The sequence below is a fragment of the Diceros bicornis genome, chromosome 11 (genome assembly GCF_020826845.1).
Source record: "Diceros bicornis minor isolate mBicDic1 chromosome 11, mDicBic1.mat.cur, whole genome shotgun sequence".
Lineage (NCBI taxonomy): Eukaryota > Metazoa > Chordata > Mammalia > Perissodactyla > Rhinocerotidae > Diceros > Diceros bicornis.
Window position 1 is genome coordinate 52,178,925 of NC_080750.1, and position 232,981 is coordinate 52,411,905.

At 38.8% G+C, this 232,981-nt stretch overlaps 2 protein-coding genes across 4 annotated transcripts; both read left to right on the forward strand.

Annotated features, from left to right (window-relative positions):
- The first annotated feature begins 81,848 nt into the window (after window positions 1-81,848).
- On the forward strand, window positions 81,849-182,910 carry KLHL2 (kelch like family member 2). Of its 3 annotated transcripts, XM_058550312.1 has the most exons (15): window positions 81,849-82,123; window positions 94,524-94,649; window positions 105,124-105,230; window positions 114,008-114,129; window positions 134,679-134,841; window positions 157,962-158,071; window positions 162,251-162,367; window positions 163,865-164,014; window positions 169,088-169,205; window positions 173,748-173,945; window positions 174,364-174,465; window positions 175,789-175,917; window positions 176,606-176,746; window positions 180,477-180,620; window positions 181,793-182,910. In XM_058550312.1, exons 1-15 carry the CDS (start codon window positions 82,098-82,100, stop codon window positions 181,819-181,821), a joined length of 1,782 nt encoding a protein of 593 aa, XP_058406295.1. In that variant the 5' UTR covers window positions 81,849-82,097; the 3' UTR covers window positions 181,822-182,910. The 3 variants fall into 3 exon arrangements, with proteins under 3 accessions (XP_058406295.1, XP_058406297.1, XP_058406296.1); XM_058550313.1 differs by lacking the exons at window positions 81,849-82,123; window positions 94,524-94,649 and adding an exon at window positions 112,727-112,891 and having other exon boundaries at window positions 105,146-105,230; XM_058550314.1 differs by lacking the exons at window positions 81,849-82,123; window positions 94,524-94,649; window positions 114,008-114,129 and having other exon boundaries at window positions 105,141-105,230.
- Window positions 182,911-186,959: 4,049 nt separating this feature from the next.
- Window positions 186,960-209,036, forward strand: MSMO1 (methylsterol monooxygenase 1). Its single transcript, XM_058550315.1, has 6 exons — window positions 186,960-186,977; window positions 191,935-192,220; window positions 196,558-196,706; window positions 197,893-198,019; window positions 199,305-199,459; window positions 208,021-209,036. Exons 2-6 carry the CDS (start codon window positions 191,966-191,968, stop codon window positions 208,214-208,216), a joined length of 882 nt encoding a protein of 293 aa, XP_058406298.1. The 5' UTR covers window positions 186,960-186,977; window positions 191,935-191,965; the 3' UTR covers window positions 208,217-209,036.
- The last annotated feature ends 23,945 nt before the right edge of the window (window positions 209,037-232,981 follow it).

The window sequence follows — 232,981 nt, forward strand, 5'->3', positions numbered from 1 at the left end:
CTCGAGTTGGGTGGTCACAGGATGAGTGCAACAATCAAATCCTAGCCTAGGGAGAAATGCTTATCCTTAAGGAAATGTCAATGTGGGGGAAGTAGCATCCATATCTTAAGGGCATTTGTTCATGTTAATTGCTTAAAGCAGATATGCAATGAACAAACAGAGGCTACAGGCCCTTTTAGGAATAAACAAGTTCAGGCTGAATTAGTTTTACACCAAATGGCTTCCTCATTTATTTATCAGTATAATAAACATCCATTTACTCCTCACTTTGATTCATCAGTTGATAATATTATGCTGCAGTTGCTGTGTGTGTGTGTGTGTGTGTGTGTGTGTGTGTGTGTGTGTGTGTGTTCACATGGATTTTTTAATCGAACCATTTGAAAACAAGTTGAGGATATTATGAAACTTCATTGCTGGATACTTTATTGCCTAGAAATAAGGACATTTTTCTACTTAACTATAATATCATTATCACACCTAAGAAAACTAACAGTAATTCCATATTTGTTAATAACCAATCCATGGTAAAAAATTTTCCAAATTGTCTTCCAAAATGTCTTTTTTATTTGCCTTTTTTTCACCATCCAGAATCTAATCAAGTTTCACACGTTGCTTTTAGTCATTTTGTCAAGACATGTACTTTAACTGGTACAGTATACTGCTTAAGACCAGGGCTCTGGAATTAGTCATGGAGGTTTGAATTCTGCATCTTAGTAAAGGTGTGGTCTTGGGCACTTTATTCTCCAGGGCTCAGTTTCTTCATCTGTGAAAATAGAACTGTTACTAGTTCCAATTTCAGAGAGATTTTTGATTAAATGAAATAATACAAGTAATGCTCTTGGTCCAGTGTTTTCTCTACTTAAACACTCAGCAAATGATAGTCACTTTTTTGTCTAAGTTAGGTTTATTGAAGCATTATCAGCGTACATAGTCACTGTTTTAATAATACATTAAAATACTACCTTATTCAAATAGTTCAGCAAGTCTTTTCTCCTGAAGTTGAAATTTTCCAAAATAACAAAAGTTTAGGGGTAGAAAAGATGATGGTGTACTTGGTTGGTTAAAGGGCTTGCTTACACTTTAGAGTAGGAATAATCTGTAATTACCCGGTATAAAGCAGAAGGGAGCAAGGGTGTTAGGAAATAGAATTGTGAACTTTACAAGGTTTTATAAGAGGGGGTTAGTGGGAAAGTGAGGTTGTCAGGCTAGGAGGTGTGCTTCAGTAGGAGCCCTTGACCTCCAGGAATTAGAATGAGTGGGAGAAAAGGATGCTCAATGGAAAGGTAAGGGTGAATATTTAGAAGGAAGAAGAAGATCTATCCTTGCATCACCATTTTGTTTAGGCCTAGCCATGCAAGAATAAGTGCTATGTCATGTTTATCATGTCCAGGTCAAAAGTTAAAAATAAGGTGAAATATACAATTGACACTGAATGTCATCGATATTCATACTCAGGGACTATAAGCAGAAACAATGGGTTAGGTGCAGGAATACAGTTCTGTGGAACTCTGTCCAAAATGTACCCTCCACAAGGAATTTTTATAGAACTCAGGCACAGATGGTATGTATGGGGAATTAAGACTCAGTCATTATCAGGAAAGATGATTAAAATCTTATATTCATATAGTGTTCTAGTGATAGTAAAAACAATTTAAATAAGCAAAGCCCTGTAAAGAAATTGTATTTATAAAAGTGTCTGACACTTCATTTTTGCATAATTGAAGTATTTTTAGTGAAAATTCTTGCATTTGTTTACCTATGAGGAGTAAGAGGAGACGTAGAGAACCTGTTTTTCTGCCAAACAGTTCACCTTTAGAAGATCTGGGTCTGAAGCTCCAAGTCTCCTGTAAGTGTTGTCACCATCAACATTATTCCAAAGACAGTGCTTAGCCCAATCACAGATATCAAAGTGTTAATAATATCTCATTTTTATTCCAACTTAAAACTAATATGTGTCTTTAATTCACTTTGCAGTGTTACTAATGTAACTTCCATTTTTCAGCCTACCATACCTAGTATCATGTATCATGCAACCAACAGGTGCTTAATTATTATTATTATTTTTTGTGTGTGTGTGAGGAAGATCAGCCCTGAGCTAACATCCATGCTAATCCTCCTCTTTTTTTGCTGAGGAAGACCGGCTCTGGGCTAACATCTACTGCCAATCCTCCTCCTTTTTTTTTCCCCCAAAGCGCCAGTAGATAGTTGTATGTCATGGTTGCACATCCTTCTAGTTGCTATATGTGGGACACGGCCTCAGCATGGCTGGAGAAGCGGTGCGTCGGTGCGTGCCCAGGATCCGAACCCGGGCCGCCAGCAACAGAGTGCGCGCACTTAACCACTAAGCCACGGGGCCGGCCAACAGGTGCTTAATTAACATTTATTATTGATTTTAAAGTAGGATCTCTCTAGCTACTGATACTGATTTTAACTTGCCTTTTTAATCAATTTTAGATTGAATTGATCCTAGCTAGACTTTTCCACAATTCTCTTATGATTCCCTGTACCTCTGTCAGGAATGCACATTTCCCAGTCTCTGGCTTTGGATAATGCTTTGTAGCTAAGTCTCTCGTAGATACCCAGAGAGATGCCGCTGAAAAATTGCCTGTCAATGAAGAGACAGAAAAAGTAAGTCAACAGTTATTTTAGTGTATCTAATTATTTTGTTTATATAATTTTTCTAGAAATAATTTTAAAGGTACTATGAGCAATTGAAAATATTATACAGTTTCCATTTATTTATTCCATACATGTTTGTGTCTTTCAGAACACCATGTACCACAAATAGAATCCAATTGTAGCCAAACACTTCAAATTTGGGTGAAAAGAATCTATTAGAGGTCCTCAGAACATATGAAATTTCACACTTGTTGTATAGCAGCTCTTCCCACATATTGGTTTGTATTCTCCTAACGTTCTTGCGCCTGACATTTAAAAACACACTTGTTTTTGAAGGCAGAACAATTTTATTTTGGTTTCACTGACTAATTCGGGAGTGGGAGAACAAATTTGCTAAAACTTCCAAAAACATAATTTATCTTTGGATAAGATACCAAATATGTGAAGTTTCAAATCAAAACCAAAATTTCTCTGAAAGTTTTAGAAAAACATTTACAGAAACTCAGGATGAAAATAAATTTTGTACCTTCATGAAAATCAAGGCTACTACTTAGTAATTCTAGAGCTGAACTCATCTGATTCTACTCCTGAGTCTACTCTATGCTAAATACCAGGCTCTACAATCCAGCCCGTTAGTTTTCAGCATTTTCATGGGAGGAGTTCCTTATTTCAGAGATAATCAGAAGATGGGGCTTCAATCTTTTTGCTGTGACATCTCATTTAAGTTCTAGACATTTAAGGAGTAAAATTTTTCTTTTAAAATACAATTCATAATTCTGTGTGCTGAGATTTAAAACACATTCAAAAGTGTCCCCCAATAACTTATAAAATAATTATCTTGATTTTCCAATATTTAGAAAAGTTTGTAACTCCAGAGTCTCTTCTGAAGTTGTTTGGACAAAGATGAAATAAACTACGACATGCGACGATTTGTTGTTTACAACACCTTTGTTAATGTAAGCTAGAGGTGGATTTATGCTTTAAAATAAGTGAAAATTAAGTTACTTAAAGTGTTAAAAAAGAGTAAAAAAAAAATAATTTGTAAATTTGTATGTGGGTGAGTGTATACCCTGCCTCTCTCTAAGAAGGATCCTAGGTAAGGTGTTTGTGTGGTCATGACAATTTACAAACCGCTTACACATTTTAAAACAACAATTCCATTTTGGTCCTTATGGCGATTCTCAGAGGTAGAGTTGTGCAGTATTATTACTTGCATTTTACAGTTGAGAAAATTGGTAAGAGAATTTAAATGATTTGCCCAAGATCACCTACTAATAATAGGGAAAACTGGAGTTTGACTTCATGTTCAGGACCCACTCATTCATTTAGTAATCCATTAATAAATATTTACTAAAGTCCTCCAATATGGAACACTGGTAGGCACTGTGGGAGACTAAAAAATCTATAAGACAACTCCTATGTTTCCTTGTTTGTATTCCTGGCCTCTTGCCCAGTCCTTGTAAATACTGATCTCAGATTTGCCCTTAAGACTCGTCTTTAGGCTTGACCTCTACATAGACTGAGTAAATTATACTCACGAATTCCCATCAGATCTCAACTTTCTCCTAGTTAGGCTCTAATACCATGTTCTGGTCTCTAGCATCAGCCCAGTTCTCCAGTATCACCTGTCAACTCTTTCCCATTTCCAGCTCTCTATTCTCAGAGCTGACTGTTGTTGAAATGAATTCCTGGATGTTTTGATGTGTGTTTGAAGTAGAGCAGGAGAAAAAACAGAAACTTTTGGAGGACAAGGAAATACTTCATTGTGGATGAGGTGGCAACTGAGTTGGATTTCAAAGAGAAAAGTAGAAAGGAAGGGATATTTGGATTGAAGAGCATGAGTAAAGACCTCAAATTAGAAGCCATAGTCTTGCACACGGAGCTAAGCAGTAGCTCCCTTATCTGGCTCTGATTCAGCTCTAAATTATAAGCAGTCTTCACCTTCTTTCTGGAGACTCATTCTCCTGAGTCTGAGTCTTTGTCTGTATAACACTTCTAGGAGTAAAAAGGTCCTAGTCCTTTTTCAACTTGAACTTATTTTTTTTTTAAAGTACTTCCCAGTTGATGGATTATTTAGTGAATGATCTTGGGAAAACCAGGTGGCCATTTAGAAGAAAATGAAATTGGCTCACTCTCACATTCCTTGAGCCAAAATAAATTCCTAAAGGTTTAAATATTTAAACATAAAAAAATAAACGAAAGTTCTAGAAAAAAAGAACATTTTTAACATAGTCCTACAGTAAAGAAAGACTTTCCATGCATGACCCCAAACTCAGAGGCACTAAAGAAAAAAATATAATAAATCTGACTACATAAAAAGTTTGAAACTTCTGCATGGGGGAAAAAAAGACAATATAAAGTTAAAATATAAATGCTAAATGCCAAATAACTGGAAACAACCTAAACATTCATTATTTGTGGAATGGTTAAATAAACTATGGTATCTATAATTAGAATACTATTCAACAGTTTAAAAAATGAGGTAGATCTATATATGTTGGCCAAAAAAGTAGCTCTATAAATATAGTGTGGCATAAAAGCAAGTTGCAAAATAACAGTCATGCTATAATTTTATTCATGAAAAAAGAATACACACATAATGCAAAAAAACAAATATTTTTATATGCAGGTATTCACTATGAAAGTATACAGAGCTAGAGAAATTAGGATAAAAAGTATACAGAGCTAGAAGGCATTCAAATTGGAAAGAAAGAAGTAAAACTATCTCTTTTCACAGAAGACAAGATATTATATCTAGAAAAGCTTAAAGAATCCACAAAAACGTCATTAAGGCTAATAAACAAATTCAGCAAAGTTTCAGGTTACAAAATTGACTCACAAAAATGAGTTGCATTTCCATACACTAGCAATGAACACTCCAACATAAAAGAAATTAAGAAAATAATTTCATTTGCACTAGCATCAAAAAGAATAAAATACTTAGGGATAAATTTAACCAAGGAGGTGCAAGACTTGTACACTGAAAACTAAAAAACATTGCAGGAAAAATATTAAAGAAGACTTATATAAATAGAAAGACATCCCATGGTCATGGATTTCCATATTTAATATTGTTAATATGACAATACTATCCAAAGTGATAAACAGATTCGATGCAATCACTGTGTAAATCTTAACAGTATTTTTTTCAGAAATGGAAAAACCCATCCTAAAAATCATGGAATTTTAAGGGACCCAGAATAGCCCAAATAATCTTGCAAAAGAAGAACAAATTTAGAAGACTCATCCTTCCTGCTTTCAAAACTGGCTACAAAGCTATGGTAATCAAAACATTGTGATACTAGCATAATGTTAGACATACGGATCAGTGGAATAGAACTGATCCTAGAAATAAACCCATACATCTATGTCAATTGATTTTCAACAAGGGTGCTAAGATCGTTCAATGGGGGAAACAATGATCTCAACACATTGTGCTGAGAAAATTGAATATCCACACGGTATACAAAAATTACTCAAAATGGATTCAAGATCTAAATTTAAGAGGTAAAACTATAAAACTACTAGAAGAAAGTATAAAGTCAAATCTGCATGACCTTGGATTTGACAGTGGTTTTTTAAATATGACTCCAAAAGCACAGGCAACAAAAGAAAAAATAGATTAATTGGACTTCAGTAAAATGAAAAACTTTGGTGCATCATAAGATGCTATCAAGAAAGTGAAAAGATAATCCATGGAATGAGAAAATATTTGTAAATCATACATCTGATAAGAATTTAATATCCAGAACATATAAAGAACTCCTACAACTCAACAACAACAAAAAAAATCCCAAACAACCCAATTAGAAAATGGGCAAAGGACTTGAACAGACATTTCTCCAAAGAAGATATACAAATGGACAATAAGCACATGAAAAGATGCTCAACATCATTAATCATAAGGGAAATGCAGATCAAAACTACAGAGAGATCTCACCTTAACACCTACTAGGATGGTTATACTCAGAAAATGGAAAATAAATGTTGGTGACAATGTGGGAAAATTGGAACCCTCACACATTGCTGGTAGGAATGTGAAATGATGCAGCCAAAAACAGTTTGGCAGTTCCTAAAAAAGCTAAACATAGAATTACCATAAGACCCAGCAATTCCACTCCTTGATATATGCTCAAAGCAGGCACTCAGACAGGTACTTGTACTATAACGTCCATTGCAGCATTGTTCACAATAGCCAATTCACAATAGCCAAAAGGGGAACTTTCTTTTTTTTTTTTTTTTTTGCCATTCTCCATGTTTATTTTGGAATTACAGACAGGAAATATAAACATAATTACATAGGGTGTGTAGAAATAATAGCATTCTGGTTAAAGGCAAATAATGGTTATATGTGCTTATATATATATTTATACTGTATATGTACACATAGGATAGACATTATGTATGAAGGGAGTCAGGAAACTTTAATCTTCTGTAATTTTTCAGCTGGAGTTATGATTTCTTGCCACTGAAATTAGGAAGGCTGACAGATGAGGCTCTGAAAACACCACAATTTTTTTTTATTTTTTTGCTGAGAAGATTCACCCTGAGCTAACATCTGTTGCCAATCTTCCTCTTTTTGCTGAGGGAGATTCACCCCGAGCTAACGTCTGTTGTCAATCTTCCTCTTTTTGTATGTGAGCTGCTGCCAGCATGGCCACTGACAGACAAGTGGCATATGTCCACGTCTGGGAACTGAACCCGGGCCGCCGAAGTGGAATGCAGCAAACTTAACCAGGGCTGGCCCGTCACCACAAATTAAATGGATGGAACCAAGAGCTGTAGTGCTGAGTTGTTCCTCGGTGCATAGCAAGATACATGGGGCAGTCACAACGTGCACATAATTATCTGTGACGTCTCCTATTTACAACTCTATTTTTAGCAATTCCTGTGCCAGTCCAGCCCCTGGCACCTGGCCTGAACTCCTTGGGTATCTCAGGGGCACTAGCCTATCTTGCAGGGGTGCAGGGTGTGAGGGCCAGGCCTCTCCCTTCCAGCCCCTCCCCTCACTCACAACCCAAGTGTCCATCAACAGATGGCTAGATAAACAAAGTGTAGTATACACATACAATGGAATATCGTCTAGCCACAAAAAGGAATGAAGTTCTGATACGTGGTGCAACATGGATGAACCTTGAAAATATTATGCTAAGTGAAATGAGCCAGATACAAAAGAACAGATATTGCATGATTCCACTTACATGAAATATCTAGAATAGGCAAGTTCATAGAGACACAAAGTAGATTAGAGGTTACCATGGGCTGGGAAAAGGAGAAAGTGAGGAATTATTGTGCAATGGGTAAACAGAAAGACTTCTGTTTGGGGTGATGAAAATTTTGGGAAATAAATAGTGGTGATGATTGTATAATATTGTAAATGTAATTAATACCACTGAATTGTAAACTTAAAAATGGGTAACATGGCAAATATGTTATAAATATTTGACCACAATAAAAACATAGTTAAAAAAAGTCTGAATACACACAAAACTGCTTACCAGGTAGTTATGAATCATTGCGTGATCCTAACTCTACCTCACATGCTAAAGAGCTAATTTCTTTATTATACAAAGTGTGCCTCAATTCGATGTTAAATAAAAAAAGTAAAAGAGGGGCAATGAGAAGAACAAGTAGTTCACAGAAATAGAAACATAAATAGCATAGGAAAAGTAGGTTTAACTTCACTCATAGTGTTAGAAATGCAAATTAAAACAACAAAAGATGCCATTTTACTTATCAGATTGACAAAGATGAAAAATATTGATGAGAGCATGAGAAACATTCACACACTGTTAGAAATAGTGTAAATTATTGCAACATTTTGAGAACAGTTTGGTCAAATCTGTCAAATCAACATTTACCCAAGTTTTAAATATTTATCCTTCTGACTCTAGGAATTTTTCCTGCAGTTGTACTAGAAAAAGTGAGAAAGATATTTGTTTATGGACATTTATTGCAACATTGTTTCTAAAATCTCCTCTTTATTAAAAACAGTAACAATCTAAATATCCATCAATAGGGGACTAGTTAAATAAAATATTGTACCAATGAAACTAGCCATTAAAAATATAGGGGTAGATCTATATGCACTGATCTATATGTGATGCACAATGATGTAGCTAAGTAAAAAATTCCAATTTGCAGTTATATATATGTTTCCATCTGTGAGAAAATAGCTACTTGTGTATTTGCTTTTGAATACTTATGAAAATTTTCTGCAAGAATACAGAAGAATCATTCATGGTTACCTCTACTGAGTAGGACTGAGGATGTAGAAGAATGTGTTCTTTCCAGTTTAAATTTTTCTGCACTCTGAAATTTTTACTATTTATGACTTTTTAAACTTAATTTATAAATTTTTAATTAAACAGGTTATTCATGATAACACAGTGAACAGTTTGGTGTGTGTATTCCTCCAGATATTTTTCTGTACACTTTTATAGCATATATTTGCATATTAAAATAGTTGGTTTTCTATTACACATGCATTTTTGTCATGGAGAAAATTATATAATAACTATTTTTTTCTACATTGTACAGCTGGGTATTTTTTGCTGACATAGATCCATTTCATTTTTTTAAATTTCTATATGTATAGTATTCTAATTATGAATACCATAGTTTATTTAACCAGTCCTCAGATAATGAATATTTAGCTTGCTTTTGGTTATTTGATATTTCAAACAATGCTATAAATGAACATTCTTCTACTTCCTTTTTAATGTACACCTGTCCCTCTTTGTGCATATGTGAAAGTATTTTTCTAGAACACTTATGTTATTTTTACAATAAAAAATAATTTGGAAAAGAATCATGCTTTGGAAAGTTAGTTGAAAATTTTCTTTTAGACATAAATATCCAACAATCTAAATAGAACATATTTTAAAGATGAAGTTATCTCTCTGTCATTAGAAAGTAGCCAAGAGAAATAAAATGTGGGGAAAATGACTTAAAAACCCACCTCAGGAGGAGTGACAACAGCATCATGGTGGAGTGAGTCGTTCCCTTTGTCTCTTGCCTCTAAGTTACAACCAGTCAGACATCCAGTGACAAAGAAAGGACTCCCTGCACAGCACACCAGAACGTCTGAATGATCCATGCATCTATACATCTGAAGGTGAGTGGACTGGACCTCCAGAAGGCAGTGGAACTAGGGGAGCAACCCCTTTCTTCCCTGGTGGTGGCAATCTAAAACTTGGATCCTCACACCAGTGTGCACACCAGTGACCACAGGCTGCAAGGGCAAACAGAGCACTCATGGCTTGGACCATCCCCCCCAGTGGTGGTGGGTAGCACACGTGTCCTGAGGCTCCAGGACACAGAGCAGAGGAGGCAACCTGGCCCCCTCCCCCTCCCCAGGCAATGGCACCAGTGTTTCCAGCAGTGGGGACTACATCCAAGGTGTGAATTTCCCTGGCAGGGGCAGAGTGCCCTGATATGATGTATTAGAGCAGATCACCAGCACGCACCAGTGCCAGCTACCAGAGGCTACGGCCCTTGGTCCTGCTCAGCGGTGGCGGTTGGCACACATGTCCTGAGGCTTCAGGACACAGAGCTGTGCTGGTGACCCAGCCCCCTCCTCATCTCCTGGCAGTGGTGCTGGTCTCTCCAGCAGTAGGTCAGCAACTAAAATGTGGATTTCACCAGCAGGAACAGGGTGCCCTGACCCAAGATTTCAAAAAGCACGCTGGCAGGTGCCAGTGACCAGAGATGGCAGGGCCAGCAACAACACTTGCAGCTTGGCCCCTACTCCTCCCCCAGCAGTGGCAGGTGGCACCTATGACCTGAGCTTCAGGAACCACAGCAGAACCTGAGATCCAGCCCCCAGTGGCAGCACCCCCAACACTGGCTCTACCAGCAGGGAGGGCTGCATACAAGGACCTGGGCCCCTGACAGCAACAGCAACACCCGTGAGCCCAGTGCCCTGGCAGCAGTAGCGCCAGCACCCCCAGATAACCCAGGAGCAGCAGCACAGGTGGTGCACTGGTCAGCAGCACCCGAGCCCGTGGAAAGCCAGTGGGGGAACATGAGACCCAGGCAACCTCAGAAGCAGTAAAAGTGCTCATAGCCTGGTGACCTTGGTGGCAACACGTGAGACTGCAATGAAATCAAAAGCAGCAAGGCACCAGCAATCTCAGAGGCACAAGTGGCACAAGGAGGGCACTGACGACACCTCTAGCAGAGGCAGTGGAGGGGGGAAAGTGCAGGATCTCAAATACAACCAGAAGCAGCTCAGAACCAAAGTAAGAAAAGCCATACCCAAATAAGAAAGGTGGTTACTACCACAAATGCACCAACAGAGGATCAATTCATCAAACACCATGAAGAACTACAGTAACACGGCAGAACAGAAAGAGAATGGCAACTCTCCAGAAACCAAACCGGAAGTCACAGAAGATTATAATCTGACTGACAGAAAATTCAAAATAGCTGTCATGAAGAAATTCAACAACCTACAAGAAAACTCAGAAAGATAATTCAATGAGCTTAGGAATAAACTTAAGGAACAGATTGAAGCTCTATAAAAACCAAACAGAAATTCTGGATATGAAGAACATAATTAATGAGATAAAAAATAATCTGGAATCCATAAAAAATAGAGTAGACTTTATGGAGGAAAGAATCAATGAGCTCAAAGATAGAAACCTAGAAATGATTCAGGTGGAGAAGGAGAGAGAACAAAAGTTTTTAAAAAATGGAGAAATTTGGGGAAATATCTGACCCAATTAGGAAAAGTGTCATAAGGATTATAGATATCCCAGGGAGAGAAGAGAGGGAGAAAGGAGAAGAGAGCTTATTCAAAGAAATAATAGCTGAGAACTTCCCAAACCTCTGGAAGGAACTGGACATACAAGTACATGAAGCTAATATAACTCCTAATTATATCAATGTAAAAAGACCTTTGAGGCATATAATACTAAAATTGTCAAAAGTCAATGACAGAGTATTAAGGACAGCAAGGGGGAAGAAAATAACCTACAAAGGAACTCCCATCAGGCTTTCAGCAGATTTCTCAGCAGGAACCTTACAGGCTAGGAGAAAGTGGAAAAATATGTTCAAAGTACTGAAAAACAAAAATTATCAGCCAAGAATACTCTATCTGGTGAAATCATCCTGGAGAAATAAAAGCATTCCCAGAGAAACAAAAGTTGAGGGAGTTTATCACCACTAGACCTGCCTTAGAAGAAATGGTGAAGGGAGCCCTCCCACGTGAAACAAAAAGGCAAAGGTTTACAAAGCTTTGAGCAAAGAGATAAATAGATGGACAAAATCAGAAAATTTCAGCTCTATATCAGAATAGGTTAGCAAACACTATATTATAAAATAAAGGATAAAGAGAAAGAAAGCATCAAAAATGATTATAAACACTTCAATTTCACAACACAAATTCATAACACACATACAAAAAAATTGTGACAACAAAAACATAGAAGGAGAAGAGGAAAGGGATAGAACCTGCATAGGCTAATGGAGATAAGAGGCTATCAGAAAATGGACTACCTCGTCTTTCAGATCCTTTATACAAGCCTGATGGTAACCACAAAACAAAAAACCTGAGCAGAGTCACAAATCATAAAGAGAAAACCATCACAGAAAAACAACAAACTGAAATGGCAGACAGAAATACAAGTGAAAAGAAATAATGGAAATATAGAACAACCGGAAAACAAAAGATAAAATGGCAGTATTAAGCCATCATCTATCAATAATCACTCTAAATGTAAATGGATTGAATTCTCCAATCAAAAGACACAGAGTGCCTGGGTAGATTAAAAAACAAGATACAACAATATGCTGCCTCCAGGAAATACATCTCAGCTCTAAAGACAAACACAGGCTGAGAGTGAAAGGATGAAAGATGATATGCCAAGCAAATGGCAAGCACAAGAAAGTGGGTGTAGCTATACTTATATCAGACAAAGCACACTTCAAGATAAAAAAGACAATGAGAGACAAAAGTGGGCATTATATAATGATAAAAGGGACATTCCACCAAGAAGACATAACACTTATTAATATATATGTACCTAACACAGGAGCACCAAAGTATATAAAGCAACTATTAACAGACCTAAAGGGTGAGACTAACAGCAATACAATAGTAATAGGGGACTTTAACAACCCAATGATGCTAATGGATAGATCACCCAGACAGAAAGTCAACAAGGAAACAGTAGCCTTAAGTGAAACACTAGACCCAATGGACTTCATAGATATATAGAGAACATTCCAACCAAAACCAGCAGAATACACATTCTTCTCAAGTGCACATGGAACATTCTCAAAGATAGACCATAGGTTGGGAAACAAGGTAGCCCTCAATAAATTTAAGAAGATTGAAATCACATCAAACATCTTTTCTGATCACAATGGTATGAAGCTACAAATCAACTACAAGAAAAAAGCTGAGAAAGTCACAAATATGTGGAGACTAAACAACTTACTACTGAACAACCATTCGATGAATGAAGAAATCAACAGAGAAATCAAAAAATACCTGGAGACAAATGAAAATGAAAACACAACATGCCAACTCAAGCAATGCAGCAAAAGCAGTACTAAGAGGGAAATTTTCATCAATACAGGCTACCTCAACAAACAAGAAAAATCTCAAATAAACAAGCTTACCCTATACTTAAAAGAACTAGAAAAAGAACAAATAATGCCCAAAGTCATTAGAAGGAAGAAATAAAAATCAGAGCAGAAATAAACAAAATAGAGACTAAAAAAACAATAGAAAGGATCAATGAATATAAGAGCTGGTTCTTTGAGAAAATAAACAAAATTGACAAATCCTTAGCCAGACTCACTAAGAAAAAAAGAGAGAAGACTCAAATAAAGTCAGAAATGAAAGAGGAGAAATTGTAACAGATACCACAGAAATACAAAGGATTATAAGAAAGTACTATGAAAAGCTATGGGCCAGCAAAATGTATAACCTAGAAGAAATGGATAAATTCTTAGAATCATACAATCTCCCAAAACTGAATCAAGAAGAAATAGAGCATCTGAATAGACCAATCACAACAAAAGAGATTGAGACAGAAATCAAAAACCTCCCAAAAAACAGAAGTCCATGACCAGATAACTCCTCTGGTGAATTCTACCAAACATTCAAAGAAGATTTAATTCCTATACTTTTCAAATTATTCCAAAAAATTTAAGAGGACAGGACACCTCCTAACTCATTTTACTGGGCCAACATTACCCTAATACCAAAACTAGATAAAGACAACACAAAAAAAGGAAAATTACAGGCCAATATCACTGATGAACATAGATGCAAAAATCCTCAACAAATGTTAGCAAATCAAATACAACAATACATTAAAAGCATCATGCACCACGATCAAGTGGGATTTATTCCAGGGATGCAGGGATGGTTCAACATCTGCAAATCAATCAATGTGATACATCACATTAACAAAATGAAGAATAAAAATCACATGATCATCTCAATAGATGTAGAGAAAGCATTTGACAAGATCCACATATATTTTTGATAAAAACTCTCAACAAAATGGGCATAGAAGGAAAGTACTTCAACATAATAAAGGTCATATATGACAAACCCAAAGCCAACATCACACTCAATGGAGAAAAGCTGAAAGCTATTCCTGTGAGAACAGGAACAAGATAAGGATGCCCACTCTTGCCACTTTTATTCAACATAGTACTGGAAGTTTTAGCCAGAGCAGTTAGGCAAGAAAAAGAAATAAAAAGGATAAAAGGATAAAAACTGGAAAGCAAGAAGTGAAACTCTCACTATTTGTTGATTCTATATACAGAAATTGATTCTATGATTCTGTATATAGAAAACTCTAAAGAATCCACCAAGAAAACTATTAGAAATAATCAAGAAGTACAATAAACTTGCAAGATACAAAACCAACATACAAAAATCAGTTGAATTTCTACGCACTAATAGTGAACTAGCAGAAAGAGAAGTCAAGAATACTATCCCATTTAGAATTGCAACAAAAAGAATGAAATACCTAGGAATAAATTTAACCAAGGAGGTGAAAGACCTATACAGTGAAAGCTTTAAGACATTATTGAAAGAAATTGAAGATGACATAAAGAAATGGAAAGATATGCCATGCTCATGGATTGGAAGAATAAACATAGTTAAAATGCCCATATGACCTAAAGCAATCTACAGATTCAATGCAATTCCAGTCAGAATCCCAATAACATTCTTCACAGAAATAGAACAAAGAATCCCCAAATTTATATGAAACAACAAAAGACCCCAAATAGCCAAAACAATCCTGAGAAAAAAGAACAAAGCTGGAGGTATCACACACTCCCTGAATTCAAATTATATTACAAAGCTATACTAATCAAAACAGCAAAGTACTGGCAGAAAAACTGACACAGAGATCAACAGAACAGAATTGAAAGCCTGAAAATAAAACTGCACAGCTATGGACAGCTAATCTTTGACAAAGGAGCCAAGAACATATAATGGAGAAAGGAAAGTCTCTTCAATAAATGGTGTTGAGAAAACTGGACAGCCACAAGCAAAAGAATGAAAATAGACCATTATCTTATACCATATGCAAAAATTAACTCAAAATGGATTAAAGACTTGAATGTTAGACCTAAAAATGTAAAACTCTTAGAAGAAAATATAGGCAGTACACTCTTTGACATGGTCTTAGCAGTATATTTTCAAATACCATGTCTACTCAGGCAAGGGAAACAAAAGAAAAAAGTGAATGAATGGGACTACATCAGATTAAAAAGCTTCTGCACAGCAAGGGAAACCATGAACAAAACAAAAAGACAACCCACCAACAGGGAGAAAATATTTGCAAGTCATACATCTGACAAGGGGTTAATTTCCAAAACAGATAAAGAACACATACAACTCAACGACACAAAAACAAACAACCCGATCAAAAAATGGGCAGACTATATTAACAGACATTTTTACAAAGCAGACATACAGATAGCCAACAGGCACATGAAAAGATGTTCAATATCACTAATTATTAGGGAAATGCAAATCAAAACTACAATGAGATATCACCTCACACCCGTCAGAATGGCTATAATTAACAAGACAAGAAATGACAAGTGTTGGAGACGATGTAGAGAAAAGGGAACCCTCATACATTGCCAGTAGGAATGCAAACTGGTACAGCTACTATGGAAAATAATATGGAAATTTCCCAAAAAACTAAAAATAGAAATATCACATGATCTAGCTATTCCACTATTGGATATTTATCCAAAGAACACAAAATCAACAATTCAAAAGATTTATGCATCCTTATGTTCACTGCAGCATTATTCACAATAGCCAAGACATGGAAGTAACCCATGTGCCCAACAACAGATAAATGGATAAAGAAGATGTGGTAAATATATATAACGGAATACTACTCAGCCATAAAAAAAAGAGAAAATCATGCCATTTGTGGCAACATAGATGAACCTTGAGGGTATTATGCTAAGGAAAATAAGTCAGACAGAGAAAGACAAATACCATACGATTTTACTCCTATGTGGAAGATAAACACATAGATAAGGAGAACAGATTAGTAGTTACCAGAGGAAAGGAGCATGTGGGGAGGTTGAAAAGGGTAAAGGGGCACATGTGTATGGTGATGGATAAAAAGTAGACTGTTGTATAGACAATGCAGTCTATACAGAAACTGAAATATAATCATGTACACCTGAAATTTACACAATGTTAAAAGCCAATATGACCTCTATAAAATGAAACAAAATAAAAAGAGAGAAAAAAGACGTTATGAAAAAGAACAGATGATTTTAAAGAAGAAGCAATAGAAACACAAAAAATGATTCAAAACTCAATATCAAAATGTATCAGAAACTCAGTAGATGGGTTAAACAGTTGATTTGAAAAAACCAAAGAGTGAATTAAAGAAAGTAGACTTGAGATTGTTCTCAGGGGTAGCACAGTGACAAAGAGATGGAAAATATGAGAAAAGGTCAAGAGTTGGGAAGAAATCATGATAATGTCCTATGTAGATCTAATAAAAGTTCTAGAAAGGAGGAAATAAAAAGAATGGAAGAAACGAAATATTTGAAGAGATATAAGCTGACTTTTCCAAAATTAATGAACAAGACATTTTCCAAATACAGGAAGCACAAGTTAGAGAAGGATAAATAAGAATCAAAGTCCACACTAGTCACATTCTGGTGAGACCATGGAACACCAAAGATAAAGTACTTTAAAGTCAACTAAAGAAAAAAAGACAGGCTATCTGAAAATAATGACAGTTGTAACGACAGCAAACTTCTCAACAACAAAACGAACACAGAGGGCAGAAGAAAATCTCCAGCGAGCTGGGAGAAACTGACAAAACTCTAGCTATCTTCTGGGCTCTTAATATTTTTTTTTCTGCCACCAACCCATTTAGTAGCTTGGTGAAGCCAACAGATCGTTTAGAATAATGTCTTTAAATGAATACAATAAACTTCAGAGGACTACAAAGGAAACTAATTAGGTTAGTACCTTCTAATCTATTATGTAAATTGAGGGTGAAATAAACATACTTTCAAAAAAAAAAAACCCACCTCAGAATCTATATGCCTGAAAGATAGTTGGTTTTTGAATTCTATATATTTAAATCAAAGTTGGTGAATTGTAACTGAAGAAAGCAAGATAAATAAACAAATAAGGGGAAAAAAAACAAACAGAAATGTGGGGAGGAGTTCTTCGGGACTGCAGAGGAGGGGAAGTCAGAGAGTAAAAGTTTCCTCAGCCCTGAGCAGACTGTGACTCAACAAGAAAGACTGAACTTGTTCATCAGAAATAATGCCTGTCCACTCCATAACACGCTCACAAGGGCGGCAACACGCCAGCTCCCTCTTCTTTCCCTAATAGCAGCCTTTCTCTAGCCAATTCAAAGTAACAAACCTGAATCAAAAAAAACCGGTATCTTTTTCTCATACTTCACATTTTTAATTGACCATTACCCTTAGTGAGTGTGAAATTAGCAAAGTTTAAGCCAAGGATTCAGAGTTTAGATGGTCAAAAAGAAGATAGCCTTTCTCATCTCTTAGATCCTAGTTCACACTATTTTTCTGTCTGACTCCCAATAATAATTATTTTCTGTCATCACTAAAGAGTTTCACGGTTATATCTTATCCCCCCAACTAAACTTCAGATGATCTAAGGTGTGATCCATCACAGAGAGCCCAGAACTGACCACGCAACACAGGGTGGTTGAACGGAACTCAGTCAAAGAGAAATGAGGGGGAAAGGGATAAAAATAAGTTACTAATGGAAGGTGGGGATAAATAGAGCCAGAAGGATAGGTTACAGGGAGAGGTATGGGGAGGGGGAGGAGAGATGAGCGAAATAGTGGAAGAGAAAAGAGCACTTGTAAAAGTGGAGAAGAGGTATGGAAAAGCAGTGAGGAGAGGTCTAAGGGGCACTGAACTGGGGAGTCACCCATCCTCTTTACTAATTAGATCAAGATATGGGTAAGAAGATCCATGTGAAACGCCCGAAGGGCTGGTACCGGGCACAAGGAAATAAACAGTGTATGGAGACGGAGGCAGGGAAGGGGAGGCACCAAACACACACTCAAACATTACAAGCTGACAGTGAGAGGCAGACTGATGCCAGGCGGTGAGCGAATGGCTACATGGGTGACAGTGACCTCAGCTGGGCATCTTGGCGCATTGCTGGGCCAACAGAAGTGGATTTCTCCTTCGAGTAGGTTTGCTGTGGCTCCTGCCGTAGGCTTGCAGCTTTACTCCCAGAATCCCCCTGGGTCTGTGGCACATTCACTGTCCAGAGTATAAGCATTAAACCCCAAAGGCCATCTCAGAATCTCTTAAATAGCCTGGAGGGGTGGCAGAGAAAGGGGCAGCTACTTCTTAGGCCACTGCTTTATGGTGCCCCTCAAACCTGAGATAATAAACAAAGTGTTTTCATCTCAAACTTGAGGGTCTGAAAAAATGTCTACAGGACATACTTTTTTTGATCCCAAGTCATATATGACATATATATCTCTGCCTTCCATCCCTAAATGCTTAGAAGTCATCTTATCATTTTAAGGAGTCCTTTTATTTTGAGCACACTTTCCCATGTCGGCTGTCCTCCTCCCAGAGGCAATGTGGTGTAGACAAAAGAGCCTTGGAGTCAGAAAACTCAGCTTGAATTCCAGCTCTACAACTTACGCCTCTGAGCCTCACTTTCCTTATCTATAAAATGGACAAAATGATACTTATCGCATAAGGTGACAGTAAGGATTAAATCACCTGTCGAATCCCTACATGGGACTTGGGCCATCTGAGGAACTCACGAAATGTCAGCTTCCTTCCTGCCTCTGCCTCCACCCCTCCACTTCTCTATATTGTCAACAGCTAGAGAGGAGGGGCCCGGTGCACAGAGTTCTCCGTGGGCCTCCAGCACAGCACTGCGTGTGATTAAGTACTTAATAAATGCTTTTTGATTAAGTTCAGCATCATTATAGCAGGCGAAAAGCACTTTGCTCAATCACCCTGATTAGATGTTTTTTGTTGGCAGAAGTTCAGATGGCACCAGCGCTGAATTCAGAGTGTTGTTTTGGCAAATCACATAATGATACTTCAATTCATTTCTCCCCAAGATGGGATGATAATTCTCACACCTGTCTCACAACTTTGCCTCTATGCCATTGGACAGTCAGATATCTAGAATCTGAGGGCCTGCCTTTTGGTCATTAACATAGCTATCTAACATAGAGGCCAAGAGGGTAAGCCGAGGGGCTAATCAGAGCCACTAGTGGAGTGGTTTGTCATTCGTTAGCATCACCCACTCCTTCAAAGCTCAGGAAAAGAGGGTCAGCTAGGGCGATGACGCTTTCAGAAGGAACCCAGACGTTAGCCAGGGTCTCCTTGCCCTTCGTCTTTCGCTAATTACAAAAAACTATTTACACCAGGTGTTGGTGGATTCTGTAGGTTTTCTGAAGATTCAGGGAAGCGTAGGGCTTTCTGCCATCCTACTGGCTCAGCCCTTTTCCTCTCCTCTGCTTTTGCCTCCTTCTTCTCAGGAGCAAACTAATTGTTTCTCCTTGCTTCATGCATATCAATTTAGCTTACATCTTTTGTTGCCTGAGCAGGGCTCTGACCCTACTGTCCTCCCTGAGAAGTAGCTTCTCAAAGTATTTCTTGCAAACTCAGAGCTCTCCCTAGGAGAAATTTTGTGGTATGAAACCTTCTCCACCTCATCGCCCCTTCCTCCTCCTCTTCTACTCCACACCACATCCCCTACACTGCTTTGGCAGCTGCTCCCTAGAAGCAAGCAAGAGGTTTGGGCAGGATGAAATGCCCATCCCAATGCTTTTGGGATTGAAAGCTTTCTAGAAGCTTTCAGGAACTGACTTGCTTCATAATAGCTAAAAATTTCATTTTTCAGTTCCCCTAAACCACTCTTGCATGTAGAGGTGCAGTTCTCATCCAGCCCACTGAGCAGTGCTGTTCCTTTATAAGTGAGATGGAGACAGTGGACTCTTAGAAGGGTAATCTTTCTCATCATTGGGGCAAATATTTAGTGTTTCTGGCTAAGCTCTTGAAGACAGATATTTGTTCCCTTTTACTGACATGTATGAAGAGGCTCTTTAGCGGATATTAAACAAGTAAAATGAGCATGTTATTTTATTTGAATAGCATTTAGTGTGGGTCACGCCTTGTGTTAGGAGATTGACATACCTAAATATCTAAAGATAGAATTTTAAAATGTGAGATCCTAACTAATGTGCCTCAACTATGATTACCATCACCATCATAAGCATCACCATCACTAAGGCCAGATTCTTAAGTACTACATGAAGCTGTTGCTATGTGCCTGGATACTCTCTTCTTTGCGCAGGTGGCAGGAGGATGAAGCTAGATAACATAATTGCAATTCTTTAACTGTGAGTTTGAAAAGGGACACTCTGGGTGCCTTTATTTTCCCTTTCTCAAGGAGGAGAGCAGGGAAAGAAGACTGATATTTATTAAATGCCCACCATACATTAGGTATTAGGTTGCTGTTTTATAAATGTTGTCTCATTAAACCTCATAACCTTATGAGGTAAGTGATATTATGCTCATTTTACAGAAAAGGAAACCAAGGCTCAGATAAGATAATGACTTGACCAATGTCACACAGCTACATCAAGGTGTAAATTGAAGTATATGTGACACCAAAGTCGTGGTTTTTCACCATACACCATACACACACCATACACACAACAACAACGACGACAAACAGAAGGCAAATGTTTCTGATGGGAGAGAATGTTTTCAGTTTTCTGAAATTATTTTAAAATTGCAAGATTAAGAAACTTGAATAAGGTTGCTGTGTTGTCTAGAAATCAATGTTGCACATTCATTCTGTTTTTTTAACCAATTTCTTCGATATTGCCTTTATAGGAATCTTAGATAATTGAGGATTTTAAATTGTGTGAAGCAATACAAAACAATTTCATTGCCGATTTTAAGTTCTAGTTCATTCTTCTGATTTTTCAGCAGACATTATATTCAAATGGACTCCATAAATTTTAAGGAGCTTCATTTTTTTGCTCTAGAGAGAGGTTAAATGACGTTTACGTACTGACACAGCAGCATAATAAAGATAGAGGAATTGTTTCGTTTGGTTCTCTGCTTCAGGTTGTCCTCAGCCTATCAAGACAAAGTCAAGGAGAGAATGAAAGTTGTTTCCTAGCAAGAGAATCTGACTGATTATTAGAATATTCTCCCCCCACTGTTTTCATGCTATCTGGGTGCCCGAAGGACTTGAGGGTATCTGATGCTTGTTGCAGACATTCTTCGCAATTTTGGCGACTTTTGCAAGTACACATCCTCATTAACTAAACAACAGAGATGAAATCAATCAAAAACAAAGTTGATTGGGGCCGGCCCGGTGGCGCACGCGGTTAAGTGAGCGCGCTCCGCTGCGGCGGCCCGGGGTTCGGGCACGCACCGACGCACTGCTTGGTAAGCCATGCTGTGGCGGCGTCCCATATAAAGTGGAGGAAGATGGGCACAGATGTTAGCCCAGGGCCGTCTTCCTCAGCAAAAAAAGAGGAGGATTGGCGGATGTTAGCTCAGGGCTGATCTCCTCACACACACACAAAAAAAAACAAAGTTGATTGGAACATAGGTATTGCAAATGTTTTCTTTTGCTTCAGCTGTTTATAAACAACTTGTAAGATTTCCTGCCTTCTGTTTCTGAAAGGGGAAGGAAAGGGAAATGATTTGCAAGTATTTGAAACATGGTGTTTGGATTTTGGTTTGATCTCACATTCCTGTGGTATCTTCAGTCTGGGAAAGAAGGCTTAGCTACTTGCTGTTGCTTAAATTCATTGGGGCATTTTCTAATAGGATTGGAGGAACATGGGATGATTTGGTTTCATAAAACAAATATTTTTGAGCTCCTTTTGTTTGCAAGGCATGTTGCTAGATGCTACATGAGGAAGTGTATCAGCTTGCTAGGGCTGCCATAACAAAGTACCACAGACTGGATGGCTTCAACAATAGAAATTTATTTTCTCACAGTTCTGGAGGTTAGAAATCTGAGATCAAGGTGTTGGCAGGGTTGACTCCTTCTGAAGCTTTTCTCCTTAGTTTGGAAGACATAGACGGCCATCTTCTCCTCCTGTCCTTACACAGCCTTTCCTCTGTGTGCATACAAGTCTGTGTCCAAATTTCCTCTTCTTATAAGGACACCAGTCATATTGGATTAGGGCCCACTTTAATGACCTCATTTTAACTTAATTACCTTTTTAAGACATTATCTTCAAATACAACTACATTCTGAGATATTGAGGGTTAGGACTTCAACATATGAATTTTGAGGGGACATAATTCAGTCCACAATAGAAAGAGAATAAATGAGCAAGAAAGCTATCACCCTGATACTTACAGAATTTCCAATCTAGTGGAGATGCAAAGAAATAGATGGGAGGGCTGGCCCAGTGGCTTAGCGGTTAAGTACGCACGCTCTGCTACTGGCAGCCCGGGTTGGGATCCCTGGTGCGCACCGACGCACCGCTTCTCCGGCGATGCTGAGGCCGCGTCCCACACACAGCAACTAGAAGGATGTGCAACTATGACATACAACTGTCTAGTGAGGCTTTGGGGAAGGGAAAAAAAGGAGGAGGATTGGCAATAGATGTTAGCTCAGAGCTGGTCTTCCTCAGCAAAAAGAGGAGGATTAGCACGGATGTTAGCTCAGGGCTGATCTCTCTCACAAAAAAAAAAAAAGTGTTAAAATAAAAAAAAAGAAATAGATAGGAGATGATGATTCAGTGTGATAAATACCATAACAGAAAGAAATACAGAAGTATGAAAGGGAGTCTTCTAGTTGGAAGTGATATCTAAACTAAGACCTGAAGTATGAGTAGGAGCTGCCCTGGCAAATGGTAGAGGTTGGTGGGGTAAAGGTTGGAGGGAATGTTGGGGGGAAGGAGAATGTTCTAGGCTAAAGGAACATCCTACAAAAGTCTCAGAAGGAAGGGAAAGGAGAGGCTGTTAGAACTAAAAGTAGCAGTGTGACTGGAGAATAATAATAAAAGGTATACTGTTAATTGAGTGTTTATCACATACTGGAAACTATGCTAAGGAGTTTGCATATATTATCTCAGTTTATTCTCACAATTTGTGAGAACTTATTTGTGAAGTAGATACTATTACTATTCTGATATTACAGATGAGAAACTGAAGCACAGGGCCGGCCCCGTGGCTTAGCGGTTAAGTGCGCGTGCTCCGCTACTGGCGGCCCGGGTTCGGATCCCAGGCGTGCACTGACGCACTGCTTCTGGGGCTGTGCTGAGGCGGCGTCCCACATACAGCAACTAGAAGGATGTGCATCTATGACATACAACTATCTACTGGGGCTCTGGGGGAAAATAATAAATAAATAAAATTAAAAAAAAAAAAAAAAACAGAAACCTGAAGCACAGAGAGGTTATGTAAATTGCTCAAGGTCACACATCTAAGTGAGTGGCAGACCAGCCAATTAGTCTGACTTCAGAGGTAACATATTGAATTTCCATGCCAGGGTGAATGAGATTGTGTGTAACTGGGGAAGCAGCAGAGGGAGAAAGGGTGAAGGGGGAAGACTTGAGAGGAGGTCAAAGAGAGGCAAGAAAGGAGTTTTGAGATGTAGGTGCCAGGTGGTGAGAACCTTGTCACCCAAATTAAGAGCTGGGATTTTATTTTACAGGTGATGGGTGCTCACTGAAGGATTTAAAACAGGTAAATAAATTTCACATAGAAAGATCACTCTGGATTTACCGTGATAAATAGATTTTGTTTGTGTGGGGGGGGGGGGGAGTGGGATGTGGATGGAGTGTGGCAGGAAACTTGACATTGTATTCAGGGAAATCAAACAGAAGTCTGGCAGAAATCCAAATGAGAGATGATAGTGGCTGATCTACTTGGGATGGAGCACCATTGGTTGGATGGGGGTGAGAGTGGGTAAAAAAGAGGTAAAGTGATACTCAAGTATCTGAGTGGGGCCATTGATGGTGTCAGTCATGAAGAAAGAGATCATGAAAAGAGAAATAGTTTTGGGAGAGTGGAAATGACTTCAGTTTGGGTTACCTGTGGGATAATCAAGCAAAGATGTTGAGTAGGCAGTTGGAGGTACACTTCTGGAGCTAATGGAGAGAGTTCTGGGCCAGAGATTTAGGTTCAGGAGGTATCAACATAGAGATGATAACTAAAGTCATTGGAAAGGGTGAGATGACAAGAGAGAATCTTTACAGTAAAAAAAAAAAGAGGGCTCAAGATAAAACCTTAGGAATGACAACACTTTAAAAATGGTCATGGAATAAATGGAGCAGCAAGGAACTGTGCTGTCAAGGAAATCAAGATAAAGTAAGGTGAGTCCAAGTAAGACAGTATTTCAAGGAGGGATTGGTCTACATTGTTCAATGCTGCTGAAATTTTATGAAAAGAACCAAGCCACATCTGTTCTATTTAACAATAAGAAGTTGTGAGTGACCTTGACAAGAGCAATCCTGTTTGTTGTGTGAGTGAAAGCTACATCACTGATGGAGTAAAATAGTCACAAGATGGAAAACTGGAGACAGTTGAGTGGGACAACTAGTTTAATTTTGGTTGTGAGAGATGATAGAGATAGGGTACTAGGTTGAAGTCAAGTTGTTGTTATTTTAAGAAAGAAGATATGGAGATCACCTACATGCTGATGAAAAGAAGCAATGGGGGGAGAAAGGTTAAGGATATAGGAAATGGAGGAATAACGGATAGAGAAAGATCCTTGAGATAAAAAGAGGGAGAAGTGGCAACCTATAACTCAAATGTGGGAGAGGTGCTGAGAGATTATGGTAGACTATTACATTGGTGGCCCCAATGAGCCACGTCATTCTTATGTGGTCCCTTCCCGTATTAACTCTTAGCTTAGATATGTGATTTGTTTTGGCCAATGGTACATTAGCAAGTGGGATACAAGCAGAGGCTTTATAAGTATTTGTACATTGGGACTTGTGCTCTTGGAACACTTCCTTTCGAAGCATCAAGCCACTACATAAAGAGGTCCAGCTATCCTGCTGGAAAGACAACATAAAAAGAAAGCCATCTGATCAGGCCCCAAGCTGTTCTAGCCATTCCATCTGAGGTGTCAGGCACATGAGTGAAGCTATTTTGGACTTTCGGCCCCATTCAAGCCTCCAGATGGCTGCATCCAACACCATGTGGAGAAGAACCACCCAGTTAAGTCCAGCCCAAATTGCAGAATTGTGAGCAAATAAATGTTGTTATTTTAAGCCACCAAGTTTTGAGTGGTTCATTACAATAGCAACAGATAACTGAAATGGGGAGTTATGCTTCTTGTATGACAGAGTAAGCTAACAGATCAAACTTCCTGCAGATAACAATTATAGACTCTGGAAAAAATGTAAAAAACAACTACTTGAGGGCTATGAAGAGTGGACAAAAGTAATAAGTATTTGTAGAAGAGTTGAAACTTGGAGGAAGGGACTATGACAGAGTGAGTTCCCTGGTTCCTTGCAGCTTTTCCCTGAGTATAGGACACAGCCACAGCAAGGTACAGAGCAGCTAAAACTCCAATAGAAAACTAGCCATAATTCTGGTCTGAATAATAAGCGTGGAACAAATAGGGAGCAGCCAGAGCATGAGAGGGGAATCCCAGAAAGGAAAAAGCCAGAGAAGGGAGCCAAAAATTTTGTGTATAAACTTTGTCCAAGACTGGCTGACTCTTGAACTATCCATGATGCCAGAATGAAAGCAGTGAAGCTAAAGATAAAAGAACAGAACTGATATTTGAGCTGCGACTCACCACAGATGAGACAAAGTTTGCACTGAGTCCAAAGAATTGTCTGCTAAAACAAAACAGTCAACAATCTTCAGAGAAATATAATAGAATCCAGAGTCTCTACAACATAACATCCACAATATCCAGGGTACAACCCAAAATTACTTGACATACAAAGAACTAGAAAAATTTGAGCTATTCTCAAGGGAAAGATAACCAAGAGAGGTCAACTGTGAGATGACCCAGATGTTGGAATTAAAAGGACTTTAAAACTTCTATTTTAACTATGTTCAATGAGATAAATGAAAATATGCCCAAAACAGAGATCTGGATAGGATTTGTAGGCAGAAGAGGAAATATGGAAGAAATAGGGGCAAATGACATACACAAACGAGTTCTTCCCTTTCCTCTGTCAGGCTCACAGAAAGCATTTGATTGACCTTTCACCCTTGGCAAGAGTAAGTATCGTGGCAAGGGCAATGTGTATTTTCTTTAAAAAGCCTCTATCAATAGAAAAGTTACTATTTCAAGGTAGAGAAAAATGAGTCAAATTTGAATGGGGATTGTGGGCTGGGAGGAGTAAAAATGCAAAGAAGCACCATGATATGGAATCTGAAGAACTAGACTATAGCCTCGTTTACAACCATGAACTGATTATATTATCTTAGGCATACCATTTAACTTTTCTGAGCCAAAAATTTTCTCACTTGCAAAATGGTGATATTAATAACACTCGCTTCAAAAGGTTGTTGTGGAGATCAACTAGATAAATATAATGTATGCGTAAGTGTATTTTGTAAAGTATTATGCCTTAGACATGTTAAACACAACACTCCAAATTTAGTGCAAGATATAATAAGATAAGGGTTTTTATTTTGAAGAATATTTGGGAATAACAAACAACATAAAAATAAAATGAGTGGTTTCAGCAATGTTTTCTGTTGGGCCATTTTGGAGCAAGTTCCTTTTTTTTCCTGGTATAAATCCAATTAAAGAAATTTAATTTAGCTATTGAGAAATACAGTTAACTTTAAGTGCACTTTACAAAGAAAATTTGTGGCTTTTTTGCATGTAAAAGAGTCTGACTTTAAAACATTTTTTATATGCTGTGCTTTTCTCACACATTCTAATACCTTGCTACAATTTTTGTGTCTTTATGTATTTCCTGGTAAGCGTTAGCCTGTAAAAATATTAGCTGCCTCTCTCTTCATCCATATTAAAAAGCTACCATCATTCATTGAGCAAAAGGAAGTGAGTTTATTTTAAGTACAATTTTACCAACTATCTGTTTAACCTAAGAACATATTTAATCCAAGAAATTTCTTTTGCAAAGTGGTAAAATGTCAAGATACTCATTGACATTTCTGTAATAATGTCTGCTTCTTGAACATTGAAATTATCATGAAGACTGGCTATAAAGTTCTATAAATACCTACTTATGTCTTATGGCCCAAGAAGCTCTTAGATGCCATTTTTATTCAGCCTATTTCTAAGGGGGGAATGTAGAAAATTTCCATCAGAATTTGTAGCTTGATATGAGTTAAATCTTTGCCTGAGAACATGGTGGGAGGAGGAAGAACAAAAATGAAGATACCTCTCCTCTAAATTACAGACTTAATATAAATGCCTACTTCATATTGCCACTTAAACATCTAAAGGCCATCTCAAACTTAAAATATCCAAAAAAAGAACTTTTGATTTTCCGCCTTTCTCTTCCATGGACTTCTTCATATTATTGAATGGAAAAGCTACCTTTCAATCAGTTTCTAAGGCCAAGAAACTTGGAGATAGCCCAAATCAAGCCATCATCGAATCCTGTTGGCTCTAAATGTAAAATATACTTAAAAATCTATTTCCCACTACCTTCTCTACCACCTCCCTAATCTAAACCATTATTACTTCTCACCTGGACTATTTCAATGGCTTTGTAATTAGTTTCTCTGTTTCAATCCTTACCCTCATTACAATCTATTTTCTACACATCAGCCACAGTGATCTGTGAAAAGCAAAAATAAAATCATGACACTCTATGCTCAAAATGCTCAAATGGCTGGCCATCTCATTCTGAATAAAGTCAGAAGTCCTTACCATGGCTTTCAGGTAAGGAGAGCAAAGCATCAGAGCTCACTTGAGTCTGAGAGATTCTAGATCTCTACCCACAGAATTCATACGGAATCATGATGGTCCTAGAGGATTTAAACAAGGCATTCAAGGTAACATACCTTAGAATTGACACAATGAGACCAGACTCAAAACCTCCAAATTTTAACATTGGAAGCAGAATTTCTAGAGAGAGGGGAGTAACTAGCCAAATCCACTTGCTGTCTTGAATTTTACTTTAAATGTGGGATCTCCCTGCAATTTGTTTTACTGCTGCCACCACCAGGCTGGTACCTTCTTTTCCTTATTTTGTAAATGGAGGTACTAATAGTACCTATCTCATAGGGTTGTGGTAAAACTTAAATGAGTTAGTATGTGTGAAATGCTGAAAACAAATCCTGGTACATAGTAAGTCCTCAGTAAATTTTAGCTGTTATTATCAGAACAATTCTGTCTTAGTACCTAACCATAATCACTGCATTCATGTAACATAATTGGTCTTCTCTTAAGCAGTAGCTAATTCCATTTACTTATCATGGCCCATAGGCAGCTATTTACATGGGCAAAGATAAAGTCTAGGACAAATTTATCCCTAAACATTTTGATGAGAAAGGAGCATTATCTAAACTCACTATGTATGTACTGAATTACAAAGTCATTACTTAATTCTCTACCTGTAGGTTCACTTTAATTTTGGATGGGAACTTTGATACTATTTTAATTATTTTTCAAAGATTAGTAAGTACTCTTTTTAAAGAATTCATTTTCATTGTGTTTTCTTAAAAGAATCTTTGTTTGGAATAGGGTCTGACTCAGTGAAAACTTGAGTGCTTGGCTGCCTGTGTAACTAAGACTTACCCATCACACTTTATTTAGGAAACCCCATCCTGTCATTCTGTAATATGGCAAGAATTCAAAAAGTTCATGTACCACTTGGAGAACAAAGAGAAATATAAGCTGTGTGATCAGAAGTTAACAAGCAAAGGAGAACAAGTATGTTGTCAGGGGGATAAAATTCTGTTTTAGGGACCATGAATAATTCAGTTTTGTTCTGAGATTTGTCTTTATCATCAATTTCCATGGAAAGCACAGGATTCTAGGAAGGAGGAGGACAGGCTGGATCAACTCTGGGGCAGTTATAAGGGAGGTCACGTGTGGCTTAATTACTTTCCTACTTCCCTGAGGACTTCTGTCCTTTTTGACATTCCTCTTTCCTCTTCTTTCTTCTCCCTGCCCCACAATCTGACCCCTACTAAGCTATCATAGACCCCCAACACTAATGCTACCTTCTAGTTATTCAGCACCTAGCAGGACAGAGTCCATTCTTTGCCATTGCCCACCTTCTCACCACTATGCCTCCCTCCATAACTATCCACATTGAAAAGAACTTACGCTTTCTATCATATTTTTTTCCTCAAGGTCCTGATAAGTGACTGCTGCTCACGGGATAAATTAACTAAATGAGTGAACAGCCAATATTGGGTTTTTATACAATCTTGCTAAATGTATTCGCTTATTAATAGAGGTTTCCAGAAGTGGCAATGCCTTAACTAAAGGACCAGTTTCTCCAGTAACAGAATTAGAGACATTTTGGTATGGCAATTGGTGAGAGATTTCTTTTTTCTGTATTGTATCATCAACAAATTTAATTTTATTACATCATGTTCAATTTAAACACGTATTACTCACTGTGGCCAGGGTTTTGTTGTTTTCTTTTATTAATTTTTATTGAGATTTAATTTACATGCCATAAAATTCATCATTTAAAGTGTACAGTTCAGTGGTTTTAAAAAATACGTTTAGGGGCTGGCCCGGTGGCGCAAGTGGTTAAGTGCGCGCGCTTTGCTTTGGCGGCCCAGGGTTTGCGGGTTCAGATCCTGGGCACACACCCGAAGCACCACTTGTCAAGCTATGCTGTGCCAGCGTCCCATATAAAGTAGAGGATGATGGGCACAGATGTTCGCTCAGGGCCAATTTTCCTTGGCAAAAAAGAGGAAGATCAACATCGGATGTTAGCTCAGGGCTGATCTCCCTCACACACACACACATAAAATACATTTACAAGGTTGTGCAACCATCACCACTTTCTAATTCCAGAATGTCTCTATCACCCCAAATGGGGAAATATTTTTGAATAGGAAAATCTTTCAAGAAAGTATGTTTCAAAACGTGCCTACTTTAGGGCCGGCCCCGTGGCTTAGTAGTTAAGTGTGCATGCTCTGCTGCTGGCGGCCTGGGTTCGGATCCCGGGCACGCACCGACGCACTGCTTCTCCAGCCATGCTGAGGCCGCGTCCCACATACAGCAACTAGAAGGATGTGCCGCTATGACAGACAACTATCTACTGCGGCTTTAGGGGGAGAAAATAAATAAATAAAATCTTAAAAAAAAAAAATGCCTACTTTACTTTATAAGACTGTTCCTAGAAAAATAATTAATTGGAATGCCCTTTACAAGATTTAAAATTCTTTTGAGTAAGAGGAATATCCAAGGTAATCCTACAATAACATCTTCCTACAATTAAATTGATTACATTTACTAATTGAATTGGTCACATTTACAATTAAATTGATTACATTTCCAAGAACACTGTGATAATAAATAGTTTGCAAGTATTTTACTCTGCTAAAGAAAAGAGAGCAGATGAGATAAGGGCAGTAGGGGATAAAATAGATCCATTCCTCATCAGTTTAAAACAATTAACATCTTGTTTATTTTCAGGTAAAGTGGTAGGAAAAAGGATGTGGTGGTTGTATTATTTAGAATTCTCTTGTCTGCAAGCAGTAGAAACCAACACCAGCCAGCACTAAGAAGAGAGATGGAGAGAGAGAGAGAAAGAATAAGAATTTGTGAGAATTTATTATAAAGATCTAGGCAGGGACATATGCCAGTGGACTGGAACTATAGCCTGCAGCATCCTAATGAACCAAGAAAATATTTTGCACCATTTCTCATCTGCTACCTTCTCTCTACTTGGTGACCAACTTTCTCTGTTTTCCAAGCCACATGGCAGAAAACCGGGCTTCCAAACTTCCCAAATTTTTGTTAGCCTACAGGTCCAGCCACCTGGTGAGAGAATTTTCCAGTTCCCAAGGATTGGGATTGGTCCAGTTTTGGACAGTTGTCCACAGCAGAACCAATCTGCTGGTAATAATTTAGACAGACTTCAGGGATAAGAAGAGCAGGAAAGAGTTCCCAGAAGAGGGCCGGCCCTGTGGCTTAGTGGTTAAGTGCGCACTCCGCTACTGGCAGCCCAGGTTCGGATCCCAGGTGCGCACTGACGCACCGCTTCTCCGGCCATGCTGAGGCCGCGTCCCACATACAACAACTAGAAGGATGTGCAACTATGACACACAACTATCTACTGGGGCTTTGGGGGAAAAAAAGGAGGAGGATTGGCAATAGATGTTAGCTCAGAGCAGGTCTTCCTCAGCAAAAAAAGAAGGATTAGCACGGATGGTAGCTCAGGACTGATCTTCCTCACAAAAAAAAAAAAAAAAGAGTTCCCATAACAAGAGAAATTTGGGCAATCAAATAGGTTTTCACTATAGTGATGTCTGTGGTCTCATCCCTCTAAATAAGATTGCTTCTGTTTGAAATTCCTATGGTTCCCTACCCTTACCATCACTAGCTATGAGAAAAGAAATATACCCACTGCCATGTTTGAAAATTGATTCCAGTCAACACATTCATTGTCCAATGTCTTATTTCCAATTTGAAGAGAGTGGTGGAGCTTAATCAGACATGGTAGAAAAATATACAATATATAGTCTATTCAATCTAGCCTTTCAATGAACTGCAGTGAAGACTGAATAGGAAATAGCACTCAGGAGAAGATAACAAAGGCTCTGTTACTGACATAGTCTCGGATACCCAGTAGAGTTTTCCATCCTATCGTTTAAATAATGAAGAGCTATTGGGAGTCGAAGCCAAATGCTTCTGTTACTCAGCTATAAGCTTGAAAGGAAGCAGAACAAAGCCCCCTTAAGATTTTGCAGAAAGCATTATTTTGGGGGTTCTAGTAATGGTACTTAAAAATAGACTTCTGTGATTGTCATATTTTGTCATTAAAAAGGTTTTACAAAGTACTCTATGAAAAGTACATGGCCAATAAAAAATTTATGTGTGCAATATCGTTAATAATAAAATAAATAAAAAATAAAGCAAAAACCATTGGTTTGGGCAGCAATGTGGCAATAAATTTAAGAAATTGATCATTGTTCATTATTGATGTGAATGTGTTGAAATAGGCACTGTCAGGCTCTGCTGATTGGGTAAAAATTGGCACAAACTTTCTAGAGGTAAGTTTGGCTATCTGTATCAAGTGTTTTGTTTTTCTTTAAGTTTTTTAAAAAAGGAATTTATCCCTGAAGCACACAAATACGTACAAGTATGTTTGTTATAACATTATTTCAATAACAAAGATCAAAGTGAAAGAAAAAAAATTAAAATATCGAGTATGAAAGGATTAAATAGCTAAGTAAGTTAAGGTTTAGCAACACAATAGAATACTATGCAACTGTTTTAAATGATGAAAAGATGTTAATATCAACCCAGTACTCATATTAGAGAAAATTGAAAATACTCAAATGTTTAATAGTAAGCTATTTGGGGGCTGGCCCCGTGGCTTAGTGGTTAAGTGCACGCACTCTGCTACTGGTGGCCTGGGTTCTGATCCCGGGTGCGAACCGAAGCACCGCTTGTCTGGCCATGCTGAGGCGGCATCCTACATACAGTAACCAGAAGGATGTGCAACTATGACATACAACTATCTATTTGGGGCTTTGGGGAAAAAAAGGAGGAGGATTGGCAATAGAAGTTAGCTCAGAGCTGGTCTTCCTCAGCAAAAAGAGGAGGATTGACATGAATGTTAGCTCAGGACTGATCTTCCTCACAAAAAAAAAAAAAATAGTAAGCTATTTGATACATAAAGTATAGTATGTCTATAAGATGGAGTATGGAGAAAAGCTATGATATAACGTTAAGTGAAAATGTAGGATTCAGTTTGTTACCCCCATAAGCACATACCTATAGATAACAAAACTAAGGAATTACCCCCCTATTTTAATAGTAATTGTCTCCCGCATATGGAATTACATAACTTTTTAAGTTCATTTTTTATGTTCTCTGGATTTTCTAATTTTTTATATAGATCACATTTATTAGCTTTATAATAAATATGTTAAAATTGAAATGCTATTCAACTGCTCTCAGAGGGTCTTGTTTGATAGCACTATTGACAGTATCTTCTAGAAAGTATTGAAAGCTATCTCTCTAGCTCTCTTCTGCCTGAATGTTGAGTTCTGAGTTTTCTTCATTCCTCCTTTCCTTACCTCATTCCCTCAGAACTATGGTGCCTTAGTGCCCGGATGCAATCCAGTTCTGTACCCCCACACCCTTGTTTCTCTCCTTATGCACTTCCTGTTAATAATATTGGCTATCTATTAAACACTTAATGAATGTCAGGCACTTGCTTTTACAGGCATTATATCATATAATTCTTACATTAACACTATGAGATAGCTATTTATAGAGAGAGGGGAAAACTAGAGCTTCAAAAAGTTAAGTAACTTCCCTAAGGTCACACAGCTAGAGGGTAACAGGACCAGATTTCCTATCCAGATCTGTTTTGACTTCAAAGGCAATGTGCCATTGTAAATCATCTGGTCTGCCCTACACATCGGACCCCTTCTTGCATACCCCTCATAAGATCACTTCCTCCTCACTTCCCTGCCCCCCGCTCCAGCCTTACATTTACCTACACTTTGACTGGAGTTGCCCATCTTGTACTAGATTAGTAATTACCAAATCCCCTTTTAAGGCCACTTCTACCCTGAGTTTCTCTCTGCTCGTGCTGCTCACTTACCCCAGCTTGCCCTGCACGCTGCCTCCATGATACCTGAGCACCTCGCTGACAGATTATTATTCCTTCTGGGTTCTTTCTGGCAGCCTTTCGGGGACCACGTTGCTACCTTTTCTTACTTTCCTTTAACTGTTTCATGTGAAACACTTTTTTTTTCCCACCTGACATGATGTTATGCATATAATAAATGTTCCTTAAATGTTTCTTCAGCCAGCCCTGGTGGTCTAGTGGTTAAGATTCGGCTTTCCCGTGGTCAAGGAACCATGCCACACACCTATCAGTTGTCATACTGTGGCGGCTGCGTGTTGCTGTGATGCTAAAAGCTATGCCACTGGTATTTCAAATACCAGCAGGGTGACCCACAGTAGACAGTTTTCAGCGGAGCTTCCAGACTAGGCAGACTGGAAAGAAGGACCTGGCCACTCACTTCCAAAAAAACTGTCCATGAAAAGCCTATGAGTTGGTGGGGCCGGCCCCGTGGTTTGGCCGTTAAGTGCGTGCGCTCTGCTGCTGGGGACCCGGGTTCGGGTCCCGGGTGCGCACCGACACACCGCTTCTCCGGCCATGCTGGGGCCGCGTCCCACATACAGCAACTAGAAGGATGTGCACCTATGACACACAACTATCTACTGGAGCTTTGGAGGAAAAAACTAAATAAATAAATAAAATTATAAAAAAAAAAAAAAGCCTATGAGTTGGGCCGGTGCCATGGCTTAGCGGTTAAGTGCACGCACTCTGCTGCTGGCGGCCCGGGTTCGGATCCTGGGCGCGCACCGACCCACCGCTTCTCTGGCCATGCTGAGGCCACGTCCCACGTACAGCAACTAGAAGGATGTGCATCTATGACATATAACTATCTACTGGGGCTTTGGGGGAAATAAATAAATAAAATTATAAAAAAAAAAAACCTATGAGTAGCAGCAGAGCATGGTCTGATATAGTGCCGGAAGGTGAGAGGATGGCACAAAAAGAGAGGCCGGGTTCCACTCTGCTGTACACTGAGTTGCTAGGAGATGAAATCAACTCGAGGGCACTAACAACAAAAATGTTTCTTCAATCAAATTCAACATTCCTTCCCTAACAATTGTGATTCCATTATTTTACTGTCTTCCAGGGTTACTCTTTCCCTATGGCCTTACTAACCACCTTTTCTTCCCAGCAATTTACCATCCATCGTTACGTCGTCACTATAATTATCCTGTCTCATCACCAATGATTTTCTGATTATCATATCATTGAAATCTTTTTTTTGGCATGTTCTCATCCTTTTTGATCTTTTAGCTATGTTTAACAGCACTTCTGTCTTTTTGCTTTACCTTAGCCTGAGATCTGGCATGCCTTTATTTTTTCCTTTCCCTCTCTTATTCTCTTCCTCTGTCTTTCTCCTTCACTAACATTTCTCCTGTTCTTTAATTGTGGGCTATCTCTGAAACTTGGTCTTTGACTTTGGCTTTTCTCTCTTTTATGATCACCTTTAGAATGAAGTAATTCCAACACCTGCCTTTCTCCAATAACCTCTTCATAGCCACAATGAGTGCTTTTAAGCCTAGGATTGCTTCCATTCAATAAAAAGTCAGCAAAAGCAAGGAGGGTGTCTGCTGTGAAACCAGAGTTTACTGGGCATGTTCCATGAGGCTGTATTTGTAGCTCTTGTTGGGTAGATTAATGATTCCTAGTTCTCCTTCCTACTTTGGCTGATGCTCTGCTTGCTGAAACCTTCACTATCTTCTCGATCCCTCCTGCCTGGCTAGAGTTCCCTTTCTGGCTACTGCTGGGTGGCCCTCTCCAGTGCTTCATATGCATGGGCAACTCTACTCTCCAGATTGTCATGATCACCAAGCTAAATAAATGGCTTCCAGATATAAAAGTCTAGCACTCATTTCTCAGTTTTCTCCAGATTTAGACCACCATCTCCTTATAAAGAGTTTCCCTTGATTATTGACACTTGAAGCTTTACATATCAGCATGCAATTGGCTGGGTCATCTTTATCCATCCTCTCAACATTTCCGCTAGTTACTAGCATCACCATTAGTCTGGTACACTTGATATAAAATCTTGGCATATATCTTTTGACTCACTCTTCATTCTTCATTCACAGTCCAAATGGTTCTTCTTTCCAGAGTCTTGAGAATCTTCCTGTGCTTGATATTTCTGATTCTCATAATCAGATGAGATGCTGTACAGCCCCAGTCTCTCTGTTTCTAATATATCATTTTTTTCTGTTTCCTCTTATGCTGAATTCTTCAAATAATTTTCCTTAAACACAGTTTTCATCATGGTGTTTCCCTTTTCAAAGTTCTACAGTAGCATTTGGTTTGCCTAATCAAAACAGATAAAAAACCCTCCAGCTAAATCAAGACTGCTCATTCACGTCCTCCTTTATATGCTTCCCCAAGTTTATTTTGTATTATTTCCTATGCCAGTTCTTCTGTTCCATCTAAAACTATCTGCTTTCCTTCTCTTGTACTAATACACAAATATTGTTCAAGGAAAGATCGAATACATTATCTCTGCCTGAGCAATCACTGTGGAGAACACTGGAGCAATCAGTCATAGATTTGCACCCCAGCTGTCTGTTCACTGATGTGACCTTATTAAAGCTACTCCTTTGAGCTGTTTCCCCACCTATAACATAAGATCAATAGTACCAGCCCTAGACTTGTTGTGAGAACCCCCTGAAATACAGTCTGGGGAAGTGTTTTATAAACTGCTAGGCAATGTGCAAGAATAAGAGGCTCAGTCACATGCACAGCTAAATATCCAGAAGGCTGCTGCAGTCTCCCCTTTGATGTCATCTGATTTTGACTGGAGAAGCATATATCAAATAATTTTTTCATTTAAAATTTTTAAAAATTAAAAAAAAAAAAACACTTGAATAAATACATCTGACTTCCAGATGTCACTCTGCTTGGTCCCTGCCTTTTACTCGAGAATCTGTTCTCTGCTCAGCATCTTGGTTCATCATGACAAGTAAATCTTGGCTCCTTAAAAGTTGGCAAGCAAAACTCTTGTCTCTGAGGATATTTAAATCTTTCTTGGCTCATGAGGGTTTCCTCTTGGGTGTCGAAGTGAAATGATGCTTTCCAGTCTTTCCGAAATAGAGCTGCAAGCAAGACTTGTGAGGTTTGCATTTTGACCAAATGATCTTCAGAAATCACGGATGTAATCGGCTGTGGTCATAGTTAACAGCTCTTCAAGATCTCGCAGATCTTCTACTTTAGTTTTAGATTCTAATTATTCAGATTGTTTTTCTACCTTTCCCTTCCTTTTCTTTCTTGGTGTTAATTAACTGAGGATATTTCCCTGATATTTTTTTCTCTGTTATTTTCCCAATGCTTGCATTTTTTTTCATGGTAGTTCTGACAGACCATCTGTCAAAATTTTGCTGGTTTCACAGCAGTTTCATGGTGGGTTTTTGTCTCTGCCTCTTTTTAAAATTGTACAAATAATACACAAATTCTCATTTCAAATGGTACAAACAATACAGAATTCTATAGAGTAACATATTGGTGTTCCTTTTTACCCCACTCCCATTCCTAATTCCCTCCCAGAGGTAACTGCCACTGTTACAGTTTGAAGGGTATCTGTATTAGTCAGGGTTCTCCAGAGAAACAGAACCAATCGTATATATACAGATATAGATATAGATATAGATATAGATATAGATATAGATATAGATATAGATATAAGAGATTTATTATAGGAATTGGCTTACATGGTTATGGAGGCCAAGATGTGCCAAAATCTGCCATCTGCAAGCTGGAGAAGCAGGAAAGCTGGTGTTATAATTCAGTCCAAGTCTGAAGGCCTGAGAATGGGGGGTCGGGAGGTCTTGGCGTAAGCCCAGTCTGAGTCCAAAAGCCCAAGAACCAGGAGCACCAATGTCTGAGGGCAGGAGAAAATGGATGTCTCAGCTCAAGCAGAGAGACTGAATGTACTCTTCCTCTACCTTTTTGTTCTATTCAGATCCTCAATGGATTGGATGATGCCCACCTGCATTGGTGAGGGTGACCTGTTTTACACAGTCTACTGATTCAAATGCTAATCTCTTCCAGAGACATCCTCACAGACACATCTAGAAATAATTGTAGCAGTTATCTGGGCACGCCTTAGCCCAGACAAGTTGACACACAAAGTTAACCATCACAGTATCCTTCACTTCTCTTTCTATACATGTATATCATGGACATATCTGTCTTTTACACAACGGATCTATGATGCACTTTTTTAAAAAATTAATAATCTTAACAAACTTTTCATGTTAGTACATATGTGTCTACCTCATTCTTCTAATAGTTGCACAGTGTTCTATATATAAATATGCCATCATTCCTTTATCATCATCTATAGTTGAATCTTCAACATAGAAAACTGTTCCGGTAAATATTCTTGAACCTACATACATTTAAGCATATATCGGAGGAATAAATCCCTAGAAGCAGGAGTGCTAAGTTAGGTGGATCCATTAGAACGTAAACTTGGGGTCCGGCTGGGTGGCGTAGTGGTTAAGTGCGAGCTCCGCTTCAGCAGCCCTGGGTTCTCAGGTTCTGATCTCAGGCGTGGACCTACTCACAGCTTGACAAGCCATGTTGTGGCGGCGTCCCATATAAAGGAGAGGAAGATGGGCACGGATGTTAGCCCAGGGCCAATCTTCCTCAGCAAAAGAGGGGGATTGGCAACAGATGTTAGCTCAGGGCTAATCTTCCTCACACACACAAAAAAAGAACGTAAACTTGATGACAGGAAGGATTTTAAAAAATATATATATATTTTACTTGCCACTGAATACCCGTGTGTAAATTAGGGTGTGGCATATAGTAAGCACTCAAAAAATATTTATTGAATTGGATAGAAATAATGTCTGCATTTTTAATATAATGAGACCCATTATATTAAGAGATTAACAGAGAAAAACATTTACTTTCATAAATGATGAAAAAGCATAAAAAGATAAAATGTAAGACATATTTCTGGTTTTGAAGCAAGAAGTAAAACAAAAACCTTAATACACTAGGAATAAAAGAAAACTTCTTAGTTTGATAAAGAAAATATATTGGAAAGCCATAGCCAACACTACATTTAATGATGAAATAGTAGAAGTATTCTTGTTAAGGTCAAGAACCAAAGAGGACCCCGGTAATCACTAGTACTATTCAACATTTTACTGGATATTCTAGCCAACTCACTGAGACAAGAAGAATAAGTTAGGTAAAATTATTAGAAAGGAAGAGACGAACCTGTCGTTATTTGCCAGTAATATGATTATCTCCCTAGACAATCCAAGAGAAATCAGCTTTAAAATAATTAGAACCAATTAGATTGTTTAGTAAGGTCATCAGATACAAGATACAAATACAAAACAAACATTGTTCTATATACCATTAAAAAAAATTGAAAATGTAAGGCTGAAAAGGCTCCAAGACATCTCTAATGACTTTTTCCTCTACTTGTTCCCTGGCAACCACTTCCCATGGTCGCAACCAAGATATCAACCTAAAAAAAATCTCCATTTCTGAAATTTTCAAATACTCATTTCTCCAACTACCACCTCCTATTCTTTTAGCTCAGTTGCTCAAGTAACCACCACTCTTCAAGCTCATGGAGGCATCCAGTCCCTTGACCATACCACAGTCTCAAGTCCCTCTCATCTTACTTCCATCCTTGCTGGTCTAGATTCTGTGGTCTAGAATTTTAATAGCTCCCTTGAAGATAATCTCACCTCCCTTTCCCCCTCCCCATCCTTTGTATTCATCTGGGGTTGGGGGAAGTGTCAGGGAATTATTCTGGTTGAAAGTTTTCTTTTGCCACCTGCCCAGTTGAACATTTTTGGACCACACAACCCAGGTAAACACTTTCACTTTAAATTCAAAGTCACAGACCTCATACAGACATTTGGTTCTGCCTTCAATCCCATCATGTTCCCTATTGGTCAATTTTCCCACTCCTTGAGATGATTATTTTATACCTCCTACTCTTTCCTCAAACTTCCTGCACCCCCTCCTGCATACTCATTCTCAAGGTGATGCTGTCACCTCATACTTCTTTGTGAAAATAAATTCATTGAGAAAATAGAAACCATCAGACCTCAACTTCTTTATCCTCCTGACACCAAAACTACAAACCTGCATATTTGGACTCCCATTTTTTCTTTTTTCCATCTGGTTACAATGGAGTAAACCTCCCTCCTCCTAGCATCAAAAAAATGATTGACATGTATGGTACAATAAAATTGAAGAAGTTAATATTTCTTAGTTGTGAGATTTCTCTGTATATGTTTCTAATTGAATGAAAACCATGTTTTTCCTCTTTTCTTTCTTTAAAAAGTTTTTTAGCGTAATTGGATTATTTATCTCTGTGGCGACTGGGCAATTATCATACACAGCAGTATTGGGGTATAGGCATGGAATGTTTCAATCCATCAAGAATCTGGATATGTTGCGCTAAAACTTTCTATAGATAATTTTCTGAGTTAAAAAATTCTTGGACTACAAGTTTCTGTAGATGGGTCAAGGCATCTGGGAATTGCATGTAATTTTATTAGGGAAATATCTAAAAGTTATTTGAATATGGAAACACGATATAATTCAACTGAATTTTTGTCTTTTATAAAATGGTTCTTGTGGAGTACAGCATAGTCAACAATAAATAAAACCTAAGTTGTTCAAAATAAACTTTCTAAGAGAATCCTCTATCACATTTAATATGGTTTTCCAATGATTCTAGCTATAATTTAGTTTTATTTTCAGATTATTTTTTGCCTGGCGTGGATCATTGGGGTTGTGCAACACTGAGATAACGTTCATGTATTCAAGGGCTTCTGAAATTAGAATTCAGCCCTAAGACAGCCTTAAAAATAAATGAATATGTAAAGAAATAAACAATGGCACAAGCATAAGGAAAAAAGCATAAAGGAAAAATCAGCTTAAAAGGAGAAAGTTGGAGAAGCATCGTTAAAACAAACAAACTTGGAGAACCAATTGGTCCCTCGGATATTATTTTCTTCAATTAAGTGTGTATTTATTCTATTTATCAGGCTGGGTCAGATTTGTGGTTCTGTTCCTGAGGGAGGATGGGGGTTTCTTTACGTTTTTAAGATAGTTGGAGTTTCTGGTGATACCGATAAGAGAACAGAGAGAGCTCTCTGGACTTGCATACATTGGAGGCAATTCCAGTATTCCGGGGCTAAGGATCAAAAAAAACAGAAGAATTTGAAATGCTAGGGGATAACACAATAATTAAGACACATGGTTAGGTGTGACAGTCTATAAGATGGCATGTTAAAGTTAGTGTAAAATAGAAGAACTCCATTAACTAAAGTGGAAGAATAAGCTCTCTTAACAGAACAAGACAAAAGGGACTTAAGCAGAGATAAAATGAAAATATTGACATGAATTCATTGTTTGTTCTTTTTAGGAAATTATTGCTGTAACCACAGTCATTTGAGGAGTGTCTTCTCTGATGTCATCCTGCCTCCCTCCAGCAGTCATGTAGAAAATCTAACGTACATTCCAGCGCCCAATTTTGTTTTTTCTTTTTTCTCCAATATTGTTCTCAGTCAAAAAAGAACCAGAATTTTTCAAAATATTTGATCCTATGTCTTGTGGCAGGAAAAATCAAGATGAGCCTGGAACCTTTTTTTCCAGAAAGCAAAGATACTCTCAGAGGCACCTGGGTATTAACTAGGTAAAGAGGCCAGCCAAAAAACAGAGATCTTAGTGACACTTGAGGATCAGGAAGCGAAGCAACAATTAACATCAGTTACCATGTGTCTTAATTATTGCGTTCTTCCCTAAGATTTTGAATTCTTGCAATTATTTTATTTTATTTTATTTTTGATCTTCAGCCCAGGCATTCCGGAACTGCCTCCAAGATATGCAGGTCAAGACGAGCCTCGATCAGGAACAAAACCACAAATCCAACACGGGCAGTCAGTATGATAAGTGGAATCAACAGAAACTTAATTAAAGATAATAATATCAGATAAGCAAATTATTGGTTTCCAAAGTTTTTTTTTAAACAATGCTTCTCTAGCCTTCTCCTTTTGAACCGATTTTTCCTTACACATTTATACATTACTTTTATGCCACTGTTTGCCTATTCGTTTATTTCAAGGCAGTTTTAAGGCTAAATTCCAATTCCATGAGCCAAGTTTGGTAGAAAAACCTTGACTCTCTGTTGATATTTAAAAAGATCAAGGTAACACAAAGCATGCTAAAAGGTCATTGTAATGCAGTCATCGTTCCAATCTTGTCTACAAAAAATGCTGAGGACTGAGCATTCAAATTATGTGAGATTTTTTAACTTCCAGGTTAAAACTACAAATGTGAACTTCTTTCCTTAAAGGGATAAAAAAATGTATGAACATACACGTAAAAAGAGAGAATATACTATAGAAAGAGAGACAATACTAAATGGATGGAACTGAACAGAAAACTTGCTAAGACACTTTTTTTGTAGTTAAAATTATATTTATTGATAAGCCAAAGATTAACTCTGACCCTAGTAACACCAAATTCAAAGTAGCTCTTGGTCAGAAAACTAAGATACTATTAAACTAAGAAAAATGTATTGGAGAATGGGAAAGTAAGTCTAAAATAAATATAAGGAGAAAAAAAGTTAAACATAATGTAAATCCAAAATAGATCCTTTTTTACAAAGAGATTAAATTTAACAATTACATCAAACAACTAAATTTAGGAATTGGTAATAGAAGAGGAATTAAATGATAGGGCTAAAACTGACAGTAAAATGTATAAGAAATATTTTAGAAATAAATATACCTAACTACTGAGGAAAAACAGTGAGAAAATAAAAATAAAACCAGCATTACTGCAGAGTAGACACTCTGACCCATTAGAAGTTCTGTGCATTTTCTAAGCCCACCTAGAACCACTTTCCAAGCCCCTTGTGAGCTGAACTGAGCAGCCTATTGGGCGAACCACAGCGGGGACCCGGTGTGGAAAGGCAGAAGGAAAGCCAGCGTTACTTTATAACTATCAACATTAAAAACTGAAGAAAGAGAGGAGAATATCTAGTCTTGACAAGGACGTGGGGAAGTGATCTACATTCTAGTTTTCCCCACCAAAGCTGCTGCTGTGTAAACATGATAAAATCGCAAACACAAAAATGTTTCTTTTGTAAGTCTGGCTGCAGTATATTGACATCTCCATCTATTGAGCAATCACATGAAGATAGTCGTCCTGCTGCTCAGATACCGTGACAATGATTCTCTAAATATTAAGACTCAGTTCAATTTGATTCAGTCTTTTCCACGTAGTTCTAACCATTGTTTTCATTTTTATAACTAGTATCACATACGTATCATCACATGAATATTAACTACCTAAGAGAGGAGCTGAGCAATTGTTTATAAACAATTGATGAATAAAATGCATATCTAAAACCAATCAGTGTAAATTAGTAGCCATAATGTATTTTAGAAAATACATTTTTTCCTCCAAATTATTTTTGGGTGGCTGGTTTACCTGAACAATGTCCCAAGCCCTCTATTCTGCCTGCAAATATGGTCTGAGGCAGATTATTGAAGGCGCAGGTGAAGGGTGAACTTCATTGCAATTAGTAGGCTCTGTTCTCATTTGAAGGAATGCAAGCCAAACATAATTGCTCCAATTCACTTGTCTCTGGCTAGATTTCTTGCATAACAAATAATAACAGAAGGCAATTAAACACATGAACAGACTCAGTAAAATTATAGTGTATTAACCCTGAAAGAGAACACACCTAAATGCCGTTACCGCGATGGGGCTATTTCATAACATGTCTGCTCTCAAAAGTTGTTGCAGATGTGCGTCTTGCAGAAAAAGCGCTTTAATTTCATAAACATACGTAAGTCATCTACTTACATATAAATTCCAATGATACACTCATGAAATTCAAGCATTTTTTCATTCCATCCCCTAATTAGGATATTTTTCCTTTTGTATTATTCTTGGTTATTGTTCACCAAGTAAACTCAACAGAGATGTTGCTGTTTTTAATTATTACATAAGCAATTCATCTGGCTTTAAAAGCCAGGAAAATAAGGGTTGTAGATCAGAGTCACAGGTTTACGTATATTTTAACAACAAAGTACCTGAACTATAGTTTGTTGTATGAAAGTTAAGAGGCCCAGGACCTTGAAGGCTCGGAGGCCCCAAAGTCCAAGTATGGCTGGAAAACTGGGCAGAGGCCACAGAGAACTATGCCTTTGTCGGGGGAAGAGGGAGAATCTCCCTCTGCCCTTTCCCTTAAGGTTCTTATGGCTGGCCAAATAATTAACAAGACAGGTTAGCAGGAGAAAATAATACCAAGTTTAATAACATGTATACATGGGAGAAAGCAGGGACACTGCGTTTCTCAACACAATAGCAGAAATTCTCGTCTTAAATACCATGTTCAACCAAAGACAAGGAGGATGTTGGGGTTGGGGGGAGTCAGTTACAGGAGATTACCACTAAAGCACAGTAAACAAGAGTAAGGTTATTATGCAGATTTAAGGCCTCACCTTCCACATTGATAAGCCTCTAGAAATGAGGCCATCTCCCCCTCTTCCCAAAACAGAGAGGGAGATACCTTTACAAATGGAGATTTCCCTTATAAATGTAAATGATTGTCTGGCAACTCCTCACAGGGCCATCCAGAGAATGTGGCCAGAGAGACAGAACATCCGATAAGATGGGCTTGTTGGTGCCTTTCCTATTGTAACATTTATCCTACATTATCTTTACAGCCATCATGATAGATCTGTTCCAGGAAGGAGCCACCATGTCAAATTCTTTAGGCAGTTAGTGTGGGAGGTCAAATGTCCCTCAGAGAAAACAATCAAGGTAAAGAGATATATTTTAGGATGGCCAAATCTTGATCTCCCACACCTTCCAATGTATCCACAAACCCTACTTCTGTGTACCCTAGCCTAGTTGGCTCTGCACATTCATATCTAGATCCACCTAGACTCTCTTTAAACTTGTTTCTCTTAAGATCTAAGCTTGGTGACTAAATTTCTTACTTGTCCTGTACTTCTCTAAAATGGGACTAAAGGCAAATGGAATGAAAAGAACATACTTCCAATCTTCGGACTCTTATGGAGAAGACTGGCAAATAATTATGTGGTAGACACTTCAATTTTATATGTTGTAAGCAGTCAAGTCTATCATTTTAGTTTTTCATCAAAACTAAAATACACTTACATTTGTCCCATACTGGTCTACTTCATATGGCTTTCCTTTTATAAAACTGTTTTATTGAACTGGTATATATTGTCGACACACCAGTAAAGATCTTAAAATACATATTTTACTTGGATCGTTTGTAGAGTAACCACGTGCTTCAATGTGACTGTCAAGATTGAAATAAATCTAACCTCAAAAAAAAGAGAAGATTCTTTATATGTTATGATATTTCTCTTTCCAGACAACATATGGAGAAATTAAGAGGTAAAGATAGTAAGGGAGTAATGAGATATTCTACATTTGGTAACATGATTTTTTCCTTTTAAAGTAGAGTTTTGTAAGTGTGTATTGTTTCAGAGAGGAACTAAGATCACCTGGAATTTGAAGAGCTGCTATGAATAGATTATCCAGAGCTACTTCATTTGCCAGGTTGATCTGATTTGTCTTATTCCCCTGTGCTAGTTTCATCCCAATTGTTTACTTTTCCTTTTTGGTAAAAGTAGATTTTCTGCTTCAGGCACTAAAACAGTTCATTACTTTGAATTCTCAGAGACTTGGTTTACAGGGGTAATAATTCAAAAGTTTTTATTAAAATTTTTTGGGGGGAGGGGCCGGCCCCCTGGCGTAGTGGTTAAGTGTGTGCACTCCGCTGCAGCGGCCTGGGGTTCAGGTCCCAAGCGCTCACCAATGCACCGCTTGTCAGGCCATGCTCTGGCAGCGTCCCACATAAAGTGGAGGAAGATGGGCATGGATGTTAGCCCAGGGCCAGTCTTCTTCAGCAAAAAGAGGAGGATTGGTGACAGATGTTAGCTCAGGGCTGATCTTTCTCACACACGAAGAAAGAAAATTTTTATGGGGAATGTTGCCTAAATATATGTTAAGGACACAGATATTTTCAATGAGAAAATCAGATTTTTTTATGATGTAAACACTTGACATTTCTACTCTCCAGATTCTGAGCAAGTAAAAGCATATTGAGAATGCCTAAATTTAAGCATTTATAGTTATTGATAATTAGCATATTTATGGTAACCATCACTTCATTTACAAAGACCTAGGTTTCACCATCCATTTGCATCACCATGCAAACCCATTAGCAAGGCAGACAGAACCAATGGAAAATTGAATTTGGCTATCCTAAGATTCCTAAAAAGTAGTAGATTCTGTATTTCTAAAAAAATCTAAACTATATGTTTTGGTTTTCTTAATGACCTTACGATCACTAAATCCACATCTTTTTACTACAATTCATATAGAGGTGTTTGTTAGAGGTGGTTATAGTTTCTCTGAGGATTTAAAATGAAATTAAACACCTCTGACTCCTTTTAACATCGCTGCTTCCTCTTTTTTCTCCCCGAGATCACCACCATACCCAATTTCATATTTGCTTAACATTTACGATATGCCAAGAACTATATAAAAGACAAAATTTCTGCCCTTAAGACAGCAACTTAAAGTATCACCTCGCTTTAAGTGATATCACTTACTTCAAGTAAGTGTTTGGGGAGCATTTTTCTCTGTTGAGTGTAAATGTACTAGCAGGAAACATGGGAGCTGGTGTCCACCTGAGCATGGAAAATTTTATGTGTATATTAGACAAGCTGATTGTGAAATGAACAGTGAGCGAGGACTATTCCTCCCAGTGTCTGAACTTGAATCTGGTAAGACATTGGCAAAAAGGAGACAAGGGAGAGTGACAGGACCATGGAAGAAGGAGGGAACGGGACAAACAACCAGTGTCCAAGAAGATAAAAAGCAAAAACCAACCCTTAACAGCTGGGACCTGGCCTGGTACTACCAACGGGGCCTTACGGTTGATGTCTCTCACAGCCAGGCCAAGATGCTCACCTGTTGAGTATAAACAAGCTCTTAGAGCACCAGTATTAGATGAGGTCATCCAGTGTCAGTGATGAAGAGAAACAAAAGCAAGATCACTCTGTAATTGTGTCTGAGCTCAACAAAAAACAAGGTCGTTGTGAAACCGTAAAAATGATCAAATGCCCTCTTTCCTAGCAGAGTAACTCCTGGTTCTCGACAAATTGCAGATTTAGCCCCTCATTTCTCCTGCCTTCTGGATTAAAAAAGACTAAGATACCCAGTCACAGAATTGTTCTTACTTCCCAACAGCACCTGATACCGAACCAAGTGGGCTTGCCTCCTGGTGAGTTAAATAAGACTCTACACCAGCGGAAGTTGTCTCACAAAGTAAAGTGTATTTGCAGCAAATAGAGGACCATGAAGAATCATTTCCAAAGTCATGGCGTCCGGGAACAAAGGAAAGCAGGAACTTTTATTTGGTAGGGGAATGAATATTCAAAAGGGAGAGGTGGGTATTCGCTTGCACAGGCTCAGTTGGAGAACATGCTTCCACTTAATGAGGCCTAAGCTCCTCCTGGAGAGATCTTTGCATTAAAAATAAGGCAAAGGTCAGGGGCATAGCTCTTGTGGTGAGGCTTGGTCGGTTTCAGGATGGCTGGTGGTTACAGCTCCTTAACACACAAAAGGAAAAAAACAACTTGGAAAAACAGTTAATTGCTTCCAAACCCACCTTTGAGTATCTTGAGGCACCTAGTCTGTGACACACCCAATCCACAGCAAATGCCTAGTTTTTTGAATCCTCCCTCAAAACGTTTAACACAAGCCAAATTCCCATAGAAAGTTCCTTCTCTTTCATAATGAGATAGACTTATAGTTCTCTCACGGTGTGTGGTCTCCGTGGTGGCAACGAGCCTAGCCAATAAACCCAAATTTGTTTGACTACAGATGTGTTACTGCTGGCCTTAGGCTTCACTGCATCTACAATAGGCGGGGCTAGATTTAGAATTTCTGTATATTTTCTTTTCAAAATGTGTCAGAATCACCTGTGCCTGCTTTTAGAAATGAAGATTCCTGGGCTCAATCTTAGATCACCTGAACCTCTGCTGAGGCCCAAGATCTGCATTTTAACAAGATCCCCAGGTGATTCTTACGAGTGCATAAAAGAGCGTAAATACCAGTTGGATGTTTTTCTCATGGCTGAAGAAGTGTCCATCCAAGTAAAGCCAGGACGAGATTCTGCACCTTACCCAAATCTGTACCCATCTGTTGGAAATCACTTTCAAAACCTGCCAAGTTTAAAAACACTGTTTAGTAAATGGTGTCGACCCTCATTATTCACAGATTCCGTATTTGCGAATCGGCCTACTTGCTAAAATGTGTTTTTAAGCCCCAAATCAACACTCATGGCACTTCCGTGGTCATTCGTGAACATGTGCAGAGCCTTGAAAATTTGAGTTGCCTGATGCGCATGTTCTCAGCTGAGGTGGCAGAGGCGCCTCTCTGCGCTGTTTCAGCTCCCATGCTGAGACGACCAGAGGATGGAGGCTGTAGGGCGCAGTGGAGTGCAGGAAGCTCCTGCTCTGGGGCCAGTTGGAGGGGGTTTGAATCTCAACTCTGACAGCTGTGAGTGAGGCAGCCTCAGGCAAGTCAGTTAACTCTTCTGAACCTCATTCGCACTCTTTCTTGAATTTTTTTTATTGTGATAAAATAGATATAACATAAAATTTACCATTTTAAGTGGTATTAAGTACATTCACAGTGTTCTGCAATCATGACCACTATCCATTTCAAAAACTTTTTCATCATCCCAAACAGAAGCACCATCTCCATTAAACAATAATACCCCATCCCTGTCCTCAGCCCCTGATAACCTCTATTCTACTTTCGGTCTCTATGAATTTGCCTCTTCTAGGAACCTTCTAGGAACCAAATATAAAATGTAATAAAATATTAATTACAAGCAATGTTGTAATTAATAGTTGTCTCTCTGTGTCTGGTTTATTTCACTTAGCATATTTTCAACTTGCATCCAGGTTGTAGCATGTATCAGAATTTCATTCCTTGTTACAGAGGAATATTTTGTTTATCCATTCACGTGAACATTTGGGTTGTTTTCACTTTTGCCTGTTGTGAGTAACACTACTGTGAACATTTGTATACAAGTATCTGTCTGAGTCCTTGTTTTCAATTCCTTTGGATATATACCTAGGAGTGGAATTGCTGGGTCATATGGTATTTCTATGTTGAACTTTTTGAGGAACTGCCAACCTGTTTTTCACAGCAGCTGCAGTGTTTTACATTCCCACCAGCAATGCACAAGAGTTCCAATTTCTCCACATCCTTGCCAACACGTGTTATTTTCCTTTTTTTTTAAAAAAAAAATAGCCATCCTAATGGGTGCAAAATGGTCATTTTCTCTTCTGTCAAATAAAGAAAATAGAATCTATCAGGATGAGTTGTTTTCAGATTTGAAGATTGTAATTGATGAGAGATATATATATGTATATATGATTTGCTTCCATGCCCTCCCAGGGTACGTCACCCTCCTACCACTTTGATGTGTCTATTCACCAACCCAGAAGCTCTCTGAATTTCCTTGTTCAAGAATTTTTATAGAGCTCAATCTCCTGTACCTCTTCCCTCCCCCGAGGTCGGTGGGTGGGGCTGAAAGCTCCAACTCTCTAATCACTGGTCTTTCTGGTGACCAGCCCCATCTGGAGGCTATTTAGGGGCCCTATCCTAAGTCACTGCATTAGCATGAACTCAGGTGCGCTCAAAAGGGGCTCCTTATGAGTTCCAAAAGACACTTCTATCGCTCAGGAAATTCCAAAGGTTTTAGGAGCTCTGTGCCTGGAACAAGGGACAAAGGATTAAATGTTTCTTATACCACAATCTCAAAACTTATCTATTTACGTGCTAATGAACATTTGGGATATTTCCAGTTTTTCATCATTGCAAGCAATATTGTAATTAATATCCTTGAACACGTCTGACACACATGTGTAAGAATTTCTTTAGGATATTCTATCTAGAGGTGAAACGGAAGGGTTATAGAGTATGCCCATTTTCAACTTTACTAAGAATTGGCAAATTATTCTCCAATGTGGTGGTTGTATTTATTTGCACCCCTATCACATGTTTGGGTTTTTCAATTTTCTCCCATCCCTAATTACTACTTTTGTGCCTCAGTACGCACAAACGAATGTAGGAAAGGAGGAAAACTAACATTTATTGAGCTGCCTACTCTGCGCCAAGTAAGTATTGATGGGGTTCAGGACACGTTACCCCATAATATGGCACCTTGGCATATTAAATATCTTAAGCTCAAGGAGTTTGAGAAAACAGCAGAAGCAGGAAGGTCCTTCTGACACCACCCCTGCTTTGCCCTTCTCCCCTGAAAGCAGAAGATAAATCTCCCATGTGAAAGATACTCTCCCTGTACCAGGAGGCTAGAAGGCACCCTTATCATCAGAGACAGGGAACAGGGCCAAGACTACGTAAACAAACCTTGTTACTTCTTCAGCATTTTACTACTCCTAACCTAAACCCCTTTGTCTTGTCAATTCTTTACAAATTTATTCTTTCTTTGTCTAAAAGGTATTGTTGATGCAAAATAACCAATAACCGTTCTATAGATAAGAGAAATAAGGTGAGTTTACTCTAGCCAGAGTGAGGATTATAACCCGGGAAGTCCTTAGACACCGTTCCGGAGAAGCATGGTTTACAGTCCAGTCTTACATCATTTTAGAACAAAGAATATACATTAAACACACCCAGGATACATTTTCATCAAAGTTTCAAAGAGGTATTCAATTGCAAATTAACAGGTCAATGTGACCGTGATGTCAGGAAATGGACTAATCCAGGGGTTACCAACAGAGCGCTAACAATAGGGTGTAGGAGGGGAAGTATGCATTCTTGTCTTAAGAGAGTGTACTCTTTACTTTAATGGTTAAGCAGATGTACAATGTATGTTTGATAGGCCATAAGTCAGGCTTTTTAGTTCAGGCCAAATCAGTTTTGAACCTGAATAGTTACTCCTTATACTTCAATATGTGAAAATCTCTTGTCACTATAAAAGTTTCCTGCTTTGGTGACGTCTTTGAGGCTCATTCCTTTGTGGGGCTCCATATGAAATTAAATTTGTTTTTCTCCTGTTAATCTGTCTTTTTATTATAGGGGATCTCAGCCAAGAACCTAGAAGGAGAGAGTGAAAATTATTTTTCCTCCTCTATTCACAATCTGCTTTCATATACACTGTTTCATTTCATTCTACCCCTCTTTGTTTTATTTATTTCCTGTTAAAAAACAAAATTCAACTGAGTAAATTTGAAGATCTGATTGGCTTTATTAGGTGATTCATGAATAAGGCAGCACCCCATCTGGTAACTAGAACGGCACTCGGAGGGGTTGTACAAAGTGGAAGTTTTTATGGGAAGAAGGGTGGGGCAAGTGAGCTATTAGCGAAAGAAAAGAAAGAGTTACTTTGTGTCAGGATATCTTCTTTTTGGGGGGAAGGGAACTGGCACAGGTTTTATTATACAGATTACCTCTGCGTCCTCTGGGGGGAGGGAGAGGGCCCACCTCACAGATTACTTGACTGGTCCTCGACCAGAAAATTCCAGACTGGTCGATTAAGATTACATTTCTGGGAGAGTTTGAAACTGCAATGAGATCAGGCATTAAATCTAGGTTTGGTACCAGGGGCGTTAGCATGAGTGATGCCACTTTGGGTCTGTGGTTTTCTTTTTAACACCCCTTTATGCTGATTTTCCACACCTATTCCCTGCCTCCATTCCTGCAGACTTTCTAATATGTTTAAGGGATGTCCTTTCATTTGTATGAGATCACGTGTTTTGCATGCATGTATTTTTGATTTACGTAGTGGTATGTATAATATATCTCATTCTGTTTCTTGCTCTTTTCAGTCAGCACTAGTTGTTGGGACAATCCATATTGTTATGTGTTATCTGGTCCTTTACTTCTAACTGGGATACTTCAAGTTATGCATCCACCTCAGTTTGCTAATCCCCACCCCCATACTCAGGTGGCTTCCAACCACCTCTGCCACCATCAGTACTGCAATGAAAGTAGTTATACGTGCCCCTTCACGGGCCTGTGAGAATGTCTTTAGGGTAGATACTGTCGGGGGAAGAGGGAGAATCTCCCTCTGCCCTTTCCCTTAACGTTCTTATGGCTGGCCAAATAATTAACTAGACAGGTTAGCAGGAGAAAATAATACCAAGTTTAATAACATGTATACATGGGAGAAAGCAGGGACACTGCGTTTCTCAACACAATAGCAGAAATTCTCATCTTAAATACCATGTTCAGCCTGACAGAGGAGGATGTTGGGGTTGGGGGGAGTCAGTTACAGGAGATTACCACTAAAGCACAGTAAACAAGAGTAAGGTTATTATGCAGATTTAAGGCCTCACCTTCCACATTGATAAGTCTCTAGAAATGAGGCCATCCCCCCTTTTCCCAATACAGAGAGGGAGATACCTTCACAAATGGAGATTTCCCTTATAAATGTAAATGATTGTCTGGCAACTCCTTGCAGGGCCATCCAGAGAATGTGGCCAGAGAGACAGAACTTCCGATAACATGGGCTTGTTGGTGCCTTTCCTATTGTAACATTTATCCTACATTATCTTTCCAGCCATCATGATAGAAGATCTGTTCCAGGAAGGAGCCACCATGTCAAATTCTTTAGGCAGTTAGTGGGGGAGGTCAACTGTCCCTCAGAGAAAACAATCAAGGTAAAGAGATATATTTTAGGATGGCCAAATCTTGATCTCCCACAATACCTAGGAGGCAGATTGCTGGGTCACAGGTTACACATGTACTTAATTTGACCAAGTACTGCCAGATTGCTCTTCAGAATGTGCACGAATCTACCTCCCATCCATAGTGCATGAGTGCTTCCTTAGTCCTACAATCTCTTCAAATCATAGCCTCCAGGGCACCTGCAAGAAATGAAACTCAGAATTTCTCTGTCTTGCCTTTTTATTTTCTTAACTGTGTCTTTTAAAGATCAAAAGTTTTTAATTATGATGAAGTTCAATTTATCAATTTTTTTCTTTTATGGTTTGTACTGTGACCTGCCTAATGCAAGATCACAGAGATTTTCTCTTGTTTTTTCCAGAAGTTTTAGCTTTTTTTTTTTAAAAGATTTATTTATTTATTTTCCCCTCAAAGCCCCAGTAGATAGTTGTATGTCATAGCTGCACATCCTTCTAGTTGCTGTATGTGGGACGCGGCCTCAGCATGGCTGGAGAAGCGGTGCATCAGTGCGCGCCCGGGATCCGAACCCGGGCCGCCAGCAGCCGAGCGTGCGCACCCAACCGCTAAGCCACGGGGCCGGCCCGAGAAGTTTTAGCTTTTACATTAATTCAAGTTAATGTTTGTTTATAGCGTATATAGTTCCTTTTTTTCCCACATGGAGGTCCAATTGTTCCAGTACTGTTTGTTGAAAAGACCATTCTTTCTTGATTAATCAGCCTTGACATCTTTGTTGATCATCACTTACCCATATATATGTGGATCTATTTCGAGACTTTCTATTCTGTTCCATTAATCTATATCCATATGTTTCTCCTTATTTCAATACCATACTCTCTTGATTACTGTAGCATTATAGAAAGTCTTGAAATCAGGTAGTATAAATCCTTAACTTCATTCTTCAAACCATAACCATGGGCCCTCTAGGACCAGTTCAATTGACTCCATCTTATCAATAGAATAATTAAGAGTGTTTTTTCAGGAACTGAGACCCCTTGTCCAGTTCAGGCCAGTTGCGACCACTAACCCATCAACTGGGGCTGCACAAATGCTCGAAAAGTGACCTCTTTGATGTCAAGAAGTTAAAAACTTCACCCTCAGGTCATGGTAACGCTGCCATTTTGTGAACATGTGTCCTACGAAGAGCCATGAAGCTTGACTACGCTTGTGCAGATCATCTGTTACCTCACTTCTCCTGATCTCCAATCACCTATCTCCACACTTCAGACTGCCCTGCCCTTCATCCCATTAATTTTGCCACAAGCCCTGGATTGAGGAGACAGATCAGAGGGCATATGTCCCCTGTCTTCTTGCAGATAGATCTAGCAATAAAGCTGTTTTCTTTTCCCAAAAGCTGATGCCGTAATAATTGGCCCTAGGCTAGCCTTCGGAAAGAGAAAAAAAGGAGTAAGTAATTGCTTCCCATCTGTGGTTTCAATACTTTTCCCTCATATAATTCTTTTTTAATTTCTCCTGGTTTAGCTTCTTTATTTTTTTAATGCACTAACATTGGTTTATAACATTGTATAAATTTCAGGTGTACATCATTATACTTCTGTTTCTGCATAGATTACATCATGTTCACCACCCAAAGACTAATTACAATCCATCACCACACACATGTCCTAATCATCCCTGTCGCCCTCCTGCTCCCTTCCCCTGCCCTCTTCCCCTCTGGTGGTAATCCAATCTCTGTCTCTATGTGTTTGTTTGTTGTTGTTTTCATCTTCTACTTATAATTGAGATCACACAGTATTCGACTTTCTCCCTCTGACTTATTTTGCCTAGCATAATACCCTCAATGTCCATCCGTGTTGTCAAAAATGGCCAGATTTCATTGTAATAATTGGCTTTTTCGTGTGTGTGTGTGTGTGTGTATGTGAAGAAGACCAGCTCTGAGCTAACATCTGATGCCAATCCTCCTCTTTTTGCTGAGGAAGATTGGCCCTGAGCTAACATTTGTGCCCATCTTCCTCCACTTTATATGGGACACTGACACAGCATGGCTTGACAAGTGGTGCATTGGTGTGCGCCAGGGATCCGAACCTGCGAACCCCAGGCCGCTGCAGCAGAGCACATGCACTTAACTGTTATGCCACTGGGCGGGCCCAATAATTGGCTTTTTTTTTTTTTTTTTTTGGTGAGGAAGATCAGCCCTGAGCTAACATCCATGCTTATCCTCCTCTTTTTGCTGAGGAAGACCGGCTCTGAGCTAACATCTATTGCCAATCCTCCTCCTTTTTTTTTTTTTCCCCAAAGCCCCAATAGAGAGTTGTATGTCATAGTTGCACATCCTTCTAGTTGCTATATGTGTGATGCGGCCTCAGCATGGCTGGAGAAGTGGTGCGTCTGTGCGCACCCAGGATCCGAACCCCGGGCCGCCAGTAGTGGAGCACCCACACTTAACCACTAAGCCAGGGGTCCCACCCCATAATTGGCTTTTTTTATGTGCATTGGGTAGGGGAACTCCACTTTTGTGCAGTAACAAAACCATTAAGCTTTTATAAGTAAAAATTGATTATTAGGTAATTTGTGAAATAGGTACTCTTCCTTTTATTTTTAATTTATTTTTTTGTGTGTGTGAGGAAGATTGGCCTTGAGCTAACATCTGCCAATCCTCTTCTTTTTGCTGAGGAAGACTGGCCCTGGGCTAACATCCATGCCCATCTTCCTCCACTTTATATGGGACGCCGCCACAGCATGGCTTGACAAGCAGCGCGCCGGTGCGTACCCGGGATCCAAACTGGCGAACCCCAGGCCACCACAGCGGAGCTTGCACCACCGAGCTGGCCCTGGTACTCTTCCTTTTATGTGAGCCTCCAACTATCTCTGTGCTTTTCCCTATCATTGAGCTTCACTGAGTTCAGCGAGGTTTGGAAAGTGTGAGGAAGGGATGGTGGAGCCAACATTGTTGGTTGGCTGACCCAACCCCAACCACAGCTGTGATCTTCCCAGCCAATCTCCTCCATGTAGGGGCGTCCGTGTGACCCACTTCTGGCTAATGAGGTATGATGTTTCAGCTGTCACATAGTCACACAATTATTTCCCTTATGAGAGAATCTTGGCAAGAAAGTAGTAACAGGTCAGTACGAATTCATCATCACTACAGGAGAAATCTTAAAATTTTTGCCCACTAATTGAATAAATAGTGACATCTTCATCCTTGAAGGCATATTTTGATAACATTTTCCCCCTCTGGGATACTTGTCATCATAATAAATGCTCCAGCTATCCTTTATTAGATTGATTACCAGGAATCCTATCCCTCTTTATTATTTAAATAATAGATTCCAAATATATTGGACAAGGACATGTCTAGCCCTACATAATTATTATTCTACTGCTACTAGTAGGAGTAGTGGAAGTGTTAGTAGTGTAGTACTGTACTGTTTATAAACAACACACATTTTCCAAGTGTCGTTTCCCAAAGCATGCCTGTAACACAGATACCCAGCCTTAACAGCTATTCGATAATAAAAGCCTTTAAAATGGTATTTCAAAAATTAAATCCAAGTTTCTCAATGACATCTGGCTGCATCTACAGTGATTGCAGGTGAAGGCAAACATAGAGGTAGCATTTTTCCTGTGTGAGAATTGAAATCAGTGCTACTGCACCCTCTAGTATTATAATTTCCAAGTTAGTCAGTGTTCATTAACACACCCTACTGAATTGGGAATTAAGTATTAAACACAGAGTTGATTACATTTTCCTAAAAGATCACTAGACCAGACTCTGACTGATTGTGTGAAGCGACATGACCCTTTAGGAAACAACAACAACAAAACGATGCCTTGGGTCTTGACTGATGACTTGCATGAGTTGATGTGAGCTTTTAGGATTGCAGTGAGGTCCAGGTGCCTCAGGATGGTTCTGGGGTCTGACAGCAGGGACTGTAGCCTTTCCAAGAAGGAATAATGCCTGGAGAAAATGTTTATGGATTAGAGCACTCTTCTCTAACACACACACCATGGTTCTCCTACACTCCCCCCTCCTTTTTACTCTTTGTAGATCCTTCCTACCTACCTTCCACAGCCAACCCTCTCCCAACAGATTTATCATTACCTTTGTAATAAGAGCAGAAACATACAGAAAATCATCTGGATTTGTGCAAATGTGTTTTAAATTTGTAGCTTCTAAAATGTACAGCCCTTTGTTAGCAAAATTTTATAGACCAGAAAAATTAAACTATCCTTGGTGGTTGGGAATCTTATAAATTTCCCGGTCTGCATTAGTCAAGAGATTTAGAGCATTCTTTGTTTCTCTTGCAGCAAAGCTTCAGTTTTCAACAGGAGTTTTCAAAATTCCTAGGCTAGCCTTCGGAAAGAGAAAAAAAAAAAGGAGTAAATAATTGCTTCCCATCTGTGGCTTCAATACTTTTCCTCCATATAATTCTTTTTTGTTTTCCCCTGGTTTAGCTTCTTTATTTATTTTTTTAATGCATTAACATTGGTTTATAACATTTTATAAATTTCAGGTATACATTGTTATACTTCTGTTTCTGCATAGATTACATCATGTTCACCACCCAAAGACTAATTACTATCCATCACCACACACATGTCCTAATCATCCCTGTTGCCCTCCTCCCTGCCCCCTTCCCCTCTGGTGGTAATCCAATCTCTGTCTCTATGTGTTTGTTGTTGTTTTTATCTTCTGCTTGTAAGTGAGATCATACAGTATTTGACCTTCTCCCTCTGACCTATTTTGCTTAGCATAATACCCTCAATGTCCATCTGTGTTGTCAAAAATGGCTGGATTTCATCGTTTCTTATGGCTTATTCTTTCTTATATATATAAAAATTTTGTTAAGATACAATTCACATATAAGGAAATTCAGCCTTTTAAAGTGTACAGTTCAGAGATATTTAGTGTATTCACAGAGTTGTGAAACTGTCTCCACTATCTAATTTCAGAACATTTTCATCACCCTAAAAAGAAACCTTGTACCATTAGTAGTCACTCCCCATTCCCCACTCCCCACAGTCCTTGGCAACCACTAATCTACTTTCTGTCTGTATGGATTTGCCTATTCTGGACATTTCATACAAATGGAATTATGCAATATATGGCCTTTTGCGACTGGCTTCTTTCATTTAACATGTTTTCAAGATTTTCGTCTATGTTGCAGCATGTATCAATACTTCATTTCTTTTTATTGCTGAATAATATTCCATTGTATGGATATATCACATTTTGTTTATCCAATTGGTGGACATTTGGATTGTTTCCAGTTTTTGATATTATGAATAATACTATGGACATTTGTGTACACATTTTGTGTGGCCATTTGTCTCAATTCTCTTGGGATTATACCTGTGACTTCAAAGTTTTAATTTAATTAAACTATTGTTTAAGCAAATTCACATAGACTATTTCACTCATAGATGTGAATTTACACGTGAGAGTAGTTCCATTTTATAACACATATAATATGTTAAATTGATTGACTTCAAAGTTACTACTTGAGGCAGGACCAAAAAAAATGGTGGGACTGTAAAAATACATTGTTTACAATCAAATTATAAACACAGGGGCTGGCCTGGTGGTCTAGTGGTTAAGTTCGCATGCTCCGCTTCGGCTGCCCAGGGTTCGCAGGTTTGGATCCTGGGCACGGACATATGCACCACTTTCCAAGCCATGCTGTGGCAGGCGTCCTACATATAAAGTAGAGGAAGATGGGCACAGATGTTAGCCCAGGGTCAATCTTCCTCGGCAAAAAGAGAAGGATTGGCAACTGATGTTAGCTCAGGGCTAATCTTCCTCACAAAAAAAATTAAAAAATAAACACAAAAATAATCTTGCATATCTTGAACAGAATCCAAAAGTACATTAAAAGACTGATACACCATGGCCAGGTGGGATTTATTCCAGAAATGCAAATGTAGCTTATAGCTTTAAAAACTATTAATATTGTTCACCATATTAATAAGTCAAAGGAGAGAAACTGTATGATCATCTTGATTGATGCCAAAAATGCATTTAAAAAAATATAACATCCATTTTTTAATGAATACACTTAGTAAAGTAAAATTAGATGAATATTTCCTTAACTCATTACAGTCTGAAGTAAAATAGAAGTGCCACTAATAAATTAAGCCAAAGAGTCAAATAAGAGCTGGAAAGAAAGCAGCAAAATTATCATTTTTGCAGGTGATTTTAAACTATATATACAAAATTAATAGTTGGCTTACATACGAAAAATACCTAGTTATAAAATATATTGACAGATAACACGTCAATTTCAATAGCAATCAAAATGTAAATTACATAAGAAAACCTTAACAAGAAGCGCTATATGAAGAAAATATTCCAACTTTATTGAGATCTGTCTAACTCCAAATACAATGCTTTAATCACTATGCTGAATACATTCATAAATATTAATTTATATGATAAAGGTAGCATTCCAAATAAATGGTTAAAAAAAGATTATTCAGTAAGAGTTTGGGACAATAAGTCAGTCATTTGGAAAAAACAAAACAGATCAAAATTTCATCTCCTTACACATAAATACCTTTTAGATGGATCTAGATGTAAGTGAGGCAGATGAAATGTGAGAAGTACTAGAAGAAAAAAATGGATAAATATTTTTCCCTTTGGGATATGGCAGGTCTTTTTAAATTATGTCCCAAAAACTCAGAAACCAAAAAGGATAAGATTGGTAACTCTGACTTTTTAAACTTTTGTGTTGCAAACAACCAAACAAAAAACAAACTCACAACTCACACTATAAAGAACGGAAGAAGACAGATGATAAATTGGGAAAATGTTTTGCAACACAATGCATAACAAAGGGCTAAAAATAAAAAAAATCATATGTAGGGAGAAAAAAACAAAAGAAAGATAAAAGAATATACACAGAAAATTTACAAAAAGAAGAATTTCAAATGACCAATAAGCATAGGATATGTTTAACCTTGTTAGGAATCAAAGACTAGCCAAATAAAATATCAATGAAATATCATTTTTTGGTCCAATTGACGAATATTAAAAAGGTTAATAACATTTAGAGTTGGAGATGGTTTCAGGAAATGATACAGTACTTTCACGCCTATTGGTGGTAATATAAATTGGTACAATATTTCTAGAGGATACTTTGGCAACATGCATAAAAATGACCAAAAACCACACATATAGGAATTTATCCAAAAGAACTAAATGAATAAGTGAAAACAGAGGTAACCAAAGGATACTCATTGTTCTTTGTTTATAATAGTAGAAATTTAGAAACAGCCTAGATAATTAAATAAACTATGGTACATGGGTTCAGTGGCCTATACTGCAGCCCATAAAACTAAAAAATAGCTCTGTATTGATGGGCATGGAAAAATGTCTGGGACAAATGACTGACTGAAAAGAAGCATGTTTCAGAATCGCATATACAGTGTGATTTCATTTATGTAAAATTGCATTTGTCTACAAATGTGTAGATATGCATAGAGAAATGTCTGGAGGATGTCCACCACACTGTCAGACTTTTCCTCTGGTGATGAGATCTAGGTATATTGTTACTTTCTTCTTTGTACTTTTCTGTCATGTTAGAATTTTATTTATAATGATCATACATTATATTTTTAAAACAGTAAGGTAGTTTTAACACAATGCCCTAAATGCAGCTCCTTTCAGCATGGCAATGCATGTGTTAGCAGTCCGGCATAGAAATGGGAGTAGCAATCACGTTAAGGATACTCCTCCACTAAAACACCCTCAGTCCTAAAGAAAAACATAAAAAAGCTCAGTGGCTAGAGGAGTTATTGGGAGGTATTTAGTACACTAGAAACAGGGTGGTTCATATAGAATCAGATAACTCCATACCAAACAATGTGGCCTCAGAGAGTTCCCCATAGTGTCCATGTATCCCTTTAAACATTCTACCACCAAAAATATTACACTTATACTCAAAAGTGACATTCATTGTTCAGAAACTTAAATCCCTTGAATTTGCACATGTTCCTGTGGTAAAATATATAAAAATGATATCTCACAAGGCCAGGAAAAGCATCACTGTAAAGCATCATTGACTGCCATGAAGGAAACCTACATTTACAGGCAGAAGATAGTATTAGGGCAAGGCCAAGTACATCGCACACCATTGCCAGAAACACACTTCTGGCAAAGAAACAAGGATTGGTAATTGAAATATCAAATATATTTCAAGATGGTATTATGTTCCAGAAGGAATGGAACAAATTTAGAAATAGATTTAGTCTTCCCTTCCCTGACCTGAAGCATTTCTGAACACTAGAACTATTAGGCAAGATCTCCATGATATTGGAGGCAACAAACGTACGCTTTATATTTCTTATAAATTTTCACATATACTTACTTAGAAGTTATTTTTTTCATATCATGATGCCAACAGGCATTCTCTAAAGAAAATTTTGTCTTAAATAAGCTTCCTTGACACTATATACATATTGAGTTAAATTTTATATTCTACTATAAGTTGATTGAGAAATTTTAGACTCTGCTGTCTTGACTTCTATTTCCAGTTGCAACATTGTTACACTGCTTAGTTTAGACAAACCTTTTGATTTCTAGAAGATTTGATGAGCTCAATTTTAAAAAGAGAGAGAGAACATTGCCTTACTCCACATGGGGGCAGTAAGGGTTAATGAGATAATATTGATAAACCATTTTTAGGAAAAAGGAAAGAAATGCTATGGATATGCTTATTGCATATTGATAACTAAAAGGAAAAATATAGTCCCACAAATGAAACGCATGTGTAAACTTGAATATTTTCGATGTTTCATATTCATAGACAAATTCTACCTCAATGTCTTGCCAAGGAGGGTAAAAAAAACACCTCAGTTTTGGAAACACCAAAGTTCCCAAGGTCAGAGAAACGCTGACAGAAGGTAAGCTTACGACATTGTTCCGATGTTGTTCGGCCTTATCAGTTAATCACTAACTTCTGGATCTCATTTTTTCAAGAATGTGCATAAGTCAATTTAGTATAAAACTGAAATGCAGAACCATGTATTTTGGAAAAAGGATTGAAAACTTGTTCAGACTAGGCAAACAGCTCTTTAAGTTCCCTTTAGCACGATTGGAAACACAAGGATTATTGCGGGCTGCTAGTTTTTATTAGCTGCAAAATCTAAAGTCATTATTGCAAGGTTTAGCACCCACTGTAGAACCTCATAGAAGCCTGAACATATTCCCCAGGGACCAATTAATTCACTATTTATAGCCCTAACTCTTAGTTTAATGCAATTTGGAATATGTACAACAATAATGACTTACTCTCCGGAATTTCTTTTTCAATTTTGGCAGATTTACTAACCAAGCTTTAAGCAGCAGTACTGTTGGATCAGTGATTCTCAAAGAGGGCCATGTGGGAGGGTACAGAGACAAACCCCAGCCCCTCCACTCCTCAGTCAGGGATGGATGAGAATCTCTAGGTGGGTGTAAGTGGAAAAGAATTCAATACTATAATTTTATATGTTGAGGGAAACACTCTGATTTTTATAATAAAACTACAAAAGGTAGGGCCGGCCCCGTGGCTTAGCGGTTAAGTGTGTGCACTCCGCTGCTGGCGGCCCAGGGTTCGGATCCCGGGCGCGCACCGACACACCGCTTCTCCAGCCATGCTGAGGCCGCATCCCACATACAGCAACTAGAAGGATGTGCAACTAGGACATACAGCTATGTACTGGGGTTTTGGGGGAAAAATAAAAATAAATAAAATTATAAAAAAAAAAACAACTACAAAAGGTACAACTCTGGAAAAAACTGCTATAGGTTAAAAAAGTTTGAAATGCTCTAATATTGTAGATTATTGTAAAGGAGGGAGAGTTAAAAAGAGTTGGTCATTTAGCGAGGAGCTTAAGAAAATTTTCTTGGTAGAAGAGGTGACAGAGGGACGGGGAGGATTATGCAGTACCCAGAGTGTTCCAGTTTCCTCCCCCTCCCATACTTGTCTAGTTCATGAGCAAGCTGTGAATTTGGAAAGCTTAATCTGTGACTTGATTAGCTTGATTAAAGGCTGAGTTCAGTTGAAACCTTTGGCACTGCATTTCAGAACTGAAACAGATAAAACATAACCTTTGCCAAGCGGCAATTCTAAAAGGTTAAAGTTTTTGATTGGGCCTAGAGGTGATTGGAAAAGTAAAGTGAGAAAGATTTGGTAATAAGAAACAAACAAGGGGCTGGCCCTGTGGCTTAGCGGTTAAGTGCGCGCGCTCTGCTGCTGGCGGCCCCGGGTTCGGATCCCGGGCACGCACCAAAGCACCGTTTCTCCAGCCATGCTGAGGCAGCGTCCCACATACAGCAACTAGAAGGATGTGCAACGATGACATACAACTATCTACTGGGGCTTTGGGGAAAAAAAGGAGGAGGATTGGCAATAGATGTTAGCTCAGAGCCGGTCTTCGTCAGCAAAAAGAGGAGGATTGGCATGGATGTTAGCTCAGGGCTGATCTTCCTCAAAAAAAAAAAAAAAAGAAAGAAAGACAAGAAAAATGAAAATAAAAGAGAGAGAGAGTGAATGAGCTCAGGAAGAAAGGGAAAGAGAGAAAATTAAGAACAATTTACTTGATTTTTAAGTTTATAAAGAAACACAGGATCATTAACAATAAATCATCATAAAATTGAATGTATAGTAATAAATTTAAAATGCTGTTCACTCTAACGCACAGGGATTTAACATTGTAAGGTAACAAATCTATTGCTGCCAGAAACTGGAATTACAAAGAGTAATCAAAAGCATATGTTATTTGGAGGCAAATAGCATAGCTGCACGATAGTATACACTGACATGTTAGAGAAATATGTTCCCAGGAGAACAAACAGGGACATTCCACCTCTAGCCAATGGAGGAAGATTTAAGATATAAGCAGAGTCACTTCTGGAATGATAATGCTAGTACCTTTTTGTGTTTCTCATGACCTTTCTTTTCAGGCAGTGTGGTACAGCTGGGTCCCAGTGTGGCATAGAGTGGTATAGTTAGATCACTATGCAATGAAGTTTGTCCAGACTGACTTATCTGGGTTAAAAATATCCAAAGCAATTCTCCATTTGCTATCCCTCCCAAAATGCTTTGTTGCAAGTCATCAGTAGGTGGGTAAAATTGCTTAACACAGTGAAAACTCTAATTCAGCATAATTATCTGGAAGAGTCAAGTGAATTAAAGTCTGATTTACAAAGTTCTTTTTGAGATCTACAAGTTTGTATTTTAAAGCTCTCCTGGAATATGGGCTAATTCCCACAAAATTTCCAAGGAGAGCTTCTTTTGAACCTGTTCTAACAAACAGATAAAAATCATTTTTAATTTGTTCATCTTTCGCATGCAAATAGAAGCCGCCATAGAATTTCAAGAGTGCTCAAGAGGACTTCCTGAGGAAGGCTGATAGTTCCCTCTGGATTTTCTTTTCCATTAGTAATTTACTTAGTAAACACTTTCTTCAGAAAAAGTACAAAGGTCGTGATCTTGCCACACTAGAATTATCCCATCTTCTTAAATACTAGGTTTATTTAATGAGATATTACTGGAACCCTCATAATTACTTTTATCACACAAGAATGGTAATCATGTCATGTGTATAAACCTTGTGGAAAACAGTCCAGACGGCAGTTCCTTATGGTTTGATTTTAGCTATTTCTAGAACTTTCATTTCAACATTAAACAAGATTCTGGAAAATTTTGTGTTTTTTGTGTTGATTTAGCTAATGAATATTTATCTGTATCTTTTCCCACATAAGCAATGTGTTGGAAGATGGTGTAGACAAAGGTAAGGATCCAAAACCTTCTTTGAAAGTGATAATGAGAACAAAGTAGAACCTACTAAGGTTGGAGGATGAAGCAGAACCGCCCAGCAAAGTTCAGGCTGGAGCAGGTACCCCGGAAACCTGTGAGCCTGAGAATTAATGTCAAAGCCGCTAAACTGTGGGGCGGTTTATACACAGCATAACCATGGCAATGGCTAACAAATACACTTATATAAACTGTGATCTTTTCATTATTATTATTTTTTTAATTTTATTTATTTATTTTTCCCCCCAAAGCCCCAGCAGATAGTTGTAGGTCATAGCTGCACATCCTTCTAGTTGCTGTATGTGGGACGCGGCCTCAGCATGGCTGGAGAAGCGGTGCGTCGGTGGGCGCCCGGGATCGAACCCGGGCCACCAGCAGCGGAACGCGCGCACTTAACCACTAAGCCACGGGGCCGGGCCCTATGATCTTTTCATTATTAACTTAAAGAGGATAAACAGGAGGAAATGGAGAAAGACAAAAAGTAGAGTAAAAGAGAAGGTGAGTGGGAAAGATCTCCAGGCAAATATTAGCCAAAGTTCAATTGGAATCTGAATTGCATGCCAGAACAAGATATGAATTGGGAGGAAACCTTCCAGATCCTCAAATCTTCATTTTAGAAAGGAAGATATTGGATCCCAGGGACATGGAGTTACAAGCTCGCACCATGGCAGAGAAGCTCGTTATCTTTCCCCATCCACCATCTCTGCCATGGAAATCTTAGTCATCTTTCAAGGCTCAACTCAAAGCCACCCTCTCTGTTACTCCATCCTTGTTTTTCCTTACTGAAAGTGGTCTCTTTCACCTCTGAATTTCCACAGATTTCTGAACTCTGTCTGAATTTAACAGAACAACAGTTTTGTGTTGTTTTGTTTGTTTGTTTGTCCTGGCTTACTATCCTGTCCTGGGCTGCTTCTCAGCAAAGGCCTCCTTGAGCTTGAAGAGAGGGAGGCTCACCCTGAAGGGCACCACTGACATACATGCAGGCTGGGAAGGGTGTTCTACATAGAGTGTTCTCTTGCTGGAGGGAAAAGAGCAGATAAAAAATGAAATGGGCCGTTGTCTCATCCCTTCTTCCTTCTTTGCAATAAATGACCTTCATAAATTCTACTTGTTTTCTTTCTCTCTGTTCCTATGAATCCAGGCACTAGATTATTTAAGGTTTCCCCTCAGAGCATTCTATTAGCTCCCTGCTATGATTCAAAAAGATAAAAAAAAAAAAAAAAAAAAAAAAAGAAGAAGAAAAGAAAAGAAATTCTAGGGACCTGTGGTAGACCAGAAACCAGACGACTTCAGCTTTTCTGTTTCCCAGTTAGCCAGATAGTAAGAGATGCAACTGAAACCTTTCATGTGAGGTTGCTAGGTGTCACAGAGCCAAAGTAGTCAGAGGTAGAGTAACTAGCTGACAATTTAAAAGTAAGAAAGAATGGCTTTATAACTTCTGCTATTATTATTATGGTAAGGGAAAACTCACTATGAACTTACATTAAAAGGGAAAAGACGGTTCATACCTAAAGGAGGAATTAACAGCTCTGAGAAAGATGTTTTCTGCTGTCAGTGGGCTTTTGCGGATTTAGAAACCTTGAGGAGTGAGTCACTGAAAACATCCCAACAGATAACATATTGTTAATCTGTCTTTTCTTCTCCCAGAAAATCAAATGTGAGAGACTTGAAGTAAAAAATAAAGTCCACCACCCATCAAATATCTGGAGAAACTAGTGGTAGAAACAGAGATAGACCAAAATAAAATAAAACCAATAAGCGAATCCAATTCCAAGAAATAGCGAAGTGCGTTTTAGTTGCTGCAAAGTCCTGGAAAACAAAGGCGATGGATGGTCAAGTTATCAACTCCTTGAGGGCAGAAGCTGGGTTTTATTTACCCGTGACTTCCCTGTAGTGCTCAGCGACACAGAGTAGGTGCTCAGCAAATGTTTGCTGCATTAAAAACTTGGAGGCATCCTTCGTATAGAAAAGGCAGGCATGTGCCTATGTTCTCTCTCATATTTAGCATTTCTGAGTCTCTGCCAATCTCTTCTGTTCTTTGCACTTCACTAAATTGGTGACAGGAAAGCAGATGCCCTCAGTCTTTTGTACTATCTGTTCTAAGCCTGGGTCTCAGTAATTTCTTTCCCTTTTTTTTCTGGTGAGTGAAGAAGTGAGGACTTTTCTGGTAAATGATGTATGTCTCCATTGCCTCTAAAGATGACAAATCAAAAGGCCACTGGGCCCCTATTTTTCATGCCTAGAGACTATTATCGGTCGGAATTTGGTCCTAGAGTTTAACAATTTCATTTGTAAATCTTTGGGGCATGGGGCATTGGGAGAGTGCCCCTCTGACCGAAGTGCCTGTCCTTCCTGTTCACCCTTTAGTCCTCTTTGTGTCACACTGACAGAGCCAGACAATTCTGTCTAGAGAGACTAGTATACTAGTATTCTTTTAAAAAATTAAGTTTTCATGATCATAAAAGCAATATATTTTATTGTTAAAAGTGATGGTAGAGAACTGTAGGGAGTAAAAAGGAAGAGCTCCAAACTTTCGCCTTCCTATTCTCAATCCATTCACTTGAGGTCACAACTAAAATGTCTTTTTTTTTTTTTTCCGAGGAAGATCAGCCCTGAGCTAACATCCATGCCAATCCTCCTCTTTTTGCTGAGGAAGACCAGCTCTGAGCTAACATCTATTGCCAGTCTTCCTCCTTTTTCTCCCCAAAGCCCCAGTAGATAGTTGCATGTCATAGTTGCACATCCTTCTAGTTGCTGTATGTGGTAGGCGGCCTCAGCATGGCCGGAGTAGCAGTGCGTCGGTGCGTGATCGGGATCCGAACCCCGGCCGCCAGTAGCGGAGTGCGCGCACTTAACCGCTAAGCCACGGGACCGGCCCCCACAACTAAAATGTCTTGACCTTGAGAGATTCAGACAGATGATGTTAGTGCCAATGTTTGAAAAAAGAAAAATCTTACATTTGAAACAATTCTGTCTACGAGCCTTCCAATCATTCATTTTACAGCTTTGATAAAACACTGGTCAGCTACTATAAAGGATTTTTAAGTTATTATGCCTAGCATGCCTCGTGTGTGGTACAGACTGCCAAATGTACACCTTGTACTATTCTTCATACATCCTGGATTCCTGGGGAGAGGGTGTATGATGTGGGCGTGTTTCGTGTGCTTGATGTCTATAAATACACTCAGAGGCTGCTCAAAGCTGCTCACTGTTATTTCAGCACATCCACTATTCCTGGTTTTTACATTACACCCGCACCCTCACAAAAAAGGAGTAAGACTGAATTTTATTTCTGCTATGATGACCATGATTCCAGACAAATTCTTACAAAAGTAGATATCATTTCCTAGGTGTACCTCACCCCCAAAGATGCAAAATTAACTTGTAGTTTGTCCACGCAATGTGCAGAACACATTGTTCTCACTCCATTCTCTCGACCTTCTTCAGGGTTGATTTCCAGATGCTGACATCTCTTTATGCCTCCTCACGCTTTCTGTAGTTTGGTTCAGGGTTTGTTTTCTCCCAGCCTATGACTGTGACTCCGTTTCTTGGTTAAAGCCTCTCTCTCTTCTTTTTCCAGGAATCCTAACGCACAAGTTCTCCACCCACTGCCATCGCAGTCTGCACTGACCTGGAGGATGGGGTCTTGACGGTGTTGAAGGCCCATCATGATCTGCGCCTACTCAGCCCTCTGGTCTCACTCCCATGGCTTTTCCTCATGAAGAGCTTAGTGGTTAAGAGCGCAGTCTCTGGAGCCAGATTTGGTTTAAATCTTGGCCTTGCCTCATACTAGGTATGGGTTACTTAACACCTTGTTGGGCCTCAGTTTCCTTCTCTAAAAAAATGGGGACATTAACAGTACCAACCTCATAGGGTTTTTATAAAGACTGTGGTGGATTGTTGAAGTAATGGCAAACCCAGTAAATCATGCCTCCCTGAAACCACGCCCTCGTGAAGTCGCTCCCACACTGATTTTGGGATTGGCCGTGTGATCTGCTTTGGCCAATGGCAGAAGCTGCGGCTTGACAAGTGCTTGCACATTGAGTTTTTGCATTGTCTTACTTGCTGCTTTTTTGAATCCAGTCACCATCCGAAGAAGCCTGGGTTGGTGGGCTGGTGATGAGAAGACCCCACCCCCTCAGTTGACTGCTAAACATGTGAATGAGGTCATTCAGGACTAAGAAGCCTGGCTAACTTGCCAAGTGACGGCAAACATATGAGTGATTCCAGCTGACACTACATGGAGCAAAGATGAACTTTCCCAGCTAAACCCAAATTGCCAACGCATAGAATCTTTAGCAAATAAATTGTGATTGAGTCATTAAATTTGGGGGTGGTTTGTTACTTATCAATAGTTAACTGATACAAAAACAAATGAGTTTTTATATGGTACATGGAAAGTATTTAGAAAAGTGTCTGGCACTGCAATATATATATTGCAAGGAACTGGCTTATGCAGCTGTGGGAGCTAGCTAGGCATATCCAAAATCCACAGGGCAGGCTGTCAGGAAGGGCAGGCTAGAACTTGCCTGCATGAGCTAAAGTTGCAGTACACAGGCAGAATTTCTTGTTCTTTAGAGAAACTTCAGTTCTACTCTTAAGGTCTTTCAACTGACTGAATCAGGCCCACCCAGATTATCTAGGGTAACCTTCACAGCAACACCTAGATCAGTGTTTGATTGACTAACTAAGGGCTACAGCCTAGCCAACTGGCACATAAGATTGACTATCACACCTTCTAACATACTATGTAATTTTCTAATTTATTATGTCCATTGTCTGTCACCCCCACTAAAATATAAGTTCCACGAGAGTTGGAGGTCTTTGTTTTTGTTTGCTGATATATTCCATAGTAAACACTCAATAGGTATTTGTTGAACTAAATCACTTGTTGAGTTAAATAACATCACATCCTCAGGAAGTCTTCTCTGACTACCCACTGTCCCTACAACACCCCCATCTCCTAAGTTAGATGGTGCTCTTCTTCTCACCTATCTTTTCAGTTAGCTAAATCCACCCACTTGGATCAGACCCATCTAACCTCCTTAAGGAGATTAAGTAGAGCACCAGGAATAACTAAACATCATATGATTTTATTTATTTAACTTATCTCTTTGCTCACATTAGTCTCTTATTTCGTGACTATTCTTTTAAGCTTTCTTCTCCTTTTTCCCCCTACTCTACTTTGATTGGTCGGGAAAAATAAAAGGAAGGATTGTTACAATTAAACTATGTATAAAAAGAACCTTTACACAAAGGAAGTGTTGAGTTGTTTGATGTCTTCACCAGCAGAAATAGTCTTTCAATTTAGCATCATGCTTCCATCATTTTACCAGCATTTATTAAGCACCAAATACGTCAGACGTTGTGTAAGATACTGAGACCACAGAGATACAAGTCAAGGTTTCTGCCTTCAAGTTGTTTATAGTCTAGTGCAGAATTATGAAATGATATCCTGGGGACTGATTCTAGCCTTTATTCATTATTAGTTCAACTCGTACATTGTTAGTCTATGTGGTGGTTGATATTTAAATCAGTTTCAACATTGGAAAATTAGATTTCACATAAAAATCAGAATTTCTAGCTTCCCTTGAAATATCAGAGGATCTAGCAACATGGCCTATATTTCTACATATTTCGGATTTGAGGAGCAGCTGCTGCCTGTCACTGGGCACGAGCTCTCCATCTCTAGTCGCCATCTTCCCTACCACTATGTATTGCTTCCCCAACATTAAGGTCAGATGCCAGTTGCTATTTATCATCTTACACCTGGCCTGATTTAGTCATTTAGGTTACCTTCCTGACCCCCTGTAGGCATTTGGTTTTGGATCTCTAGTCTAGTGGGTTGTATTTGATAATACACTGCTAAAGCACTTTTTAACTCTGCAAAATAATTCTGCTTCCATGGTACAATTTGATGTTGATGTTCATAATAAATCTAAGATGTAGGTAGGCAAAGTATTATTAGTTCCATTCTTCATAGGAGGTAATGAAAAATTGGAGTGGTTAATGTACCAGTTTGAGGTGCAGAGGTTGTTCTAGAATTCAAATGTCCTGTATAGCCATCCTAAGTCTAAAGAATATTGCAGAGGGATCTCACCCCCTCTCCAACTTTCCCCCCACAAGATTTTAGACTGAAGTAGTCAAAGATTGGCGAGGGAAGAAAAATTAACACAAAGTTACGTTTGGAATTTTGACTATTACTTGAGACTGAGTTGGGGCTTTTCAGGACTATAATTGGCTGAAGGACTTTTTGTTATCTGAGAGTGATGGGCCTGTTCCTCACTTCATCTTAAGGCAGGAACACCAACGAATACAAGTTTAAAAGGACAATGGAAGACAAAAATTCCATTTTCTACACAATCAAAATATGTCATATTTGCTCAAATTACCAATTACACACAGAGATGTACACACACACACACCCCTTTTTTTTTCCCTTTTACATACATAGGATCATGATATACGAAGTATTTTGTAACTTCTTTTTCCTTTTAACATTATATCATCTTTTTATGACAGCAAGTAGTCTTATATCCTATCAGTTTTAATGGTCCCATAATAGTCCAGTATATGGTGGTATTATAATAATTTTTGACCAGTCATCTATTGGTCAATTTAAGTTTCCAATTTATTGTTATATAAATATATTGCATTAAATATTCTGGTAGCTGACTCATTATATGCATCTATAATTACATCTTTAGGATAAATTCCTAGAAGTGGAATCGCTGTGTCACAGGACACATCTATTTTTTAAAAGTTTTGATGCATGTGTAAGGTCTCCTTAATCAATGTTCTTCCTTCTAAAATCTTCCAACTCCCAACTCAGTCTGTCCACTTCAGCCAGATAAATCTCAATGAAGTACTGCTTGCATATTTTACTCCTTTGTTAAAAAGCTTCAGTCTTCCAGCTTATTAGATCAATTTCAAACCACCTCTCAACCAGGCTTTGGGGGTCCCCTGGGAAAACACCTTGTCTTACCTGTCCAATCTTACTTACTACTTTGAATTTCAGTTAGGGCAGACTTATAATTTCTGCCAGGTCCACTATTTGTTCTTTTCCTTCCCTATATGAGGAACTGCTCCATTTTCTTCTCTACTGATCTAAATCCCATATGTTCCCCAAAGCCCAGATAAAATTATACCTTTTCCAGATAGTGTTTCTGGGATAATCCCACCTCCAAATTATCTTTTCACTCATGAATCATATTCCCCTATAATTTTCAGTATGTGTATCTCATTTTATCATGGTGGGCGAGCTATTACCAGGCAGGTTATTTTTTGAATGTCTCCCCAAGGTAAACACAGAGCTAGGTACTAAATCTTGAAAAGGACTGTAAAAGTGTGGAATGAGTTACTGCAGAAAGGTCTGAAATATTCCCTGAATGCCTTTAGAATTGGTCATACTCCCATATGAAATCAGGTGAAAGGAATGGAAAAGTTTCCAAAGCGGCTTCAGCTATACTTTCCAATAACATGACTATAATTAGTTATTGATGAAATACAATTTTCAGCAGATCCTTTGAAAGACACCTCCACTTAATTATGAAAATTATTTTGTATGGAATTCAGTATAAGGGAAAAAGCTTTCAAAGATAATTTGATCACCACAATTACAGAAGTACTTAGTGTGGCCACATGACATGGATTTTGAAAACCACGTTAGTGAGATTCCACTGTCTAAAGATATTTTTATTTATAGCTTATGATATAAAATAGAACCAATGAATTTAAAAATTACCCTAGACACTGAACATTAACAAAAAACTTTAGTTCATTTAAAAATACATAAATTATTTTCATTCCACCCCCCCAAAGTATGGTACTTCACTGTTCCAAAAATACTACACATGCAAATAAACTGTGATTATGAACTTATATAGCTTCCCACAGTTAGAACTTTAAAAATGGATTGTGCTAAATAAATGCACGTTGCTGCAATATTTAAACATGCTTTAAAGTAAATCATTATAAGTAGGCATGTAATTACTATGGTTTTAGGAAGGTTTAACCAGGAACTGAAACAGAAAAGAATAAAATTTCAGTAGCTTTTGACCAACATACAGTGAACAGATATCCACCATAACTCAGCTTTTCACGATCTTCCTCATACCCTGAGTTTTGAAGAGAAAGCCTTTGTTTTAGGCAAGGTAATTGGAAGGAAAAATTATGGAGATAAAAAATACAGATTGGAACAAAAGATATGAAAAAACAGAAAAACAGAATTTAGAAATACTAAGGATTTCTGGTGATGTAAATCCAATTTAAAAAATGAATTTTTCCTGGAGAAGTAGTGACTTTGAATCTTGCTCCCTAAGGATTAGAGGAAAAATAAGATTTCCAAAAGAGAGTGTGTGTTTTGGTGAGAGGGGAGGGAAAAATTGTCTGTGGTACTAGGATGCAATGGAGTAATTGTCTGGCAGGGTACTATTTAATCTAATGCATCAGCCAAACTTCTGACGTTCAAAATCTTCCCTGGAATTAGTATCGGTTAAAATCCTGCATGTACTGGCAACTGGCAGCTGCGTTCTCCCTGCCTAGGTTTCCCATGGCTACAGCAAATTGGCAGTAAGGCTTCCTTAGCAGATGCTAATGGGCTGATGGTACCATACAGCATGATTCCACTTATGTAAAACAAACAAATACGAACCCATGTATTTCTATATGAACCACATATGTGTGTAATTGCATAGAAAAATGTTTGGAAGAACAGATATGAAACCACTAAAATGTGTTATCTTTGGAGAGGGGACTAGGGGAGAGGTCAGCGGGTACTTTCACTTTATGGTGTGATTTTTCACTCTAAGAACGTAATCATGTATTATTTGCCCAATATTAAAACTTAAAATTAAGAAAGCAACACTGGGATGTCCACCTATGCAGAGAGAAATGTGGAGAACATGCAGGAGAGTTTGCATCTTGTAACAAAGTAACTCGCCACAGAAAGTTGCATGATCAGTTTCTTCAAGGGCAAAGAACTTTACCAGTGATTCTATCTTGTACCAAGCGTCCTCATCCTGGCGTCTCTACAACTTCCTGCTGGACACTTCACTTCGATATCTTGCCATTATTGCAAACTCTGCAGGCCTAAAACCAGACACAGCATCATCCACCCCATGTGACTTTCTTCTTTTTAGCAATTCTATCACCCTATTCTCAGGTTCAAAATGTTGGGATATTTGACACCTCATCTTCCTTGCTCCCACAGCAAATTAGTCATCAAATCACGCTTATTCCATCCTTGCCATTTGGCTTTTCCTTTTCATTGATAGCACACTACACGACTTCAAGTTTATCATCTCACACATAACTCTTGTAATGGTTTCCCAACTAATCTTCCTGCTTTCAGTCTCTCTTACCTGTCTTTAATTTTGCACACCAATGCCAGATCAAAAGACTTACAGTAGAGTTTATTTATTCTACTGCTTGGCCAAACACACACACACAGACAGACAGACACAATCCTCCAGTACTTGTCTACTTACTTCACAGAAAGCCTAAAATCCATTCAAGGATCCCTAGAATCTGACCTTTTTTTTTTTTTTTTTGTGAGGAAGATCACCCCTGAGCTAACATCCACTGCCAATCCTCCTCCTCCCCCCCCCCCCCAAGCCCCAGTAAATAGTTGTATGTCATAGTTGAACATCCTTCTAGTTGCTGTATGTGGGACGCGGCCTCAGCATGGCCAGAGAAGTGGTGTGACTGTGTGCACCTGGGACCCGAACCCGGGCCGCCAGTAGTGGAGCACGCGCACATAAACGCTAAGCCACGGGGCCGGCCCTAGAATCTGACCTTAACATTAACATCTTGGCTTTATTCCTTTTCTTTTCTTTCTTTCTTTTTTTTTTTTTTTGTGAGGAAGATCAGCCCTGAGCTAATATCCATGCTAATCCTCCTCTTTTTGCTGAGGAAGACCAGCTCTGAGCTAACATCTATTGCCAATCCTCCTCCTTTTTTTGTTTGCCCCCAAAGCCCCAGTGGATAGTTGTATGTCATAGTTGCACATCCTTCTAGTTGCTGTATGTGGGACGCAGCCTCAGCATGGCCGGAGAAGCGGTTTGATGGTGCGCACCTGGAATCCGAACCCCGGGCCGCCAGTAGTGGAGCGCACGCACTTAACCGCTAAGCCACAGGGCCGGCCCTCAGCTTTATTCCTTATTACCCCAATCTTGGAATCATTTTTCTAAAATTCCCCTTTGCTGTCCACTGAACACAATCTCTTTTCCCACTATGTGCTTTTCTCTTTCTTTAGTGCTGGAGTCAGTATTCATCTTATTTGCGAAGACCTTGTTGTCTGGTATTTTTGTTTAATTAATTTGGTTTAGTACATTGGATTTATTTCTTACATCTGAAGTTAAATTATAGGTTTTTCCTCTCTCTCTCTTTTTTTTTTGTGAGGAAGATCAGCCCTGAGCTAACATCCGTGCTAATCCTCCTCTTTTTGCTGAGGAAGAAGGGCTCTGAGCTAACATCTATTGCCAATCCTCTTCCTTTTCTCCCCCAAAGCCCCAGTAGATAGTTGTATGTCATAGTTGCACGTCTTTCTAGTTGCTGTATGTGGGACGCGGCCTCAGCATGGCCGGAGAAGCGGTGCCTCGGTGCGTGCCTGGGATCCGAACCCCAGCCGCCAGTAGCGGAGCGCACGCACTTAACTGCTAAGCCACCGGGCCGGCCTAGGTTTTTCTCTTCTTTTTTTTTTGGTGAGGAAGATTGGCCCTGAGCTAACATCTGTTGCTATTCTTCCCCTTTTTGCTTGAGGAAGGTTATCCCTGAGCTAACATCTGTGCCAGTCTTCCGCTATTTTGTACGTGGGATGTCGCCACAGCATAGCTTGATGAGCGGTGTGTAGGTCTGAGCCTGGGATCTGAGCCCACAAACCCCAGGCTGCCGAAGCAGAGTGTGCAAACTTAACCACTATGCCACCGGGCTGGCCCCAATTATAGGTTTCTTAAAGGCAGAATTTTTGCCTTAAGCTCTTTATTATTTCTACCCTCACACTCCCCACCTATCACTGCATATTCACCAAAGACGGCATTCAATAAATGTTGGCTGATTGACTGAAATCAAAGAAAGTTTCTCTGTGCCTTTTTTATTTCTGGGGAGCATTGATTTTATGCTTCCAAGAGTAAAAAAGAATAAAAATTAATATATAGCTGTTAAAATGCACATTGCATGCAAGTTAGAACGTATGTTCCTGGAGGTAAACGTTTTGGCTAGTGTATACAATGAATCAAGCCAGTGTGTTCATTCAACAGTATTTATTGTGTACATACTATATGCCAGAACTTTTCCAAGCCCTGGGGATACGGCAGTGACCAAACAGACTAAAATCCATGCCTTCCTGGAGGTTACATTCCAAGGGAGAAGAGAGACAATAAATGAAATAAATAAGTAAAGCACATAGTTTGTCAAATTGTGGTAAGTGCTTTGGGGAAAAATAAATCAGAAAAGGAGTTTAGGGAGTTTCGTGGGTGCAGGGGGTAGCTGCAACTTAAAATAGGGTGATCAGTATTTTCCCTATATGGCATAGAAAAAAGCTGATATAATACAATTAAGATTGGCTTGAATCAGTTTGCCTCAGAAAATATGACTAGGAATATTTTTCTTCTGATTTAATTTTAGTTGGCTTTTAACAAAGACTTCAAAATGGCAGCTTAGGTTAATTTTTAGTTCAGTGAAGAATAGTTCTCATACATATGCAGCCTGCATTCAATTCTATTTCTTGGGTTGGATTATTACCAAGATCTTAACAAGGAAAATGAAGAAATATGGATGCCTCAGGAATTGACTAACCACTTATATCCTGCATTAAACATGCTTCCCTGCATCCAGAAGCTGACTAGTACCAGATTAAGAACTAGAAAGGATTTCTTGGCAAAGGATCCTTACTTACAAAAATAATTCCAAGACTTGGGCTGAGCTCAAATTTTAGGATTTATGTGGAGATTCAAGACATCTTTTCACATTACCATGTGAATAACTTGAACAAGTAATACAAACTCCCAGAGGTTTGGTCTCAAAAGGTCTAGAGTTTAAGAAGAATATTTTTCATCTCCTCGCTCAGCATTGTCCTTTATTCAAGCATTTCTTTCCCAGTATTATACAGTAATACCTCTATTAATGAAAAAGACACACTTCAATGTCACACTTTGTCGTCAAAAATGTGGTGATTAAAATAATACAGAAGGCACTGGAATGCATTCTAGGAGGAAGGAGACTAGAGGATAGAGCATGAATTTATTATTTGGCTAAAATAGTACTAATATGAAGTTACTCTACTCTATTAAAGCCATTATATTGAAATGTAATCTACTAATCATTCTGTTAACTGATAACAGACAATTTCTAAGTTGGATTAGGGATGGAGAGGACACCAGATACGTGCAGGGGGTTAGGGTCAGAGGTAGTAGATGTATTGATGCCAAAAGGAAAAAAGGGAACAGAATGAGGAAAATGAGAATGCCAAAACCAAACTTATTTCACAATTTCACCTAGGGTCCGTGCTATTAACAGTTAGCTGTGATGGACCATCAGGAGCTGTGGATAGGAGTTTGTGTGTGCATGTGTATAACTTGAGATGAATGACAACAAGCTAGTAATGCTTTGCATAATTTATCAAGAATTTTTAATTCCTTTTTCCTCTCCCCAGCATTGCTGACTCTGTAGAAAGATGTTTAGTCCTAGATAATTCTACAATGAGGTATTACATCACCAGACTACATAAATAGATACCATATAACTATATGCAAGTAAAAATAAATTTCCTTTTCTTAAAAAAGCACAGAGAAACTGCTTACCTGATATACATTAGCGTGAAGCCTATTTTTGGATACTTCCTGTACCTATTGCAACAGATTTCCAATTAGACTTTGCAGCAAACAATTTGCTTTAATTTCTCCAGGAACCTCCAATACAGGATAACGGGCAGGTGTGCTGTGTTGGAAGTAAGGTTGGTACCTTAAAGACTATGAAAACAAGGAAGCAAGCATTTGTAGAGTAAACTGGACTCAGAAATGAAAGACTCCTTCAATTAAAGATTTTCTGTTGGTCTCGAGCAGAAGGCTCACATCACCCCATTTAACACCACAAAGCCTGTAATAAATACCTTCATGTATTGACAAATCCATTTGCTAAACAGCAAAGTCTCACAAGAATACTTTGAAATGTTTCATAATATATTACATACCCTAAGCTGCTTCCAAATCAAAAGAATAAAAGCAAAAACTCTAATTTAAAATTAGAAAAACAAGTCAAGTAATGTATTTTAGACTAACTCTTTGAGACAGAAAATAAGACTTTTTAGAAGTTCATCTTCTTTAGCATCCTATTTTTGAATGAGGGACACTTTTTACACTTGTTCTCTTTACACTGGAAGGAATTACAAAAACAGGATCTTATAGTTTTATACTCTTTGGTGAAATTAAGTCTTTTCTTTACAAGAGCAATTCTCAGTTCCCAGATTCTCGCCATGTGATGTGTTTGTGCCTGCCATGTCATGTCATTAGTTCTACTGCAACATCTGATTTCAACTCAATCGAAGTAATTTTTGCCACCAGTGACTGTCGTGGACTTATTCCTCTGCACGTTTCCATCTTCATTACAATTGATGTATTCTGATCACTTACATTAGCTTTAGGTTATGGTTACTAATACAGTTAAGGAATTGTTCTATTTCAACAGTGTAACAAATGCATGGACTTTTGTAAGATCTCACCTCTCTGTGGGGAGTGAAGAATTCATCCACAGAATAATCAATAGATGGGTGGAGCTAGTAACCTAAGCAAGGAGAGGTCAAACACCTCTGCATACCCGGTCAGTTCTTATGCCAAGGGAAATGGAAACGAGAAGTCCTTGGTGATCTTGGGTAGGTACTCCTAATCCTTTGTGAACTTTACTTAAGAAAATGGTGAAACTGGCAAACAAAGGAAGACATATTAAAAGTTTTTTCCCCATAGTAGTGATGGATTTGTGTCCATCAAACATTTTTGTTTACTTTTCTTGTGAATAGTGAGACAGAGTTAAGCGTTGAGACTGCATCTGGCCGAGGACCAGTTCTGTGAGGTTCCTTGGCCCACACAAAGATGAAAATGGAAACTTTGGCCTCTTAAATTGCTACCGATCTTAGGCAGGTCCGCTAATGTCTGAAAGCCAAGGGTCCCATCATTGTCTCTTTAGAAAACAACAAAGGTTCAGTGCTGATTAACTAATATTTTCAAATTGCTTCAAGATTCTTAGATGAGATGCTTGATTAAATCTGAGCCTAATCGAAATTCCAGGGTCTGAGTCGTGGGTTCAGCTCTTCCTCTTCTCTGCAGGGAATGGGGTCCAAGACAGAGACTTGGATTAGGAACATAGACTGTCTTCAAATCTACCTGGTGGCCACCACACTAGGATACTAGAGCTGTGGGCTGACACTGAATTCTTAGCAAGCTGTGGGTAAAAAAATACTCTTTTTTTTTCTACGGCCTCTTTTCTACAGTCCACTTGTAAAGCCTACAAATTTAGGGATGGGTGTGGAAAAGAAAAGGTTTGGTTAGACATTTAGCATGCTAGATAACCAGGATCCCTTAAGAAGCAGAGAACTGTAACAGATAAAACGAATCTAGAGGAAGATGTGAAACGGGCTATGGTTTGGAGTTGTGTGTCCATTTGTCAGATTGATACATCCTCACATTTTAGTATTTACTTGTATAGATAACACTATTTTACTTTCTGTACTTGTACATGTAACACTAAGTTACAAAAGCAATAGAAGGGTTTTTTGCTTTTTTCCAAAAGAACTCCTAAAATGGCTAATCAAACAGCCCTGCTCACTCAACTTGCATGCAGAAGAAGGAAGTCAGGCCAAAGGTTTGGTCAAACCTAAGTTAGCGTGTATCTCTTGGGTCCAGCACTTAACCTCAACTCCTAGCTGAGTTAGGTATAACTGATGGTCATGGAAATGTGTAGAAATAATAATAGCAATTAACATTTATTCAGTGCTTCCATTATACACTTACTGCTATTTGCTTCATATAGATTATTTCATCTAGGTCTTATAACAACTTCATATAAAGTAGGAAGTTTTATTATGGATCTGAACTAATCCAACAATAACACTAGAGAAATAACTCATCATATATGCCCTACTCATGGTGGATCAATAACGCCATGAGGTTACAGAGAGGATAGCTCGTGCTAAGGCATACTAAGTTATTGCCTTTTCCCGGAACATTTCACTAGGCTACCAAGACACTTCTCCTGCTCCTTCTGTCTCCTTTGCTGAATCCTCTTCATCTTACCGGCTTAATGTTGGAGTGCCCCAGGGCTCACTTCTTGGTCCTCCTCTTTTCTCTAGCTACATTATCTAGTTGATCTCAACCAGTCCCATGATTTTAAATACCATGTATATGCTCACAACCTCCACACTATGTTCACCCCAGATACATATATCTAGTTGTCTACACCTATTTTCACGTGGATATTTAACAGACGCCTCAATCTTACCACGTCTAAATCAGAGACTACAAATACTCCCCTCTCCCCGCCAGATCTGTTTCTTTTCTATCCCCTCAATTTCAGTAAATGGCAATTCCACTCTCCCAAGAGCCTAGACCAAAACACTTGGGGTCATCTTTGACTCGGCTCTTTCTCTTATACTCACATCTAATCTATCAGCAATTCCTGCGTGCTTTATCTTCTAAATAGAATCAGAATCTGACCACTTCTCTCCATCACTCTGACTTTAGTCCAGGCCATCCTTATTTTTCATCCCAGCTAGGCTAATCTCCTTGCTGGCTCTCCTGCTTCCCTTCATATATTGTTCCTATAGCAACCAGTCATCTTTTTTAAAAAAAATTTTTTTAACCTTTTAAAACTTACACATAAATACACATAAATGATGACCACCTTCATGTACCCATCACTCAGCATCAAAAACTAACATTTTGCCCATCTTCTTCCTTCTATTCCCCATCCTCTCTTTTTTGGTGGAGTATTCTTTTTTTCTTTTTGAGGAAGACTGGCCCTGAGCTAACATCTGTTGCCAATCTTCCCCTTTTTCTTATTTCTCCCCAAAGCCCCAGTACATAGTTGTATATCCTAGTTATAGGTCCTTTTAGTTCTTCTATGTGGGACACCACCTCAGCACGGCTTCATGAGTGGTGAGTAGGTCCGCGCCCAGGAACCAAACCGCGAACGCCCAACCAAAGCTGACAGCGAGAACTTATCGGCTGTGCCACTGGGCTGGAGCCTGGTGGAGTATTTTAAAACAAATCCCAGCCAAGTCCTCCTTTTAATTATCTGATTAAGCTGCTCATGACTTTCTAGTTGCTTATCTTCTCAGCAAAAGCCAAATCCCTTATGATGACCTACAAGGCCTATGTGATGTCACTACTCCCCCCCATCTCAGCTCACTATATCCTCTCCTCACTCTGCTTCAGCTACACCAGAGGTTCTCAACCTTAGCATCATCTGGAGGGCTTGTCACAGCAACACTGCTGGGCCCCACCCTCAGAGTTTCTGATTCATTAGATTTGAAGCAGGCCTGGAGAATCTGCATTTCTAACAAAGTCCCAGATGCTACTGCTGTCCAGTGGGCATACTTGGAGAACCACCAGCTACACTGTTCTCCTTCCTGTTCCTCAACAAGCCAGGCAAGATTTTGCATAAGCGTCCCTGCACTACTCTTCCCTTGCCCTGAGAACTCTCTGCTTTACTCAAGATTCATTTTATGCCATCTCTGTGTAAATGACTTCATTTGAGAGGCCTTCCCTGACCATTCCTAAAATAGCAGCCCATCTCCTCACCCTGATTTTCCTCATTGCAGGCATCGTTCGTTTATAGTTTCTTAGCCCGTCTAGATCGACAGCTGCACAAGTAGAGACCTGGTTTTGCTCTCTATCCTCCACCCAGTACCAAAACCTTGCCTACTAGGTGCTCACTTCACTTGTCCAACAAACGGATCACATACTGAGGAGGGAGGCCCAGGTTCTTGCTTGGGACACGGGCCAGGCAAATTCATTTCTTCTTGCCTCAGTTTCACCATTTGTAGAGGAAGTGGTTGGTTCTGCCTACCCTTCCCATCTCCCTGGGCACAGGCTCAAATCTAAGAGAATAATGTGAACACGCTTGTGAAGCAGAGCAATAAGTCAACGCGAGCGCGACTGCTGTGCTTTCGGGCGCCCTCTTCCCGCACAGACAGCACCCCTTCCCATTTTCTAGCTCCCCCGCCCGGGTGACCCACAGTCCCCGCCGCGGGCGGCCGTCGCCCCCGTCCCGCCGCGCCGCCCGCGTCTGGACGCGCCCGCCCGCCTCCAGCAGCAACAGCAGCCTGAGCCTGAGCCTGAGCGGCGGCAGCAGAGAAAGAGGGAGGCGCCGAGGGAGGGGTCCCGGGCCGCCGCGGGAGGCCGCAGCGCCGTCCGGTCACGGCGTCGGCGCCGGCCGGGGCCGAACCCGGAAGTGGCTGAGCCGGCGCGCCCGTCCGTCCCGCCGCCGCTGCTGCCGCCGCCGCCGCCGCCCCGCACTCGGGCGAGCGCGGGAGCCGCGCAGGCACACGGAGCGCGCCCGGCCGAGCGGGCCATGGCCGCGGGGGCCGCCGCCGCGGCTGGTGGCGCGCGGTGAGGCGAGCGCGGCGCCCCCCCCGGGGCGGATGGAACGCGGCTCGGCGGGCGGGCAGTGCCGGCGTCCGCGGCTGGAATGGTGCTGGCGGCGGCGGTCGGTGCCTGCGTTCTGAAGCCCGAGAGGAGCCACAATGGAGACGCCGCCGCTGCCTCCCGCGTGAGTGAGCGGCCGGGCGGGCTGTGCCGCTGCGGCGCTTGTCGCCGGCCGTGGGCGCTGCTCGGGGACGGCCGCCCGGTGCCCGCCGGCGGAGGACGCCCGGAGCCACCGGGGGCGGCGGGAGGTGGGAGCTGCGGGGCGTGACGAGGCGCGGTTCCCGCAGTCCTGAGGCGGACGCGGACGGAAACTCAGCCTGGCCAGGCAGCGACTTAAAACGCTGCCCATGATTTCCAGGAAGGGTCTGCCCCATCCCAGGCGAATAGAAGCTTCGGGATGGGCTGTGCTTGGGCACTCTGTCCTGTGTGTACCCCTCTGAAATGCATGGGCTGCTGGTGCCCAGCTTGTCCACCCCTTTCTAAGGGATGGAGATATGGTGCACGGGAGTCTGTTGGAAAAAAAAAGCAGCTGGAAAGTACTAGACGCCCGGTGTCTATATGAATTGATTTTACGTTGCTTGCTTCTCCGAATTTCTAGCAAAATTAATATCCGAAGCTTTTACATCACTCTAAATGAGCCGCGGCTGTTCAGGGCATGTGACCTCTTTTACCTGGCACTGCAGAAAATTGTGTCCAGAAATCAGAGCATCTTATGTTTCCTTGGTACCCTGGGCACATTAGGAGTATAGCGACTTGCCAGGCACAGGTGGCTTTTCCTTGGTACCCACATACCTTCAAGATCACCTGCAACAAAATTACCCTCCAGAAATAATAACAGCTGAATTTTGTGGGAGATATTGAAAATTTACATTATTCAGTGCAATATATTTTTTTTTAGTATTTGGTAAAAGTGGGCTATAAATCCCCAGGAGTTTTGACAATTTCAATTTTGATTGGCTTTTCTTAGTTTAACCTTTATGAAGGAACGAGAGCCCTTTGCATCTGACTTTTCAGACCGTGAACAAACCTCATTCTGAAGAGTGGTGTACCTTTTCGCGAGAGCTTATTCATGGAGCTTTATCCTTTTTCACTTGGATTTGGCCAGCTTCAGTCCATGGCAGTTGTACTGCACCAGCCTCTTGTGGTTGTTTGGCGGGATTCCAGCCAAAATATGGATATTTGGCTTGGGTGGAATAATTTTTTGATGTTGGGTCCTTTTAGGAGAGCTAATAGGATCCTGGGAACTACATTTTCCAAAAGTGCCTTACAGAATTTTTAGCTTGAGTGGAACAGGTCATGGGGCTCTAAGGAGTAGATGATAAGACTCTTGAATTGATCGTCCTGGGCTGGTAGAAGCAAGGGGCTCAGTTGCTTTGTGATTGCTGTGGCCTTGAGGGCTTTGTGATCTGGTCTGGTTCTTCAGCAGGTTCGGGAAGGCTCCTGAACCCCTAGGAAACGTGATGGTGGATTGTTAGCATCAGCAGCCTGAGCACAGCACAGCACAGGAGTTCAGTCCAGGCTCAGAGGCACTGAAGACAGGAAATGCTACCTGTATATAGACAGCACATAGTGTATAGAATATACCAGGTAGGCATGTTATCTATGGTAAACCTGCCCCCTTGTTATCAGTTCTCTGCAGTCTCTTTTTACTTTGGGAGCAGAGGGAACTAAAGCAAAGAACAAGGGGATCTTAGAATGCAGGTGAAAAAAAGGTGTGGGAAAGCAGGCTCTGGAGGGAGGGCGTAGAGACATAGAAAATGATTTAAATGGAAATAATTAAAAGTGAAATAGATGTGTGCATGCAAATATTGATAAACTGAATCTTGGACAGATCAACTAATCATGATTTTGGCGTCTAGCACAATTCTTTGGTATTGATACTCCATCAATAATGCTGAAACAATGACAGGCTGAGATGTACTGGAAAGCGTGGAATGCCAGCAGGCAGAAAAGAATTGTTAAAACTTCTTTTAATTGTGGGTGGCTAAAGATGGTGAGACTTTTTATTGTTTCTGTTCATTTAATAATAAATACAAATAAGTTTTATTTTCCTTTGGTCTGTCTAGGATTAACTCTTATTCCAGAGCTCTTTGGAGCGTCACTTACCTTTCTGTAGATCAGAAATAGTTTTCCCTGCCACCCCTCGGCCTGTTTGCCTCCACTCCCATGAACTTGTGTTTTCCTTCCACCTGAATCATGGGGGCCGGATTTGAGAAATGCAGGCAGTGTCTTTGGGAAGCAACATCATTGGACCTCACTGGGCTAGAGCTGGGCGAGGACAGAGGCCAGTGGAAGTTATTGGGAGGGCTCAGCTTTTCATAAGGTTAGATTTTTAGCCTGAGCTTTAAGGCAAAGAAAAATGTTTGATGTGGCCTTAAAGTGCCTTGGATGATGTGATTGGAAGCAGGGACTCAGATCCTCTTTGTGCGAGTGTCTGTTTATTAATTCATTAATTCTGCAAATATTTGAATGCCTGTCTGTGCCTGGCGCTGTGTGTGGTGCTCTTGGCGTATGCTTCTTTTTTAACAGCCCGTTTTACTTTGTTTTCAAGTCTCACTTTGCTCCCCTTCAGCCTATTAGCTTATTGTCTTGGAGGGATAGAGGCGACTGTGCCCCCGCTCCCTAGTTCCTTCAGGATGGGCTCGTTGAAATTAGGTTTTGATCTCTTGTGCTCTTTCCACTCCTTGCCTCCAAGTTCTCCTCATCCTTTTTAATTCTCATATTGATTGTCATTGGGCATCATAGCTCTGCTTATTGTTTTTTTTGCATCTTATATGTGGCATTTAGATTCTGTTGCATTTTAGGGTCTGGGTAACAAATGTCGTGGGACGTTTGCCTCCGATCCAACCTAAAAGGTGTACAACTAAGAATTAGATGTCGAGTAGTAAAGGAATTTCAGGCAGTAAACTGAGATATGCAAAAGGAAATGTAAATTGATCAGCCCTGACCTCAGAAATGTTTTACACATTCTAGCTTTTATAGTTATTTATGTAAAGGATTTTCATCATGATTAAGTTGAGGGAAGCCTATGAGGTATAGGATGAAGTTCATCCCTTTCACCACCCCTCACTCAACAGTTCTCTTGGCCCTTGTTTTCTTACTGGCTTCTCTTTCATGAGTTGGCTTTCTCGCTACAGGCCTTAATTTTTTGCTTTTCCTTCACAAAACTAAGTAAACATGCCTCAGAAACAACCATATCTTTTTTCAGTTGATGATTCCGCATCACTGGAGACTCTTGTCATCGGAGTTGTTCAGGCATCAGCAGACAAACATCGTGTGGACCGTGTTCTAAGGGATTCAGGTGGCACAAGATTGGTTGTATTAGAGCAGAGGTTCTCAGATTTTTGGATTTCAAGAACCTGTAAAATTAAAAAAAAATTAAAGTCCAACATAGAATTGCTAAGTTTTTTGTTTTGCCAAGTAAAAAAAAAAAATTGATAACGTAATAATTATCAAAGATGTTACCATATTTTTGTAAAAGAAAGCCCATTTTAATATCCCTCCCCAAATACAAAGGACATACTCTCAGACTAAAGGCTAATCCTTAAATTCAAGTAATTTAGTTATATGAAAACTTACTACATTGTCCTCGTTTTGTCACAGACCAGTAAAAAGTTTAATGAGGCCTGACATTTGCAATCCACTGGACCAGATAACCTTTAGTGTTCTAAGTCTAAGATTCAATTACTATGAATTTGGAACTTTTCCGTGGGTTACCCCAATATTCATTTGTTTGTCTTTTCTAGCCCATTAGAACGTATTCTTGTTTTTGTGTAACTAGTCATAAATGTAAATTGGGCATCTCTCAGCTCATAGGTGAATCTCCTCAGTGATAGACAAAGATGTTTAAAATATTTAGGAGCAGTAATGGCCCACAAGGTAATGTTGAAAGAAAACGTATGAATCAATGTGCATTGAAAGAAATGTCATATATAAGGAAAATTTTGAGGTGCATTTGGGAACTTGTAAAGTGCCTGATTTCCTGATCTGGAAATAGGATTCCAAGATTCTGGAAACAGGTAGCATTTGTGAAATAGTGTTACAGTTTTCTGATGCTGGGAAATCACTCCTCGCCTTCCCACCAAATAGCCCCAAACCTCTTGTTTCTAATTTACATTTTCTAATGCACACAGTAGGCATTCAATAAATATTAATAAATGTGCTTTTGTGGCACATTTTACTTTTACTCATCTGTGGCTCTTATGGAACTGCACCAGGAATGTTTATGAAAACAACTGAACTTTTTTCTTAAAATCAGGCGGAAGGTGTTTTCATGGTGACACAGAGAATGAAATTGCCTTTCGGATGCTCTTCTATAGAATTCTACCAAATTCCAAATGTATTTACTGTTTATAATAAGGGAGTTCAGGATTTTTTATTCGTATTTACTGGGTGCCTACTATGATCAGGCTTTGGGGATATCTCAGAAAACAAAACAAAGTCCTCTTCCTCATGGTCGAAACTGATAGTAAACAAATAGATAATACAATTACTGGAGTGGGTGGGTCAATATGTGTGTGATGCACTTTTCTTTCTTATGTTTCAGACTATTGGCATTTGCTGAAGTATTTTTGGGCCAGTTCTTTTCACTGATCCTTCCTTGAGAAACAATCTTGCTTTCCATGACACTACTTTTTCTTGGTTTCCTCCTCTAGTTTTTAGGTTGTTAAATGTGATTTACTTTATCTTGTTTAATCTTGTCAACAACCTACCTTATAGTGTAGGTCTGTTATTATTATCTTTTTTCAGAGGTTAAATTATTTTCCCAAGCTTATCAAGTAGAGGAGAAACTGGGACTCGAACCTCTCTCTGCTGATCACTTTTTTGTCTTACATGGCTTTTCTTCTATTACTGTTCTTTGACAGTAGCTGTTCCTCCCAGATACAGGCCTTGGCCAATTCTTCTTTTCAGTCAGCTATTAATCACTAAGTTGTGGCTCCATCTGTGTCTTAAGCCTGAGCTCTAGATCTCTGCTTCAGTCTTGAATTTTGAGCTTCGTACAGAACATCTACTCCTAGCTCAGACCTCAGATTCAACATGTCTAAAACTGAGTTCATAATCTTTGTTCTTGAATGGATTTCCCTTTATAACATCTCCACTTATTCAATGGAGTAATCATTCTTCTGGTCTCGGATACCCCAAGTCTTGGAATGGCCTTTGATTTCTTTCTCTTTAATCATCTTCCACATCTTATCAGCTCCCAGAAACTGTAGAGTCTTGGTTTCAAGTGTCCATTCTGACTGCTACTATTCTGATCAACAAAGTTCATCACTCGATACCTGAATTTTTTCTCTTGTTGAACTCTATGTATTCTCTCCTCACCTTTCAGTCCACCTACTGTTTTGACCCCCCAGCATCTTAGAGTCGGGTCAAAGGACTTAGCAAAACCAGATATCTCAGCCAGGTAGTCACAGCCCTCTAGCATTTTGGCCTTATCTTAATGTTCAAAATCATTATGTGCTTTAACCTCCTAGGGTAAACTGCCTTATCATAAGCCAGGAGTCTCCAGCCTTTCCTTATCCTGCCCCCACTTAAAACAACTTGGAATTCCTCCAAGGCCCAGTTGGAGCCCCATCTCCTTCACAGTCTTCCCTGTTTACTCCAACTCATTCCAGCTCCTCTTTGCATTCCTGTAGTATTTGTAATTGGTCACTCGGAATCTTGCACCTGTGTATTGACTTGTGCCGTTCCCCGGTGGTTTCAGATGTGCCTCCCCAGTTAGATAGTAACTGGAGAAGGCTCCTGTGTTCAGCCTGCTTTATATCCCTCACCCCGCTTAGTATAGGGCATGCAGCAGGCATCTAGTCAGTGCTTACCTGCTTGATTTATTAACAGCGATGGTGTCTGGAGTATCGCTAATAACTTTTAATTGAATGTTCCAAATAAAAATGAGGAAGGCCAATAAAATGTATAAAAATATATCTCCATATTCAGTTTAGCTCCTAACCTCAACATTTTTCTTCTTAACTCTGTGTTTACATTTATATAGTATTTACTGCTTGTACAGCTCCCTGAGGCAAGAAGGTGAAGTGTTATTATTGTCTTGGACTTTCATATTACATTCCATATTACACATATTTGTGGAATAACAAAAACTTATTTTGTAAGTAAACAGTGTGAAGCCCAGAGAGGCCAAGTGACCGATCCAAGGTCGCTTGGTTAGTATTTCGCATAGCCGGGACTACAGTTCAGGTCTTCCACCTGATTCTGGCCCTTTTCACTCAAGTGTTAGAAAATGTAGCCCAGTCAACTGAATTGCCAAGTCATATTGCTGCGCTCTCTCACCAGCTAGGAAAAGTGGCAAAAGAAAGTTTAGAAATATGAATGATAAAAGACATGGAAATGTTTGAAATGGATCATCAACCTCCTTCACCCTATTTTAACACTTCACAAATATCTCACTCTGGCAGTGCTTTGTTAATTGTTTATAGCATATTCTTTAAAATAAGATTGATCTTGTGTTAAGACAGGCTTTTACCCTGGTCCCTTTCCTGGTAATAGTCGCTGTCAGGGACAGAAAGTGCTTGATTGTGCTGTTTGTCATGTAGGTGGGAGGGAACGAGGGAGTGCGAGCTCAGTTGAACTGAAGCAGAGCTTTTTACAGCTCTATTGTTCTACTATCAGAGAGCAGTTATACTCCAACTTCCATCAACCTCTCCACCTCAGACATGCCAACCACCTCCTCCTGCCAGTGCTTCCCCACACACTTAACATAAAGCCACACAACCAAGGCCTAGGGGAGAAAAGGGGTGGTATGTGGTACCTCCATCTGTCCTCCAATAGGTTCAGTGCTCTGCTTTTTCACTGCTAATCCATTTTGGTAAAATTGGGCATTCCAGCTTTTCTAGACATTTCCTTTCCAGCTCTGGGAAGTTGGAAACATAACTTTTAGCAATATATATACTATACTAATGTATTTATGGCATTATTATGATGTTGTCTGTAAAGTGTTCTGTAACTGGATAGGAGATAGTTTATCTCACAAGATGCTTCATATTCAGTTCTAAAGGTCCACATACTGAAGGTATAATACAAGTTCTTACATATTTATAGGGCACACGTTAACATTTTTTTAAAACTATATTTATTTGGTAATATGACCATATGTTCATAGATTACAGTTAGTCTGCTGGCTCTGTACCTAATAAGAGTTTCAATTCCAAACACTTGAAGAAAATTTGCAGAGCATGCCTCTTTGCCTTTAGCTACTTGCAAAAACCGAAACCACAGCTTTACCACAAACCAAAACATGTTTTCGATGGAGCAAGTCCTCTACTTTGACAACCTGTAAGTAATATGGTGGTTATTTGGGTGAGTTGAAGGTTGTGAGAGCATTTTGTTGGGAAACTGTAGAGTGATATAACAAATATTAGTTAAAATATTAGTTATGGTTGAGTCTCTACTTCTGATATCCTGGGCTCGTGTATGGGAGCAATGTTGGTGCGATAACTAGCTTCTGAATGCAAGTTTAGCTAGGAAGACAGCAGAGAAAATAGAAGAGACATTATAAAGTAATAGAGAAACTTCAGAGCAGGATGGCATGGATGGTGACTTTGAAAACAACAGCTGCTGACGTGAACTTGGCAGAAATTTCTGAGTAGTGGTGGGTGACTCATCGCAAGCAGGGGAGTCTTGCAGCTTTTGAGGTGTACAGGCAGAGGGGAGAGCAGAGATGGTGGCCACCCAGGGGCTAAGTATTTGTGTCCTGAATGTGAAAATGTCTGGTCCCCTGTTAAATTTTGCAGCTGCATCATTTACATGGATTATAGCATTGTTTCTACCAGAAAACCCTAAAAACATAAACAACCCATATTTTCTAAAGTGTTTGTTCTCAATTTGAGATGATTGCCCTGGGGTGGGAGGTAAGTGGGTGGTGGGGCATGTTAGATCCTCCTTTTTTTTTTTTAATTATAAATAGCTGCTTTTCACCCCTCCTGCTGGAGATGATGTCATTCTGATATACCTAGTCCTATATAAAGGGCTTGCCTGAATTCTCACGTGAAGAGGGATGGTTCTATGTAGTTTGAAAAAATTACTTGGGTCATTTTGATCCTTCTGTCCCCTCTATTGGAAATCACTGTCCAAAGCAAATAATATACATCTAAAGAAATTGAACCTCATTTCTAAGATGTCCTCAAAATTTTTGCAGTAGGTTTAAACCTTTGCCTGGTTATGGAATCGCAACTGTTTGAGGGAGACAGCCCTCGTTAGACTTTTTATTTGCTTCCTCCACTGAGAATTCAGGTATTGTCAGTAGTATGTTCTTAGGCAGAGTTAGAAAGTTACCTGGTCTGAGAAGCCAACCTTGCCCACAGCTGGAAATTTGCAGAAGAGTCAGTCATTGAAGGAAGGCTTTAGGATTATCTATTATAAAGCATAGTCATGTGATGGGATCCAAACCCTTGGAAACCTCAACTGTTCTAGAGTATGTTTTGTGACAATAGGCTATTGGATAATTTTAAGACTGGTTATGGAGTGTAGAGTTGGGGAAAGACTTAAAAGTGAAAGAAACTTGAGAAAGTATCTCCTCCAGATATTTTAAAGAAGAGAGTTCTCAGAATGAGGAGCTTTTCTGGAAAAGACTAGCTCTTTGCTTCAGAAGGGAAGCAGGGAGAAGGTGTAACTCTGCACTTAACTGGTGTAACTTAAAGGGTAAACCTTTCTCTCCCATTTAGCTGCTTCCATGTTCATTTTCCACACCTTGTGTCATTTTCTGTTACTCAGTTCTACTTCTGAATGAAAGACCATCTAATGCAAAACCACATAGGAAATGGAAAATTATGGAAAGGACTTCACTGTTGAAAATGTAGACCTGTGTGGCAGGGTGCTGTATTTCTAAGTGGCTCTCAGTAAGAGAACACTTTAAAAAAATCCAGTGTTATTTCTTACTTATTCCTTTAAGCCTTTGAATAAAGTCTTCTCTTTGCAGAGTTTCAAGAGTACATCAGAAAAAGCAAAAGCTGAAAATAGCTCTCAGAAAACACCAATATAGACATTGATTGTTGTATAACTGTCTTAAAGTTAATTCTCTAGTGCAGAAAGTTTTAATTCCTAATTTCTTAAGCAAATATAAATACCCCAGACTCTTAATGATACTCATTGTATGGCATAGTTGCTTTTGCTTCCATTCTGAGCATTGGAAAGCCTTCTATGATAGTTCTGCCAATCCTCAATATTATGTTTTCCCTCTGTTGTAAACTCTTAAGTTATTAAACCAGAAGCAGATATAAACATTATTAACTTGCTATATGTGTGGACATTCAGTGTTACATGGTGAGAAAGTTTGCATATATCTACCTAATTTCCCCCTTTTCCTACTGTTTTCTTTATGAAAGGATGGTGGGAAATGGCATTATGAGAATATGTCTTATACTATAAATTGTTTCCCGAGTCTCCTTCACCAGATCTGGTTGTTCTTTCATCTTTTGGCCCCTAGACTTACTAGCTTTTATTCTTAGGCCAGGTGTAACTCATCCCTCTAAATACGCGCACGCACACACGTACACACACACACACACACACACACACACACACACATACACACATACACAGAAGAGGCCACAGGGAATAGAGTGCGGCATCCCATTCTCCTACTCCAGCTGTGGACTCACCCACTGGAGGCAGTGTCTTGCACTAATTCATTTGTCGGTCTCTTTAAAAACTCAAGTGGTGGGAAAGTGGGACTGATGTCCACTTCTAGTAGGCAAGCCCTTGAAGAATCCGGTGCCTCAACTAGTGTTGATTCTGGGGGTGGGGGAGCGAGCAAGGATAACTTCTATGCTTAATGTTGGAGGTTACCTTAATGTTCAAGTGTCTGAATTTCACGTACTATCTGTGTAATCAGTGATTCCCACATTTCTATCTCCAGCTAGATTTTTCTTTCCAACTCTAGACTCCAATATTCATCTGCTGATTTGACATCTTCACTTGGATGTCTAATATCTTAAAACCAACGTGTATAAAAACAGAGCTCTTGATCTTTCTACCTCCAAACCAGTTCCACTTGCAGCCTTCCCATCTCAAGGAACAGAGACTCAATCCTTCCAGTTGCTTAGGCCAAAAAACTTGGAGTCATTCTGACTTTCTTTGGTATGCCACATGCATTCTGTCAACAAATCTTGTTGGCATTACCTTTAAAAAATATCCAGAACCCAGTCACTTCTCATCACTGCTCCTACCTCCACTGCTACTACCCTGCTCTGGCCACTGTCATCTCCTCCTGCATTACTCCCCTAAATTGTTTCCCCCCTTGCGTCTTTGACCCGCATAGACTCTTCTCAACCAGCAGCCAAAAGGGATCCTTTGAAAATCTAAGTTGGATTGTGTACTCTTCTGCAGTGCCTCCCCATTTCACTCAGGGTAAAAGCCAAAGGCCCTATGTGATTGGCACTCCCCCCTGCCCCGCCCCAGCCCTGGTCTCACAATTCACACCAGGCACATACTGGCCTTTGCTCTGGCTGTTTCTTCCGTCTGGACCTTCTGTCACCTCCTAGTCCTGGTTCAAATCTTGATCCTCAATTCAGCCTGCCTCAATCACCTTGTTTAATAGTGCAAATTACATCACTCCATACTCCTGACTCCCTTTACCTTGCCCTTTTTCTTTTTTCCACAGGTCTTAAATGCGCCGCCTACTTTACTGATTTGTGTGTATTGTCTCCTCTCCCTCCCTCCCCACTGGACTCCAAGCTCTGTGACAACAGGGATCTTTGTTTTGTTCATTGATGTATCCCAAGTGCCTAGAATAGTGCTTGGTACGTAGTTGGCACTCAAAAAATATTCGCTGAATGAATTAATGAAGTATAACATTTTAAAAATGAATCATCCTTTGAGAAGTGGGTCAGGAAAGGAAGAGATGTGGCAAAGAGTGCAGCAGTAGCTAATGATGTTTGCCTGTTGTTCTTTGTGAGATGTATTATATACATGTATGATTTTTCTAGGCTTCATTTGGTATCCCGATTTTTTTATTTAATAGCTTTATTGAGATATAATTTACATGCCATAAAATTCACCCATTATAATTGTACAATTTAGTGATTTTTAGTAAATTTCTAGTTGTGCAGCCATCTCCTTAAAAAGTTCTCTTGTGGGGTTGGCCCCATGGCCCAGTGGTTAAGTTCAGCACAGTCCACTTTGGCGGCCCAGGGTTCGCAGGTTTGGATCTCGGGTGCAGACCTATACCACTCATCAAGCCATGCTGTGGTGGCGACCCACATAGAGAATAGAGGAAGATGGGCAGAGATGTTAGCTCAGGGCCACTCTTCCTCAAGCAAAAAGAGGAAGGTTGGCAACAAGTGTTAGCTCAGGGCCAGTCTTCCTCACCAAAAACAAAAACAAAAACAAAAACAAAAACAAACGGGGCCGGCCCGGTGGCTTGGCGGTTAAGTGAGCACGCTCTGCTTCGGCGGCCCAGGGTTTGCAGGTTCGGATCCTGGGCTGCGTACCAACACACCGCTTGTCAAGCCATGCTGTGGCGGCGTCCCATATAAAGTAGAGGTAGATGGGCACAGATGTTAGCCCAGGGCCAGTCTGCCTGAGCAAAAAGAGGAGGATTGTCAACGGATGTTAGCTCAGGGCTAATCTTCCTCACAAAAAAACCAAACCAAAACAAAACAAAATAAAAAGCAAAAAGTTTCCTTCTGTCCATTAGCAGTTAATCGCCCCCCCCACATGGTACCCTGATTTTCTTAATTTTTTGGCCCCCAAGCCTGAAAAGACTAATTCATGCAGGAATATATATAATATAGCCTTGTACTCTTAAAAATTATAAATTTAAGTATGAAATTAAATATCTATTGCTTAATGTAGGAAATAGTGTTGAGCATTAGTGAAAAGAATGAGCTCAAGAATCAGAGTGGCTTCACTTTTACCAAGCTCTACCATTTATGAAGTTACCCAATTGTTTTTTTGCCTTAATCTCTTCATCTGTTAAATGGGGATAATAATAATTAATTAGCTCACAGAATTGTTGAGAAGATTAAGCAAATAATGAAAGTAAACCCCTTAGCACAGTGGCTGCTATATAGTAAATACTTGGTAAAGATTAGCTAACGTGATTAATCTCTTGGTTAGAGTCGGTCCAGAATACATAGGTAGAGAGCAAAATTCAAATCAGATTCTAAGTTTCTGAAGGTTGTGTAAAATATGATCCTGTTCCTGTCTTGGTTTGTAAATAATGTATGACTACAGCAGATTGTAAAAGCAGTTTAATTTCTAACAGAGAAGATCATTTCTCAGCATTTTTATTTGGAGGTATCTGCTGAACCACTCTTAGTGAGTTTTCTCTGCTTATTTTTGACAGAACTTGGACACCAGGGAGTAGTTCCTCACTTTTTTGTTAAAATCCTAGTGACCATCAGAAAGTGTTCTAAATTGTGTCTTAATCTTACATTGGGATATACTGTGAGACTTCCTTTAAATGAGTGGGTGGGCGGCATTCATTGTATCTCTTGTCACGTGATAAGCCTGAACTGAATTATCTTTAATAAGATCTTTTTCTCTTTTTTGTTTTTTTCTTTTATGTACAGATGCACAAAGCAGAGTCATCAGAAGTCTCTCGATTCAAAAGATGATAATACCGAAAAACACTGCCCTGTGACAGTGAATCCTTGGCATATGAAGAAAGCTTTTAAAGTCATGAACGAATTAAGAAGGTATCATTACATTAATATACACGTAACCATGGGTCGCTTCCCTTTGTTTTTCAGTTGTTTATAGTGAATCTACTCTCCACCCATCATTGTTGCTTCGTGTGATTCAGAGAACATTAAAACCTTTTCCTGCAAGTTTTGTAGAGGAGGAAGAGAGCAAATAATTTGGCAGAAGTGCGAGTGGTATAAGGCTGCTCTCTTCAGTATGGTAGCCACTAGCCACATATGGCTGGTCTGAATTGAGATATTCTGTAAGTAGAAAATACATAATGGATTTCCAAGACAGTACTAAAAAAGAATGTAAAATATTTTATTGTTTTAAAAATATTGATTACATTTTGAGATGATAATATAGTGGCTATTTTGGGTTAAATAGAATATATTATTGAAAGTAATTTCACTAGTTTTTATTTTTTTACTGCGATTAATAGAATATTGTGACTTGCATTATATTTTTATTGAACAGTGCTTGTCTAGGGTTTCTAACTTATCATTGCAAAGAATATAGAAAGAACACTTTTAGAGAAAAATCTAACTCTTTTTGGTGGTGGTGGTGGTAGTGGTAGTAGTTTTGAGGAGTAGTAATCTGCCCATTGTGAGGTAATTCTCAAGTATGTTAAGAGTCGCTGCAATGAAAAGAGTGACTTTAAAACTTGATTGAAGAATGAGTAGCTTTTTTTTTTAAAAATGAAAAGACTAATGTAGGGGCTGGCCTGGTGGCGTGGTAGTTGAGTTCATGCACTCTGCTTTGGTGGCCCGGGGTTTGCAGGTTTGGATCTCGGGTGTGGACCTACACACTGCTCGTTGAGCCATGCTGTGGCAGTGTCCCACATGTAAAATGGAGGAAAATTGGCACAGATATTAGCTCAGGGCAAATCTTCCTCAAGCAAAACAAAAAATAAAACCAGACTAATGTATGTATTAACAGTATTGGTTTTATTTTCTTAGCATTTTGTGAAAGACATGTATTTTTTTTCCCATTGTTGGATTTGTGAAGGTCTTTTCATATATATAAAAGCTTGGGCTAAGAAGGAGGAAGAGATTTAAACTTTCCCTTAACCTCTCTGTGCTATGTCTTCCTAAAAGCCCACCCTTCAGGTCCATCATTTGCTTGGTTCTTCTTTACTTAAATTAAAGATTCAATAAATGTTTATCTGCTGGATCCTGGAGATACAGTGATGAGCAAAAATAGACATGGGCTTATGGTTGACTGCAGTAAGCAGGCATTAATCAAAGAATCACACATATAATTCACTGTAAATTTTCATGGCAGTAAGTGCTCCAAAGGGGGGCTGCTTGGTGCTATGAAGGTGGATGACAGTGGTCAGGGAAGGCTTCCTTGAGAAGACAGGAGTAGTAGTGCTGAGATCTGAAAGCAAAATAGAGGTAAGGAAATGAAGTCAGGGTGGGGGTGGGAGAGATTAGAGAACAGCGTTGCAGGCACAGGGAATGGCAGTTCCCAAGCATGTGGTGGAGAGTGCTGGCTTCATTGGAGGAACTGAGGGGTGGCTGGAATGAAGATGGCCAGGGGGTCACGGCAATAGAGGAGGCTGAGTGGGCAGGTAGGGGCCAGTTTACTTTGGGCCTTATGTATTTTGGTCTTTAGCAGGAGTTGTCATGGGAGGAAGCCACTGGAGAGTTTTAAGCAGGGTTGTGACATGATCAGATTTTCATTTTGAAAAGAACGCACTGGATTCTGGATGGAGAGTGAATTGGAGAGGGACGAGAGAAACTTAAACTGAATATTGGAGGTCTGATTTGCTTCCTAGTCCTGCTCTGACAACTTTTTCAATAAGTGGGTTTTCATTTAGTCTTTGAGAGACTGTATAGCTGGGATAATCCAGCAGGTCTGGCTGTGTTGTTTCAGTTGATTTAATCCTATTGCAACAGTAGTTATTAGAATGTAAAGTGCAGTGAGTACTAAGTGGAACTGAAAGAAAAGTAAGAAAAACAATCTGGTTATTTTAAAACTGAGATCTTTAATGACTTTTCTTTTTCTTGGAAAAGTCTGGAAAGACTTGGTTTTTTTTTTCCTGTGAGATCTCTCTTTTGCCGAGGAAGATTGGCTCTGAGCTAACATCTGTGCCCATCTTCCTCTATTTTGTACGTGAGACGCTGCCACAGCATGGCTTGATGAGCAGTGTGTTGGTCTGCACCTGGGATTCAAACCTGCGAACCTTGGTGCGCCGAAGCGGAGAGTGCAAACTTGACCATTATGCCACTGGGCCGGTCCCTAGAAAGACTTACTTTTAATAGGCCTGTTCACATTTCCTTTCCCCTCCACTCCTGTGGGTTTCAGTAGCAGTGGCCTTCCACTGGGGGTGTGTGAGTGGATCTCTGTGGATCCAGCCGTGACTCCCTGAACTGCAGGGAAGGTAACATGTAGGGCTCCTTCCCCTGAGGTAAATGACCTGAGTTTTGGGACAGACTCTTTGGCCTTGGGCCAATTGTTTTACATCTTTGAGCCTTCACTGTAAAATGTGAGGAGTGTCTCAGGTTCGTTGCTGCTTTGACATTCTCTGAGCCTGTGAGACTTTTTCCTGTTTACCTGCTGCATGTCCTGTGGTGTCCTTGTGCTAGGGTTATTTAGCTCCGGCCTTCATTCACCTGTTTGGCTTATTTTGGGTGTGAGCTGTACGGCTGTGAAATAGTACCTTCTTGTTCTTTGCGTTGCACCATTTCAAGAGCTTGTGTGTCACCAGGCTGGTAGTTGATGCTGACTTTGAGAACAGAGAATGGCCTTTGAATAGCAAGAGAGTGTTGGCTGCCAGGTCTACAACCAGGATGTTTTAATGAAGTCACTAATCAATAGTGTTTTAAGAAATGAACTGTCTTTGGGCTTCATCAGAACCTTTTTTTGTTTGTTTTTAATGTCATTCCTTTCTCTTTTACCCCTTAGAGCCAATTTGAGTAATTCTTTAAAAAAAAAAAAAAAAATCTCTGAAGCGACCTCCTCCTTGTACAGCTGAAAATCATTTATTGTTTCCTGTCCTTGTATCAACTTCCTGCTGCCAGGAAAAGGTAGCTGAGAGTGGTTTCATGACTTCTCTGTTCAAGAACTTCCTTGTTCTCACCACTCTGCTCTCGGGCTGTCACCTCTAATTGGTACATTAACAGCTGTACATTAGAGAGTGTTTTTATGAACCTTTGGCTGATGGAAGTGAAATTTTAGGAATAAAAGTCACTTTTTTTCCAGTTATAGTTGGTGTAAGGTGTGGTGGGAGTGGGAGGACAGGAGTTTTGTAAGGTTTAAGTTATAGAATTAATATGGTTTTCAGAAAACGAGTGTGAAATTTTCTTTAAACTAGTTTTTTGATGTTTTTTAAACAGAAGACCAAGCTATAGCTCTATGTCCCAGCCCAGTATCAGTTTGAATAACTTAAATTATTTGGTTTAAAACCCTGTGGTCACTTCTAGGCAGTGTATTCAGCAAGTGTTTGTAAGCACCTGGTTCTCCTTTGAAATCAGCTAGCATGCCCAAAAGGCTGTGTGGGAGCCAAAAATAGTATCAGACTTGGCCCATGCCCTTTGAGTGTCTCTCGATTGCTGCAGGAGATGTACAGAGAAGAGGATGAGGTGGAGGAAGATTGTGTGCAAAATGTGGGTGCTGAAGAGGATTGTCACAGGAGAAATCCACCACGGTCCACGGAGGTGGTTTCAGCTGGGCCTGACGGGGGTGCAGTAGGATTCATACAAGGGATGGGAGAGGAAAGGCAGTTCCTGGTCTGGATAATTGCACGAGCTAGGGAGGGGATAAACGTAACCTATTGGATAAAGTGAATCAAGAGTTCATGGGGAGAAGGGAAAAGGGGCACATGTGTACCGTGACAGATGGCAACTAGACTTTTGGCGGTGAACACGGTGCAGTCTATACAGAAGTCGAAATATGATGTACACCTGAAATTTATATAATGTTATAAACCACTGTTACCTCAGAAAAAAAGAGTTCATTCTGGCTAGTCTGTGTAGAAAGGTTAGGAAGTGAGAGGACAGAATTGTGGCACGTTTAAATAGCGCGATGAATTTGGACTTAATCGTGTGGGCAGTGGGAGTCAGTGAAGACTTTTGAGAAACAGAGTGGCATTGTAAGATTAATGATGATGGAGGAACAACCTGGCAGTGTAGTAAAAGGACAGGTCTAGACAGCAACGCATCTTTGTTTAGATTTCCCAAACCTGGGCTGGAGAGGGGAGGATTTTTTCAAAACACTAACATATTCAAAATCAAACCAGTAGATCTTTACAGAGTGCTTGTTATGTGCAACACACCGTATTGGGTTTATGGAAGAGACAAAGAAGCAGACTAAATCCCAGACACAAGTTTTATTGAGAACATTAGACTGTGAGCTTTTTGAAATACCAAAACAGGAACTGTCAAAAGGTAGCATTTTGCCTTTAAAATAAATTAAGAAAAACCCCCAAAACTTCTATTTTCTAGAATATGGGTTAAGACTGTACTTGAGCTTTAAAAATTTCAGTGAGTATTAGTGGGGGCTAACCTCTTATTTGTTTAGAAGGAAGATCATTTTGATCCTTAAGTTATATTTAGGAGTTGAAAGTTTTCAGTAGGGATAAATCATATGAAGCAATTCAAATGTTCACCTATATATTGTACAAAAGTCATAAATATTTTGTCATTCAGTTGTAAGAGCAGTTCTTACATTCCAGAAGATAATTTAAACCAAGGAGCCTGCAGCTCTCTCTCAAAGGAGTGCTTATTGTATTTTTCCCCCAGGACTTTTAGACTTGGTGGACCCAGATCACCACTAGGATTAGATTATCTGCTGTGCATCTGTGAAACGTTTGAGTTGTGGCTCTTCTTTGGTTATTTGTACTTTGTTGTTTAGATGGCAAGTGAATTAAACAACACGCTGAAGTGAATCTGCCTTTCTCTTCATAGCTTTATATCACTGCTTTCAAAGAGATTTTTAGGAAATTAGATAGGATGTGAATTTTCTTATCACTAGTTTATACAGTACATATATTTTTCTATGATAAAACATCATCAGGTTCTTTTGTTTTCATGTTGCACTAGAGTAGAATATAAACCATTTCTTGAAGGACAGAGCAGTTTGGAAGAGCCCCCAAATCAAGCCAACTTTTTTGTTGAGAAAATTTAAGAGAGATTTTGAAGCTTACAGTCTCAATTTAACTGGTAGTCTTCTACAGTGTTCCTTAAGCATTTGTGATGGATCTCTTTTTAAGTGGTGTTTATTGAGCGTGGATAGAATCATTAAACTTTTAAAAGGTGATGAATGGATGGTAGTAAATGAATTTACTAACCCAACTTTGGTTTTTTCTTTTTCCACGTTGCTGAATACTTAGCCCGTGTGAGACACCGCGCTGCTTCAGCGTTTGCCTTCAGTAGCCCCTCTTAAATCAGATCTGACTTGGGCTTATTTCTTTTACGTTATTATAGCTGAGAGTATCTACCTTGTGATTTATTTTACCAGGTTTTTTCCAAAAAAACTTTTAATGAGGAAGTTTGCTTTGTACCTGTTTTACATTTTTTACCATGTCGTCAAGCTTTTCACCCACACATTCCAAAACTCACCTCTGCATTACTGTTTCCCCTCTGAAATCCTTTAACTTCCTCACCTCTCTACCCTTGCCGCTCCCTACCGCCCTTTCTCTTTCCCTCATATCTTCTTTCACTTTATTTCTAATTGTTCTTTTCATCTTCTCCTCTCAACTGTGACCAAGTGTTCTTGCAAGTCCTCAAATCTAGAGACATTCCCTTCGCTTCCCTACAGATAAGCATTAGTAACATGCCTTCCCGCATGTCTTCTTGTGGCTCTGTTTTGTCATTTTTACCTGTCATTCTTCTATCTCAATTCTATCTGGAAAGAATGATAGATTCTCTTTCGAGGACCCTTTACTAGTTTAAAGCAGTTTCTAAATCACTGACTGTAGTAGGTTTTTTTCTGACTTTCTAAGTTGTCTTCACTACTTCCTGCTTCCTGTGTAAAAATCTCAGTGAGTGCAGATCTGTTGAGGAGACTGTGCTGTTCTTCAGGACTCTTATTGTGGTGGTGAGTCTTATTAAACCCAACATCTAGGATTTCCCTGTCCTTAACTCCCACAGAAATTCAAGTTCAAGCCATCTTGGTTTAAGAAGAAAAAGAAGGAAGACAATGGTGATACTTGTGGAGTTCTGTTGTTCTTTAAGATTATTGACATTTTAGCCAAGTTGCATCTGCTTTGTCTGTTAAATGACATTGTCAATTATATTAGGTTTAGTTAAATATGACTAATTTAGGTCAGCAGTCAGGAAGCCTTTCACCTTTAAAACAGCTTGTCTTCCTACCCCACCTCCCTACGTGCCAAGTAGCCCATACTCAGTGAATAGCAGCACCATGTCTGGCTTACCTTCTGCTTCCCGTCCAGTTTTTAATTTCCTCGGCTTCTGACCTCTTGCCTTGTTGTTTTTATGTCTTGCTCTTGTTTCTTTGTCCTAAAACCTGATGCTTTTCCAGAGATGGCTTTGGGCGTGTTCCTAGGCCGTGGTTTGTGTTTGCCCCATGAACTCTGGCTAACAGCTCATCTCACCATCCTGGCACCTTGGCTGTTTTTCCAAATCCACTCCATGTGGCAGGAAGTGCCTCCACATTTTCCCTGGCACCTGAGGATTAGAGGTGGACAGATGCCGTGTCCTCTCCCCACCACCCCCACTTACAGTAGAAAGTAAATTCGTGTTTCATGTGACTACTAATTATTTTTGATATCTTAGAGCCTCATGGCACATTTTACTTCAAGAAGATGTATACCCAGCAGTGATTGGTTTTTCTAGTCTTAGGAATTCATTCATTTTGTCTCAGAATACCAAAGGATATCTTGGTGTGTTCAGGCATGTTTCGTTAATTTTCAAAGCAGATTTTTTTCCTGAGAAGGACCAATTTTTATGATGTTTCTTTTAGGAGATGGAGTGCCTTTCATTTTTCTGTGCCACTGAGTTTTGCATAAGGCCTGTGTAACTCCTGTTCTTTTCCAGATTTGAGTTGGAAGCGACTTCTTTTCCAAAGCTTCCGTAAGGTTGGGCCTGGCCTCTCTTGTGTCTTGTTCTCAAACACCCCACACCTGCCCCATCATAATAGTCATAAGTTCATTTTGTAATTACCTGTTAGCTTGTCTGTTTCTGCTGCTCAACTGTAAACCCCTTGCTATCAAAGACATGATCTTGTTTATTGTGGTAAATGACGTAGTGCTTGGCACACAGTAGCTGCTCTGGATATGTGATGAATGAATGAATGAGTAAATGCAAATTTTGCTAAGTAGCAACTCATTCTGAAAGCCCTTTCCTTCTACAGACCATTCCCTCATTAGATTTCAAATAATAGGAACATAAACTTAGAAACTCACCATGTAGACTCTGGGTATGAGCTGCTACAACAAGTTTCTCTTATTTTTATTGCCAGACTTTTCATTTATAACTCTCTTGTCCTCACCCACAAGTCATCCAGCCTTTTATGAGCATGCACGTTTGGAAAGAGGTAAGGGCCAGACTCAGTAGACACACACTGGCTGAAAGATAAGAAGGCTAGTCAGCTCCCTCTCGTCTTTGAGTGCTGTTTTAAAATATGTTCTTACTGGAGACAAAAAGATAATAAATTGAACACTAAAACTAAATATGTCCTTGATTTGTAACGTGGCCCTGAGACTCCATGTGACTCAGCCCAAGGTGTGGCTGTATACTAGTTTGGCAGTGTTTTTACCTTATTAGTTAACTAATCAACTAATAAGCCAGTAAGGCCGAGCTAATTATGTAAGTGACAACCAGCAGGTGTTGTGCGAGAAGGCGTGGATCGATTAATAATTGTAATTGAAGCTGAATGTAATTAATTACGTGATTTTGAGGTATTCAAGTGTAATTCCATTTAAGTTCCATCTTGAAACTAGAGCACTAAGAAGGATTACTGACAAAAGAAAAATAGGCATAAAGATGCACTTGACTCATGTTTGATTGTGTCCAGATCCTCTGGTCGTGGTGAGAAAACCCAGATGGCCCTATTTTGGAGACACGATGAGCAGCTCTGCTGACCCCTGTCCCACCCGCTCTCCTCTCCTTCGCTTACGCCCTTCTCTCTCTCCCCGCTCTTCTTGTTCCACAGCTCCTCATTGTGCTTTGCTCCAGGCCTCCCTGCAACAGCACATACTGTTCTCTGTGTGGAGTTCTCTTGCTCCGTCTCCATCCAGCTAAGCTTACTTGTTTTTAGAACTCAGCTTCAGGTCGGTAGCTGCAGGAAGCCTGTTCTGACCCCCAGTCTGCTTTGGATTCTCCCCTATTCCCATAGCATCTTTCCACTTTATCCTGTAATTTTTACATTGTTAGTCCTTTCTGCTAGTCTCCTTAAGGGCAGAGATGATCTGAGAGAGCTTTGTTGAATTTGATTTTTCTAAATATCCTTGTAGAGCTAGTGCTAAAAATTTTAGCCCACTAAATTGGGCCTTTTGTAAACTATATGTAGAACTTTAGAAAATAGTTTCTGGTATATAGTACGTCAAATAATAAACTGGTGTTATTTATAATTTATATTTTCTATTCCTTGTTTTATTCAAGTGTTAACAAGTCTTAAAACCACACAGCTTAGGTCGTTTTGTGCAGTAGTGAAGAGGCTCTGGAGCTGGACTCTGTGGGTTGGAATCTTGGCATTGCCACTCGTGGGGACTTTGGGCTGGTTATTCATCTTCAACCTTGGCTTCCCCAGCTATACATTTTGGGAGTAAAGATCATAATAACACTTCATAAGATTATGGTGGGGTCTAAATGAGATAATGCATGCAGGTAAAGCTCTTGCATAGTCCCCTCCTGAAAACACCACTGACTTTTCCCGCCCTGGTGATTTGTGAACCCACGGAATTCATGGAATTGCAGAATGGTTTTATAGTGTCAGAGCAGGCAGTGGACTTGGTCAGTTTTCTTTCCACACTGATCTGGAGGAATCATAAGTTAGTGACATGGAGTCACCTTTTATGCCTCTACTGTGAGACCTGCCTGATGTCGCAGACAGCATCGTGAGCCGTTAAATCGGCACTACCCATGAGCTGTGCTTCAGTCTAAAGGGTGTGGCAGGCTCACCCCAGTGAGGCCCTGGAATGCAGCACCATGCTTTGTGCTGTGGTACTCCTTTTCCTTACAGTTTCTCCTAGACTGGAGGGAAAATAGATGCCAATAGAGTCTCTAAAAGTTTTGGTGTGAACTCCACAGAAACAAATTTGTAAGCAGTGTAGAAAAGTAGAAAACTTCAAGGACTTGGTTAATCTCCTGAGAAAATGTTGCTTGTAAGCTACTAGAAAATTACAGAAGCAGACAGACCACTCTTGTAGGAAATAGGCAGACTAATGGAGGAGGTGCCAAGTGTGGCCTGTGTACACTATGCACATAAAGTAAGTGGCTCGGGTATTTGAGGTGCGGAAGGGACTTGGTTTCACCACACCTGTTTCAATCATTAATGATATGACTACCAGTAAGCTCAGTTTTAGGGTTGGAGCCTTCTTGCTTGTTCCGGAATAAGCGTCAGCAACGTTTTTTGCCAAAAAGATATTCTGTGACATTTTTATTTAGTTGGAGAGTCTCATTTAGCAGCTTATATAGCATATAAAAAGTGTTCACTACATGTTTTGGAATGAATTAAAATGAATATTTTAGAATTAAAGGTATAATTATGTTTGCTGAATAATGGTTTGTTTTAAGGTAACAAAATGCTTTTTAATTTTGTATGTGGTAATATTTTCTGGACTTGAGGAATGAGATATTTTGCCTTGGTAAAACGATCTAAGTTAAGCTTCAAATACCCAAATGCCTTTTAAGCAGCAGGGGGACTTGAATATAATTTTACCTTTGCTTGATGACCCAGGGTCATTTTAAATGTCTTTTTTTTTGGATACTTTGACCCAATTTAGTTTTCTACATATGTTTTATTTTGTCTTCATCTCAATGTCAGACTGCCGTCTGCCACTCCTGCTGATGCTGTTCTTCATTCAAACATCTTTCTCTTATACAGCCCGTTGATGGTTTGCTTCCAGTAATTTCCTATAGGTTGAAAAATCAGTAATCAAGGTTGGAAATATTTCTCTGTTAGACAAAGGCAAGAATCTGAGTGAGGTCCCAAGGCATGTTGGGCCTTTGTCATGACTATTTTCTTTTTTTTTTTGTCTTATAATTTTTTTTTTGTTGTTGAAATGACATCAGTTTATAACGTTATGTAAATTTCAAGTATACATCATTATATTTTGACTTCTGAGTAGACCGCGTTGTGTTCACCACCAAAAGTCTAGTTGCCATCCGTCACCGTACACGTGTGCCCATGACTGTTTTCAATGTACTTCATGTTTAGGAATCCTGTTTTAAAGGATAGCAGTTTCTAGTTAGTCTCAACTTAAGAAAAGTGACCTTTTACTGTGGTATTTTTGCATAGGATGCTCAGTACATTTATCATTAGTATCATTAAAATTTTTTCCTCTCTCTGCTTTGTAAACAGTCAAAATTTGCTGTGCGATGTCACAATTGTGGCTGAAGACATGGAAATCTCTGCTCATAGAGTGGTGCTGGCCGCCTGTAGTCCTTATTTTCACGCCATGTTTACAGGTATGAAATATTTTAGTTGTATTTTTTAAATGTATACGGATCTGGGCTTTTCTGTCCATATTAACATTCTACTTTTATGAAATTAAGCATTGTGATGGAAGCAAGTGCTCTTGCTCTGTTCTAAATTCCTCCTCATCTTTGGTTTTCATTATTGTAATCATGTTGTGTGTATGTGTGCATCACATACACATACAATTTTATGCTCAGTTTTCCCCCTTTACGTTTATATTTACATATACTGGCTCAGTTTACTTTCTTGGCATTTATAATAGCTTTTGGCACTTTATTATTTTGGCAAAAGAAAAGTGCTTTCACTATATTTTACATTTTTTCAAATGATTTTCACATTTGCTTCATCCAGTGTTTACAGTGAACAAAAAGATGTTTAATGTCCTTTGATTCAGAAATATAAGAAAATAGGGTGGATACTTAGGCAACTGTAAAAATGTATAGAATGATTTGAGTACTTCTGGAAAAAAAGTAATTTGTGCTTGCTACATTTGAAGTCTTCAACCTCATTCTTTAAAAAAACTTTTTAAATATATAATCCTATACAAAGAAATGAAGTTATTCTCTTTTCCAACAATGAGCTTATAATCTTAGAGTACTGGTAAGACAAACAAAATATTTATAAATACAAAGAGTTCTACAACAAAACACAAATACAAAGCCTTTCATACTTTAAAAACTATTAAGTATTTTGCCAGATACTTTATGGAATACAAAACACTGTAAGTGTGCTTCCCACCCAGTAGTTTATTCAGTCACTGGGGAGGTGAGATGTGCACACTTGAAATAGAGAATAGTGTTTGGAAGATCTGTGTGCCCAGGGCAGACACACAGATGGTGAGGACTGTGATGGGCAGCATTGAGAGAAGCCGAGCTGACATTTCCTGAGACCTAATGGCTGTGAAGGGCTTACACAGATGAAGATGAGTGCAGAAGGCCGTGTGGAGAGAATGGGCGTGTGTTTTTGGGAGTAGAGAGGAGTCTGGAGGCTGCTTCACTTTTCAGCCTATTGCAGTCTTTCTGTTCCTGAACTCAGTTAAATAATCAAGAATGTAGGAAGGATAGCAGAGGGGCTGTGAGCCAAGTTGGAGAAGTGATTTTGGAGGGTGCCTTTAGCTGAAGGCGATTTGAAAAGTCAATACTAATGAAGTGGGACTAGTCAAATTCTTATATCCTGAGGTTCACATTAGTCTCTTGGTATATATTTTATTTATTATTCCTGGACACTTTTCTAAACAGAATCTCTAGGCTTGTAAGAGGACGGTTCAGTCCAGAATGTGTTGGCCTAATTTAGAAATTCACTAGTAAAGTGCTGTCTCCTGTAAGTGGCCTTCCTTCAGATGACACTGCTAGTGCCACTTCCTGGTTGGAATTCCTTGGACTTTTGGGATCACTGATAACTTCATCAGTCTGTGCTTCAGTTTCCCCATCTGGAAGAGGGGGATGATGATATTACTCACTTCCTAGGATTTTTTTAAAGATTAAATGAGATCATATATGTGAATTTGTTAGCACTTTACTTGGCGCATATAAAATGCTCCATTAATGTTGGCACTAATTATCACAGTCGTCATCATTTTTCACTCTCAATTCCTAAATGTCTTACTTTATATACTGTCAGAATAAAAGATTGAGAAAGTCTTAGACTTTTAAAAAAATTTTTTATTTATTTTTATTTTTTTTATTTTCCACAGTTACAAAAATATAGTGATTAACTTAAAACTATAGGATCAAGGTCGGTTTCCTTTCCCCTCAAAAGGCAATACGTAGAATCTCCAAACTCCCTGAGCCTTAGACATTCAGAGACGTGGATGCTAGAGATGGGAGATCTTATTATATCTTTATCTTTCTTCTCTGTTTACTTTATAATCTAAACTATGTTTCAGTTTCCCTCTTTTTTTTTTTTTTTTTTTGTCTAATGGTTCTCAACTCTTCATGTTTTAGCTGATGTGCAATCTATGAATATGTGAGCTTTGCCTAATGATCGGAATGAGGCCCTGAAGACATTTTGATTGTATAAGTATTCCTAGTGTATCTCAGTTAACTGGTAGGTGGATACCTCTTGCAGTTCAGCCTGTTTCTGCCTGAGAATACTTGGTCAAATTTTAGGTTGTTATGTGCTAATATAGATGCAAAGTAGGGATACTATGTTAATTTCTGGCACATATAAAATGTGCATTGAGTACCTCAATTGTGTTTTTTTTAACAACTTGACTGATGCATATTTTACATGAAACTTACTCATTTCAAGTGTAGAGTTCAATGATTTTCAGTAAATTTACTGAGTGGTACTGCCATCACCATAAATCAATTTTAGAACATTTTTATTCCCACATAGTGTTTTTGAGGCTCATCCATGTCATAGTATATATCATCGGTTTGTTCCTTTTTATTGCTAAATAGATTCCATTGTATGAATGTGCCACATTTTGACTATCCATTCACTAGTTGATGGACATCTGGGTTTTTTCCAGTTTTGGACTATTACGAATGCTACTGCTATGAACATTCATGCGCAATTCTTTGTGCAGACAAATATTTTTATATCTCATGGGGGTAGATACCTAGGAGTGGAATTGCTGGGTCATATGGTAAATTTGTAATTTACCTTATAAAAAGCTGCTATGCTGTTTTCCAAAGTGGCTGCATCATTTTTCATTCTAGTCAGCAATGTATGAAGGTTCCCACTTCTCCACATCTTGTCAACACTTGTTGCTCTCTGTCTTTTTTTTCAATTGTAATCATTCTATTAGGTGTGAAATGGCATCTCTTGTAGTTTTAATTTGCACTTCCCTAATGATTAATGATGTTGAGCATCTTTTTATGCTAATAAGTCTAAACTTTTATGGTTCTTCAGCAATAGGTGCTATTTACCTTTCTTGCAATCTTTGTATGTTTTCTTTTTTTGAGTCCACTGAATAGTCAACAGTTTGGCAGAGATTTGGTAAAGAAGATACGGAAATTTGGTCTAGGTGGTTTAGTGTGCATACATTCATTTAAGATTTTCTAGAATATGAGTCCAGTGTTTCTTTATCTATTTTCTTGGTCTGAAGCTCTGTTAAACTCTATTATAGAAAATATAGTGAGGCCAAGTAGAACTTTGCCTGCTTCCATCCCCTCCTACACCCTGTCTGTTTATCTTCTTGTGCTCAGTGGATGATCAGACTTGTTTGTGGTGGGCGGGCCCCGTGGCTTAGCGGTTGGGTGCGTGCGCTCTGCTGCTGGCGGCCTGGGTTCGAATTCCGGGCGTGCACTGACGCACCGCTTCTCCGGCCATGCTGGGGCCGTGTCCCACATGCAGCAGATGGAAGGATGTGCAACTATGACATGCAACTATCTACTGGGGCTTGTGGGGGGGGGGATGTTTGTGGTGTCACAGGGCGTTACCCCCGACTCTTCTTTTGTTTTCTGTGACTCACCTCTTAGGAAATGGGGAATATACAGATGTGCTTTCTTGGCCCTTGTTTTTAATCTACCATAAACGGCAGGTGAATTTTTCATTCAAATTATATCACCTAAAAAAGAATTATTGCTCATCGTAGTTCCAAGTATTAGGGTAGAGTAGAAAGGTAAAAAGCAATTCTGTGATACAGTCACAAATTTATACTTTGCGAAGTGTGGGCCTATATAGAGCGAGACCAGGTTGTTTAACTGTCACTTAGGAAAGAATATATCAAATTGGGTTCTTGTGTTTCTAAATTACTTGTTTGTTACAAATGTGGCATTTAAAAGGCTGTTTCTCTTACAAAGACATTTGAGGCTTATTTGATGCCACAGGCTAAAATATCTGAAATCTAGTAGGAAATATTGAATTTTTATTTTTACCCCTTTTTTGTACTTTTTGATGATTTCTTTTGTCATATTGAATTTGATTCAGTAAAGTAAATTAGGAAAAGATCGATTATCATTTGAATGATTAAGAAGTGATATTTTTTTAAAAATTGAACGGTTATATTTGTCTAAGAGTCATGCTTTCATTCATCAAGGAATGTTTATTGAGCATCTTCTGTGTACTAGGTATTATCCTAGGCTTTGGGGACCATAGAGATGAACAAGACAGGCAAATCTCTGTTCTCATGATTCTCGGGGAGAGGAGGAAAGATCAGACAGAGTGAACATAAAGAAAAGATAATTTCTGATATCACTGACTGCTGTGAAGAAAATTAAATAGGATGTTGTATATAATGAGCCTAAGTTAGAATGCTTTAGTCTTCACAGAACAGGGAGCTCTACTTAAACTGGTTTAAATAGTAAGGAAATGTATTGTCTCATAACTGGAAAGTAGGCTGGGCATCATCATGATTGGATCTGCAGCTTGAGAATTTCATCAGGAATCCACTTCGTTCTGTCTCTCCACCCTGCTGTCCTCAATAAAAATTTTATCCTAAGGTTCCTTCCCTTCCTGAATACAAGATGTCCACCAGAGTGGACCCAACATATAGAGGAAGGAGGAGGATTCTCTTTTTTTCTTTCTTTTTAGGAGCTAGGAGACGTTTTCCAGAAGTTACTCAAACTAGACCAAAACTGGCAGGGGAACGCAGTTACTGTGTTTCCCTTAAATTAGTTGTAGAATTGGGTAGTTATGTATCATGACCACCGTAGAGAGTGGCTGGCAGGGACATCTGGGTCAGCTGGCTGGAATGAAAATCAGTGGGTGTCAGTAGCTTCTTTGTAACCCAAGACTAATAACAAACAAAAGGGCAATAATGATTCGAGTAGATGACAAGTGAAACTTGTCATGTGGAATCATGTCAAGTGGAGTAATGGAATAAAATTTGTTTATTAAATGAGGCTGTAAACTTGTCATTTGCTTCTTAGGATTTCAGCATAGTAAAAGCTTCTGTATTATACTTGTATGTTTTTTTCCCACATATTTTTATATGCTAAACAGTAACTGAAATTAGAGTCATAAGATTTTTTAATTGAAATGGATCTTAGGGTTTGCCCTCTTAAACCAGTTCACTTTTTAGAACCTCATAATGGATAAATAAAAATTACCAGTTTGTGCTGGGTCCTGATTAAAGGTCCTTGAGGTGGAAATGTTTGTATCCATATGTATGTCTGTAAGCATTTACAATTTGGAACACTTCATTTCTTTTCTCAAAAAAAAGTAGAAATGGTGCACTGTTCACTACTGAAAGTGCTTAGCTCGGCCTGGAATGTGTAGTGAATGTTCAATAAATGTTTGTTGACCGAAATCCTTCATAGGTAGAATACCCATGTTCAAAACTAATTTAAGTGTTATTAATTATGTTAAGTAAAGATGCTAGATTTTGAATTGGCACCTGTTTTACTTTTCATTCTTCTAGTCATTCATTCATCCAACAAATATTTATTGGGTATCTACCATATGTCAGGCATTGTGGGCTACAGAAATAGGAAAGACGTCATCCCTGTTCTCAGGGAGCTCAAGAGTCCAGGTGGGGAGAAGTAGGTATTATTATGAGAGTGGATTTGCAGGAGGTGCCCAAGTGTCCCCAGGATGAGAGCCTAACCCAGCCTTGGGTCACCACCAGGTAAGGCTGCCTGGAGAGGTTCCAGCTGAATCTTGACGTATGTGCGGGGATTAGCCTGGGGAACGAGGGCATGGGGAGACAAAGAGGACAAAGCCCAACAGAGGCATCAAGGTAGAACATTGCTCGATGTGTGTGGAAAACTGTGAAAAGTTCTTTCTTGATATATTTTAAGACTAGAAGTGGAGGAGAGAGAGGAGATTGGATAGCGAGGCAGGGGTGGGCATGTGGAAGGGGCTTGCATGCTTGAACTGGGAGCAGCTGAAGGCTTTTGAGTGCCATGGTCAGATCTGTGGAGTCCATCCTGGAGGTAGGGAAAGCATTAGGAGATTACTGCGGTGCTGTTAGCAAGAGGTGATGGGAGCCCCAGTGGCACAGTGGCAGAAGGGATGGAGAGGAGTGAGGGGGTTGGTTGGAGATCTGTTCAAGGTTAATTCTGCAGGTTTTAGTGAATGATGGAATGGGTGGGTAAGGAAGAGGGGAGAGTCAAAGATGACTCTCAGGTTTTTAGTGATGATGTCTGTGTGGCTATCCTAATATAGCTTCAGAGTTCTACGTGATCAAAACACAGAGACAAAATACTGGCATCCAAAGAGACTATGGGAAGTTAAAAATGATACAAGATAAACTCTGTACAGTATCATTGGATATTTTTTTAAAATGTATTATCAAAAATCTCACAAAACCACTGTTTAAAGATTTCCTCTATAAACACAGCAAAGGGCAGTAGCTAAGGTAATACAAAACAACTAGAATTAGATCTAAATAGCTTTTACAGGTCTCTGTAGTATGTGTTTTGATTATTAGTAGTTACTGGAATTTGTAAGCTATTAAATGCAATCTGTGGCAAGTGATTTGTTACTGTTTTTGTAAATTAATATGAAAAATAAAGATTAAAACGTTTCTAAAGCAGTATATGATGGAGATTGAATTTGTTGAAAGTAGATTGATACAATTTTCTGGGGAGAGAAACAATTAATATTAAAAATGACACATAAGGGGCTGGCTCGGTGGTGTAGTGGTTAAGTTGGTGCGCTCCGCTTCGGCAGCCGAGGGTTTACCAGTTCTGATCCTGGGCTCGGACCTACACACCGCTCATCAAGCTGTGCTGAGGCAGCGTCCCACATAGAACAACTGGAAGGATGTACACCTATGACATACAACTATCCACTGGGGCTTTGGGGAGAAAAAGGAAGAAAGGAGGAAGATTGGCAACAGATGTTAGCTCAGGGCCAATCTTCCTCAAAAAAAACTGACACATAAGGAATATATGAATTAGCAAAGTGCATCTTATAGCAATACCTTAAAAACTATAATATTAAAAACCGCTTGGCAGAGGATTAATTATTTTCAGTCGTATACGTAAATTAAAGTCGGACTGGTTTTTGTCTAAGCTGAGTCGTGCCTGAGTCTTGAAGGGTGAGTTCACTCCTTGAGAGCTAAGTCCATGGCTTTATGGTTGTGTGGCCCCGGACCCTGCAGGGCTTCTCACATCGCAGGGGCCCTGTGGATGAATTAGATGTGACCTTTGTCTAAAGTCCAAGTCCAAGTGCTTCACTTTGGGCACAAAAGAGTTCCAGATGATACAAATCCCATCTATCTACAAGATCCAGAAAGAGAGTAGGATAGAGGAAGGTGCCTTATATACAGATGGAGAATTATATTTCCATGTTCCTCAACCTTCCTTTTTTCCCCCCTTTTCTTTGAGGGGAGGAAAAAAACGTGCTGAGGCAGCAGACACGTAACTCAGTCCACTGTCTTCCTGCTATATAGGCGTATGAACCTCTTTCTCATTAACTATCTGCCTTCCCTTATAATACCGATGATTGTTTTTCCCCCTGGGAAGTAGCAGGGTAGTTTTTGAGATATTTCAGCTCTTAGGAGAACAGCTTCTTTCTGAGATCTTGTCAGAGATAATCTCCAGGGAAGCATGCAGTTAAATGTACATCACTATTATTATTTCTCTCCTCCCAGGGTTTGTGTTTGCAAAGGATATTGTGTAATTATGGATTCCCATAGGCTTTTCTGATCGTTTACAATTGCTGACAGCTCACTGTATCTGAAAAAGAAATGAATTTTCAAGAAATCTTGAGGCCATTGTGTTGTTTTTCTAACAGGAGAAGCTGGATGAAGGTGAAGGTGAGGGATGGCGGCATTTTTTTCTCATGCTTCTTTTATCTCTAACACCTAATGAACTCTAGAATGAAACGTTTTTGCTAAGGTCTCCCATAGTGCTCAACATTATTTTTAGACTTTCTTCATTTTTTATTGAAGTTTTCTTTCCCTACCATTCCATTGCTAATGTCTCCCTATTTCTTGCGTCATTTTCTGTTGTCCACGCATGAGGGCTCAAACCTGCTTCTTGCTCTCCCCAAGTCCCCTTGGTTTAGGGGACATCGCTTCTCTTTTCTGCTTCCATGTTTCTTTCTACAAGAGAGGATATCATTTGTGATCCCTGAATGCTTCGTTAGTTCAGTGGGTATTAAGAGGGAGGTCTTGTACCACTTTTTAGCAGGCAGTGACGTGGAAGAGTTACCTGGTTTAGTAATAAGTGCTGGTATGGAAATGACTTCAGGATGAAGTCCCCTTCCCACATATGACAAAGAGGAGCGGAACTGGGCTAGAAGATCTCTGTTCAAGCCTTTGCCTTTGCCTAACCCTTTTATGATCCCTCTTTTGTCTTGCATTTCCTCAGCATCTTATGTAGTTTGTGTTCTAATTGTCGCCTGCTGGAGGGTTGTGTCCTCCTCCTGAGGGCAGAGCCTCTGTGTCCAGCGTGGGCCACGCCTGTCCATGGCAGGCGCTGGTGTGCTTGTTGAATGAATGCTGCTGACCAAGTGGGTCCTTTGCGTTAAGTGCTGCTTGCTATTAGCCAGAGGGGTTAATGTTGTGGCTCTTCTAGTCAGGAGTAGCAATCCACAAAGAAGGCAAACTGCTCAAAAGCATGGACCAAAAAAAAGCGTGGACAGCATTGGACATTGAATGCCACAGGTATTGTAGTTCATGCAGTTGGACACATGGCGCATCTCTTGTGATGTGATTGTCAGGTACATGGAGTAACAAAAGTACATGTTATGATTTGCTCAGGTAAGCCTTTAGTGGAGGTAGGGGAATGTTTTAGACCTGCAAAAAGTGGCTGATCATTTGCCTACTGAATACAGTGAGTGGCAAAAAAAATGGATCGGTCTGTCTTGGCGTTGGTATTTCCGCAGCAGTGTCTTGCTGTAGCGTCACTCTTACTCCTTTGTGTTTTAGGTGAGATGAGTGAGAGCCGAGCAAAGAGAGTTCGAATAAAAGAGGTAGACGGCTGGACCCTGAGAATGCTAATTGATTATGTTTACACTGCAGAAATTCAGGTTACAGAAGAAAACGTACAGGTAAGAGTAAACAGTTACCTCATACCATTTAGCTCTTTATACATGCCAGTTTTTTAAATCAAAAGAGCGTACCCACACAGTATACATTTTGTACCAAAGTAATAGAATTCCTTGTTAAAACTGCATTTCCAAGAGACGTTTGGAATGATTATATCTTTTTAATAATGTTTCTGATTTCAGGATCTTTTATATTCTTAAAGTTCTAAGATACAAATCCTTTAGTTCTCTGAATGTTGCTTGTTCTTTTATGAAAACACTGTCGTATTCATTTATAACTACTGATTGATGCTGCCCACATTTTTCTTTATTCTCTTGAAGGTTGAAGTCTACAAAGGATGTTTTTGACTGCCAAGAGCCTTTACTTCTTTTACTATTTCAGCATCCTCTCTAAGTGATTCTGAAGTTTAGCTAAAATTTGACATTGCGTCTTTTTTACTTTCTGTAAAGAACAAAAGTTTTATATATATGACATAAATGTTTAAATAGTATAGATGGACAATATATGGAATAGAAAGGGAAAGTCCCTCTTTAAAACTGCCCTTCCCTTCATGCCTACCCCAACCCACATACATTTGATCCACTCTCCTTCCCCAGAGGGTTAGCCTCTGTTTTCTGTTTGTTGTGAATCCTTTCAGACCATCTTCTATGCAGTTAGACACACACGCACACAGTTTTCATGACATAAGTGTATTTTTACTATACCTGTTCTGCAACTTGCTTTTCTCACTGAACACAGTGTCTTGGAGTTCTTTATCTGTCAGAGCATATGGGCCTAGCTCATTCTTTTGTGTGGTATCCTGTATGTTAATCAGCATATATGATTTTTCACCTTTACAAAAGTGCTGCAGCAAATGAACATTTTTATATTTGCATCCAAAAGTTTGATGGGATACATTCCTCAAAATGTAATTGATGGATCAAAGGATACATGCATGGTTTAATTTTTGGTAGATATGCCAAATGGCCATCTGAAAGTTTTTGTTTATTTATACTCCTTCCAACAGGTAAACTGTTTTGAGGACAACAAAAAGAATTAGGACTAACTTCTTAAGAAATAATCTCTAAATTCTGCTTGCACAAATAGGAAATTAGGGGTTCAATCTCTTGTCCCTTGTAATTGGTTGAAATATGCTATAAAACATTTGAATTTAGAGACTGAAATCTTTGCACTTTAAGACATACTATTATTAAATCTGAAATATTGGCAGTAGTAAGGCCTCCTTGTGATCTTTCTCGGATGGCCTCATGAGCCTTTGCTTGGAAGTCCCGTTTATGAGGTAAGGCATTAGAAAAATCCTAGTTGATATTGAAATTGTGTATAAAGGTATGAATCAGATGCTAGGTGAACGTTTTTTTACCATGGAGCACGGTGTTTAGTATGTGTCATAAGATAACAGAACCTACATGTCATCTCATTCTGGTCTTCTTTGTATAGTGGGGCTGTTTGCTGGATTCTGGGGCATTGTTCTCAACAAGACCTTATCTTGGTTTCTTTTTGCTTCTTCGTTTTATTCATTTGAGTGCGTGGGCCTTATTGTGCCCTATCTCTGACCTTCAACAAGTGAATTACTGATTGGTTTCTTTGATTCACACACTGTGTCACATGGTGGAAAGTTGCAAAAGATGATTTAGGCCTAAGAGACTAGACTGTGTGAATTCAGCCCTGAATGCTCTTTGTAGTAGTTCTTGTGGTGGAGACATTGGCCTATGAGGAACTAAGAGAATGCCTCTTATGTTTCTTTTAATAACTATTGTGTTCCAGTCCTGAAATATTAGTCATTACAGCCTTTCAGAAAACCTCTTGCCATGCTAATTTGCCTTTTGTGTATATTGCTCAGCTCTTACAGGAATACATTCAAAGAGCTGTGTTTGGCAGACTTATTAAATGCTCAACGTTTGTATAGTTTTTTTTTTGGAAGAGGGATGTCTCTTCAACGTAGGAATATTTTGGTATATAAAGCCTTATTTTATATTCCATTGAAAAATACTTGTTTTGGAAAAGGCAGTTTGGAAATAAAATTGATTAAAATAAGCTACCTTTTCCATAGCAAGTATTTTTCAATGAAATACAAAATAAAGGTTTACCTTTCAAGATACACCAAACTGCCCTTTCCTCTGTTTTGTGTATTTTTGTCTGTCTATACTTTGTTAAATCTTTCTTGTAAGTGCTGTTCACCTTAAGGAAAGAAGCAGTATGGTAGAGGTATCTGGTCGTCTTCTTAATGTTAAGCTGAAGTTTTAAATGGCCCTAACTGGAAGCCCTGCTCTGAGTCTGTCTGCCTTGAGAGTGCTGACCCTGGGGACAGAACTTTCTGTCATTCAAAGGTTTATTGTTGTAGGTATATTTTCTTATTAGACCTAGAATCAAATCAAATCAAATCTCTTGTCAGGTGACCCCCCCTTTTGCAAGTTTCTGTTTTAGTAATAAAGTACAATTTTATGACAGCAGGTATCTTAGTCTTTTCTTTGGGATTGCGTGTTTTTGTGTAGAAGCAGTGCCATAGAATGCTGAGGTCCAGCTGTCTTAAGAGTCAGTTGGTGATAGAAGAGGACCATAATCCCAGTTTCCTTGATTCATAATTTAGGGTCCCTTCTGTGATACCACACAGTCTCATTATTACATAAATTTAAAAAATATGTAGTAGCTTAATTGAAGTGAAGGTTGTTCACTTTGAGTCAGAATGAAGGAATGAAGTAATTTGAAAAATTAACTCCCAAGGAGGAACAATTGCTACTGTATTATACAAGTAATAGGGCTTTAATTCTTGGCTGTTTAAGGTTTCTCTGATTTTTCTTTTGTGTGTGTGTGTATGTTACTGTTGTTTTTTTTGTTTAAGTTTTTAAACTTTGGTTTAGAGTTTGGGTATTTGCTTTTATTTATGGCAAGGTTGGAGAATAATTTGAGCCAAATAAATTTATATTTGTTTATTGTTTTTAAAGAGAAATAAAAGGAGAATACATGTCCTATCATGACCATGCTTTTAATTGAACTTTTTTGTTGTTGCTGTTGAGTAATTTAAATTTGACTTGTGTCCAGAGTTTCCAATCAAATTTTATAAACCATATAAATCTGGAAACAGAGAAAAGAAAGCCAAAAGCTACCATAAAGTAGATTTTTAAACTTTTGGGGGTCCTGGACTCCTTTTGAGAATCTGATGAAAAACTGTGGACCCTTTCCCAAGTAAAGTACATGTAAGCATATATGCACCAAGTTTTGCATACACTTTCAGAGAATTCATGTACTTAATCTCTCCCTCACAATTAAGAATACTTTGCTTTATATATATGTAGGGTTTTCACATGGGTTTATTTTCAGCTATGTGCTGGGCATTTTGCATATTTCTTATATGATATTCACCACCATATTAGATAGGTGTTACTCCATTTTGCAAATGAGGAAGCTCAGGAAGGTTAAGTAATCAGTTTAACATCACACAGCAACTATTAAGTTATCATTAACTAGTGTTGCTTAAAAAGAGTTTATAAATTTGAAAATAAAAATATCTTTATAACCAAAAAATATTTTTTTCATTATCCAAAAATTATTGAAGGTTTACTCTTCTTTGATGTGTTGATTAACATCTTTGGAGAATCTTAGGGATTTTGAATATTTGAGAACATTTACTTCTTTGCTAAATTTGTAGTTGTTACATACATTTTGACTTCTCAGCTTTTGGGTATTTGTTTTGGCTTGCTAAAAGTAAATAAGAGTTTTTCGTTTGATCTAAGTGTGAAAAACAAAGGTAAGGATGTTAATAGTCAGTGCTAATGTAAGTAAATGCTCTTATTCCAAAATTAATATTATGAGTGTTCTTTCACAGATTCTGTCTCCATTAGAACTTTTATTATCTCAGAAGAATTTAAGAAGCATCTGATAATTTTGAATGGATGAGTTTTAAACAGTTCATGAAACTTCTATGTTGCATAAATTGATATTATTTAAGATAGAAAATCTCATCCTTTTAGAAAAGGAACTGAATTTAAATAAGAGTTTTTCAAGAGACATTTAAAAGTAATTATTGGTAATAAACACACTGGAGTGTTTGTTTAATACGGTCTCAGTACTGTAGAAAATTCAATATAGTGTGTCCATTTTATTGGTGGTATAGGGCAGGTTGTTTTTGTTTGTTTTAAACCAGAAGGGCTGGCAGTATGCTGTTGTATCCTTTACCCATAAAGTGTTCCTAAAAGGAGGGCATTAAAGGGAGGGGCTTCCACAGTGAGAGGCCTATTTGATATGGTTGACCACTTAATCCAAAAAAGGCTGTTAAAGTGGAGAAACCATTAAAAAAGAATACATATATACCCTAAATATTTTATTTTAACCTAAAACATGTAACTGTGCAATTGTACGCCCATCTTTTGTTGTAAAAATAAGTATGGTCAGCTGCCTGGAGAGCCACATGCTCGTTCTTGCACATACCATGCCCTAAGGATGCATCAATTCTAATTTTCCAGTTTTATTTTTTAAGTGCAGCAAGAACTGAGGCACTTGAAAAGAAATTTCAATGCAAGTCATCTTTGAGTTATACAATTTCTCTTTCATTCTTCCCACGTCATATTTGATAAAAAAATTTCTTTTTGCAGTAACACATTGATCAAGTTATTCTAAAGCAATCAAGTTAGTTTTCGTAGAGACAGCTCTCTTTTTACACTCACGTTTCATTGGATTACATATATTTATTTAAATTATGTAATTTCACTAACATCTGTCATAAACAAATTTGGGAGCAAATCCAACATGTATGAGTTGATAAAATTTAGCTCAGCTGGAGGGGCAGAAGTGTGCAAGGATTTTAGCGAGTCCACTTTACAGAGGTTGAGCATGGGGAGAGTTGGTTAATCAGGTGAGTAGGTAAGCAGAGGTTGGTAAAGAGAGCTTTTACTGCGTGTATTTCTGCATTGGGTAGATAAACATTGAAATAAGATTCCCATTAGGTGGATGTTTATTTTAAAAATGGATATTGAAGATAATCTGTCAGTTCAACAGACATTGATGGAGGATCTGCTGAGTTCTTGGTCCCGTGCTAGGTCTGATGCTACAAAAAGGGAACAAGGAACAAAGCATAATGGAGTATAGACTTAGACTGGATTTGAAACTTGGCTTTGCTATTTAAATACCATGTGACCTTGTCCAAATTCCTTAACTTCTCTGAGTTACATTTTCTTGTCTATAAAAGGGGGATAGTTCTGCTTATAAAAGAGCTGGTGGAACATCAGTCATGTGGAAGTGCGACATGCTGGGACCTCACTGAAAGCCGGCTTGGAGTTGAGGCTTGAGCCAGAAATGAATGGGGCCAGGGATACTGATATGGGAGAGCAAGCACTCAGTAAATATTTTTTAAACTGAGGGTAGCTTGTAGTCCAACTGTAAATGTTCAAGGATGAGTGACAAATTCAGGCCTGAATGAGGTGCTGCAGAGGGTATGGCAGCAGGAGTCTCATGGTGGTGGTGGTGGTGCCTGCTCTTGGGCTTATGACAGTGTCTTTGATCCATGAAGAGCTTCCCTGAGTGAACAGTGATTCAGGTCTACAGCTCCTATGTTTTAGCTTGTCTAGAAAGACACTTGGTAAGGGCTAAGTGATTGCAATGCACACAGCCAAGTAAGTTTGGGATCGTGGAGAGTCTATATTCCCATTAGGGACTGGACAGCAAACCCAGGATCTGGGGCCATGCCCAGTCCTGTGGGGCTTTAGGGCTCACCTTGTGGGTTGGTAATCATGAGGGTGCTTCGAGGAGCACACCACATTAGGGCAGCAAGATTAATGACAGACTATAAATGCTGGTTAGCTCCTAATGAACTTTGCAGTCTTGATCAGGATTAGTTTAGGACTGAACTGGACTGAACTTGAAGATCTAAGCCTTTCAAGATCTGCAGCTAGACCAGGCCAGATCAGGTAAGGATTAATAACCATCTTACTGCTTTTTATACATGGCTTGCTCTTTCCCTTTGCTACTTCTGAGCTGTTGAGCTTTCTCATTTTTCCACTGCTGGTATTGCTTCTGATGAATTCCAGTTTTCAGTAATAGTTCATTAAAAATTTATGGAGCATCTATTATATACCAGGCGATGTTAGAGCCAGTGGTGATGCAGTATCAAGCAAGACAGGCAACCCTTTCCTGAGAGCTTTCACAGCCTATTACCTTTACAGGGTAATAAGTGTTTCTAGTGACTATTTATTTGTATACATTATCCAGTGTGCATCATTCCCAGGATCTAGGTACCTAAGTGATAGAATTAGTAATCAGAGGATCATTTGGTGAGCATAGAATCACAGAGAAGGGGAGTTTACTTCAACTGGATAAGGAAGGGCCTAATGAACTATCATCCTACTACAAAACATACATTTCTAGTGACCAGAATATTGATTGAGTGCCATCAAATCCAATGTGTCCACCCCGCGTGGTACCCAGGAAAGCTCTGACAAATAATTTCTCTTCAGATAACCCATTTCTGAACATTTTATAATTTGGTAGTTGTCTTTTTCTGCCTTCAAGCAGTTGAGGATGTGAAAAACTCTACCAGCCACAGTGGCTCGTTGAGGCCAGGATTCTCAAGCAGAGGGCAGGGCGCCCGAGTATTTTGAATTCTTAGCCAACTCCATATGGAAATTGAATTAATATAGGACCATTTCGTACCTTGTATTAAAAATAATTTCTCTGACAGACTATAACTATACACTTGATTATGTTTTAAGCTTAGTTACAGTCATGTTCTAGATCTACCTTTTAGTTGTCTTGATTGAATGACCATTTTCCATTCTCAACCACACATTTAGAAGTTGCCTGAGTACCAAAGGAGTTCAGTAGAAGGCTCATTTTCAAGGTGAACAAAAATATCTACTGAGCGGTTTTGTAAATGTTTTTAGTGGCATCTTAGGATAAAATTATTTGAGTATAATGCTGCATATTTAAATTACTGTTAACTCAGAAAGTAATGAGGAGCCCTGAGATTGGCTGTCTGCTAGAAAACCTCATGGTCCCGTGGACTCTGGCTAGTTACCATATTAGAATTCAGAGCTCAAATCTTGAATTTACCATTGACTTCAAGAATGGCCTTGAGAAGACATTAACCTTGCTGTCTATTTTGCAGCTATTATCTGAGGCTAGTAATGCTTTGATACCTCATAGAAATGCTGTGAAATATACCAGTTAAAGCTTGTAAAAATATTAAAGTGCCCTTATGAGTATTAGGCAGGAATAGGAAGTGGGGCAGTGTAAAAAGACTTGAGGGCATGAGGAAGAAAAGACCTCCTGGAGATTGTTTGGGATCCCTAGGTAAAAAGTGGTTCATGTAACCTTTCCCTCACTCTTCATATTCTGAATCAGGATATATATTTGTGACCAAAAAAAAACAGAAAAGATTCTTAGTTTGCTATAGATTTCTTTCCACCCAGCAACCAACAAGTCTTGTGTATTTGGGTCAGTGTGGAGACAGTGCTCTGGGGTGATTACTGTACCATTTTATATCTTTGATTTATAATCATCCTTTTCCATTGGTTTGACACGTGATGGCTGGAGGAAAAGTGATATTTCTCCCAGCAGAGTCTATGGAAGGCTTATCGTTTTTCCATTCGTGTTCTGTTTGTTTTATGAGACAGAGAGTAAGTCCTTTGTAACTAAAAGGGTTTGGCAGATGATGTGCTTGGAAAGTAGGTAAAAACTTAAAAAAAACACATTAAAATGCCTTGACTCAAACCTTTAGGATTAGTGGTGTTTATGGCATAGCAATGGGAAATCCTATCATTGGAGTGAATTTATCTGACATTCTAATACCTAGAAATCTGTTAACCCTAGTATTTTATCACTTTACCAGAATAGTGATAATTTTAGTTTATCATTATTATCCAGAGGCACAAAATGATGAATTTCTTTTACATTAATAATTACTGTAAAATTTTAAATTATTTGCAATTGAGTTTTGATGTTAATTGTATTTTATTATATTTTTAAGTCTGAACTTGGTAATCCTCATAATTTTAATCAAAATATTTGACCGAATAGAACATCCGTTTTCCACTCATGCCTTACTTATGTTTTACTCTATATAAGTTAAAAGTACAAAACAGATGAAAAGCTTATTTAAAGTTTAGTATGGAAGAAGCCATTGAAGTTAGCTAGTTTAAGAAAATCTAGAAGCTTTATTATAAGAACATCTAATAAAACTGGATGAATATCACACTTGAAGTGGTTTTTTAAATTCTTGTTTGGAGAAAAGCTAGGTACTCCAGAAGCATTGGTAATTATGTTACTTGTTGTGGCTTTATATTATTAAAATATAAAATCTTTGAAGATGTCCACATGGTTGAGTCCTTTTGCAATTCATGTTTTAAGTAGCTTCATGTGGTACATAAAAGGCATTTATCTCGATGAACAAAAAATGACTCTTTCCTGATTATGACTTAGCATCTTAAAAGCAACTTTGTAGTAATTTGGGCAGGGATGAGAAAAGTTAGAAATAAATCAAAGTCCTTATTAGGTGGATTTATTTTCTTCATCTTAGGTCTTTGCCTCCTGTTGTTGAGGTCTGGAGCCTGTGTAGGGGGTAGCACGTTTGCATCAGGCTTGTTGCCAGTGTTGAGGGTCTGTCTCTCCACACCAGTTTAGGTGATGAGAGCCTAGAGTTGTTAAATTATCTGTGGTTCTGGCATATTTGGTTTGACATAAGCCAAAGGTTTTATAAACCCTAACGTTATCCACATACAATTTAAAAATATTATTACATTTTGGACCTTGATGTTTTAATCCCATTTTCAGGTTAGTGAAATTTATGTGCTTCTGATCATCTGGTTTAAGTGTACTTGTGCCTTTCCACAGGATATATAATTTATGAAAACTCTATTTCTTGTGGAAATAGAGTATAGCTATATCATTGACATATATTCACAAGCTGCTATTTTAAATTAACTTTATGCATACTACTGTAGAAATTTGGCCGTGTAAATACCTTTGATTTTTTTTGATTTGCTTTCTTATTTTGGATTCTATCAGATAGAATTATTTTCCATTAAAAAAATTTGTTTGCTAATTTATAAATGCCTTCCTCTGACCTCTGGTTAATCTCTCTCTCTCTCTCTCTCTTTTTTTTTTTTTTTGTGAGGAAGATCAGCCCTGAGCTAACATTCATGCCAATCCTCCTCTTTTTTTGCTGAGGAAGACCGGCCCTGAGCTAACATCTGTTGCGAATCCTCCTCCTCTTTTTTTTTTCCCTTTTTCTCCCCAAAGCCGCAGTAGATAGTTGTATGTCATAGTTGCACTTCCTTCTAGTTGCTCTATGTGGGATGCCGCCTCAGCATGGCCGGACAAGCGGTGCATCCGTGCGTGCCCGGATCCGAACCCGGGCTGCCAGTAGTGGAACGCATGCACCTAACCACTAAGCCACGGGGCCAGCCCCTGGTTAATCTCTTAGTGTAGGCTTAAAGCACTCATTTTTCTTTTTTCCTGGTAGAGTATAATTTACATACCAGAGATCTTAGCTGTTTTGTTTGCTAAGTTTTAACAAGGGATACACGCGTTGACCCACACCCAAATCAAGAAACAGCGTTTATAACTTCAAGCCTCTTCCCAATAAATCGCTCATGCCTTACTCCATGCAACCACTGATATGATTTCTATTAAATAGATGAGTTTTGCCTGTTGTTGAGATTCATATAAATAGAATCATGCAGAATGTATTCTTTTGAGGCTGACTTCTTTGGCACAACATAATGTTTTTGAGATTCATCTGTGTTGTAGCATGTTTCAGTAGTTCGTTCCTCTTTATTGCTGAGTATTCCATTGTGTGGATTTAGCCTGTTGATGGACATGTGTTTAAAGTTTTTGGCTGTTATGAATAAGACTTAAAGCACTTTGATAAGGATCATTGAGAACAAGACATATTTTATAATTAAGCTCTAGTTGGGGTCAGGGAGAGGCTTGATAGATGAGAAGTAAGATGGATGAAGTTATTTAATTGTTTTTTAAATATGATTTTATTTTACTGTTATTTTGCTTAAGCTGTGCTTTCTTATCATGTATTTTCTCACTTTTTATTCTCCAGCAATAATTTGATCTTATCTTCTAATTGCTTTTTTTTTTTCATGTCAAACCTAGGCTTTGAGAAACAAAGTTAGGAGATAGTGTATGAATATTGATTACAGACAGAGTTGGATGGAGAGAATATAAAATAATTTCTGGTGAAAAATAACATGCAACTGAAAAAGAGCTATTTGTCCAAGACATAAGAATGTGTTAACTGTGTGAGAGTGTGTGTGTGCGTGCATGCCTGTCTGTGTGTTTTGATTTGGCATTATATTTAAGAGAACAAAAAAAACCTTTAAAAATTATTTGCAACCTGCTCAGCCTTGAAAAAACTCCATTGAAATAAACTTGGTAATCTGTGGGGGCCTCTGCACAATATAAATCAATTTAGAAAGAAGATGAAAAAGGAGGAGGCATAGAAAGAAAGGCAAGAGGTAGGGAGAGAGAAGAGAGGAAAGCACGAGGGGAGGAGAGGAAGAGGAGGGAGTTGTATGGGATAAAGGGATGCAGTGCCCCGGGGAGCTGTTTGCATGACTTCCCCTAGTCTAGGGACTGACTGCCACACAAAGGAGACAATGATAAATTATTTTGACAATTATATTTGTCAGTTGATTTGGTGATTATCATCCACAGTTGTAAATATATCCACACAGTACCTTTGCAAAGCCAGAGCTGTCGTTAGTCCCTTGTGTGAAGAGACTTACATCTTACCTCTGTTCTTTAAGTTCACTGATAATCTTGGCCCATTAAACTTGCTTGCTTATATTTTAATTTTTTAAAAAATATTTTTGAAGCCTACGAAGGTACTTGTTGGTCCCAGTTTTCTTCTTTAGACAGTGGGTTGATGACTTGGTCTCACCACCCTGATCTAACCAGTTTAAGTTCTGTTTTTGGAAGGTGGGTGTTGGGTCAGTGATAGTGTGTTAGTCAGTTCTTTATTCATGAAAATCTGAGGTTGTGGAAAGGAAAAATCCTGGAGGATCCAGTGGAGATGCTGAAGGAAATTTTGATCTATAGGCGTAAAGGGCATGTTCAGTTAGTCTAGAGACTAGCAGTCATGTTTTTGATTTGTGGTGATTTTCAAGAGGAGGTACTAAAGGGGAAGAGATTAGGGTGGATTAATTCTGATAAATGATAGTAGAAATAGAATAAAGTATTCATTTGGGAAGAAAGGCCTGCCTGCCTTCCGTGTTTCAGTCACTTTGCTAAGTACTGACCTCATTTAGTTTTCACAACATCCTGGACAGAGGGTTGTTTTTTTACAAATTAGAGAATTGCAGCTCAGAGGGGCTAAGTGATTTTCTAGGGTCACACAGCTAGCATGGAGCATATCCAGGATTCAAGGCCAGAATTTTCTGACTCTAGAGCTTGTGGTATGGTTTCCATTCTCCAGTTTTTTCATACTAACTCTATTCTGTCTCAGAGGTTTTATAGGAACTTGGTGACAGATCGGGGATTAATATCTACAGCTCCTGAGTCCTTCAGTGCCTGTGGACTTTAGACTTAGAGATCCCAAGACCACTTTGAAAGGCAGGAGTGCTGGCATGATGGGAACCGCACATGGCCCTCCTAAATAGAAGTGCCACCTCTTAGAATCTAGGCTATAGGATGGCTGGTATATTTGTCCATTTTGTTCATGGCCATATCCCTAGAACCTAGACTGGTGATTGGTAGTCGTTAGACACTCAATAAATATTTGTTAAGTAAATAATAGAGGAACACTCATAGGATAGGCAGGCCCTGTTTGATGAAGCTGAGCCGGGTAGGAGTTCCTGGCAGGAATGGGACAGAAGGAGAGGAGCCTGGGAACAAGCACCCTACATCTTCTGGGCAGGGACCAGGGGCAGGATTTCAGCCTCTGGGAAAACTGGTCAGGGCACAGCAAAGTAGGGCCAGGTTACTGATGCCCACTAGGAGAAGGGCCCTAGTTAGTGGCAGCAAGGGGCAAGTGGGCTGGAATTTTGGTCTGGGGAACAGAGGATCGCAGTGCCCGAGGTCGCATCAGCATTGGCATGAAGTCAGCTGGGTTGAGCTGCTTAGTTAAGGCTCTGACATTCTCTCTGATTAAAGACAGGATTAGATCCAGACCCAGTGCTACCAGCTAGGAAACTGATGGATGCAAGGGCAGGGAGCCAAGCTGTCATTAAGACCAGTGGACTACTTTCTTTATTTGCGTCCACTATGTGTTAGAAAAAATAAATCGTATGGAAACATTTAGTTGTTTCTGTCTCTGTCAATATTGCCTTACTCTGAGTTTTTTGAGATGTCTCATGTCTATTAAGTTTTTCTAATATGATTATAGATTATAGCTGTGTGTCTAATTTTATAATATTGTATGTTATTGCAAATATTTTAGAAATACTGGGTTTTTTAAACCATTATTAGTCTTCCTTGTCATTGGTTATAATTTTTCATCATGTGGGCTTAACATAATTTACTTAATTGTTGCCATATTGTTCACTCTTTAGTTGTTTCTGTTTTTTCCTTATCTTATAAATAATACTAAAGTAAAATTCACGTGGCCTATTCGATTTTTTACACTATTTTCTTGGGGTAGATTCCGAGAAACATACTTCCAGAATCAAAGGCTTTAAAATTTATATTTTTGGTAGCTCTTGATGAATGTTGCCTATCTGCTTTCTGAGAGAGTTGACTAGTATACAGTGACAGCAGAAAATATGTTAGGGGTCAAGGCTTACTATACCTTGACCCAAATCTTTGTTGTTAAAAAAAAAATTGTATCAGTAGTCATAAAATGTGCTCTCTCATTAATTTATATTTGATAACTAGTGAAGTATCAAATATATTTCGCATTTTTGTATGCGGTGTTTGTTCTTTTCCAAATTGTCCCTGATTATGTCTTTTACTTTTGGAATATTTGATCAAAGAAGAAAGCAACCTCAGGCTTATTGTGAATGATCCAGTGTAGAACGTCATCTTGTGAGGGAGAGAGGAAATCCTGGCATTCTGTTGTAATGGGGTTGAATGTTCAGCCTTGAATTAGAGCTAATGTGCTACTCTAGTCATGTGCCAGGCACTGTGTTGATTGGTTGACCAACTTACTTCATTTTTTCAACAATTCTACAAGGTAGATGCTGCTTCATTATACATTTGAGCCACTGTTGAATAAGTTGCAAATTTTAGAGAAACCTTGGGTTAAAAATAATGGAAGAAGAGGCTGTAAAAAGGATAGTATAGGAGAGGTGGCTTTCAGCCTGCCTCAAACAGTCACATTGGCCCCAGATGTCTTCTTCCGTACTACCTTTGCTTTGCACTCCGTTTATTATACCATTGGAAATGATGTTAATTACAGATGTATTCTGCTTAAGAGTCAGCCTCTCTTAAAACTTTAAATACTTCTGGAAGGATTTGTCCTGGAAAGTCTTGTGTTATTAACCATTAATGTGAGTTAATAAAAAGATGGCTTTCCTTTTGACCCTGCTGGCAGTAGCTATCCTGAGGGATGGAGCTTGAGTTAGGGGTGTGTTGGGAGGAGGGAGGTGACATAGGTGTATTTAGAGGATGAAACACTTAGCAATCAAGAAAGGCAGATCTGGATGGAGAATCATAGCCGGGTGCACAGAGCAGAAGGCTGACTCCCCGTCGCCAAGGCCTAGGGCTTTGAGGTAGAAGTTCGAATGAGGTGGCAGGATGCCAAGGACAGACATTTCCTGTTTCAAAACTCTGTACCGGGCCAGGCCTACATCCCAGAAAGAGGAAGGAAGCCTTCTTCCTCCTTCTTTCCTGCACCCAATACCCCCTGAGTTCACAGCAGTCAAGTAGTAATATTATGTATAATAATTTAGTAATATAATTTATTACTATTTCTATGCATAAAGTGCAATGAGTATCAAGCAGCCAATTGAATAAAATAAACTTGTAGAACGTGACTTATTTATAAATTGGGGACTAAATGCAGATTTTAGAAGATGTATGTTAATGAAAGTTATAGGTTATATTTCATAATGAGACTTTTTTAGTCCAACAGCATACAGCTTCTTTAAGTTTGGGAATAATTTCTTCCATCTGCCCATGCCCTTTGAACAGCTGTTTCTTTGTTTTCATGTCATTCCTGGCGCACAAGCCTCTTGCACTTTAATAAACAGGTGTTTCTGCCGTGAATGTAAAATGTCTGGGAAGTTAATAAAAATCTGCTTTTTAGCAGTACACTTACTGTAAAGTTAACAGTGACTGAGGTGTGAATTTCATGTTTGCATGTTTTCGCAGACATCTGGAAATGTTGAGTATGGAGCAGTCAGACCCCTTGGTAGTCTCTTCTAACAAACACACTGCTAGTGGCTTGGTATTTAAAAGGCTTACTACATAAATTATTTCCTCTTATGGAGTAAATGCCCAAACTGAAAATAAACTACAGATCCTAATAGCCAAGCAGAAGGAGTGTACTTGTCTAAGCGAAACATCTTACATGTAATTTGGCTTGTCAAACAACGTGAAGTGGGATGAAAGCATCTTACTTTAAAATGTGCAGCTGGTGTAAGAGTGTCATATGGATGCTAATTGTTTGGTTTGGGTGTCTTCCATGTCTAGTGTTCTACTTGTCTTTGCTCATCAGTGGTAGCTTCCCCCCACTTGTTTGTTTATTGCAGAAAACATCACAGTATGGTGAGGCTTTTATGTGTTTCCATATGTTGGAAACCAAGATATCTAGATGTAGGTATTTTGTTTCTACTTAACAAAATGATAGCATTTGAAGTTAAGTTTATTTAATCAGCTGGCCATGTTCTTTTACTTCATGTTTCTCCAGACATTTAAAGATATTGCTATTCACATGAACAAGAAGAGTAACGTGTAGAGTCTTAAGTTCTACAGAACACTAGCTTGATGATCAAAGGCCTTTCAGACTCGTGGTACTCAGAGGACAGGCCCAACTGAGGGGGTCTCTGGTGAGTGGTGGGCGATAGTCACTAAATAAATAGCCTCCCCTTACCCATTGCTATCTTGGCTAGAATTCTAAAGATCCACAAAGGCATTCCTTTACTTGCTTCTCCCTGACTTTCTTTTAAATAATATGTGACCATTTAAATGGTGCATATTCATTATTGAAAATTTAGAAAATACAAATAAAAAGCCTCCGTAGTACCACTAACCAGAGATAATCTCTATTAACAATTGTGGTATACTTCTCTAGTACTGTCTCTGTTTATGTGTATGTGTATTTACAAAAAAGGAGATCGTACTGTATATTCTGTTTAGAAATTACCTTTTTATACTAAGTGTATTAGGAATACTTTTCTAAGTCATTAAATATTTATCTACTATATCTCTTTTAATACTTATACAAAGCATTTAATTTTATTGATAATATAAAATTTACTTCATCTATCTCTTGTTATTGGACATTTAAATTCTTTTCCATTTTTATTATAAGCAGCACTATAATTAATTTTCTTATAACTAACTATATTCACATTCACAGTTTGTTCCATGTGTAATATAGTAGCCTGGGGTTCTCCTGAAAGCAAGGCTTTCATGCAGTTACTTTATTTGGAAAGTGCTCCCTTTAAGGGAGCAACAATGAGTGAATGGGGAATTGAACTGGAAAGGAGGGAAAACCCATTCAAAATGTGGTATAGATCTGGCCACAGCTAAATGTGACATGTTAATTCTCACAAGGACCTTTTGAGGAGACTTATGAAATGTGTCTTCGAGCTGTCTGCTTGGGGAACAAAAGTGGGAAACATTTATCCATCATCTTCCTTTGGACCATTCTCCATTGGGCAAGGTGTCCCCACAGGTGTTGTTCCCCCTGTGCTTGCAGATTGTGCAGGTGTGAGTGCATTCCCGGCATAGGAAGCCAGAGAGAGATTATGGTAGGGGTTGGGGTGAGGTGCTGTTAAATTACATCTTCACAAGGTGACCAAAGCCTGCTGGGATCTAGTCGCTGCAGTGGCAGGTTTGAGCAAGAGGTGAGGCTGAGAGGATTTGCAGTAGGACACGAGTGTCCCGTGCAGACACATTCTAGAAATAGAGTTTGTATTTCTGGGTCAAAGGACATCCAAAATTGTATCTTGTTTAAAATATATATAGTCGCGAGAGTAACAAATCAATTTACATTCAGGTTGATTCATTTATTGGGTACCTACATAGTCTTCTAGTACTTGAGGATTCAACAGGGGGTAAAACAGATGTGATCCTACTGTTATAGAGCAAATATTCTTTAGCAGGGAGAGAGACAGTAAATATGGGGGCAGATACATAAGATCGATTCTGATGGTGGTGAGTGTTATGAACAAATGAAATGGAGCGATGCTGTTAGTAGTGACCTGAAAGGGACCGAGACCATGGTGAGAACACTCGGGTCTGAGTGGAGAAGCTCGGGGTTGATGGAATAGAACTAGAGGAGAAACATGTAGGGAGGAGGCTGCAGAAAGGAGAGGTGAGGCCCCCAGACAAATTGCCTGCTTTATGTATTTTTTAGGGCTCAAAATGCCCAAGAGAGATGTTTTAGCTTTTGGAATGTGGCCCTCCCTCAGTATATACACTATGTAGGAATTGATCACTTTTAGATTCTTAGAATATATCATTAACATTCAGAATATATAGCAGATATAATTGCTTTTTCTTTGATGTTTTGGAATACACTTCAGGATCTTAGAGTGCCTTAGGGTTATTTTCATCAATCTCAGGGTTAATACTGGTGAAGCATATGGAAAATGAAGCAAATGGAAATGTGGCTGGGGGGTTATTGTATCAATAGAATTGCTCTTCATACAAGAAACAGCACCATTCAACTGCTCGTTTGCTCTAGAGAGCACAGAAAAATTAGTTTTAAAGACACAAATTTATTCTTCAGACCTCTTAATTACAATGCCCAAGATATTTTAGTGACCTAAATAACAAATTAAGAAACTACCTCTTTACATTTCTAGGTGTTTCCCACATTTGTTACTAGTAGTTCAGTTTATCCACCTTGTAGAAAATAAGCCGTGGGATTGTGATAGCCCCAGATGAAAGCACATTCTTTCTTTTCAGTGATATATATAAAAACCACAGGAATCAGAATGATATCAAATATTGAAAGATTAGAATAATAAATCTGATCTCCCAAATCGGGGTTTTCTCAAGTTTAGTAATTTGTGTGGCACCTGTATGATTTTGCTGTATTCTGTACCGCTGATACTGTGGAATATTGAATGTTTTTCTCTACATTGACTCAATTTTTTCTTAAATAAATTTACTTAAGAAAGAATTTATATTATTGAAATAAATAGAAGGTAACTTAAAAACATATTGCTAACTATTAACGTGAGAATGTTTGTGTGCCATCTAAAAGCGTTATACCCACTTTGGTTAATTCTGTGCTCATAGCAGACTCGACTTATCCCATACCAGGTGTGTAATCTTGGGCAAGTTACTCATCTTCTCTAGCCTCTGTATTCACTTGTGTATGATGAAGATAATGAGATATTATTGCCTGCCAAGTGCTTAGCACAGTGCCTCATGTGGTAATTACTCAGTAAATGGAAGCAACTACAAGAATGCGCTGTTGAAGTGATTATTGTCTTTATTACTCTTGCTGAAAAGAACAGTATTGGAGATTTAGAAATCAGACGGACACCTCGTTCTGCACCTAGAGATGGGGCTCAAGGTAGTGGAAAGAACAATAGACCAGAGTTGGCGAATTTGATTATATCCCTAGCTCTCCACTGACCAGCTATAGGACTTGGTCAAGTCTTTTCGCCTCTCTAGGATTTGGTTTCTTCATCAGACAAATTAGGAAGTTTGATTTGATTAGATCCCAAGGCATCTAGCTCATAGGCTTCCAGCTGTTTAGTGGTTCTGATTGTGGGATACGGTTCATCTGAAATTTGAGCAGTTTTTATTTCGCTTTGTTTTAGCTGGCTATCTAACTAATACACAAAGTAATCTAGACAGGTGTGGCCCCAGCTGCTTTTCTGTTTTCACCATGAGTGACTGATGGTCACCAGGGGTCATGTTAGTAAGCCTGGGCCAATTATTAATTGTTTTTGAAGCTGTATGTAGTCAATTACATAATTATGAGCTATTGAAGTTTAGTCCTAGTAAAGTTACATCATAAAACCAAGGCATTTTTGAAGGATTTGCTGACAAAAGGAAAATATGAATAAATTCGTTTTATACATTTGACTAATATCTAAGGTATATTTAATATATGTTTGCCAAGCATGGAACCACTTGACTCATCATTACATCATTAAAAAATTATATGTGAATTTCTAGCCACATGGCCTACAATTGAAGTAACTTTTATATCCCTGGCCTACATGACTTGTTATATTCGTTCCAAGTCTGAGAGTCTACATTTTTATGAGTTTCAGTCTCCTGACAAGGTAGATCTGGACTTGGTAGTGATGAAGTTGAAATCAATGAAGCAAAATAAAATTTTAAAGTCTGCTGTCGCTGCTTTTTTAGATGGATGTGTACACAAGTGTGTATGTTAGCATAGTATGACCCAGTCACTGATTTTTTTCACTTAAGAATATATCTTAGAAATTGTTGCATTCATATAGTTCCCTCATTCTTTTGAATGACACAGAGTATTCCATTGAATGAATGCTTATAAATATTTAACCAGTCTCATGATGGACATTGAGGCTTTTTTCTAACTTCTGCTATTATCCACAATAATGCTCTAATGAATGTCTTGTACGTGTGAGATTTTGTGCATATGTTAGTGTATCTATAGGTTAAATTTCTGGGTCAGAGGATATGTGCATTTATAATTTTGATTGAAGTCGACAGATTGCTCTGCATGGAGGTTGAACCAGTATCCACTCCCACCAGCAATGCATGAGTGAGGCTGTTTCTGCTCAGCCATTTTTTTCCCCCAAGGATCCCTATCTTTCTGTTTTACTGATTTGAATACTACTATCCTACACTATGTTGTCTCTGGGAAAATGCTGATTAGGTGGATGATCGTTACTATTTGTGCACAATTTCCCAGAGATTGAGTCTTACACTGAAGACCACTTTTCTAACTATATATATTTGCTGAATTAAATGGCTGCACTGTTAAGCATCTTGGAATGTACTTTACATTACTTTAGAGCACAATTATAGCAGTGTAGAGAAACCTCCAATTTGCAAATTATCAACAACTAAAGCCTTCCATGGAGATTCATTCTCATAACATAATGAAACACGCTATCCATATTAAACAAAAGGTTTGGCTATAAACAGCATTATTTGCACTTTATTTTTCTTGAATTCAGAAGGAAAACGCCTTATCTCTAGATACCGTTTCCATGTTTTCAGTGAAAACTAATATTAATTGGTGGAGTTGGACTAAAACCCCAAAAGTTATCCTCTTAGTCCTTAATTCATGACCATTTGATTGTGTACATGTGGGCGCATATGCACACAGCTTTAGATCTGAGAGTTACAGCTTCTGTGGTTCCTCTAAGAAAATAGAGTAGTTTGTGTTACAGAAAGACATGAATGCTCCTTCTCTTCTGCATTTAGGACTTATATAGAGATTTAGAAAAATTGTAAAAGAGACTTAAAACTACTATTTCTTGTCTCTTTTCTCTGGGCTACAGCGTGGCGTATGTGAAAGTCAATTCCTGAAGGAAATTAGGCTTTATTTATTTTTTTATGCTGATGTAATCTTTTCTAAAATTGACCATAGTTCTAATAGTTGAGGTTTTTTTTTTTTTCTTTTAGCTTGTATAAAAGAACAGCAGATGTTTGAGAACTTCTTTTTTATCAAGTTTTCCTCCTTAATTTGACTTTCAAATATGGTCCTTAACATAGCATCGTACTAATGCACTCACAAGCAAAAATGTTTCCATTATTTACCAATTTGAAAAGCAGTTGTAGTGTTGGACGTGGTATTTATAGTGAAGATACTGGTTAAATTCCAGAGAATAACCCATAATTAATACAAAATTTCTTGGAGTTATTCTAATAAAAATATAACTTAAAAAGTTATTTAAAATTATTATTAGGCAGGTACCTTTTGCTTTTCTTTTTAGCACATATATTGTATTTTAGAGAAACTATCTACGTATAGCTACAGACTATTGAATTTGAAATTGTTCTACCTCCTGAGGAAAGCAGTTTGTTGTGTTATTGAGACAGTGGAAGAACAAAATGAGCCTTTGTTGTGGTACATATTACTCTGGGCTCACCCTTCCCCCACAAATCATCGAAGCTTACGACTCCTTTAACTAAAGGAACAAAATCATTTTCACTGAACCATAGCACCTATAGAATAATTCATGTTCTTAAAATTCAAAGGAACATTTTGTTTATGCTTGTAGAAGAACCATTAATCTGATATGATCTGATAACTATTACATTCTTGTGATCAAGGAGAGACCTTTGCAAGATTCCACAGAGATTATGGGGAATGGGAGAAGGCATTACTCTTTTCTTGAATAATTGTCATATTACTTTTCTATGGAATGTTTGGGTCTGGATGCAGATCTTAAGCTATGGCTGGACCTCTTGTGCCCTATGTAGACCAGTCAGTAGTGACAGTGTTTTTCCAACCAGTTGCCTCACCCTGCCTACTGATATGTTGCAGGTACTTCTCCCAGCGGCTGGTCTGTTACAGTTACAGGATGTGAAGAAGACTTGCTGTGAATTTTTGGAATCTCAGCTTCACCCTGTCAACTGCTTAGGAATCCGTGCTTTCGCTGATATGCACGCATGCACAGACCTCCTGAACAAGGCCAACACCTATGCAGGCAAGTGGAATTGACCTCGGCCGAGTTTGAGACAGGGAGGAATCTGGAACTCTTGAGTTCTGGTATGATTCTATAGTGATTTCTGGAAGTCATGTCATGTTTCTGGATCTGGACTTTATAAAGATACATTTACAGTCTTACAGTGGTAACACTGCATAGTTAAAGCATGCTTATAAAGTTCTAAACTTAAAAAAACAACTATAAATGGGTATTAGGCCAATAGGTAGTTTTATGCAAGTATTGGATTCCTATGTATTTTTCTTTCAAATTGCCAAATTAATAGGCATATGAGAAAGTGTTTGCATATGAAATTGTCATTTTATCTTTGTGGCTTTTTATACCCTTTTCTTGCATCCATGAAAACGATCTTGTGGCTTAAAAATCTTCAAAGCAATGAAATCTAGATGCCTTTGGGTGGAGTAGAAAAGTAGATCCCAAATATAGGCAGCCCTTTCCTTAGACACTGGGTTCTGGCACCTCCTGCTGGCATCCTCTCCCTGTGGAAGAGGGAGGGCCTGCTGCTGTTGCTAAGGAAGCCATCACTTTGGTTGCTCCTTAGGACCCTCAGATCCCCCATCTCTCCAGTTGGGGAGGAGAGATTCTTGTTATAACTTTGGATGTAGCTAAAGTACACAAAAGTAACCTATAATTTATTTTGCTCTGAGTTTATGAACATTTAAAAAATACAGATTAAAAGTGATTATTAGGACGTTTATAGTTTTTAATACTATCTTTCTGGAAGATAAACCTGGTGGAAGTTATAATCCACTGTCTCTGTCCTGTATTTGTGAGACCCAATAGGAACAGTTACTATAGAACTTTCCATGACCACTGCCCCTTAAAAAGCTCTGGAATCCCATCTTCCTCCAGCCTTCAAATGCGAGAGTCCTTCGTCTAAACTCTGCTGCATTGGCACATGGACCTGGGTAAGCGAGGTGTGTGTGCGCGTCTGTGTGCACATGCACACACACACAGAGCGTTAAAGAGGAGAAGCATTCCTAGAATCCCTATTGCATTTATCAAAGAAATAATGGTACAAGATGGCTAGTTGGAAAAAAAAAAAAACCCACAGTGTTGCAGTAAAATGTAATAGGTCCAGTAAATTTGAGCTTCATAGATTTCTCTGGGGCCACCTGATTGGCCTAACTACCCTTTATGAAATTGTTTCAGTGGGAAAATGTGATCTGAGTTCCCAAAAGCTAATTTACGGATGAACTTTTAGAACACAACCTTTCTGTAAGTTGGGAATGCCTATAATGTGTAATGATATTCAGGTAATCCTTTTGAGGGGGATGAAGTATTTTAGGAAAAACCAAAGAGAAATTTGGATCCAGTGCAACTAATTCTGTTCTTCAGCTAAATAGAAAATATTCCTTCTAAATCCATAAGATCGTTAACTGCTAGACATAATGTGCCTGTTATAAGTGATTTATATTAGGAAAACCAAGGAGGCTTGTATATTTTTTGATAGTTTTTTTCTGCATGAAGCAATCACTATTTAACAGATTTTTCTTGGGCTGCTACTTGTCTCCATAGTACTTGATAAATGTTACTGACTCTTAAGAGAGAGGGGCTAGGGAGAGAATGAATAAAGCAAGATTAGTGCAAAAGTTGTTCATGCATAGTTCACATGAGGTACTAGAACTCTTAGTTTTACTCATATCAGAACTAGCTCATTTACTGTGTTTTTAGGAGATAATCAGATTTTTTCTTTCTCTTAAAATCTTAAATTTATTGTAGTATACTACAAAATATGAAGAATTTTCCACCGGAATTAAAACACCTCTATATCTTAGTTTGTAGAGTCTGTTTTCATAATTACGCCAAGAATTTTTCATGGAAAAATTATTGTCACTTTCAGCAAAATTATAAAGAAAAATTGGTTTTCATTTTTAATGCACTGTATTTTAAATCAAAGTCTGGTTTTAAAGGATGCACTGCTTTTATACTATGCTTCTAAATCTTTTATTTGCTTGAGTTTTTTAAGTTTTTAAGTAACATTTTACATCTTTTATTATGGAAAATTGAACACACAGAATAATACTAATCATCCAACTTTAAGAATTGTCAACTCATGGATAATCTAGTTTCAATTAGACCCTCTTTACTTCCCCCTCCTCTGTTATTATTTTTTGTATGTAAACTTTTTAATGAAGTCTAATTTACATATAGTGCACAAATCATAAGTCTGCAGCTTAATGAAGTTTTGTATCCGCTTGTAATATTTTGAAGCAACTCTGTCGTAATATTTTATCTGTATATTTCATCCTTATAATTTTAAATAAATAAAATTATGGTGACCAACCCTCATGTAATGAAGGTATTTCCATATCTTTGTTGCATTGATAACTAGTTCCAACAAACTTTCTAAAATAAATAACCTAGTATAATACTAAAAAAAAATTGTTCTTCATAGTGAAAATATCTGATTGTTGTTTTTTTTTAATTTTTTTTTTTTTAAATTTTTCCCCCAAAGCCCCAGTAGATAGTTGTATGTCATAGCTGGACATCCTTCTAGCTGCTGTATGTGGGACGCGGCCTCAACATGGCCAGAGAAGCAGTGTGTCGGTGCGCGCCCGGGATCCGAACCCGGGCCGCCAGCAGCGGAGCGCCCGCACTTAACCGCTAAGCCACGGGACCGGCCCTGATTGTTGTTTTTATCTTAAGCAAATAACAGGTGGAGAGGTGAGGAGTCCATGCAAGAAGATGTCTATAGCTCTGTTTTTCTGCTGTAAACAAATAATTTTATTTTTGTCTCCTCACCCTTTTTTCTCTGTGTTTTTACAATTCAAGCACTTTATGTTTCCAGAAAAATCTACCCAAACTCCTAAATTACTTTCAAGTTTAAATCATATAGCATGTGAAAAGATCTGGGAAAGTGAGGGGGGACAGTGGCGATAGAGAAAGTTAATATTTTACTTTTTCTTTTCGCTGTCATAGGCAATGGGCTGAGTAGGACCTGTGACAGGCCTATTTAGGCAAGGAAGAAGGAAAGGAAGAAATAAATAGTAATAGAAGAGTTAGTACACACACGCACGTACATACATACATGGGAAGAAGGGAGGGAGAAAGAGGGGCTGAGGGAGAGAAAGCATGGGAAAGGGAAGAAGGCTTGCATAACCTCAGGCTACTTCCTGATCCAAGGTATGGCTGTGCTTAAGAGACTAGAGCACTCCTTATCCTTTGAAAACTCACCCGAGATTCTGGACATGAGATCTGCTTCATTCCTTTCTCTTGCAGATTGGAAATGAGCTCTCTAGTATTCATTACAAGTAAATTAAATTGTACAGGTGCAGTCAGAGAATTAAGGTATTCCATGGGAATTTCTTTTGTGAACTCGTCCTTATTTTTCATAATATCAGCATCTTTAGAGAATGTAAAATTGTGAGAAACCAAGTGGGGAGGGTAGAGAGTCTGAGCAGGGAGCACATGGAATCCATGCTGCTCATCCGGGAGTGTTTTCGTGGCTTCAGCAGCGTGGTGCTGGCAGTCACAGCCTGTACACCGGCCCACACTGCTTCTCCAGGGCCTGTAGTGAACAGCTTCAAATCAGTGACAACTGAGGGCGACCAGACCAACCAGGTTAAATGACTTGCGTGTTGAGGCATGGTGTTCTGGACTGTAGTCAGTCTTTATTATGCTCTTGAATGATTATTTTCGTAGCTAAAAAGTTGTATGAAAGTATTTTTTGCCTCATACCTAAAGGTAAAATTTTTCACACTTGACTCCAAGTGGATGGCTTGTTTGGAGAATGCTGGTTTGTGGACTCTCTCCCTTCTCATGTTTTGAGTAGTGTCCATATTTTAACCATTTCCCAAATCATTAAGACCTCTGTTTTTAGCATTTTCACCAGGCTAAAAATATAGAGGAGATAAAAACTAAACTTATCAGTTTAGATGCATTTTAATAGTCCCAGCAAAAGACTCTTTTGGAAGTTAGATTTTAATTATAACTTGAAATATAAATTTTATTTATCCTTCCTTATAGATAACCAAGAGTTGTCAGTGGTTGAAGTGCAAGAATTTCAAACAAATTAAAGGAGACAGTGGTGTCAGATTCTTAGTCATTCCTACATCTCACCACTCCCCACACTAAAAATTTAAGAAGCTTCTTTTTTTTTTTTTTTTATGAGGAAGGTCAGCCCTGAGCTAACATCCATGCCAATCCTCCTGTTTTTGCTGAGGAAGACCGGCTCTGAGCTAACATCTATTGCCAGTCCTCCCCCTGTTTTTCCCCAAAGCCCCAGTAGACAGTTGTAGTCATAGTTGCACATCCTTCTAGTTGCTGTATGTGGGACGCCACCTCAGCATGGCCGGAGAAGCGGTGCGTCGGTGCGCGCCCGTGATCCGAACCTGGGCCGCCAGTAGCGGAGTGCACGCACTTAACTGCTAAGCCACAGGGCCGGCCCCTAAGAAGCTTGTTAATATCAGTTCTAACTGACCTTTGGGGAAATTTGCAGTGTCATTTGAAGCCCGTGCTTACTGAAATTGTGGGACTGGTAAACACTCAGCATTCTTAGTAACAGGACTGCCTGTGAAGAAGTCCTCCTCTCCAGCCACTGATGTGCTTTCAGTTTATTTCTCATTCTCTTCTTGCTCTTAACTGTTATCTGTCAATGCATCCTAGGCCTATCCAGGCCCCTGACACTGCCCTACTTTTAGCCTTTCCTCTATGCTTGTACAATGGTCAAACTTTTTTATATGCCCAGCTGTTTTCATGTGTGTCCCATCTCCCTTTGTCTTACTTTGCTTTTCCCCCAAACCTGCATGTTGGGGGCAAACTTCTTTTTAAGGGGCCACTCCCCCTGACTCACTGGAAAGGTGGATGGAAAGGTACGACTTCCAGATTATTGTTCAGTCACAGTCACCGTGCTTGATTCTGCATTGGCTGGCTGTCAGTCTGTAGCGTTCTCTCTGCAGCCCATTTTCTCTCTAGGCCTCCAGGCATACTTCTGTCTTGAACACCTAGATTGTCTTTTCCCTCTATACTTTGTTTCTTCTGCCATCAGCGATTTCAAAATCTGTAACTGTTGGCTCCTTTGAGACTCTGTTCATAGTTCCTTGTGACCACCATCTTTCTTCCATAAACCTACTTGCCACCTTAGAACACAATTCTAGGGCATGTTGGACCTTGTTGGTATTTGAAACTCCAAGGTCTCAACCTTGGTGCTGACCATATTCCTGCCTTCTCATGCTCTTGTATTTCCTCATAAGTCTGTGCTCTCTGGTCTTGGTTCTCCCAGCCATCTGTTGGCTGTTCACCTTAGAGTCAGTGGTCAGTCATTTTAAAGCTACCGTCTTTATCTGCCTGGCATTCCCCAAACTGCTTGGGTGACAACAGGCTCAATACAACTTAACCCCTGCTTACAAGGAGTTTATAGGCAGTAATAATTAACTCACATCCAAATTTCGCGTATCCAGATTATGGCTTATTCTCTGTAAAAGCAGTTCCCATAACATTTTCTTCTGCAATCAATTTACTTCAATCATTTGCTCACCCTTCTATAATTTAGGCTAGGAATCACTGCTTGGGGTAAACATCTGTCAAAATAAGCCCATGATTTTGAAAGCTGCCCTCTTGAAAGAAACTTATGTTGAGAGGGTGGTTTTAATAATGGTATTACTGGCCTTGACTATGTGATATGCATACTAAAGAATAGATGCTGATTATTCAAGGGTCTATTGCAATGTTAATTTACTGATACAAAAGATTCTTCCTTTGGAGCACTGTGAAAGCATTTATGTATAGCGCTTCCTGATTGAATTCATGTCGCCTTAAATGACACTTGTTAAAAGAATTAATCATTTTTATGTTCTTGCACTCATTATGGTCCTCATTTATGACCTAGTAAACTACATGTAATCTCTGCTCTGCGTTTTTGATGGTTTTTGTAGCTGACATGAGTTAGATGTTTTCTGGTTTCACCAAAACTGTCTGTGTTAATGGAACTGCTGGAGATATATGTGTGAAGTTATTTTTTCCTGGAGACTAATAGTATTCAAAATCAAAGAATCACAGTGTTAGTACTTGTAGGGAACCTTACCAGTTATCTCATCTAACTCTTTCATTTTATTAATTAGGGAAATGAAGACTAGAGATATTTTTATTTTCCCAAAAATACTTTGTTTCTCATAGATGAGCTGTTTGTGGGTCTAAAATACTGTTGTTATTCATGCACTCACCGTCACTCTCAGACGGGATTCTGCACTAGATAGAGGAGTTACAGGAACCCCTCTGGCATTCAGGTTTGATCAAAAAGGTGCTTAGTGTTTAGAAATCAAATGTAAAGGGTACTTTGTACCTTATCACAGGGCTCAAAACAAAACAAGTGAAACTTTGGACTTCTCTTGTTGATTTCATTGGACTTAAGTTGGGATGAGGACCTGAGCTGATGAACTCTGTCGACCTGGCGTTACAAATTCTAGGGATTGTTTTTCATTTCTTGATAAGGTCATTTTATTTGCAGAAGAGAAGCAAACAGGAAAGTTCAGCTGCTCTAGAGAGTGAAGAGAATCCTTATATACAAGGAAGAATGCATCTGTATAGTATATATGTAAAATATATGTGTTTAATGTGTATTGCATATTCATGGCATAGTCTCTACTACTGGGAATTATGCCCTATTGCACTTATGGGATTTATTCAGAGAGAAGGAACTGATTATTGAATGCCAGTATAACCAGGTTGGCTTTACTCAGTGGCAGTGGTAAACTAGTAAAGGCAAATTACTGGTGTCACAATGAAAGCTCTGTGCTATAAACAGAATAATCTGTCAACATGTGATGGAAGGATTGGAAACAATAGTTGAGGTTGGTAACAGAATGAGGACTAGGGAAATGAAGATAGAGAGGGAGTGACTGAAGCAAGATTGTGGATATGGGAACTGACCCTGGATGTGAGTAGAGGAAACACACTCTGAGATGATCTGCCCTTTAGCATTACATTTTAGGTAAATGCTTAGTAGGTACATTTTAGTGTGTGCATATTTATTGCCAGTGTGCAGTAGCTGCTAATTTTTACGGTACCTTAGTGAGGTACAGTAAGCTGAATAAGCATTTAGTGAAAAGGAAGAATTTTTCATCTTGGCTTTGTGACAAATATTAGGCTTCTCTTGGCCAAACCAATCCAAAGATGTTAGTGTTTTAGTTGATAGTATATTTAATAGCAATCAATAATATAATTGTGTCTAGAAAGATGTAAGGTGATTATCTCATTCTTTTCTGCCCTGGTTAGACCGTATCTATGAATTTGAGTTCATTTTCGGGTTACAGGTTTTGAGAGAGACTGATGAACTGAAGCCATGAATTCAGAGCCATGATAATGATGAAAACCTCAAAGCAAGTTGTACAAGGAGTGGTTGAAAGACTTAGTTTATAGACCACAGAAGGAAAATTCGGGAGAATATAATCGCTCTCTGTAAAAGTTTGAAGGAATTTCATGAGAGAGAGAGATTAATCTTGTTCTGTGGTGGACAGAAGTAGCATCAATGCTACAAAATAAGAGGAAGAAAGATTTTAGTGCAACATAAGGAGGAACTTACAGTGAGTGTTCAAGAATGATGTGACTGCCTTGCTATCTGTTGATGTGTGCAAACTGCAGCCAGATATCTACTGGATATGAAAATTTTAGAGGTTGCTCTTATATATGATAAAAGTTGTGTTAGATGACCTTTTAGATCCCTTACATCACTAAATCTTATGATTTCCTATGGCATTACTGAGAACGAATCAACAGGATTTGTGAAACAGTTTATTTTAGGAAGTTATTAGAAAGGAAGGGATGGAGGGAGTTTAAAAAGGCAGTTGTTTAATGGGTCTAAAATTTCAGATTTGCAAGATGAAAAAGTTCTGGAGATCTGTTTCTCAACAGTGAATTATTCTTAATGCTACTAAACTGTATACTTAAAAATAGTTAAGGTGGTAAATTTTATGTTGTATGTTTTTACCACAGTAACAAAAAAGAGGGAAGGAGTAAAGAATCAGCTGTGGCTAAGACTTCATTTAGCCTTGAAATCAGCGTGGATAGTAGAACCATTAAGACAAAAAAGGAACACAGGAGGTCAAGCAGTTGTCTGGAGGAAGGCACTGACGCTATTTGGGTTGTGGGTGAGTCTTAGTCTTGATTGCTCAAGGGAGAACCAGCAGTGAAGTGCAGTATCAATTTAGGGATTCTCAGGCTGGACAAGATGATGAGCAATAGCCAAAGATAGCTTGGCCAGAGGAAGAACTTGATTCATTTTAAGGAGATAATCAGCAGACACATCCAGAGAATCTTTGTCAAGTATCGAGCCAAGGAGTGAAGCAAGCCATCTTTGAAAAAATGCACAATGATGAAAAAAAAATCAGACCATAGAGCTCAAAACAGGCCACGGTAAGTGGCCTAAGACCGTGAACAATGTGAGGGTTCTAGAGGACTGCTTGTATGTGTTACTGGTGCATGGTGTGGGGGTAGATCTGTCTGTTCAAGAAATCCATGATGGTTAGATCATAGGGAGACTAACAGATAGCTGGAAATCCAAGTATTGGGGTTTGGGAGAGAGGTTGGGTCTAGGAGCAACCACACTGGGGTGATAGTTGAAGATAACTGGGGACACATGAATGTGAATGAGATAGTTAAGGATGAACAAGCAGAAAATAAAAAGGAGGCTCAGGGCAGGCAGGACCATAGGAAATACACAGTTTTAGGGAGCTGAAGGAGGCAGGCTGAGTGGTTAGAAAGGTAGAAAAAAGTATTATAGAATCCAAACTAGGAGAGGGTGTCATCAGAGTTAAACACTGCACAGGGATTGAGAAGTACTAATCCTAAGAAAAGGACTTCCAAAGAACAATTTCAGGGGATAGGTAGGCCAGAGGCTATGTTATGACAGATAAAGATGTGGGTGTGCATCAAAATGCAGAAGCTTCAGTATTAAGATCTACCCTAAAGAAGTTTGGTGTGAAGACCAGCAAGTTAGATCAGTGGCCCAAGATGGGGAGGGTAAACCATTGGTCTTTTCTTTTCTAGCGTAGCAGATATTTGTCCACTGAAATCAAGACAATAAAATGCATTGACTTTCTATAGCAACATTTTTCTTTCTTATTGCGAAGGAAACTAGTTGGCCCAGTTTTGTTATTTTTTCTTTGCTTTTAAAATTTTAATTGCTGTTTTCATATGGTTAAAAACATTGTTTTGATCATGGCGGCATAAGATGTCCCTCGTTTTTGTCCCCTCCTGCCATCAACAAATACTTTGCATCCATCTGTGAACAAAGTGCCTTTGTGGGAGCTGTGAGATCCAGCACCATGTGCCAAGAGACTTGGAAGGAGCTTTGCCCACCCATGCATTGGATAAAGGGAGACAGACCTCAGTCCCAGCTGAGGACCCTGAAGTGACCCATGAACCAGTTCCAGCTCCTCTTGACTGCAGTCTAGGAGCCCCTGGAGAGCACTGACCTAGACAATCACCCATGGACTAGAGAGCCTTTGTAGGAGTCTAGGTTTCTAGAGGATAAGATCCAGTACTTCATTTAAGCAAAAAAAATATATATATATACACACACACACACACACACACACACATATGTATATATGAGTTGGGACACATTGAAGTGGGTAAGAGGAACACTTTGACTTGACCTGCACTGCCCCTCCCCCAAGGCGGCATAGCATGGGACCAAGAGAGATCTTTCTCAGCCTGTGATTCCTCTTATGGGGGAAAGAGAGAGTATATGAGTGATCAACCAGTTTCCCCAGGTGTGTGGATGCTGCCAAAGAGGCTCAGTTCTCTCTGGCCCCATCCAAAGTACTAAATCGAGAGCTCCATGACTGGGGAACAGGAATAGTCTGGAAAAGCGGCACATAGGACTTTCAGAGAGCATTAAGGGGACACAGATCCTACTAACTGCATGATGGATTCTGTCAAGAAGCCTGCCCATGAGCTGGGGGAAAGCTCCACCTATGGATCCCCTCAGCTGGCCCATGGGCACTCCCAGTCCTCACGTGCCTACCCTACTCCAACTGTGCAGCTAGCTCTGTGTGTGTGCTTCCAAAGGTGGTAGTGAGAGCAAGCTTTGGAAGGTGGCAAACGAGCATGTGCAAAAAGCAGGCCTGAGTCTGTGGGCCAGGTAGAGACCACAAGCTTCAGCTGTAGCACCACCTTTGAGAAAACAAAAGAGAGGCTGTCAGCACTCTGCTTGGTGCATTGCAGAATTGAGAGAAGGCATACAAGCTTAAGAATTCTGCCACAAAAGGGAACAAAACACATGGAGGAGGTGTATCCATAGAAGGATACACCTTTTTTTTTATTTTATTTTTTTTCCCCAAAGCCCCAGTAGATAGTTGCATGTCATAGCTGCACGTCCTTCTAGTTGCTGTATGTGGGACGTGGCCTCAGCATGGCCGCACAAGCGGTGCGTCGGTGCGCGCCTGGGATCCGAACCCTGGCCGCCAGCAGCGGAGTGTGCGCACTTAACCACTAAGCCACGGGGCCGGCCCAGATACACCTTTTTTGAGATAACCTCAAAGGGCGGTAAAAACTGGAGGAGATGACTGCTACTTCAGATGTGAAGACAGCAACACACAACTCCAAGAAACATGAAAAATCAAGGTAACATGATACCACCAAGAGGTCACAATAATCTTCCAGTAACTGAACCCAAAGACATAGAGATGTATGATAAAGAATTCAAGGGGAGCAAAAAAAGGAGCCACTAGGGCCAGAGGCAGGACAAGAGATGGAATCCTAGGGGGCCAGGGGCAATGGGGGGATCCAGGGCCTAAAGGTGCTTCCTGGGGTGGGGAGAATGCAGCTGCAGTGTCTCCCCTTCCCTCTTCCACCCCAGCTCCAGCCCTGGCCTTTTCTTTTCATCCTTCTGCCCCATGACAGAAGCTCTGGCCCTGGCGATGTCATCATGTTCTTGTGTCCCCTGCATGTTCCCCACCTTTCACCCCCTCCTTTTGTGCAGACCCAATTACAATAAATTTTAAATAAAAACCTGAAAAAAAAAAAAAAAGAATTCAAGGGGCTAGCGTGGTGGCGTAGTGGGTAAGTTCATGCGCTCCACTTTGGCAGTGTGAAGTTCGCAGGCTTTGATCCTGGGTGCAGACCTGCATACCGCTTATCAAGCCATGCTATGGTGACGTCCCCCATATAAAGTAGAGGAAGAAGGACACAGATGTTAGCCCAGGGCCAATCTTCCTCAGCAAAAAGAGGAGGATTGGCAACAGGTGTTAGCTCAGGGCTAATCTTCCTCACCAAAAAAAAAGAATTCAAAATAGCTGTTTTAAGGAAACTCAGTGAACTACAAGAAAACACAGAAAGATAATTCAGTGAAGTCAGGAAAACAATACATGAATAAATGAGAAGTTTAATGAAGAGATAGAAATCATAAAAAAGAACCAAACAGAAATTCTGGAGCTAAAGAATTCAATGAAGAAAATGAAAAATGCAATAGAGAGCATCAATAGCAGACTTAATAAAGCAGAAGAAAGAATCAGTGAGATTGAAGACAGGAACTTTGAAACTATCCAGTCAGAGGAAAACAAGGAAAAAAGAATGAAAAAGAGTGAAGAAAGACTATGTGCTCTATGGGATACCATCAAAAGGACCAATTTGCAAATCATTGGAGTTCCAGAAGAGAGGAGAGGGAGAAGGGGGCAGAAAGCTTATTTAAAGAAATAATGGCTGAGAACTACCCAAGTCTGGGGAAAGATTTGGATATTCAAGTTCATGAAGCTTATAGGTCACCAAACAAAATCAACTTAAAGAAATCCTCTCCAAGACGCATTGTAATAAACAGTCAATAATCAAAGACAAAGAGATAATCTTAAAAGCAGCAAGAGGAAAAAAGCTTGTAACTTACAAGGGAACTCCTATAAAGTTATCAGCAGATTTCTTAGCAGAAACCTTCGAGGCCAGGAGAGAGTGGGATGATATGCTCAAAGTGCTGAAAGAAAAATAGTGCCAACCAAGAATGCTTTACCTGGCAAAGCTGTCCTTCAGAAATGAAGGAGAGAGAAAGACTTTCCCAGACAAACAGAAGCTGAGGGAATCATCACCACTAGACCTGCCTTACAAGAAATGGTGAAAGAAATTCTCTAAGTTGAAATGAAAGGATGCTAATTAGTAACATGAAAACATATGAAAATATACAACACACTGGTAAAGGTAAGTATATAGTCAAATTAAGAATAATACTGTTATATGGTGATGTTAATAACTCTAGTATAAGGTTAAAGGACAAGAGTATTAAAAATAACTATAGCTACAATAATTTGTTAATGAATACACAATATAAAACGAGGTAAATTGTGACATCAAAAACTATCAAACGTGGGGAGAGTTAAAGGGTGAAGTTTTTGCATGCAGTTGAAGTTATGTTGTTATTAGCACAAAATAGATTGTTATATCTATTAAGACGTTTTATGTAAGCTTCACGGTAACCACAAAGCAAAAACCTACAGTAGATTCACAAAAGAAAATAGAGAAGGGAATCAAAGTATACCACTATGGAAAATCAGAAATTTATAAAGGAAGGCAGCAAGAGAGGAAGAAAGGAACAAGGGAACTACAAAATAGCCAGAAAACAATTAATAAGACAGCATTAGTAAGTTCTTACCTATCCATAATACTCTAAATGTAAATGGATTGAATTCTCCAATAAAAAGGCATAGAATGGCTGGATGGATTAAAGAAACAAGACCCAATATATGGACAAGAGACTCACTTCAGCTTTAAGGGCACACAAAGCCTCAAAGTGAAGGGATAGAAAAAAATTCCATGCAACTGGAAATCAAAAGAGAACAGGGGTAGCTATGCTGATATCAGACAAAAGAAACATTAGCCAAAAATGGTAACTAAGGATAAAGTAGGTCATTATATAATGATAAAGGGATCAATTCATCAAGAAGATATAACAATCATAAATATATATGCACCCAACATTGGAGCATATAAATATATTAAGAAATAATAACAGATCTGGAGGAAGAAATAGACAGCAATAAAATAGTAGTAGGGGACTTCAGTACCCCACCTTCAACAATGGATAGGTCATCCAGACAGAAAATGAACAAGGAAATGTTGGACTTGAACTACACTTTAGACCAAATGGACTTAACAGACATATATAGAACATTCTATCCAACAGCAGCAGAATACACCTTCTTTTTAAGTGCACGAGGGACATTCTCCAGGATAGATCATATAATAGGTCATAAAGCAAGTCTTAGAAAATTTAAGACAACATACCGAATATACCAAATATCTTTTCTGATCACAATGTTATGAAACTAGAAAGCAATAACAGGAGGAAACAGGAAAATTCACAAATGTGTGGCAAGTAAACAACACACTCCTGAACAACCAGTCGGTCAAAGAAGAAATCAAAAAGGAAATAAAAAAATATTTTGAAACAGATGAAAACAGAAACACGCCATACCACAACCTGTGGAGTGCTTTTGCAAAAGCATTCTAAGAGTGAAGTTTACAGTGATAAATGCCTACATTAAGAAAAAAGAAAGATCTCAAATAAACAACCTAACTTTACACCTCAAGGATATAGAAGAAGAAGAACAAACTAAGCCTAAAGTTATCTGAAGGAAGGAAATAAAGGTCAGAGCAGAAATAAATGAAATAGAGACCAGAAGAACAATAGAAAAAATCAATCTGAAAGCAAGAACTGATTTTTTAAACAGATAAACAAAATTGGCAAGCCTTTGGCTAGACTAACTAAGAAAATAGAAAACTCTGGTAAATAAAATCAGTAATGAAAGAGGAGACATTACAGTTCATACCACAGAAATACAAAGGATTGTAACAGCCTACTATGAATATTTATTTTTATTTTTTAGTTTTTAATTTATTTTATCCTCCAAAGCCCCAGGAGATAGTTGTATGTCATAGGTGCACATCCTTCTAGTTGCTGTACGTGGGATGCGGCCTCGGCATGGCTGGAGAAGCGGTGCGTCGGTGCGCGCCCAGGATCCGAACCTGGGCCGCCAGCAGCAGAGCTCGACCACTTAACCGCTGAGCCACGGGGCCGGCCCTACTATGAACATTTATATGCCAACATAACCTAGAAGAAATGGATAAATTCCTAGAAACATACAACCTACCAAGAAGAAATATAACCATGAAGAAATATAAAATCTGAACAGACCAATAACAAGAGATTAAATTAGTAATAAAAAACCTTCCAACAAAGAAAAATCCAGGACCATATGTCTTCACTGGTGAATTCTATCAAACATTTAAATAAGAATTAACACTAATGCTTCTCAAACTCTCCCAAAAAACAGAACAGGTGGGAATACTGCTAAACTCATTTTATGAGGCCAGCATTACCCTCATAACAAAGCCAGATAAGGACATTATAAGAAAAGAAAACTACAGGCCAGTATCCCTGATGAATATAGATGCAAAAATCCTCAACAAAATATTAGCAAACTAAATTCAACAGCACATTAAAAGGATTGCATGCCATGATCAAGTGGGATTTATCCCTAGGATTCAGGGGTGGTTCCACATTTGCAAATCAATAAATGTGGTATACACATTAATAGAAGGAAAGATAAAAATCATATGATCATCTTAATAGATGCAGAAAAGCGTTTGACAAAATACAGCATCCTTTCATGAAAAAATTCTCAACAAATTGAGTATAGAAGGAACATAACTTATCATAATAAAGTCCATATATGACAAGCCCGCAGCTAGCATCATATTCAGCAGGGAAATGTTGAAGCTTTTCCTGTAAGAACAGGAACAAGACAAGACAATACAACTCTCAGCACTCCTATTCAGCATAGTACTGGAAGTCTTAGAGAAGTCAAGATAAAGAGGTAAAGGCATCTAATCGGAAAGGAAGAAGTAAAATTATCTTTGTGATGATATCTTATATATAGAAAATCCTAAAGATTCCACCAAGAAAAACGGTTAGAACTAATCAACAAATTCAGTAAAGTTACAGGGGATACAAAATCAGCACACAGATCAGTTGAGTTTTTATACATCAACAATGAAATATCTGAAAAAGAAATAAAACAATCCCATTCACAATAGCATGAAAAACAATAAGATACTTAGGAATGAATTTAATCGAGAAGGTGGTGAAAGAGCTGTACACTGAAAACTATAAGACTGATGAAAGAAATTGAAAAAGACATAAATGAATGGAACGTTATCCCATGTTCATGGATTAGAAGAATTAATATTGTTAAAATGTCCATACTACCCAAAGCTATCTATAGATTCAGTGCAATCCCTGTCAAAATTCCAGTGGTGTTTTTCACACAAATGGAAAAAACAATCCTAAAATTTGTGTGGAACTACGAAAGACCCCAAATAGCCCAAGGAATCCTGAGAAAGAAGAACAAATCTGTAGGCATTGCACTATCTGGTTCAGACTATATTACAAAGCTATAGTAATGAAAACAGGATGGTACTGACATAAAAATAGACAGACGAATGGAACAGAATTGAGAGCCCAGAAATAACCCCCTGCATACACGATCAACAAATATTTGACAAGGGAGCAAAGAATATTCAGTGTGAGAAGTGTAGACTCTTCAGTAAATGATGTTGGAAAAACTGGATAACCACATGCAGAAGAATGAAATTGGACCCCTATCTCACAACACTCACCAAAATTAACTCAAATGGATTAAAGACTTAAACATAAGACCTGAAACTGTAAAACTCCTAAAGGGAAACATAAAGGGTAAGCTCCTTCACATTGATCTTGGTAATGATTTTTCAGATATGACACCAAAAGCAAAAGCAACAAAAGCAAAAATTAATAAGTGGGGCTACATAAAACTAAAAAGCTCGTACACAGCAAAAGAAGCAATCAGCAAAATGAAAAGGCAGCCTACAAAATGGGAGAAATATTTGCAAATTGTATATCTGATAAGGGGTTAATATTCAAAATATATAAGGAACTCATACAATTCAATAGCAAAACATAATTACCATTACTTTTTTGTGGTGAGAATATTTAAGATCTACTCTCTTAGCAACTTTCAACTGTGTAATACAGCATGGTTAATGATAATCATCACGCTGTACATTAGATCCCCGGGACTTACTCATTTTGTAAGTGCAAGTTTGTGCCCTTTGACCAACATATCCCATTTCCCCCACCCCCCAAACCCTGGTAACCACCACTCGGCTCTCTGTTTCTATGAGCTCAGCTTTTCCAGATTTTACCTATAAGTGATATCACATATTATTTGTCTTTCTCTGTCTTCCTTATTTCACTTAGCGTAATGTCCTCATGGTCCATCTATGTTGTCACAAGTGGCAGGATTTCCTTCTCATGGCTGAATAATATTACATTGTGTATGTGAATCTGTATGTGTATATGTTTACTATATATATGTTTTTACCACATCTTCTTTATCCTTTCATCCAAGGATAGATACTTAGGTTGTTTCCATATCTTGGCTATTATTGGTTTCACCAACCACAGATTGAAAGGCCTACGGTGGTTGCATCTGTGCTGAACATGCACAGAGTTTTTTTTCTTGTTATTATTCCCTAAACAATATAGCATAACTATTTACATAGCATTTATATTGTATTGCATATTATAAGTAATCTAGAAATGATTTCAAGTATACAGGAGGATGTGCCTTGGTTATATGCTAATACTACACCATTTTATATAAGGGACTTGAGCATCTGTGGATTTTGGTATGGGAGGGTCCTGGAGCCAATCCTCCTGTGGATGCTGAGGGACCACTGTATGCGTGTGTCTGTGCACGTGGGTGTGTACATGTACACAAATGTGTAATTATTTCTTGTGATAATGAATCTTATCCATTTTGGAACATGACTCTATATATTTCTCACAGTAGTTCCATTCTAGCCCCAAATCAAAATCAGGGTGGTTTGATGGCAACAGTGGAACTGTCATGTTCAGCATAAAGTTTGAGAATGACCATTGTGAAGGTAGTAGATTAAAGAATACTCTAATGTCATTTAGAGAAGAGTCTATTAATATGTTGTGTAGTTGTGCTGTATATATTTTCTTGGCTATTCATTAAAAATATTTCATTAACTGAGTAATAATTAATTCACATCCCTATTCCCAGTTTCCAGTAGTGTTTGTTTACCAGAAGTCACCAAACTGTTTTTCACTAAATCTTTTTTCTTATAGCACAAGGGTTACAAGAGAAGAAATAATAGATGCTTTTGAAAATACTATAATAGGTTTGGATACTATTTTTAATATTTTTAGGTTGATACTAAGTGAATTGGTTAAAGTATTAAGGTTGGTAGAATCATGCGGAGCAAGCACCGGTTGATGAGGAACAAAGGGAACTGCAAACCCTGGCGTCAGAAACATGGTTGGCAGCATCAACTTACAAGCCATTCTGGAAACAGGGAGTGAGGGTTGGGCCAGGGATGGTGGCCCTAATATCCATGAGCCATGCTGGTTTGTGGGATGGAGTCAAGCTATACAAATTGTGTGAGTTGTTGTAGGTAAGTGTGTAGAATCTTCAGTTTGAGTGGGAAAGACTGATAAATGCTCCAGTTAGGTGACATTAAATCAAGAATATTATTCATAGGACAAATTGCGTAGCCAAAGAAGTTCAAAATATCACGCGTGCCTTAGAGTGCCTTACAGTGACTCAGTCAGTTATCTGGTGCATCTGGATCCCCAGGGAGTGTGTTACAGGCAACAATCCTATTAAACTGCCTATTAGTTAGGCAATATTTGAAGAATCAGACAGTATAAATAGAGGAAAGGCAGGCCCTAAAGTAAACTAAGTTATCCCCGATGTTGCCAAATACTGCCCTCCATATTTAGTGATGCTCTTTGTATTTCCCACACCCTTCCCAAAGAAACCTCCATATGGAGGTGTAAACATTAGATACTGAAAGATTTTACTAAGGAGGAGAGGTTGTCCAGATATTAAAGTGGAAAGTATGTGAGAGCTCTAACTATTTAAAAATATGTGTATGTCTACAATGAAAGTTTATTTGACCATTTCTTTCTTTACTTTTCCTTTAGATCAGTTTTTTTGTACTTGGTGTGGGAGGTGGGGTTCTTTTGTTTGATTAACAGCTGTTATGGTTTTAGCAATAAAGTTGTAATAGCTGACTATTTTCCATGCCCTCTTAACCTCCTTTGATACACTAGTAAAGAGTACACAAGGAATTCAGATCCCAAACTTGACTTTGGGCAGAGTTTACTAATGCCCTTATGTCTCAGTTTATGTAATTTCTGATTTAAAAAAATCACCAAGTTTGTTTTTCAGCAAGTCCATTTCTTTGATCTCTGAAGCAGAGGCAGAATAACTTGTGTAGTCGTGATATAGAAAAGTTGTGTTCTCTCTGTTCTGTTGGTTCCCACTGGGGAGGTTTTCCCCCAAATGAAAAGCATAAGGAGGCCAGAAATCTCTTAACTTTGATTCAGATTTAAAATTCACAGAAGCTTGGTGCAAAATCATTATAGACATATGTTTGGAGGTGAAAATTTTTTATGACTAGAAAAAAGAGGTTTGTATTAGCTTCTCTTTTGTTGAGTAGCTACTGTTTATTTCCTAGTTGAATTTCCAAGTTGCTGTATATACATATTTCAAAATTTACATGCTGTTTGCCAAATTTTCATTAAAATGAATTTATTTCTCAACATTTTGGAACTTTTATATAAAGAATCTCTTTATGCTTTTCTTATGTCCCTTCTTTGAAAAGCAAATTACTGGAAAAAGTTTTTCCTTATTTCCTTATGTATAAAACATTTTTGAAATAATTTTTTTATATGAACTTCCTGTGAGGTCAGGAAATAATAGGATTGTATTTTAGATATAAAAAGGACCTTTGTAATTAATCATGATAGTTTCTTAAAAGCCTAACCCTATTAAAAAATTCATTCTAGGTTTTGAAGTACTATTGTGAAGTAATATTGTGCCATAAGGACTGGATATCTCTTAAAAGTCGATATTTAAGTTTAATCTTTAGTTTGTATTTTTTCAATTACCAGTTTGACTTTCCATCAGTTACATGTTTCATTACCAATTTGTCCTTCATGTTGTTCTTTGTTAGTGTGTTCTTTTTTTGTTTTTTTTTTACTGAGGAAGATTTGCCCTGAGCTAACATCTGTTGCCAGTCTTCCTCTATTTTGTATGTGGGTTGCCACCACAGCATGGCTGACAAGTGGTGTAGGTCTGCGCCCGGGATCTGAATCCGAGAACCTGGGCCACTGAAGTGGAGCATGCTGAACTTAACCACTACACCATGGGGCCAGCCCCAGTGCATTCTTTTTTAACTAATAACCTTTGTTAGAGCAGTTGTAGGTGTACAGAAAAATTGAGCAGGAAGTCCAAGTTCAGCCCCCTGTCCCAACAGTTTCCCCTGTTGTTAACATTTTGCATTAGTGTGGTTCATGTGTTACAATATATGAGCCAGTATCGATACATTATTGACTAAAGTCCATAGTGTGTTTTCATGTTCACTCTCTGTTGTTCTTTCTGTGGGTTTTGGCAAACGTGTAATGAGGTGTATTCACCATTATCCTTAAGTGCGGAGATTCTTTCCTCAGCTGTGTCCAGTTTACTAATAAGCTTATCAAAGGCATTCTTCATTTCTGTTACAGTGTTTTTGACCTCTAGCATTTTATTTACTTATTTATTTTGGTTCTTTCTTAGGATTTCCATCTCTGTTTACATTGCTCATCTATTCTTGCATGCTGTATACTCTATCCATGAGAGTCCTTAGCATATTAATCATAGTTGTTTAAGTTGTGTTTTGAATTCCTTCTGGTATTTCCAGCATCTCTGCCATATCTGGTTCTGATGCTTGTTCTGTCTCTTCAAATTGTGTTTTTTGCCTTTTGGAATACCTTGTAATTTTTTCTTGATAGCTGGATGTGATGTACCCAGTGAAAGGAACTGTTGTAATAGGGCTTTAGTAATATGGTGGAGAGGTGTAGGGGTGGGGAAGCATTCTCTAGTCCTACAATTAGGTCTCAGTTTATTAGTGAGCCTGTGCCTCTGGACTGTGAACTTCACAAGTATTTCCTAGGTCTTTCTCCTTCCTTAGGTGGGACAGGATGGCAAGAGTGGGCTGAAGGTGGGTACTTCCCTTCCTCAGGTCAGTTAGGCTCTGATAATACCCCAGCAGGTGAGGCTCTGGTTAACTAGTTTTTCCTGAGGGCAGGCCTTGTTAAGAACAGAGTACTCTGGGTATTTCAAAATGTTCCATTTCTCCTCCAGAAGCCCGAGGGGATTTTTCTCTGATATTTGCTGTGGAAACCTGGTTGAGCTCCTGGAGGTAAATTTTGAAATATTGTGGGGGTCCCCCTAGAGTTTTTAACTCTCAGAGTTGTCCACACTGAGCCTCCAGCAGTTTGTGAATTACAGTTCAGGTTTTCCTCCTCCAGGTCCCCCTGCAGTTTCTGCTCCCAAGTTTCTGCTCCAGGAAGCCACTACTCGCTGTATTCACCTATTGATGTCTCCAGTCTTGAGGACAGTGGTTTGCCCTGTGTCCTCACCTCTCTTATGGATCCTAGAAGAGTTGTTGTTTTTTCAGTGTGTTCAGCTTTTTATTTGTTAGGACAGAGTGTCGACTTCCAAGCTCCTTACTTGCGCAGCCAGAAACTGGAAGTCTGTATTGACTGTTTACAAAATAGTTTCACTGCCCTAAAAATCCCCTGTGCTGTACCTATTCATCTCTCTCATCTCCTCCCTTCCCCCAGCAAACTCCTGGCAACTACTGATCTTTTTAGTATCTCCATAGTTTTGCCTTTTCCAGAATGTCGTATAGTCGGGATTCTGCAGTATATAGCCTTTTCAGATTGGCTTCTTTCACTTAGTAGTATGCATTTAAGGTTCCTTCATGTCTTTTCATGGCTTGAGAGCTCATTTCATTTTATCACTGAGGAATATTCCATTGTATGGTTGTACCACAGTTTGTTTATCCATTCACTTATTGAAGGACATCTTGGTTGCTTCAAAGTTTTGGCAATTATAAATAAAGCTGCTATAATATGTGTAGGTTTTTATGTGGACATAGAAATTTGTGTAAATACCAAGGAGTGTGATTGCTGAGTCATATGGTAAGAGTATTTTTAGTTGTGGAAGAAACTACCCCGTTGTCTCCCCACCAGCAATGAGTGAGTGTTCCTGTTGCTCTGCATCCTTTTCAGCATTTGATGTTGTCATTATTTTGGATTTTAACCATTCTGATAGGTATGTAGTGGTATCTCATTGATGTGTTAATAATGCAGTTCCCTAATGATGTATGTTGTTGAGCATCTTTTCATATGCTTATTTGCCATGTATATGTCTTTTTGGTGAGGTGTCTGTTCAGATCCTCTGCCCATTTTTAGATTGGGTTGTTTATTTTCTTATTGTGGAACTTTTTTGGATACCAGTCCTTTATTAGAGACGTGTTTTGCAAAAATTTTCTCCCAATCTGTGGCTTATCTTTTCATTTCTTATAAGTGTTGTTTCCAGAGCAGAACTTTTTAAGGAAGTCCAACTTACTGGTTTTTTCTTTCATGGATCATGCTTTTGGTGTTCTCTCTAAAAAATCATCACCAACCCCAAGGTCGCCTAGATTTTTCTCCTATGTTATCTTTGAGGAGTTTTGTAGTTGTGTGTTTTACATTTAGGTCTGTGGTCCATTTTGAGTTAATTTCTGTGAAGGAGGTAAGGTCTGTGTCTAGATTTATTTTTTTGCATGTGGATGTCCAGTAGTTCCAACTCCATTTGTTGAAAAGACTTTCCTTTCTCTATTGAGTTGTCTTTGTTCCTTTGTCAAAGATCAGTTGACTGTGTTTGTCTGGGTCTATTTTTGGGCTCTCTATTCTGTTCCGTTGATCTTTTTGTCTTTTTCATTATTTTTCATTTTTATCTTCATTTTCATATTTATTTCAGTGCAGTACGTTGCTTGACCAAGACTTTGAGTTTCAAAAAATTGTATGTCTGTGGGATTTTTCTAAATCTAATCATTTTATAATTATCCTAGAGCTGCTTGTTATTTCTAAAGTCATCTTGTGACGAACCTTTTGTAAAGTGAATAGTTACTCATAGGGCTTATGTAAATGCAGATTTTATTTTTCAAGTGTTTCTGGAAGGGAAGCCAACTAATCTTTTGTATGGTATGTTGAAACATACTTGAAATGATTCCTTTATTTCGCCTTAGAAAAGCCTTTTAAAAAAAATTGCTATTAGAATATGATTAATTGTAAAGATCTAGAAAATAGCTAGATTTCCTGGCAAATTTTTACTTGAGAACTTAGGGATCACAATGCAGTAAGAGCTAAATTATTGAATCCTTACTTTCTATCACACGCAGTTGTAGGTGCTTTATAAACCGTTAGTTTATTTAAGCCTCACAACAATTTTATTAGGTAAAGTGTTTTTATTGTTCCCATTTTATAGATAAGGAAACCAAGGCTTAGAGAAATTACTTAACTTCCCCAAAGTTTTACGGGCTATCACATGGCAAAGCTGGGATTTGACCCCTGAATGTCTGACTCCAAAGCCCAAACCACCGCATTTCCTTGTGAGCTCATACTTGATAAACAAGAGCTGGGTTTTCAGGAAAGGTTACTTTGTAAATGATTAGTTTTTTTTTTTTTTTTTTGTGAGGAATATCAGCCCTGAGCTAACATCCATGCTAATCCTCTCTTTTTTTTTGCTGAGGAAGACCAGCTCTGAGCTAATCTATTGCCAATCCTCCTCCTTTTTTCTCCCCAAAGCCCCAGTAGATAGTTGTATGTCATAGTCGCACATCCTTTTAGTTGCTGTATGTGGGACGCGGCCTCAGCATGGCCGGAGAAGCACTGCGTCCATGCGCGCCCGGAATCCGAACCTGGGCCGCCAGTGGTGGAGCGCACACTTAACCGCTGAGCCACGGGGCCGGCCCTGATTAGGTTTTTTTAAGTTTTAAGGTCATTGGTTATACTAATAGGTTTTTTTTCCCCCTTTAGAGGAGTATATTTGGAAGTGGAAGACCACTTCCCCAGGTGAGCTTGTTTGGGCATGTCTTGTTAGTTCTTGCCTTGAGGAAGTACAGTTAATTTTCTCATTCTTAGGTTAGATTAAGAAAAACCCCTCTTTTTTAAGCAGTTTGAAACTATGATAATGGAATGTTGATGTTAATGGATTTTCTTTTTAACCTCCAAACAGAGCAACATTTTGCAGATGTCGTACTTAGTGAAGAATTTCTCAATCTCGGCATTGAACAAGTGTGCAGCTTAATATCAAGTGACAAACTTACCATTTCCTCAGAAGAGAAGGTAAGTGTACTTTTCTTTTCCCAGTGTACAGTGATGTAGTATTTTTCCTTTCTTTACTTCACGTTGTTTTGTAGCTTTGTGATCCCATATGCCTAGTGACAGCCGGTAATCTTTGATCTTCAAGTTAAGACTAGTTGACTTGTTGATTGTCTATGTAAATTACTGTTTTTTCACTCCTTAGGAGGTTCCCTAAGTTGTTAGATGAGTTGTGTACTTGACCCCCCAGCAAGAGCTTACAACATTAAACTGTCTGAAGCAAGTGCCCTTTGGGGCTGGATTTCTTCCCACAGCCAGATGCTTATAAGAATTGTGATCTAAATGCAATATTTCTCAGACCAAAGTGATTTCACCATCATGTCAGTTGGAAGAAGTTTCCCAGGGGGCAAAGTTTAGCTGGTTCCAGACTGAACATCCTTGATTGTCCTCTTCCTTTACATTTGTCCCCTGCTGCTTACCCCCCACCCCTGCCGGTGCTTCCTTCCTCCCTCCCAGAGCGCTGTGCCACTGCTGCAGCTGCGTGTAGCCTCTGTCTCTCCACGTTTTGGCTTGCCCTTCTCACCCACCTACACCTTTCGTGTAGTTGGAGGGAGAAGCTTTGCTTAGTGGGTTTCTTCCTTTGGGGGGGTTTCGTAGCCCGTAGGAGTCAGGGCTCAGAAGCTTGTGAACATGCTGCATTTGGAGGAAGTGAAACTTGAGTTTTTCCTTTGTGTGCTTTGCATTTAAAATTGTGTAAACTTGCATTCTATTCCCAAGGATATTCATTCTGTTTGAGAGTAGAAAGACATATTTACTCTAATATTTACCATATGAAAAAATATGTGAAAGTAGTTGTGAGATGTATAATCTTAGCACTTCAGAAATATAGAGAAGAGAGAGGCATTACTATTCACGTTTAATAGACATGTATTGAGTGCCTGCCAGGAATCAGACACCGCCATGGAGTCCTAGATATAAGAAGATTAACGAAATCGAATTCTTTACTCGAAACTACAGGGAGAACCAGTGGGGTAAATAAATGATTACAGAATGCTTTAGAGGGTACTGTAGGAGCATTCAGTCTTTCCTGGGATGGCAATGGGAGTTCAGCTTAGCTCGGATGTATGACCCAAGTTTTTAAAAATGAGTATGAAGTTTGCCAGGGAACTAGGGTTGAGTGAGAATGGGAAGGGTGCTCCAGGTAGAGGGAACAGAATAAGCAAATGTAAAGAGCAGTGAACGAATAATTGCATTCAGTTGGTTCAGTATGATTAGAGTTTAGAATATGTTTGGCCGAGTGGTAGGAGAAAAGATGGGAAGATGACATAATAAAATGTCTTCTCAGCCATATTAAAGACAATTGACTTTATCCTGGTGGTGAAGAGCCTTTAAAGGATTTTAAATGGTAGAAGAATGCCATGATAATACCTGCATTTTAGAAATGTTGTTAAGGCTGTTCTGGTTTTCTACTGCTACATAACAAGCCACCTGAAAATGTAGTGACATAAAATAATAACCATTTTATTATGTTTGCAGTTTTGTGGGTAGAATTCATGTAGGGTGTATAGGGCCAGCTCGTCTCTGCTCTACAATGTCTGGGACTTCAGCTAGGGTAGCTTCAGTGGCTGGAGATAGCTGGCATGGTTCTACTAGAGCCATATATCTGGGGCTTCAGTCCTTCTGCATGTGGCATCTTGTGTGTCTGGAATATCCAAGATGGCTCCTTCATACACTTGTCTGGCTCCTGGGATGGGGGTTGGTGGTATCTCTCTCTCCCTCTCCCCCGCCCCTCTTCCACCCCTCCTCTTCTCTTCCCCTCTGGGGCTAGCTTCGGTTTCTCATAGTATGGTGATCTCAAGTAGTCAGACTTCTTACATGATATCTGGCTTCCCTCAAATGAGCATTTTAAGAGGCCAGAGTGGAAGCTGAAAGGCTTCTTATGACCCAGCTCAGAAGTCACACAGCACTACAGCCACCACATTCTATTGGTTACACAGGGCCAGCTTAGATTCCCTGTGGCAGGTTACTTCATGAGGTATGGATATTGGGAGATGTGGTTTACTAGGGGACCATCTTTGGAGACCAGCTGTCACAGTGGTGGTGTGCAGAATGGACCAAAAGTGGAATGAGGGTCAGATAGGAGGATGGTGAAGTCACCCAGTGAGCAATAGGAGCTGATATAAGATGGTAGAAATGGAGGAAGAGAAGGTAGAGCCGAGAAACAGTAGATAGAATTGACAGGATCTTCTTTATCCTTAGCACCTGGTACCTAGAGGTAGTTGGTAAATACTTGTTGATGGCTTGAATTAAAGAGACATGTTAATTATAATGTAGATTATTTTTAGTTTCTTGCTCTATTCCTGCATCAAAATAACCTGATTTTTGCTTCCAATAATCCATTTACATATCATCAAACATTTTCTACAAACCCTTTAAAGATTATTGGGTTATATATTCATTAGTCTCGAAGGATATTATGTGGTCAGATACAGTCTTCATATTAGCTTATTGGCTTTCTCATAGGTATGTATATGTTGTCAGTTGTAATGCCCTTATTATTTAGTTTTTTTAAAAAAATTCAAAATATTACATTTTAATATATTCTATTATTGTAAAAAAAGGGAGTTAATTTATTCTGCAGACCCTCGATTTAGAAATGTATGGTCCAACATTTGTTTGTAAACTGAAAGAAAAGGCCAAGAATGAGTTATTCATAAGGGTACATGATTTGCATTCCAGAATATTACTTTGCTTTATTATTTTCGGTGTTTTATTCCAAAGGGACTTGAAATTTAAATCTAGGTAAGTAGAACCAAATTTGATTTGGAAAGGTTATCAACAGTGAATTAGATTATATATCATCAGATTATCACAGCTACCACTCAAGTTCAAAAAGATTAGATAATGTACTTGGTGAAATGCTTAGTAAATACCAAATGAAAAGTACTTACTAATTACATAAAAGTACTTATGAAATTAAAAGTAGAAACTACCAGGGGCTGGCCCAGTGGCATAGTGGTTAAGTTTGTGCTCTCTGCTTTGGCGACCCGGAGTTCGCAGGTTCAGATCCCGGGTGTGGACTTATGCACTGCTTATCAAGCCATGCTGTAGCAGGCGTCCCACATATAAAGTAGAAGAAGATGGGCATGGATGTTAGCCCAGGGCCAATCTTCCTCAGCAAAAAGAGGAGGATTAGCAACAGATGTTAGCTTAGGGCTAATCTTCTTCACCAAAAAAAATGAAAGTAGAACTACCATGTGATCCAGCAATCCCACTTCTGGGTATATATCCAAAGAAATGGAAATGAAAACTGTAGAGATATCTGTCTCCCATGTTCATTGCAGCATTATTCACAACAGCCAAGATTTGGAAAGAACCTAGTGCCTGTCAACGGATGAATGGATAAAGAAGATGTGGTATATATTTATGTACATATGTATATATTATGTACATATATATATACACACAATGGAATGTTATTGAACCATGAGAAAGAAGGAAATACTGCCTTTTGTGACAACATAGATGGACCTTGAGAGCATTATGCTAAGTGAAATAAATCAGACAAAGAAAGATAAATACTGTATAATATCACTTATGTGGAATCTAACTAAATAAGCCGAACTCATAGAGGAGAGTGGTGGTTACAAGGGATTAGGGAGTGGGGGACGTAGGAGTATGTTGGTCAAAGTGTACAAACTTCCAGTTATAAGATGAATACATTCTGGGGATTTAATGTACAACATGGTGATTATAGTTAACAATACTGTATTGTATACTTGAAAGTTGCTAAGAGAGTATATCCTAAATGTTTTCACCACAAAAAAGAAATGGTAATTATGTGACGTGATGGAGGTGTTAACTAAAGATACGATGGTAATCATTTTGCGGTATGTAAATATATCGGATCAACACATTGTACACCTTAAACTTACACAATGTTATCTGTAAATTGTATCTCAAGCTGGAAAAAAATGAAGTACTTACCAAATACCAGATGAAAAAAAAAAAGAAAGAAAGAAATGGAATGAATGGCTTTTTAAGAACGTCACAAGTTAGGATTTTAAAAAAATTTGAGCCATGGATTAAACTTGGGTGTCTTAGCAAGAGTTGTGTATAAAACATAGTCTCATCATATTTTATTTAGATGCTTTAGTACATAACTTATTACTTATTTTTCTTTTCACCATATTTTTTTGTAAGGTATTTGAAGCAGTAATAGCTTGGGTGAACCATGACAAGGATGTAAGGCAAGAATTTATGGCTCGGCTGATGGAACATGTACGGTTACCATTGCTTCCTCGAGAATATTTAGTTCAGGTAAAAGCAAATGCAAAACACACGAATGCATGTAGCACTGTGTCACTGGGCTTATGATATGTAGATCCCTGTTACAAAGTAGTGAGAGCTATGGAATACAGATCCATGGGGCGCAGGACAGAGGACAGTCAAGGCACCTGCAGTCCTTGGCAGCTGCTCCCTCTTAGGCTACTCCCCATTCTTAGAAATTTGCTTCCCCCTATTTCAGATTTGGGTAAGCAAGTACTAGAACTTATCAAAGCGGTATTTGTGGTCATTTCAGTATGTGTAAATAAATGAACCTGTGAGGGCTGGCCTGGTGGCGCAAACGGTTAAGTGCGCACGCTCTGCTGTGGCGGCCCAGGGTTCGCCGGTTCAGATCCTGGGCACGCACCGACGTACTGCCTGTGGAGCCATGCTGTGGCAGCGTCCCATATAAAGTAGAGGAAGATGGGCACGGATGTTAGCTCAGGGCCAGTCTTCCTCAGAAAAAAGAGGAGGATTGGCATCAGATGTTAGCTCAGGGCTGATCTTCCTCACAAAAAATAAAAATAAAAAATAAATGCACCTGTGGCTCTATGTCACTCCTCTGCATCTTCTCTGCTTTCCTTTTCATAGCCTCTTGGGATTGCCCTACAGAAATGGAATTTTGACGTCCTATCTAAATACTTTGTAATTCTATTTCAGAATTTCACAGTGGCATGCATTTGGTTTCTGTCTTTATTTCCAAGCTATGGGAAACTGAGTTACTTAAAATAAATAGGAATTAATGGATCTTCAGTAGTGTCTGAATAATTTTAAATTTACTTTTTTATTATTAGCATCCTATTAGGAACATTTCAACATTTTTGTAATTGAAACTATCTAAGGAAACATTTCTTTATTAAGAGATTAGATCTGAGCATTTTAGGATTTTTCAAAGCCTCATTATTTGTTATCATCTGTATAATCATTGGTATTCTGCTCTTAAGAAAATGAACAGAAAAAACCTGTTCTGCGTTTGAGGTCAGGGATAGCAAGGACAAGAATTATTTGTGGTGTAGGGACACTGTTACAAAGTATTTTGAATCCCTTTTCTAGATATTTTATTTGCTGCCTTGTGTTTGAAAAATGTGTCTTTAATTTATTAGTATTGCCTACCCCACCTGAAGGACTCATTATCTAAATTTTTTTTCTTGCTTTACTTACCGTTTGGCTTGATGTTTAAAGATAAGAGATGGGTGAATACAATACTACCTAAAGATTATTCTATCGCTGACGTTGAAGTATATAATTTTCATTGCAGTTCTTCTCGTTACTGCTTATATATATATTTTTCTCTGCAGACCAGATACTTGAGCATTTTTTGCTTCATTTATTTTTCTCTTAGTGATATTTACAAACTTTCCTCTGTTAATTTGCAGACTGAACTGGAGAGGCTAGTTATTGCTTTTTTCCTCCTCTTTACTTCTGTTTCTTTGTCAGTTTTATCATGAAATAACTGTCCTCTCATGAGGTGTGTCTGGTTTCGTCTTACAGAGGGTTGAAGAGGAGGCACTGGTCAAGAACAGCAGTGCGTGCAAAGATTACCTCATTGAAGCTATGAAGTATCATTTGCTGCCAACAGAGCAGCGTATATTAATGAAGAGTGTCCGGACCCGACTGAGGACACCCATGAACCTTCCCAAAGTAGGATCTGTTGTTCATACTTGTTATTACCTCATCTGAAAGCCCCTTAGTGAGGCTGTTAACAGTTTTACTCATCTGAATTTCCATGCTTTATTGTTTTGGTTTCCCTGCAACAGAAAATGTGCCTAGGAATTCATTGTGGTGTATGTAATTCAACTTCTCGATTGATTTTGTCTGTGGAGAGTGGGGATTGTTTAATCCTTATAAACTGCATGACGTCACTCTTCTGGAACAGAAGGCAACTGGTTTTTGTCCCTTCTGAGTTTTATTAGCTCTGGTTATTTTAAAAAGGAAAATCAGACTAGGAAAGATTTCTCTGTGTGCTACATGTTTAGATAATAACTGAAAACGGAGTAGTTTCGCAGAATTACATATTAGAGCTAAGGATGATAACTGGCTTGTTCAGTTCATTTCCTGCCTCTTCCCTTTTGAACACTATTTGATGGTTTACCCACACATCATATGTAGCCATTTCAGTGTAGATTTCCCATATGTCTTCCCAGATCTCCAATGTTCATATTTTCCGGTGTGAAAGTTCATATTCTATCTTTATCTTTTTAGTTGAAGCCATTCATGTTTTACTGATTTAATTTTCCTTACAGAGTAACCCCTCATTTCTGTCTCTCTGTTTGCAATTCCTTCTGCTCTGTTTGCATCTTTATGGTATTAGACGACCAACACCTTAAGCACCATTTTGTGTATGGTCTGATACGAATGATCCAAAATAAAATGCTTTTATTTGCATATTTATTTTTAGCTCTTGTGTGTGTTTGGGGCAGTGATGGATTAAGAAATAAGAATCTGTTATCCATTGTTTTCTTATATCATCTTTAGTTATTACTCTATCCTTTCCATTAAATTATGTGTTTTCAATTCTTTAACTTTAATGCTTTTATTTAGTGTTTTTTCAAGTTTTATTTTTGGAGTCTACATTTTTAATTGCTTCAAATCTGTATTGGTATTGTTTTTCTGTTTTGCCCAGTGTTAACAACGGTTCTCAATTTAGAACCAACTGTGGATTTTGCCAGTGTGCGACTTACTCCTTTTTTTCTAGATCATTAGTAAATAATTTAGAATGGACCTCAGCACTTTCCCTGGTGACACTTCGTTAGAAATACTCACTGACGTTGTCCATTTGTAGAAAATTTCAGACCATATGATTATGCTTATTACCTAAGCCAAAAATAAGTAATTTGGCGTATAACATCTGATGAGATTTGGGATCAGATAGATTCAAATTTGGCATGATTTTTTTAAACATCTTTCTGCGTGTAACTAATCATTTTGTTGGCTTCTAGAAGTTCAAATGCTTTTCTCGACATAGTCTAAATTTTTACTGAGAATTATTATCACTTAAAAGGTATTTACAAGGCATTCACTTCCTATCCTGTTTTGAAAATTGGTATTTGCCTTTTTTAAATTTTCTGATCTCTCCTCAGTTCTCCAAGATTTTTCAAAAATAATTGTAAGTGGCTCAGTAAGTACATTAGCTAGTTCCCTTAACACCTTAGTATGCATGCCATCTGGGTCTGCTGATTTTATAAATGTTTACATTTTCCAAATACCCTTTTACCTGCTTTTATAAGTAGCCATCTTTATAAGTCTTCATTACTTCATATTTGTCCATATTATTTGGTGTCAGTTTTTGTTCTTACAAAAAAATAGATTTATAAAGTGTTCCTAGTCTTAGCTCATTTAAACTACCATTTCTTTTATGCTAGTCTTTTCAGCTTCCTTCTGAATAGTTTTATCTTTAACACTTTTTAAACAGTTCACATTTGTAAAAGATCTCTTCTTAACTTATTTATTCCCTCTTCTGGCATCTTTAGCTTTGCTGTCTTGAGCTATGCTGCAGAGACCTTTAGAGTGAAAACTAATTCTTTTCTAATTTCTGGAATAAACCTGTCACTTTTGAAAACCTTGTGAAAAGTTCTTAGTAAAATCCTATCAAGTATTTTATTTTCTCTTTTGTAGTGTTGTGATCATCTGTTCAGTTGATATTGTTTCTGGGCTTCTCTGGTTGTGACTTTGGAGTGGCCCTTCTAACTGTATTGTACTTGGGATTTCTTAATTCTTTAGCCTTTGTTTTGTGGTGTGTATGCTGATCTATGAAGGTTCTGTTGATTCTGCTCTATCAGGGTGGCTAGGGAGGAGAGGCAGCAGACATGGCAGATAGCAGTGAGCTACACTGTTGCTTTGACTTTGCATTTGCGTGGTCCCTTCTCAAAGTTTATTTATCTACACATATTTTTGAAAAGGCTCTTGTGTCGGGTGCTCTTTCAACGGCACTGTTTGTCATTTTAGAGTGGTTATAGTCAAGATTAATTCTAAGTGTGTAGGCAAGAATAAGGCAAAGATAAATTTCTCATGCTCACATATTTCATAGTAATGATGTGCTTTATGAAAACAATGATATGTGACATGAGACAAAATGTGTTAGTAGTGCTGAGGAAAGTATTGTAATGTTTTGATAACATTTCTACCACGACAGTTTCTTAGTACTTTTTTATTAGGCTCTGATTCTGTGGACTCATACAAATTTGCATGCATTATTCTTTTTATATCTCAAACATTAGTTTTGCATCTTCAGTAAACAGCACTGGGATTGTGGAAGCCACTTTGATTTGGACATCATAACGAAAAACTATATATTTTGTTGCTGTACTTTATTGTTAGCCTCTTTTTCTCTTTGGAATCTGCAGTTTTACAAATGCTATCATGTTATTTCTGTGTATATATTTTTCTATATTTTACCCAAGATATTTGTTGAGATTTCCAATTGGAAAATTATAAAACTTGATTTCTCAGGAGGCAGCTTTTTAATAAATATTTAAAAGGTGAAAAAAAAGAAAGAACGAAGTTTAGTTGACCTACACTTCAGGATGGTCACTTGAATTAGTTTAACTCCTATCCTTTGCCTTAAGTATGTCACATTTAACTTTTCCATTCAAAAGATCTTCCCAGTTTTCTATTCTTTTCCATTAGCGTAATTAGTATGATGTTTCTCAAATGAGGTCAGGTGTCTTTTACAAATAACTGGGGTGTCAGAGTCGTGAGCACCTCTTTTGGTGACAGTAGCACCGTCTCTTGATCTCTTACAAATATCCCTGCTCTCTTGTCTTCCCATTGTACGTTCTTCCTTGTCTCCATTATCTCTGATTCCTGGAGTCCCAAATTTTCACCCTGTTTTTCTTCTCTTGGGTGAGGAAAGGACAGATATTACTGCCATTCTCTGTACTCAGTAGAATGTTTTCCCTTCCATCCTCGTTTTGATGTGCAGAAGTGAACAGTTACATGGAAATCATGAGATTCAAAGTTTGAGAATAATGAAATCTAATAAACCAGTATTGTTTCTCGAGGAGTGTTTGAAAAGTGCTCCCTTCAGATATTTTTTTTTAATTAATCTTCATCAGAGATGTTAACCAAGCCTCTTTCAGCTGTTGTCTAACTGCTAGGCAGAGTTTAGAAGTTTAAATACAGATCAATCTTTTATAAATCCCTAGATACAGGGTTGATATTACTGTCTATTCCACCTGTATAATTTTACAACCTTGCCCCCATCCCCTTTGTTTTCTTTGGTGATAAGAGGGGAGGGTATTGGATATTTTCTTTCTTAATTCTTCCTTTTATTTATTTGCATTTAACACTAGAAGAGTAGCAGATCTGAAAAAGTAATCGTATAATTGGTCTATGTTCAGTCTTCTTTTTAAGACCTTTAAAGTTACTTCTACTTCCAGTTAATAAATTACTAAAATAAGCTTCTTTTTGGAAACTTGGGATTTACTCTGATTCAAGAGTCGTGTTTTCTATGTACCCATCTTTCTAAGGTTCTAAGTACAGGTAGGTCATTGCTCAGTCAAGGTTGCAAACCTCCCCTTTTTGTATATGTGAGTCATTCCATCTTCTGTTTGTTTTGATTTTTTGTTTCTTTTGAACATCTGTTTTTCCTATCATCATCTCATCTTTCCCCCAAGGTCTTTGTCATTCTTTACCGTTTTCCATACACGACGTCATTAACTTTTATGTTTTTCTGATTTGACGGCTGTGTTTTCAGTGTTGCCAGAGAGTGCCCGTTTGGACTCAGTCAAAGATAAACACATTGACCGATAAATTCCATCTGTCTCTAAAGGTTCTACCCCCTCCAGGAAGCTTTCACTAAATTATGACATTATATTTTCTGATCAGCAGTAGCAATTAACGTCTATACTAATCACATAGCTTTTTGGTCATATATAATTGCATACTGTTCTTGAATTACTTCATGGGTCTTGTCTCCTTAGTGAGATCTGTAAGTTCTTGAAGGGTAGAGACCATGTCTTATATTTCTTATGTGTAACACCTAGCACAGTTCTGGCCAAATACAGATGATACTTAGTAAATAGTTGTTGGATTGAGTCAAATTGAAGAAATTTATAGACCTCATTTATTCTCAGCACTAGACTATTGTGCATTTATTTCTTGTGATTCCTAGTATCTCCATTATCTGTCCTATTAGGTTGTTTTATTTATGGGGCATCAAGGGAGCTCTCTTTACTTGAGATCCAGGAATCTGTGCTCTCTTGTGAACTCCAATTCATTTGCTCCTCCTTTTTAATAGGATGTTTTTTTCTTCTTCCATCTTTCCTTTAATACCTTATTGTCCTTTTCACCTCACCTCCCCGCTAACATTAAAATTTCACTTCTATCTGCTCTCCTAGATTGTGGAGATCCAATCCCTGGTCATTATAGAGCCAGGATCCAGTTTATAGCAAGCCCTATGACATACTGCAGCCTTGCCAGTGCTGACTGCCTGCTGTTTTTTGGCTTAAATACTGCTTTTGCTTGAAGGATCAGAAACTTATTTTAGTTTCTGAAATCCTTATTTTGGACTAAATGTGCTAGATGATAGAATTGTAGTTCTAACATGTGCCCCCTTTGTTGATGTTTATTAAATGTTGATTAGGTGGTTGTTTCCCCAGCTCACCCTCCCATCTTCATTCTAACACTCTCCACGTCAGTGTCTTTGTAAGACATTTTAAATTCCTGACTGTGCAATAGTTGTTCGTTCAAGTGCTTACATTTCTGCCCTTCCAGTTGATGGTGGTGGTTGGGGGCCAAGCACCAAAGGCTATCCGAAGCGTGGAATGCTACGACTTTAAAGAAGAGCGTTGGCACCAAGTAGCAGAGTTGCCTTCCAGGAGATGCAGGGCAGGTAAGCATGATGCTCTATGGTCAGTTCCCCACTGCTGGGTCATTGGGAGCTTCTCTCTCAGGTCTTCTTTTATTAATTAGAAGAATCTTTAGCGGAAAAGCTTTGATTAAAATAGCTGTGTGGTTAAATAATGATTCATGAATCTCGTACAAGTCACAAGACATTGATGGGAGTAGCTGCTCTGCCTTCATCTTGACGTAGCTTTTGGATTCTCTAGTAGCAGGTGGAGGAGCTAGCGATTTGCTGGATATTTTCTTAGTTACCTTTGCTGAAGTGTTGAGAAAGAATATTTAAGTTGGGATCCTGACTCCTAGGAGATTTCCTGACTTAGCTATAAGCTACAGTTGCCTTCTGCTAGGCATCCCTTTTACAAACATTTGTTGAAATAGACCTTATTTGGTCAAAACTGCAATGGGAGAAGGCAGTTGCAAACTCTAAGGATTCATCCTGGGACTCACACGTGGATCCATAATTCATAGCTCCCATAGCAAAATGAGTTCTAAGTGCAATGGAACATTTCTATCATGGTAGCACTTTAACAGTACATCTTGGAGAGTGTTACATATCAGCATAGAGTTACTTCATTTTTTAAGAGCTGTCTAATATTTTTTGGGGGGGAGTCTGGATGTAGTATAATTTTTACTAGTTTTTAATTGAATGTTAAAATTGTTTTTAATATTATGTTATAAACAATGCTATAGTGAATTCCGTATACATACATCATTGTATACATATGCTAATATATTTTAGTTGGATAAAACTTTAGAACTGGGATTACTGATTCAAAGGGTATCTTAAGGGGATACACCAATTACTGCTTTCACTACCAGTAAAATATGAAGGTACCAGTTTCCCTATATTCCTGATAACACCTTGTAATTGATTATTTTGAGTTTTGCCAATCTGGTCAGTGAAAAATGCTGTCTCATCTCACTTTGTATGTCTTTTATTATGAAGAAAGTTAAACATCTTTCTGAATTGTCAGTTCATGATTTTTGCCATTTTTTATTATAGTGTTTTATTGATTTGACAGATATATTTATATGTTAAGGAAAGTAGCCTTTTTGTCTGTCATAATGTGGTGTGAATATTTATTTGTATTAATCTTGTATCTTTTGATTTTACTTGTGTTATTTTTGCCTTGTAAAAGTTTTACCTTTTTATGCAGTCCTGTACATCAGTTTTGTCTTTGGACTTAAGAATTTGTTTCCTATGTAGAAAAGCCTTACTCCAAAATTATTTGTGTGTGTGTACACACATACCTATGTTTTTTAAAAACGTTCTATGTTGAAATAATTTAACACTTACAGAAGAGTTGCAAAGATAGTACAATGAGTTCTGGTATATTCTTCCCCTAATATTAATATCTTACATAACTGTGATATAATTATCAAAACTAAGAAATTAGCATTGATACATTACCATTAACTAAATTACAGACTTCGTTCATATGTTACCAATTTTTCCATTAATGTCCTTATTCTGTTTCAGGATCTCACATTGCATTTCATTGTCATATTTTCTTAGTCTCTTCTATCTGTGACAGTTCCCTTAGTCTTCCTTGTCTTTCATGCCTTTGATTCTTTTGAAGAGTACTTGGTCACGTGTTTTGAAGAATCTCTCTCAATTTTGGGTTTGATGTTTTCTCATGATTAGATTGAGGCTATTATGATTATTTCTGGTGACGTTAACCTTGATCACTTGGTTAAGGTGGTGTCTTCTAGGTTTCACCCCTGGAACAAAATTGTATTTTTTTTTTTTTAATTTTATTTATTTATTTATTTTTCCCCCAAAGCCCCAGTAGATAGTTGTGTGTCATAGTTGCACATCCTTCTAGTTGCTGTATGTGGGACACGGCCTCAGCATGGCTGGAGAAGCAGCGCGTCGGTGCGCGCCCGGGATCCGAACCCCGGGCTGCCTGCATCAGAGCGCACGCACTTAACCGCTAAGCCACGGGGCCAGCCCACAAAATTGTATTTTAAAAATATGAACTTTTCTAGTACCTTTACAGTTTTAGTTTTTATACTAATATCAAAAACATTTGGGCTTTCTTTTGATATGGGAAGTAAAGTGTGGATTTTGTATTTTTAATGACTAGCCATTTGTCCTAACACCTTTTATCGACTAATCTACCTGTCTCTGCTCATTTGAAATGCGGCCTTTATCATGTACTAAATTTCTACATTTAGATGGTTTTATTCTAAATTTTCTGTTCTATTCTATTGATTTGTCTTGCCTCATGCATCAAAACAGAACAGTTTTAATTACTGTGCTTTATAATATGTTTTAATACGCGATAGGACTAGTTAAAGGACTAGGGATAGAACCCATGTCTTCTTTTATGTCCTCTAGTAGATTTTTAACATTTTCTTCACATGGTTCTGTATGTTTCTTGGCAAGTTTATTCTTAGGTATTTTATCTTTACTGTTACTGTTGGGAATGGAATCTTCCATGATATTTATAACTGGTTTCTTAATTCATATCTGATTCCTGGTAGTTTCCTTTTCATTACACCAGAAGTCATTAGATTGGGTCCATTCCAGAGTGTACTGTTCATGAGTAAATTTTCCTTCATTGTGCTCTCATCCCCCTATCTCCTTCAGATTAGAGCTGATGCCCTTTAACTGTGTAATCTTGGCCAGTCTACTCAGACTTCTGGGTGCTTTGGTTCCCTGTAACTTTGGGGAAGTTATCAGTTCTTTTAGTTCAACCCTCTCTGCCCAGAGTGTTTGGGAGAAATCTCACCTTATAGACTGATAGTTGATCACAGACTGATTCATTTATTTTTTTCTTCCTTGTCTCCTGAAATACCCTAATACTTGGTAAGCATACTATACTGTGACTACGAGATGATAGATTTTTGTTGTGTTTGTAGAGAAAAGAAAACGAACATTGCAATGGCCCAAATTCCCACGGTGAACATTCCCTAGTGTTACTTATGATTTTGGATACAGGACATTTTCATGCTGAAATATGTGCCTGCTTTGTCACTGCTCACTGGCCCCCAGGCCCTCCCAAGAAATCTACCACATTCGCTTCTATCGGGGATGCTCAGGAAATCTAGTGGTTACCCTTAATCATTTGCTGGTTCTCTGCCTATTTAAATTCTTCATTCTTACAGCTCTCCTCAGACACTCTGGATTTACCAGCTCGTAGCTTAAGTATTTGTTTCCTGATTGAATCAGGGACTGAAAAATCATTCCTTTCCTTGACGGGGAGCTGCCAACACAGGCAGCTTCATTTGAACTGTAAAGAGTCTTGATGCCATATGAAGGACTACACATCCATATATATTTTGGGGGCTGAGGGGATACAGCATCAGAGGGTGAGATGGGGGTAGTGGTGCACGCCTCACCTGATAACATCGTATAAATGCTGAGCTAGTCAAACACTTGAGCTGGTGATTCCTGTTCTCCCTGCTGGGATTCCGAAAATCGTGCGGCACAGTGTGTGCCCTCAAGCTGGGGCAATGACATAAACACTATAGGATTTAAGAACAACAAAAAGTTGAACAATTGAAAGCAATGATATTGCAGACTATGTAAGATTTATTAACCTTAAAATAGGTGTTATTTGCTATAGGGGTTCAGGAGCTAGAGGTAATCGTTTCAGGCTAAAGCGGTTCAGGGAAGGCATCAGAGAAAGTGTGGAACTTTCATTGGGGCTTGAAACTTGAGGAAAGCAGAGTGGATGGTGAGAGGAGCTTCTCATATCAGAACAACAGCATGAAAAAGCTCAGAAAAGTAGAAAGGTAGTTGAAACCTAGAGTCTAGCAATCTAGTTTCTCTGTCCAGGGATCCCCTAACATCTCATTAGCTCAGGGGTCAGCAAACTTTTTCTTAAAGGATAAGAGAGTCAGTATTTTAGCCTTTGTGGGTTATATGGTCTCTGTCACAACTACTCAAGTGCCACTCTAGTGCGAAAGCAACCATAGACACTACATAAATGAATGGGTGGGCGGGCATATGTTCCAATAAAACTTTATTTATGGATGCTGAAATTTGAATTTCATATAATTTTTCTATGTCATGAAATATTCTTGATCTTTTATTTGTTTTTCAACCATTTAAAAATGTAAAAACCATTCTTAGCTCATGGATTCTACAAAAATAGCCACTGCAATTTACCTACCCCTTAGTGGTTTAGCCCACTAACATGATCAACTAAGAGCACATTATGCAAATTAAGTATAAACCTATAGATTAGAAAATCCAAAATTGAAAGCCATGGGAGATATATATAGGTTCAACTAGTTAGAAAGTATTGGCTTATTATTTAAGTCTGTAAATAAGTATTTGAAAAAGCCAAGAGTCAAAATAGTACGTCACCCTGTGCCACTGTGTTTTTTAACCTTAGAAAGGAGGACAATGTAGTCTTTGTATATTCTTGTTAATAAATAGTGTTGCCTACGACCTATTTAGTCAGGATTCTCCTAAGAGTAACCTATATTCTGACAACAGCTGTAGACTTATGGAAAGCAGTCTTTAGATAGCGGTGGTGGTTCAGTCATATATTCATCAGCTGCTGAATTGTTTTTGCAGGAATGGTCTACATGGCTGGGCTCGTTTTTGCTGTTGGTGGCTTTAATGGCTCCTTAAGAGTCCGCACTGTAGATTCCTATGACCCTGTGAAGGATCAGTGGACCAGCGTTGCTAACATGCGAGACCGGAGAAGCACTTTGGGGGCTGCTGTTTTAAATGGATTGTTATATGCTGTAGGAGGCTTCGATGGGAGTACAGGTAATTTTCTTTTCATCGTTTTTACATAGCTGTTAGAATTAATATATTAATCACATTTATGGAACAAATTTTTGCAAAATTAGGAGATACTTGAGTGTTTTAACAAGTATAAAGATAAGTTAAAAAATTCCATCCAGATGTAAGTGCTAAGTATATTTCTTTCTCATCCATCAGTATCAATCATCTTACCAAGTTTAAAAAGCTAATAAATGTCAGTGGCTTGGGTATGAGCCCTCTTGAAAAGAAGCTATTTCTGTTTATCATGTAATTGATATGTTTACATTCCATCATTTTCGCCTTTTAATGTTAGCCCAATTTAACATACCTGAAGTGTTTTTCCCTAGTAATGTATATAAAAGGACAATTACCTTAAATTTTTTCTAGAGGAGGAAATGAAGAGCATTGTACTTTATTATAGGTTTATCATCTGTGGAAGCATATAACATAAAGTCTAACGAGTGGTTTCACGTGGCTCCAATGAACACGAGGAGGAGCAGTGTTGGCGTCGGTGTTGTTGGAGGTGGGTGCTCACAGTTCTTTCAGGTGAACATTTCCAGGTACATACGGCTTCTTGATTGTTAGGAGTGTGTCTTCCAATAATCTAAACACTGGTTTTCTAAATAGGCCGGCAGATGACATTTAAAAAGGGAAAGTAGTAGTTACTATAAAATTTTAGTTATCCTCTTTTAAAAATTAGCTTTCTAGGGGCCGGCCCGGTGGCGCAAGCGGTTAAGTGCGCGCGCTCCGCTGCGGCGGCCCGGGGTTCGCTGGTTCGGATCCCGGGCACGCACCGACGCACTGCTTGGTAAGCCATGCTGTGGCGGTGTCCCATATAAATTGGAGGAAGATAGCCCAGGGCCGTCTTCCTCAGCAAAAAAAGAGGAGGATTGGTGGATGTTAGCTCAGGGCTGATCTCCTCACAAAAAAAAAAAAAAAAAAAAAAAAATTAGCTTTCTATATAAACTGACCTATATAAGGCCCCTTCTCCCATTCTGCCACTCTCCCTCTCTCCCTCATTCTCTCCCTCCCCTTTCTCTCTCTCTCTCTCTCTCTGTAACCTATATAGAGCTGTTATCTGATCTTATTACAGTTATTTGGGGAACAAATCATATGGCATATATGCAAGATTTTATATCTGGAGAAAGGCTCTTTAACATTTAAGGAATGGGTTGCTACAGTTACTTATTTTTATCCTACTTTGTCCCCCAACAGAGCTTAAGAAAAGCTATAAGTTGGTATGATTTTTTTTTTGTTTGTTTGTGCAGATTTGTGGGTTCCCACCCCTCCCCCACTGTGGGTATAATTCTCTGCACTTTTTTTTTAAAAGCTTTATTGAGAGATAATTCACACACCATACATGTCACCCATTTAAAGTGTACAATTCAATGTGCATCTATCACCATAATTCATTCTAGAACATTTTTATTACCCCAAGAACCAGCCTCGCTCCCCTTCAGCTGTCAACCCCATCCTCCCCAGCCCTCAGCAACCACTACTCTACTTTCTCTCTCTATATAAATTGCCCACTTCTGAACACTTCATATTAATGAATCATACAGTATGTGGTCTTTTGTGATTGGCTTCTTTGACTATAATGAGTGTATTTTCTGTTCTATCAGTCAGATTATTGATGAAAATGTTAATATCATTATATATACCCTGCAGATCTTCGTACTGTGATTTGGTAACTCCACTTATCACCATTAGGCAAGATCTTAATAGTTCATAAAAATCAGTAACACTTGAAAGGGAAACTCTGCTACCATGGAGGAAAATATAGTATTTTCTGACTTGAGAAAATAGCGTTTTATGAATTTGGCTTTCTTTGTGATTCCGTGTATAGGTTTGCTCTATGCCGTAGGGGGTTATGATGGAGCTTCACGTCAGTGTCTCAGCACGGTGGAGTGCTATAATGCTACAGCAAACGAGTGGACCTATATAGCGGAAATGAGCACCAGACGGAGTGGAGCAGGTAAATAGGAAGCTGTTTAGCAATTGAAGCACGAAAACGATGGAAAAGAATTAAATAACTGAAATGACTCATTGGCATCTCCTTATATTATCAGAAAATGTATTATATACTGATTTTAATGACACTTAAATATCTCTTGAATTATACATGTAGTGCTAGTTAGCTGCACTTAAATTTCACTTTGAAAATTTAATTTCTAACTGTTATATTAAACTTTTTCTCTGTTTCATTTAATTATTTATAGTATTTGGCATTCCTTTTAGTTTTTTGTTTTTAGTGCTAATTGGGGAACTTGCTTAATAATGAAGTCTCTTCATATCCATTTCTTACAAATTTTGTGCTTTAATCCTGGTATGCTTTTATCATGAAAGTTGTTTTCAAAAAGATTGTGTTAAAGGACTCCCCTCTCTATATTTCAACTACATATTACTTTTTTTATATTTGAAATGCCTCTTTTTTTAATGGAATATATTTGAAATGTAACACGTGCCTCTTTTTTTAGAATAATGGTTCTTACTGAGATTCTTGTCTGTCAGTTCTGTTCATTTCCATTTCTTAGGTGTATGCTTTAATATCGACTTAATTTTTGAAACTATTATTCATTACAAGTCATTTGAATAAAACCTAATATGTTATAAATTTCTTGTCCCTTTTACTCTACTATAGTTAGGTTTTCTGTGTTTTCTAGGTGTTGGTGTGTTAAACAACTTATTGTATGCTGTAGGGGGTCATGATGGCCCTTTAGTACGAAAAAGTGTTGAAGTGTATGATCCCACCAGCAATGCATGGAGACAGGTTGCAGATATGAACATGTGCAGAAGAAATGCAGGTATCTGTCTAGTTTACGATTATGAAATTTATATTGAATTGTACTTAAAGTTTTACTAGTATCACTGTGTATTTCCACTGTTCTTTTACTGATCTGGGTTACCTAATAGACTAGCTCTTTAAAGGCAGAAATTTATGTAATAATCCTATATAGTGAATGTCTGGCATAGTGTGTGGAATATAGCAGGGTGTTACAACTTGTTATTGTTATTAACTTCAGTTAACTTATAATTTCTACTAGTGGCTACTTTTTGGTAATGAGTATGGAGACTAAATTAGAGGAAGAGCCCTCTTTATTTGATGCTTGAATTCATTCATTCTTACCACAAATGTTTTTGAGTGCCTACCATGTATCACCTATTGGAGATCCCAGTTCTCAGGGAATTTAGTCTAGTTGAGTAAATATTTATACCAGATTAAAAAGCTAGTTGTTTATCTGAATCTGAAAGGGAAGCCTGAATAAGCTAATCCTAATTTATTACAGTTCAGGATTTCTAGAAAATGGAAAAGCTAAAGCAATAACAATAACAAATAATTTTAAGAAAGCAGAGGTCCTAAAGATTAGGTAACTAACTGCTTGAAAAGAAGATCCATGGAAGGGAAATACAAATGGAAAATAGATTCAGGATAGCTAGATAGTCTTTCAGGAAATGCTAGTCTTCTTTAAAATGCCATTATCTTCATGCCATTTCCCATAGTCCACAATACATTCCTGATGATTCTGTACACCATGGGAGATGTTACAAGATGCACCCCCCCACACAATGCTCTTCTTAATTTCTCTTTAATTAAAATGTGATTACTAAGGGAGACTAAGTATATGGGACTACAAGGACTGTCAGCAACAGCAGAATTTATAATTCTACTCGACTTTGCACCTCATACAATCAGTTGTATTTGGTGAGGTACTAAAAAGCTCTCAGCTGTGGATAGTCCGGCGCCATGGTAAGACCCACAGATCTGGGCCCCAAGTAGAATAAGTGCTTGACCCCAGGACATGGTAAGTTAGAAAAGCCACAGTAATATGTGCTTGTGCTTGCCTGGATTAGGAAATTTATTTGCAATTTGAACTTTCATTATTATTTTCCTAAAAATTGAAATAATCTTTTTTCTGGACCTATGTTTTATTATTTTCAAATCAAAATTAGCTCATTACTTCTAGCCAGAAGAATAAGGAGATAATTTGCATATTCAGAGCTATTGTTCTGCTTTTTGGAAAATTTTGTGGGAAAGGGTAGGATTTAGGAAAGAGACTTTTCCTAAGTCTCTGTTGGCACGTTATTTCAGACTTTGATTAGGACAACAGTTAATTGAGCTTTCTTCATTGGTAATTATCAGGAAGAGAAGGAAATATGAAAGCTTAGTCTGTAGTTTGTTTTTCCTTCTCAACAAGTTATGTATATTTATTTTCCATGTAAACAGTGGAATTTGAATAATTTCCTTCTATAATTTACAAGATAATCCTACTGAACACACTACTTTTCAATTATTTATATAAGCTTATAAGAGAGTATTTTAAAATGTCACCCTCCTTCCATATTTCTGATAATCTGAAACTTCTGATAAGATCTATCCAACCCCTTCCTTTTTATAGTCCTAGGACCTCATCCAAGCACCTAAATTGGGAAGAAAGGGTTAAGCTGGCAAAGAGAGGAGGATATGTGTTCAATTTTAAATGAAGAGAGTTGACAACGTCCACACAAAGTTGAAATAGCAAGCAACTTAAAAGTCAGATTTCAAAATTTTTCATAAGTATGATAAGTTATATCAAGAGTGGAGGAAAAATGGAGTAAATTTGAATTAGATTATAAACAGTCTTATAATACTTAGCACATCTGTAATAGGTTCTCGATATGTATCTGATTTGTGATGAATTAAACTGAAAGGACTAGAATCAGCAAACACTGCGGGAAAATTGGTCCTTTTGGCAGAGTAATTTGGCTCCCACCTGCCTAAAAGGAATTTGTTGTTGTGCATCAGTGGATTAATAGAGTTGAAGTCTTTTGAATATATATCTAATATGTATCAAATGGATGTGGGGACTGGCCTCCTTCTCTGCAATGGGATGCCCTCTAGTCTGGGAGCCTCTAGTAGATCTGAGAAAGCTCTTTAGGAAAACATAACCCCCTTACTTATCCCTTCCATGATAGCAGAGCCATTTTGGGCACGGTGTGGGGGTGGTATGCATTCTGTTTCCACACAGTCATTTGTCATCTATCAGTGGAGTAGAATTGAGATCTGCATACTTATACAAGCAGCAGCTTTAGGAAGCTTGTGTGGCAGCGGTATTTGGCTCTTACTTTTCAAGTATTTGAACTACTGTAAAATGGTATGAGTTTGCTGCCTGTGAAGAGACTAGGATAGTAACACAATTGAATTTAAGTAGAGAAGATCCACTCCATTTGCACAGAAGATACTCTTGCTAGTGTACTTTTAAATGCTGTATAGAAGTTTGGTCTCATTATTTTGTTAAAAATCTGCAAGCATCTGTTAATCATGTTAGCAAAACTATCTACAACATTACAGAAATCAGTGTGTGGGCAGTATCCTTCTAGATTCTTTGATGCTCTCTAGTACCAATTTATAATAGCCCTGAACCTTGTTTAAGGATGTTAAATATGCTTTAAAAAATTAAGTTGAATAAAGAGCCTTTAAAAGGTGTTTACCTTTTAACTCAGCAATTTTCTTTCTAAAAATTTATATTAAGAAAATAGTTGCAAAAATATGTAAAAAATTATGCAAGGGGATCCTTGTTCATTGCAACATCGTTGATAAGAGCAAAAGAACTGAAAATAAGGAAATATCCATCAGTAAAAGACAAATAAATTATTGTATTATCATATGCAGACATTAAAAATGATGTAGATCTAGGGGCCGGCCCGGTGGCGCAAGCGGTTGGGTGCGCGCGCTCCGCTGCGGCGGCCCGGGGTTCGCTGGTTCGGATCCCGGGCGCGCACCGACGCACTGCTTGGCAAGCCGTGCTGTGGCGGCGTCCCATATAAAGTGGAGGAAGATGGGCACAGATGTTAGCCCAGGGCCGTCTTCCTCAGCAAAAAAAGAGGAGGATTGGCGGATGTTAGCACAGGGCTGATCTCCTCACACACACACAAAAAAAAATGATGTAGATCTATATTTATTAACTTGGGGAAATGTCCAAGGTATATTATTTGGTGGGAGTGGATGAGTAATAATGTAACATGTATAGTATGAGCTTCTTTGGGATTGAAAAAAGAAATGTCTGAGTATAAATAATATTGTTCTCCCCTTTTAAAGGAGATAAAAGAATTAACTATTCAGTGTAATAATTAAAATTCAGAATCTACTGAATATACTTCTACTAATATATATTTTTTTTCCTTAGGATTCCCTAGGAAGCTGACTTGGGGAGAGTTACTAAACTTCTTTGACCTTTAATTTTCTTTTTTCTTCCTTTTTTTTTTTAAATAAAATGAGGATTAAAATAGTTTCTAATCTATAAGAAAGGTTATTATGAAGATTAAATGAAATAATGCATCTATTAAGCAACTACTGCATAAGTGATGTAAGTAGGAGCTTAGAAGTGGTATTAGACTCACATATAAAAGGAATTATTTCTATGTTCACCATCTTCTCTTTTCGCTCCATTTCAAGGAAATAAACATCTCTGGATCACCTCTGCAAACATGTATAGGGATGTTCATATTCATCTAAATTTTTTAAATAATTGTTTTCTTTCTGTGATTTTTTTTAAGGAGTTTGTGCAGTTAATGGTCTGTTATATGTAGTTGGAGGGGATGATGGTTCCTGTAATTTGGCATCGGTAGAATATTATAACCCAACAACTGATAAATGGACAGTTGTGTCATCTTGTATGAGCACAGGGAGAAGTTATGCAGGTAATGTGTAATTTTCTTACAGTCTTCTATTATAATACAAAACTTACATCATTATGATTTTTATATTAAGAATATTTTTCTGTTATAAGAAGAAAATCTTTTCTCAAAGTATGTTTTATTTCTTATTCTTAAAATAATTAATTTTGAATGTGTACATTCTGAAAGAAAGCACTAGTATTATCATTCTACAGTCATTTGTATTCAAAATCCCAGATCTTTCCAGTGCAGAGTTGTATAATAAAATTTAATATGGCTCCTATGCAGTGGAGTGAAGTTCAGTTATGTGTCAAGTCCTTAATTACTCAGATATCCAAGAACTATGACCCCTACAACATCTGCCCTGGCAGGGTTCCATGTGATAGTATTATAGTGAGGCTGTGGAGTAATTTTTCTTATTTAAGCATACCACTGCTTGAATTATAAAATATCATTTTTCGTCCATTCTCTTAGAGAAATAGTAATACTCTTTAATAAGTATAATGATGAGTCTTTAAAACTGTGTGTTGTATATTAATTATTCTGATGATAGATCTTTATATTGCTTTAAATATTAGAATGTTAATGAAACATTCTAATATTGATCCAATAGTGGAGAAAAAAGAAGTTTATACTAATTAACCATCACTGTTGTTTATGTATCATCCAAAACAACTAATAAAAGAACTATATACAGTAGAATCCCAGAAGAATGTGACTCAAAATTAGGTGAATTTTTTTAATAGTTTCATTGAGATATAACTGACAGAATAAATAGCATATATTTAAAGTGTACAATTGTATTAATTTTGACTTATGTATATAGTCATGAAACCATCACCACAATCAAGATAATGAATATATCTGTCACTCCCAAAAGTTTCTTTGTGTCCTTTTGAGTATTAAGTGGATTTTGGTATTTCCTGAGTAACAGTATTTTGCCTTAATTATAACTACAAAGAGCAAAAGACTAGTTCTGGATTATATAGTGTGATGTAGTTTTCTTTCATAACTAAACAGAGATTTCACGGTCATTTAGATTAAAATGATAGTAGTACTAAAGTTTAAGAAAGAGATTTTGAAACATCATGATTTGTTCAGTCCCTGTTGCTTGAATAATAAAGAATTCAGTATTTCCTCAGAGATACAGAATGCTGCCTGTGACTTCTGTTTGATTTCTTCATTTGTCTGATCAGGGGTCACGGTTATTGATAAACCATTATGAGCCCGAAGGACACTTTCAGCGTATTTACACATGAGAAACAGGCTTCCACAAGTATTTCTGAAGTGACCCAGAATCTAGCACTTCTCCACTTGTAGCTGCACTTTAAGTCTCAGCAGAAGATACGATCGTCTGCCTTTTTGGCCTCAGATACTGAAGATTATTTTTTGGTAGAAGCACTGTGTAGGCTTTTTCTGCAATGAGCAGCAGCTGACTGAATTTTAATAAGCAACCTGGACTGCAGTACTTATTCTGTAGTCTTTAGACAACAGTTGTTTTCATAAAGACTAGTTCTTATCAACCTTGAATGACTATGGATTATTTTGTGAAGGAGGATAAAGTAATATGTGTTCTTGTAAAATTTAGTTTTATCTTTATTCCTTTTCCTGAAAATCTGTATACACAGGAACTGAAAATCTTTGAACAGGTATTAAAATCTATTTAAGTATACAAACTAGTTGAGGGATAAAACTGTTTGCTTTTATAAAATATCTTTGATTACATGAGTATAATAAATTGTGTGCATATAAATGTGTGTCTATATGCTTTCCTTTAAAGATGTTTGAAAAGATGTTTAAACTTGATTATACTATTTATAATTGGCACAGTACTTTGAATTATGCCAGTACACATTGTAAAACAGAGTTGTATTTTTTGATATTTAACAATGCTTAACACTTAAAATGCCACTTCTGAGGAATGAACATGGTGTAACACACTTGAATACGTGTGATGCCAAACTTTTTTAAATAAAATATAAATTATGCTTATTTATTATTTTCTTTGGTTTAATCTTGGTCATGTTTTGGTGTGTATTTTTAATTTTTTCTTAAAGTAACACTTTGGCATGAATATTAATGCAGGTTTTGATGAATTATAATGAATGTATGGAATTCAATTGAATTTGCATGGTCTTAAGAATTTTTTGTGTGTGTATAAATTTAGCTGCTATTAACAGAAGAGAGAACTTTCTGTGAGTAGCGATGTGTGTTGATCAGATACAATTTTTCCGAGATCTTCAATTAATCTCACTTTAAAAATGACCAAAACATGTCTTTCTTGAATTATCTTTGAATAAAAGTTTGTATATTATTTGTTTCACCTTGTCCTTGATTTTTTATCTATTTAATTTGATATTAAGTTGCCTATGCAATTTTTCTGTTCTTTTGTAAAATTTCCATTTTCTGACTTCACAAATTATTTTTAAATTGTTGCCAAAGTAACCTCTAAGGCAAGTCTGTTAAATCAATAATTGAAGTCACTGAAAATTGTTCTCCAAGAAGTTAGCTCAGCCATCAAGGAGGTCTCCTAAGGATTGGTGAAATTTAACGTTTTTCTATTCCTCTGTCCCTAATATAGGCAAGACACAAGATCAAGATAAAACAGATAGCATTGGACCAAAAAGAAAGTCAAAGAAGAAGTATCTGCTCTAAAGCAACTGAGAAATAAATTATGATTTTGATACCAAATAAAACAAATTGAGGAAATGGAAATGGGCGGATGGGGTGACAGCTGAGGTGCTAGACACGCAAGAGGGAAGCGCAGGAGGTAAAGGGTTATGGTGGCTGTTCCTCAGGAGAGGAATTTAAAAGATTAGCATGAGCTGCTGCCAGAACAGTCGATAATCAAGAGGAAAGAATTATACCTATGATAAAATTTCTATTTGGTTAATATAGAGTATTCACATTTAAACATAGAACCATATTTACCACTTAGTTGAACTTTCCATTATAAGTGGAAATATAAAGAATTTAATCAGAAAAAGAAAAAGCCTATGCTCCTCTTATGAAAACATGAATTCCTGCATGAGTGGGCCCCAAGCACATCCCTTGTCAACAAACGTGTTGGGGGCTAATGACCTTGGAGCACTGCTAGCTGTTTCTGACAGAGGCACCGAGAAAAATGTGTTGTTATCTTTCCTGATCACTTCCAAACACTAATGTTCCATGAAACTCTCCATGAATCTATCAATTAAAGATTTATCTAAAAATTTTTTAAGCTTTTCTTAAAATATAGTCTATTAGGGTAACAAAGTCTTAAAGTACTTCACATGTCAAGTACCTCTTTGTCTTTACTTTTTCTTTGAAGCTTTAATAGCTGTATCATAAAATAGTTTGCCAAGGTTTGTCGGTAGCTGTATTCATAACTATGATTTCAGAGGCTTTGAATATACTCCCCTCTCTCATGCCAGCCTTTGTCTTTCCAGTTCGAAACATCTTGGGTTTTTTTTTTTTTTTTTTAAGGCATATTAAACCGTTCCTGGTTTGTTCTATTATTGTACAAAAAAGAGAGATCAGAAGTTAAGGCAGAGAGGTGTCTTAGAAATCCTGCCAAGGAAACAGCACCAGGTTTGAGCAAAGTTCAAGGCTAGATCCACGTACCTGTGAAGCATTGTGAAGCAACTCTGCTGCCTTGCTTTGCATGGATCTACGCCTACTTGGCTGAAAGCAGTGACGACTAGGGTTAAGGTGGATGGTATATATACTGCCAGGAGACTTTCAGTTCCCTTCCTGTTCGTTATGGACTCTGGCATATGATTTCCTGGTATTTATTAACATCTCTTAGCGATAGTATGAGGACCCAGGTATTTATTATCTCAGTGGCTGATGAGACTTATTTTATCAGCTACAAGGGTAATGTAACATTACACAGCGATGTGCTAATAAGCCTGACTCTTATTTCAGTTTGGTCTTGAACAAATTGCCTCTTACTGACTTTTATGGCTGCCAGTGTCTCATTTTGGACAGGAGTCTACATGGGAGAGTGGAATCACACTTTGAGTCAAGATTCTGGGGTTCTAACCCTGGCTTCACCACTTCAAGGAAAAAGGCAGTGCGATGTGTATTGGAAAGCCCATAGGCATAGGAATCAGATGAGTTTGCATGCCCCTCTCAGCTGCTAGCTGTGACTTGAAACACATTACTTAATCTCTGACCCTTATTTTGTGTTCTCTAAAATGGCAACAGTAGTGCCTATGTCACTTACAGGGTTGTTTGTGGAGTTTGAAAGAAATAGTATATGTTAATATGCTTCAAGTGAAGAGGCCCTCAGTAAATTACTGCTATGGTTGCTGTTCTCAAAACCTCCCATTTCTTCATTGTCGGGAAACGAGTTGAGCTGCCATATCTGTATTTCCTTTCAGCTCTCAATCTCCAAGACTTATAATAATTTGACCCCTCCACATACATACAGCTGCTCTGATTTAGAAAATATATCTACTGTAGTAGGATTCTGAGTTAGAAATAATAACCAACATGTACTGAGCACTTCTGTATTCCAGATACTGTGCAAAGGGCCTTACATCCATGATCTCATTTAATCGTGATAAACTCTTTGATATGTAGGCATTATTATGTACCCATTTTACAGAAGCACTACATAAGACTTTGAGAAGTAACTTATCCAAGAGCACACTGCTAATAAGTGACAAAGCCTGGTAAGTCTGACCCCATAGAGCATGCTCTTACCACTACCTGACAGAGGGCAGCAGGTTTGGGTAGAGTGAAAAGTGGGCTGCAGTGCATTCACACCCACAACCTCGGCCAACTGGAGAGGAAGCTCTGGAGCCGGGCTGGCCAAGCAAAGAAGTCTTAAGTTGGAGTGAGGGGCTGGGCCTTTATAGTCCTGTATCAACCAGTCACCTGACTCAGACTGCCCCCTGGAAAGGGAGCTTGCCCTGGGGAGAGGTGGTGCTCTCTGCCAACACTCAGCAGCTGAAGGCTGGGTAAGTCCTGAAGAAGAGGGCCTGGGTGGTGCCCCACCGCGTGCACTCCAGGACACCACTCACCTTCCTGCACAGGCCTCCTAAAGACAGGGCTCTGATTCTGACCACCCAAGGGACAGATCCCATTTCTTTTCATTTGATGTGACCTCCCTGTTATGATACTTTACAAAGAATGTGGGTGTCAGACACATGGGACAGGAGAGTGAGTAGAGGTCACTGGACCTCACGAGAGACCCCTCTCGAGGGGACTTCCTCAAGCAGGTGGCAACTGAACTGAGGGGTAGAAGAGAAGACGGCTGATTACTTCCTGCAGAAGAGCCAGTTTGAGCATAGCCATGAGACAAACACCAGCATCCCGTTCTCAGCAACTCCCGTATAGAAAGTGCCTTCAACCAGCCCAAATGGTGCCCTTGTGCAAATTTTAAAAAGGCACTCTTCAGCGAAAGCTTCAATTCGTATGGTATTACACCATCTGTACGCACTTTGACACCCCAGTACACAGTATTTTAGTGTTGAGAGAGGGCTGAGATGAGGCTAGAGCTGTTAACAGCTGTTACAAAGTTACGAGTGTGTCAACCCTCCTCCCTCGTCCTCTGCCGGGATCCCGACACCCGGGCGTCCTCTCAGCCCACCTGCTCTGTAGGCCAAGACCTTAACACCCCTGGGGAGCAGCCATCTCCATCTCTTACGTCAAATCGTTTTCTAAACCTTTCTGAGCCTGGGTTTTCTCATCTGCAAAATGGGGATAATGATAACCAACTCTGGATTGTCGCAGGGGCTACACTGCATTTGAAACGCTCCTTCTACATGTAGAGGTTTATTAAAGGATACTTGGGCTGGGGAAACAAAGAAGATCTAAATCCAGGGTAGACCAGAGGAAGGCGGGGCTATCTGTAAACACAAAACAGTCTAAACAGATTTTAAAACATTTAAATTATTCACTTCCTGGTTTTGGCGATACGGTCGCTACACGGTACCCTGGTACCCTCTGCTCAGACGGCGCCCGCGGAAGGCCGCGGGAACAGCTCACGGCCCCGGGAACAGCAGTTGCCAAGGCGACTCCTCGCTCCCGCACGTAGCGGCCGTCCGCGCCCGCCCCCTCACGCCGTCACGCGCCCTCGTGCTGCCCCGCCTCCGGGAGCGCGGCGGCGCGGGCCACTGGCTGGAAGCCTCGGTCTCACTATCCTCACTCCATCCGCGGAGCCAATCGTTGGCACCGCCAGGGATTCGTAGGCGTGAGTCACACGATTCCGGCAAGAGCAAGGACCAATCACAGCACCGAGAAGGCGGGGCGGGAGCCCTCTCAAGCCAATAACGGCAGGAGGAGCCAGCCTCTCCTTCTGGGCCCCACCCCTGAGGCGCGAGAGGTAGGTTCCGAGGCTGTAGCACCTGGGCGGCAGTCCGCGCGCGATCGCCCAGGTGAGGCAGCCGGGAGGTAGGCTCGCAGGCGAGGACGGAGCAGTGCAGGGCTCGGGCTCAGTGCTCCGCGAGATTGAGGGGATTGGGGTCGGTGTGATTAAGCGCTCACGGCCGGAGGAGGGCACCGGTACCGGGTGTGAGGGCGGGGGTGGAGAGAGGAACAGGTCAAAACAGTGGGAAATTCTCAAGTGATGGAACTGGGCTAGGGCATGTTTCTTGCTTTTAAGGGTTTACAGTCATCGGGAGGCGGGACGTATTAAAAGACAGTTACACTAAAGGGCGATAGAGTGATGAAAGTTTTGCAAAAACAGAAGCACTACAGGGGAGATAAGATGTGTATGTGCGGTGGGAGTAGTGGGGTTGGGGAGGGCATCCAAGAGGAAGTTACTGAAGGATGAATAGGATTTGGATAGGACATTACTGGTAATGGAATGCCGTTCCTGTGGGCAGAGAGCAGTGAAGCAGCAGGAGGAATGAGAGGTCAGATTTTGCAAGAATAAGAAGTGTAGGATGGCGAGAATGTCAGAGATGAAGAGTGGAGAGGCCTGGCAGAGCCTGTGTGCGTCACTGTAGGCTTGGTTTTTATCTGTAGGGGAGGCACTCCCTTGAACTTAGGGAGTTTTAAGAGGAGAGTTTAAATAGGTTCTAGCCTTGTGTGGTAGAGATAGGGTTTAAGAAGGTCAGGCTTGGAGACACGGCCTCTCCGGATTGCACTGGGAGGCACCCAGTGCAATCCGGGCTTCACTAAGGTAAAGATTCCGAGGGCCGACACTGGCTGACAGTACTCAGAGACAGCTCAACTTCAAGGTTTCTCAGAAAATCCACAAATAACTACATTTCTTTTTTCTGAAGATATAGTCAGCCTGCTCCAGAGCAAGCTTCCAGGCAATCAGGTTGCCCAAGGATAAGAAAAAGAAGAAAAAAAGTCCCTCTTTATTTCCCCTCCTCTCCTTTTTAATTCGTGTTTTCTGCTTTTGTTCAGTTGGCAACATTGTATCTATTCTCCTTACTTGTGTATGGAGAGGAAACTCCTGAATGTTAATTAAAGCAAGTATCTCTAAATTGGGTGGAGGTTGAAGATAGGCAGCAGAGATGAGAGACTTAGAACGTTCTGTCAGAGATAACTAAGTAGGTGATGGTGCAATTCACCAAGCTAGGGACTAAAGGAGGTGGGGTGTATTTGGGTAGAGGGTGCAAGGAGCAGTTGCTGAGCTTTTGGACATGTTGAGTTTGACGTGCCTCTGAACTATCTAATTGGAGATGGCCAGTACACTTTGGGATAATCAGAACCTGGAGTTTAGGGGAGAGGGCTAGGAATAGAGATTGTGGATATCAGCAGATTTAAAAAAACAGGAAATAAAGATCACCCAAGGTAATCTAGAGTAGTTAGGAGTAAGGAAAGCATCGTGGGAAGCTTTCCAGGCTCAATTCTCAAGTCTTCCTTTCTTCCTGATTGAACCTTTGGATCTGATGTTCCCTCCACCCAAAAGGTCTCTGTATCCCCCACTGGACCTTACTTCACTCTCTTTTAATTTGGTCACCTCTCTCTCGAGCTCTGCATCTCAGTTGAGATGGCATCTTTCTCTAGGAACTCTTCCCTGGTCCTCTGTTCTCACAGCACTCTGTGTTTCCAACCCATAATTGTTCTGTCCATGTACTTTTATGATAGTCTGGTCACTTCTTTGCGTTCCTCCCTCGGTTTTACGTTTTGTGAAGTCAGTGGTGAGGGCAGCAGGTAGCACAGTGGCTGCACATCGTCGCACAAATTAAATCCGAGTGTAACATGGGAATCCCAAGAACCAAGGAAGGAGAGTATTTCAAGGAGAGAAGTATCTTCCAGACCGGTCAAATAAAATAAACTCCAAAGAATGTTTGTTGGGTTTGGCAGCTAGGAGCTCCTTAGTGATTTTAGTAAGAGTGAATTCAGTGTGGTGATGCGCCTAGAAAGCAGATTGTAGTTGCTGGAGAGTGAAAGGGAGATGTGAAAATGCAGACAGCAGCCTGTGTAGAATAGTCTTTCAGGAGGCTTGGGTAAACTAGAGGTTATTCCCCTCTTACTAGAATATTTATTGTGCTTTATTATTTGTATAGTATAACATAATGGATGAGAGCATAGGCTCCCCCATGTAGCATTTTTGTAACTTGGTAAAGTTGCTTAATCTTTCTAAACCTCACTTTTTCATTTATAGAATGAGGATAATAAAAGTCCCTACCTCATGAAGGCATGGTAAGGATTAAAGTCTCTAATAGAGAGCATGTACAGGAACATAGTTCCTGGCTTATAAAAGTGTTGAATAATTGTTAGCTTCTTGTACTACTATGTGTCAGATCCTATGCTAAGTACTTCACAAGCATTATTTTTTGGACTCGTTAAAACTATTGTTCTTTTTTTTTTTTTTTAGCTTTATTGAAGTATAATTGACAAAACTGTAAGATATTTTAAGGTGTACATTGTGGTGATTTGATATACATATACATTGTGAAAAGATTCCCGCTATCTAGTTACTGTTGTTATTCTTTACAGTTTTGCAGATGATAAAACAGGCTCAGAGAAGTTATGTAACTTGCTCAAGGTCACACAGCTATTAAGTGGTGTTGGTTCAATATTGTCAAATTTGGTAATGACCTCATGAAAAATGAGGATTGGAACAACTGTTTTATTTGACATCTTGATGTGAGTGGGAAGCTAGATTACAAGTAGTTGAGTGAGTTGTGTGGGTAAGAATTAAGCAGTGGGAGGGTTTATGTTGATCTCTGCTTTGAGAAAGAAGTTGGTTGGTTCAAAGAAAGAGAAATGGGACATTGACTTGGGGGAGAGGTGATAGAGGTTAGGAAAACTTTTCTCAAGAAAGGAAGACTTGACTATTTGTGTGTGTGTGTGTGTGTGGGTGGGTGTGTGAGGAAGATCAGCCCTGAGCTAACATCTGCCAGTCCTCCTCTTGTTGCTGAGGAAGACTGGCCCTGGGCTACCATCCGTGCCCATCTTCCTCTACTTTATATGGGACGCTGCCGCAGCATGGCTTGCCAAGCGGTGCTTCGGTGCACGCCCGGGATCTGAACTGGTGAACCCCGGGCCACCGCAGCAGAGCTCGCGCACTTAACTGCTTGTGCCACCGGGCCGGCCCCCACTTGAGTATGTTTTTAAACTTTAGGGAATGGGCTCAGTTAAGAGAGAAAGTCAAAAGATGCAATAGGATAAGTGATGGACCAGTTCTTGATGAGGTAAGATGAGAACACAAGACTAGTCAGTCTTAAAGGAGAGGATGAGTAAACACAGAAACTTGGAGGTTGGGATGGCACAGGATGTAACACTATAGTCTTCATGGTGTAAGTCATTTGAGAATGAGGGCGAAAGCGTAAGGATGCAAAATGAATTCAGAGACCTGAGGAAGTTGGCTAAGCTTCCCAGTATCCTGTGAGGAGTGGGATAAGAGGTCAATTTGGGAGGGTGGGGGATGGAGGGGAGCATTGTAAGCCCTATTAAGAGTGCTTCTAAGCCTTAAAGATTTGTTTTTAGAGTGGTCCATCATAATTCATAAATTAGAAACAGCACTGAATATTTTTAGGCAAGTAACATTCTTCATAAGTTTCTCTATTTTTTGATTTGGTGAGGGATTAAACTTATTTATTATGTAAGTAAAACATGTTCATGAAAAAAATTAAAATTGTAAGAAGGTATAAAATGGAAAGTAAAATTTTTCCTCCTCTCCTCCATAACACCCCCAACTGTGTGTGCACATGAGTGCACACTCACCCCTAATACCTCTTGATCACTTTTCCTAAAGGTCACACTCTAGATTGTTCCCTGTGTCTCCTTTTGTACATTTTCATGTTTGTGTGTGTGTCTCTGTATATACATATGCATAAAAGTGCATAGATAGAATACATAACTTTTTCACAACATAAGTGGGGCTTTTGCTGTCCATATTATTCTGCAACTTGCTATTTCACTTAGCACTGTAACTTAGTCATCTTTCTATGTAGGGCATAGAGATCTTCCTCGTTCATTTAAGTGGCTGTATAATAGTCTATGGAAGGACCTAGAATTTAACTCATTTCTTGCTGGACTTATTTATGTTTTGATTTTCTTTTTTCTCTTTGTTTTTGCGATTATAAGCAATCCTTCCTTCAGTCTTAGTGTGCCTGTCTTTGTACACTTGAGTGAGAAAATTGCTAGGTCAAAGGGTGTATTCATTTTGAATTGTGATAGATACTGACTTTTTCCTCAAAGGTATACTAATTTCCCCATCAACAACGTATAGTGATGCCTGTTGCCTCGAATTGTTACCCTTATCAGTCCCAGGTGATTTTCGCTTTAGGGTGTGTTTCCTTGTTTGAGTCAAATTGAACTGCTTATTTGTTTAGTTAGCATTCACATTAATTTTTCTCTGAACCACTTGTGCATGGCCTTTGTCCTTTTTCTGTTGGGTTTTTAGTCTTTTTCTAAAACACATTTCGTACCCCTTTGTTATAGGTGTTGGAAATATTTTCCAGTTTGTCATTTGGTCTTTGACTTTATTTATAATTGTTTTTTTATTCTCCAATCAGAAGTATTTAAGTTTTATGTAGTCCTATTTGGCGGCTTTTTCTTTATTGGTTCTTTTGGTTTTAAGCGACGCTTTTAAACTCCACCATTGCTCATTAAAATCACAAGTTTTTCCACAGAGACCACACTAAAAAGTCTCTTTAAAGATGGCTTGAAATTCTTTATTCACTATTGTTCCTTTAGATCCTGCTCTTCAAAGTTAACATGTGGCTTTTAAATCAATATCTATAAGTGGAGGTGGTCATGACATCCAGTAGAGTTTTTTTTTTAACCACATGTTTAGGACCTGAGAAATTGGTACTTCTTTAGAAACTGTTATTTTTAAAATTATCAAAAGATGCATTTTTAAAACTATTTTCTTGGAATTTCATTGTTTAGCTTGCTTTCTTGCTTATTTATGCATGCGTTTATTTATTTATGTTTACAGAATCATAAGACTGTCTGCAGAGATTTGAAAAATGGCAACAAATGAAAGTGCCAGCATCTTTAGTTCAGCATCCTTGGCTGTGGAGTATGTAGATTCACTTTTACCTGAGAATCCTCTGCAAGAACCATTTAAAAATGCTTGGAACTATATGTTGGATAATTATACAAAGTTCCAGATTGCAACATGGGGATCCCTGATAGTTCATGAGGCTCTTTATTTCTTGATCTGTTTACCTGGATTTTTGTTTCAATTTATACCTTTCATGAAAAAGTACAAAATTCAAAAGGTGAGTATGATGGACTTGCAATGGAATATTATCATTAGTGTTGTTGACTATTTTATTTATTTTATTTTTTCCCCCTAAAGCCCCAGTTGATATTTGTGTGTCGCAGCTGCACATCCTTCTAGTTGCTGCATGTGGGACTCGGCCTCAGGATGAACGGAGAAGTGGTGCCTCGATGCGCACCCGGGATCCGAACCTGGGCCACCAGCATCGCAGCGCGCGCACTTAACCACCAAGCCACAGGGCCGGCCCGTGTTGTTGACTATTTTAAAAGTAAATATAACTTTGTTTTGAGAGACTCCAGGTCAGGGCTGTCCAATAGAAATATAATGAAGCCACGTGTGTAATTTTAAATTTTCTAGTGGAATATATTAAAAAGTAAAAAGAGGGGGTCGGCCCAGTGGCATAATGGTTAAGTTCGGCACACCCTGCTTTGGCAGCCGGGTTTGCGAGTTCAGATCCCGGTCGCAGACCTACACTGCTCATCAAGCCATGTTGTGGCAGTGACCCAGATACAAAATAGAGGAAGATGGGCACAGATGTTGGCTCAGGGCCAGTCTTCCTCAAGCAAAAAGAGGAGGGTTTGGCAGTAGATGTTAGAGCAAATCTTCCTCACACACACACAAAAAAAGTAAAAAGAAATAGGGACATTAATTTTAATATATTTTATTTAACACAATAAATCTAAACTATCATCATTTCAACAAGTAATCAGAATTAAAAAGTACTTAATGAGATATTTTATGTTCTTCTCATAATGTCATTGAAATCCAGTGTGTATTTTACACTGATTTTGGCCCATCTCGGTTTAGACTAGCTGTATTTAGTGTTAAATAGCCACTTGTTTCTACTTGCTACCATGTTGAACAGCACAGCCCTAGATCATTATTGATAATGTTTCAAGAATAATTTGTTAACTTAAGGATAATGCTTATCTAATTTGGGTATTATTTTGCAATTCACTCCAACCCCTGATGTCTCAGCCCTAAAGTATATGTTAATATTCTGAGATCTTGGTCAGGGTATTAAAGTTTTGTTTTTTCCCTAAATATAAGGTGGTAGTTCAGCAGCATTCATGTCATCCCAGATAAAGAGGTGATGATGCTCCTAGTTTCTAGGTATTTGCTTCAATGCGCTAAATGTTTCTTGGGAGCCCACTCTGCATGACAGGGTTTTGAGGTATGCAAATACCCCTTCTCAGTATGAAACATAGGGAAGATAGTGAACTCGACTAATGTGTACACTAATGAGCTTGACACAGTTCCCAGGAAAGAATCTGGACTAACTTATTAGAGAGATGATTTATCAGCACTTGGTAAATCCGTGATAGTTTCTAATGCTTACTGTTTACTTTTTAAAAAGTCATGCCGAGCTAAAACTCAAGGGCACACAGTCTTGATAGAAAGTAGACATCTTGAGAGTGTTCATCTGTGGAGACTAATCTGCACTCAAGAGAGTGTACATTAGGTGGCAGTTGGTGCACACATTCTCTCTCATCGTCTACTAGTTTCATTGCCTCTCCCAGTGAGTCCCACTTTAAGCAAGTACTGACGTTGATCTCCTCTGGGGATGGTACAGGGCATCAGAGGACTGGACTCCAAGCCAAAAGAGGGAAGAACAAAGGGAAAAGGGGGAGGGAATAAAAAGGGATGCGGCCCAAAGGAGAGGATCCCGTTACCCTAAATTAAGCATGCAGAAGTTCCAAAATGCTTTTTTATAAAAGGGCCTGCTTTGAAAGGCAGAATTCAGTTTGGATGTCCAAGTTCTCTTGCATGTTTGGGGCGATTCTGGCTGCCGCGTGTGCTCCATTGATTAGTTTATAGGGCTGATTTGTTGTGTGGCTGGCCAGGCCGAAGTATCCTTGTCTTTCTGCCCTCTGCAGTTGACTCACTGGTCAGAGGTGGTAACCTTTCCAGAGAGAGGAAGACCTTTTTCAGTCAAAGTTTTATGAGCCGCTTTAAAATAAAATGTGGCAAAAGGAGGGACAAGCAATCATCTAGTTGATCACAACTAATTATTTTTATAAACAGATTGAAAAGCTGGGTAGCATGGCTTCAAGTCTGCTCAGCATGCCTTCCTTTGAGTTTCACAACCGTTCAAGTTCTTGCTTTGAGCTTTTTTTTTTTTTTTTTTTTTTGTGAGGAGATCAGCCCTGAGCTAACATCCGCCAATCCTCCTCTTTTTTTTGCTGAGGAAGGCGGCCCTGGGCTAACATCGGTGCCCATCTTCCTCCACTTTATATGGGACGCCGCCACAGCATGGCTTACCAAGCAGTGCGTCGGTGCGCGCCCGGGATCCGAACCAGCGAACCCCGGGCCGCCGCAGCAGAGCGCGCGCACTTAACCGCTTGCGCCACCGGGCCGGCCCCTTGCTTTGAGCTTTTTTGATACTAAAATAAATTGTGATGGTAAATCAGTACAAGTTTTAACAATATAAGGGAGTTTAAAAACAAGCGAACAAATCAGTACAAGTTAATTACAGGTTTATGCATTTTGAAGGTAGATACCCTGAAACTCGGAGGGTGCAGGAAGAAGTTGTGGTGATGAGACAGCAGTGAAAACTTTCTGCTTTCAAACAGAATAGACTACGTGACAGTTACTGCACATGCTTACTAGTGAGGGGGAAATGTACAGGAATGAAGAAGTGATAAAGCAGACCTTGCAGGATCTGTTTCTTTTTAAACAGTCATACACCTTAGTAATTCTCTAGGAATTTTCCTCAAGGACATATGCACTAAAAACATTCTTTCTGAAGTCTATGGCCCTAATAATGGTTTTCCTTCATATTAGGATGCTATTGTATATAAAGTAAAATATGATAAACTCTGGTATTCCACTATGTATGAGTTTTTAATTAATTATGTTTTAAACTAACTTATGTACACTTGAAACGGTATAGCATGTGATTTTATTAGTTATAGTTGATTAATTTTTGTGTTAATTTCTGCAGCTACATGGGTATCAGATTCTAGCCAGGAAATGAAAAGTCTGTTAAACACAGTTTCTATGGGAAACAGTGCCATTGCTGGTCCAAGCCATAATCTTCCATTTATTTTGTCTCCAATCACAGACTGGAGGTTTGGAGGAGAGGGGTCAGATAATGCTCAGAGTAGAAATAGAAAGACAATTACAAATTATGTTGTCTCATCCCCTCATTTTATTGTTGAGGAAACTGAGTTGTGAGCATCAGAGAGATGGTTAACTGGTCAGTGGAGGCCCAGGGATTAGAGCCCAGCTGTCTGGATGATTCAATGCTTTTCCTTTTTTTGTCAGGGAAGATAACTCTCTTAAAGAATTTCAACAATAGAACTGCATCTGGAAACCTAGATTTGTTAGTCCAAGTTCTGCTAATAACGGCCTGTGTGATCCTGGGTGAGGTGGTTGACCTTGGGCTTCTGCTCAGGAGCAGCAATTCCCATACTCGGGTTATTGTGGTTCAGTTAAAAAAAGTGTCATTGGCAGATTTCTGAATTTTTAAGTAAAGACATTTAAGCCAAAGCAATAACTACTATTTATTATCACCATCTTTTTCTAAAACCAAAAGCACTTTCTCTTATCTAAGTGCAACCTTTTAAATTGAATAAATTTAGTTTTTTTTTTATATGGCTTGCTGAGCAAGTTGATATCCTCATGAAGTTTTATGAACATCTCACTATATTGATCTCACCTTGCTCATTTTGACTTGAATCTGTGAACTTCATTACCTGTGGGCACTAGCTCTCCAGTCTTTGAGAACTGCTGGACACATCTCTGAAGTACTTCCAGCTCAGAGAGTTTATAATTCCATCATTGTATACGAACAGAAATGCACTTATTTCTGGGAATGAATACTGCTGAATGGCTGGAAACATCCATTTACCTGTGTAATAAAGGCTTCCAATGGTGCATGTACAACTACTTCAACAGTTGGCGGAACCCGGCTGTCATGTTAGCATAACACATTTCTTCTCTGAAATTCCTGGTGAAAGAAATGAATGATCTGTGGGCAGCAAAGACTGGAGAGTTACTCATTCTGTAGTGTGTGCTCCTTTGGTTTGTTTGAGATCATTATGATCACTATTCCTGGGTTTGTCTTTTACCAATTTGTGCACTTGTTTAAAGTAGTGATGGTCTTTGTCAAGAATTTAGAAACGGAGGATGTTGTGATTCCTGGGCCTTAGTTACTGTAGCATAGTAACTGTAATATAGAATTCATATGACATAGGATTAATTAGAATTAAGAATTCTAATAGAATTAAGTTCTCATATGAACTTGAAAAAAATTAGGAATTCACTTCTAGTTGTCATGCTAAACTACTGATATCAAAGGATGATACTCAATATTGTGATTTTTCTCCACAGGATAAACCAGAAACATGGGAAAACCAATGGAAATGTTTTAAAGTACTTCTCTTTAATCACTTTTTTATCCAGCTTCCTTTGATTTGTGGAACTTATTATTTTACAGAATATTTCAATATTCCTTATGATTGGGAAAGAATGCCAAGATGGTATGTAGACAAAGATTTGATTTTTATACTCAGTCATGGTTTATTATCCAATTAAAATATACTTATATCTTCTTTCTTCATTTGGTTAATATTTATTTGTTCTACACTTTAGAAGTAAATAAAATGTAGAAAAGTAAAGGATAGCAGAAACTTAAAATGTTCCCATTTTTATATCTTTCTATATTTTAATGTAATATTTTATTGGAAGATGAGTTTCTTGCATCAGAAGTTTTCCATAGCATCCTTTATGTAATTGTATGCAGCATGCTTATACTAAGAAAAAATGTTACATTTTGAGTCTAAAATGAATGAAAAAAATGAGAGAATAGTTTGTGGGGTTTATAAAACTTGTGTCCGTACAGACACAAATATATATTATCTGAGCACAAGTATTTGAATTAAAATAATATTTGTATTAAAATATCTGTTACTGATATAACTTGAATTTACCAATATAGAGATATATACCTTTTCTACGTAGTATATATTCAACAAATAAAAGTGTGTATGTGTGCAGTTGTATATAAAATATTTTTACCCATTGTACTTATGTCCTTCTCTTTGGTAGAAAAAAGTCATGATTTTACTATTATTAATCTTAGTTCAAGTCTTTCATCAATATTACTCTTTTCCTAGAACTTCTGGTTCTTGTTTCTTAGCTCTGATTTCTTTATTTTTTGTGAGGAAGATCCGCCCTGAGCTAACATCCGATGCCAATCCTCCTCTTGTTTTTGCCGAGGAAGATTGGCCCTGGGCTAACATCCGTGCCCATCTTCCTCTATTTTATATGGGACGCAGCCACAACATGGCTTGACAAGCGGTGCGTTGGTGCATGCCCGGGATCCGAACCTGCGAACCCTCAGGCCACTGCATCAGAGCGCGCGCACTTAACCGCTGCGCCACCGGGCCGGCCCTTCTTAGCTTTGATTTTATAGCTGTGAATTTTGTGAAAAACAAATTAGAATTGGTATAGTGGTCAATCTCTTTAACCCTTTTTAAGGTGGTATCATATAGCAACTTTGTATCTAGCAGTTTTGAGACTATGTTAATTAATATATCCATTTAGGTCAAGCTGGTAAATGGGTATTTGGTTATAAGTAGTGTCTCAAATAGTGATCCGAAGTAAAAGTCTAGATTGTTTAAGTAAAAGTTGTTTTATACTCACTACAGTATTTTCATCTTAAAGGTGTATGCTTATGGCAAGATGCCTTGGCTGTGCAGTGATTGAGGACACCTGGCACTATTTCCTGCATAGGCTCTTACACCACAAAAGAATATATAAATATATTCATAAAATTCATCACGAATTTCAGGTATATTAGAATTATATTTAATATGTTTTTTTCTATTAGAGGCAAAACAGTGTTATTTTTATCTCCTCAGAAGACAAATTTTTAAAATTTGTCAGTGATGTTTCTTTCTTTTTCCTTTGGCGTGATTGTTAAAACATAACACACACACACACACACACACACACACACGTACACAAAGCCAGTTCTACAGATTTTCTTAGTTTCATGGTAAATTGAGACCTGAAAGAAAAATGTTACCTGAAGTGGTTCAGGCTGTCATCTTTGTGGCCTGAGCACTATCCTGACACAGTCGGATACCTGGCAATTTGATAGAGACTGTAGTGATATTAGAGTTATTTAAATCGGACCCCAAAACAACCAACTTTAATCTTTAAACATCTAAAACAATTCCTGACTTAGTTTTAACACATTTCTACCACACTGCTGACTCCCACGAAAACAGTGGTTTTTATCTGAACTACTTTGATGGAGCTATGTCAAACTGGTTACGTCAATACGTTCCACACTGATCCTCATTGTGTGGTATGCTAAACGAAGCATCCCTTTCTTGGCAGAACAAATTCAGATGCATAAAACAAAATTAGAGTTCAAGTCAATTGTTGAATGCCTCTGTCTTAAACCATCAAAGACAGTTATCAAGATTTTATTAAGGACATCCCTAGACCTTTTGGTGTTTGGTAGGAACAGAAAGATATTGAGAATTAACTGTTATTGTTTACATTTATATAGATAGAGATATACTATTGTTACATGGAGAAAGAATATAATTTTATAAAACTATATGCATGAATAAATTAGAATATATTTATTAGGATTCTTTAGAGCAACAGAAAGAGTAGGAGATATGCACATAGTCACACACAGCTTTATTTTAAGGAATTGGCTTATGTGATTGTGTGGCTGGCAAGTCTGAAATCTGTAGGGCAGACCAGAGGCTGGAAATTCAGGTAACAGTTGATGTGACAGTCTAGGATCTGAGTTTCACAGGGCAACAGGCTGGAAACTCAGGCAGGTCTCTATGTTGCAGTCTTGAGTATTCCTTCTTCCGTGGGAACTTCAGTCTTTGCTTTTAAGGCCTTCAACTGATTGGATGAAGCCCACCTGCATTATGGAGGGTAATCTTTACTCAAAGTCTACTGATTTAAATGTTAATCACATCTAAAAAGTACTTTCACAGCAACATGTAGACTGGTGTTTGACTAAGCAATTGGGCACCAGAGCCTAGCCAAGCTGATATATAAAATGAACCATCACAATATATTAAGCAATTATCTATTTATTTTAGGCTCCATTTGGAATGGAAGCTGAATATGCACATCCTCTGGAAACCCTAATTCTTGGAACTGGATTTTTTATTGGAATCATGCTTTTATGTGATCATGTAATTCTTCTTTGGGCCTGGGTGACCATTCGATTGATAGAAACTATTGATGTCCATAGGTGAGTTATGGTTTCTATTTAGGTATAAGGTGTCATGAAATATCTTTATTTTCATGGTCATAGATTATCTTTATTTCTTTTTTGTTGTTTATTTATTTTATTTTTTTTAATTGAGATGTAAATGGCATAAAATATTGTATTAGTTTTAGGTGTACAACATAAGGACTAGATATATGTGTATATTGCAAAATAATTACCACAATAAGTTAACACCCATCACCACACATAATTATAATTTTTTGTGCGTGTGATAACTTTTAAGATCTACTCTCTTAGCAACTTTCAAATGTAATACAGCATTGTTAACTCTAGTCTCCATGCTGTACATTGCATCCTTGTGGATTATTTATGTTAAAACTGGAATTTTGTACCTTTTGACCCTCTTCACCCATTTTGCCCACCGTAATCATTGTCATAGATTATCGTTTTTTCTAAGTAGACTAATAAGAGAAGTTAACCTTGTGAATGTTATTATTTTTAAAAAGATGAGAACATGATCATTGGATAAAAGTTCATAATAGAGTCTTTTTCCATCCCTGTTTATGGTTGTTTTCGGTGTTATAGTGAGAATGTATTAATATATTGTTTGGGCAAATGAAATAAGATTTTGATAGCTACTGCAAAACTGCCCTCCAGAAGGGTCCCTATTTACATTCCCAGCAGGAGTGTATTAGAGTGCTTTTCCCCTCCCAAGACCCTTTCCAACCTGGGTATCACCATCTTTTTAATCTTTGTCAGTGAGAGGGCAAAGAGCTTTCAGCATTGTGATCCACATCTCTCCAGGGATTCGTGAGGCTGAGCATCTGTGTGTGTGCGCTATTGCCCAACAATATTTTTGTCTTCTAATTACCTTTTTATATACCTTTTATATAAAATATGCCTATTTTTCTCTTAGGGTATATGTTTTATAACCTATTGTTTCGTGTAAGCTTTATTTGTTGCATATGTTGTAAATGTTTTCTGTCATTTGAATTTTAACTCTTGGTGGTTTTTTGTAGCACTGAAGTTTTTAATTTTCACGTAGTAAAATCTATCACTCATTTTCTTGATGGCTTTTGGGTTTCCGTTTGCTTAGGTCTTCCTGAAGCATTGTTCAAATGAAAATATTTTTGTGGTTTTCTTAGAAATTTGCTTAAATACGATAATTCAGGACCAGCAATTACTTTATCCTTCTGCAATGAACCTAAACCTAACTCTTACTTGAAACAAATTGAAACATTCAGCCTTGACTGAAAAAGAATATTTCGATTCTCTACTGCCCAGCACTGAAGCACAGCTTGTAATATGTACATATTTCACATGCTTCCTTTCTGTTGATTGGAAGGCATTTTTTGGTAAATTATTTCTATTTAATGCCTTTTTAAATGCCTAATATCCTAATTTTTTCATTATTTTAAAATTAGTGTCTATTCATTGCATTTTGCCTTGGAACTTATTAGTATACCTGTGAAAGCAGAATGCCAAATAGTAAGAATTATTTTAAACCACTTAAGTAGCAAAATTAATGCCTCTAGTCCTAGGCAGAGAATATTATTCTGTAGATAAGTTGTCGATGATGTCTCCCTCATTCTTTCTTCCTTCCATTGTTCTTTTCTCCCTCCTTCCCTCTCAGCCTCCTAACAGGAGGGCAGGATTGGCGTGATTCAGACTGGTATAATTGTGGATATCCGATTTTATGTTTGTAGTTGCAAATAAAGGATGATACTCTAGGGCTGGCCCCGTGGCTTAGTGGTTAAGTGCGCACGCTCCGCTGCTGGCGGCCCGGGTTCATATCCCGGGCGCGCACCGACGCACCGCTTCTCCGGCCATGTTGAGGCCGTGTCCCACATACAGCAACTAGAAGGATGTGCAACTATGACATACAACTGTCTACTGGGGCTTTGGGGGAAAAAAAAGGAGGAGGATTGGCAATAGATGTTAGCTCAGAGCCCATCTTCCTCAGCAAAAAGAGGAGGATTAGCATGGATGTTAGCTCAGGGCTGATCTTCCTCACAAAAAAAAAGAAAAAAGGATGATACTCTAGAACAAGTTGCTACACCATGATTCTCAGATTTAACCTCCTTAATGCTTGATACTAATTTCATATAACTTCCTAAAAGACATATGTAGTATTATGGACATTACAAACTATGGTGAGAAAGCTCCTTTAGAACAAGAAAGAAAAATAATTCTCGAAAATCTGTATCTAAAGATTCATTATATAACCCCTCTCTTTCATCCTCTGGTATATATTAATTTCCATAGATCTTTTTTTTTTTAATTGATATTTTAATGGTTTCTAACATTGTGAAATTTTGGGTTGTACATTTTTGTTTGTCCATCACCCCATATATGACTCCCTTCACCCCTTGTGCCCACCCCCCACCCCCACTTCCTGGGTAACCACAGTCCAGTTTTCTCTGTCCATGTGTTGGTTTATATTCCACATATGAGTGATATCATACAGTGTTTGTCTTTCTCTTTCTGGCTTATTTCACTTAACATAATACGCTCCAGGCCCATCCATGTTGTTGCAAATGGGACGATTTTGTCTTTTTTTATGGCTGAGTAGTATTCCATTGTATATATATACCACATTTTCTTAATCCAGTCGTCAGTCGAGGGACACTTAGGTTGCTTCCACTTCTTGGCTATGGTGAATAATGCTGCAATGAACATAGGGGTGCATAAGCCTCTTTGGATTGTTGATTTCAGGTGCGTTGGATAGATTCCCAGTAGTGGGATGGCTGGATCATAGGGCATCTCTATTTTTAATTCTTTGAGGAATCTCCATACCGTTTTCCATAGAGGCTGCACCAATTTGCATTCTCACCAGCTGTGTATGAGGGTTCCTGTTTCTCCACATCCTCTCCAACACTTGTTGTTTTTTGTCTTGGTGATTATAGCCATTCTAAGGGGCGTGAGGTGGTATCTTAGTGTTGTTTTGATTTGCATTTCCCTGATGATTAGTGATGTTGAGCATCTTTTCATGTGCCTATTGGCCATCTGTATATCTTCCTTGGAGAAGTGTCTGTTCATTTCCTCTGCCCATTTTTTGATCGGGTTGTTTGTTTTTTTGTTGTTCAATTGTGTGAGTTCTTTATATATTATGGAGATCAACCCCTTGTCAGATGTATGTTTTGCAAATATTCTCTCCCAGCTGGTTGGTTGTTTGTTCATCTTGATTCTGGTTTCATTTGTCTTATAAAAGCTCTTTAGTCTGATAAAGTCCCACTTGTTTATTTTTTCTTTAGTTTCCCTAGTCTGGGTAGGCATGTCATCCGAAAAGATTCCTTTAAACCCAATGTCAAATAGTGTGTTGCCTATATTTTCTTCTATGAGTTTTATAGTTTCAGGTCTCACCTTCAGGTCTTTGATCCATTTTGAGTTAATTTTTGTGAATGGCGATAGCACATGGTCCACTTTCATTCTTTTGCATGTGGCTGTCCAGTTTTCCCAACACCATTTATTGAAGAGACTTTCCTTTCTCCATTGCATGTCCTTAGCACCTTTGTTGAAAATTAGCTGTCCGTATATGTGTGGTTTTATTTCTGGGCTTTCAATTCTGTTCCATTGATCTGTGTGTCTGTTTTTTTACCAGTACCATGCTGTTTTGATTACTATTGCTTTGTAGTATGTTTTGAAGTCAGGAATTGTGATGCCTCCTGCTTTGTTCTTTTTCTTTAGGATTTCTTTAGCTATTCGGGGTCTTTTGTTGCCCCATATAAATTTTAGTATTCTTTTTTCTATTTCTGTGAAGAATGTCATTGGGATTCTGATTGGGATTGCATTGAATCTGTAGATTGCTTTAGGTAATATAGACATTTTAACTATGTTTATTCTTCCAATCCACGTGCATGGGATATCTTTCCATTTCTTTATGTCATCGTAGATTTCCCTCAATAATGTCTTGTAGTTCTCATTGTATAGGTCCTTCACCTCCTTGGTAAGATTTATTCCTAGGTATTTTATTCTTTTTGATGCAATTGTAAGTGGTATTATCTTTTTGAGCTCTCTTTCTGTTAGTTCATTATTAGCATATAGAAATGCAACTGATTTTTGTAGATTGATTTTGTACCCTGCAACTTTGCTGTAGTTGTTGATTGTTTCTAACAGTTTTCCAACAGATTCTTTAGGGTTTTCTATATATACAATCATGTCATCTGCAAATAGTGAGAGTTTCACTTCTTCGTTACCTATTTGGATTCCTTTTATTCCTTTTTCTTGCCTAATTGCTCTGGCCAAAACCTCCAGTACTATGTTGAACAGGAGTGGTGAGAGAGGGCAGCCCTGCCTCGTTCCTGTTCTCAGAGGAATGGCTTTCAGTCTTTCCCCGTTGAGTATGATGTTAGCTGTGGGTTTGTCATATATGGCCTTTATTATGTTGAGGTACTTTCCTTCTATTCCCATTTTATTGAGAGTTTTTATCATAAATGGATGTTGTATCTTGTCAAATGCCTTCTCTGCGTCTATTGAGACGATCATGTGGTTTTTATTCTTTGTTTTGTTGATGTGATGTATCACGTTGATTGATTTGCGGATGTTGAACCATCCCTGCGTCTCTGGTATAAATCCCACTTGATCATGGTGTATGATCTTTTTAATATATTGTTGTATTCGGTTTGCCAATATTTTGTTGAGGATTTTTGCATCAATGTTCATCAGCGATATTGGCCTGTAATTTTCTTTCTTTGTATTGTCTTTGTCTGGTTTCGGTATCAGGGTGATGTTGGCCTCATAGAATGATTCAGGAAGTGTTCCATCTTCCTCTATTTTTTGGAATAGTTTGAGGAGGATGGGTATTAAATCTTCTTTGAATGTTTGGTAAAATTCACTGGAGAAGCCATCTGGTCCTGGACTTTTATTTTCTGGGAGGTTTTTGATTACTATTTCAATCTCTTTACTTGTGATTGGTCTATTCAGATTCTCCATTTCTTCTTGGTTCAATTTTGGGAGGTTGTATAAGTCTAAGAATTTATCCATTTCTTCTAGATTGTCCAATTTGTTGGCATATAATTTCTCATAGTATTCTCTTATAATCCTCTGTATTCCCATGGTATCCGTTGTAATTTCTCCTCTTTCATTTCTAATTTTATTTACTTGAGCCTTTTCTCTTTTTTTCTTAGTTAGCCTGGCTAAGAGTTTGTCTATTTTGTTTATCTTCTCGAAGAACCAACTCTTTGTTTCATTAATCCTTTCTACTGTTTTTTTGGTCTCAATATCATTTATTTCTGCTCTGATTTTTATTATTTCTCTCCTTCTGCTGGCTTTGGGCTTTGTTTGTTCTTCTTTTTCTAGATCTGTTAGGTGTAATTTAAGGTTGCCTATTAGGGCTTTTTCTTGTTTGTTAAGGTGGGCTTGTATCGCTATGAGTTTCCCTCTCAGGACCGCTTTTGCTGCGTCCCATATGGTTTGATATGGCATGTTATCATTTTCGTTTGTTTCCAGATAGTTTTTGATTTCTCCTTTAATTTCATCAATGATCCATTGGTTGTTCAGTAGCATGTTGTTTAATCTCCACATTTTTGTCACTTTCCCAGTTTTTTTTTCCTGGTTCATTTCCAGTTTCATAGCCTTATGGTCTGAAAAGATGCTTGTTATGATTTCAATCTTCTTAAATTTATTGAGGCTTGCTTTGTTTCCCAACATATGGTCTATCCTAGAGAATGTTCCATGCGCGCTTGAGAAGAATGTGTAGTCAGCTGTTTTTGGGTGGAGTGCTCTGTATATGTCTACTAGGTCCATCTCGTCCAGTTTTTCATTTAAGTCTAATATTTCTTTATTAACTTTTTGTCTGGATGATCTATCCATTGCTGTAAGTGGGGTGTTAAGATCCCCTACTATTATTGTGTTGTTGTTGATTTCTCCTTTTAGGTTTGTTAATAGTTGTTTTATGTACATTGGTGCTCCTATGTTGGGTGCATATATATTTATAAGCGATATGTCTTCTTGATGGAGTGTCCCTTTTATCATTATATATTTCCCTTCTTTGTCTTTCTTAACCTGTTTTATCTTGAAGTCTACTTTGTCTGATATGAGTATGGCAACACCTGCTTTCTTTTGTTTGCCATTAGCTTGGAGTATTGTCTTCCATCCTTTTACTCTGAGCCTGTGCTTGTCTTTAGTGCTAAGATGTGTTTCCTGAAGGCAGCATATTGTTGGGTCTTGCTTTTTAATCCATCCTGCCACTCTGTATCTTTTGATTGGAGAGTTCAATCCATTTACATTTAGGGTAATTATTGAAATATGAGGGTTGAATGTTGCTGTTTTGTCACTTATTTTCTGGTTCTTTTGCATTTCCTTTGTTTCTTGTCCCATTTGTTTTGGACTGCCAATTCAGTTTGGTTGTTCTGTCTTATGATTCTTCTAGTTTTCTCTTTGTTTATCATATGTGGTTTTAATTTGATTATTTGTTTAGTGGTTACCTTGAGGTTTGGGTGAAAAATCTTCTGTATGAGATAGTCCATTATCTGATAGCCTCCTATTTCCTTATACTAAGTCAATTCAGTCACTTTCCTCTTCCCCTTCTAAGTTGCTCTTGTTATACCTTATTCTATCTTGTGTTGTGGCTGTGTGTTTACAGTGATGAGGTTAAATTTATTTTTGGTGAATTTCTTCCTTTGATCTTTGAGTTTAGTATTTAAGTGGTTGCTAACCTATTCCGGTAAAGATCTACTATTTCTCTGATTTTGTCTACCTACTTTTCTCCTTACTCCAAGCTTTGTGTTCCCTTTCTCTTCTTGTTTTCAGGCCTGAGGGCCTTCTTGAGTATTTCTTGTAGTGGCGGTCTCGTGGCCATGAACTCCCTTAGCTTTTGTTTATCTGGGAGAGTTACTATTTCTCCATCATATTTGAAGGATATTTTTGCTGGATAGAGTATTCTTGGCTGAAAGTTTTTTGTCTTTTAGTATTTTGAATATATCATTCCAGTCTCTTCTAGCCTGAAAAGTTTCTGTTGAGAAATCCGCTGAGAGCCTGATGGGAGTTCCTTTGTACGTTATTTTTTGTTTTTGTCTAGCTGCCCTTAATATTGTTTCTTTGTCGTTGACCCTGGCTAGCCTTACCACTAGGTGTCGTGGTGAAGGCCTTTGTCTGTTAATATATATAGGCGTCCTGTTGGCTTCGCTTACTGGTATTTCCTGCTCCTTCCCCAGATTTGGGAAATTTTCAGCTATTATTTCCTTGAATAGGCTCTCTGTTCCTCTTTCCCTCTCCTCTCCCTCAGGAATACCTATAATTCTTATGTTACATTTTCTAATAGAGTCCGATATTTCTCGGAGTCTTTCTTCATTTCTTTTTAGTCTTAGTTCTCTCTCTTCTTCCATCTGGAGTATATCTGTATTCCTATCCTCTAAAGTACTAATTCTTATTGTCAGCTCTGTTCTTTAAAGATTCCAGATTCTCCTTTATCTCCTCCATTGTGTTCTTCATCTCCATCAGCACTGATAGATTTTTCTTTATGATTTCAATCTCTTTTGTGAAGAAACTCCTAATCTCATTTAATTGTTTGTCTGTGTTGTCTCGTATTTCGTTGAGTGTTTTTATGATAGCTATTTTGAAATCTCTGTCATTTAGTTTATGGATTTCTGTGTCTTCGGGGTTGATTTCTGGGTGCTTGTCATTTTGTTTCTGGTCTGGTGATTTCATATATTTTTGCATTGTGGTTCCTGTGTTGGTTTTGATTTTCCTCATCCTGGAAGTCTCTGGTTGCAATTTCCACCTGCCGCCACTGTCTGGTGGTAAAGGGCTGTGTAGTCTAAGCCCCCTGCGCTCTGCCCCAGTTTTTCTGCTGCGATCCGCAGTTTTGTTTTGTTTTATTTTGTTTTGTTTTCCCCACTGCGATCCACGGGCCCAGTCCAGTTTATTCAGGTCTGCCTCGGACCGCTAGATCTGGTCGAGCTGCAGACTCCGGGTTGCGGGGAGGGGGGAGCTCTCTCTTTTGCCCTCTGGGTCCCTGACGTGGGAGGCTTCTCGTTTGCCCCTCTTTATCCGCTCTCTGGGTTGCTCTGATGTTGATGGTAGCCCTGTGGCTCCTCTGAGCCCTCTGTGCGGGAGTTTCCCACTGGCTGAGAGAACCCGAAGAGCTACAGTTTCCCGCCGAGGGCCGCCCCTCCCCCCTCTCTGGGAGCCGCGCGGACCGGATCGCTGATCTGATGGGGAGGGAGCGGAGTTCTCCTTACCTCTCCCCACTTCCTCCGGGGGCCCAGCACGTTCCGCTCTCAGATGTGCGGCAGTGTGGATCCCTCCGCTCCAGCTTTTCACTGTCTGGGATTCCGTTGTTGGTCTGTGGCTGTTACTTTTGTTGTATCTTGTGGGGGAAGAATTCACGGGAAAGCTCACTCCGCCATGAGGCTGACGTCACCTCTTCCATAGATCTTTTAAGTTTTTAAAAATTTCTTACAGAGGTTTCTAGAATATGCATCATTTTCTGTGAGTTTTTGTTTTTTTAAACATGTCAGAAATAAAATGACTTAGGTAAAGTGGAATGTTATTTGAATTAATGAGCATATGACTATCAATGAAAATGTCAATTATTTGAGGTGTATTTACTTCCTCCATAATCTTTATCATTTTTATTTCAGTGGTTATGATATTCCTCTCAACCCTTTAAATCTCATCCCTTTCTATGCTGGTTCTCGGCATCATGATTTCCACCACATGAACTTCATCGGAAACTATGCTTCAACGTTTACATGGTGGGATAGAATTTTTGGAACAGACTCTCAATATGTTGCCTACTATGAAAAGATGAAGAAGGCTGAGAAAAAGGCTGAATAAATATCTCATATGAACCTTCCTGAAGATGCACATGTTCCTGAATTAAGGCTAGTAGCTAACATTGCTTCTAGGGAGCAGAAATAAACATGTGTCTTGGCTGCTAAGTGATAAAAAGAACATTAACAACCTTTAATTATCTTCCTAGTGGGAACTTTTTCTACTTTACATACAAGTTCTGTACATGTAGAAATAAGTAACTATATATTTAAGGACAATTTTTATGAGGAAGTTTTAAAGGCCATGTTGCTAACCTTACAAAAAGGTTTTAAGTAATGGAAGAAGTATTAATCTCTATCTTTTCCCCCAGTAATAATTGAAATTGGTCTTTAAATCTTTTAAATATATAGTGGCCGTTTCAGAAACTCTTAATAGTAATGTTGGCCTTATATTGAACTTTAAACATTTTTTAGAATTTTCCTAAACATCAAAATATCATGGGTTGAACCACATCGGTTAATACAGTGTGAATGAGGCTGCTGAAAGGAATAGCCAGCAGCAAGAATTTCCACTCTTGTCTGGAGCTGACCATCTTGGGGTGATTTTCTTTGAGAAGTCCTTTTTGATTGCAGTGTACTACTGGTATCTTAATTAATTAGAAATTAAGGCATTTCTGAATTGACATAAGTGGAATGTTTTAGTCTAAAGGTTTTCACGTTACTTGAATATTTTTAAAAATTGAGCTTTATTTCTGCTATTTACCCTTTCATTTTTGTATATCAAGTTCTCATTATACTTAAAACTGTATCTTGAAACTTTGTGAACCGATTTGCTGTATTTGCACTTTGAGCTATTGAAATAAATGTGATTTTTTTGGTCTGATTATCTGGTTTCCAATTTTGAACATCAGCTGTCACCTTTTATTATCTTCTTATAAGGAGAAGTACAGAAATCATTAAATTATTAAGTTTTGTAATAAAAGGAATAATTCTATTTTTTTAAGTGCTTAATTTGCTAAACTCTTGGCAGTTTCAACGTGTATTTATTAGGCTATCCATTGTGGGGAATTCACTGACCTAGTAAAGTGGAGGATACTGAAGCAGCTCTTTTCTTTACTTAGAAAATGTATGTTTTCTGTACAGATGAAAGAACAGAGCTACACCTTTTACGGCTGGTTTAATCTCCAGTAACTAGATTCTAACTCAAATCAAGAGTTGGTAATTCTAACTTAGTATATGGTAGTACCAAATTGTTATTTTTTAAAAATATGGAGCCATTTTCTGCTAAGTTTTTTCTTTCCCTCTTTTTGAAAACATGGAGTAAAGAGGTTCAAATAAGGATTCAAAAAGTTACAACTGAGGGAGCCTGCCTGGCAGTGTAGCAGTTAAGTTCGCGTGCTCCGCTTCAGCAGCCTGGGTTCGCAGGTTTGGATCTGAGGCGTGGACCTACGCAACGCTTATCAAGCCATGCTGTGGCAGCGTCCCATATAACGTAGAGGAAGATGGGCACGGATGTTAGCCCAGGGCCAATCTTCCTCAGGAAAAAAGAGGAGGATTGGCAACAGATGTTAGCTCAGGGCTAACCTTCCTCAAAAAAAAAAAAAACCAAAAAAAAAAATGTTACAACTGAGGATATTTTGCTAGACCGTGTTTTCTAACTTGTACCTGGTTCACATGGCCCTTGTCATTCTCCCATTCCACCCCTCCCCCAACCCATGTGTGCATGGGCGGGGTGGAGGTGTAATGAATTTGATAGCTCTTAATTCTCAAACAGTGATTTTGGGGCTGTACTTAAAATTGTGCTGTTTATCAGATATCTGTAGGAATTTTTTTATTTACTTTTCGTTCCCTAATACTCATGGAATGCACAGACATCTGAATTAACAGTAAAAACGTGACTCCCTTTCAGCGTTTAGGGAGAGAGTGACACCTGCTGTTGGGAATGGTGCAAAACAACCTGGTACATTCTAATTCACTCCTTTCAAACTAGTTAACTTTTTGAAAAGTAAACTGGGCACTTACTGTATACCCTGAATTGTGTTGTGAGCTTTTAATGCATGATCTCATTTAAGTCTCTGAGGTCAATGCTGTTTTCTCCATTTATATATGAGGGAATTGTCTGAGAGAGGTTAAGTTACTCAAGATCACAGGGCTAGTCTTTTGACTTCAGAAGCCATGCTTGTGGCTGTGTTTACTACACTGGAGACTTGAATCCTCTAAAAAAATCTCAGGAAATACTCCCCCAAACTTCCCCCTCATTCTTATGTACAGTCTTTTAAGAAGAGAGATTCTTGGAAGAAAGTTCTAAACCAGTAGCCACCCAGAAAGTAGTAAAACTCATTCACAAGCTCTTCAGGACAAATACATTTTAATTTTATTTATTTATTTATTTTTCCCCCAAAGCCCCAGTAGATAGTTGTGTGTCATAGCTGCACATCCTTCTAGTTGCTGTATGTGGGACGCGGCCTCAGCATGGCCAGGGAAGCAGTGCGGCGGTGCACGCCCGGGATCTGAACCTGGGCCGCCAGCAGCGGATTGCGCTCACTTAACCGGATTGCGCTCACTTAACCGCTAAGCCATGGGGCCGGCCCCAGGACAAATACATTTTAATATAATTTACTGGCCAGACTTCTTTTAAAATTACCTGAATTAAGTTTCTATCTGTCTTTTCTATTAGCACTTGACAGTGAAACACAAAAATACACAAAACAAATATGAAGACTAGAGTACAAATACAATACATAGCTCTGATTCTACTCTAGAAAATAACGAGAGATTTTTTGTTTCTTGGATGATCTATTTTGGGTTTTACTAAAGTAGTTTGAAAGCTTAAAGTTAATATTGTAATTAAAATGAGTAGTGCTTTACTCTTTTCTACATATTCTGGCTAAAGACATTTAGACTTTTGGAAAACCTGGGTCTGCGATGTTTAATGTCTCTCACCCCAACTCCCAGTTCTTACGCTCTTACGTGAAACCTAGGGCTATTAAATTCCATATCCCTGTAGCTGGAGAAAGACTGTCTAAATTCTTTGAGTGATCAGAGGGTTGTATGTTTATCTCTGAGGATTTAGCTCCTAATCCATTCTTCCAAAATACTAGAATCTTTCAGCCAATAATCAGAAGAGTGATGTACCCTTGATCAAATTAATGCTCTGCGAGGTGGCTGTCAAATGCTGACATTCTTACATAAAATCATCAGAGGACCATGGTAAAATGTCTTCAGGATATAGAGTACTGTTGAGTTCTGAATGTTGAAAGGAAGAGGATGGGAGAGGCTTGAATCCAATATATGAAATATTGTCTTCAAACTATCAAGAAAATAAGCAAAATTCGGGGGACATCTGCAGGCTCACTGCACATTCAAAGGAAAGGGCCTGCGGCAGAGAATAAGCACAAGATAACTAACCCTAGAGCTGCTCACAGGAGACAAACCAGCACTCTAGGGACGGGATGATAACAGGCGAGACAAAGCGAAGATGCTGAGACAGCAGGTCTTGCTCCTTCGCATCATGAAATTCCTTTGCTCCTGGTAATTGATTCACTTCCTGGAAGGCATTTTCCCCTCCTTTTCCTCTAAACCTATTTCATCATCTGTGAAATGAGGATAATAACATTTCATAGGGAGTTATGTGAGGATTAAGTAAGATGTTCCGTGTGAAGTATGTGTTGCTGTGTGCAATAAATGTTAGCTAAAAATGTTAAAAATTCCCTACCTTTCTTTAAAGACCCGGCTCTGGCTTCGTCCCACCTCCCCCACCTTTCTTACTGAGGGCTTATGCCTGCTTCAGATGAGAGCAGTCTCTCACCACTCTCCCTCCCCGTGAGTTCTGTGACACTCATCTCTATCACTCCTCAGCACACGCTACCTTATATTACTACCTCTTTTTAACTGAAGATTTCTATTTTGCACTATGTATTTTCATTCTTCTGTACCTTTGCTTATGCTAATCTCTCAGCCTGAAACAGAGGCTCCGTGATTAATATGGTCAAAGGTACGCAGGTCGTAAGTGACTAAGCTGACTGCAGAGCTGGGATTTTCCTATTCTCCATGTTTTCCCCTGTATCTTCTGTACATCTGGCCTGATGCCTTGTATGTGGTAGGAGTTCAAGAAATGTCTATCGATTAAAAAAGGGGGAAAACATGGTAATAGCATCTTAATGTAGGATTTGGCAATTACGCTGCCATTTTAACAATCGATGCAGAAAATTTTAAGTAATAACAGCAAATAGTTGGGGGAGCAGTGGGCAAAGAGGGATTCTTGCAGTACATGCCAGAGCCAGAACCCGGCGTGGAGGCTGCCCGGGTCAGTTGAAGTCTGACCACACTCTAATGCATTGGCATCTTAAAGTTTGATTTCATTAGTGCAGAGTTTTATGAAATATGCAGCTTGATATGTTCTCCTAGGGAACAAATTACCAATTAGAGGGCATGCATGTCTATTTAACTTGACAAAAGACTGTGTCCACCCAATAAAATTTAAAACTTGGTTTAGTCTTTTAGCAGATTTGAGTCAGACTTCTTGCAGTCCATAACGGTTCTCTGAGCTTTCCTTTGCTATAAAATAATTCATCTGCTAGTAATGGAAGGTAGAGAGGAGGAAGTAAGAAAAAGACATTGGTCACTGCTCAGGAGCAGATGAGGTACCGTTAACATACAGACCAGCATTCTGAGCTACTTACTTAACGCTTACACTTTCTTTATCAAGGGAAAATGATCTTCAGCTGGAAAAGAAAACAAACTAGCCCTGTTGAGAGGGAACTGAACTCCAAGAGAGAGGAAGAGATATTTAATCAGGTGCCAAATAGCTTTAAATGAACTTTGAAGTTTCTAAGTTCAAATGAATTGCATCCCTGAGGAGGGAAAGAATTTGCAAATGTGATTATGAAACCATTTTAGATGATCAGGCAGCATATCCGTCATTTCAGACTTTGTCTTTTTCTGTAGCTTGGGTTCATTTTTTCCAGAGAAGAATCTTCCAATCTCTGTGTGGGGAAGAATATGCCCAGATGCCATCATTCTGAGATTCAAGTATGGAAAGGGGGCTTAAGATCCCCCAGTTCAGTAGATGCCCTTTCACGGAATCCCTCTGTTCTCAGCCCTATGCCCACCTCACCCACAGCCCCCCCAGGATCTGGAGATTCCCGAGCCTCTTCTGTTCAATTTCCATTCAATTTCTCCAAAGAATAAACCTGCTCCCTCAAGACGGGTGACCATGCAGAGCTGGGGAAGAGGCCTGTGACTAAAGGCTTTGTAAATAATTTTTAATAGATTGCAATGCTAGTTTTCAGTGTTTTGAAATAATGTGTTAGAAATTTTGAATTGAAGTACATCACACAAACAGAAAAGTACACAGTTTGATGAATGGTCACAACCACGTAATCACCACCCAGATCAAGAACTTGACTACCTCTTTTATCACTTTGACCATGAGTATAGTTTTTTCTGCTTTCAACTGGGAATATAGTTAGATTCTCACCTGGTTGAACAACTGAATCCAAATTATCTTGACTAGTGAGAGTTCCTAATGTCATGACATGTGGCTTTGCCTGTGGCTGTGTCCTGTTAAATGTATTTGTCATTGACTTGGATAATACCATTGAAGGCAAGCTTATTGATTGAATATGATTAAGGCAAAGGAAAAGAGAAAGCTAACACTTTGTTCTACACGACAGAATCAAGATTCAACAATTTTTTTACCTTCATTTAAAGTTCAGCTGCACAAATGGAAGAACGAGAGTTACAGACCTGGATTAATAGCAATATGTGTCTGAAAAACTTAAGAATTGTAGTAGACTACAAGTAGTAACTTAGAAGTTAAGACAATGTTAAGATGAATTATTGGCAAGTCTAAATTGCAGAGAAGTTAGTGGTCTCATTTTACTCTGCTTTGGTTGGCTGCACACGGAAAAGCATATTATGTTTACTTCATCATATTTTGACTAATATTCAAAAGAGAGTAACCAGGAATGGCTTGAGGTCTAGCAATAAAGACACAAAAATAGTTTAAGTAAATATAGAGGCCTAGTCTAGAGCAGCTTTATCAAATATGGTAGTAGCCAGCTACATGTAACTATTGACTGGTTGACAGCACAGATTATAGAACATTTTCATCAATGCAGAATTTCCATTGGACAGCACTGTTTAGAGACAAGAAGAATAAATAGAAATATCAGAACCAGCCCTAATGGCCTAGTGGTTAAATTTCGGCGCTCACCACTTTGGCTGCCCGGGTTCGCATCCCAGTCACTGAACCACACCACCCATCTGTCAGTAGCCGTGTTGCGGCAGCGGCTCACATAGAAGAACTAGAGCGACTTACAACTAGGATATACAATCATGTACTGGGACTTTGGGGAGGGGAAAAAAAAAGAGTAAGATTGGCAACAGATGTTAGCTCAGGGTGACTCTTTCCCTGTTAAAAAAAAAAAAAGTAACATCAAAGTTGTCTTCAAATATCTGAAATAGTTTTGTGTAAAAGAGGGTGAGACATCCTTTATTAATCTACCAGAGGGCAAAACTTTACCAGGAAACAAAGTTATAGGAGGTTTTTAAAAATTTTTTATTATTTTTAATAACTCAACCTTTGATAGAACTTTCTAACAGTTAGAGCTGGTTACCTGCTTCTTCATCAATGGTTTATGCAGCAGCTGTAGGATCCTTAATTAGTATGTAATAGAAGAAATCCTTAAAATGAGGGGGAGTTTCAATGGGGTTATTTCTTTCTTTTTTTTTTTTTGTGAGGGAGATCAGCCCTGAGCTAACATCTGTGCTAATTCTCCTCTTTTTGCTGAAGACGATCGGCTCTGAGCTAACATCCATTGCCAATCCTCCTCCTTTTTTTTTCTTCTTCCCCAAAGCCCCAGTAGATAGTTGTATGTCCTAGATGCACATGCTTCTAGTTGCTGTATGTGGGACGCAGCCTCAGCGTGGCTGGAGAAGCGGTGCGTTGGTGCACGCCCGGGATCGGAACCCGGGCCGCCAGTAGCAGAGCACGCACACTTAACCACTAAGCCACTGGGCCGGCCCTGAATGGGGTTATTTCTAATGATGCTTCCAGCTCTAACTGTCCATGCTTCTAATGTATATATATGAATTTATTGTTACAACCATTTTTGATATGGCATACAAGGCTTTGTCTCAATTGATCCTACTTTTCCACTCAAGCCTAATCCATACTGAACTGCTTTCAGTTCCTGCAAAGAGCCCTGTTGCTTCTCGGCATTTGCATTTTTCTCTTCCTGAAGAGGAACAATCTTTCCTCTCCAAGAACTTCTACCCCCTTCACCTGGCTAATTTCCACACGTTTTTCTGTCTCAGATCGGCTGTCACTTCCAGTGATCTTTTTCTGACCTCTTCTCTCCAAGTCTGACACAGCTTCTTCTCTGATATCCTCCCATAACACTCTACTTCTCCCACCAGGTACTTAGCACACTGGCTTGTAAAGGTCAATTTACTTGTCTGTATCCCCCAATAGACTGTAAACTCCTCAGGGAATGTCATAGAGGTTATCTTATTCACAGTAGCCTCCCCAGTTCCTAGAAGGGTCTAGGTGTTCCTAGGAATGCTAAATAAAATAAAAACATGACTATTTTGTACTGAAACCAGAATAGACTGACAAAAATGTCTAAAAGAAAAATAATTTCAATGTAAATAATTACTAGGCAGATGAATGTTCCAATCATTGCTGACAAAAATCAGCATACTTATAAGTACAGAGACTTTTGAAGAAAATGAAAATACTTGGCAGTGACCTGATAGGTAGATAGATTGAAAGAGAGAAAGACAAAGGGAATAGCAACTGTTTAAAACTCAGTTAACACATATTCTATGAGACCTGTATTACCTGGATACCAAAACCAGACGATAAAATCACAAGAAAGAAAAACTACAGACCAATATCCCTTATGAGTATAAATGCAAAGACCCACAAGAAAATACTATCAAATCCAAACCACGATGTGATATCACTTCACATCCATTAGGATGGCTATAATCAAAAAGACAGACCATTGCAAGTGTTGGCAAGAGTGCAGAGAAATTGGAACCTTCATACATTGCTGGTGGGAATGTAAAATAGTGCAGCTACTTTGAAATGAGTTTGGCAGTTTCTCAAAGTATTAAACACAGTGTTGCCGTATGACCTGGCAATTCTACTCTGAGGTATATACCTAAAAGAAATGAAAATGTACATGAACACAAAAACTTGTACATGAGTGTTTATAGCAGCATTACTCAGAATAGCCAAAAGGTGGAAAGAACCCAAATGTCTAGCAACTGGTGAATGGATAAATGAAATATGCAACATCAGCATAACAGAGTATGATTCAGCCATATAAATGAATGAAGTATTGACTCATGAAACAACATGGTTGAACCTTGAAATCATTATGCTAAATGAAAGAAGCCAGTCACAAAAGACCACATATAGTATGATTCCACTTATATGAATGTCCAGAGGAGGCAAATTTATAGAGATAGAAAGTAGATTAGTGGTTGCTTAGGGCTGGGGGTGGGGAGTTGGAAGTGGGTGAGGAATGAGGATTGACTGATAATGGGTATGTGGTTTCTTTTAGGGGAGATGAAAATATCCTAAAATTAGATTGTGGTGATGGTGGTTCAACCTTGTGGCTATACTAAAAGACATTGAATTGTATATTTTTTAGTAGTGAATTGTACAGTGTGTGAATTATATCTCAATAAAGCTGCTTTTTTTTTAAACCGCATTTAACGATATATTAGTTTGTGTGGGCTGCTGTAACAAAGTACCACAAACTGGGTGGCTTAAACAAGAGAAATTTTTGTCTCACAGTTCTGGATGCTAGAAGTCTGAGATCAAAGTGTTGGTAGGGTTGGTTCCCTCTGAAATCTGGGAGGGAAAATCTGTTCCAGGCCTATCTCCCAGCTTCTGGTGGATTGCTGGCAATCCTTGGCATTCCTTGGCCTGTAGATGCATCACTTGGCTCTCTGCCTTCATGTTCACATGGCCTTCTCTCTGTGTGTGTGTCTGTTTCTGTGCCCAAATTTCCCCTTTTTATACGGGCACCAGTCATATGGGATTACAGCCTACCCTAATGACTTCATCTTAACCTGACATTCTGCAAAGACCCTATTTCCAAATAAGGTTACATTCACATGTCCTGGGGGTTAGGACTTCAATATCTTTTGGAGGAGCACATTTCAACCCATAAGAAACAGTATGAACACTATTTTCTTCAATTCTAAATAGAAGACCAGGATCTAAATAGAAGACTAGAATCTTGCTTACTTCTAAAAAACTCATCACATTCTCTAACACTTTAAAACTGTAATACAGAGAGAAGATAATTTTCTACCTTCTATTAGCTTGAATACTTACCTGGAAGAAGTGGAGTTTTTCCAGAGTTGGTGAAGAAATTTCAGAATGCTTCTGTGTCCTTCAATGACCTTAAAAGTTGTGTAATTTAATCATCTACCTAGACTTGAATCTCCTTTCTATGATAGATAGACGTGAAAAAGGGCTTCGAACTAAGACCACTGGAGAGCAAATTCACCATCCAGCAGTAGCTTCCTTGCCAACTGGTGGCAGTATTTTGCTTGAGGCCATGAGGCCCAAGGAAAGGGCACAAGAGCTACACAGACCAGGGTTCGGAGTCAGACTCTGCTGGTTACTGTTGGCTTGTCCGTGTAACCTTGGACGGGTTGCTTAACTGAGTCTTTATTTCTTTGTCTGTAAAATGGGAATATTAATGCTTACCTTGCAAGGTTTTAAGGATTAAACACCGTTAGCTATAAAAATCCCAGCGAAGTGCCCAACACATAATAAAAACAACAGCAACAAAAAGCTGCAAATTAAAGAAGACATCTGAGGTTTGATTTTCTGAATGACTTGACTAATATTTTTCAAATAGATTGTCAAAGAATGAAAAATTGGAACCAATACTTATCCTTTTCACTGGAAACTATTATTTTCCCAGGTGCACACCAATTGATAAACACAGCTCTTACAAATATTTTTCTATAAAATGTGGTGGTTAGATATACTCAATAAATTAAAATAAATTGATATAAATACCAAATGCACATTTAAACTTAAAATACCTATTATTTCATAGCACTATAACTTAGCAGATTTATTAAGAACAAAAACGTTAAAATTCTGTTTTCAATTTGATTGGAAATTTTGCATTAAAATGATGTTTATCAGCCATTTTCTCAGTTTTTCTTATTTTGGTCCAAGTGAATCATGTTCTATTTCGCAGCCTCTCTTATAAAAGCTCCAAAATGAAAGTAATTTTCCTGCTATAAGGAGTGCTGTGCTAGATTGAAAGCGTAAAATAACTCTGGAACTAGAAAGGTCAGGTGGCTATTTCCCCAGACAATTTCGTTTACCAAAGTGAATGGTCTTCTTAAGCTTTGTTCATTCTATTCCAGTTTACTTTTACCATTTAGTGCAAGGGTATTCTCTAGACATCCCTTAGTTACTGCTCTAAACATGGATATCAGAAAAAATTTCTTAGACAAGACTGTGAGGATTAACTGAGAATTGTTCTCTAAAGCACTAATTCAGGTAGTGAGGACAAGTAACAAGACTGCAACAGTATTCTGGGACTTCACTATTATGAAATATTCCCTTTTAATATGGCAACATGCCTGCTTTACTGTTCTAATTGTTTACAGCCTGAAGAGTCCCAGACTGATAACCTGGCGACGATTATCGTCTAAGTCTAGCTAAAGGATGATGGGGGAAAGTGGTTCCCTTCCAGAAACAAGGAGCAAGTAAGAAATAAGTCACAAAAAAATCTTGACCTTTACTTGGACAATGAACATTATTTAAAAGCACAACTGAAGTCTAAGAAGTTATAGTAAACAGTCTGTAAAGTCTAGAAACACAGATAATAGTATTTTATTTTTCCTACAGGTGGAATATGTCCTTGATGACATAATGTATATTTACCTGTGTTTCTAGTCTTTACAGATACCCTATTTGAGGTTTTTACTTGTTCTTGTTTTTTAGATGTCAAATTTTAGGCATAACCTACCATAATAGCCTATTTTCTTATCTCCAGTGATTAACCTGAGAATAGGCACCTGACCCAAGTCTTCCAGGCTGATCCCAGAATCTTTCTTTGGGATTTGATGTATGGACATTGAGAGAGAGTGCTGAAAGTGTCTATAGAAATCCCTGTAGAAGTCCCTCTCACTGAGTAGAATGACGCTAACACGGAGGCTGAAGCAAGAAAGGGACCCATGGGTTGACGGGCAGGTAGATGGAGATTCCTGATGATGGCGAGTCCTTGGAAGCTGGGGAAGAGGCCAGCTCTATTTATGTGAATTAATAAATTTCCTTCCTCCCCTCCTTCCTTCCTTCCTCCTTTTCTTCCTTCCTTCCTTCCTCCCCTCCTTCCTTCCTCCCCTCCTTCCTTCCTCCCCTCCTTCCTTCCTCCCCTCCTTCCTTCCTCCCCTCCTTCCTTCCTCCCTCCCTCCCTCCCTTCCTTCCTTCCTTCCTCCCCTCCTTCCTTCCTCCCTCCCTCCCTCCCTTCCTTCCTTCCTTCTTCCCCTTCTTCCTTCCTTCCTCCCCTTCTTCCTTCCTCCCCTCCTTCCTTCCTTCCCTTCCTCCTATTTACTTATGACATTTTGAATTCAGTTTATTTTAGTTGCAACAAAGCAAGTCCTGACTAGTTTACCTACCCAGGACGTCAAAGTCAGTAGAGCAGTTCCAGGTTCCATTTGGTTATAACATGTGTTTTCAAGTGAACTGGCAGAAGCAGGCAGTGGTGATGGGCTCTTCATCAAGCTCAGAACAATACTTCTCTCAGATCAGCATACAACCATAACCATCAGCTGTTTCCTGTAGTATGGAAGTGGTTGGAGCTAAATGTAGACTTTGAGCAAGTTATTTTTGAATTGTTGAGGCTCAACTTAAATGGTGGAGTATCAGATGTCAACTGAGGAGCATAGCTTGATCTCTTTAAGAATTTACATATTTGTTCAGTCAATAAACACGTATTTAGTTTTAATTGCGTATCAAATTCTGCTAGGCACTAGGATACACTAGGGGGCATGAGAAACATGATTCCTGGCCTCAGAATTTATAGTACAAGAGAGATTATGGTCGATTAAATAAGTAGTTACTAAAAAGCTCTGAGAAGGGAGAGAGGCACAAGGAATTTGGGGATCACTTAGCAGCAGGATCTTTCCTGCTTGTTGGAAGCTCTTAGGGAAGGTTCCCATAGGAAGTAATGTTTAATCTGAGACCTGACTGACAACAAAAGTTACCCAGAAATGGAGGGGGGACAGAAGGGGAAAAGCAATCCAAGTAAAGAGAACATCATGTGCTAAGATCAGGCAGCGAGAGAGGATGGAATACGCCACATACTGAAAGAAGGATGGAAGCCATGGAGGTGATGGTGAGCGAAGTTGCAGAAATAAAGCTAGGTCACGATGTGCTTTGGAGTTTGTTTCTGAAGCATTTTAGACGAGGGAACTTGCCCTGCTCTGAGGTATGCATAAGAGGCAAGCCAAGATGGAAAGATGGCCATGGAGGCTGTGGCTTATTTTCCATCAAGCGCCTGTGACTAACTCTCACTTGCTCCCTACTTCCTCTCCTACATAATCCCATCAGTTTAGGGCACCATTGGAGCCCCTTCTCTACGTGGTGCTGTTGCCCCAGCCCCTGTTGGCTGTCCAGCGAACATGGGTTAGTTATAGACAGCCCGGGGTGGATGAATTAAATGGCTAATGAAATAGCAGAGGTGTTGGGAGACAGCCAGAGCAAGATCAAGAGATAAGAAACTAGTTGTTAGGAAGAGGTGAAACTAGATCAAAGAAGGGACAGTAGTTGGGCTGTTAGGGTTTCTGCAAGTGTTAAACAAAATATAAGCAAAGTCAAAGAGTCCAAAGATTAATTTGCAGAGGCAAGGAACCAGACAGAACAAGTAAAACATTGAAGCTTGGAAGAACCCATCATGGAACAATTTTGAGCAATGTGGCAGCTGAATCTAATTTCTTTACCCAACCAGGAAGACTTAATGACTCAGTATGTTTGGTAACACTTCCTGTCACACGTGAGTGCCCAAGTGGCTGGGGTCTGGTGTGTTCTGAATCTGAGAATTAATTAATTATTTAACCAATCTAGTTATTAGACATTTATTGTATATCGTTTTCAAAGTGTTTAAAATACTCAAGTCACTTCTTAAGAGCATGTGTTTTTCTCAGACTTTAATTCTGCTAAATTCCAATAGAAATAAACTCTCCTATGCGTGGTGATTTGTTCTAGCCAGAGAGCACACTTTTAGCCGACAAGGCAATCTTGAGTCTCCAGAACAGAGAGTGAGCTCTGAGCTCCTCTCTGACAGGAACTAAATGTTAATCAATTTTGTATTCCTCACTGACCACATCCCACCAAGTAACTACCAAGTACCCAGCATATAATAGGTTGTAAATAAAAGTTTTTTAAATGAATGAATGCATTGAAAGCCTATTATGAATCATGGAAATAATGCTGTGTTTCTCCACCATCCTGACTTCATCACTTCCTATTTATATAAACTTGCACTAATTATTTAACCTCTCTAAATTTTAGTCTTCTTATTTTTAAGATGTGGTAAGAGGGTGAAAGAAAGAGTAAAGCCAATAATTAGTACAGGGCTTAGTTGGAAGATTTTAGATATTAAGGCTATCAGGAATGATATTCTTCTTTTAGAGATAGATGGGTTATTTCCTTGAAATCTTTAAAGTTCAAAAGGTGTAAAGTTCTTGTGGACATAAATTAAAATGTTAGGACATGTGTCTCATTTTTTCAACAAATATTTATTGGACCTATTTTATGGCATAGACTCTGGTGGTAGGAACCTACCCTCAGGTTCTCATCTTCTAGAAGGAAAAGAAAGCACCACAAGTAAAGAAACACCATTTCACGATGAGTGTGATGAGGGAAATGAACAGGAAGCTGGGATGGACAGCGCCTGGATGGCCCACCGCACATAGAGAGCCTGAGAGAGTGGGACTTGAGCAGATGGGAAGGCAGGCAGGAGACAGATTCCACAGGACTGTGAAAACCATGGTAAGAAGTTGGGAATTTATTCCAAGTACGTTGGAAAGCTGCTGCAAAGTTTTAAGCAGGGAGGTGATAGAATCTGATTACATTTTGAAAATGGGCTGCAGTGTGAATAATAAATTCTTGGTGGGCAAGGTGTAGAATCAGGGAGATCAATTAGCAGGAGATTGTTGGGCCGGCCCCGTGGCTTAGCAGTTGAGTGCGCGCGCTCCACTGCTGGCGGCCGGGGTTCGGATCCCGGGCGCGCAGCGTTGCACCGCTTCTCTGGCCCCGCTGAGGCCGCGTCCCACATACAGCAACTGGAAGGATGTGCAGCTATGACATACAACTATCTACTGGGGCTTTGGAGGAAATAAATAAATAAATAAATAAAATTAGCAGGAGATTGCAATGGTCCACATGAGAAAAGTTGGTGGCTTAGATTGCGGTAGTGGCAGTGGCCGTGGCAAAATGGGGGATTCCATATATATAGACATGGTATGTGATAGAATTGATAGAGATTGTTGATGTGGGGTATGGGGGAAAAGGGAAGATTGAGGGTGTAAACTGGAATTTTATTGAACAAATAGATAGTGAGGCCATTTCTGAGATGAAGTAGACTGCGAGAAAAACAGGAGTTTTTTTGGGGGTTGGGGGGAGTGGAGCAGTGATCGAGCCTTTGACAAGAATATTAAAGATCCAAATGGATATGCTCATTGATTATAATGAAAGATTAGCATACTGCTGTGCACATCTGTATAATGTTTAGGGTTACCATTGTCGATTCCTGAGCAACTTAGCTCATACGATAAACAAGATCTTATTTACAAGATTTATTAATTTATAAGATTTTTTTAATTGATAAGATGGCCAGCATCTCATAGTTAAAGAGGAAACCAATCATCCTTTGTGACATTTGTCTGATGAGAGCATGGCATTTGATTTTCGTTTTGGGAACTTCATTCCCAAATTTGAGTATATAATATTAGTGGAAAAGTTAAGTCCTATAAAGCAATACATTCCTCTAGCTACTAGAGCCTAGCATAACATTTTAGAAGTAAGTTATCTTATCTTTTTTATCCAATTTTTGTAATTTTGTTTTTAAATAGCAGAGTATATCATTTTAAGTTAAATCCGATGATCGCCACGACCACATTTTACAGTTGTTAAAGATATATCATATTTTATAGTTGGTAAAGGCATAGGAATAATAATTTCCTCATAGATGGGAGAACACAGAAATTCAATTCATTCTTGGCTCCTAGTAGCATGCTAAGACTTCAGATTTATAGCATGTTTTCCTAACATAGAATCAGCTCAGATCCAAAGAATTAAGTGAAGGAGTAATTCTAAAATATATCTTTGAGTTAATAATATTTCTCTTTGACCCTGTATATGCTTGCTTTGGAATTCATCCTCCACAAATTTAGGTGGCTTATCTGTAAGTTGTGGATAAAAAAATGTGGTCATTCTGAGAATCAAGTTAGAAAATGTAGGTGAAATACTTTGTGAAGATAGAAACACAATAACTGTTATGGGTTTTTTTTGTTTTTGTTTTTTGTTACGCTACTGTGTATCTTGGATAAGGTACAGAGATTCCTCGGTTTGATTTAGGACTAGTTATCCATAAGGAAGGTAATTTCCCACACTTATCACACCAAAGTAGATGAAGTTTATAAAGTTCCCAAGACCCTTAAATAGAGATATCACCAGATTTTCAACTGCTTTACTTTTGCTTTTTTTTTTTTTTTATAATTTTATTTACTTATTTTTCCCCCAAAGCCCCAGTAAACAGTTGTATGTCATAGATGCACATCCTTCTAGTTGCTGCATGTGGGACGCAGCCTCAGCATGGCAGGAGAAGCGGTGCGTCGGTGCGCGCCCAGGATCCGAACCCGGGCCACCAGTAGCGGAGCGGGCACTCAACCGGTAAGCCACGGGGCCGGCCCTACTTTTGCTTTTTTTCTTCCCCTCTTCCTCTTATTTTTTCCTCCTCCCCCTCTTCTTCCTTCTCCCTCTCTCTCTTTCACGATTACACTCTCTCTCTCTCCCACTCCCTGCCCTCCCACTCTTCTTCTCTTACACAAATCCCACCTAGGTTCTCAGCTAAACTCTATTCTTTACACCGCAGGATTCCCTCAGAAAGAAATAATCCATTAAGTGACTCATGAGAAGGCAAAACCAGCCCCCAGACCCAGGCTAAGCCACCAGTGGAACTCTATTGGGCAGCTACCACTCCATGCCTCCTGGTCCCTCATCTACCTAGTAGTATATTGGATCCTGCCCTCTCCCAGGTTATATATCTCTGCATGCAGGCCCCTGGAGTCAATCATGCAACCAAGTGGGGAGCAAACCAAGCCATCTTCTTCATTAACTTGGAGCGAGACTCCACATATGAGTTACTTTTCAGCAAAAGGGCCAAAGCAAGTATTGTGTTTGAGGTGTAGGAGAATCCTGATTTAACTTGAAAGACTTTGATCAATAGACGGTAAGGTGCACAATAGCAGTAATTATGTAATGGTACTACGTTAAAGTCATAGTTATTGGTGAACAGGGTTTGAGCATCCACTTGATGAATATGCTGTATTCTTTTTCTTTTTGCAAATACTGATGTAAATGGTCACTCACCCACCTGCAGGATGATTTAAGCTGTCATTTCTTCAGTGGGGTTGGGTTTGTGGCCATCCACAAAGCTTCTTTGAAATTAAGGGTGCAGTCCTAGTAATGAGTAAGAGATTTTCTTGTTTGTTTGTTTGTTTCTCTCTCTGTACATGAATCATTGATTAACTTCAATTTTGACCTCATTAGCATCTTGATCAGTCCATCTAGAAGCAGAGAGGCTTCCAAAGTGTTGGGAAAGGCGGGAGATAATTTAACACACATGTGTGGACACAACATATGTTCACATACATTTATAATTTTGTAGCCTTGCAGGGAAGTGAGCAGCTTTCACAAGTAAGAGACTGTTTCACCTTGACATCTTGTGTATTGTATAAAACAAAGAGGAGAACAGCTTTACGTCCTGGACACTTGAGATTAAAGAAGTCACAAGAGGGGCTGGCCCCGTGGCTTAGCGGTCAAGTGTGTGCTCCGCTACCGGCGGCCCGGGTTCGGATCCTGGGCGCGCACCGACGCACCGCTTCTCCGGCCATACCGAAGCCACGTCCCACATACAGCAACTAGAAGGATGTGCAACTGTGACATACAACTATCTACTGGGGCTTTGGGTAGAAAAAGGAGGAGGATTGGCAATAGATGTTAGCTCAGAGCCGGTCTTCCTCAGCAAAAAGAGGAGGATTATTAGCATGGATGTTAGCTCAGGGCTGATCTTCCTCACAAAAAAATAAATAAATAAAAAATAAAAATAGGGTCCGGCCCGGTGGCGCAAGCGGTTAAGCGGGTGCGCTCCGCTGCGGTGGCCCGGGGTTCGCTGGTTCGGATCCCGGGCGCGCACCGACGCACTGCTTGGTAAGCCATGCTGTGGCGGCGTCCCATATAAAGTGGAGGAAGATGGGCACCAATGTTAGCCCAGGGCCGTCTTCCTCAGCAAAAAAAAGAGGAGGATTGGCGGATGTTAGCTCAGGGCTGATCTCCTCACAAAAAAAAAAATAAATAAATAAAATAAAATAAAATAAAAAAGGCACAAGAAAAATTAAGGATTGAAAAGTAACATAATAGATAAGATATGGTTATTGCTTATATACAAAAGATTCCAGTACTTCTTTGTACATCCACATAATGCTTAATATTCCTGAGCACCATAAAGTTGTTAGCATCTTACGTCATCAAGTTGTTATGCATTGTTTGTATTGGTCAACTTCCAGCAGCTGACGGGAAAACCAATCATTCTTTGGGGTGTTTATCAGATGGAAATTGGCAATTTGATTTTCATTTCAGTAATTTGGTTTCCAAAAGTAAGAACATAATAGAGAATGCACTTTTTTCTTCTGAATATTATATTTGTGATGTAGTAGACTTAAAATGACGATATGGACAATAATACTATAGACAGAAATAGGAGCTAACATTGAATAATTACAAAGATAAAATGAGAAAATTGGCAAATAACTTGTGTTACATGCAAGCAACTTGGTAAATGGGATTGATGAGTGAAGAGGAAACTGTGGTTGTTATGTCTCATCAAGGAAGGAATCCTGTAGGAGGATGTGGGAGCTTAGGAGCTTATTGAGTAAGCAGAGCATTAAAAACATAGGGAGGGGCCAGCCCCATGGCTTAGCGGTTAAGTGAGCGAGCTCCACTACTGGCGGCCTGGGTTCGGATCCCGGGCGTGCACTGACGCACCACTTCTCCAGCCATGCTGAGGCTGCGTCCCACATACAGCAACCAGGAGGGTATGCAGCTATGACGTACAACTATCTACTGGGGTTTTGGGGAAAAAAAAGGAGGAGGATTGGCAATAGATGTTAGTTCAGAGCCAGTTTCCTCAGCAAAAAGAGGAGGATTAGCATGGATGTTAGCTCAGGGCTGATCTTCCTCACAAAAGCAAAAAAAAACAAAAACAAAAAAAAGTAGGGAGAAGTCTGAGTGCCGTAGTTGGAAGGAATTTGGTAGCAGATTTACTAATTCATTCATTCGTCTGCAAATGTGTTGAATGCCTATAAAGGCGACTCTCACCATGCTAAGCTGTGGAGGCAAACACACAAGGCCAGTCTCTGTCTGTAAGTGGGAGGGAATGGATATAGGACTCTGAATCTTGGGAGCGATAAACACGGGAGCAGAGAGGTGATAAGAGAAACCATGAGTGTGGGGCCCTGAGGAAGCCTAAGAAAGGTCAATGAGTGTTCACTCTTATTAGATGGATAGACTCTACAGAGTAGAAGTTGAGTAGAAGAGTGAAGGAGATGTGAGAAAGTTGTGGTGTTTGGATAATAACTAATAGGGAAAGTGAACTCAAGTGAGAATTTCAGTTTTTTTCAAGAGGATAGGAGAGAATTGTGCAAGGGGGGAAATGCAAAAAGAGAAAAAAAGACCTAAAAGTATAAGAGAGAGGAAGATTGCCTCGTGGAGAAGAGGAGGATAGGAATGGGGTCTAGGGAATAAGGTTGGCCTCGGGAGGAGGAAAGACAGCTTAGGAGGTAAACACAGTGTAGATATAAATATGGTTGTAGTTTAGGGGACTGTGGTCATGAATTTGAAGTAATAGCTTGAGAGATAAAATAAGGTAGTGAGAGAAGCAGGAGGAGATACAAGAAGTAAGATTTCCTAGGGCTCTTTAATGAAATTCTCTGAGGAAGGGGATCATAGCTTTGGTTTTGATCCACTGAGTGATGGACATGAAAGGATGGTGGATGGTATAATCAAGGTGAGTGGTGCAGAAGCTGGTTTTTGCAGTAAGATTAAAAACTGGGATTAACCAGTGATGGAGAGGAGTAATGAGGAGAGGATATTGCCTTAGTCCAGGCAAGAAACAACGAGTGCCTGGACCAAGACATTAACTGTGAAGATAAAGCAGAAAGAATAATTTTAGAAGACGTATATAAGAACAGCAAGATTTGTCAGGGGTTCAATACAGTTGTCACTAGCCATGTGTGCCTATTGAGCCCTTGAAATATGGCTAGTCTGAATTGTGCCCATGTGCAGTGACGTAAAGTACACACCATATTTTGGAGACTCAATATGAAAAAAATCTTTCATTAATACATTTTATATTGATTACAAGTTGAAATGATAATATTTAGGGTCTACTGGGTTAAACAGAATTTAGTATTAAAATTAATTTCACCTGTTCCCTTTTACTTTTTTTTTTAACATGGCTACTAGAAAACTGAAAATTACCTATATGGCTCATATTTTATTTTTATTGGGCAGTGCTGCTGGGAGGTTAGTAATACTGGGGTGGCCGCTAGGATACAGAGAAATTGATACAAGGTAGAGTTGTAGAAAAACAATGATAAACCCTTTGGACCATGGTTAATTTGAGTTGATAATTAGATATTTAGGTGGCGATACTTCTAGATGGAGTTCTGTCCAGCTGATTCAAGCAGCACATTCAGAATGTATTTGGTCATTACCTGTCTGCCATGGTCCGTATCTACCCTCTAAACTGATACAACTGGAACATATTTCCAGTGGGTTGTTTAACGGAAAAAATCAATTAAAGAAGAGAACCATAAAAAAGTGAAGCATACAAGCACAATTTAAATAATTTATTTAAACCTAAAACATAAGCATATACTCATCCATTGGCTGGCTGTTGGTTGTTGGTTGTGGGAGCATGGCCTTTTCACCTAATGCATCTTCTATTACCAGTTTCAGTTTCTTTAAAGTGACAGGTTTTTGAACAAATCTAAGAGTACAATCTTCAGATATTTTTATGTTTTCCTCAGTCCTTCACTGTTTTCTCATCTGCACCTAATTCCATTTTTAAAATTCAAGTGTTTCCAAAGCATTCAAATTTTTTCTACTCTTGTATTTATCAGTTTAGCTAATTTTTAATTAATTACACAACCACAAGTAAAAGTTGCATGAGCATTTTGGTGACACACCTGACTGACTCTTGGTATGCACACAACCCAGTGATATGAGAAATGAGAGGAATGTGAGAAATGTGAGACCAGCCGCAGCCCTGGTCGGGTACCTGGGCATCTGTTGGTGTGCTTCAGAGTGTGAACAGAGAGATGGTTAAGTGAAAGTCAGCTAAGGGAATTTCTTCAGTGATAACAAGGAATGACAAGCATTGGTGTTTGGAGTTCAGAAGGTAGGAGGAAGGATCCTGAAGCCAGAATGCCTGGATGGGGCACTGCAGTAAGAGGTACCATGATTGAAGAGTTTGTTCCAGCAAGGAGTGAAGGGGCACAGAAGGCTTCCATTTATTGAGCACTTCTCTTGTACCCACCCCCTTGTAGGCATTATTTCATGGAATGCTCATAGCATCCCCCATTTTTGGATGAAATCATTGAGCAATATCCCAAAATAAGTAGATTAGGGATTAGAACACCAATCTGTCAAACTTCAAAACCAGTCCTCTTGAACCAATGTTCCTCCAATCTTTTGTGTATCAGAACCACCATAACAGAGTAGGGATGGGAAGAGCTTATTTAAATTTAGATTTCCAAGCCCCGTTCCCAGAAAACTGGATTCAATTGGTCTGGAATGTGGCCATGCTCACCAGATGATTCTGATGCAGAAGGTTCATGAAAACTGAGTGACAATACAATATGGCCTCTACAGTGAGCTACCAAGGAGGGCCAGCCACAAAGGGAGGGAGTACTGCTAAGTGAGGAATGGACACTAGAGATGGATATCTGTAGTGGTTTTCTGGAGCCAGCTCCTACCAACTTGCAAGAGCCAATTGTTAAAACTGAAAGAATTTTATGAGTCAATTGTTAACCACAGCCATTATTTACAAAAAATAAATTATATGAACTTGCAATTAAATACATTATATGAAGAACAAAGGCAATAAATACTCAACGTTCATCCTTTCTTAATTATGTTGCCACATTTTATTACCTTCTATGTTGCTGAGGTTATTTGTGTCTATTGTGTCTGTATGGGAGAGATGCTGTATGTATTAGTTAGCTAGTGCTGCATAACAAATCACCCCAACCTCAGCAACTTAAAACAACAATTTATTTTCCAACAGTTTCTGTAGGTCAGGAACCTGGTTGCTGCTTCACTGGGTGGTTCTGGCTCAGGGTCTCTAATGAGATTGTAGTCAAGCTGTTGAAGATGCAGCTATTTCAAGGCTTGGCTGGGGCTGAAGGATCTGCTTCCAAGCCTGCTCACATATTTGTTGACAAGTGTCAATAATTCATGGGCTGTCGGACTGAGGATGTCAGTCCTTCTTAGCTTGTTCGATAGAGGCTTCCCTCAGGTCCTTACTATGTGAGCTTCTCCAGACATGTGGCCAACTTCCCCAGGACAAGTGATAAGAGAGAGAGAAAGAGAGAGAGAGATGGAAGCTGCAATCTTTTTATAATCTAATTTTGGTAGATACATCCCATCCCTTCCGCCGTATTGTATTCATTAGAAGCGAGTCGAGTCACTAAGTCTTGGCACACTCAGGCAGAAGGAAATTAACCTCCACCTTTTGACAGGGAGGAGTATAAAGAATCTGTACACAATACCACGCCATATAAAGGTATATCTCTTCTCAACACTGTGTTCAGTGATGTCACATTGGTAATTTGAAATCAGCCACGGTGGGAATATTTACACCACAGAAGTCAGCAAACACTCTAAATCGGAGGTGGAGAGGTGAGTGTTAAACATTTACCAGCACACTACTGGATGATGTAGAGCTATGTGTTTATAGAACTTTTGTGGAGTAGATGAGTTTTAGACAGGGCCTTGGAAGGAGAGAATAAAAGATTTGGGATATAGGAAGAGATAGTTTCTAGCTTTGAAAATAGTAGAGGTGATGCAGAAAGTGGAGGTTTGGAGAGCTTAAATATACCCCTATAGATGTCCAGAAATGAAATGAAAAAAAAGCTCTCTCTCTTTCTGTTTCTTTCTTGCACATGCACGACTTAAAATGTGGGTTGCATACTAGGTTTAACTATGAGTACACAAAGTGAAATACATTAGAGACTTGGCACGAAAGATTTTCTACCTAGCAATCAGGATGGGTATATGACGTTTTACATAACCACCTATGAGACCACAAACAAGTAATATATGCTCCAGTGAAGCTGACCTACACCCAAAATAGCCCAGAAATTCAAGGACCAAGTTTTAATTCCTTTGAACTGGTTCCTTGGTGTATGTGGTATGCCCAATAATAAGTGAGGAGCTTTATCATCTATATGATAAGCAGGAATTTTTTTCAGAAAGAAAACTTCCAGAATCATAGCATTTTAGATCTGAAGGAGACCTTAGAAATAGTACCGTATTCCTCAAAGTACGTTTGTCAATCAAACATCAAAATCAGAAATACCTGGTGTTCTTGTTAAAGCCTGGAACCTTGTTAATACCTGGAATCCATCTGGGACCTACTGCATTGGTGGGGGCTTGGGAAACCGCACGTTTTACAAACTCCTAGATGATTCTGCAGCACTTGAATGAATAACACAATCCAAAGCTTTCATTTTATAGGTAAGGGAAACGAATTTCTAACATGCAAAGAGTTCCCCCTCAAGTGAGACCACGTAGCTGGTAGGATTCCACCCATTTAAAAAAAAAGGAGAAAGCAACTCACAAAATTGAGATTTGGGAGAAAATAGAAAACACACCCTTTGTTTAAAGAGATAGCTAACCGGCAACACAGGGCTTCAATGAATAATATATTGTTGACGTGTGTAGTTGCTAGTCAATATGCCCCACCTAGCCACAAATTAGTGTGGTGACCTTAAATTGCTAACATAAAAATCTTAACCTTCCACTTCTGAAGTTGTTGGTTTCAGCTACTCTGTTTTCTTTTTCTAGGTTTACAAGGTTGCTTTTTTGGGTATGATTTTAGAAATGTAATTATAACTCTGGTTTCAAATTTCTGGACCATGTAATCAAACACAGACTGGTCATAGTGGAAAATATATGGTTTTTAGCTCCGCCTACATTGACAAGGAACGTGGCTGGATCCAAGTTCAAGTGAGTGGCGTGTCATTATAGTGGCACTTTTCCCCAAAAAATTCAAAAAAGAAGATCCAGGCTGCTGTCGCAAGAGGAGTTTGGAACCAGCCTCTCCAGCAGGTTTTTTTTTTTTTCTGATCCAATGAAATCACTTAAATATCTGGATCCTTCGCAAGGAGGAAGTTCTCATTTAGTGCAACGCATTGTTAGACAGGTGGAGAAAGAGCAAGTTTAGAAAAAAATGTCTAACGTGAAAAATTACCCTCATGGCGTCCAGCTTTTATCCTTTGTTGGAATACCCAACGGATTGATTATTTATTTAGATTTGTGCTGTTCTTGATTCCAAATGGCAACCTTTTCAGAATAACATATGCTCCAGAGTTGCTCCAGGAATATTAATCCCCTGCAAAGGGTGGGTTTTTGGGGCTGGCCCCGTGGCGTAGCGGTTAAGTGCGAGCACTCCGCTGCTGGCGGCCTGGATTTGGATCCCGTGCACACTGTCTGATGACTTTGTCAGGCCATGCTGTGGCGGCGTCCCATATAAAGTGGAGGAAGATGGGCATGGATGTTAGCCCAGGGCCAGTCTTCCTCAGCAAAAAGAGGGGGATTGGCATGGATGTTAGCTCAGGGCTGACCTTCCTTCCAAAAAAAATAAGTCTGGGTATTTAAAGCCATAAATGGTTTTATATTTTTACAATAACTTTGCAGAGGGGAACGGACATATTATCTCTCATGATCGGAGATTTTTTTTTCCATAACAGGATTTAATCTTTTGATTTTATTTTTTCTTGAAAGAAGATTCTCCGGCTTCAATGGAGCCTTCAGATGACTGCAGTCCTGGCCAACATCTTGGTTACAACCAGATAAGAGACCCTGAGCCAGAATCACCCAGATAAACTGCACCTGAAAGATTTAATCTTAACACCAAACTAAATCCTTCTCTAGGCACTCCCAGAGTTGAACTTTGTTTTCCCCAGAGGTGTTACAGAAGGGGGTGGCACAGGCACTGCCACATGACGTTGACTTAGCTGTTTGCTTTTTTTTTCCCTGGAAGAATCCAGGAATGTGCATAAATACAATTAAAGACAGTATCTGCAAATTTATAGAATGCATTTTCATTCTCTTAAATCTCTAAATCAAAGTGCTCAGTGTGCTATTTTCCGGCCAGACCTTGCAATAAATGAAAATCCACCCTTGGGTTTGTGTTTGGTCTATCAATACAGTTACTAAAGATACATCATGGGGAGAAGGCAAGTGGTTGCCAATACTTCCTTTCTGTTG

What these genes read in the sequence shown, in the direction of transcription:
- KLHL2 (XM_058550312.1), top strand. Translation starts at nt 82,098, where the DNA reads ATGGAGACGCCGCCGCTGCCTCCCGC. An exon ending in GTCATGAACGAATTAAGAAG is followed by an intron (nt 94,650 to 105,123) that starts GTATCATTACAT and finishes CTTTGTAAACAG; the next exon opens with TCAAAATTTGCTGTGCGATG. An exon ending in CATGTGCAGAAGAAATGCAG is followed by an intron (nt 176,747 to 180,476) that starts GTATCTGTCTAG and finishes ATTTTTTTTAAG; the next exon opens with GAGTTTGTGCAGTTAATGGT.
- MSMO1 (XM_058550315.1), top strand. Translation starts at nt 191,966, where the DNA reads ATGGCAACAAATGAAAGTGCCAGCATCTTTAGTTCAGCATCCTTGGCT. An exon ending in TGGGAAAGAATGCCAAGATG is followed by an intron (nt 196,707 to 197,892) that starts GTATGTAGACAA and finishes TTCATCTTAAAG; the next exon opens with GTGTATGCTTATGGCAAGAT. An exon ending in GAAACTATTGATGTCCATAG is followed by an intron (nt 199,460 to 208,020) that starts GTGAGTTATGGT and finishes TTTTTATTTCAG; the next exon opens with TGGTTATGATATTCCTCTCA.